The 288,358-nt window shown below is 39.5% G+C and overlaps 4 protein-coding genes, 1 long non-coding RNA gene and 2 pseudogenes across 15 annotated transcripts in view; 5 read left to right on the top strand and 2 right to left on the bottom strand.

Annotated features, from left to right (window-relative positions):
* CNGB3 (cyclic nucleotide gated channel subunit beta 3) overlaps positions 1-88,741 on the top strand; it is a 109,666-nt gene extending 20,925 nt beyond the window's left edge. The window contains exons 4-18 of the mRNA XM_010979349.3: positions 21,547-21,701; positions 23,073-23,201; positions 24,069-24,277; positions 29,643-29,693; positions 32,185-32,271; positions 35,378-35,442; positions 36,191-36,313; positions 45,431-45,572; positions 49,489-49,648; positions 51,525-51,622; positions 65,718-65,801; positions 71,640-71,758; positions 85,598-85,744; positions 85,977-86,151; positions 88,481-88,741. Coding sequence (XP_010977651.3) covers positions 21,547-21,701; positions 23,073-23,201; positions 24,069-24,277; positions 29,643-29,693; positions 32,185-32,271; positions 35,378-35,442; positions 36,191-36,313; positions 45,431-45,572; positions 49,489-49,648; positions 51,525-51,622; positions 65,718-65,801; positions 71,640-71,758; positions 85,598-85,744; positions 85,977-86,151; positions 88,481-88,741 — 2,005 coding nt within the window. The remainder of the gene's footprint in view (positions 1-21,546; positions 21,702-23,072; positions 23,202-24,068; positions 24,278-29,642; positions 29,694-32,184; positions 32,272-35,377; positions 35,443-36,190; positions 36,314-45,430; positions 45,573-49,488; positions 49,649-51,524; positions 51,623-65,717; positions 65,802-71,639; positions 71,759-85,597; positions 85,745-85,976; positions 86,152-88,480) is intronic.
* A 15,321-nt stretch (positions 88,742-104,062) lies between these two features.
* On the bottom strand, positions 104,063-139,708 carry CPNE3 (copine 3). 2 transcript variants are annotated; one of them, XM_010979352.3, is made up of 16 exons: positions 139,585-139,708; positions 132,635-132,774; positions 132,178-132,357; positions 130,529-130,603; positions 129,146-129,217; positions 127,340-127,423; positions 126,348-126,437; positions 122,954-123,052; positions 119,911-119,997; positions 118,973-119,032; positions 118,298-118,431; positions 114,492-114,546; positions 114,358-114,409; positions 111,055-111,188; positions 109,729-109,965; positions 104,063-107,827 (listed from the first exon to the last, which is right to left on the bottom strand). In XM_010979352.3, exons 2-16 carry the CDS (start codon positions 132,764-132,766, stop codon positions 107,717-107,719), a joined length of 1,602 nt encoding a protein of 533 aa, XP_010977654.1. In that variant the 5' UTR covers positions 132,767-132,774; positions 139,585-139,708; the 3' UTR covers positions 104,063-107,716. The 2 variants fall into 2 exon arrangements, with proteins under 2 accessions (XP_010977654.1, XP_010977655.1); XM_010979353.3 differs by lacking the exon at positions 139,585-139,708 and adding an exon at positions 137,979-138,583.
* Positions 139,709-145,768: 6,060 nt separating this feature from the next.
* Positions 145,769-168,127, top strand: RMDN1 (regulator of microtubule dynamics 1). 4 transcript variants are annotated; one of them, XM_010979350.3, is made up of 10 exons: positions 145,770-146,037; positions 148,982-149,099; positions 153,517-153,613; positions 155,273-155,432; positions 159,586-159,675; positions 162,562-162,617; positions 163,940-164,027; positions 165,098-165,128; positions 167,448-167,581; positions 168,003-168,127. In XM_010979350.3, exons 1-10 carry the CDS (start codon positions 145,909-145,911, stop codon positions 168,051-168,053), a joined length of 954 nt encoding a protein of 317 aa, XP_010977652.2. In that variant the 5' UTR covers positions 145,770-145,908; the 3' UTR covers positions 168,054-168,127. The 4 variants fall into 4 exon arrangements, with proteins under 4 accessions (XP_010977653.2, XP_010977652.2, XP_031297262.1 ...); XM_031441402.2 differs by having other exon boundaries at positions 145,782-146,006; XM_031441401.2 differs by lacking the exon at positions 145,770-146,037 and adding an exon at positions 146,115-146,134.
* Positions 150,080-153,506, top strand: LOC105088571 (L-lactate dehydrogenase A-like 6A; annotated as a pseudogene).
* Positions 168,128-173,657: 5,530 nt separating the features above from the next.
* WWP1 (WW domain containing E3 ubiquitin protein ligase 1) lies at positions 173,658-259,741 on the bottom strand. Of its 6 annotated transcripts, none has more exons than XM_031441395.2 (26): positions 259,528-259,741; positions 242,891-242,935; positions 239,394-239,489; positions 231,662-231,755; positions 227,570-227,708; positions 226,831-226,955; positions 223,381-223,518; positions 223,221-223,287; positions 220,311-220,495; positions 213,969-214,305; positions 206,760-206,855; positions 205,093-205,267; positions 202,729-202,783; positions 202,560-202,644; positions 202,307-202,435; positions 199,381-199,456; positions 199,202-199,273; positions 196,406-196,494; positions 192,554-192,713; positions 188,863-188,996; positions 188,631-188,771; positions 187,806-187,926; positions 183,103-183,207; positions 180,620-180,716; positions 180,140-180,212; positions 173,658-174,610 (listed from the first exon to the last, which is right to left on the bottom strand). In XM_031441395.2, exons 4-26 carry the CDS (start codon positions 231,732-231,734, stop codon positions 174,511-174,513), a joined length of 2,772 nt encoding a protein of 923 aa, XP_031297255.1. In that variant the 5' UTR covers positions 231,735-231,755; positions 239,394-239,489; positions 242,891-242,935; positions 259,528-259,741; the 3' UTR covers positions 173,658-174,510. The 6 variants fall into 6 exon arrangements, 5 of the variants coding, with proteins under 5 accessions (XP_031297255.1, XP_064336992.1, XP_064336990.1 ...); XM_064480922.1 differs by lacking the exon at positions 259,528-259,741 and adding an exon at positions 255,450-256,347 and having other exon boundaries at positions 223,221-223,284; XM_064480920.1 differs by lacking the exon at positions 259,528-259,741 and adding an exon at positions 255,450-256,346.
* LOC105088575 (eukaryotic translation initiation factor 4B-like) lies at positions 232,832-234,244 on the top strand (annotated as a pseudogene).
* On the top strand, positions 258,760-286,935 carry LOC105088498 (uncharacterized). 2 transcript variants are annotated; one of them, XR_010378495.1, is made up of 6 exons: positions 258,760-259,149; positions 277,663-277,738; positions 278,044-278,126; positions 278,986-279,090; positions 279,252-279,394; positions 280,708-286,935. It is a non-coding gene; the product is annotated as an uncharacterized LOC105088498 (long non-coding RNA). The 2 variants fall into 2 exon arrangements; XR_010378494.1 differs by lacking the exons at positions 278,044-278,126; positions 278,986-279,090.
* Positions 286,936-288,358: the final 1,423 nt, after the last annotated feature.

Genomic DNA, 288,358 nt, shown 5'->3' with positions numbered 1-288,358 from the left:
CCAAAGGATAACTCATTGGGAGGTAACTTCTACCTCAGAGGGAAACAGTTTGTGTAATAGTTGTCTGCGTCCTGGATCTGAGTGGAAAAAAAGGAAAGAAATTTAAAATTGGGGAGGTGGCAGTGGGGGGAGGAAACTTGGAAGGCTAGGGAAAAGGAAGGGATGGAAAAAACATTCTTAGCCATGAGCCAGTATTCAAATACGTCTGGAGCTAGAATTCTTATGACATCGACATCCTGAAAAAAAATAAGGCTAAGAAAAATATTTGAAACAATTAAGTTTCAGAACCGAGACATCTGCCAAAACCCAACACAATCTGGAAGAAAGCGAACTTTAAAACCAGATTTCAAAGTATCCCTAGAGAGAAAGTTCCAATTAACATGAACTCACAGTCAAAAATTATTAAACCCATGAGGAAATAAATCACTGTGAACAAGGCAACAGAAACAACAAACTGAAAATCAGACTCTTAAAACCTACAGATGATAAAATTATCAAAACAGTGTATAAAATCAGCATGTTATATACATTAAAAGAAATGAAAGAGAAGATTGAAAATTAGGCAAGAAACAAAGAACAAGAAATTGTCAGGATTGACAAGACATTTTTGCAAATTGAGAAGAGTGTCTAGAAATGAAAAATTGAATCTCTAAAATAGAAAGTCAGTGAGCTGGACAGCAAATTAGACAGAATTGAAAAGTTATTAGTAAAGTAGATGACAGATCTGAAGAAATCATCCAAACTTCCACCATTAAGAAAATAGATGGAAAGTGTGAGAAAGAAATCAAAATCAAAAGCATGAAGGAAAGTATAAAAAGGTACAAAATGTATATATAATCAGGACTCCAGAAAATGATAATAAATAAAATGGCTGAGAATCACTATTCAAAGAGAAACAAATAATCTTCAAATTCAGTAAGCCAAATAAATGTAAATAAAATGAATTAATTCTAAATATATTCCAATTTTGAAATCCCATCTATCCCTTCCCACCCTCCTAAATATATTCCAGTGGAACTTAAAAGTAGAAAAGACAAAAGAAACAGATTTTTAAATTAGCCAGAAAGAACATACAGACTGATTAAAATAGAAAAAACTAAGTTTATACTGTATAGCACAGGGAAATATATTCAATATCTTATAGTAGCTCACAGTGAAAAATAATATGAAAGTGAATATACATATACACGTGTATGACCGAAGCATGGTTCTGTACACCAGAAATTGACACAACATTGTAAACTGACTATACCTCAATAAAAAAAACAAGAGGGTAAAATATAGATGTTTTCAGTCAAGCAAAAATGAAGGGAGCTTAGAAAAAATTTAATGTATATTTCAGGAAAATAAAATTATTTGAGGAGGAAAGAGGGTAGCCTGGGATCAGTCAGAAAGAAAAGAATTTATTCTAAATATTTCAAGAAGAAGTAATTAAATGCAGGGAGTTCTGTAGTTTAAAAATTGTTGTAAGAGGTAGGTGAGCAAACTTCAAGGGTGGAGACTGAAACCCAGGAATTAGGAAAGTGCAGAAAGTAGCTGCCAAATCCACAGCTGCCCCTTAACTCCGAAGCTGGACACTGGGAGTAGAATAGAGAGTAAGAAGAAGGTTCTGGAAGATCTGCCGCTTTTGATACTAACAGCTACACATAAAACAGATAAACAACACGTCCTTCTGTACAGCACAGGGAACTATATTCAATATCCTGTAATAGCCTATGATGAAAAGGAATATATATATATATGTATAACTGAATCACTGTCTGTACCCCAGAAATGAACACAACATTGTAAACCAACTATACTTCAATTTTTAAAAAGAAAAAAGAAAAAAAAAAGAAGAAGATCTGCTGCATCTGAGGAAGTATGTTCTGCTCTTCTTCCAGATGAGAAATGAATTGTGTTTCCTTTCAACGTCCAAATCTCCTACAAACGTCTCTCACTGGTGGAATCTAAATCAAAGCCTTCCTGGCAAAGGAGTCTTAAAAGTAAGTCTCCCAGGCCTTCACCACTGCAATAACGTGGGAGAGTATAAAAAGGAACAGAAATGCTACTGATTGGGTTTAAGAAGTAAGTGAAGAGATGGCAAGCATGTGAATCAACAGAAATATACATTGACCCCATGAAACAATTACAATGATGTCTAAACTGAGGGTAAAAAATGAGATGGAACTAAACTATTCCCCTCTACAGCAGAGTGATATTATACAAAAATAATAAGAATTTGCTTATTTTTATAACTTCTTAATTAGACAGGCACATTAAAATATATTTGAAAAACACTAAATTAATTAAAACAGCATTTAACCTCCATAGACTAAGCTTATTTGATTTTAATACTATAAGATGATAGGTGAGAGAGAAACTCACAAGCATTTCTGTCCATTACAAATTAAAGTTGATAATTCCATGCTCCCAGAATGGGTAGTTTAAAAATTCTTCTTTTTGTTTATTAATAGATTAAATATTTTAAAATTCATTAAGGAGACAGTATATGTTATTTTCATTTTTTGTTTTTATATATTTATTTTTGAAGTATAATCAGTTTACAATGTTGTGTCAATTTCTGGTGTACAGCACCATGCTTCAGTCATATAGGAACACACATATATTTGTTTCCATAGTCTTTTTCACCATAAATTACTACAAGTTATTGAATATGGATCTCTGTTCTATACAGTATAAACTGGTTTATCTATTTTATATATAGTAGTTAGTATCTGCATATCTCGAACTCCCAATTTATCTCTTCCCACCCTCTTCCCCACATGGTAAACATAAGTTTGTTTTCCTACATCTGTGAGTCTATTTCTGTTTTGTAAATAAATTCATCTTTTTTTTTTTTTTAATTCCATGTATGAGTGATATAATATGGTATTTTTTCTTTCTCTTTCTGGCTTAATTCACTTAATCTCCAGATTCATCCATGTTGCTGAAAATGGCATTATTTTATTATTTTTTATGGCTGAGTAGTCCATCATATAAATATACCACAGCTTCTTTTTCCAATCATCTGTCGATGGACATTTAGGTTGTTTCCATGTCTTGGCTCTTGTAAATAGTGCTGCTATGAACATTGGGGTGCATGTGTCTTTTTGAATTAAAGTAATATATATTTGAACAACACAAATTAAATCTAAAGGGCATTTAGAGAACCCTCATATCCTGTAACTGAAGAATGCAGTTATTTCAAGCTTACATAGAACATTACAGAAATTCACAGTACACTATGTCCAGGCTGTAAAGAGATTTTACACTGTAAAATCTCCCAGGAGCACCTTAAAAATATAAATATTTGAGTTCTAACCCCAGTGATAACTGGTTTTATTGGTCTAGGGTGGGTTCTAGGCATTAGTGTGTCTGAAAATCTCTTAAAATAATTCTAAGGTCATCCCGAATGAAGAACCATTTCAACAGAAGGGACCATTTCACAAGTTGAGATCTAAAGTAGGTCTCAGTAAATTTTAAAGATTTCACATTGTATTTTCTAACCACTATGCAATAAAGTTAGAAGTTAATTTTTAAAAAATTAAAATTTTGGAAAAAAACTCACATAACTAACATTTAAAACACACATTTAAGTGACCCTTAGGTCAGCAAATAAATCATTAGTAAAAATTATTAAATATTCAGAAAGTAATAACAATGAAAATATTACACACAGAACCTGTAGAATCATAAAATACCATCAGGTATTTGCTTTTGTTTTTCTGTTTTGGATTTCTTTTTTCCTTTTCCTTTTTTTTTTTAGCTAGAAAGTTGATTATAAAGTTTCTTGGAAGAACAAACAAGCAAAAATAATGAGAAAAACCCTAAACAGTAAGAGTAATGGAAGTGGTAATAGTCCTACCAGATATTAAAACCAATTTAAAACCTCTGTAATTAAGAAAGAAAGTGTAGTATTGGCACATGAATAGATAAACCAATAGATAAACTAATAGAACAGAATAGAAAATAAGGAAATAGATCTAACTGCCTATAAAAGGGAAGTGTATGATAAAGTTGGCATCTAAAATCAGTACAAACAAGGTAGATTTAAATACGTAGTATTAGGGTAATTGGGTACCATATAGAAGAAAAAGTAAAACTGGATCTGTCCCTCACGCTGAGGATAAATGTCCAATAAATCAGAGATTTTAAACCTAAAATAGCAAAAGCATACAAGTATTAGGAAAAAAGGTGCAAATTCTTCCATAACCTGGAGAGGTACATTAATCCTAAAATGTAAATGCAGAAGCAAAAAAGAAGAGCTTAATTAAAAAAAAAAAAGACTTTGCATTACAAAAATATATGTATAGGCTTAAAAAAAGAAAGAAAGAAAAAATCAGCAAAATATCCAGACATGAAAATTCTCCTTGCTACTTTCTTTGGGAATTGATCATTTTATCGGGGGATTAAGATAGATAGATAGATAGATAGATAGATAGATAGATAGATATCAGAATCACTTTACTATACACCTGAAACTAACATTGTAAATCAACTACACTTCAGTAAAAAATAAAAAAAAAATTTTTAAAGTTCTGGAAAAAAAGATACTTCAATGTCATTAGTAACCTAACCAAGCTGACAGTTTTGTGATATATTACTACTATAATTCCATTTTCTTAGGCAGAAGACCTAAACAAGCAATTCTCCAAGACATACAAATGATCAAAAGGCACATGAAAAAATGCTCAGTATCACTAATTATCAGAGAAATGCAAATCAAAACTACAATGAGGTATCACCTCACACCAGTCAGAATGGCCGTCATACAAAAATCCACAAATGACAAATGCTGGAGAGGCTGTGGAGAAAGGGGAACCCTCCTACACTGCTGGTGGGAATGCAGTTTGGTGCAGCCACTATGGAAAACAGTGTGGAGATTCCTCAAAAGACTAGGAATAGACTTAACATGTGACCCAGGAATCCCACTCCTGGGCTTATATCCAGAAGGAACCCTACTTCAGGATGACACCTGCTCCCCAATGTTCATAGCAGCACTATTTACAATAGCCAAGACATGGAAACAGCCTAAATGTCCATCAACAGGTGACTGGATAAAGAAGAGGTGGTATATTTATACAGTGGAATACTATTCAGCCATAAAAACTGACAACATAATGCCATTTGCAGCAACATGGATGCTCCTGGAGAATGTCATTCTAAGTGAAGTAAGCCAGAAAGAGAAAGAAAAATACCATATGAGATCGCTCATATGTGGGATCTAAAAAACAAAAACAAACAAACAAACAAACAAAAAAAGCATAAATACAGGACAGAAATAGATTCTTCTTTTCAAAATTCAATACCAGAAGCACCATGTACTTAATTAGTAGCATAGAACAAAATCAACATGTCATGTAATCCCAGGAGTGAAACAATGATCCTGACATGCAATACAGTGCAATCTAAAGTTCAAAAAAAAAAAAGTAATTATGAGATTATATATAAGTGTATAATATAAGCTTATATAATATTCATAGATATTTTATATATATATATATATTATTCACATACATATATTATGTGTATGTATATTTGTTGGCAATTTACCTGCTAAGCCTCCAGCTATGCTTTCTACTTTTAAAAGTCATGAATATTGTGCCGGAAATCAGATGTGACACACCAAGATGGAACAGACTAGTGTCAGACACAGCTAGAGCGGTTTACTGGTAGCTGGTTAGACACGAGTCAGCAGACAAAAGACAAAAACTCTATAAATATGCGTCATTGCCCTGAGAGAGAAAAAAGCCTACAGAAAGAGTTTGGGATCCTAGTTAAATCACTTCACTGTTCATCGTAGAGAGATGACCAGTCAGTCACCTGTTGCCATAGAAAACCAGAGCAGACAGAACGTGTATCTACTTTCTTTTTTGGCACAGAAGGAAGGAAATTAGACAATTTTTGTATGATTTTATGGCAGCTAAATTATGACATCTGGGAAAAAAAAAAAACAGGTCTTCTTATTTACCTAGCAAAGTGAAGGGAACTATAGAATAATTGACGGATTGATGGAAAGTTTTTTAAAATTACGCAAGCAGACAAATTCAGATGACTATGAGGCAGGCAAATAATACTCCTGAATAAAGCGCGTGAGACGTGGAAACACAGAGCAAGCACCAGGAGAGACGGGGAGGCAGAGGTGAACTTGAGCTCACCTCCAGGTTCTCCCGTTCCACAAGGAGCAAGTCCGGCGGAGAGCCACCATCTGGAAAAGGGAGTCCCATGATGCCAGCATCCTTGGATTTTTCAAGAAAACCCCAAGGTGAATACTACCAAAACAAATGGAAATTCTTTTAAACTATAGGCCTAACAAAACACAGCCCTGGGTTATCATACACAGTGGTAGTTTACCACCTCTGCCTTAAAAGAGTAGGCTAGCTCTAAACAAGTTCACTGATAAAAAATATAATTCCATGATAAAGTTAGAGATGCGATCTACAGGAAAAGCATTCATGAATGCTGTTCCCAATGTAAAGCCCACAGAGGACAGAGTCCACACTGTAAGAGTACTGTGTGGATTTTAATGAATAACTTTGTGCACTTCCTTTCAGTACTATTTTTGTTATTTTTAGGATTTGGGTTTATATTGTACTTTAAGATATTTCAGCTATCTTTTGTCTGACATTATTTAACAAGCGGACTTCCACGTCAACAGCATGTTTTTATAGGCAAACTCTTTAATGCAGTTATGATAGCACAATTATGCCTCAGCACCAAGAGCCTAGAAGAGAGGTTTGGTCGATTCTATTTGAAAGTTCACTGGCTGATGGAAGCTGGAAGAGCTGGTTCAGACAGGTAAAATGGAAGCTCCCTATTGTGAGAGAATAGCTAGATGACTCATTGTGTTTTTTAAAATATTTATCTCCTTAGGAAGAGGAAAGTGATGGGTATGCCAAGGACTGGCATTAGCAGGAGACAAGAGCAAGATGGGACAAAAGAGTAGAGATGGGGTGGGGAGGTGGGGACCACCCTACCTGGTGACAGTAGCAGACAGAAGAGCTGAATGAATCGGGAAAGGAAAGAAAGAGATTCTCACCTAGGGAGAGATGGTCTCAGCCATGGGGAACAGCAAAACTGGTACAGTGATTTGCAGCGCATGGATTTTCAAGAAGCAGCAAAAAAGCCATGCAGATGAATTGAGGGAAACAGCCCCATAAGCATCCTAGAAACAAGCTGGCCTGTGGGGCTCAGGATGGGCAATGGAAGCTTATCAGACACCCTCACACACTCTCCTCCCTTTTTGAGGAAGGAAGAGACTTGAATGTTCCAGCAAGTCAGCAAAGGTGTGGGGAGAATTACTCATTTGCTAACTTGAGGCAATTGCCAGAGGGGTTGACAATTCAATCTCAAATGTTGAACACAGTGTCTGGCACTTGCTAAATGCTGTTGAAGATAATTGCTTTGTGAATAAGATATTATGTGCTTTATTCTACTCCAGGTAGATTCCCAGAGGGTGACTCACAAAGTGAAATGTATTTGTATTTTTTAAGTTTCTGATAAATATTTTATGAATAGGTATAGTTTAAGGCTTAAATATTGTTCTCATTTTAAGTATACGAAGTTTTCAATTACGGCTGTTTTTGCGAGACATGAAATGTCTTGATAGTTTTTCCTTAACATGAAATGGAACATCTTAATTTATTGTTGCCCTCTTCTGGCATCCCATAGTATCAGGTCAGTTCGTTATATAATGTAAAACGTGAAACTGAGAGCTTGAATGTCCAATGACCCTATACCAATAAATGTTCGCCCTAATTCTGCAGAGACGAGAAATAGTCTCACAACTAGTGAAGGTGCCAGCCGTCGGCCACCTGCTGAGCCTAATGATTCATTTCAGTCTAACTGTTCACATGCGACCGTCCACCAGAGTCCTCATTTGGGCATCCAACTCACAGAAACAGGCCAGTTTGAGCCCAGCCAAGCCCTGGTCATGGTAAGACACTGACAGACAATAGAGAAACAAGTCTGCTCTGTAGGAAAAAGCAGCAAGGGGACAAGTTGACAAAGCAGCATGGATCAGAAGTTCCACAAGCTTCCACCACCAAGTGTAACATGTGTCTGATCTGTGCCTTTTTTTTTTAATTAATAGACTCTTTTTTTAGAGCAGTTGCAGGTTCACAGCAGAATTGAGCAGAAAATACAGAGTTTGCACATAGCCCTCCCCACCCACACATATATACTCCCCTACCCACAGCATCCCTCATCAGTGTGGTGTATTTGGTACAATCGTTGAACCAACATGGATGCATTATTATCAACCAAAGTCCATAGTTTACATGAGGGTTCACTCTTGATGCTGTACATTCTTTGGGCTTTGACAAATGCATAATGACAAGTAGCCACCACTATAGTATCACACAGAATAACTTCATTGCCCTAAAAATCCCTTGTGCTCCATCTGTTCATTCCTCCCTCCCTCCCTCCTTCTCCCCAAACCCCTGGAAACCACGATCTTTTTATTATTTCTGTAGCTGTACCTTTTCTCATTTGGTTGGAACTGTACAGTTTGTAGCCTTTTCAGACTGGCTTCTTTCACTTAGTAATATGTGTTCTAAGTTTCTTCCGCATCTTCCACGGCTTGATCTTTTTTTTTTTTTACTACACATGTATTTTTTAATTTACATATACATACTATTCGTTGTTTCTAAGAACACTGAGAGCTTTAGCTGTTTAAACTTACATGACTATCAAAGAAATAAAGCCAACCACAAAATAAGAATTAATTTTAAAAAATGCATACGCCCTGCCCTTTTTTTTTAATTGAACTGTAATTGATTTGCAACGTTGTGTTAGTTGCTGGTCTATAGCAAAGTGATTCAGTCATACATACATGGTTAGATATACATTTCATTTTCATTATAGGTTATTATAAGATATTAAGTATAGTTTTCCTATGCTATATAGTAGGACCTTATTGCTTATCTATTTTATATATAGTTGTTTGTATCTGCAAATCCCAAACTCCTAATTTATCCCTCCTCCACACTCCACCCTCCTTCCCCTTTGGTAACTGTAAGTTTGTTTTCTAAGTCTGTTTTCTAAGTCTGTTAGTCTATTTCTGTTTTGTAAATAAGTTCATTTGTCTCATAGATTCCACATATAAGTGATACCATATAACATTTGTCTTTCTTTGTCTGACTTTCTTCACTTAGTATGATAATCTTTAGGTCAAGCCATGTTGCTGCAAATGGCATTATTTCATTCTTTTCTATGTCTGAGTGGTATTCCACTGTACATATATACCCTAACATCTTTATCCAGTCATCTGCTGATGGACATTTAGGTTGTTCCCATGTCTTAGCTATTGTAAATAGTGCTGCTGTGAACATTGGGGTGCATGTGTTTTCTGAATTATATTTTTGTCCAGACAGATGCCCAGGAATGGGATTGCTGGATCATATGGTAATTCTATTTTTAGTTTTTTAAGGAACCTTCATAATGTTTTCCATTATGGGTGCACCAATTTACATTCCCAACAGTGCAAGAGGGTTCCCTTTTCCCCACACCCTCTCCAGCATTTATGATTTATGGACTTTTGAATGTCTTCATTGGACATCTTCATTGGATCTGTACCCTTCATCAGCCTTTGCTCCTGTCACAGTGGATGAGCCGAACACACGGTGTTTCGAGGCTGACTCCACTCATGAGCTCATCCCCCTCACCTACTCAGAATGTCACACTGGCAGTGTTCCCTTTCTCCTGCTACATGTAATTTTTTCTCTCTCTGTTGGATCACTTCTATAAGCGTTAAACATGTTGTAGTATTTCTCATATTTAAACAATGGCAACAAAATGCCTCCCTTAGTTTCACGGGAGCGTCAGCCATCATCCTATTTGCTCCCCTCTACAGCACGTCTCCTCAAACCAATTATCTGTATTCACTTTTTCCACTTCCCCTCCTCCCATGTCCTCTGGATTCTGTTTCAACCAGGATTTTATTCCTTCATTCCACCAGTTTATGTCTACATTTTTGAAAGTTTTTATTGGTTTTATCCACTTTTACCAAAATCAGCAATGCCCAATACACTGCTGAAGCCAATGGTCAAGCCACAGTTCTGCTTTTTCCAACCCCTCAGCAGCAATCCAGGGTTGATTGCTCACTCTCTCCTTGAAACACAACCCTCATTTGGTTTCCCAGATACCTCTCTCTCAGACCACCCCCCTCACTGTTCATTGATGTCTCCTCCTCATCTCCCCAGCCCCTAATCTTGGAAGGTCCCAAGCACAATCTTCGGACCCCTCATCTGCCCTTCCTACATCCCCTTAGTATGTGATTTTACCTGGTCCTATGGCTTTAAGCAACACTGACACCCTGATGACTCCCAAATTTATATCTCCAGTCCAGTTCTCTCCCCAGAACCTCAGTTTCAAATACCAATTGCTTACTTAGTATCTCCACTGGGTGCTTATTAGACATGCCAAAATGTACACATCCAAAACCAACTCTTAATTTCCCTCACCTCTTCCAAATCTATTCCTTCCAGTCTTTCTTATGTCAGTACAAGGCACTTCATTCTATTTTCTCAAGCCAAAAATTCACCCAGTTCTTTCTAGGTTCACATAGCCAATCCAATAGCAAATTCTGTTGGCTATTCCTTTGGGATATACTCAGAATTTACTACATCTCAACATCTTCACTGCCACAACCCTAGTCCATCATCTCTCACATAGCTATTGCAATGTCCTCCTGTCCACTGTTTGCACCCCTATGATCTGTGTTCAACAAAACAGCCTGGGTGACCATGTTGAAAGGCAAATCATCTCTTTCTCCTCCAGACTCTCCAGTGGCTTCCCATTTCATTTTGAGTGAAAGTTGAAGTTCTCACAATGGCCTACAGGGCCTTACATTATCCCCCTCCCCCAACCTCTCCACTGCTCCTCAAACCTTAGCTCCCACCACTCACACCCTCACCCTGACCCACGCACGCTGGAACAGTCTTCCCTCAGATCTCTCATGACCTCCTCCCTCACTTCTGCTCAAAGGTCACCTTACTGGAGGGACGTTCCCAGACCATCGCGTAGACAATCACAGTCCTTTGACTTCTCAGCTCCCTTATTCTGACTTGTTTTTCTTTGTAGCATTTATCATCACCTCATATATTCTGTATTTTTTAAACGTCTATATTGTCCATCTCGCCCCAACAGAAGATAAGATACTTCAGAGAAGAACTTCTATAGTCCCAATGCCAAGAAGAGTCCCTCGCATATAGTAAACCTACAATAAATAAATGCTGAATGAATGAATGACTGAATGAGATTCCCCCCAATTATATAATTGTGGCAGGAAGATAATGTTTTTTCCCATAAATATTTACTTCATTCTTAAAATTCTTAAATTTAAAATATTGTCAAATTAATTTCTCTTAAGTAACTGCACATCTCCTTCCATGAATATATTTAATCAAACTCCATGTCTGATTTTACAATATTTTTAATCACAAAATCCGTCCAAAGTCTTTTTCAACGGCTCAGAGCAAATTCACAATTTAATATGCTTGTAAGCCAGTTGAGGTCAAAAACAAAATTGGACCCTCATGCTTTTAACTGATTCCACAAGTACAAGAAGTAAAAGTTACGCATTTGATTTCCTGTTGACAATTGTTGGTTTTAACTGCAATCATTCGAATGACTCACATGACAACCAGATTTGGAGACAGCACGGTAATCAGGTGGTGATTGCCGTAGGTTGTTCACCTCCAGAATCTAGGACATGATTTAAGACTCAAATGAAAAGAGAATGATGGTTAAAGTCTGGGCTTCAGTAGGCATCTGCCCGTGTAACAAAAGCACTAGGCTATGGGACACAGTGAGCCTTCTATTCAAGGCAAAGCTAATTGGAGAAAAGGGTCTCCTTCCCCCAGGATTAAGATAGAAATGGCGGCCGCACTAAAGAGCTCTCAAGGCTGCTGCACTTTTACCCACTTGGAGCTCAGTGCAGTGTTTTTCTCGCACTAATGAGCAATGCATTTACTCAGATGCTTTTAAAATTAGAATCAGAGGATTTTTTTTAAAGTAATGAATGTTTTGCTTAAATCGTACCAACATGTGTTTTGAAAGGAACTGGAAATGTAACATATGGTTCACGTAGACTTAAATAGACCTCGTTCAGACATTAATCTGTGGGGAAGAGGGCCTGCTTGCCTACTTGCCCCCCTTAAGCACAGCAATTTTTACTCAATTATCAATCTATTCCTCTTAGATCAGATATTTGGTTTTAATAGGAACTGAAAAAGTACTTCACTCCTTACTTTATTAAGACAATTTTGAAAAGATTCACTGAGGAATATAAACCACAGTATGGAAGGAACTGTGGTCTGATTAACAGGCAATTTATACAAACAAGTACAATGAAATTCGCATATTTAGCTCACTCTTAACACAGGGCCTCAATAAAGAAAGTTCTGAAATTAACAATTCTTGCTCATCAATGATGTGGTGAAGACTCAGCCGGGTGTAATAACAAGTTTCTGTCTTGGATGCTTCAAATATGCAGCTGGTTCTACATCATCCTTTTTTCTACTCCATATCTCACTGTGTCTACACCACGGGATCAACTCCATGCATTGGGGCAAATACACATGTAGGAGGCCCAGCAATTGAACACCTCACTGCCCACCGGAGGCCAAAGCCTCCGGCACCATATGTAAGCCATCCGTGGCTCCATCCCCAAAGCTCTGAATCCTTATACACTCATGTCAGGTATGTCCCTGGTACCCAAACAGTCCTCAGTATTTGGATTTGATAATATTTTCTGTTTGTAACCAGGAAAGGTCTTCTGTTTTCAGAGGCTTACATGATCAGACTGGGCCCACCCAGATAACCTCTCATGTTAAAGTCTGCAACCTTTTGCCATTAACATAACATATGCCCAAGTCCAGGGATGGACAACTTTGAAAGGGCCACCTTTTATTTTTATTTACCTCTGAAGTTTATCCATTCTGGAGAATTCAAATAGTTTACTGAACCGTAGTCTAATTTTGGCAGGTAAGTATAGTCAAGAAAACTTAAAGCAATGACAATGAAAACTTTCCAAGACCTGAATTTTAATTGGCCCTGAAAAAAAAGCTGCCTACTCACTGACAGAAATACATATGAGAATTCTGCTCAAAGTGAAATATTGGCAAACAACTTCAGCAGAATTAATTAGAATTCCTAGGCAACTTGCTTCTTCCAAGATGCTTTTTGAGAAGTTTGGGGAGGGGTTTACAGTCTGTGGACAGCTTTAAATGCTTGGGCATGTGTAAATTAATTCCAAATCTAATTTGAACTCTAATCTGTCCTTAAATTTAGCTGCTAAGACCACATTTCTAGTTCCTGGCTTGCTAGTGACCCCAGAATGAAGGAGACCTGTTACCCCCTGTCATTTGCTTGTACAGATGATCCTCTACATTTAAAAAAAATAGAAGTCATTGGTTGTTTGAAACTCCTAATGCACTTTGTTCCATTGTAACAATGTTAAAAGTAGCACTTAGATGCCAAGGCAGACCTACAGAATTCAAATTAGATTATAATTTACTTCAGACCAGTGCCGCTTGGAAAGAACCGCAGAACGAATCTGTGAGAAGCTCTATTCCAAGTTCTACGTCGGAACACGTCGCTGCTGACACCCCTAACACAGAGCTCCCCGTTCAGCTCCCCCCAGTGTGGGTGAAATCAGCTAGAGATCAACCCACGGGAGAGGGGCCTCCAGGTCCCCGAGGTGGTTCCAAAGTCTGGGCAGAAAGGGCCTGCAAGGAGGTGGCAAAGGCCACAAGGCTTTCTGTTTGGGGGGATGAGGCAGGACCTCCCACCCAGGCAGCTTCAAATAAGCCTAGTTTCCAGTGATTTATGTTCTCCTTTTCTTCTCTGCGAACCTATTCCTTTGGCTTTGTCATTGCCGACAGCCATGTTTGCAGCATCCCTGGTTGACAATATAGGAAAACACAGCTTGATGGATTTTCTTCCCCCTCTCTCTCTGGCATACGCACGGTCCTTTAATCACTTGCAGTGAGTTTTGACTGCTAGGAACAATAAGTATTCATTTTCATAGTATTTATTCTTTCTCATAGTGTATTTTTTACACATGTCCACTGTAGGAAATCTGAAAAATAGCACAAACTGAAAGCAAAAGCCACTCTTCATCACAACACGCAGATATAACACCCGAGTTACTCACTCTGGTGAAAAATACAAATGAATAAATGAGTGAATAAGTAAGTTCATAGTGTAAGACCAAAAAAAAAAAGGTTTTCCTTGCTTGTACAAGCTTCCTGGCAGCCTGCAGGAGTCTGCCCAGCACTGGCTCCTCCTGGGCTGGGGGCTGCCGAACCAAAGTATGGATTAAGTTAGGAAAAAGGGCCACAGCAGCAGTCAGTCACAACAAAGCTTGAACTTTGCTCAGAACTGCCTTTGAGCAGCGTCCAGGTCTGCACCCCTGACCGTGCGCGCCCACTGCCCTCTAGTGCCCGTCCGTCCGTTGAGTGCGATGCAGCAACGTGCAAAACCGGAATAATTGCAGAGACGAAAAACAAGATCAAAGGGAAACAATGACTAAGGGGTAGGAGGAAATGATTAGAAAAGAAATTAAACTGAGTGCACTCGGCCAGCTCCTGCTACGGAAGAATAAATGATCAAAAAGCTCTCGTTTTCTCCTCCTCCTCCTCCCCACCCCCATCTCTCTTTACCAACGCAATGCATAAACACTATGTTTCATTCTGACCACGCCTGTAATTGGAAGGAAAGGGATCCCGTAATAAAGCTATGAATTAGGAATTATGTTATTTATAAATATTTGTATGTTTAGGGAGGATTAATTAGCCTTTTTTGAAAAAGAAATCTGTGATTAGAAAAAGAATAATACATTAATGGACGGTGGGGATGACATCATAAATCACAAGAGCATGAAAGATTTCAAAACATCGTGTTAGGTGGTGAGCTATTTTGAAGAAAGGAAGGTGTATTTAGATCCTCACATCAGATCAAGGAGCCAAATAGATTACAGATGCCTGGAATGTGATCCAAAACCAATTTTCAAACATGATAAGAAAATTAAAGTGAACTTTTATCAAATACAGGGAGAACTTTTATCAAACACAGGGAGAACTTTCTAAGCTGGAAGAAATGGCAAAGTAAAATGTGGATGATCCAACTATATCAAAGTAAAAACTTCCCTATTTTAAATGAGCAGGGACACAATAAGCAGAGAAAATGTTTATACTTATGTAATGTATGAAAATCTCGTACAGAGAGATGGGAAAAAGAATCTGACGTCAAAACTGGAAATTAACAAGTTAAAAAAAAAATGATGCACAAGTAAATGTGAAAGCGTTCACCTAGAGAGGACTCAAAACCGACAAGCCATTTTTCAGGCTACCAAATTAGCAGAAATGTTTTCAAAAGAATAGCCAGTGCTGGAGGAGGGAAAGTAAAATAGACATTCTCAAATGTTCACTATATACCTTTAGAAAAACAATTGACATGCAGCAGAAATATCCATACTCACAAATAGTCAGTGCTACTATTTTGGAGAATTTATTCTAAGGAAAGATCCATAAATGTGCAAAAAGCTTTGTGATCAAAGATGATATTACAACATTATGTATAATATTACAAATGTATACGCATCATAAAATGCCCAGTGATAGAACAGCACAGACAAGCCTTGAGAACCGCCCCCCTGGTGAAGCGGTTACACAATCACTTATCCTCTCAGCCCTCAAAGGCAGTAACAGGGTCTGTCCCTGCAGCCGGAGCCCCAGGACAGTTGCCTCGGACCTCAAGCACCTGCATCTGTTCACCTCAGAGTGTCTTAAAAACTGCCATTCTCTAGATGTGCCGTGATACGAAAAACGATTAGAAAGCATTTTATAGTATTAACCGCATTAAATGTGGTTATTATGTAGCCATTAAAATGTTTACAAGGAAATTCTAATTCTAAAAAATTATTAACAACAAAAAAACAGAACACAGAGTCGTACAAGTCATCTAATCTCATATATACGTTTTCAATTCTAGATACAGAATAAACACCAGAATGTTAATAGTGATTTTCTTTGAAGAGCAGACCTGAAACTCATATTGTTTTTCTTCCCCTTCCTGTATCTTCCAAGTCCTCAATAATAATTTGTTTCAATCATTAAAAAATTAATTTTAATGTCTTAAACAGTAAAATGCGTAACAAAAGACTGCAAAAATACCACAAGGGAAGTAACCATTTCCAGGTGATTCTCTATTGAATAATTTTTTTAATGTGTCATGAATGGCATGATAGGGATTGTCCGGTAAGAGAGCCGTTTTAGATAACAGCCCACTACACCATGATCTTCCTGTTCTGCTAATCTTTTAAATTATTTCATGAAGTCCACAGCAGACACATCTTGAGAGAGTGGGAAATTATCTGTATATCCAGATGGACCGTAGAAAGGATTCTGTCTTGAGAAGCATCAGATTAGAGGTCTGCTGAGAGATCCTTCGAACCTTGCCTTATGCACCCTAATCCACAAAAATTATGGATTATTGTAGAGTTAGAGGCCCACATTTCAGGAAATACTTCAACACGAAGAAATGAAATCCCATGAATTTGGTAACATTACTCTTGTTGACATATTTTGCCATCTCAGACTTGAAATTTTGAAGTTCCAGTTTGTACTTTGTTTCCTTCTGCTTGCCAGAGAGATTTTTCTATAGCCAAGGAAAGTCTAAGGGATATATACTATCTGCATAAAATTTGATTTGAAAAATTATGAGCTCATAGCTACTAAAATATAAAAATGATTAATTCTCATCAATTATCAAAGTATTAAAAAAAAAAAAAGCATTCTTTCCAGGCTAAGGAGACAGGGATTTTAGTAGAGTTAGGATTCAATATTTGTAATATTTTTTATATTTTAAATTATTTCAAAAATGATAATTATCCAGAATTGGAAATATCCAAAAATATTCTTTCCCTTTAATCTACCAGTTCATCCACTTTGGACTGTTCTGGTTTTGATTCATACCATCACCAGAAGCTGTTGGAGGTGAGGATAGAAAAAGAGTGAGAATTTAAACAATTTAATCTTGATCACTGTCACTGGGAGACTTTTTGTAAGAAGAAAATAACATTAAAGAGACAAATCCTACACTAAGAACAATTTCCAGAATTTTTACTATAGCTGCCTTTTACATACATCTAGCTGAAAATACTTAATCACAGAAGTTCCCTAGTGATAAATTTCCATATGGTCAACTAAATGGTGCTGAGTATGTAAGCGTCTGGAAATGACAAGCAATATGCCTTAATAATCTCTAAGGTGCTACACAAAAGCCCTAGACAGAGCTGAGTTCATCACTGACAATTTTTTTTAAATACCGCAAGGAGTTTCAGATGTTTATATTAAAGTGTAATAATCCTATTTAAAATATTGCTTCTCATAGGGTGTTGCTCTTATTCTGTGGTAATTAGTTTGGAAATGCTCAGGCTTCCTTTTTTTGAAGTTGAAATAAAAATGTATAGCAAAAAACAAACAAACAAAAAAATTGTAGCAGTGAAGTGTATCTGTATTACTAAAACAAGAAATTGAGCATGTTAAAATTTTGTGGATGCTTTGCTATTTTATTTGGCTTGATTTGGATTGAAAAGAGACAGAGAAGAAAGGAAGGAAGAAAGGGAGGAAGGAGGAAAGGAAGGAAGGAAAGACGAAGGGAAAGAAGGGAGGAAGGGAGGGAGGAAAGAAGGAAGGGAAAAGGGGGGGAATTAGGGAGAAAGATGGGGAGGGGAGGAAGAAGGGAAGAAGATAAGTGGGAAAGAGGCTAAACTGTATTTTTCATTCCAACTGACTCTGCACTTAAAGAACCTGAGAGGGAAGATTAAAGGATTCACCACTTGCTAAGACTGGAAGATTATGAGCATTGTACAAAAAAAATGCTCTGACAACCTTATAAATTTAGTGAAAAGGATCTAACACAGTGAGATTGAAATATGGGAAATTAAACTTCTATCCAAACTAACTGTAGTTTTCAAGCAATAAAAGACTAGACGGCTTCAGCAGTTTTTTTTTTTTTTATTTTTATTGATTATTGTGGATGTCAGGACATTATTTGTCCTGGGCCAGCATCAGAGACAACATTCAACAAGAATCCATAAAGGCTAAAAAATGGTCTATTGGAAATGGTACACATATGCAGTATTTTGATATTCCATAGTCTTAATTCTGTCTTTTGGAACATAAGAGTCAATTAATTTATAATTAAATTGTTATTACCATAATCTAAGATCATAATTTTAAAATTCTGTTCTGATTTCCAATATGACACTAAGGTGCAATCGTTGGAACAGGAAGAGAGTTTCAACTTGAGAGGAACTTAAAACGTACACTCTCGGATGAAGAATAAACTGAGGGAGTATTCCACATTACTGACCTCCAAAATGTAGAACTGTACCCAGGTGATCAGCTGCCCTGTCAATGATTACTAATTTTAAGGAAAGTAATGTTAGCTGAAAAAATAAACCCAACACCCAGGACAGTAAATTATATACCTAAGTAGAGGAGGGGCCAATGAATAAGGACCATGGTGCCAGAATTGTATTCCTAAATGTTTCCTGGGTATTACAAACACGGTCTTATCACACAAGGTCCTACAAACATCATGAACACACACACACACACATACACACAACTCAATTTTTCCATATACGCACCACACACAAACATCTTTCTGAATTTCAATGTATATTAATGTTTTCATGAATCTAGTCTCTTGTAACAGAAATTTTGTGGATCTAAGTCTCTTGGAATAAAAACTTAGAAATTATTCTTGATTCTTTATTTGGATTTATCCAAAAGATCCAGAAAGTTCAAATTCTTTGACGTCTGCCCCTAAAATGCTTCTTTAGTCCCTCTCTTTTCCCCTCACTAACTAACCTAACCTAGTAGCTTCTTTCCTTGCCTCCATGAATTTACACTGCTCCTGTTCAGCGATCCTACTATTGCTACTTTTCCAAAACTTCTATCTTCTCATACCCTTCATTTGCTTAATATTCTCCATTGATTCCCATTATCCTACAAGTTAACGTCTATTCTCCTGAGCGGATCCTACAGGAACCATCATGACCTGAGCCCACTCACCTTTCCATACCAAATCACCATCACTCCTGCCTTCCCCCCACCACCTGGTCCCCTCCACCTACACACTCTCTTCCAGTCACATCAGAGTACTTGCTGAATGTGTCATGTTTCTTTTCACATCTTTGAGCACATTGTTCTTACATTTTCCTGTCAAAAGCCTTCCAGTCCTTTCAGACTTAGGATACTTCCACTGCGAAGCCGCTCCTTGATACCCCAGGCCAAGTTCAACGTGGGTATGCCATCTTGTGCATATTTTTATTACTTATTATTAGCTGCTTATTTACATCCTTGCCTCCCCCATTCAACTATGAATATTAATAGTGCTAGTTTCAGCATAGTGATTCAGTTATAAATACAAAAATAAACACAGCATTGTAAACTGACTATTCTTCAATAAAAATATTTGAATACTGAACTGGAAAAAAAAAATAGGAGGTGGAGACGGTATAGCTCAAGTGGTAGAGCACATGTGAAGCACACACAAGTCCTGGGTTCAATCCCCAGCACCCCTTATAAGAATAAGTAAGTAAACCTGATTACCTCCATATTTATATATAAAGAATTATCCATACTTCAATAAAATATATATATATATATATATATATATATATATATATATATATATATATATACACACGTAAAAAATAGGGCCAGTGTCTGCAAACTCATCTTTATATTTCCAGTATATAAAGTAGAAACTCAGTAACTGTTCGGTGGATGAATAAACCTCTAGGAATACTAAGGTTTTAAGCAGAAATTTGTGAAATGATATAAATGACAGCACTTCTTAATCAAAAAAAATAGGTTTTCCTAGTTTTATGGCCCTAATGCCCCCCTATTTCTGTATTATTCATGATGTGTCAGGCTTTCTTCCGCTGCGGCTCCGTCTTCACCATCCTTGAATGGTCTATAAAGGTCCTGATGGGACACACTTGAAGAATCTTGATGCTGAAGCAGGACTTTGGGCATCTGAAAGAGATATAAATTACACGATGATCGTTAGAAGGGGAGAGAGAAAGACACCAATGGCCTGGGAATTTGTAAACAATTAGATATGATATATTGGTGGTGGAAAATGGAGATTAGTGGTGAAGAGGAACTCATACTAGGGCTCTCTTTAAGTGGAAGCTGCAGGTTACCCAATTTCATTGTGAACCCCATAGGTTCCAGTTTGGAAGTGAGATTACAAGGGCAGATATGGGGGGAGGGCATAGCGCAAGGGGCAGAGCACATGCTTAGCACGCACAAGGTCCTGGGTTCTATCCCTAGTACCTCCTCTAAAAATAAGTAAATGAATAAACCTACTTACCTCCCTCCTCAAAAAAAAATTTTTTTAATTGGATAATAAAAGTTAAAAAAAAAAAAAAAGACAGATATGGATATGAGGGGGTGAGAATGGATAGAATCTATGTGGGCCTGTGTAGACCCAGTGTTGGGCCTCAGAAGGAAAGTAGAAAGTGAGTCAGAGCTTTGAGGAAAACCTGTGGGGAAACTCAGGTCGCTGTGAAGCACACTAGTTGATGTGTTATACCCTGTTTGTATGCTTCCCTGGAAGTTCATTAAAGCACACTAGGTATACTGGTTTTCCATTGCTGCGTAACAAATCATCACCAACTTAGTGACTTAAAACAACACCCATTTATTAGCTCTCAGTTCCATAGATCAGAAGTCTGAGTGGGCTTGGCTGGGTTCTCTGCTTAAAGTCACACACCTGGAATCAAGGTTTCAGCCAGGCTCTCACCTGGAGACACTGAAGAAGAACCTACTTCCAAATTCTTTCAAATTATTGTCGGCTGCAGTTTCTTGTGGTTGTAGGACTGAGGTCCTTGTTTCCTTGTTATCAACCAGCCATGGACCACTGAGCTCCTAGAGGCCCCAGGCAGTTCTTATCAGGGGTCCTCTTTCTCCTTCAGGGCCAAAAATGGAGGATGTCTCTCAAGTAAAATTCCCCTTGTGCTTCAAATCTCTGACTTTCTGCTCTGTCACCAGATAGAGAAACACTCTGCTTTTAAAGGGCTTGTTTGATTACATCAGTCCCATGTGTATAATCTCCTTTTGTCAAAGTCAAGTGAGCCATGTAACACAACCAGTTACGGGAGTAAAATTCACCATGTCCATTGCCCCTGGGATTAGGCAGGACACGGGCACCAAGGAGCCGTCTTAGAATTCTGCCTACCATGGCAGCTACGGCTTTTTCCCTTCTCACTGTACAATTCAACGGCAGAATCACAGTCATCAAGATTCAATATGGCCAAGAATGACCACTTGCTACTCATGGATTCTAATTTTTCAGTGGCAAATCTGGGTTGCACGGGGACTGTCTCCATCAAACTTAATTCTTGGGTTGTTCGAGTCAATTGCAGAAAGGAGCAGTTGATAATCTTGGGTATATAAGGAAGGTAAAAAGACTCAGCCCCCTTCCCAGTATGTATTTCCTCATGGATCTGACTCTGTTGCCATCTTCTTTCCCATTTAGTCCAAAAACCAAACCACTTGGAGCCCCTGTTATTAACGAGTATGCCGATGCCCAGCTACATAACCTGGTGAGAAGGCTGCGCCAAAGAACAGACTTCTACAAGAAAAAGCTGGCAGAAGACGATCTGTCCTCTCCTGAGGCCAGCCCCCAGACTGGTGAGCAGCATCACCTCAAAGTACTGGGAAGAAGGACGTTATGAGTGGACACGTATTTTGCAAATGTCTTAGTTTGGGTTCCCGCAAAAGCAGGTGTCGAGACAGTGATTTTAGATACAAACATTTTATATTGAGGGTGCTCTAGAAAAGTGAGAGCAGGAAACAGAGAGAAGGGAGTTAAGACAATGAAGGTATGTGAATGACAGGGTTACTGCAGTGGGGCTCCGTCCAGCTGAAAATCCGTGTGGATGACATATAAGAATTACCCTGATGGAGGAGGAAGCTGGGGTATCAATCCACCAACTCCTGTCCTTCATTGGCTGACGGCTGCTGCTGGGGCGCGTTGCTAACATTTCAGCACTTAAAGCAGGCCAGCTGGGAGAAAACCCCAGGCAGAGAGATGCAGGAGCCCTCTGCCTGTGACCTCTAGCCCACAGTATGTGAGCAAGCCAACAGCGGTATCTGCTACAGCAAGATTTCTTGTAAATATTAATTAATAATACCGATAATTTACAAAGCACGTATAATAAAAATACAAGAACACTGCCTGAGTTCACAACAGAGCAAAGGACATCCACGAACTAATCACATGAGGAAAGCCAATTATTAATCTCTCTAATAATTACAGAAATATTTATGAAAAATTAATAAGTACAGAAAAGTAGAGCACAAAAGTCAGATATATATGTCACATATAAATATCTATATATATCACAATTACATCCATTTAAAATGTTTATATATGCATAGACAAAGTAGAGGAGCAAGTTGTGTTTAATAACGGATACACAGAAATAAAATTGTTTATTACTTACAGTGGAGTTGAGGGTTTCCTTACAATTCTGCAGAAAGGAAGCTGGATTTTCAAAATAAACGATGTATTGTATAATAGTTTCTTTTTAAAGAGAAGAGTCAAAACTATAGTCCATACAATTTGATAAAGATGTAGTGAAAAGAAAATAGTTTGAGTTTTGCTCACCCAAAACTGGAAGGACATGTATGAAGCTAAAAAAGCAGGAAGCTGAAACCTGTGGGAAATCGTACGTCTGTAATGTTTCTACTCAATGTAAATCCAAAGCACTATTAATGCTTCAAAATATGTGAGCACGAAGCTTGTGTTTAAAATAGCCTATCGGTAACACCTTTGAGACATTTCATTAGTGAGCTTTCAGCCTGTTGATTATTTCCAAATTTCAAGGCTTTTGTTACCTGGATTATTTTCATAAATGACAGTATTTTTAAAGGTCATGAAATGCCGCATCTGCCTGCATTGAGAGGCGGAGATTCTGGAACGATTTGACTCCAAAAAATCCAAGTGTTTCCTCATTAAGCTAACTCTTAAAAATGTTCCCGTTTTTTCCCCCTATAAAGCAAAGCCCACCGTTGTGTCATCAGCACAAGAAAGCAGTGCCATGCTCAAAGAAGAGCATCACCAGAAGGTGCCCCTGACAGAGCACCTAAAGCGGATCAGACTTCCGAGAAGCATAGATTCAAACACAGGTACCGTCACAGGGCGGACTGGCTCGGAGGGATGGGCTGGCTGTTGCCAAGAACCCCTGGAACCCAAAGTCACAGGCGGCTTCCCTTTTCCCCAGCCCACATTCGGAACCATCCACATTTAAACTGAATTATCTGCAATGGATCGTTTGCCCCTTTCCGGGGAAGATGAGAGATAAAATATTCCTGTCTGTTTTTAAAAGCCAGTCCGGGGCCTGTCTTGTCCCTAATGACCTTTGAAAAGAAATCCCAAAGCATTCAGCAATATGGACACTGAAACTCCACCCCTTCCCCCAAAATCATTATGGAGTGTCTTCTTCCATGGCTTCGAATTGTTAATTAATTGGCAGACCCCTTCCGACAGCCTCCCTGGGGCAGAGAGTCACGTGTGCAAGGGCGTGGACTGCCTTCCCTGCTGATTCTCCCCCCTCCCCACTTCAGTCACACCCCTGCAGGCAAGATGTGGTCTTTGGCTCAGTGCCTTGGGTGATCCTACAGCTTAATTACTGGCAAGCAGAAGGCAAACTGCTGCGGTTTCCCGGTCACGGTACCTCCCACTTCTCCCTGGGTTCCCCTCTCCTGATCCAAACAGTATAGTTACCTGGGGGCACAGATTCTGTGGCCGCGTCTCTAGGAGACCGAAAGGACAGGCACCAATGTCAGAAAAGCTGATAAGCTCACTTAACATCCCTTGTAAAGCCCAGTGCCTCAGCTCCGGGGCAGAACTGTGCTGAATGCCTTCAGTAGAACCTCTTACACAAATTGTTATCTCGGGAAGGGGGAGTGCCGCGACTTTACCAAACGAAGCAATGGAATTATTGTAATGAATTTTCCACGCCACGTGGCGGACTCCAGTCGCTGTTTTTCTAGGTCGGTTCTGTCTCCTATGGCTCTTGCCCGTCGCCATCGCCTACAACTGGAACTGCTGGCTGGTACCTCTGCGCGCGGTCTTTCCGTATCAAACGCCAGACAACACACACTACTGGCTTGTCACGGACATCGCATGTGACTTCATCTACCTGTTCGATCTGCTGCTCATCCAGCCCCGGCTCCAGTTTATGAGAGGAGGAGACATCATAGTAAGTAGGACTTGGAAGAAGCAGAAACTGACAAAAGAATGGCAGATTGAAGTACAAAAAAATTATAATAATAATAACAACACTGGCTTATTTAATGTGTGACTAACTGGTAGCATCACTGTGTTTTTAAAGTCTGACTTGCTGTCTGCATGTATGGATCTTCAAACACTGGAAACCACCAGAAACCACCAGTGTAATAATAATAGCAACAATAATAACAAAACAGCCATTGAGCACTCGCTATGTGCTGGGGACCTTACATCTTCCCGAGCCTTAGTTTCCCCATCTTAAAAATGGGAGTAACAATAGTGCCTTCACAGTATTGATGGGAAGACTGAGTGAACTGCTGCACATAAGATGCTGGAACTGTGTCTGGTGCTTATCTTTTTTTCATTCTTCACCTTCCAGACTGATCACACCCCATCCCCTACTCCTCATCATCAAATGCAATGGGTCAGCCTCAGGAATAGCTTTCTTCCCCATAGGAGAAATCATCTTCTCCTGGGTTTATTCTCCCTCTAGAAGGAATTTCATAGCCAATCCAATCAATCAAAGACAGAAACAGAAGAATATGTTTTCACAACCACATACTCGCATCTTATTGCCTCTTAGACCCCCAGTCCCTTCCCTGGCTGACTAGAACAGTGCTTCCTTTTCAACTGATGTCCACTGTAGTATCTTCATCACAGTCCCCATGAGGGCTGCACAGAACAGAGCCACCAATGTCACCATGGAAAGAGCAGAGTGACCAACATATGGCCCTTGGGCTCGTATGTTTTTGGAGAAGACAAGTAGGTTCCTTAATTTCGTCAATATTTCTTTTTGACTCTTCAGGTGACTTTAAATTATCAAAAACCTGAAAGGAGTAGTCTGGGTTTTTCTTTTTTTTAATACTGTTTATTGGGGGTGGGTGTAGCTCAGTGGTAGAGCGCATGCTTGGCATGCACAAGGTCCTGGGTTCAATCCCCAGTACCTCCATTAAAAATTTAAAAAAAGATACTATTTCAAAATTTAAAATTTTAAAAAAACACTATTTGTTTGAGAATGCCGCCTACATTTGAAATCTTTTCTAAGAAGAAATTCTAAAGGCAAGAGCCAAAGCTGTAGCAAAAATATGTTCAAAATATTCCTTGTGTGGACTTCAGAGCATTAGTTAACTCACCAGTACGGTCCCCAGATCTCACTGGCAGCTTGATGAATGATGGTGATGGTTACAAATAAGAAGTAAACAACACCCAAAACAAGGAGTGCTAATTTCAACCTCCATTAGATGCACAAGGAGGGAGAAAATCAATGTTTGACAAATGGAAAACGACAAAGATCAGTAAGGGGAGACTTTCATTTTCAATTTTCTAAGAAGCCTTTGCACGCAAGAGTGTTAAAACCAAGAAAAATAACCAATAAAAACACATGCTCTGCTTAAAATGCATTATCACAAGCTACAAATATAGAGCAGGAACTAATTGCTTTGCTTGTTCAAAAGAAGTTTAATGGTTTCTTTAATTTAGAGTAGGCAGTTTTAGCTTTTGACACTTGACTATATTTTGGTAAGAGAACTATGCAAGTCGAGCACCGAACCCGAAGATCTCACTACATTTAGTTACCTATGCTACGTTTGTTGTGCACCATCAAATCATTCATTCATTCATTCATTCTTCCAGCAAACACTTATTAAATATCTATAGTTGCCAGATATCCCAGAGCTGGAGGATGGAAATATTAGTTCTCTAACGGCTTGAGGGAAAACAGACAAGTAATAGATCACAGATTGAGGTGCTGGAGGTCACAGTAGAAGGAATCAAGAAGGTTTACAAGTTTAACACAGCATTTATGTGCAATATCTTTCTTCTGAAAATGATGCTGCACAGAGAACAGACTTTTGACTCACGGACCAACCAGAAGTCTCTAATCTAAAATTTCCTTTATACACCGCAGACATAGAGCTGGAAATGACAGTGGAGGTTTTTTTAGATATGAGACTTGCATCCACGACACTTGGCTAAACCTGCCAGCCGCAAGGATCCATGGAAATGCTCAGCGCCATCTAGTGACCATGTCAGTCAGGCCCGCCGTTGGGGTCAACCCCCTTTGGTGCTTAGTTACTGTTTATAAACTGACCTGAAGAAAATTAAACACTCACTTCTCTGTGCTCTGTGCACTTTGCTCATATAGCTGTTATTTAATCGTTAAATAACAATTCAGCTAATCATGATGCGGTAGGAACACCCCGACCAGGATCAAGTTCACCTCTGAAATTGACTAACAGCATTACTTGAAGAAAATAAATTTACCCTTTCCTGGAGTACTACCTTTTCCATCCGTAAAATGGGAATAGTGCTGCCCATCTCATAAACTCATTGTGAAGATGAGGGAGACAATGTGAACACCTAGCCCAGAGTCTGGCATCTGGAAGACGCACGATAATTTGTTGACTGAATCAAATGAATGAATGTTACACACTAACTTCCTCTTGTCTCCTACTCTTGTCTGTAGCTCTCTTGTAAGAAATACATAAGTTTCTTGAGAGTAGGGACAGTATTCGATCCATCTCCCTGTTTATCCTAGAAACTCAGAGGGTGTACTCGAGAAATGTTTGAAGGAGTGAATGAATGGCAATCTGGGTTCAAGGATTTTCTTTCTTTGAATAATTGCTTAATCTACGTTGTAGTTGTTTTATACAATATTATTATTTTTGAAACACTTACCTGTTCTATGTGAAATTATAGAGTTTCTATGAGTTGTTTAAAAGAAGAGGTAAATAATAAGTAAATACAATAATACCTTGGTTGAGGGTCTTTTTCTGTTGGAAAAAAGATTTAAGTGCAATTATCATATCCTTCTTAAAGTCATATCCTGCACAATAACGAGGCTTAAAAGAGAGAGAGAGAATTGAATAGGGTTGCATTTTGAAAATAGGTGACTAATTGTTACCAGTAATTACACCGATCCTCAGAAGGCTAATGATGCCAAATTTATTTAGTGCACCAAAGAAGATAGCATTTTCATTTAATCTAGCAAGCTTTAGTTTCACTTACGTTCATTCAGTTATAGGCTCAGAGACAAAACTGAAAGTAAATGGACAAATATACTAAGAACATTCTTCCAGAGTTGGAGGAGGGGGCGATACTTTAACTTAATGTCTTAGCATTTGAAATATCTGCCCGTTCCATAGAAGCTTTGAAGTAGCTGACTCATCTTACTCAACCCGGGTACATGAGTCAGTGTAAATTTGTGTGTATTTATCTATATAGACCTGTGGTTCAGTAAGACATTTTGTTTCAGAGAAAAAAAATCATTAAATAAGCATGTTGATATATGTTCTAAAATATTTCTGTAAAATTTATTATGTGTACGTGGGTAGAAATTATAGCCAAAAAAATGGGGGCGTGGGTAAGGAATTGGGAAGCTGGCTAACCAATCCTCAACATTGTTCAACAGCATTTTTTACACTTCTCAACGTGGACAGCCTGGATAATAATTATTAGAAGTAGCTGCTTCCATGTGTCCAAGTTATAATACTTTGGCCAAATAATTAATAGTACATAGACAAATCCTTCCTGTCTTTAACTGAAATATAAGAATGTACGTCCAATGTTAGAATTAATTCTTTTAGATCTGAACGTTAACAAATGCCTTCCTAGTCATTATATTTATTGAGCACCTACTACGTGTTAGACATTGTGCTCTGATAAACAGAGGTCAAAGATATCGTTCTGACACTTCAAGCAGCTCAGAGTATGAAGGATAGACAGACCAAAGAAAAATGATGGAGTTTTGTGACGTGAGTCAGACACAGGTGAACCCTGGGGAATATGAGATGCACAGAAAACCCTATAAGGAGGGAGCACCTGGTCCAAATTTTGATGGATGAATTGAAGTTATCTGTGCACCTCTGTCCTCATAAAAAAGGGGAATGATAAGTCTCAAGTTCTGGGAACAGCATGAGTAAAGGCATCAAAGTAAGAAACTCTGTGACACACTGCTGAGCAGATGAGTGTGAGATGCTACGGGGGACCAGAAAGACAGAGAAAGTGAAGCCTTATTTACTATGAAAGGGAGCTTAGATTTTTTTTTTCTGTAAATCATATGGAGTCATAGGATTTGACACAAATTGGAATTGTTAATGACCTGATCTAGAGAGCTCTTCCGACTGCCACTGTAGAATTGGTCAAGGAAAACAAGACTAACGGCAAGGAAATCAATGCCAAGAGGAGAGACGAGGCATGGGAACATTTTAAGAAGGAGAATCAGTAGAACTGGGGCGCTGGTTGGATGAGGGCTGAGGGAGTGAGTGGTCTGGGATCACCGACCAGTGTTCATGAGGACGCCCATGGGATACTCATTAGGCGGGAGATCTTGGTTAGGCTTGAGGGGAAACGGAAAACGAAGATGAATTCAGGTTTGTTGTAGGTTAAACTTGAGACGAGCAGCACTGCTAAGCGAGGAAGGCAGTGAGCAGGTATCGCACAGGCCAGCAGCTCCGGAAAGCAATGTTAAGTAGAGATAGAGGTCTGGGAGCATCAACGTCCATGGTGATCTTTGAAACTATGACCATGGATGAAACTTCCCAGGAAGTAAATACAAAGAGAAAAGAGAAGAAGGTTGAATTCTGGCCAAACATTGACTTTTAAATGGCCAGCGCTAGAATCCAAAAAGACACTGAAAAGTTGGAACTTGAAGAAGTAAAGTAAACCAAGAATGAATGGCATTATAAATTCTTTGGAAGGAGAAAGTTTCAAGGACAAAATTGTCCCTCAAAAGTCAAATGCTTCAGAAGTTTTACTCATCTCCTCATTCATCCACTCAAATATTTACTGGGCTTCTAATATATTCTAGTAACTAGTTCTTTACTCCTAAACAAAGTAACCCTGTCCTGAGATAGATTACCATTTAATGGAGTAGAGTGATTTTAAATAAATGGACCAAGAAATATATGTGTGATTTCAAAACGTGGTGAGGGTCACGAAAGAATGTTAGTATTATAAAATACCCCTGGGTGTGATCATTAGGCGGCCATTGGTGGCTTTCACAGTGGTAGCCTTGATGGAATGAAAGAAATGAGCAAGACTCAAATTGCCACGAAAGTGCCATGGGTTGAGGAATAAATACGGTGGGAGGATTTGGAACAAAGCAGGGTTGGCAACTCTCTTCAGAAGCTGGAGTGTGACAAATGATAGAGCAGTAACAAAAAGAAAACAAAGCCAAGGAAGGTTTCTTTGATGTAAGATATGGAAAGATAGAGCACATTTATAGGCTGAAGTTGGAAGGAACTAATAGGCAGAAATAGCTATAAATATTTTTATTGTGAGAAAATGATTAATGAAATTGGCTAAAATTAATATGAAATATAAATATAACATTTCAGGTGGATTCAAATGAATTAAAGAGACACTACAGGAGTTCCACAAAATTTCAGGTAGGTAACTTACAATTCCAAAATTGTTTAAGTGATCCATTACCATTTTGACTTTAAATCCCATCTATAAATTTCTACCAGAAAAAAAAAAAAAAACTGCTCCCCTTCAGGTTTATAGCCTTTGTAACAAAGTTTGTACAGATTAAGCTTTATTAACAAAGTTTTTGCTTCTTGATAATTACACAATATATGTCCTTGTATGTGCGCATGTGTACTTCAACATCTGGGTCTTTATTAGACAGAACAAAATCTTTGTGCCCACATTTAAATTCCAATTTAAATGTCAATAAAGAAGTATGGGTATACTTTGTCTTGTCCATACATAACTAGCCTCCAATTCAAGTAGCATAATGATACAAAAGTCCACAAAGCTGTTTCTACTCCTATTTCTTTAGTGTTCATATGAGCAAAATAAAAAATAGAAAAGAAGCAATTATTTTGATAACATGGCATCTTCCTTTTCTCAGTTAACAATATAATCTTATTTTTTCACCTAGTATATGTTTTTTTCACCCATAATTCTTTACAAAGTACTTTATGATCTTTCATTGTTCCTCCTAACCCTGAGAAATAGGCAGAGATTTGAGGGTTATCCAAGGTTACCCAATCTGTATGAGTGAACTCCGACCTCTCATTTCAAGGACAACACTTTAGGAGCCTCAAGTTTTTGTCAAAAATGCAAATCTGGGTTTAGATGCCAAACTGTCCCTATTGGCGATCTATGGTGATTAAAATTCCTTTCAATGTGTTTCTCTCTCCAACGAATTTTCTTTGTAAAAAAATTGCCATGTATTTAGACATATTCATAAAACATCTACACTACTTTGATGAACTCTACAAAGGGAAGGACTATTCTTTGTAAGTGCCACAAAGCTTACTCCAAACGCTTAATCACTTTCTTAAATCTGAATAACAGCAAATTAACTCATATATCCAGTTTGGTAGGTAAATGTAAACTTTTACATTTATTTAATTGCGATCACTTCTCCTTTGAATTTCCTTAGCACATCCTGCTTGTCTTATGGCAGTGGATTGTGGTTATTTTTGTGCTTGGTTATTTCACCATTAGATTGTTCATTTCTTGTGAACAGAAACAATACCTTACTCTTATTTCCACCCCAACATGCTTTGCAAAGTGCCTTGTGCAGAGTGCAGTGTTGGTCAGCACTTAATTCAATTTTCTGAAATTCAATGGGAAATAAATCACCTCTAGCTACACAAATCCAGGCTCATGTGTTAATATCAGACCCAACTAATGACTGCCTTCATAGAATGGAAAAGTCAAGTGGGCAGTTGAGCGACTGGATGCTGGAATAGCACTGGACAAGTCTACAGTTCTGTGTTCCTGCCTCCCTATTCATTAGACATTATTTTAGCAACTGTTCTGTGCACCTCTTAACTTGGTATGAGGCTCAATGCCTGTAGGGTAAAGTCAGTGAGGTCTGATCATAGTATGCAGTTCTAAAGCCAATACTTCTAGTAAGTAATTTCTCTATAATAGCCAATCTGGTTCATTCAAATTGAAGGTCCCATTTCTTTTCAACAGCACCAGGCTTTGAAATTCTGGTGCACAATCAATTGCCTCAACTTTGCATTTCATATGTGTGGCCTTACAGAAAACTCTTAACTGCTCTTAATTGTCTTAAATAAATTAAATGCTTTTTTAATGCACCCTGTTTTTCAAGGCGACATAAAAAAATTAATCAAAATGAATAATTACCTTACAGAAGAGAATTTTTATTGTTATCATTGCAATCAGGAAAGTATGCAAGTGTGTTGTTGTCATTTCACAATTACCAGGTAACAGAAGGCCAAAATAATTTAAAAACATGACAAATTAAAAATAGATATCTTTCAGTAACTTCTCCCATCGGAGCTGCTGGTACTTTGTAAATAGGAGTGGTTTCTTTCTTCTCCTCTCTCTTAGCCTGCAGTCTCTGAGAGATACATCCACAGCTGGTTATTGTTAGCAATATGACCCAAAGTAGACAGCAGTCGAAAGAACTGGAGAATCTGGATGAACCACCACCATTCAGCCCTGAACTCTGGAGAATTCAATGAAACATAAAAGTATATCACTACAATGAATGTCCAATGGTTTTAAATAAAATCAAGAATGGACTTGATTTTCAGCCTAAAAACCCTACATTTAAAACACTACTAAAATGTATGTTAACATTAGCAACCATGCCATCTCTGAAATATATGTGACAGCTCAACAGAAATCCCAGAAAACACAGTGCCCAAGGAGAGATGAGATGCACGAAGTCGGAAACAAAATTCCTGGGAAATCGGCTACGAAACAGTGTTCTTGTGTTCGTGGTGCTGATACACCTTCCAGCGACACCATGCATACCTAACTGAAGGAGATTTTGTATTAAACAACATTAATTCATGGTGACTGGTCAACTTGACATACATTGGTACATATCAAGTCATGTCCACAAAAGCATATAAACACAACATAATTGTGAATGTGTTCTTCCAACAGTTGGATGTCGCATCAATAATGCCATTTGATGTTTTCTACCTCTTCTTTGGGTTTAATCCAATATTCAGGATAAATAGGATGTTAAAGGTAAGGTAACTATATTTCATTGTCTTCTTCTTATAATAATGGAAATCTTGACGCAATCTAAAATAGCCTAAAAGTATTACATTCTTAATTTTTCCCAAACTGTCATCTATTTTTCTGCCCTCATCAGTGTTATGAATTGTAAAAACTGAATGAAGGAAAAACACCATGGCTTCTATGATGGAAGTTGCTCGTGGTTGTTTTGATTCTGTATCCATAACAGGCATTTTTTATAACTCAAAATAGGAATACTTTTGTATTTCTAAATACAGCTATAAGTACAATTTAATATTTTATGATGGTATTATTTTCCACTTATCATTTTTTATTAGACAGTCACTGAATACCTGGAATTCTGGCTATAAAATGAACTCTAAGTTATCTCACTCACCTGAAGTTCTATAACTGTAGATAAAAGGCAAACACATGTTTGCATAGCAAAATTACTTACATACTTAGATGCAACTCAAATGTCCATCAAGAGGGAACTAGTTAAATAAATCGCAGTACATCTATTCAATAGAATACTTTGTAATGCAAAAAAATAAATACAAAGAAGTTTTCTGTGAACTGATAGGGAAAGACCTCAAAGATAAGCTAAGTTAAAAAAAAAAAAAAAAAAAAGCCAGTTCCTGAACAGTTGATAGGACAATACTAACTTTTGTTTCAGAAAGGAGAAAATACTCTATTTTTCTGTATTACATAAACAGTGGAATACTACCCCAAAAATCTAATGAAAATGGTTAACTGAGGAGCGTATGGGAGGCCAGAGGGGAAGTCAAGGTGGATTGGGGCAGGAATAAGAGAAAGGAACTTTGATGGTCTATATTTCCTATTGCTTTTGGACTACGTGAATGTATTACCTATTCAAAAAGATTCTAAAACATAAATATTTTATAACTCATAGTTTTATCAGGTACATAAAATGAATCTGAGGAGAGTCAGGATGTGAAATTGTGTATAAATCTTTAATAATAGCAGATAGCTTGCATGTCCAAAGACAACCTTCTTAAAAGGAACACCAAAGTTGTATCAGTTTTAAGAGGTGATCTCTGTCACATCTTGGGAAGACAAGATGGCAGAACCTGGACACCCGGGTGGACCCTGAGGACACGACAGCTGCCATTAGCTGACCACACGCTCGGGGCTACATATTTTGTTAACTTTATATTCATTACCTCATTTATTCCTCTAAACAACCCCATCTTAGAGGTGAGGAAAATGAGAACTAGCAGAGTAAAAAATAATCTGTCCAGATGCTGCTGGTGAGTGGCAGTGTCTGGAAACTATCACATATTTTTCTGACTCAAAATTCTTTACTACAATCAGATGGGCAAATAAACTTCCAGCTGAAAGGGCTTTCCTTCCATGCCCATGATTTTTCCAAGTCAGGGAGGACCTTACTTTATATTCTCAGACATTCAAGACAGCCCTGAAGACCCTGGTTTGACCACTGGATGTGAGTCTAGATGGAGGAGAACTTAACGTTCCAAGCAGCTTAGTGGCTGATGGTCCGTCATCAAATTTCTAGTGTCACAATATAGGTGTTAAAAAATAACAACAATTTTTTCAAAATATCTGGTGTCTAATGGATGTTTCAGGAGCCCCCTGCTCAGAGACAGCCAACTTTCAGAGGGGATCAGGTTCCTGTGAGTTTGGGTTTGGCTGGTATTATAATAAAAGCTCGTAAAGTGTCACCCCTTCACACCCCCTTTATCCCTGTGGTATCCAAAAGCCCACGATATTCACTAGTTTTTTTTAAATGGAGGAGATCCTGAAAGCCAACATTAATCTCTTCATAGCCTCGTTGTCCAGCCATTTCACATAGAAGTGTGTCATTTTAATGCACAGTTCTCTAGGAAAAAAGTATCATTTGTCTGTAACCAAATTATATATGAGCAAACAAATGAAGAATATAAATTTCCTCTACAGTGAATATTTTAAGCTAAATTTTAAAACATGCCTTTGTGCAACTGTCTATTGAGAGCCCAATATCAAGTTCCCACAAATTGAAATTATCTAAATCTGAATGTTTAAGGGATTTTTCCCCACTCGGGAATTTGGGGAAAACAAAGCATTTGTGCATATTTCTAGTTAAATAGTCATTGCGATTATAGGTGCTTTTTAATTTCAAATATAAGAAATTGTACAGCCATAGCTACACTGGATGAAATTTGGAACTAAATAAGCTGTAATATCTAATAGCCCCTTCTGTCCGTGAGATCCTATGAGTCCAAGCACAGTATATAATCAAATGCATTAACTCATCTTTGCACACAACCCGCTTAGGAAGCACGCTCTCTTATTGTTCCCATTTTACAGATGAAGAAAGCAAAGTACAAACATATTAAGTGACTTTTCCAAGGTCACACAGTTAGTAAATGTCAGCGATGAGACTGGTATTTGGCTCTGGATTTCATGCTCTTGCTCTTGCCTTTTACGATCTATAGATTAAAAAGAGGAAGAGGTGGGTAGGAGTGAGCGCAGGGAGGATGAGTTGAGATGCAGGTAGATATAGTAGAGACAGAAAAAAAACCTTGAGACAAATAGCTACTTTGTTTGGATTGGATGCATATAAACTCACTGGCTCTTTGAACAATGTCAAAAAAAGATAACCAATGCTAATGTTTACTGGACTTTAAATTTTGTTGAATTAAAACATGTTTAATGCAACTTGCTTAAAAATAATGTTAGTGTTGAGTAACAGGACTTAACACCTATTTATGACGTCAATGTATTATTCTTTTCCTATTTTACTTTCATTTTTGGGGGGAGTGTGATTTTAATTACTGTAAAATAAAATATGCTACTTTATGCTTTAAAAAGAAAAAGGAAAGAAATGTTTTTAAGCTTGATTTTCAACAAGCATTACAAACAAGACTATAACTAGAAGGTAGAAATAAAATAAAGCAAGAAGCTCTGGAAATCTGGCACCTTGCTAAAATGCACTGCCCAGAGGAAAATACCACTAAACAGACCTTAGTTTTTTCTTAAAGGCATGAGTAGAATTATTTTCAGTAACAAACAAAATCTATTTTATATTGCTATATTTAAATAGATGTATTTAAGACTAACACACTTTGGGATTTCTTTTGCTTGTTTTCCATAGTATACTTCATTTTTTGAGTTTAACCATCACCTGGAGTCTATAATGAACAAGGCATACATCTACAGGTAAAGTCTAATTCGGTGTACTTCAGGGGTATGGGAGAGATGCAATAACACAACATTTTAGACAGCAGATGGGGAAGAATATGACTTCCTGCGAAAAAAGAAGGGAATCATCTCAGATTTGGGGCAATAAAAAATATTGGGTTATGTGCTAAAACAGATTTGAACATTTTGAAGCAAGACAAAAGTATGAAAATTTCATTAGATTTTAGAAAAATATAGGACTGAAAAAGAGGACGTATTACCTGCTTCAGTCAGAACCAGGACAGAGAAACATGCTCTTTCTTCATAAGCTGACTTTACATCTCTCTCATGACAATTCATTCTAATCTGAATTTTCATTCGTTTGCTGTTCTGAACTTAACTTGCCCAGAGACCTCCAGTTACAGTTAATCGTAGCCTGAAGTCCCTTGAGCTTTTCAGAGACATCCAGTGAAGTCAGCGTGGTATATTTTATGGGACTCAGCGTGGAAAGGTGACCCTGGAGGCACGTCTTTCAGGGAGTTGACTCATACCATCTGTGAAAAGAAAACGAAAATTTTTTTTTTTCCACTCTGTCAGTCCCAGTCAAGACATTGCAATCAGAATCCATGTGATGGCACCATCATTTTCTGCCGTACTAATGAGAGCTAACAGCTCACAAATTTAAAGCAAGGAGATTCCACAGAGAGTTTCAGGAAAAGAAAACGTTAACATCGGCCGTATTCCAGAAACAACATGAGCCTTACTTTGCATTTATTGTCCTTGACAGAGTCATTCGCACAACTGGATACTTGCTGTTTACTCTGCACATTAATGCCTGTCTGTATTATTGGGCTTCAGACTACGAAGGCATTGGAAGTACTCGATGGGTATATGATGGTGAAGGAAACAAGTGAGTTCTTGTTTTGAAGGAAACTTTTGCTGATTCCTCATAACTTTCCATTTCAATGTCAGTTTTCTTAAACCAGTAGTTTTGAAACAGTAAATCACAATCCATTAATGGGCAGTCAAAACTCCTTAGTAGGTCAGTATGTTGTTAAATGTTCTAGAATAGAGAACAGAACAGAAAATGTCAGAGTCCATCCCACTTGGTAGGGATGGGCGTGTGTATCCTGGGCTGACCTGGAGAACGCATTCCTTACTCCGGATCATGATCAAAAAAGTTTGAAAGCCTCTGCTTTGGACAACGGCATGGTCAGGTAACTTTTAATAACTCCAATGCTGATTGTTAGCAATGAACAATGTTCATTATTTGCAGGGCAGGTGGGGTGGCTAATCAGTTTACTGCTGAAGGGTTTTATGGGTTTCTGAGCCAGCTATAACCACTAACTCAATTAAACACTTAGAGAGTAACAAGGATCATAAATTAAACTTGACACTTAGATATGCAAGTACCTCAAGAATAAAAGAGATCATTTGAAAATGTTAGTCCAGTGGAATCGGGACTCAGTCATGGCCACTGAGCTATTGAATAGCGAAATTTTCTTTTGGTAGATGCAACGGCCTGGCATAAAGTAGCCTCTGCTAACTTTCTGCTCCAATAAAATGACATTGAGCATATGATAAGGCGATGTCCTTACTGGAAAATAGCAGGTCCCAGCAGGACTTTGAAGGGCAACTCACAGCAGCCTTGGGAAGGAAAGCAATTATAGGACAGAGCAAAGGGATTGACGATACCGCACAAAATTACACACCAGCTCGGCTGAGTAGGATGTGAATGAGGGCTTGTAATAACATTTTTTTTGAACTTTTAACCAGAACTGATTTTTAAAATTTAAGTCAGAAGGCCCATGGATTGGGAAAACACACACACACACACACACACACACACACACACAGAGAGAAGAAAGTTTATAATGAAAATCTATAAGTAATTCCCTTTAGAATATGAATTAACCTAAGTATGTACTTAGTTTAAAATAAGTAACTAATTTATGCAGAAAACTGAGTAAGTTGCCAACTATATTAAATGTTGCCTAGAAGTGTGTAATTCAATATCATTAGATGCATGAGTCTGATAACTGCTTTTATCAGATCAGCAAAATAATGTATAGTTGCCATCCAGCAAAAGTGGAGCTGTTTCTCTTTTCACACCTCAGTGCCACTCAGCAGCATTGCTAGAGAATATATCTCGTTCCTGGTGCCTAGAACATTGTTAGGTATGTAACATACACTCAGTACATGTTGGGTATTTAAAGAAGGCAGGAAAGGGGAGAGAGAGTAGAGAAAAAAGGAAGGAACAACCAAATCTGTACTATAACAAGAAGAAAAGAATCTCAGCTTCAACCCATAAGAAACTTAAGCTAAAGTGTGCAAGTATTTTAGACGTTTAATTCCAGCCGCAGCCCCGATATCCAAAGTACTCTCTCTAAAACAGACGAAGATAAATTACTTGTCATTTTTGTTATATTACTTATTGTAATTACTTGTTATAATTTACGTTTCTAGATAAATTGTAATTATGACAGTTTTCAATGATTGCTTAATTCTCTAGAAAGTAGAAAGAATCTCCAAAGTCTGAAAAACAGAAGCGTGTACTGAAGCTGGAGTAAAGTCGGAAGATAACCACTAAGGAATAGAAATAGAAAACTTCTTATTCAGTAGAAGGGGAAAAAAAGGGTCAGATAGTAGAAACAATGTAAAGTGTATTAGTAAGCAGAATAAATTAATATGGACTAAATTCACAACTAAAAGACATTGACAAATAATATTAGTCAAAATTAACTTTAAAACAAAAAATCATTTTAGGGAAGTGATAAGGTCACTATATAATAGTAAAAGTTTCAACTCACCATTAACATTTCCCAATTCTAAATGTGTATGCACCTAATAAAATACTTCTGATGAACCAAAGAAATTCATAAATCAAAAATTAGTGAAAGGAAGAGAAATAGGCAAATACACCATCCGAGTGTGAGACATCGGGACATAACAGTTGATTGATCAATCAAGCAACCAAAGACAACTGGTAAAGATATAAGAGATTTGAGACCCAATTAACAAGCTTGATTTAACAGATACAAATGGGACCTTGTACCCAAGAATTATAAACCATTCATTCTTTTTGTAAATTTTTTATTGCATTATAGTTGCTGTACAGTGTAATTTGCAGGTGTACATTATAGTGAGTCACAATTTTTAAAGGTTATGCTCCATTTATAGTTATTGTAAAATATTGCCTATATTCCCCATCCTGTGCCATATATTCTGTAGCTTATTTTATATCTATAGTTTGTATTTCTTAATTCCCTTCCCCTGTATTGCCGCTCCTCCTTTCCCTCTCCCCACTGGTAACCACTAGTTTGTTCTCTGTATCTGTGAATCTTCTTCTTTTTTGTTACATTCATGTTGCTGCAAATGGCAAGATTTTCATTCTATTTTATGACTGAGTAGTATTCCATTGTGTAGATAGATAGATAGATAGAGCACATCTTTTTTATCCATTCTTCTGTTGATGGACACTTAGGTAGCTTCTTTCCTTGGCAGTTGTAAATATGCTACCATGAACATTGGGGTTTATGTAACTTTTTTTATTGAAAGCAAGTTTAGTTAGACAGAGACACACTCCACAGAGTGTGGGCCCTCTCAGAAGGCAAGAGAGAGAGCCACATGTAACTTTTTAAAAAGTGTTTTGATTTTTTTGGATATATGCCCAAGAGTGGAACTGCTGGGTCATATGGTAGTTCTATTTTTAGCTTTTTGAGAAACCTCCATACCATTTTCCACAGTGGCTGCACCAATTTACATTCCCACCAGCAGTGTACAAGGGTTCCCTTTTCTCCACATCCTCGCCGACATTTCTTATTTGTGTTCTTTTTGACGATAGTCATTCCGACAGGTGTGAGATGACAGCTCACTGTGGCTTTGATTTGCATTCCCCTGATAATCAGCAATGTGGAGCATCTCTTCGTGTGTCTGTAGCCTGTCTGCATTTCCTCTTTGGAAAAAGAAACCACTCATTCTTCTTAATCACTCATGGAAAGATGACAAAAAGTGGTCATTTTTAAGGCCAAAAAGCAAGTTTCAATACATTTCACAGCTCTGGTATCATTTAGCCCACATACTCTGCTCCTTTAGACAGGAGGGTTCTCGCTCAAAACCAAAATTCCAATAATCCTGTTACCAGCTGTTGGGGACACATCTTTACAAAGAAAATGCCTTGAAAAGCAGTGTATATATTATATATATAGCATATACACACACAAACATAATTTGTAAATGACAGTCATTAACATACTTACGTTTTCCTCACAGTGTTTGAACATCACTTGCCCTTTCTATTGCTTCGTATTACCATTTGACCTCGTAAGCTTAAAGTGTTTTTTTGGTTAACCTTTGTGATGGTTTCTGATGACCTATAAATTGAAGGTTGCTCATGAGATCACCGGACTTGTAAACTTTGTTCTAGTTAGAATTATGCAGCAACTGTGGGGCATAAGTGGAGCACTGTGAACATTTAAAATAAGAGTCAAGTTTATTACTATTCCATTAATCCTCATTAGAATAACAATGGCTGTTCATTTCAACAGCAGATAAGAAGTCATTTTCATTTATACTAAGTAGATGGCATCCTTCATTAGACTATGAAATTTTACAAAGTAGGAAAGGGCTTACTTAGCTCAAAAGGAAAACATAAGGAGTTAAAGTTAGGTGGTGCCCAGAAAGGTTCCCAATATCAGTGTCCCTTTATCCACAGACACCCTAATTTATTTATTTTCTGACATAAATCTCCCAACGTGCACAAACCTCTTAGCAAATCCCTAGACTCAATCTCTTACACATAGATAGTCAAAAGAAAGGGTAAAAAACCAAGCAAGGTTGTCATGGGAATCGTGGCTTTAGATGGGGTGAAGAAGGCATCGGAATTTCCATACCGCGGGGCTAGGGAAACAGGACAACTTACTCCCTCCATTTTACAATGAAGAAGATGAGACCAGCACAGATGAAGGCGTTAACTCCGAGTCCCCTAGGTGCCTCAGCTCAGACACTGGCCGAAAAAAAAAAAAAAAAAAAAAGACACTTAGACACCCTTTAAGTGTAACAAAAACACATCAGAACAGCAGAATTCAGCGGGCCAGAAGAGAGATGAAAGGCAGCCGGCGGCATGACAGCAGGGGTCTGGGAGGAGATCACACACACGTGCTCACAGGTACTGTCTTCCTGTGTTCTTATTTCAGTGGGTCTAGGTCTGCGTAACCATTCGCTTACTCTTTCTTATCATTTAACTAACATCACTGAGCTCCTATTGTGTAATACCTGTGTGAAGAGTTTATCTTCTTGTTTTGTTGTTGTTGCTAAGCCCTGCCACTGTGATAGTGCCCTGTGTGTGTTTGTGTGTGTGTGTGTGTGTTGGGGGCATGAGGGGTATGCGCCCAGCCCTTTCTCATCTGGCTGGTTGGACTTTCTAGGGCACTAAGTCTTTGAAGTTCCAGGCAGTGAGACCCCTTATTCTTGCAGTCTCCTTGGTCCCGGTGTGGATGTGTCTCATTTCGCTCGGGTCACCCCTGGACGTGCCTTCCTCAGCCCTGGCTGTACCGTGGTCCCCTTCCACCTTCTTCCTGTCCCTGCACTTCCTGCCTGTAGGGAGCCCATTGGACAGATGCCTTCTGCAGCCCCGGGGACACCCAAGTGGGCCTGGGAGCTCTCACTCATCCTCCACCCACCCAGGCAGGTGCGGTCCTTGCCTCCAGCATCATTGTGCCCCAGCTCTGCCCCCAAAGCTGTTTGTGGGCTTCTCTGTCTGAGGAGTTTATCTTGTAATGAGACAGTTCTCCTCCACATTCAGTGTCTTCCATGATAAATTTACTGAAACCTAGAACTGAGATGGATTGAGGTAGTTAAGAAGGCCCACTCAAGAAGTATTGAGTTGGGGAATATATAAACAGCCCATACAACTTAATAACAAACAAACAAAAAAACCAACCCAATCCAAAAATGAAAGAAGACCTAAACGAACAATTCTCCAATGAAGACGTACAAACGGCCAATAGGCTCATGAAAAAATGCTCAATATCCCTAATGATTAGAGAAATGCAAATCAAAACTACAATGAGGTATCACCTCACACCAGTCAGAATGGCCATCATTCAAAAGTCCACAAACGATAAATGCTGGAGAGGGTGTGGAGAAAAGGGAGCCTCCTGCACTGCTGGTGGGAATGTGATTTGGTGCAGCTGTTGTGGAAAACGGTATGGAGATTCCTCAAAATAGAAACAGACTCGCAGACATAGTAAATAATCTTATGGTTACCAGGGAAAGAAGGTGGGAAGGGATAAATTTGGGAGTTTGAAATTTGCAAATGTTAGCCACTATATATAAAAGTAGACTAAAATCAAATGTCTTCTGTATGGCGCAGGGGAACTATATTCAATATCTTATAATAACCTTTAATGAAAAAGAAGATGAAAACAAATATATGTATGTATATGCATGACTGGGACATTGTGCTGTGCACCAGAAATTGACACATTGTAATTGACTGTACTTCAATTAAAAAAATAAAATAAAATAATTAGCATCAAAAAAAAAACTATTGAGTTGGGGACTTTTAAAAGTTGCATGTGCCACTACACATCCACCATGATAGTGAAAATTAAAAACACTGATAACAGCAAATCTTGGGGTAGGAAGCAACTGGAATTCTCATACATTATTGGAGGGGTAAAAATCTGACAGTTTTTTTTACAACTAAACATAACACCTACCTTAAAAACAAAAATTCCAAGCCTAAATATTTACCCAAGAGAAATGAGAATATATGTCTTAAAAACTTCTATAAGTGTTTTGAGAGAATGTCTATTCATAAGAAACAAAAACTTGAGACAGCCGCGGCGTTCATGCACCGGAGAATGCGTAAACGTGCTGTGCTCCATTCACGCACTGGATACTACTCAGCAATAAAGTGGAATAAATTTCCGACACACACAACAACGGGGCTAAATCTCAACAACAGTGTTGTGAGTGAAAATCATCTTCCACAAATGTGTGGGTACTGTGGAATTTATGGGAAATTCTAAAGCAGGCAAAACTCATCTCAGGTAGAAAAAAAAAATGTATCTTCCTGTCTGCAAATGACTTTGAAATGCATCCAAGAAATAAGATGGGTTGTTGTATGAAAAAGTGTAGGGATATGTGACAGAGCAGGTAAAGTGAAATGTTTGTAACAGAATCTAGGTCATGGATTTATGGGCATTCACTGTGCAATTCTTCCCTTTTTTCTGTTTGTTTGAAATATTTCAGAACAGAATGTTGGGGAGAAACTTTCATGTCGTGTTTGTTTCACAAAGGAAGAATTCCTATCTTCATGCTAATTTTTTTTTTTTTATGGTTTATGTCAAATTCTGCCCTAATGCTTTAACTTGGGGCTGTATATATGCAGCCTATTAGATAGCTCATGTATTAAATCAGCCAGATAGAATCTCCTTGAAAAGATCTGTTTGCCTGGGGTGTAAATATTAGAGGTGGACACACTTGACTAATTAAGCTAATCCTAGAAAATCAGTAAGATGCCATCTAATTAAATTACAAATCTTACCTTTGGTTGTGCACGTCTGGGTGTAAGACATGACTGAGAAAAGACGCCCAAAATACACCTCAAAGCATCAGGGTGGAAAACTAGCTCAAGGCTAACCCTTCAGATCTGGAAAATCAATGCCTACGTTTTACATTTAAGTGTTATTTTTTTAACACCCTTAAATAAGAAAATGAGAGAAAATAATTCGTACACTTGTTCCCGTTAACACTAGAGTGACTCTGCAAGGAATATTAATCCCAGCATTCACACTGGAACTGGCCACACTGATTGAGAATCTGGTCCCTGTCCCACTCTTGGATGATATTGGGGTCAATAAATTTCCTTAATTCCAAGAGACCCACAGGTCCAGGACCCGTGCTCAAACTAAATCAAGTAACAAGAAATTATAAGTTGGAATTGAAAAGTTAAAAGTGCAATCCATGAAATGAAGGTGGATTTCTTCAAGGTGGTTCTCTTTGACATCAAGTTTACTCTAATGTTTCTAAGTCCAAGGAAGCCTGCTAGAAAAAAATCACAGAGTAGAAATATTTTTATTCTCTTGGCACAGTGGTTTCAAACCCTACCAAAGACTTAATTATCTTTCTTTTTTCTTTAATTACCTTTCTGCTCCTACATCCTCCACCAGGTAAAACAAACAAAACTCACACCCTTCAAAAGGTATTGAATTTCAAAACGAGTGATTTCTTTCGAGATTTGTTTCCATTTGAATATTGACTCTAACTGAAGTTTGATTCTTTCTCTGTAAACCTCAACTTCTGACTATTTGAAGATCTGACAATTGGAATCAATTTTCACAAGCAAAAGACCACCCTTGTTCCAAGGCGAACACACAGTTGCGTAAAGGGCAAACGTGCTTGTGGCACACTCAGACAGAAATAAAAGCCTGACTGGGGCCGGATTCTGCAAAAGGTGCTGCTTTTCGGAGCCTAGCTGGTGTCCACTAAATGTAAACGCCTGTCTGTAACAACGTCCGGAGATGTTCTCTATTCACAGGATCTTTGTGTTTAAGGGTTTAGCGGAAACGCCTGATCTTGACCATGTTACCAGAGCTGTATGGAACACACCAAATAGTACACCTAATTGTGCCCAAAAATGACTACATAAACATATGTGTATGTACAATGCGACTGTATGACTAACTTCTATCCCCACCTCACTCTAGACTCCATGGAACCCTTAACCAAACATAGCTAAGTCAATCTTACACATCCAGCCCTTGTCTTTATCATCTCTTTTCTATTGCCTTGGCTCCTGATTTCCTTCCTATCTGGCCTGTAATGATCTGTCTCTCCATTTGCAATTGCTCAAGTTAAGTACAGAATCTTTATCAAATATATTTCTGGACATACCTGGTTTTCTTCAAGACTAAATTTCTAAGTAAATTATGTATTACAGCCAAGAGGACTTTTCCTTTTAAGGAACTCAGTTCTCCTCGGGTTTCTGCTGCGGTTTGTGTAGTCAATATTATAAGATATGGGCAGAAAAGAGAGAGGAGGTGTTATGGCTACCTGCGGTATTTTTTATCAGTAAAAAAATAACTGTTTCTAAACTGTAAAGGGCTCTCCCACTTCCATAAAGACCCTTGATCTCTGTGATGTCCCTCATGCATCACTGGGGTGGTTGCTGTTAAAACACGGCCTCACATTCTTTGCTGCTCCTCTTGTTAAGAGAGAGATTCAGTTATCTCTGCCCTTGAATCTGGGCTGGTCTTAGTGACTTGCTTGGCAAATGTATGTGGCGGGATATTAGGACGTTATGGGGCTTCTGAGTTTTAAGAAGCCTCACAGCTACTGCCTGGGCTACGGCTACTCTGGGGGAAAGCAGCCACCAGGCAAGAAGGCCACCTACGCTAAGACATCCGTGATGGAAGCAAGCCCGAGCTAGTCGTCCTGAGAGGCTGAATGAGAATAACAGAGTGATACCCAGCCACCCCCACCGTTGTTGCCACCATGCCAGCCCAGGCTCCGACTGTGAGAGAAGACACCCTGGGCTTTCTAAACAGACGTGACATGGAGAACAGAGGAGCCCAGTCAACTATGAGTGTCAAAGCCTCAGACCTTTGGCCTCTGTCAAGCCCTCCCAGCTATCTTTAGCCTCGCAAGTCACCCGAGGCTCTGCTCTTCATGGAGCATAGATAAGCCATCTCGGGGGAGCCTTTCACAAATACCCAACTCAGTATTGTGAGCCTAATAAAATAGCTGCTATTTGATACCAGCGAATTTTAGGGTGACTTGTGCTGCAGGGAGAAATAAGCAGAACAGCTAGTAAATATCTTCCTTGGGTTCGTTCAGTCATCTCGCAATGTTTATTAAGACCCGTCCATTAGCACACGTGGTATTTGCTAACGCTGCCTACAGAAAGACAGTCCTGATTAAGAGAAAATGTGCTAAAATCTAGTAGCGATCTGTATCCCCAAGCATAGCGGTATTCCACTGTTACAGTGAAAAGCAACGTGTGTGTCTCCGCTTTCCACAGGTACCTGAGGTGTTATTATTGGGCGGTTCGGAGTTTAATTACCATCGGAGGCCTTCCAGAACCACAAACCACATTTGAAATTGTTTTTCAGCTGTTGAATTTTTTTTCTGGAGTGTTTGTTTTCTCCAGCTTAATTGGTCAGGTAAGTTGAGACGTGAATCCCTAGGTGCGTAACGCCGTCATTTTTGAAAGGCTAACAAGTCTTTATAAATTTTACAGAGGAAAACATTAAAATCTATCTGGTGTTTTTTTTTTTTTTAACTAACTTTCATCTATTTTAATGAACTGAAGGGGGATGCGAATGGGTGAACATTGCCTTTCAATTTTTAAACCATTAAATCTTTCAGAAGACCCATACACAATGAGCATCAGGCTAGACTCTCGGAGAAAGTCAAGTTTCTAAGTTAACGTCTTACTTGGAGTTTCCTGAAAACCTATAGAAGCTCTCTTTTTCACTTAAACTTCAAATATTGTCATAAAATCCCTAGGTTAAAATCAACTTCAGAGGTCATTTAAACCAGAGGCTACCAAATACCACCTAAGTTAATTTAATTAATAAATCATTGACTCATAAATGCTTATTATGGCATCTCCTTGTCCTTATTCCTAAGGACTCACAGTCTAGTAAGAAAGTAAAACAAATGCAGAAATAACTCCATTGCAAGGCAATTGGCATTTGCAAGGGGCAGAGCCCAACACCTTTGTGAATTCCTGGATTCGCAAGAAATAAAAAGCTTGACAGCATAACATCTTTAGAAGTTATACTTCGTTGGAAGGTACTTTCCATACAATATGTTTGAGAGCAAAAAGCCATGTTGAGATTTGTGTACTGGGTAAACAGTTAGACGAAATCAGAAACTGATTATTCCCACTGGATAAATGATTGGTTGTCACTCATTACGCTCGCAGTGGTTATGAATAAAACCCATGCTCTCACAAAATTTAGCAATGAAAAGTATTCTGTATAACATGTGATCACAAATAGTCAAAACTCAAGTCCTATATCCATGAATGTCAAGGGGCTTCTAGCCATGCTAAGTTTCAGAGGAGCGTTCGAAGGCTCTGTTTCAGATCAGAAAAAGGACGGCTTCTGGAGGTTTCATGGAGGAGAATGTATTGGCAACATCTTAAAAAAACAGATAGGATTCAGCAGTTGTAGACAGATAGCTCAGTCAGTGAGAAACAGTGTGTGAGGGATGCCAATGAAAAAGCACAAGACGTGTGTTTGAGGAAATACCTGACCGGCTAGAGGGAAGGACACCTGTAAATAAGGTTAGAGGTAAGGACGAGGCTCTGAATGTCAAACTAAAGATGCCGGACTTTGTCCTAAGAGCAACGGGAACTCGGCCAGGGGAGGATTTTGAACAAAGAAGAGATTTAAGGAAGATTAATCAAGATGCACTATGAATTAGAGAGATTACACTGTTTTAAAATATAGGTTTTATTATTATTTAGGGATGATGAGGTCAGCAGATCAGGAGGCCGTTGACATTGAAAAGATAGCTTGTCACACAGACAGATCCAGGAGGGGTCACACCCTGCCTAGGGGGCTCCACAGGGAAGCACCAGGGAAGGAGCTGGTGACGCAGGGTAAGCGGGTTCAAGATCGGCTAGTTTGGATAATTTCAGCAGGCTTTGGGGTGTGGGGGCTGGATCTAGTTGCCTGGTTCCTGGCCCTGGGGTGAGTGGGGCAGGTGGATAGTAGCCTGGAATACAAAGAAGGCTGTCGGTTGGGATGTGGGCTCTGGATCGCCTATGTTGCCGTGGAAGGATCACTCCCAGCAGCGTTGTTTGCTGTCTTTAAGAGCTAGCCAACTCTAGGAGGGGTAGTCCAGATATCAAAGCATCAAAGTACAGAAAATTTTAAAATATAGTTAATGCAGATCCTCAGGGATATGGCACCTTCAGCCCGAACACGGTAATCGAGTGGAGAGATTGTAAAGCAAACTCTATTGAGAAATATTTAGGCTTTAAGGTGAACACCAAGCAGTTAAAAATTTTAAGTATAAATTACCATAATCTTAATAGCTGGGGAGACTGCATTAACAGTGATTGAAAATAGGAAGCTGGCTTGTAGAGAAATGCAATTAATTTGAATATAAATGGCAAAACTCATATTATTTCGTGACTTCTCATAAAAATCTATGTGAGGTAGCCACAGCCCCTTCAATGTTTTCTCAGTTTTGTGGCTGAGAAAACTCCAGTTTAGAAAACTTAAGAGTCATCCCTAATTCATTCATGTAATCCAGATAGTGGTATGATAAGGCCATATAATATGGATGATAAAAATAGTAAAATCTAACATGCATGTAGCCCTTACTATGTTCAAGGCAGTTTTTACAAAATTGAAAAACTATGCCCAGCTCCGGTTAAATTCTGCTCAGACTAACAATAGAAGCATCCCCGGGGAAATTCAGAATTCAGGCCTTACCCCAGATCGACTGAGTCAGAATTTGCATTCTAATATGATTGTCAGGTGATTCACATGCACGTAAAACTTTGAAAGGGCTGCTTTATACACCACACCAAACTTGCCTTTACATCGAGTATCAGGTTCCTGCGCACACAGAGAACTCCACCCAGGACGTGATCATCGCATTTTAACTGCAATTTTCTGATTTCACATGCAACTCACAGAGACTGACATTTCCTTCCCGTCATCTGGGGCACACGTCCTCTTCACCCACACCACCAAAACCCAGCGTGGCACATAAACCACTCAGATTACTGTCACCACAAATTCTCGGCCCTCAACCCCGATCAATAATGATTTTAATTGTCCTTGCGTCCCAATTTAAAACTCTATTAAATCTCCCAGCCCAACCTCTAACATCTCAATGCTCAAGGCCCTCGGTAACTCAGTGATGTTCACCATCTGTCAAGAAGGGCTTAGAAAAAGGAGAGCTAGGAACTGAGGTTGGCGGAATATTCAGACTAGCCCTCAAGGAGTAAGCTGGACACTGAAAAAGGCATATCCAGTTTGACTCTCTGTGTGACTCCTCAGCACACACTTTTGACAAACAGAACTTACTAACTAAAAATGGAAACTGAGGAAGGCATCACAATCAAAGAGCCATTTAATCTAGACCTCAAAGAATGAGTCGTTTTTCCCTACGCAGAAAAGCCTCGGCTGCTGAAATGAATGAGCAACGTCTTAAGAGCGCGGAAGTGAGGTCCAGGTTTTCCTCCCTGTTATGAACCCGCAGTCAAAGCAAATTTACAGCCACTTGCTTCCCTCTATGTGAGAGGAAGAGTCGAGCTATATATCTTTTTATGTGCTGAGACCTTAAAGATCAGCTTTTAACCTAGAGTGGGTTTTTATGGCTGAGTTATAAACATCCAAGAACTAAAACCTGACAGTTCCTTAAGTATTGTCACGGCAGCAGAGGATGCTTCGGTCATTTCAGCACATTTCAGCTTCTGCTGAATCCTGTGCCTTAAGCATGATGAGATTTGATTTTATCTGTCTGAACAACACAAAGGGAAGTACAGAAGTTGCAATTTCACGATAAATCGAGCCTACAGAGCCAGTCACTGCAAAATCTATGAAGGATGCTTTCAACGCGAGACTCACCAAAATGAAGTAGCCATTCTGCCAGGTAATGGCTCCGCTCTTTTTGCACATTTCTTGCATAAGCACAGGCTGTAACACTTTTAAAATATCAACTAAGGTCTTTGCAGTAATATTCAAGTTTGCAAAGAAAGTTGGCGTGCCTGGATCCTCACAAAAACGTCACACGTTAGGTTAGGACTGGTTCCGTTTTCCTTATTGGGTCAGAAAGAGGATCTGATTTGCCCAATATTTTAGGTAAATGGTTGAAATGAGGCCCCAGTATCAGCGTGTTAAAAATCGAGTAGTCAGCATCAGAACGGGATGTGTCACGTGAGGACTCAATTCAATCGGGCTTATAGTGACTCTCCACTTCACCTTCCGGGTGTGGAGTGACCATATTTGTGGTTCTAATGGACGTTCTGGGGATTGAACCCAGGACCTTGCTCGTGCTAAGCATGCACTCTGCCACTGAGCTATACCCTCCCCCTCATATTTGTGGCTCTAGATGCAAGATGTCATTGGGGCAGCTACAGCCAATCAGAACAACTTCCGTGCCTGCATGGATCATACCGTCGCCTACATGAACACTTACTCCATCCCTAAGATTGTGCAGAATCGGGTCCGGACTTGGTATGAATATACGTGGGACTCGCAAAGAATGCTAGGTAAGCCTGGCAATGACTGACTAAATCCCCGTAAACCGTGTCCTATAATGAAAATCCTGTAAGGCAGAAGCAGAGACTAACTGAATCAGAACAAAAGACTGGGAAACAAGGAAATAATCTTTAATGCATTCATTTAATTCCATGGGATTTTTTTTCTTGACTATCCAGACATAATTTACTTGTTATGTAAATCCTGGAAGAACAAAGGCCAAATTTTATTCAGTGCCTACCAGATGCTAGATATTACACATATTTGCCTCATATAATCTTCACTGCCACCCCACCTCCGAAAAAAAAAAAAAAGAATTGAGAAAATTAGGTGTCATCAGTCCCTTTTAGAAGACAAGGAAATGGAGGCTCCTAACTGAAGAAATTGGCCAAGGGCGCAGAGTGCGCAAATGGCCTAAATGGAACTCAGAAGCACATCTGTTCTCCTCCAAACCCTTGCTCTCTCTGCAGTATCTGTCTCCTCCCAGAGCACAGCACTCAGAAGGCACAGCTCCTTCAGGTCACTTCCAGCCTGCCGCAGGGCACACACTCTCCTCCAAGAGACCCTTAATCATCCACGGTGTCTACTGTCAGTCCTGTAACACTGGAGTTAAAACATGTTTTTTACTAAAGGATCTAAAGTAAGTTAAAGATAAAGCGCTAGTTGACAATAACCAGATTCATCTTTCAGTTTGCACCTCACCATAGAAAAACAGGAATTCATGCTACTGAGAAGCCAAACAGGCTTCTGGCTCCAGGATGCAAATTACAAAGCAATTTCCAAATCACAAAGGTTCTGAAAAGCAGATGAGAACCACTGGCTGTTGATGGTAGGGTCTTCCTCCTTTCTGCCACTCGTGCGAGACTCCAGCCACAGGCTTAGAACCTCTTTTTGAATCTGAATGACCAGAGAACACATCTCTTTCTTGAGCACCCACAGCTCTGCGCGAGGGCATCCTCGGTGTAGGCGAGAACTAGCCCTCAGAAACCACGAGCTGTGTTTTTACAGAAAGGATGTTCATATTTAGAATCAATATTGGAATCAAAATAAGGATATAAGATAGAAATATTTTTTTTCTTTTCTAAATGGATGTAAGAAAACATCAAAAATTATCAACTCTCAGAAACCCAGAGTATACACTGTAGTCTAAGAATGGGCAGTGTTTTCGTGGAACATTTTACCAGCCTGAAGACCCTTCATTTAAGTCACACGTGGAAAAAGTCTTTAATGTATTCACAAGCTTCCCTGAGTATGAGCCAGTGAAAGCAATCATTTGAATGGACTCACTTAGCACATTTCTTCTTCAGAGCCCATCCCCAGCTCAGCCACCCACCAATCATGCACGAAGGAGCAAGCCGCTTACAGGCTCTCTGAGAGGCAGTTCTGCTTTAGCGTTTTCCTTTCTGGAAAGCAGGGATGAGAACACTTACCTTAGGGCTGTCATGAGGATCAAATGAGAGCGCGACAGGGCTCTGCAAGCCACCTGCTATGCTTTGCCAGCCCTCGGACGTCAGGGCTGGGACCTGCAGAATCAGAAGATAAGTTCTAGACCCTTTTCCCATCCCAGTTTGTCTGCCAGCCTTTGTCCTCTCATCGCTACACTTTACGTCTAAAGTTTCAGCAAACACAAACGTTCTGAATTATTCAGAACTATTATGTCACCAAGAGCGAACATTCTTCTTTTCTTTCACGAAAGTAATAGCGCTGTTGTGATGAGTCTGAACGTCCAATAGAAGTAACGAAAAGACAGACTGAGATGCAGCTGTTTATTTATAAAAGAGAGTTGGCATTTTCTTCCTGTCACTTTTCCTAAATGTTTCTTGAACGTTGGCATTTTTTTTCATTAATTATGCTGCTTTGTGGATTGACGTGTTTATCTTTGCGAAGATGAGTCTGATCTCCTTGAGACCCTGCCAACCACGATGCAGTTAGCCCTCACCGTGGACGTGAACTTCAGCATCATCAGCAAAGTCGACTTGTTCAAGGCAAGTGCTTTTCCAGTTCATAGAAGGACACCACATCAATTTCTCTGTAAACATCAAAGCTCTTGCTGTATATAGCATTTATGGGTTTTTTGAGGGGTTTTTTTTTTTTTTTTTTTTGCCTTGATGGTTTAACATAACCTGGAGAATTTATGAGAAATTAGAGTCAAGTAAACTATGGGTCTCTCTTCAGCAGATGACTTATTCTTTAAAAGCCTTCCTCTCCTAATTGGTGTCAAAGAAGAGTTCCTCAGGCTCCTCTTGCACGAATTTAAATATAATTAAATTCTCCAGCTCTATGTCTTTGCTACTGCATATGTCATTCCCCATTTGTGAACCAGCCCTGGCAACCCACGACAAGACAGTCCCCAGATTAGCTCTGGATTGGCCTGGCAATCAGAGAATCATGCCTAATTATGTCTCCTATTACAAATGCTTTGGGTTTAGATTTTTTTAGATGGCCAAATTCAAATTTAGAAGCCTTTTTAAAGAAAAAAACATATAAAGAAGAAATTTTTAACATTTTAAATGTTTTTTACTACCCTTTTTTTTAATTATAATTGATTTACAATGTTATGTTAGTTTCTGTTGTACAGCATAGTGATTCAGTTATACATATGTATATTCTTTTTCATATTCTTTTTCACTATACATTATTATAAGATATTGAATATAGTTCCCTGTTCTATACCATAGGACCTTGGCGTTTATCTATTTTATATATAGTAGCTTATATTTGCTAATCCCACACTCTCAATTTATCTCTCCCCTCACTTTCCCCTTTGGTAACCATAAGCATGTTTTCTATGTCTGTGAGTGTGCTTCTGTTTTGTAAATAAGTTCAATTGTGCCATCTTTTTAGATTCCACATACAAGTGATATCATATGACATTTGCCTTTCTCTGTCTGACTTAACTTCGCTTAGTATGATAATCTCTAGGTCCATGTTTACTGCTGCAAATGGCATTCTTTCACTCTTTCTTATGGCTGAGTAGTATTTCATTATATATATATAAACAACTTCGTTATCCAGTCATCTGTCAATGGACATTTAGGCTGTTTCCATGGCTTGGCTATTGTAAATAGTGCTGCTGTGAATATTGGGGTGCATGTGTCTTTTCAAATTAGAGTTTCCCCCAGATATATGCCCAGGAGTGGAATTGCTGGCTCATATGGTAAGTCCATTTTCAGTTTTTTTAAGGAATCTCCATACTGTTCTCTATAATGGCTGCACTAAATTACATTCTTACCAACAGCGTTACTATCCTCTTTGTAATCCATCGTACTACATGTAAGTTTTTCTCACTTAACACTTCATTCTGCGTGTGGCATCCACTGATTCATCTATTTAATTCATTCATTCAGTGAACATGTATTAAGTTTCTACTATGTCCCAGGCACCATTTTAGCCACTAGGAGTACAACAGTTGAAAACAAATAATTGCACACATGGAGTTTACATTCCAAAAGAGGAGGAAAATGAAAAAAATATATATAACATATGATAATGCTAAGAACAAAATCAAACAGATTAAGGAGGATGAGGGTGGCACTGGGCATAAGAGGTCGTCTCTGATGAAGTGCCGTTGAGCATTTATTCAAACAGAGGGCTACCGGAAGCAAGGGAGTGAGCCAGGCTGACACTGGAGAAGGAAAGCAGGGATGGGCAGAGACAGGATATTACAGGAGGGTGGGCAGCTGGAGCAAAGACAGAGTGATGGAAAGCAAGAGTAGTCAGAGGAAAACAAAAAACGAAGAGAGTGAGTCGGGGGCAAGCTGATGAAGGGCCTTGGAGGTTACTCTGGGTTGTGTTCTGAGATGTAGGAACCACTGAAGGTCTTGAGCAGATGGTGTCTTATTTGAGATCTGTTTGAAAGGGACTATTTTTCCTGCTGTGTGGAGAATAGAAGCAAGTGTGGAAGTCAGGGAGGTTCGAAAAAGGGTAATCAAAAGACAGAAATGAACTTATTTACAAAACAGAGACAGACTTACAGACATAGAAGACAAACTTATGTTGACCAGGGGGAAATGGGGTAGGAAGGGACAAATTAGGAGTTTGAGATTTGCAGATACTCACTACTATATATGAAATAGATAAACAAGTTTATAATGTATAGCACAGGGAACTATATTCAATATCTTGTAGTCACCTGTAATGAAAAGAATATGAAAAGGAACATATGTATGTGTATGTGTGACTGAAACATCGTGCTGCACATACTGACACATTGTAAACTGACTATACTTCAATTCAAAAAAAAAAGAAATTTACAAATCAATAAATAAAGGGAAGGTAACCATCTATCGAAGAGATGGTGGTGACCAGACCCAGAACAGTAGGAGCAGCATTAAGAAGTGGTGAAAACTGGATGTGTTCAAAGGGGGAGCCACGGTTTTTGCTGTGTAATTGTGTGAGGCGAGTGAGACAGAGCGGGAGAAAGGAATTCAGGAAGAAGTCAGGATTTAAGCTGAGGAGCAGGAAGAACCCAGATGCCATTTCCAAAGTAGGAATTTTTAGAGTAAGTGTAGGGTGATGAGGGTAGAAATAGAGTCTGTTAGGGGATGTGTCAGTTTGAGGTGAGAGACTTCAGATGGAATGTCATGTAGGCAGTTTGATAAATAAATCTGCGTTCAGGGGAGAGGTTCAAGCTGGAGCCATATCAGCATATTGATGGATTTTAAGCCAGGAGCTGGATGGGATTCCCCATGATGTAACTCAGCCAGAATGATATGCCTTGAAAACACATCACCGAGACTGTGGTGGGCAGGATGAAGATGCAGAAGCCGGGTGGCAAATCTCAGTGCTGGGTTAACTCAAGACCCCCGTAGGAAACTCGAGTTCTGTCCAGTATCATACCCAGGACTCTTCTCTTGACATATCCTGTTCTAAATGTCCATCAAGATCTTAATGAAAATATAAACCATGTGATTTTCAAATTGGCAGGTGACACAAAGCAAGAAGGAATCATTTAAAACGTGTTAGATTACAAGACTGGAAATTAACTGAATATTTGAGACAATGAGCAAAGCCGAGATTAACTTCCACAAGCATAAAAGTAAAATCTTGAATTTAGTCCTAAAATTAAACACTACAAATATAAAAGAGTAATAGTTTTGTAACTTTTTTTTAATACCTGGGGGTTTTAGTTGACCTCAAACTCCATGTGAGTCAACAGATTTATGTATATTAACCTAAATTTAAAATAATATTAGTTTCCTTGATTAGTTCAACTGCATCTGTATTAACAAATCTTGCAAATAACCAGCTTTAAGAAGGACTTTGACAAATTAGAGTATCTTCCAGGGGGTAAGAGGTAAGGGTTGAGTCTTGGACCAAGAACACAGTAAAAGGATAATTTTAGAAATAAAATTATTCTATAATAATACAAATCAGACTAATGATTGCTTCTGGTGGGGAAATGTGATGAAGATTTTGACTAGGGGGAGGCATGAGGGAACTCTGTAGGGTGATAGAGTTTTTCTTACTAGGGAAGTTCCACAGGCATCTGTCAAAATTGATCTCACTGTCCATTAAAATTTGCATATTTCACTGCATATAAATTATTCTTCCATTTTAAGAAAGAGTAGCTTCAAAAGGAAATGTGTAGATGTTGAGGATGTTTAATTATGGGGAAAAATTAATTCCAGAGAGGCTGAAGTTACATATCCTAATGTCTATTATAGGGACAAGGAATAAGACTGCCTCTATATTGTCCAGCAAAATGACACTCACCTGTAAACCCCGTTTTTGAACTGCAGACACATCTCCTGGAATAAAACATCCTTGGAGAACAAGGCTTTATCCTAACAGTCTTGATGCCCACAGGACACGGCACGGTCTCAGACATAGAATAGCGCTTAGTAAAGTCCTTAGGAAAGAAAGGAGGGAGGGAGGGAGGTGGGAGCGGAGAGGGAAGGGAAGGGAGGGGAAGGGAGGGAGGGGAGGAGACGGAGGAGGCACTGGGGCCAACTCCTGGAGATCAGAGGAAAGCAGTTTCCTCCTTGGAAAGTGGTTCCCAGTCCTAGTGGGAGGGCCACAGTGGACAGCCTGGTGAGGCACCAGCATCATGGACTATGTGCAAACAGTCTTCTGACCTTCTGTCAGGGAGCCTGGGAAAGGGAAACCTACCCTGGTGAACAGGTTCATCTAGATAAATGATTTTCATGCTGCCGCTTGCAATCCATTCAGGAATAGTGAATTCAATTAAATGAGTCACAACCAGCATAGAAACTAGAAGAGAAAAATATCAGTGTGCCTCACACATCAGTAAGGGTAAGTGTTTTGTTACAAAATTTTTGTTACTTATTTTTTAAATACACATATACCTACTTATGCATATACTGGGCACAATGTAAGTGTCTATGTCACTATAAGTTATGGTTAAAAAAGGTATGAAAGCCACAGGCTAAGTTATTTTAACAATATTTTTAAATGTTATGAAACTAGCTTAATTGAGAATAAGTGAGAACAGCTGGCTCTCTTTTAAAGAAAACAAAAGCTTTAAATTATATACTAATGACTTTCATAGAATGATCTCTCATCTGGGTGTTGTCAGTTTTCAGCCTCAGAGTTTTTTCCCTTTGTTTTTACATATATTTTTGAAATCCATTAGCTCAGCAACATCTGATTGAGAAAAAAAAGGTTAAATTGTCCCATCTTGCTAACATTGTACATAAACATAGATTCATTCCTTCCTGACACATCTGTTAAAGAGTAGTTCCTTCTAGAAAGAACCCATTTCCATTTATATCTCTGTTCAGTGAAAAAAATGAGTTATTTTTTACATAAAGCCAAATGAAGTAGAAAATGAACAGGTATGGAATGTTTCTACATTTATTTCTTTTCTAAATCTTACTTAGACAGTCTTAGTAGCTTTTACAAATTTGTTGTTTTCTTAGGGAGGAAATAGGCTGAACAGGGATTTTTATATCCCTACCTCATTGACTCATGTTGCCTCTGAATCAGTCACAGTTCATACCCTCAAGGGGCTGAGGCACAAAGCTCACGTGTGTGTGTGTGTGTGTGTGTGTGCATGCGTGCGTGTGCACGCATGCACCCCAACAACACTCAGGAGACTACAGAAGCCTCATTATCACAAGTGTGGGAAAATATAATGCATTCACAGAACAAGAAGTTCTCTAGACAGTCTTTTCAGCAAATGGTGTTGGGAAAACTGGACAGCAGCATGTAAAGCAATGAAGCTAGGACACTCCCTTATACCATACACAAAAATCAACTCAAAATGGATCAAAGACTTAAACATAAGACAAGATACAGTAAACCTCCTTGAAGAAAATATAGGCAAAACATTATCTGACATACATCTCAAAACTGTTTCCTAGAACAGTCTACTCAAGCAATAGAAACAAAAGCAAGAATAAACAAATGGGAACTAATGAAAATTACAAGCTTCTGCACAGCAAAGGAAACCATAAGTAAAACAAAAAGACAACCTACGGAACGGGAAAAAATTTTTGCAAATGAAACCGTCAAAGGCTTGATCTCCAGAATATATAAGCAGCTCATACGACTCAGTAAGAAAAAAATAAACAACCCAATCCAAAAATGGGCAGAAGACCTAAACAAGCAATTCTCCAATGAAGACATACAAATGATCAACAGGCACATGAAAAAATGCTCAGTATCACTAATTATCAGAGAAATGCAAATCAAAACTACGAGGTATCACCTTACACCAGTCAGAATGGCCATCATTCAAAAATCCACAAATGACAAACACTGGAGAGGCTGTGGAGAAAGGGGAACCCTCCTACACTGCTGGTGGGAATGCAGTTTGGTGCAGCCACTATGGAAAACAGTGTGGAGATTCCTCAAAAGACTAGGAATAGACTTACCATATGACCCAGGAATCCTGCTCCTGGGCATACATCCAGAAGGAACCCTACTTCAGGATGACACCTGCACCCCAATGTTCATAGCAGCACTATTTACAATAGCCAAGACATGGAGACAGCCTAAATGTCCATCAACAGGTGACTGGATAAAGAAGAGGTGGTATATTTATGCAATGGAATACTACTCAGCCATAAAAACTGACAACATAGCACCATTTGCAGCAACATGGATGCTCCTGGAGAATGTCATTCTAAGTGAAGTAAGTCAGAAAGAGAAAGAAAAATACCATATGAAATCACTCATATGTGGAATCTAAAAAAACACAAAAACAAAAACAAACAAAGCATAAATACAAAACAGAAACAGACTCATAGACATAGAATACAAACTTGTGGTTGCCAAGGGGGCGGGTGGTGGGAAGGGATAGACGGGATTTCAAAATTGTAGAATAGATAAACAAGATTATACTCTATAGCACAGGGAAATATACACAAGATCTTATGGTAGCTCACAGAGAAAAAAATGTGACAATGAATATATATATATATATATATATATATATATATATATATATATATGTTCATGTATAACTGAAAAATTGTGCTTTACACTGGAATTTGACACAACATTGTAAAATGATTATAAATCAATAAAAAAGTGAAAAAAAAAAAAGTTCTCTAGAACCAGAGCATGAGGTGACAACCAAAGATGAATTCTAGGTCACCTGAAGCCAGGCTGTGCATCCAATCCTATAGGCCAAGGAGTCTGGAAAGGAGGAAACCCACAGCCCAGATGCCAGGATTACAAAGACAAGAAATGGAATGCATTGAATAGACCAGAATATCCAGGGATAGCAAAGGAGGCTGACTGTCCACTGTTGAAGACTTCCACATCTTGAATTCTCCCTGGAAATGAATCTTCTGTATCTTTAAAAGGCAGGCAGGCAGGAGGAGAGAGAGAAAGAGAGAGATCTCACACCAAGACTGGAGGCTGACAGGCGTGCTTTGTGTCTTTCCCACCCTCAGGATTAGGGTACATCACACATCCTTGAAAATCATTTAACTCACAAATATCTAGTTTAAGATGCCCTAAAGGCTATTTTAGGTTGATATCTTGGGCCTTCAGTCAAAAAATCACACAAGGACTTTTGTCCATTTTGTCCACTTGTGAATGGGTACAGATGCAGGTGCGTTTGTTTGCAACACAGCAGTGGAGAATGATTCTATCCGAAATAACCTTGCTTCGGTTTTTCCAGAGACATAGGTCCGTTGCTTTCATTTTGCATGATATTCAATTTTTAAAACTTAGAAAAGGACAACGTGCTTATATTCCTTTCCTTTGAGCCTTGTAAAATGTGTTTTATATTAGTGGAACAGTGAGTGTCCTAAAGCTTTAGCAAAAGTTATGTAAGTAATGCTGGAGCAGCATAAATTATAATACGGACAATGTCGCATGAAGGTGGCCCGTACTGTCCATGATCTTTCATTCTCAACACTGTCACCATATACCTTGTTATTCCCTTGCATGGCCCCTGTATTAGTCAGGGTACTCCAGAGAAATAGAATCAATAGGATTTGTATATATAGAGAGAGAGAGATTTATTTTAAGGAATTAGCTCCTGCAATCCTGAAGGCTGGCAAGCCTAAAACTTTCAGGACAGACCAGCAGGCTGGAGCCCCTGGGAAGTGTTAGTGTTGCAGCTCCAAAGGGAGCCTGGAGGCAGAATTTCCTCTTCTTCAGGAACTTCAGACTCTTTTTTTTAAGGCCTTCAACTGATTGGATGAGGCCCACCCACATAATAGAGTATACCTCGCTTTACTGAAAGCCTACTGATTAAATGCTAATCTCATCTGAAAATGCCTTCACAGTGACATTGAGGCTTGTATTTGGCCAAATATCTGAGCACCTCTCCCAGTTGACACATGAAGTTAACCATCACAACCCCCAAGCATTGTTAAGCTGCATGGAATATAATTAAGCCAAAGGTAAGCAATCAAGCTCTTGCTAAACCCAAATTTTAAAACTGATACCTGACTCAGTGGGGAGGGTATAGCTCAGTGGTAGAGTGCATGGCTGAGCATGCATGAGGTCCTGGGTTCAATCCACGGTACCTCCATCAAAAAATAAATGAATAAGCCTAATTACCTGCCCCCACCATAAAAAAAAATTGATACCTGACTCTTCTCAAAAATAATAGCTACTATTTATTGAGTTCTGACCATGTGCTATGGTGTATTATCTGCTTTGTTACCCTGTCTCAATTCCCACAGCAAGCCTCTGAGAAAAGTATTACTAACCCCATTTTACAGAAAAAGCAACTACTTACCTGACTGAGGCCAAAGAGCTGGAAGCAGTGAGACAGGGTTTGCACACAGATTTTTTCTGACTCCGCAGTCTACAAATGTAACCACTCAGTGATGCCACCTTTCAGTTCCCCACCAGCCCTGTCTGGATAAGTGATAAGTTCCTAAGAAATTTCCCAAGGGTCAAAAGCAACGTAAGCTCAAGGCCCCCCTTTGGCGATTTTCACAGACTTAGACTTGACGTGTCGGTTGGTTTCACACCCAGAGATCTAAATTCATACACCCTTGGCTACTCTTCTACTAAGACAAGACCTTGAATCTCACGTGGTATCTCCCTCTTAATCAAAACGGGTAGAATTAAAGTCATAGAATTTCACTAAAACTTTGCTTCAATCATTTGTGGTTAATTACTAAGAGTTGCTGCTTCTACGTGGTGTAATCAGAGTTTCTAAGGAGCTTAGAGATGAACAGTCATTTTTTAAAATTTTTTTCACAAAAATGGCTTTCTTTCTTGCTGATTGGATGTTTTTCCAGTCCACGGTCAAGTATTAAGCTAATAAATAGTGGTTCATTTCTATGAGGCCAGGAAACTTCCCCTCCTTTCTGATGACTTATTATTTTGATTTTTTTTAAATATGTTTTATCAAATTAAATGCTAGGAAAATCAGTTTGCCTGTACAGCTTAATGACCAGAAATGGGAGAAAATTTAATACAAGTTCTGTTGCGCCACCTAGTGTCTAGAATTAAAATCGCATCCTTTAGAAACTGAAAAAGAGCCCACGGCTGAACGGGAGGAAAACAAGGGACCCAGAGCCACCAAAGTGAGACACCGGTTGTCAAGGAGAGCACAGTGTGTCCCACTGCTTGCTGCCCTGGTGAAAATGCAGAACCCGTCCCAGACAAGACACCTCACCGGGCCCCGTGAGCCGCTGTGACTATGTGGCGGGTGGCGCCTGGGAGTGCAGTGATGTCAGTGGCGAGCAGGTGCGGAGGGAGTTCTGTTTGTGAGTGACCGAGCCAGGAGTGGGAGGCGAACGGCAGGATTATTTCCACCCGTCACGCACGGCTCCCCCGGGGTGACCACCTTCATCAGGTGTCGCGGTCACATATTTTCTCCCAAGGGCTTGAAATTGGAGCATTTCGGGAGACTTAGTACATTTCATTGTTTTAACTTTATTTTTAACCCTGGTGGTATCAGTAATAAAGCAGTGTTGCTAGACTTTTAAGTATGTTAAACAGTAAGCTTATAGCCCAGATGAACTCCATTCAGCTACATCCCAAGAAGTTACTCTGTCTAAAGCCCTAGTAGGGTACCCGACGTAAACCCTGCTTTCCAGTGCTTCCCAGGAAGATGGGGAAACTCTAAAGAAACATCCTTGAGGTAACATCCTTGGTTGTTGTGTGACTCAAAATATACAAAAGTGCTTAGTAGAAATACCTCGGCCACAGTAAGTTACATTGTTATTATTACCCAGAAATAAAACATTCAATCACAGGGGAGTTTCCACACAGATCAAGTCAGCGTGTGGCCCTGCTTGATCATAGGATGGTGGATTAGATTTCTCCTTAGGGTTCCATCCAACTTGTGATTCCCAGTTTGGCTATGTGATGCTGAAGCTCCTAGAAAAATAGATTATGGTCAGCTCTCAAGGACAGCGTATGGAGATGACTTTACCAGTGTTTGCAGATTTTAAGCTTTGGGTCCAATATCACTTAAAACTCAGTAAGTTATGACATCACAGTTCCTTGCAAATTATTTATGCCATTAGACATTGTTGCTCCCAACAGCTACATTCGGTAGCTATTGACAATGACTGACATGGTCAATAGCATGGGCAGTGGATGCAGGATTCCCTGCCCTGGACATGTCACCCATCCCCTGCTTAGTGGGAACGGAGTTTAAGAAGGGGCACAGCCTGGGCATTTATAATAAACAAGGCTGAGCTGAGAAAAGCCCTGAAGGCTGCTGTTTATATGAGAGTGACTTAAAGTCACAGTGAGTTATTTATTACCAATAATATCTTAAGTTCAGTTTCGAAGAACTTAAGCAGGAATGAGACTAGAAATGAAGACATCCTTCAAGACTGAGAAGGTAGGGATCCAAAGATAAATGTTACCAACTTCACAATTGTGTTCAGAGCTTGCCAGTGTGAAGAGAACTTCCTAGGATCCATCATCTAAAGTATAGGTTATGTTTTAAATAAAAATAGAATTTCTCCCAACTCCATTTCAATCTCCAGAAGCCTTATTCAAATCTGTAACAGAGTTTTGATACAGCACTGAATTTCCCATTGTTGAAAATGGAATAATCTCCAACAACTTCATTCTATATACATCAGCCCATATTTATTTAGTACCTAGCATGCCCCAAGCCCTGGCAAGACCCTGGGTATATGGAGTGGCTCAGAATGTAGATTAAACACACACACGTACACACACACACACACACACACACACACACACTCTGGTGAGTCTCTCTCTGACACCTATTGCATGTGTGACCTTAGGGAAAGACAATAGACTTCCTCAGCCTCCTTTCCCTCATCCAAAATCAAAAAAAGGTTAACAATAAACTATTCAATGCCAAGCACCACAGGGAGGTTGGAAGAATTAAACAGGCACAATTTAATACAAACATTGCGTTAATATAACGTTAACGTTGACACTTACACAAGTACTCTCACTTTATAGAAAAAGGGACATTCATGGAACAATGACCGCGTTCTTTCAGAAATGTCCCTAACTACTTCTAGAAAGGAAATGGAGCTGCATTATGAAGAAAAAAATGCTCGCCCTGGGATGTCATTCTTTTTGATCATACAACAATGGACCAAGGTGTATCTCAAGAAAATAATCATTTTCGGCGCAGGAGGAGATAGTTCTTCTCAAACGCCTCATAAAATTTAACGACTTCCTAATGCAGACTTGATTCCACTAAGCCAGGATGCGGAAGGGAAGGATCTAACCCTAAATCATGGCTGCCCCAAGGCCCCTGGCACCTGGCCATCAGGCACTCATTAGGGGACAGAATCACTTCATTGATGAAGCTTAAATGGTAATTTTTTATTATGCACAGCTGCTATGTTCCATTTACATGAATTAATACATTTTCTACACAAGTGCGCTCGTAAAAATTCATAGTTATAATGGTTCAGATGTTTTTCTCTGAGAAAATCCAAGCTCTAAGCTAACAGCCCTCCATGTGAGTATCTGGGCATTTCTACTGAGGAAAAACACTAATTGCTTGCTAATCTGTCTTAGGGCTTATCCCCTAGTTTGGTCCAACACTTTCCAATAACTGGGTTTCCTTTGTAGTGCTGTCTGCCGGTGAGCTAACCTGAAGGGCGGAAAACAAAAGATAAAATATGCTCCTTCTCAGAAAAGGATTTTGTTCCCAAGAATGATCTTGGGACACATGTCTTACTTTATTTTTGTCAATGTTAACACAGGTTATAGCTGAAGCCTCACCAGTCCTTCTCCACAGTTCCATTGTCCTTTCTCCCACCCCAGAGGTGGTCACTAAGGTGATTTGAAGGGTATCTTTCCAATCCTCATTTTTATAATTTAATTTTTTTATCTGTATAATCATCAATGACATGCAGTATTGTTCTGTGTAGTCTTTTCATAGCTGGAGTCATACTGAATATATTCTATACCTTGCATTTGTTCAGACCAGGTTATTTGCTGAGTTCAATCATATCGAAAGAGAGAGAGAGAGAGAGAGAGAAAGGACTGGCTTCTTTCTTTTAACCGCTCTGTGGTATCGCAGCCAATACTTTTTCAATATTTTTATCCATCTACAAATTGCCATCTTGTTGTTTCCACCTTTGTGCATTTATGGAACTATCATAGGAAAACAAAACTTTAAATCATGAATAATTCCTATGAATACAATTTAAGACAGTTGGGAATTTTCATCAAAGTTCATTCCAGCAGGAATTATTCAAGGAATGGAAACTTAATTTTGGCCTAGAGATTATAATTACAATTGTAAAAATTAATGCCAAAAAAATCAAATTGTGCCAATGAAAATAAATGTAAGTGGGTTTTTTAGATCCTGTTTGTGATCATTTGCAGGGTTATTCTTCTCCATGGATCTGAAGAGTGTTAGCTTCATTGCAGTGATACTCCAGACACGTTTATGCTTAAGAACTCCCAAGTATATATCTAATGAATTGTGTCTACTTTCTTGAGGGTGTGAGGTCCTAAGATCAATCTAAAGGTTTGCTCTTTTTTCTAAGAGAGTTCTGAGTGATCAGAACACAGATTTCTAAAATGAAATTACCCTAAACCAGTGATAGTGTTAAGAGAAATAGGATGCCTGAGCCATATATTTAGAGAATTTCTTACCAAAATAATACTTTCTAGAAATACATTAATATTTGTTACTTGCTTTGGCAAATATTGTAACTGATGAGATAGAAAGGATAAAGCAAAGATAAATAAAAATTACACACTTTGCACAAAATGAACATATAACAAGGAAAGAAAAGGCAAATTTTCTCTACCTAAAAGGACTTGTGTGCGTCTTTGCAAATACAAATCAAATTCATCTTCAAATGACCTAAATGAGCTCCTTCTTGCTGCTGCCTCTCTTTCCGATCCCCACTCCCAGGCAGAAGTAAAGCCCCCGCCTCTTAACAGTTTTATAGGTATTTACCTGGGATGGCTTATGAGTAACTTCTACCGCCAATTACAGCTTTCCTGTTTACTCAAAACATCATCCCAACTAGACTTATTCTCTTGCATCTTTGATTGCACCAAGGGTTCAAAGACTTGCTCACAGCAGCTTCTCAGCACACTTGTTGAACTGTGTTAAGGAGGTACTCCTGTCGGCCTTGGGCTTTTGTTCCTACCCTGGATAACCAAAAGCTATAGTTTCTCAAATAAATTTTTAAAATTCTGACTTCAAGTTCATCTGAATGCTTCTCACCAATGGCTACTTGAAGATACTTCAATCACAAATCATTAACTTTCCTTATCAGTGAAGCAACTGCCATGTCTGAATTTCATATGGATCTAGGTCAAGTGTTTGCTCCGGAAGTCATTATGGAAAACTGGTGATTGCTCAAGGAATGATTATCCAATCCACACACTGTGGGGAGGCCCTTTGCTTTTCTGCCTCCTTCCTCTGCTACTCTCTAGGATTAGTTCTCTGCAAAATAATAATTCTCCTAAGGGGTGGGCAGGGCCAACCACAAAAGGAAAGCTGCTATGTGTTAACAGCTCTGGGAGGAAAAACTAAAAATATTCAGTGAAAGCAGAAGATTCAAAATCATGACATAAAGTGAGATTTTTTTGAACCATCTATAGATTTTTTTAGCCTATCATATAGATAAATTGTAATTATTTAGACAGAACAGAAATACAGACACGTGTTCTAGCAAATCAAACGTGTTTCTTACACTATTAAAGTGGATATAGACAGTCAGTCATTCACTCAACAGATATTGCTTTTCTATCTCTTTGTACAGTTGCCCTGCCTTTAAGAAGACGATAATTCAGTTGGAGAAGAAAACATACAAGCTTGCAAAGTTAAATAGTAATATCTAACAAAAGTATGCAAGATGTTATAAAAAAGAAAAATATTCAGCAAAGACTTTTATGTCAGCATTAATATATAAAAAATCAATGATTATTATTTTCACTATTCACATAATCTTTAATAGCTATCAGTAATTAAGCATTATGTTAAACTTTACATGAGTAAAATTTTACCATTGAGATAAGTGCCATTTAACCATCATACTATAAGTATTTTTTTTCCTACATTTTGGGTTAAGACAAGTCTTATATCCACTGGCAACTAATAATTTTGTGTTAACACAGACAACACCTATGGCTGTTTATTTCCATTGCATTTTGAAATCATTTGAGATATTGGCCTTTGAGCTGCATCTATAAGGATTATTTTTCTCTTTATTATTTTTTATTTAGGGTTGTGACACACAGATGATTTACGACATGCTGCTAAAATTGAAATCCATTGTCTATTTACCTGGTGACTTTGTCTGTAAAAAGGTGAGTGTGTGCTATTTTTCAAATGCATGACTAGTAGATATACCTGAGGAGTTCAGACATAAGAAAATGGTTTAAACAATTTGTTGGTGAATTCCACGGCGTAGAAATAATCATGAGATACAATTCTGTAAGACAATAATGTATTCTCAGGTTTCAAAACGGAACCAGACAGTATGGATTTCATTACTGATAGGATATAAGTGTGGGTGGTCTGAAAAGTTGCCTTATGTAAATGTAAATCATCAGTCATCACACCCCATTAATTCCAAATATTTAAAGTGGAGGAAAGTGAAAGATAGATCCGTCCTTTTAATGTCTTCGGCAAACTATCAGTTATTTCCATTCAGCTCACCCAGCCAGTGGATAATCAATGCCACATTTTTAAAAATTTTACTGTACTTTTTATGACTACAAAAGTAATACATGTTCATTGTTTTTTAAAATGGGAAACACATAAAAGGACTGACAAAAATTCCACCATCCAGAAATAACTACCATTAATGTATTTCAACCTATCTTTTTCTACTGATTGATGGGTAGTTGGAGCTTATTTTATGAAGTTGGCATCATACTGTATTTATGTTTGAAACTTGTTTTGTCATGCCACAATATATCATATGAACATTTTACATATTATTAAGTCATCTTCTAAAACCTCCTTTTTCAACACTGCATAGTATTCCAGTCTATGTATATATCCCAACCCATTTCCAAATGTTTCCTTATAAACAAACTTTAAAGTGAAAAAAATTATAAACAACTCTAAAGTGAACATTTTTGCACATCTCTGATGGCTAACTTAAGGAGGGAGAGAAGGAATACATAAAACCTTGGGTTTTATCTCTTGAGATATTAGATCAATAATGAAGTCAATAATCAAAATAAAAAACAGAGAAAGATGAGCAGTTCAGAGAAATGAGAGATGATCCAAAACCCTGGGGGGTTCACATGCAAGTGAGGGTTAGAAGCACTGATGTCATTCCAAAATAAACTGTTAAGGGTTATGGTAGAAGTAAAGTGGAAGGACATGGAGCAAGGACACTTCTGCACTGGGATACTGGCAAGATTTCCTGGAGAAGATGCTATTCAAGCTAAGTCTTTAAAAATGATTCAGCATGAACCAAGAAGAAGAAGAAACAGGCATTCCAGATAGAGGAACGAATTAGCATGAGCTAAGGCAGAAAGGAAGCAACTGTGTCTTCAGAAGGAATTTACAGAACTACAATAATTCAAAAGTTAGAAAACTTTAGCATCATTTATTCAATGAAACTCAATAAATAATTTTGAAATGCTATGGGCCACGCACTATGCTGGGTATTGGACATAATAAGCAGTGAGCAAAAAAAGGATAGTTCTCCTCCTCCAGGGGCTTACAGTCTAATACCAGGGCATTCATTTCACAGTGTACATCAGTATCACCTGAATTTGGAAGTCTGGGCTCCATCCCTAGCAATTCAATTGGTCTGGGTGGAGCCCACATATCAATATTCTTTAAAAGCTCCCAGATGATTCTAAAATGCAGCCAAAGTTGGGTATCACTGAGCTGATGGAAGAGTCAAACAATAAATAAATGAAATTAAATAAATGCCTAACTCCAAAATGTACTAACTTCTATAAAGGGAAAATGGAATTTTCTAGGGGTGTGTGTGGTGGCAAAGGCACTTAGATTTAGATAGGGGGGTCCAAAGGGGGAAGATTTTTGGGTTGTCAAGCATGATCTTTGTGAAACTCTACAGAGAAATAGTTTTTCTGTCAAAAAAAAAAAATGGAGAGGACAGTATTTTAGATGAAGACTTGGAGCCATGAGGTAGGACAGAGCTGGACATATTCAAGAATTGGAGGCAAATGATCATCTGGGATAATGATGGAAGACAAAGTCTAACAGAGTGAAAGACTTCAAGGCATCCAGGTGGAGATACTTAGTAAGGAGGTGGGTGTCAGTCTAGCCCATGAGAGAGGTTAGAACTGGAGGTAGATCTTTGGGAACTGGTTTATAATGGAAACTGCCTGCATAAAAAGCTGAAAAAGAGGTAAAAGAAGAAGGTCAAGGTTGTAACTCTGAAGAATACCAGTATTTATGCAGGAGGTCACTGAAGAACCACCAGAGAGAGCAATGAGAAGGAACCATCAGAAGTAAAAAAAAGGAAAAATGGAGGAGAGATTGTGATACAATAGAAACCAAGAATATACAATCCCCTACAAATTAGCCCAGATTAAAAGTAGACAGATCGGTGATATGAAATCATTTCCATCAAAATGGGAAATAACAAACCACTGTGCAGTTTAAGGACCCCTTTAGGGCAGTGATGCATTTGGAATGACACAGCCTTAATTCACCAAAATGGCCTTTCAGCTTGCTCCAATAGCAGCTAGGGCTGAAAACCGAGATAACTCACAGAGACTTTAGGATCTGTGCCCCCAAGCAAGGAAAATTTGCTTAACAAAGTGTGAAATGCAGAGTGGATGCAGCCTTCTCATTGCTAATTTCTTCCTCACATCACATTCATCACTCAATAATAAAACCAGAGCAGTGAACCCAAACGAGAGAGAAAAAGAAGAAGCAGCAGCAGGGGAGGAGCAGAAATGAAAAGCCACGAGACTCCAAACCACATTCCCTCGTTTCTGTTTTTGAGAAGGGATTTAATTAATAGTAGACGTGGACAGAGATGAAAAGTTGTTACTTGACCAGATTTTAGACAGCTGAATTCAGCTTTGGGTTTTTGCTTTATCATTTCCACAAATCCTTGTAGGAAAGGGGAAGGGGAAAAAAAAAAAAAAAAAAAAGAACATTTTCCATTGGAAGTTGTCTAAATAATTGAAGAAATGGCAGGGCTAGAGACCGAGTTTGCTGACCTAACCCAATCCTTGAAATGGCTCCTAAACTTAACTGAGTGGGTATCTTGGTAGCTTGGACTGTTTCAAAGAGTAGTGGGGAATTTACCCAGGATTAATTTGCAAGAATTAATGTGAGTTTCGTGATGCCCCCACGAGCCTTGGAAAAAGCCTTCTACACTGGACCCCCATAAATCTGAAGTACTCTAAGGGTTACCCCATTGCACATAAAATGCTTGCATTTCTACACTTTCTCCAAATTAGAACATAAACCAACCCCAAGAGCTTGGTTTGATCTTATTTTGCACATGCTGGCAGGCCCTGCCCTCTAGGGAATGCCTACTTCATCTGAACGCTAATTAAACTTGCAGGAAAGTCTTAAATTAGCCTAGAAATATGCAAGAAATAGTGGAAGTTTTGGTTCGGTGATTATGCCAGATCTCCTTGGAAAATTACTGAAATGATCATTAAAAAATAATTAAAGGTGCCGAACTATATTTAAGCACCCATTATGGACTTCTACGTCCAGTCAGTTGTAATAACTGCCTTTGAAAAATCATTCCAGTTCCTTGAGAATTACTTCATGCAAAGAATTAAGGAATATGACCCTGTGCTAATCATTACTTCCTAGAGCATCTCTTGGAAAACTAATTTGCAGACACTTTCTTTTATTTTTAAAATAATTCACAGCTATTTTATTGGCTTTAGAGCGATCAGTCTTGATATTGGATTCATCATTAGATACAGTCTATTTGTACATAAAAATTATATAGTCCGGTAACATAGGTATTGCTAGTTCTGACTGCTGTCATCTGCAGCCTTGTAAGTTTGCTTAAGACACTTAACTTTTCAAGCCTCCGCTACCAATGCTTAAATAAGAGTAATAATACCTTTCCCATTTGACTTCACTGGGAATTTTGCAAGAATTAAATAAGTTAGTATTTATAAAAATGTTTTACAACCAAAAAGTAACATGTTCTCATGGAACAAACACAGACATTAAAATTAGGAGCAATGTGAAATCAGATATTAAGATTTTTAAAAATACTTTGCAAATGCAAGATGTATTAGCGTTGATTTTATGGAAATAACTATAATCACACCCATCTGCATTGGAATTTCTACTTGGATCTATGTTTGAGAATAAATATACGTTGAATAGTCTACACAATGCAAAATTTAAATATATTTTTTGCATTGCTCACTTAGGAGATGTGCATTCTAGCTTTCCTTTGGCTTCTAATGAGTGTCATGGGGCATTGGTTATTCAGCCAAATATTGACTAGTTAGCCAATCTGTGCCTTTATTTTTCATTCTGTAGAATGGACATAATAATACTTACTCTAACTCCCTGATAAAGGCCGTGGGGAGATAAAATGAGAATTTTAGTGTCACAGATGTTAACCAAGAGGTGGTCTGAAAACTTTAAATTTAACCTAAAAGTTGTCATATGATAATAATTAATGTTTAGGAAAATAACCCTTGGTATTAAAGGACTTCAAAACTTCCCAGAGAATGGTTAAATTATAAATCATTCATAAATGGGTGCTCCTGTCATAATCCCTCTGCTCAGCTCTGGAACCAAGTAGACATTGTGGCAGCCATCACTGAACTGTAATCAACAGTGTTTAATCCTAAATTAATTTTAGTGTATTCTGATCCTTTGAAAGTATGGTTAATGAGAATATTTGATGAACTCAACCCAGTCCTCTCCTGAACCACGTATAAGAGAATTTATTGCTCTTTGAGCTATTTTTTATAGCTCAAAGTGATCAAGACTCAACTCACTAAGACATGTAGGTACTGTTATCCAAGAACAGTTTGCCTAATAATAATAATAATAATAATAATAATATAAACTGGCTTATTTAGAGTTACACACAGTTTTTCTTGACCCAAGTGCCATTTAGATCTCTTGTAATGTTTATTCTTTTTGGATCCTGGAGTGAGAAGATGTGTTCCCAGGGTCTCACAACCACCTGTTAGTTTGGTGATTTGCATGACTCAACATAAAGTTATATTCATCACTTAAGATTTATTATAGCAAAGCATACAGTGCAGGAACAGAAAGAAAAAGGAATGCACAGGCAAAGACTAGAGAAATTAGGTGCAGGCTTCCTAGGTCCACTTCTGAGAGGATCCCATGGATGCATTTTTATCTCCCACTGTGGACCATGGAGACAAGGGCAAAATATCTCCACTTAGGAAAGCTCATCTAAGTCTTGGGGTCCAGAGTCCTTAAATGGGGCTGGTCACATAGCTGCATGCCCAGCCATGGTTCAGATTCCAAACCAGATACCAAGGGCACATCATAAACCTTGGTGTTTACATTAAACAGTGTTGACAGCCTGGCACATCCAGCCACACTGCCTGAGGCATACAGAATAACATCATTAACCAGTGGCTGTGTAAACAATGCAGGAGTTTAGTTCTTAGGGCTTGAACAAGGGTCATTGCCCTGGTTCCCGAGTCCCCAGAGATAAGCAAAAACTGAGTAAAACAACCTGCTGCATTAACACTTCCCTCTCAAAATGGAGCGAGAATAATCGCTTAACGGTCTCCTGTGCCCCAGTTACTAAAATCAGACCTCAGTGCTATAGGCAGAAGAGCAGAGTTGACTTCTGAATGACTGTAACTCATGCTCTTTGGATAAACCAAGCAACTTCCTCAAGGCATAGCAGTGGTCACCTAAGCCAAGGTGACCATGCTTACAATTTGTTATTTCCTCTGCCCATGCGCATTCCTGACACAACGTGCTGATACTCACAGAAATATTTGCACCTGTCCAGTGATGGCCTGCAGTGCTGACATGGCAGAGAGGACCACTTTCCTAATAATTTCCTTTCACATGATGCATCCAGCTGTCCATAACTGCCTCGGGTCTTGAGATAATTACTTTTACTCTGGTGTTCTTTGCTTTCTTCATTTGTACTTATTTCTCTGGAAGAGCTTACATTTCTTACTTTGGGAGATAATTGCCATTTCCTCTTTCCATCTGGCACCTAGGGAGAAATTGGCAAGGAAATGTACATCATCAAGCAAGGAGAAGTCCAAGTTCTCGGAGGCGCCGATGGTGCTCAAGTTCTGGTTACTCTGAAGGCTGGGGCAGTGTTTGGAGAAATCAGGTAACTGAAAGACACCTTGTAAATACTGAAGTCTGTCATTTGTCATAAAAGAAAAATCTTAGGTCATAAAATAAGTAGAGTTGCTGCCCAAATTTATCAATGGTTTGAGTGTACTGACAGCATTGGTAAAATAAGGATTTTCTCATTTCTACTCACCCCTTCCCTTCCCCCAAAGACCTAGCTCCCTCAGCCCTGTAGGCGCAGGATTTAGGTCAGTGCCTGGCAGAAGGTGCTCAATATATGTTGAATGACTATGTGAGTGAGTGAATGATGAAAGAAGAGACTGGGAGAGTTAGTTGTCAAATTGTTGGAAAACTTGAATGCCAACTAAGACAGTGGTTTCGAGTAGGTGAGTGATAATGATTATTGTGGTGGAACCAAATTGCCTGAGTCCACATCCCAGTACTGCCACTTGCTAGCTTTGTTCCTCTGTCACTTGACCCCTCTGTTCCTCAGTTTCCTCATCTTAATAATTAGAATAACAATAGTGCGTATCTTGGAGGGTTGGTAAGTGACTAAATTCATTAAAAGCACTTAGAACAATGTCCAACATCTATTGAGAGCTCAGTAGGTATGAACCATTGTTATTACTATTTCCTGTTGGCCAGTATTGGGATACGTTTATCCTACAAGTAAATTCCCAAGAGCAAGATCACAGTCATCCCTTAGTATCTGCAGGGAAATGCTTCCAGGACCCCCTCTGACACCAAAATTCGCCAGTGCTGAAGGCCCTTATGTGAAATGGCATAATACAGTCGACCTTCGTGTCTGTGGGTTCCTCATCTGAGGGTTCCACATCCCAGGATTCAACAAGCTCAGAATTCAACCAACCCGATTACACAACCCGTATGCAAATGCACAAGTCGTGAGTATAGAGGTCCAACACTACAGACGGCAAATGTAAGCATTTTGTGGGTGAAACATTCCATATGCATTATTGTATTTAAACATATTATGTGTTCATTCAGTAGACATGTATCAAGTGCCTGGAGCATGCTAGATTTCAGGTATTGCTGTAAACTTTGGGATATACTGTGAAGACAGTGAACAAGAGCTTACAGTCTTGTGGGCAAAACCTGACAATAAGTAAGCAATTAACTAGACGAGATAAATCCACATTGTAGTAACTGCTATGGAGGTACAGATGGTTAAGAAAGTGACTGGAGATGCTACCTGACATGCAGTGGCCAGGGACAACCTCTCTGGACAGATGATATTCCAAGTGAGACTTGAGAGAGGAAATGGAGCAGCCAACCGGAAATGGAGGAGGGGCCTCCCAGATGATGGAAGAGCGAGTGCAGAGGCCCAGCGGTAAGCAAGGCTGAAAGACACAGAGGTCAGTATGGCTGGAGCTCGGTGAATACAGGGCACTGACGGGAGACGAGGCCAAAGAGGTGAGCAAGAACCCAATTATACAGGTGTTTTAGGTCGTGGTAAGAAATTTGTATTTTATTCTAAATACCAATGGATGCCAGTGGAGGATTGGGGCAAAAGGATGATACAATTTGAATTATGCTATTAAAAGACCACTCCAACAGCTCCGTGGAGACGAGGCAGTAGAGGAGCAAGAATAAAACAGAGGAGATCAATTATAAGTCACTGGCCGTGACTCAGGTGAAAGATGATGGAGTCTTGAACTAGACCGTTGGCTCTTAAGGTGAAGAGACGAGTGCGCTGTTAACATATCCATTTCACAAGTAGGAAAATTGCAGTTCCAAGGGGTCAATTATCTTGCCCAGGATAACATAGCTAATAAGTGGAAGGGATAACATTCAAACATGCGTTTCATGGCTCAGAGTCCAGTGATCTTTCTACCACTCCACGGAAGAAAGGTGTTCATCCAACCTCTGATGTCAGAGCTGCTAAGAAGTTATCTTCAGGGTTCCAGAGAGACGAATAATTTCAGATGACTTCATATTAGCATAATTAGCATTTCCATAGAGAGTTAAAGACTTATTTTTCGGTTGACAATGTGGCTTCTTTTTTTTTTTTTCCCCCTCCTTGCTTAAAGCTGGATGGGCTCTCCTGTGAGGGTTCTGCTCTGGGGCAGTGGTGGAAACACATCTCAGTATGTCCAGACCTGGGTGTTCTTTGACCATTTTCTATTGCTTCCTTACTGGGAGTCCTTGCAAAAGTGATTTAATATTTGAGTGACTTAATAATCACTGTAATCTTCAAGGTCACAATACACGCAAGTCTAATCTAAAACATTGCAGATTTTAATTAAACTGATCTCTCCCAAGGGCTGAGTGCTCCCTAAAAAACCAAGCTTTATAAATACAAGTATGTTAATTGCTGGTGTTACCATCACAGGAGGAAATAACCTAGGAATAGAATCCAGGTGCCGCGGAGCTGCAACTGAAAGGCATCTTTCCATTCTTGACAGCGGTTTCTCAAATAAATCTCCTGTTACCCATTTGGTTTCTAAGGCCAAATTGAAACCAGTAGACCAGACAAGCTCTAAATTTGCTCAGTAATCTGGTTGATTCAAGCAAAAGGGAGTTTTTTTGCCTCGATTCTCTTCTTGGCTGTGGTTGAGGAGAAATAGGATTTGTCTGCCTCTTCCCAGATACCCCCAGGCTTCACAGCTATCATACGCCCCTGGAGTTTGAGTTATTTATTTCAGCAATTGAGGGATACCTGCCAAACATCTAGATACTGGAAAGATCTAGTAATCATGGTTTCCTACTCAAAAATGCCGTGACCTTTGTTAAAAGGAGCTAAATCCAGCACGATCCTGCAGCTTTTTAAAGAACATTCTTTTTTTACAATTAAGAAAGAAAAGGACTGAGGGCTTTCAAGGACATTATACATCAACCCAAAAGAGCAAAGCCCTGACTAAAATAAAGATTTTACAGCCTGTCACGGAGAAAACCCAGACCACATTTCCGATTAACATCTGAAGAGTGCAAACGCTCCATTTTTAATAGAGAGACCCAGGGGCTGCCGAGGAATGGCCTCATGGTCATTCTGACTCCACTGTTTTCCTTCCAAATACATTTATTGCCAAGTCTTACTCATCGACTGTGTTTAACCACTGCCTCTCCCTGCGGCATCTGTTAAAAATCCCACTTTTCTTGAAATGCATCTGAATTTTTACCCTTGTATGCTATTACGATTTCAAGAGGAATCCCTTCTGGTTTTCTCTCTCTTTGGAATGTCCTCTCCCCCAGAAAATACCCACTCACCCTTCGATACTTCAGTTTAAATGTCACCTCTCTGAAGCCATCTCTAACCATCCCCCCAAAAGCTAGTTGCTCCCTGTGCTATTCTTCCATAATAGTTCATCCATGACTTTGCGACAGTATTTACCACTAATTTATAACTAATCTGTTCAAATGGATCTCAACAGACTAAGCTATTAAAATACAAAAACCAGAACTTTTCACACTTATGTCACCAGCAGCTACATAAAAACTACACGAGTGTCGATTTTCGTCGACCTTCTGCCTTCATTCAAAAATAATTTGCAGGTGCTATGAGTCCTAATTAAGTATGTAATTGTGTTTTGATAAAAACAACAGAAAATTATATTCAGGATCCCTTACAGCGTGACATGAAGTGCTTCAAAGAAGGCCATGCCTGACGTGGTGAACAAGAAGCAGCCGCTTCCCTCAAGGGCCTGACAAGTAAGAGGCAAGGAAACACATGATTCCAATGCCTGGTGATGAAGCATTTGGATTGCATTCAGCAATGGAGGAGACACGGGATGTTACGAAGGGCTGAGGCTTCACAAGGACCAGTCCGTTAGACTTAGCAGTAGCTTGAGGTTATCTGGGAACTGAAGGCAGATGGTCCTCGCTTCTCAAGAGACACGTGGAGACAATAATGTGTGCAGACAATGTGTGGGCAAAAAGGTCAGTCCTGGTGGCCAGCACAGGGGGTTGTGTAAAGGATTATTCGCATGATGTCTGTAGTGGGTTGAATGTTGACCCCCACAAAGATGCCCTTTGCCCTAAGCCTTGGAACCTGGGAATGTGATCTTATTTGGGAAAAATAAAAATGAAAAAGAGTCTTTGCAGATAGAAGTAAGGATTTCGAGATGAGCTCATTCTGGATCTTCTTGGATGGGCCCTAAATCCAACAACAAGTGTCCTTACATGAGACAGAAGAAGAGAAGACACACGAACACAGGGGGAAGGGGGGAGGGCTGTGTGAAGACTGAGGCAGAAATGAAAGTTAAGGGGCCTCAGCCAAGGAACTCCTGGGGCCACCAGAAGCTGGAGGAAGCAAGAAAGGATTCTTTCCTAGAGGCCTTGGAGGGGGCACAGCCCTGCCAATATCTTGATTTTGGACGTCTGGCCTCCAGAATCATGAGAGAACAAATTTCTGTTGTTGGGAGTCACTGGTTTTAGCAATTTGTTGTAACAGCCCTAAGAAATTAACGTAATACCCAGCTCTTCACAGTGTTAACTTTCAAAATTTTACTGGGGGAGAAAAAAAGCACAGAAAAAGCCTGCTTGACATGCCCTTGACGCACACTACATGGCCAGTCCACCTCTAACGACCTATCAGTTTTACCTCCAAAGTGTGACTCTGATCATTTGTGCCTTACCTTCTCCACTGCCCCCACCTTTGTCCAAACCATGTCCCTCGCTCGCTGCACAGCTGCAGCAGCCTACTTCCAGTCTCCCACGCCCAGGACCTCACCCTCTGTAATCCAGCCTCTACCCTGCAGCTGGAGGGATCCTTTGGAATCATACATAAGATCATGTCACTGCCCTCCTTCTTAAAACCAGACAATGCTTTCACACCGTGCTCAGAAGTAAGATTGAAGTCCTCGTCATGACTTCCAAGATCCTGCAGAGTCTAGCCCCTACCTCTCTACTTCAGACTGAACCCCACTCCGCTGGCTGTCTCTAACCCAGACTGCGGTTCCTTGAATGCCATCCAGCCGTGGGGATTTGGGGTTTTTCCTAATTTTGGAATAAAAGTTTTTTTAGGTAACATTTGTTTATGACATTATGTATGTTTCATGTATACATTCCATCTCGACTTCTGTATACACTGTAACGTGCTCACTGCCAAAAGTTTGGTTTCCATTTGTCACCATAGAGTTGATCCCCTTCACACATTTTGCCCTCCCTAACCCCGCTTCCGCTCCAGTAATCACTACTCTTGTCCTCTGTATCTGTTTTTTTGTTTGTTGGTTTGGCTTGGTTTGTTCATTTATTTTGCTTGGTTTTTTATATTTCCACATATGAATGAAAATACATGGTATTTGTCTTTCTCCTTCTGGCTTATTTCACTCAGCACAGTACCTCGATATATATCTGTACCACAGCTGCTTTATCCATTCATTCAGCATCGGGCACTTCAGTGGCTTCGGTGTCTTGGCTATTGGAAATAATGCTGCAGTGAACGGAGGCGTGCATATATCTTTTCAAATTCGTGTTTTTGTGTTCTTTGGATGCAGGTACAGAAGTGAAATAGCTGGATCAAATGGTGGTTCTATTCTTAATTTTTTGAGGCATCTCCACACTGTTTTCCATGAAGCAGCAGGGAGTTTCTGCTGGGTTACACTTCCCACCCCTTCCACCTCATCTCAGCGTCTTTCAGGACTTGCTTTATTCTCCACTGTAAGGGCCTCCCAGGTCTCCTTGCTACCTGCTCTGGTTGGACTACATTCCTTCCTTCTGGAACACTTACCTTTGTAATTATACACTCACTGGTGCATTCATTCTTCAATGTCTTCCTTCCCCGCTAAATCATAAGCACGAGGACTACTGCGCATGACCATGGCAGTTGCACTCTGCCTCAAGATGTCCAGATGAGGCAGGAAAAACAGATGTGGGGCATGAGGAGGGCCATGTCCAAGGTCTCGGTTGAACCCCTAGGATGTGCCCCACCGAAGTGTGGGTCCTTGGCTTCTCGCAGGAAAGAATTCAAGAGCGAGCCACAGTTGAATAAAGGCAGATTTATTTAGAGAGATACATACTGCATAGAGTGTAAGCTGTTTCAGAAGGCAAGAGAAAGGCCATGAGGTGTGGGGGTTGGATGCTCAGATTAGAGTAAAAGTAAGTAGACACTCCACAGACAGAGTGTAGGCCACCTCCAAAGAGGAGGAAGCGAGAGGCGGCCACCAAGCGCTGTGTTGCTAGTTTTTTATGGGCTCGGTAGACTGCAGGTGGGACCCTGGGGAAGGGGCTGGGATTCCCACGAACTGGGCCACCGCCCATTCTTCGGCCTTTTGCGGTTAGCCTTGGCGCTGTCATGGCGCCTGCGGGCATGTTATTTACCTTGCTAATGTTACAATGAGCATATAATGAAGCTTAAGGTCTACTAGAAGTCAAACCTCCGGCCAGCTTAATCCTCAAGGCCAACTGGTTATTGAATCTTCCACCATTTTGGTCTCAATTGCTGTCATTCCTTAAGTGGCTGTGCCCTGCCCCCTTCCCTCCTGCCTCACAGGGAGGGGCCAGGAAGGCTGGGTTGCAGCCTGCACTCTGCTCCTGAGCGTGAGCCCTGCTGCTGCGCTCTCCCGCAGCCACAGGTGCCCTCTGCTTTACAAAAGCGGGCATTTTTCTAGTCAAGCTTTGTGCCCAGAGGACCACATGTGCCCAGGGAAGCTGTATTTTTCCATTCTGCACAAAGACACAGGCCCTAGCAGACATCATGTTTTTATCGTTTGGCACCCAACTTCCAGCCCTTAAGGCAGTGCCTGGCCCACATTAAATGCCTAATGGTTGTTGAATAAATAAGTGAATGTAATTATCTTTTTATCTTTGCAAATGGACTAATGCAGATACATTTTTGTCATGAATATGCATATACAGCCTTGTGCCCTTTTTATCAGTTTTCAGTATTAAGAATAGCTCTGCTATGTTGATCTTTGTAAAATTATTTTGTTTTTTCTTTTATTTCTTTGAGGTTTATTCCCCAAAGTGAAATAACTAGGTCAAAAGGTAGAAACATTTCTAAAACTCTTGGAATATAGGGGCGGATTATTTTTTAGAAAAACTGAAGCAATTTACGGTACAACATGCAGTGTAAGGGCTGTTTTTCCCCAGCGTCAGTGATATAACCTCGTTATTCTCGTTGCTTTTGCATTTTAATAGGTTGTTTTAATTTGCGTTTCTCTAAATAGTGCCTGGGAAATAGGTCCTCAATAAATATTTGCTAAATGAATTAATTTCCTATGAACCTACTATTTTCATAAATGTGATCATTTATTTTCTGCATTTCTTTCTTTGTACAACATCCCTTTTTCATCATATATAACAAGTTATTGAGTAGAATTTAGGCACTGGTATAGCCTTCTATGTTTTAGATAGTCTGGGTTTCATCTAAAGGGTTTAAGTTCTGAGTTTCCACTTGTTATATTGGTCAAGTGGGTCATTCTGCATATCAAATAAATATTTATTCTGTATCATTGTGGAAGAAGTCAAATATTTTGAAAAAAAATGATTTTAAATCTTTGTTCCCTCCAGTGTTTGCCTGTTTCTCCTGAAGACTCAGTTTTCAAAATGAGAGTACCAAGGTAGACCTCTAGTTCTTAGGACTATTCTAACTCCGTATACATAGTCTTCATCGGAATAACTCTGTCATTCCTCTCCCCCTGACCCTGCCTTTCCTAAAAGACAGAAATAGTAGAGACATTGGAAGTATGAGCAGAGGTAAGAAAAATCAATTAATATTGAGGGGGAAAAACTTTCCATTTCCATTTTTTTCCCCTAGCTCAAACCTGCACACATTGCCTGTGTTAAACATATGCATTTGTATTTTCACTACATTCTTTTGTATACAGTCTTATTATAATTTATATTATATAATATATGTATTTATATGCATGTGTGTATATGTGTCTATGAATATGTTATAACACACATATGTATAATCTCCATGTTGCTCTATATTGCTCACATTCACAGCTTTGCACATACAGGTCATCTCAAACTACATATACCTTCTCCCTTTGCCATTCACACACTGATTCCATCCACTTACCCGCCTCTGACACACTAGCACTATGACGGTTAATTTCACATGTCAACTTAACGAGGCTAAGGGATGCCCAGACAGTGGATAAAACATTATTTCTGGGTGTGTCTGGGAGGGTGCCTGGGGGAGATGAGCACTTGGAGCAGTAGACTGAGTAAGGAAGGCCACCCTCCTCACCACAGGCGGGCTCATCTGATCCACTGGGACCAAAGACAACAGAAAGGTGAAGGGAGGGCAGATTCCCTCTGTGTGCTGGAGCTGACACATCCACCTTCCCGGCCCTCAGACAGAGACACTGACATTCCTGGTGCTTGGGCTTTCAAACCAGACCTGGACTTAAACCAGAGGCTCCCCTTTTCCCCGCTTCTCGGGCCTTTGGACTCAGACTGAATGACACTACCAGCTTTCCTGGGTCTCCAGCTGGCAGACAGCAGACTGTGGGATGCTCAGCCTCCGTAACCATGGGAGCTAACTCCCATAATAAATCTCCTTTTGTACATATCTGTGCATGTCCTATTTTTTCTGTTTCTCTGGAGAACCCTGAGTAATAAAAGTCATTATACTTATTGTTATTTGTTACAGTTACATACAGCAAATTAGGGTTTAAAACTTCTTAGCCAGAAATTTGGCCTAATAACACCTTCCTAATTGAATATCAGGAGTCTGTAAACACCTGTATCTCCCTAAAGATAATGTCAACTGAAATAAATGCGCAGCCTAAAAGTTGAGAGTTATGTTTTATTTGGCAGGAGGACTCAAGCCAGGATGACAGCCTCTCAGATCTCCCAGAAGGACTGCTCCCAAGAGGTAGGGGAGGAGCTAGGATATATGGGAGCTTTACAACAAAGACCAGGTAGTTAGAATAATAAAAGATTACTTGTTAACTAAAGAAAGCCAGGCATCTCAAGTTAAAGAATTTAGCACTTTTTTGTGTATGGGAGGAAGCAAACATTTGGGCTCACTGAATTCATTCCTTTGACAAGCACCTGGCTATCTAGGGCCAGTGTCCTGTCCTTTCTTATTCTGAGTCCCCTCAGGGTGCACCACTGTGAGTGGCTGCAGAGGCCGGGCTGCAGGCTTGTCTTTACTAGGGTGGTGGCAGCCACGGATGACTTGATGGCTTCAGCATTCTTTGTTTACTGGTATGGTTTGTGGTATTTTTCGTTCAAAGTAATCAGACACCCATATTAGGTACTGAAAGATGGTCTTTTCCTAAGAGAGAGATTAAGTATCCTGCTCAGAAATACACTTTAAATGGTAGAGTTATCTGGGTCCAAAATCTATATTCTTTCCAAAAAACCATACCATGCTTTCATAGTTCTCCTTTTGTCCCGCTTCACCTGCTGCATACAGGATAGGCACTTAATAAACACACAATTGGAGTGAAAATCAGAAAGGCCCTTAAGGTATTGTCCTTAAGTTATCCACATCAAACAGAGGTGGATCTGGAATCAAAATCCATTCCTTTGCTTCCTGGGCCATTGCTCTGCTCACTAGGTTTTGACCTGAGGACACTTGCCATCAACCTCAGGGGTGTGTCCTGCAGCACGTGCTCTTTGAGAAACTCTGTGTGGGCCTGGGAATACTTAGGGATCTTCTTACTAAGCTATTAAATGAGTGAAACTTTCCACTGGAGGAGTGCTGGAGAAGCATTTTGTGGACAGGAGGAGAAACAACAACAACAAAAAAATAGATGCCAGTTTGGGCAAAATCCATCTGGCAGACAGACTATTTCTTCCGTTCAAAAACTCATCAAGCACTCCAAGTGTGTAACCTGAAGGCAAGTTTAATTAAAGCTTGAGAAATCTCAAAATAACCTGACATTTAAATATGTTATTTCCGTTCTGCTCTCACAGTCTGACACACACAGAGACATTCTCAGGTCCAAATTAAGCTCCCCAATGCCATCTAGCCCTGCCTAGCTACTGGATTACTCCGTGTCCAAGGTGACAGGAATGTGAATGAAACAGGCTCATCTAATCATTGTCCTTCGTGTATTAACATCCATTTCAGAGACAGATAGGTAGGAAGACAGGTAGGAAGTTGGGTAGGTGAGTGACTGAAGAGATGATTGTGATGGATGGATGGATGGATGGACAGATAGATGGATGATAGAGTAAAATTCGTTTCTCTTCCTTAAAAAAAAAAAGGTGAAGGCAGAGCTTGTCTTGGGGAGAACCTCAGGAAAGGACTAAAAAGTAAGTGGTTTCTTTTGCCATGGAGCAAGAGACTTTAAAGTGCCAATGTGCAATCTTGAGCAAAATAAGTAGGCATTCATGTGGTCAACATTTATGGATTCCAAGTATGTGCTTTCTGTCTTGGAGGAGTAAATCCATTCGTAAGTGGCCTGGGGACACTTCACAAGTTTTTCTTACTCCCTTAGGTAGGACGGGAAAGATAAAGATGAGAGAAATGCCTTTCCTCCTGGTGGGGTAAGGCTTTGGTAATCTTTTTCCCTGGATACTAGACCATTTTAATGTAAAACAAATAAACTCTTGAGTGTGTTTTACAATGATCAGTTATTCCCTTCTACTGCCAGAGCAACAAGCAGATCTTTCTTGGCTCTTAGCCATGAGAACCCGCTGGAGTTTCTCAAGGTAAAACCCATACAAGTATATTTCCCCATAATTGTGACCCCCTCCCAGAGTTTTCTCGTTCACTCTTAACCTATAGCAATTTGTCTAAATTACCATATAAGTGTTTCTACCAGTTAAAACTCCAAGGGCTTCTGTTCCAGGTAAGCAGGTCTGGCCATGGCTTTCTGGATTCACCTGTCTCTTCAGATCTGGGTGGGAGTTTACCCTGCAACTTCAGGTCCCTGATAAGTGCTAGGAAATCACTGATTTTCAGTTTGGTGTTGTAAGGACAGGAGTGACAACTTCTAAGCTCTCGACATGTCAGAGCTGAAACCCAATGTTAGTTTTTTTAACGATGAACAGCCAGTCGGAATGTTCCCTTCTCTGCAGCAACAGTTGGAGAAACGTACACGGTCTGATATCCATCTTCAGGCCTAGGACCCAAGCAGCTTCTCACGTCTCATCGCCCCCAAAGGCAGGGCTGTGAAAGTGTGAACGTTCCGATCTCCAGACGCTTGCTCTGTCTTTTCCAACCCTAGGGACTGCTTTATTTAATGTGAGCCTTCTTTCTTCATTTCTGAGTGGCTGACTCCAAGAGATAAAATCTACTGTGTTACCTTATCATGCAGAGCCTGCAATGTCTTTTTGTTTGTTTGTTTTAAACACTTGAAATGTGTTTTTTCTTGTCTTGGTTTCAAAGACCAGCCTTTATTTTCCAGATTATCTGTGAACAATAGAAGTTCTATTCTTTTGTTTCACTCATTTGTGTGTTTATTCATTTGCGTGTTCACTTATTTGATAACTACTTGGGGGTCACTTCCCAAATGCAGTGTGCCCCAGCTGTGTCCCTGAGCGATCTAAAGCCCAGAACTCACTGACATTCCAAGTAGGAAGTTGAATGTGTCTGACTATCCTACAGAGCAATTTATGCTACTGAGAAACAATTTAATCTGGGAGTTAAGTATCGGAAGAGACCGAATTCACCTAATGTAACCAGGGTATTATTAAGGTTTGATGTCAGAGCTTTCAGTCAGAGTTCAGGGGAAGACTGAAGGTACACTCAAGAGAGGTAACTAAGAAGAACTTTAATAAAGGGATTATTGACAGAAGTCAATAGAAGGAAATTAGTCCAGTATATATAAACAGCTCAAACAACTTAATAAGAAAAAAACAAACAACCCAATCCAAAAATGGGCAGAAGACTTTAACAAGCAATTCTCCAATGAAGACATGCAAATGGCCAAAAGGCACATGAAAAAATGCTCAGTATCACTAATTATTAGTGAAATGCAAATCAAAACTACAATAAGGTATCACCTCACACCAGTCAGAATGGCCATTATTCAAAAGTCCACAAACGATAAATACTGGAGAGGCTTTAGGGAAAAGGGAACCTTCTTACACTGCTGGTAGGAATGCAGTTTGGTTCAACCATTATGGAAAACAGTATTGAGATTCCTTAAAAAATAAAAATAGACTTACCATATGATCCAGCAATCCCACTCCTGGGTGTATATCTGGAGGGAACTCTAATTCAAAAGGATACATGCACCCCAATGTTCACAGCAGTACTATTTACAATAGCCAAGACATGGAAACAGTCTAAATGTCTATCAACAGATGACTGGATAAAGAAGATGTGGTATATTTATACAATGGAATACTATTCAGCCATAAAAATGACAACATAACGCCATTTGCAGCAATATGGATGTCCCTGGAGAATGTCATTCTAAGTGAAGTAAGCCAGAAAGAGAAAGAAAATACCATATGAGATCGCTCATATGTGGATTCTAAAAAAAAAAAAAAAAGAACATAAATACAAAACAGAAACAGATTCACAGACATAGAATACAAACTTGTGGTTGCCAAGGGGGCAGGGGGTGGGAAGGGACAGACTGGGATTTCAAAATTTGTAGATACTGACAGGCAAATGCAGAATAGATAATCAAGATTATACTGTATAGCACAGGGAAATATATACAAGATCTTGTGGTGGTTCACAGCAAAAAAAAAAAGTGACAATGAATATATGTATGTTCATGTATAATTGAAAAATTGTTCTCTACACTGGAATTTGACACAACATTGTAAAATGACTATAACTCAATAAAAAAATGCTAAAAACAAAGAAGTTGTAGTATATTCATACAATGGAATACTATTCAGGCATAAAAAAGAAAAATGACATTTGCAGCAACATGGATGGACCTGGAGATCATCATTCTCAGTGAAGTAAGACAGAAAGAAAAAGAAAAGTACCATATGATGTCAGTCATGTGGAATCTGAAAAAATTAAAAGAAGGAAAGAAAAAAAGAGGACACTAATTAACTCATCTACGAAACAGAAAAAGACTTGCAGACATAGTAAACAATCTTATGGTTACCTGGGGAAAAGGGGTGGGAAGGGATAAATTTGGGAGTTTGAGATTTGCAAATATTAACCACTATATATAAAAATAGATCAAAAAACAAATTTCTTTTGTGTAGCACAGGGAACTATGTTCTGTATCTTGTAATAGCCTTTAATGAAAATGAATATATGTATATATATATATGCATGCCTGGGACATTATGCTGTACACCAGAAATTGACACAGTGTAACTGACTGCACTTCAATTAAAAAAAAATCGAAGGAAATTAGAAGGAAAATCTGAGGACCCATCAAGGGATGCTGATACGTCTCAAAGCTAGCCACAAGGGAGCTGTTTCCATAGCTGAGACAAAAGGGGACAAGGGAAGGGCAGGTTACCAGAGCCCAGGAAGTTGTAGGAGTTGTATCTCTGGGAGATGGCATGTGTCAAGAGCTGTGGATTTTGTTGGAACTGCAGGCATTGCTATCCTAAGGCCTGGCCAGGAAAGAATGAGGGAACAAACGCCCCATCCCCACTCTCTTCCTGCTTTCCTACTGGTACTTCCCATTGTTTGAACCCAAACGAAAGTCAGAGAGCAAGCCCACAGAGGTCAGCTTCCTGGGGAGCAGAGAGGATGGGGAAGGATGAAAAGTGAATCCGGAAGGGCAGATGGAGTCCAAAGGGAGCCTGCAGCCTGCAGTCTGGGATGAAGACTCTCACAGGGCTCCGATGGCTACAGGGCCTTGATCTGAGGTGGGAGCTGGAGGCAAAACATGTTGAAAACTCTTGCCACTTCTGTTACCACCACATCTTGACTCTCTCTGCACAATTATCTGAACTCTCACCTCCAGGGAATGATCTCTGAAGCAGCATAAATGGTTATAATATTTGATTTTCTTTATTTTTTAAAGATTTTGGTGAAGGAAGAGTGAAAGTGGTGGCCCAGATTCGCTCTTCTCTCTTTCAGCCTTCTAGCAGCGAGAGGGGGAAACCGCAGGACTGCCAACGTGGTGGCGCACGGCTTTGCCAACCTTCTCACCCTGGACAAGAAGACCCTCCAAGAAATTCTAGTGCATTATCCAGATTCTGAAAAGCTCCTCATGAAGAAAGCCAGGTACAACCTTTATAACCTCATTAAAGAGGAGGTGGTTTTACTTCGTAAAATCTAAATTGAGAACTGTATTATGACGGCAGGGATCAACTTTCTCCGTGAGATACACTTAACAACTGCTTATGCAGTTATACACTGAAAACGTCACAGGTTAGGAGGAATGACAGTATTTCTGGTAGGTTTTGCCAGAACTCTCACAGTGCTGTCTAAAACGGCCTTTCTCTCCTGTCCACAGGGTGCTTCTAAAGAAGAAGGCTCCAGGCAAAGGGGCGACCCCTCCAAACAAAGGGCTTGCCTTTCTCTTCCCACCGAAACAAGAGACACCCAAGATGTTTAAAGCTCTCCTAGGAGGCGCAGGAAAAGCAGGTCTTGCCAGACTGCTCACATTGAAGAGAGAACAAGCCATTCAGGTAATAAGACAGAGTGGAAGGAGGGCTGTCACAGAGACCACAGGACTAAGGACACCCAGACAAGCCCCTGCTTTAATTCCATTTCAGACACTGGGATAATTTGGACTCATCTAATGCAAATAATTATGACTTTACATATAACTCTTATTATTATTTAAACTGTATGCCCCCTCCAAAAAAAAAGAATAAGGAAAAATGAAGAAAAAAAGAAAAATTTTAAATAAAAGAGAGAAAGGAGGTGGGTTATAGCTCAGTAGTACAGTGCACGCTTAGCATGCACAAGATCCTGGGTTCAATCAATTAAAAACAAAAAACAAAAAAACAAACCAAAAAAAAAAAAAAAGAAAATTAATACTGCTTGCCCGTATACCATCACATTTCACCCTCATAGGTTTATTATAGAGAGTTTTAATGTATATATACATAAATACAGTTGACCATGATTGTAGATTCTGTTTGTGAATTCGCCTACTTGCGAAAATGTATTTGCAACCTCCAGATCAACATCTGGGGTGTTTCTGTGGTCATTCGCAGGCATACGTGTGCACTGCTGCGAAAAATTTAAGTTGCCAGAGGCACAAGTTCCCAGCTGAGGTTGAACGAGGGACACTCTGCCTTCTAGTTTCAATTCTCACACTGCAAACAAGTGACCTTTTCATGGTCTATTTAGCGCCATGTTTTTTTGCGTGTTTGTGTCTCTTGTCCCCTCTGCCTCCCCCGTGGTTAAAAAGGGCCCCCAAGCAAAGTGTGGAAGTGCTGTCCAGTGTTCCCAACCACAAAATGCTCTGATGTCCCTTACAGAGACATACACGTGAGATAAGCTTCATTTAGGCATGAGTTGTAGCGCTGTTGGCTGTGAATTCCACGTGACGAATAGATAATATCTATTAAGTGAGGTGTTTCTAGACAGAAACGCACATGGATCAAGGTTATGTATTGATTGGTTGACCAAAATGTTGTAGCCAGTCTCCTAGGAACCTAAACTTGTGTTACCCCGAAGAGCCATAGTTCAGGATTTGCTAATTCAGTGTTTTATAGAATTCAGCAGTTTTACAGAACAAAACTACTGTGAATAGTGAGGATGAGCTGTATATGTATAAATATACATATATATCTTTAAATATATAACACGTTTGCCAACAAGCCAATAAACATATTCACAAATATTCATTCAATTATTATCACAAATGTTTAAAGCCAGAAATAACCTCATGGATGTCATCCAAGCCTTCATGTTACAGGTGGAGAAACTGAGCTCCGGATCAGTTTCTTTGGATAAGGTCACAATCGATGACAGAACAAAAACTATTATTCAGGTGTTCAGACTTCCAGGTCTACACCAAGCTGTCTCCCAATTCCTAGTAATGTTAAGAAACTCAAATGTTATTGTTTTTCTCTCCTTTTTTTTTTTTTTCGTATTTATTTGATTCTGATAAGTCTATGAGGGCAGACACTAAAGAATGGAGCAGGGATTCAGGTTTTCTGAATCTAGTCATCATGTTAGCTCTAAAACTGTAAGAAATAGGTGGCCGTGGACCTTTCAGAAAACTGGTAAATCAAATATTAGCGTAAGTCACACTCAAGAGACTAAAATTTGCCTCCTCCTTTTTCACACACACACACAACGCTGTGGTGAAAATTACCAAATGCCTCGTTTTATCGGCATAGAAATAGTAATTTGGGTAAAAGACTTGACAGTAAAGAAACATATGTCAGTGAGTTAAGTCAAGTCCCCAGCTTCATACTGGCATATCCATGCCTTGTACAAGCCTCTCTCAAACTGATCCCAGGCCTCACCCATAAAGAGCATAGCATGTTTTTGACGATGGAAATTCTACAGATGACCTAAATACAGCAGATTCTAAAACTGTATCCAACATTCATGGGACAGACTCATGGAGAAGATTGTACTAGGAAAGAGAGAAGATTTTTCTCCCTGAGGTTCTTCTATGAGGTTCTCCAAGAGGAAAATCATACTTTCCATAGTATTTTTATGGTATTCGGTTAATATTTATTTTAAGAAGAGATAAATATTTAAAATTTCATCTTCATAAAATAAATAAGCAAATATTTAAAAAGCAAAGAGTCCTAAGCATTAAGTCTAATAATTCAGAGACCGGTATAGGAAGAGAATTCCTAGACAGGCACAGAAATGCAGTGCGGACGAACACCGTAATTCAAATGTGACAGCTCAGCCCCGTCCTCCAGCACATCAGGAAGCAGTCAGGTGCTAGTCAGAGGCAGACACAAGTCCCCTATTGACTTCATTCGGACAGTCTTCGCCTTGGTGGTGATTATGATTTCAATACCAATTTTTTTCAACAACTAGGAAAAAAGTGAAAATGCTGAAGGAGAAGAGGATAAAACGAAAGAACATGAAGAAAAAGGAAGCGAGCCAGCAGAGACACCCCTGGACGCAGCCAAACATGGAGCAAATTCCGTTACAGCGGAGGCAAGGCCCCAGCCAATCAGAAGGGCAGGTCTGCCCAGAGGCACCACCGGCCAATCACTCATCATCAGCATGGCTCCCTCGGCCGAGGCGGGGGAAGAGGTTCTGACCATTGAAGTCAAAGAAAAGGCTAAGCAGTAAATGCCCATCTTTAGATACAACCTAGCTAGTTCCCAAAGAGATTGTAGCCAGGATGGTAGCTCACGTTCATGAGAGGGGAAAACCTTGCCGGGACCCTTGAGAAACCGTAGGCAAACCCCTAGCTAAGTTTCTAGGACTTACCTGAGAGTGTGACCTTATGCAGTGGTAATAAGACTATTAAAAAAGCCATCCGTATTCTCTGTTGTCATTAGCTTTGTGCAATTGGTATTTCTTCTACTTGTATGTAGTAGGTTATTTTTCTTCCATTCTTTCTGGATGTTTCTTCCCTCCATTTTGATTAGCTTGGTCTTAGCACTGAAATGATTTACTCTTTTTTCTCTTAATTGTGTATGTGTGTGTGTTAAAGTCTTGTATTACACTGTGTCTTGGTTAAATGGTCTATGTATATGAATATTACCTCTTACTTGGGGCTAGGAGATTTTAATAAAAGTGTCAAAGATCAGGTGATTTCCATTCAACCTAGGGTGATGAGTTAGTCAAGTATCCGATCAATCAATCCGATCAATCAATCCGATAAAGTAGCTGAGACTGAAGGGAAGAGGCGACAATGAGCCAATGGGTGTGAATCTGACTTGCAAGGAGCCCTCTGAAGAGAGTGCTGGTCAGTAATGCTAACAAACACTTGAGCAAAATCACATTACAGCAACATGTTTGGAAAAATCATACCCTTTGCTAAAGAAACAAACTTTAATATTTTCCATCATGAAAGGCTCATCTGGCTCAACAGACTCAAACACAGATTATCCCCAACTTCACGTAGGGTCACGCAACATTTTCCAGAAACTTTTGCAAGCCTTTGCTTCAAAAGGTGCCAGATTTGAGCTTCTCGTTTGCAGCTTTAGTAAAAAGTGATGAGGTTAGGAAGGCAGGCTGTACACATGTCAGATTGACATATCCCTACAATTTGCAGAACCTACATGTGCAGCTGTTGACAAAAATCTCCCAGTTAATTAAGCACACTTTAGGAAGTTGTCCTCATGAATCACCTAGCATTAGCATAATTACCCAAATCTCATGCTGTGAGGAGGCTAAAAAAGCCAGGCTGTTGTCGGAAGTAATAATACATATAGAATTCCATTCTAATAAATGCCATTAGTGTGTAACATTAAGTTCTGTATAATGAGGCTATTTCCAAGTCCCAGAAGATGGCCACTGTAACAGCACTTCACTGAGAGTGTTTTAACAAATTAGCCCAAAAGCCTACAACATAGCTGTATTCAGCCAACCATGTTTACATCCATCACTATAATAAAATGTATCATTTGATACTCACCATTTCTGAATATAGTGTTTGAGTGTCATAGAAACATGACAAATTTTACAAAAGGCTGTTTGGTGTGTTTCAGGATTTAAGTCAATGAAGAGACGTTACTAAGCAGGGCTTGCTTAATAAATGGGAGTTTCTGTGTGGAAAGAGTGGTTAGAAAAGCCAGAAAGAAAAGGTGGCCATAGGTCCTGAAAAAAATCTGATCATAGGAAAAGAAAATCCTGCATTTGTGAATAATGTTCTCCACTTACATCCTTTAAATAGATTAAAATATACCCCATTTTTATGTTCTTCCCCTGTTGTTTCTTTCCCCTCCCAAAAGGTCCTATTTCAGACAATAGCTTCATTCTTCCAGTCCCTCAGGCTAAAATCTAAGAATAATCAGTAATTCTTCCATTGCATCTAGAGTGTCACTAAGTCCTTTTTCTGTCTTAAGGCTTTCAAGTTGTCGTTTCTTTTTCAATTCCAATGCTAACACCTCAGTTCACATTTTCTGTTCAATTCAAACATTCACTTTTTACCGACTATCTGCTCGAATCCCTTGCTACCTTCTCCACCCTTTTGCCACAGGTAAAATCAGATCTTTCTAAAATACAACTATGTTAGTCCATTCGGGCTGCTATAACAAAAATGCCACAGACTAGGTGGCTTAAAAACAACAGAAAGTTATTTCTCACGGTCCTGGATGCTGGGAAGTCCAGGATCATGGTCCAGCGTGGTCGGGTGACAGTCCTCTTCCTGGTTTCCCTCTGGGTCCTCTTTTATGAAGGCACTAATCCCATTTGCAAGGACAGAACTCTCCCCAAACCACTTCCCAGAGGCCCCACCTCCTAATACTACTATCCTGGGGTTAGGATTTCAACACATACATTTTCTTGGCCAGGGAACTGGGAGGGACACTAACATTCAAACCATGACAATCATTCTTGACTATGTTACTTCTCTGCTCACTGACCTACTAGTCCTTTCTATGGATTAAATCTTATTTATCCAAATTTAATTACCATTATCCCAACCATACCCTCTACTGAAGTTGATCTTCTTTTTTCTGGAACCACCACCGACTTCTCTTCCTCTGGCATTTGTCCATGCTGCCTGTTATAGTGTGGAGTGTTGTCTCTCCTCCATCACTTACCTCTTTCCTTCTAAATCTTTCCCTATTGCCTCTGAAAACATCAACCTATGAAGGTTCTAGTCTCAAGGGATTATCTTTTGCACATTTACAGCGTATCACATAGTACAGCACTCCACTGTTCTCTAACTTGTGCTTAATTATAAATTATAATAAGGCAAGGACTAGCTCTTACACTTTATTTGTATAAAGACAGAAAGCCCAGTTTATTTTTAAGGAGAGAGGATATTAATAGTCAATCCATGGAAGCAAAATAACTAGGAAATCAACATAGAAAAGATGCATGACTTCACTTGTGCTCAAAGAAATACAAATCAGAACAAAAATGGACGACTGCTTTATACCTGTCAAAGTGGAAAATATTTGAAAGTAGACGATAATACCAAGTGCTGACAAGGATGTAAATTGGAACTACTATTCTGGAAATACACCTTAGAACTCAGCCGTATTTCGTCAGATATATACCCCAGAAAATTCTCAAGCAAGTCGATAAAAGAAAATGCAAGAGGTAATGCATTGTTTTCAGTACAAAGGAACTGAAGGCAATGTAATGACTACACTGGGAGAGTGGTTAAAAATATATATATATGACGGAGGGAGGGTAGCTCAGTGGTAGAGTTTGTGCTTAGCATGCATGAGGTCCTGGGTTCAATCTCCAGTTCCTCCACTAAAATAAGTAAATAAATAAACTTAATTACCCTTCCCCCCAAAAATATGACATGCGGGAATGTGGATGTGTTTTTAAGATGAAATTCTATTCAGCCATTAGTAGTAATTAATTAAATCTACACATAGCAACATAGATAGCTCTCTTTTAAAAAATAGTGTGGATTTTTTTAAGAAAAAAGAATGAGATTTTCAGTATGTATATTTTCATAAAGCCTATCTGATCAAGACTATAAGGGACCATTTCCTTAATTCCTCTTTCTGATACTTTGTTGTTAGTTTATAGAAATAAAACAGATTTCTGTATATTAATACTGTATCCTGCAACTTTAGTGAATTCACTGATGACCTCTAGTAGTTACCTGGTGGTGTCTTTAGGATTTTCTATATATAGTGTTATGTTATCTGTAAGCAGTGACAGTTTTACTTCTTCCTTTCCAAACTGGGTTCCTTTTATTTATTTTTCTTGTCTGATTGCTGTGGCTAGGACTTCCAAAATTAGGTTGAATAAGCATGATGCGAGTGGGCATCCTTGTCTTGTTCCTGATCTTAGAGGAAATGCCTTCAGTTTTTCATCGCTGAGTATGATGTTAGCTGTGGGTTTGTCATAGATGGCCTTCATTATGTTGAATTATGTCCCTTCTATGCCTATTTTCTGGAGAGGTTTTTTTTTTTTCATAAGTGGATATTGAAATTTACCAAAAGCTTTTTCTACATCTATTGAGATGATCAGATGGTTTTTAACCTTCAATTTGTTAATGTGGTGTATCACACTGATTGATTTGTGTATATTGAAAAATCCTTGCCTCCCTGGGATAAATCCCACTTGACCATGGTGTGTGATTTTTTAATGTATTGTTGGAGTTGGTTTGCTAGTATTTTTGTTGAGGATTTTTTGCATCTATGTTTATCAGTGATATTGTCCTATAGTTTTCTTTTTAGTGATATCTTTGTCTGGTTTTGGTGTCAGGGCAATGGTGGCCTCACAGAATGAGTTCAGAAGTGTTCCATTCTCTGCAATATTTTGGAATAGGTTCAGAAGGATAGACATTAACTCTTCCCTAAATGTTTGGTAGACTTCACATGTGAAGATGTCTGGTCATGGACTTTGGTTTGTTGGGAGTATTTTAAATTACTGATTCAATTTCAGTACTGGTAATTGGTCTGTTCATAGTTTCTATTTCTTCCTGGTTCAGTCTTGGGAGATTATACCTTTCTAAGAATGTGTCCGTTTCTTCTAGGTTGTCCATTTTATTGACTTGTAAATTCTCACAGTAGTTTCTTATGGTTCTTTGTATTTCTGTGGTGTTGGTTGTAACTGTCCCTTTTTCATTTCTGATTTTATTGATTTGGCCTTCTCCTTTTTTTACTTGATGAATCTGACTAAAGATCTATCAGTTTTATCTTTTCAGTTTCATGGTCTTTCTAATTTTTTGTCTCTATTTTATTTATGTTTGCTCTGATCTTTATGATTTATTTCCTTGTACTAACTTTGGGTTTAGAAAGAGAAATTAGGGAGACAACCCCATTTACCATCTCATCAAAAAGAATAAAATACCTGGGAATCAACCTACCTAAGGAGGCAAAAGACTTGGACTCCAAAAACTATAAGACACTGATGAAAGAAATGGAAGATGACACAAACAGATGGAAAAATATATGATGTTCTTGGATTGAAAGAATCAATATTCTTAAAATGACCAACTACCAAAGACAATCTATAGATTCAGTGTAATCCCCATCAACATACCAATGAACATTTTTCACAGAACAAGAACAAAAAATTTTTAAATTTGTATAGAAACACAGAAGACTCCAAATAGCCAAAACAATCTTGAAAAAGAATAGAGATGGAAGAATCACATTCCCTGACTTCAGAGTATACTACAAAGCTACAGTCATCAAAACACTATGGTACTGGCACAAAAACAGACACACATAGATCAATGGAACAGCATGGAAAGCCCAGAAATAAACTCACACACTTATGGTCAATTAACCTACAACAGAGAAGGCAAGAATATACAGTGGAGAAAAGACAGTCTTTTCAAAAAGTGGTGCTGGGAAAACTGGACAGCTACATGTAAAAAAGAATGAAATCAGAACATTCTAAATAAATAAACAAACTCAAAATGGATTAAAGACCTAAATGTAAGACCAGATACTATAAAACTCCTAGAGGAAAACATGGGCAGAACACTCTTTGACATAAATCACAGCAATGTTTTTTTGGCTCCATCTCCTAGAGTAGTGGAAATAAAAGCAAAAATAAACAAATGGAACCCGATTAAACTTAGAAGTTTTTGCACAGCAAAGGAAACCATCAACAAAAGAAAAAGACAACCTATGGACTGGGAGAAAATATTTGCAAATGATGTGACTGCCAAGGCATTAATTTCCAAAATATACAAACAGCTCATACAGCTTAATATCAAAAAACCAAGCAGCTCAATTAAAAAATGGGCAGAAGAATTAAATAGACATTTTCCCAAGGAGTACATGCAGATGGCCAAAAGGCACATGAAAAAATTCTCAACACACTAATTAATTAGAGAAAAGCAAATCAAAACTATAAGAGGTATCACCTCACACTGGTCAGAGAGGCTGTTATCAAAAATCTACAAATGATAAATGCTAGAGAGGGTGTGGAGGAAAAGGAACCCTCTATACGGTGGTAGGAATGTAAATTGGTGCAGACATTATGGAAAGCAGTATAGAGGCCCCTTTAAAAATTAAAAATAGAGTTACCACATGCTCCAGCAATCCCACTCCTGAGCATATATCTGAAAAAAATCATAATTCAAAAAGATACATGCACCTCAATGTTCATAGCAGCACCATTTATGATAGCCAAAACATGGAAGCTATACACACACACACACATATACACAATGGAATATTACTCAGCCATACAAAAGAATGAAATAATTCCCTTTGCAGCAACATGGATGGACCTAGAGATTATCATACGAAGTGAAGTAAGTCAGACAGAGAAAGACAAATATCACGTGATATTGTTTATATGTGAAATATTAAAAAATGATACAAATGAACTTATCTACAAAAAAGAAATAGACTCACAGACATAGAAAACAAACTTATTTTGGGGAAGCAGTCGGGGGAGGGATATAGTAAGAGTTTGGGACTAACATACACACTACTATATATAAAACATAACCAACAATGACCTATATAGCACAGGGGACTATACTCAGTATCTTGTAATAACCTATAATGGAAAATAATCTGGAAAAGAACATATATATATATATATATATATATATATATACACATAAACTGAATCACTTTCCCTTATACCTGAAACTATCACAGTATTGTAAATCGACTATATTTTGATTTAAATTAAAGAAAAGAAGATGTGGTCTAAATATATACTATGGAATACTACTCAGCCATAAGAAAGAATGAAATTTTGCCATTTGCAACAACATAAATGGACTTGGTGGGTATTATGCTAAGTGAAATAAGTCAGACAGTAAAAGACAAATACTGTATGATATCACTTATATGTGGAATCTAACAAAATACAACAAACCAGTGAATAAAACAAAAAAGAAGCAGACTCACAGATACAGAGAACAAAGTAGTGGTTACCAGAGTGTAGGTATGAGACAGGAAGGAAGTGGGCAGGGCACAAGCACTGAAGGAATGACAGAGAAATTGAGGACAGGACAACGTGGTTAGAACCGAGATGGCAGAAGATTTGATTTCCAGTAGACCTTGAGCCTCATGGCACACCCACGGGGCCATGACAGTTCCAAGGCTGACCATAAAAGGTCCAAGAGTGGGAGGGGCCCTGATCCTGGAAATCCCTGCCCCTTCCCCAAAGTAGCTGGGATAATCCTCCTACACATTAGCATATGAAATTACTTAGCCCATAAAAACTAACAATTCTGCACCTCAAGGTCGCTCTCTCTTGCCTTCTGAGTTGGCCCACACCCTGTCTACCAAGTGTGTACCTGCTTTTTCTTTAAACTAAACCCCCTGCACTTCTCAGTGTCTCTGCTTCTTGCCTTCTGAGATGGCCTGCACTCTGTCTAAATAAACTTGCTTTCACTTTATTACACTTTGTTCTTGAATTCTTTCCTGTGGGAGTCAAGAACCTATTCTCTGGCAACAGGGAGAGGCCACATAAGAGAGTGGAAGGTACATGCTATTGGGTATAAGACAGGCTCAGGGATGTATTGTACAACACAGGGAAGACAGCTAATATTTTGTAATAACTGTAAATTGAAAGTAACCTCTAAAATTGTATAAAAATTTTTTAATTTAAAAATAATAGCAATACATTTTTTTAAGTCTTTCAGGGACAAACCCATAGCCCAGCAAAGCCAAGTTTGTTAACTTGCTTCAACAACGAAGACCGTTCCCCACAAGAAACATGGATGTCCCACCAAACGCAAAAGGACAGGGTTATGGGAAGATACTGGGGAAAGGCAGAGGTTAGGTAGAGTTTAAATGAAGTGATGTTTTGAGAGGCTCAAATGAAAGCAAGATTGCATGTAAAGGAGTTAATATCAGTCCTGGGCCAACAAGCAGACTCAGGGTCCTGTTTCCTTGGAAACTACTCAGTTAAGATAAATAGACTGCAATGTCCAGAAGCCCCCTATCTGAAGTTGTGAACCTGGTTGCTTCTGGTGTCAGAATGACTCAGATCCTCCAGGCAAAAGTGAGGTGGTTCAGTCTGTTGATAAGATCCGACAACTGCAAAGTTTCCAACAATCTATGGTTTTAGAGAGCAAAGTTTCTCAGCACTATATCCTTTTGTCGATGAACAAAAGCAGTGTTTACAGGCTCCCAATTTAAAACATACTCAAAACAGTATATGTCTGTCAAGCCTATATACATGCCTAAAGAGCTAAGTCAAATGCATTAGAGATGGTGGCCATGAGGGGAGAGGAACATGGAAATGGCAATAGGAACAGACGATGTGAGAAAGAATAATACATCAAGAGCATCAGCTAATGAGGATAATGTGCCATGAACTGAGGAACATCCGTAACTCAATTCTATGTGCTGCACTGTGCGCTGTGTCTAGGAAGAAGCCAATGAAGAAATGGGAGCCCCATCAAACCTGGGATCTTTCCTTCAGCCTTCATTACCCTCAGTCACGCAGGCAGCCGCTGTAGACACAGCCGCTACTTCCTCTGCTCTCTGGGGCTTCACCTGCCAGTGAGGCTCTTCTTCTGCATGTGCACAGGTCTCCACTTGACCCCTGCAGGGTTAGTGTTGGTGTCACCAAGCAGGACCCTGTGGGGCCTTCCCAGAACAGACCCCTCGCCCCATGTCCTCTGCTGCAGCTCCTCTCTGAAATACCCAGACAATAGTATCCCATGTATACTGCCTGAGTTTCTCAGATGTTAAAAACCACCACCAAAGGGAAGAAATTAACTACTTGATGATCCTGAGCACGTGACCCCTGGACCTTCCAGTGCCTAAGAATCGGTCACCATCAACCAATCAGGGAGCTGTGCACAGCTGATCACGTACCCTAGGCCACCCCTTCCTCACTTGGCCTTGAAAAATGCATTGCTGAAACCCTTCAGGGAGTTGGGGTTTGGGGAGCATGAGCCACCCATTCTTCTTGCTCGACCCTGCTTTCTCTGCTCTAAACTCCAATGTTTTGTTTGGCCTCACTGTGCATTGGGCACATGAACTTGCCTTCGGTAACAATGTGACTTTGGCGATAGGGCCTTTAAGGAGGTAATTAAGGTTACATGAGATCATAGGGTGAGGTCCTAATGCAGTAAGATTGGCGTCCTTGTCCTTATAAAAAGCGGGAAAGGAGGGAGAGATACCAGGGGTGCTTGTGTCCAGAGAAAAGACCATGTGACCACATACAGTGAGAAGACGGTCTGCAAGCCCAGGAGACAGGCCTCAGGGGAAACCAGACCTTCGGGCATCTTGACCTTGGACTTTCAACCTCCAGAACCATGAGGAAGTGCATTTCTGTTGTTAAATACCTATTCTGTGGTATTCTGTAGGGCAGCCCCAGCAGACTGATACACTTAGTTTTGTGAACTCTGGTGGCAAATGCTGTTGGTTGGAGAACTAGGAAACAAGAATGAGGAGTCCATCGTGAGGACTCAAGAGGCAGTGATGAGACAGTCGGGGAGGTGGGTGTGGATAACAGTAGCTGGGAAGCAGCAGTGCATGAATATCCTGAGTGCCAGCCTTAGATTTATCAGCTCTGATGTTAGGTACGTCACAAACACGGTTCCCAGAAACTTGGCTCTGGGGACAAAGAGTAGTTGAAGTCTGGATTTGTAACCTCCGTAGATGTTGACCACACTCCTCTCAACAAAGCCTAATACATTCATCCTTCTTCATAAAGCTCCACGGTATCATCATCTCCTGGATCCTGATAGGCCCCAGGCCCAGAGCCCACTCATAATAACATTAATTCCATGCTGTGCTTAAAGATGTGAAATACGTGAGAGGGAAGGTAGGAATGTGGTAAACATGGATGGGGGAGACATTATTTTCCTATGAATTCCAAAAATATTTTCTGATTAAAAATTTATTTATTTTTTCCACTGTGGGACAATTTATTTGATCATTGCTTTGTCCCTTACAGGAAGGCAGGGAATCTGCCCTGACCTACTAAAAACATTTTTAAAAGGTGGGGTTCCCCCTCCCCCACAGGATAGCATAACTAACAGTTTGTGTTCAATTAAAAAGTAGCTGAGTGATGATACAAGAGCCAAGAGGCTGCCCCCTCTCTCTCCCTCTTCGGAGATGGCCTGTACTCTGTCTATGGAATGTGTACCTACTTTTGATCTGAGCACCCAACGCACACACCTTGTGGCCTTTCTCTTGCCTTTCAGTGTATCTCTCTGAATAAATCTACCTTTACTCAAAAAAAAAAAAAAAAAAAAGAGCCAAGACATGGAAGCAACCTAAATGTCCCTCGACAGATGACTGGATAAAGAAGTTGTGGTATATGTGCACAATGGAATACTACTCAGCCATAAAAAAGAATGAAATAATGCCATTTGCAGCAACATGGCTGGACCTAGAGATGATCATACTAAGTGAAGTAAGTCAGACTGAGAAAGACAAATACCGTATGATATCTCTTATATGTAGAATTTTTTAAAAATGAGAAAAAGAACTTATTTGCAAAACAGAAATAGATTCATAGACATAGATAAAAACTTATGGTTGCCAAAGGGGAAAGTAGAGGGGAGGGATAAATTAGGAGTTTGGGATTTGCAGATACAGACTACAATACATAAAATAATTAAATAACAAGGTCCTACTATATAGCACAAGGAACTATATTCAATATCTTATAATAATCTCTAATAAAAAAGAATATATGTAAACATATAAGTGAATCACTAGTGCTGTACATTAGAAACTAACGCAACATTGTAAATCAACTGTACTTCATTAAAAAAAAAAAAAAGAGTAGCAGAGTGAGTGGAATCTCCGAATTAAATGTGGGAATCCCCCCGTTCAGTGCTGTAGCCAGCCCCAGCCTCCTTGACTCCACCTGTATTATTGCTGAGATTTCTGCTGAAATAATCTGGCTTTACAACACATAGAGCCCTCCAGGTCTTATTCTTCTGTTCTCTCTTCACTTTCCTCAGCTGAGGATCTATAAATTCCCAGGGAGTGCTCACTCAGGTTTTCTCTTCCTTACCCAGATCCACTCAAGAGGCAGGGTTGATTTTCCAGCATCCTGTACTCGATCTCAAGTAACACTAAGTCTCACTGCTGTTGACAAAGCCTTCCAAATGCTACTGGTGCAGAACATCCACCCAACCTCATCCCTGATTTCCCCAAAGGCATGCTGTCTCCTGCCAGTAATCCGCATTCGTGATGCAGCCCTGGTTTCCTCTTGCGAGATGTGGGTTAGCGCTGACATCCCTCCCTGCAGGACCTCCCTCCTTCACCCATCTCCTTGCCTACACAGTGTGCTCTCCAGGGAATGCAAGCTAAATCTAGCACTAGCTTAAACGAACATCATTAAGGAAGCAAAACAGTTACCTGGGTGCTATTCTCTTAACACACACTAGGGCTTTTGAAAGTGACCAAGAAAAGTTCAAATGTTGTACTGCAGAAAAACAATAAATTAACTTTTAACTGTGTGGGCTCCACCACAGGATGATCCACTCATACAAACAATGAAGAACTAAACTATTTTAAAATAAGATATATTATTTTTAATATTAGGTGAGTGGAGAGGAAACAATTATCATACACACACATACAAACAAAAAGCTGAGGCAAGAGTTAAGTCTTCCACGCTAAGGTTTCAGATAGGCTCAAAATAATAATAGCTAACATTACATGGCATTTCCTGCTCGCCAGACATTGTTCTATGTGGTGTACCTCATCTTAACTCTATGAGGTAGTCATTATTTTTTATCATTTTCACCCTTTTCCAGATAAGGAAAATGAGACATGTAATCATTAAGTTGCCTCAGGTCACCGTGAGTGCAAAGATTTCCCAAGTTAGGATGTTGGAAAGGACTCTCACCATACTGCACAGAGCACCCTTTTACTCCCTAGGGACTTTATGTAAAGGCAGTGGATACAATGCAGAAAGAAAGAGTCAAGGCAAGCATGGGGGTGGGGTCTGTTTTGGGGGGTGGGGTGGTAATTAGGTTTATTAATTTATTTTTATGCTACCACTGAGCTCTACCCTCCCCTCAAGCATCTGTGGAGGGTGGGGAGGGGTTTCTGATTAAAATTCCATGAACAAGCTCCCAGTGTTCTTAGTCATGCAAGGATATGATCACATTCTGTTTCAGGACTGAAATCCCCACATCTGCGTAAGGGATCTAGGCTTCAGGAAAGTTCAAAGCTGAGTTTCCCAGTGAGAATCTTATGCCCCTGAAGCCACATAATGAAGCCAGGCTGACTAACCACTTAAGCCACTAGAAAACCTTCCGTGAAGACTGATTCTGGGGTCACCAGCAGAGTGGAGCGCTTTATCTTGGCCAAGAGTCAATACTCAGATAGCAAGGAGGTCCCCAGAGACAGAGGTTGAGTTTTTCCCTGCTGTTTCTTCTTCCTTCCCCGACCACAGCTAAGCCACGCACTCTCTTCTCTGAACCCCTGACAGCCCATGTCCACTAGTCATTTGACTAATCAACATGTAGTCTGTTGACTAACTGGCTAATTGATGATGCACAGATACATGTCCGTCCCCCCCGCCCCCGGATCTCACCTCCGTAGTCACTCGCCAAAGGTGTAATGCAGAATGGGCTGGTTACAAGGAGTGCGCCCTGTAAAGATCTACAAAGAAGGAAGCAGAAAGTAGGGCACCCTACTCCTTATAAACATCAAATGGTTAAAGAGGCAAAACAATGTCTCTCTATAGAAGTGATCTGTGTGTGTGTGTGGGGGGGGCAGTGTTTATTCAACAAGCACTTCCCTCTGATTCCTTGAAGCCATCTTCAAGTGTTATTTGCTCAAAATTGATTACAAAAATTACCTCTTTTCATCTGTGGCCCTCAAAACTCAGCTCAAACTATGAGCTGTTCTCTAGTCTTAAAAAATGCCCAGCTCTGCTTGCCATTGTTAGACTATATGCATTTGCTTTTGCTCACTAAAATCTAATGACTTCAAACAGTCGTGATGCTGTAGGTTGCCAGTTTGGGCTAGGTTCAGCCAGTGGTTCTTTTGGTTTTAGCTGGGCTAATTCACACTTTGTAGTCAGCTGCTGGATTGCCTGCGGGATGCTGGGCTAGGAAGTCCCGGATGGGAAAGCTTGTCTCTCATCCATGTGGTCTCCAGCCTCCAACGGGCTCCACAGGGTTCCAGGAGAGAGAAAGCAGAAGTCAGCAAAGCTCTTGAGGTCTGTCCTCAGAAACGGCACATAATTACTTCTGCCACATTCTACCAGCCAAGTCACAAGACCAGCCTAAATGCCAGGGGTGGAGAAATAGAATCACCTCTTGATGAGAGGACTGCAAAGTTACATTGCAGAAGAGGTGGTTACAGAGAGGGGAAAGATTATGGCCACTTTTGCAATCCAGCTAGGACTGCCAGATAAAATACAAGACACCCAGTTAATGGAGAATTTTTTAGTATAGCTATGTCCCATGCCATATTTAGGACATGTCTCTGCTAAAAAATTATCCTTTGTTTATCTGGAATTGAAATTTTACATGATGTCCTGTATTTTTATTTACTCTCTGGCAACCGTACACACAGATCATGTCAAAAGTAAAAAAAAAAATTTTGTTTATCTGAAAGAGAAAAAGAACTTTGAACTTGAAATTACTTTTACAGTGGGCCAAATACTGTGTTAGCACGAGCCAAGAGCTCCAAGTATACCCACAGGAAAGGAGTAACTCGGCCCCTCTCCTAGTCTAGGAACCGTCTCAGCTTAACACTGGTATTAAATAACCCTAAAATAATACAGAACAGAGTCTGTTTCATTTCAGTTATGCATTAGATGAAAAAAAAAATGCTTCACAGAACACTAACAAGAGAAGGGTCTACGTTTTCTGTAATCTGGACCTCTTCCAGACTGAATGATAATTCTTTTACCTTCCTAGGAGGCATTTTAAAAATCTTTGGAAGATATTAATCATTATGCTGTCCTGGAATTTACTATATCTAATCAGATCAAGGATACTTGAAATTCATGTTTTAAGTACCCTCCCCATACACTGTGGTAAAATTTGATGTTTTCCTCTAAGAGTTTTTATGACTGGCCGTATTTTTCCTACTATAACTTTTGTGACTGGAATTGACAGAGCAAAGGTCAGATAAATGTGCATCATTAAACAGTACAACCTGACACTTCTAGACGATTCCTCCCTCGGATGAGGAAGGGGAAGCAGTGAGAGGTCACAGCCTCTCTCACGTCCCTTTGCCCCCCGGTCATGTCTGCCCGCTGCACGCCGTGATTCCGCTGTAAGTTTACGAGGACTCTCCGCGCTGGGACTCCTATGTAACACAGCATTCAGGACACAGTGCTTGCCGAGAGCTATTAACCAGGCTCATGGCGTGGCTTCTCGCACCCAGCTTTAAATAAATCAGTCGTTGTTGTTTATTCCAGAATCTCAGAACTGAAAGGGAATTTGGAGATTCCTACTCCATGCCCCCATTATACAAAACACAAAATCCCAAATCCCTGCGTCCAGGATCACACCAAGCATGATAAATGACAAAGGTGATGGTCTTGCTACAAGCAAGGGTCTGGCAACACCGGGGTCTGTGTCGTCACTAGGTGGGAGCCAGGCTGGGACCATTAAGGACCTGATGAGATGATAGGGGGCTAACAGATGATTTGATGTGGAGGCAGGGCTGTGGCAGGAAAAGTCCAGAATTCAGAAACTGACTAGGAATAAGAACTCGGCAAGTGTGTCATCAAACAGCCGAGTCTCTGCCTGAAGGTGGCCACCACCAACTCCCTCATCAGGGCCTCCCCAAGACAAAGCCATTGTGGCCACACCCAAGTCTGACACAGCGTCCCACCTATCTGTCCCAAAATGCAAAGACCTCCAGTTTTTCAAAACTACAACTCTGATCACATCATTCCTTTGCTTAAGCCCATTCAGTGACATCCTATTATTTTTAGCCTAGGTACACACTCCCCTGATGCCCCAGATGGCCCCTTAGAATGCAAGACCCACCAACCCCTCCACCCCATCGCTCCACTCTTGCCTGACCACTTGCCTGCTCATACTTTGTAATCCAGCAGACTTAAATGTCTTTCCATTCCTAAAACGTTCAACTCCATATTGCTGTTGACTTGAAAGCGTTTATGAAGGTGTGAACTTTCTTCACCCAGTGAACTTTCAGGTCTCAGCTTAAATGGACCTCCTCAGGAAAGCACCCCTCGACAGGTAGGTGGTCGGGTCTCCCCCACAATATATTACAGCACACACTAATTTCATGTCTCTACGATTACTCATTTACTATTTCCTTACTCCCCAGCCCATTATTTCTATGAAGGCAGCAACTGGTTGCCTAGGTGACCACTGTATCCCCAAGGCTCTGTCCAATGACTACATTGTAATGGAAGCATCTTTTTTTAATGTCACATGGGTAAACTCTCCTGCTTAACACAACTATTAAGATTTGAGCGCCATGTCTCAGTGCACTATCTAACTAAGCTGAGAACCTGTCCCTTACTGCACCCTGAAGAGTATCTTGAATGCATTCAATATCTTTAACACGAATAAATCCCATAAAATAACCCCCCCACCCTGGTGTTTAATTCAGTAAAATATGGAATACAGGTCACTTCAAGTACTATATTCACTTTATTTCTAACTTTTCAACTGGTAACATTTAGAGAAAGAATAAAAACCAAAATGAGGAATTATTGTATCACATCAAGAGATAATTTTATCCAAAGGGAATTCAAGTGGAAGATACATTTAACATCAATTCATACATTAGTAACATACACTTATTATCAAGTATGACATCCGGACAAGCAAAAACCAGTCTCTCGTGACCTCAACCAAACTTCCAGCTGACCTGATGAGTCACTCCCCTGACTATCCACCACACACAGAAAGAGACAAGGAGAAACTTATTGAGGATGACTTTCCAGAAAATTTACAAAATGAAAAAGGCAAAGCAGGTCAAATAAAGCGTTAAGCAACGAGGGGGCCCTGAATTTACTCTGGAAAGGCTGCTTAAGGCACTACCCAAGTGGACAGTTGTAAATCCCTGCTCTGACTTTAAATTTTTACGATTTAAAAATTTTCAATTCTAAGCACAAGGCGACATGACAGTGCTAACTGGTATACTATTTTCTCAGTTCAGGCAGATGTGAGAAACTTTACATCTATCCAGGGCACCGTCACCCCCACTGTATGTCTGCAGTATATCTGCTCATATGAGGTGTGAAAGTCAACTTGTTATTTTTCTCTAAATACATTTTAAGAACTAATGGCACTTAAGATATCACTCATATGTGGAATCTAAAAAAAAAAAGAAAAAGAAAAAAGAGGACACTAATGAGCTCATCTACAAACAGAAACAGACTCGCATACATGTAAACAATCTTATGGTTACGGGGGAAAGGGGGTGGGAAGGGATAAATTTGGGAGTCTCAGATTTGCAAATTTAACCAGTATGTATAAAAATAGATAAAAAACAAATTTCTTCTGTATGGCACAGGTAACTATATTCAATATCTTGAAATAACTTTTAATGAAAAAGTATGAAAACAAATATATGTGTGTGTATATATATATATATATATATATGCATGACTGGGACAGTGTGCTGTACGCCAGAAATCAACACATTGTAACTGACTGTACTTCAATAAAAAAAAAGAAAAAAAGAAAAAGAACTAACAGCACTTTAATGAAAGCAGACATAATAGGGAAAAGGGCTATTTTAATATAAAACAATATTAAACCAGTATGTGATGAGGTGAAACGTTGAAATTGTAAGAATTTTATAAAAACGGTAATTTAGAAACTGTAAACGCTTCGATTCAAAACTGCAGAAAGGTTATCAGCGACCCTAATTTGCTGGAATCGTGGTCCTTATGAAAAATAGCATCTCCTGATGACCCAGGTCAAGACTGAATAATACAAAAGCAATTTTCAAAAGGGAACAATTTTGGTTAAAATCAGAACAGAAAATTATGAAGACCAAATCATCAATGGGACAGTGGTGCCAGCAGCACTGTTATGTGGCCGATGAGAACAATGAGTGCTCGTGACCAGCGCTTCCCAGGGGTCCTGTGCAGGGGACTCCGGCGCCACCAGGATCTGGTCAAGGAGAGTGGGGAGGAGGCCCGGAGAGCAGGGCTCTGGACCGCGCCCCAGCTTCAAACAGGAGACCTTCTATCTGTTTTACTGCAGACTGAGAAAGAATATAGTAAACCAGTTTGTTAAAGGTTTCATGTGTTTAAAAAGAAAATTCTGAAAACAACAGCAACATACATATGCTGTTTCTAAGCATGGAAAGAGAACTGCAACCAGAAAATCTTAGACAATAAAGGCTCAAACCAGGGGAAGACGCACCAGTTCTTTTTTTCCCCTAACTGATGTCAAAGGGACGTGTCAACTAAGGAGACATGCTACAGGGTAACAGACTGCTCATTATTACCTTCAGGTCAACAACACACATCCAGAGGCCAGCCGGCCGAGCGGGAGGGTGGTAACGGCTCACCTGGACGAGGCAACCACGATGGCAAGCAGGTCCCCACTCTCTTCAGCCTGACCCTGGCAATGAGCTGTTTCCGAGAAGCCAAGAGCTGCTCACGGCTGACAGCTCACGTCTTTCAGAAATTTCAGGGAACAAAAGACATGAGCTGTGGTGCAAGTTTTCAACAAGAGTGACAGGAATGAATGGCACAGGGTGGATCCACTGAAGGACGTGTGATGAACACACAGTTCCGAATGTTAAAGATGAGTGGCCACTATACGGATATGCACAGTACTTGGCGCACAGGTCCTCAGTAAGACGTTACTGAGTCTATTCTGAACATGTAACACTTGCTAAGAATTATGTTCTAAAGGTAAAAATCAGGGAAAAAAGTCTAGTCTAATAAAAAGCATGTAACGACCACTCCATCCTATGCAGCAGTTGGATTTTTTGTTTCTAATTACAACAGGTTTTACACTTACTACAATATATTCTGGGCTTAGGAAATAGCACATTATTAAAATGTCAAATGGTATTTTAATTAATAACCACTATCATGAGTTTAAAAAACCAGACTAAAAGTGTTACCAAAAAAAAAAAAAAAAAAGGAGAGAATATCTTAATGAATTTATATAAGTACACAAATCAATATATGGGATCTTAGCAAGGAAAGTAAAAAAAAATTTTTTTAAATAACTAAGTCTTTCATTAGTTTTAAGGAAATGGAATTATGAATTTCTCCTTCTATGTTTTGTCCTTACAGCTTTCCTAGACAAAGCAGGACTGACCATTTTGACAAACTCCAATTAAAATAAGCTAACAATGCTCAATCTAGGACAATCTGTCATCTCTGCAGAAAAAGAATCCTGAGTGTCTCATACAGGCAGGGAAGAGTTTGCATCTGACCATGTTTATAGTATTCCATAATGAAAATAAAAGATCTAGGAAGGGAAATAAAAAGGGCTTACTTATATGAGGCTCTTTTTACGTGATGATTGTACAATTTTAAGAACTGAATGTATGCCTTCCCTTCTCATAGTATTTTTCATGAAGTCCTGTAGGAATGCATGCTGCGTTGAACTATGCATGTCTGAACTGCAGCAAAATTCAGGTACAAGTGAAGGTAGTTTTATCCCATGGAAAAGCACTAAATATAGGAACAAATTCAGTATCATCTAATTTAATTCAGTTTTTTGGGGGGGAGGGGGGAGGTAATTAGGTTTATTGATCATTATTATTTTTTTAATGGAGGCACTGGGGATTGAACCCAGGACCTCATGCATGCCAAACACACACTCTACCACTAAGCTATATCTTCCCCTCTAACACTATCTAATTCAAGAAGCTCTTGTCATCAGCTGTGAACAGTGGCTTATAAAACATTTATTGCCTGGAGCAAACAGTGTATACCCATCTGTAAATCCCATCATTCTAACCATTTCGATTCTTTCAATTAACATATACTCAAAAACACCATTTTCATCCTATGAAAGCAAACAACCACCACGACAAAATCTGCTTTTCTCACACTGGTTCCTGAGCAAACAGCCTCACCGCAATTACTAGCAATCACTGAATTGACTGGGCAAAGATTAACTTAGCACTTTCCTCCCCAAAAAGCATAAAAAGAATAATCCACAGAACCAGGTTTATATCCTAAATGCTGGGGTTGGGGAAAACCAGGTAAAATGACAGATTCATGATCTGGTGTCAGAGAGGAAGCCGTCGCTCCACACAGCACAGAAGAATCCCGCTCCGGTGACCACAGACCACACAGCTCCTTTCACTGGGCAGCCGGGTTCTTGGGAGGAAGGAGTTTGTATGTGTTGAAGTAACCCACCACCTGCTGGGGGATCTCCGCCAAGACACACTGAGCAAGGGCTTCTTTGGGAGCCTGGGGAGTAATTAAAAGCAAAGGGATTTTATTAGCAACCACGTTTTTACTGCCATTTTGATAAAAGACGAGGAACACATCACCCATGAGGAAAAAGCAGTACTTCCTGATTCCTGGGCTTGTCTCAGGGACAGTCTGTGAAACATGGAATTAAACTAACCAACGTCACTTGGGGATGCTTTATTATGCTCCCTAACATTTGTCAAGTCCTTTTTTGGTGCCAGCATTTTGGCATTCAATGATTTTTTTTTTTAACTTTTAAATATGGGTCTTTCATTCACTTGATATTCATTTTTTAAAAACTTTCTATTTGGAAATAATTACAAATCCATAGGAAGTTGCAAAAATAGTACAGAGTTGGGGGGAGGGTATAGCTCAGTGGTAAAGTGCATGCTTAGCATGCACGAGGCCCTGGGTTCAATCCCCTGTACCGGTAAAAATAAATAAACAAACAAACAAACAAACAAACAAATAAACAAACAAACCTAATTGCAACCCCCAACCTAAAAAAAAAAACACAAACCAGTACAGAGAGATCCCATGTAACCATCACCCAGTTTCCTCTAGATGTAACATCTTACATAACTATAGTACAACATCAAAACCAGGGAATGAACACTGATACAGTTCACAGGACTAACTCAGATTCCGCCAGTTTTTACACACATTCATTTGCGTGTGTGTGTATAGTTCTGTGTAATTTTATCATCTGGTAGATCTGTGTAACCACTGTCACAATCAAGATACAGAACTGCTTCACCACAAAGATCCCTCATATTACCACATTTTTTAATACACACCCACCCTCTACCTCCCCACCCCACCCTCACTTAGAATATTGGAACATAAAATGCCATAACTGTGCCAGAAAAGTTCAGCAGTTTCTTTAATGACTAAAATGCAACAACCAGACAGCCCAGCAGCTGCACTTCTGCATATTTATCTCAGAGAAATAAAAACACAAAAACTCGCAAACAAATGTTTATAGCAGCTTTGTATGTAATAAGTGAAAACTGGGAACAGTTCAAAATGTCCTTCAGTGGGTGAAAGGTTAAGCAAACTGGTACACCCACATCAAGGAGGACCCTCAGCGATAAAAAGGAATGCATTCAACGACCGGGAAGACTCTCCAGAGAATTCAGCTGGGTGGGAAAAAAGCCAATCTCAAGGTTATATACACTGTATGATTCCATTCACCTAACATTCTTTTTTTTTTTTTCTGGGGGGAGGAAGGTAATTAGGTTTATTTGTTTATTTACTTTTTTTAGAGGAGGTACTGGGGATTGAACCCAGGACCTCATGCATGCTAAGCATGCGCGCTACCACTTTGAGCTATACCCTTCCCCCCCTTCACATAGCATTCTTGAAATGACAAAACTACAGCAATGGAGAACATATTAGTGGTTGCCAGGGGTTAAAAAGGAAATGAAGGCGGGAGGGAAGCAGGTGTGGTTATAAGAGGGCTACAGGAGGGCACCTGCTGTAACGGACCTTGACTGTATCAGTGTCAGTGTGCTGGTAACGACTCCGGGCCAGAGTTGTACAAGGTGTTACCGCTGGAGTAAACTGCGTAAAACAGCCTCCCCAGAGATTTTCATCAAATCAACCTCCAGTGTGGTCAATTCATCATATATTTGCATAGAGCTTTTCTGTTATTACACAGGTGAAGATCAAACATATTTCAAAACATTCACAACAACATCGGTTTTAACAACGTACTGTGTAAGGGTCACACAAGTATACAAGCTGAAACAAAACTGCCAAATCTAGTCAAGGGTCTTCAAATGGAAAATTCACATTTTTAACCCCAGTCACCTACTCAGCTGCCTGGTTACGGACGGGCAAAGGTCTGGGTTCAAACGCCTCCGAGTGCACGGAGAACAGCAGGGAGTGGTACTCACGTTCTGGAACTGCCGGAAAGGCACAAACTGGACGATGTCCCTGATGGCTACCTCGCCGGATGGGGAGCGGAGACTTCCGCCATCGCCATCCAGAAACTCCATGGCACTGAAGTCGGCACCTCCAACTCCAACAATGATGATGGACATTGGCAGCTTGGCAGCGTTAACAATGGCTTGTCTGGTCTCATCCAGGTCTGTGATCACGCCATCAGTAATGATTAAGAGCACAAAATATTGCTGCCGGAAGAGAAAATTATGTCCACTGAGCAGGCTGAGCTCCCCAACAATAAAAGCAACGGTTAATGACATCTCCAGCTCAATGAGTCATTTAGTCTCCTTCCTGCTCATCTGCCCGGCCAGTCTCCACCCAGGAAACCATCAACAAGAAATTTTCCAAGATTCTCTGGTGACAAGGAAATTTACTGATACAAAAACTGCAGGGTCATCAAAAGTGCAACAGACCACAAAAGAGGGCTGGCATAAATAAGCAGAAGCAAGACATCTTAACGTCAAAGATTAAACTTCCAGTTAGCTTATGAATAAACCCTTTGATGTAACCGAAGTATTAAATATGTCAAAGTATCGATCGAGGGAGCAAGTGGCAACTCCGTTCTCAAAAGATCAAATATGGAAGAAGCAGAATTGGTTATCAAACTAAAATATACTGGAAAAAAGTGAACTTGGTGGGGGGAGGGGGATCTCTCAATCCTGTCATCTCTGATAAATCTTTTTAGAGAGTGATAAAGTGTTACATAAAGTTCTGACTCCATGTTTTGGGCCATTTGAGTCTAAAATGGAAATAAGGTTTATAACGGTAGCTATCACATGATGTGTGTTTTCTCTGACTCAGGCACTGTGCACGTTATGTGAATCACCTCCTCTCACGCTTTGGACAACTGTATGAAGTAGTCATTCCTGCCTTATTTGAGAATACTGAAGCTGAGCGAGATGTGGTATCCAAGATCCAACAGGTAATGATTATCTAATGCAAGTCTCTTTAGGAAGTAATTTGCAACAGCGACTGAAGGGGTAAGTCTTCTCAAGCCTTAATTTGCAAAATCTACTTCAAAAACATAGACAACAGATATTTTTTTAAATTTCAAAAGATAGAGAAAATACTCATGAATATAAAGGTTGTTTTGCTGTTGTGTTGTTTTTAATGATCACGAATTTAACAACAAGAGATGTTACTCCCAAGCCAAGCACGACCATGTCATTGCTTCATGCCCTGCCTTTGTATCTTGATGGACAAAATAAATAGAAAAATGGCCCTAGGAGCAACTGCCAATCCACACTCTCCCTGTCCCCTCGCGACAGGGCACTTACAGAAGCCGTCTGTTGTTGTGTGGCTGCAGCTGCAAACCTGGCCACGTGATTTATGATTGGAGAAAAATTCGTTGGTCCATAGAGTTTTATCTGAGGAAGGCAGGCCCGATATGCCTCTACAATGCCTTGGATTCCTAGACCAAAAAAAAAGCAGGATTAAAAATTCTCAAGTACAATTTAACTGTTTACTACTCACCATGCTGGCTAATTTAATTTATATACCAACATACAGTGCTTTAAACAGTCAAAAGTGCCCTATTCAGGGGTTCCTCTAAGGTATATATTACAGAACCGCATAGCTATATTCCATCACAAAAACCTATAAACTCTACTCACCCCTGGTAGAAGGCATTTGTTTTCATCTCAGCCAAATTATTCACTAGTCTACAGTAGGACTGTTGTATTGCTTAATTTTTTTTCACGTGTTTATCAATTTATTTTCTTTTTTTAAACATTTTTTATTGATTTATAATCATTTTACAATGTTGTGTCAAACTGCTTAATTTTGATAGGTTTTGGGAATAAGACTCTGATGGAAAAATAACCATGAACGAGATGCTGCCTCATACGGCTGATGAGAAGAGGTAAGGAAAAGTAACTGATAAAATGGGAAAACTTTTACATACACAGAGTTTCTAAAACCATACCAGATGGCTATAAACTTAACGTTCATTCTAGCCAAGGGTTTACTGAATAACTCACAGGGTAAGCATGGTATCTGTGGGAGACTGTTTCAACTCCAAATATTCACTTCCAAGTTATTCACTGCATTTTGCTGCAGAAATACTAATTCGTTTGTTTATTGGGTATGGCCTGGGCTGGGTGTTCTGTAACGGGAGACTGGGCAGGGCCATCTGATTAACTCTGACCAGTTCATACGAATGCACATGCCTAAGAAGATGTCTCGAGAACCACTGCCTGTTTTCACCCATTCTCTTGCTCTTCCCTCTGCCAGGGGAGCAGCATATCCCAGGTGGGGGCTGTGCCTTCAGCCTGAGACCCAGAATGAGAATAGATTGAGCAGAGCAGCTGCCTGCCAACAAGTAAAGGGATTTGTAGAGCGAGCAAGAAATTACCTATTGTCACTGTAAGTCACTGAGATTTAGAGATTGTTGATCACAATAGCACGACCATTGGAAAGCTGAACAGCATTCCCGATTAAGGCACTGCTGATAATCTGCCCCTGATACTCAGTGGTGTCTGGAACGTAGGGAAGATACTGAAATCCTACAAAAATTCCCCTCAGTACTTGCTAAGATTTCAAGGAAATCTTAAAAGACTTTTAATGCAAACCAAAACATTTGCTTAAAGAAATGTCCAACAGAACATAGATCAACAAAGGAGAGAAATATTTACCAGCTGTAAAAGCTTCTTCACGTGACCAACCCTCTATATTAATAATGTAAAAGTGCCAGTAAAAGGGTCCTAAGCACCTTGAATTTAGGAATAAGTGGTCTTACAAAAAACCTGAGAATGCAACTAATTCACACACAGAAGTGATTTTACATGCATGAGGTCAGCAGCTCCAGTAGTAACAAAAGTAATAATACTAACACAGGCCGGCAGGGTCTTACTGAAACGATACACACTGTAGAAAAATTGAGCCCCAAACCACAGCAATAATAGTATTTTCTTCCATTTCTATCATCTAGCTTGCTCTTCAATCGACAGGTATACAAAACTATTAATTAAATATCTTCATAATTTCAATTGCCTTCAGTTTCTCAACTAAAACTGAATTGTGCCGAAATCGTTCCTTTGCACTCAAGAAGAAAGTGAGACGTGTTCTTTCTGGGCAACTAAGTTCAATGATTCATTGGGAAAAGGGGGATTAAATTTCCTCGCCTTAAAATAAGGCTGTATTTTTTTCTGTGTAGTATCTCCCTTGTCTAAAGCCAAACTGATTCCTCTTTCCAGACTTTAAAGCAAAAGCGGAAAAGCTGTGTATGGTGGCAGCCCAACGATGGGCTCCTTTTAAATCAACTTCTGAAACGAATTATCCCATGCTATAAGTCATCCAAATTTACTTGCAATAAGTAAAACCCAATTACGACAATTTCCAAAAATTTGTTCCAATATCATCAGCAGCATGAAGCACGTTTCTTTTTTTTTTTTTCAATTATTAAGTGAACTTTTTATTTTGAGATAATTATAGATTCACATGCAATTGTAAGAAATGATACAAAGAGATTCGTGGTAAAAGTATTTTGTTTCCCCCAAGGGTAACATCTGACAAAACTCTAGTAGAACATGCAACTAGGGTATTGACAATGACGTGGTCAATGTCAATGGACAACCAAGGATCCATCACGTTGCACTTTTAAAGCTATATTCACTTCCCTCCGGCCCCTACCCTTTCCTTAGTAACCTTTGGCATCCACTAATTTGTCATCCTGAAACGTAAAAATATTCCCAGTTTCCTATGGCTAGGGATACAAAAGGTCATGGCCAGCCACTGAAAGTGTATCAGAGAACACCGAATCAGTACGAGAAAAAGAGTTCTGGAAAAAAAAGAAAAAGGAGAAAATCCTCATACGAACGACCCCCGACACAATGCTCATGCTCTTTTACTTTATGAACATTCTGTAGGAAGAGAAAGAAAGAACACCCTCTTCAGTGAAAAATCTACACATTTTATAATTATCAAAAGGACCCTTTGCAGAAAATAAGCTTACTGTCTACAATTTTATTCCTCTGCCCTATCTCTTTTCCTCCTCCAAACTGTTCAGTCTTATATAATTCTGTGGGAGATCTGGCATTTTAGGTTGATGGCTCAGTGGTGTAAAAAGGAAGAAGTACTGGAATATTTCAGAAAGAGCCCAATTCTTTGTTCCTTGAGCCACCCCATCTCCTTACAGAGCCCTGTATAGCACGGAATCTGATGCTGGACACTTTCTTTGTAGATGGTAACTGCTACTCTGAGAAAAGCCTCAGAAAATCCGTACACTGAATGACTCACTGTATTGCAGGTTTATTTTAAAATCAACTTTTATGGGAAAGTAAGATGATTCTTCTTATGGATCTACCCTCAAGATTAAGAATTCTTTTGTTCTATTAACCCTCAGGAGGTAGAAGGATTTAGCTTGCAATCTTTATCATCATTGTGATTTGCACCACCATCATCCTCACCACGCCAACCACCACCGACTTGGTGTAATTCTACTTGAAACAACAGAAAGTGCAACATGTCACAAAAAGGAACCTACAGAGGAAATCTGAATAGGTTTAAACCACAGGGGGAGAAAAGTAACAAAGACTAGTGAGGCTTTCGTTTTAAAATCTTCGTGTCTATTTTTAACTTACCGTTACAGTAGGGATTGGATGGATTAAAGTTCATCGGGAATTCATGTGAAACCTGTGAAAAGACGAAAGGAAGGCTGACGAGGCCACTTTGGCTTTGCTGGGAGGCAAAGCTTTACAATGAGGGTCCCTCTTACCTGCCACTGAGGAGGCACCTGAGCTCCAAATCCAAAAGCTGGAAACATCTTATCACTGGAAAGAAAATTTGAAAACAGCAAATGATTGTTTTTCTCAAAACAGAGTTTTACCTTTATAATAAAACCAATATCAGCTTTTTTTTTCAAATTCAAAACTCTTCAAAAAATATATACAAAAACAAAGATTAGCCATAATAATCACCAGAGAGAACCAATGTTAATATTTGGCAATTCTCATTCTTAGTATTTTTCTGTGCATTGATGGAGAAAAATGTCTCTCTCTCTATATATTTATTACAGTGGAGTTTATATTCATGTTTTATAACATACTCTTTTCTACCTACATACTGTATGTCATTTCACTGAATAAATATGTAAGTGAATCCATAAAGTCCTAAAAAGTACAAGGTATTTCACTCGTTTACAAAAACTCATTTGGCTACAACACCCGACCTCAATGACATGAAATTATTTATAGCCTTTACTTATGCCACCCGATATGAACAGTCATTCCTTTGGCCACAGAAACATCGTGCAAATGCCACATATTACAAAACTCTCACACTTCTGCAGCAAAATGTGTGAGTATTTGACCCCAAAGGTTTACAGATAAAGGATTATGGCCCGAACAAATAACACCACGCGAGTGGCTGCTAAGGACTCCACTGGGTGGAGAGTTTCCTCCAACTGATGGCCACCCAATGTGCTGCCATTATAAAACACTGCAATGAATATAGTCATTTTTCTACAAAGAATATTTTTTATGTTAATTCTTAATTGCATTAAGGATAGAACCTACATCATAAATGTCACAGTGTTTTTCCCAGTTGATTGTCTTTTTTTTGGTTTTTTTTTTTGTTGTTTTTAATTTTTTCTTCCTAAATGGAAGTACTGGGGATTGAACCCAGGACCTCATGCATGCTAAGCATGTGCTCTACCACTTGAGCTATACACTCCCCCTTAAGCTATACCCTCCCCGTCAGCCACTTCTGAATCACACCCTAAAAGGGAGAGCACGTGCCCTCTCAGTCCCTTTGTCCTTGCCCCACTGGCTGCAGAGGATGAGAATCAGAGCAGCTGCCTCGGCCCCAGGATGGACGCTGTGAGTGGTGGAACCGCCCCTCAGACCTGAACTACTCCCCTCCAGACATGCAACACGTAAGAGACATTAACCTCTCTTTTGTCCAAACCACTTTGTTTTGGGGTCTCCATTGCAGCAGTTTTGTCTACACTCTATACAGAATAGTTTCCTAACATATACAGGTATGAGTCAGGGATCCAAATTCAGTTCCTGTCCAGTTTGACAGCTGTTACAATCCTTTCCCCTAAAATGTCATCTCCATCACATACTGAACTCATATACACTCTTGGGTCTATTTCAAGACAGCTTATTGTTTCTACTGGTCAGATACAAGCTCCATTCTCTTAATTAATACATAATATTATACACATGAAACTTATATAATGTTATAAATCAATAAAAAGTTAAATTATATATATATAGCTTTAAAATAACTTTTAATACCTGCTGGAACAAACTCCCCTTCATTTTTTTTCTGAAAAACTTCTTGGCTGTTCTGATTCATTTTGCCTTCCAGAAAATTTTAAGAGTCATTTTGCCAGGGTTCCACTGCAATTCTGATTAAAATTAACTAATTCAGGGGCAAATGTTGTATTTTACACAATTATCACATCTGCTTATCTAGAATCATGGCATGTTTCCATTTAAACAAGCTTCCTTCTTTGTCCCTCAGTAGAATTTTGTCATTTACCATCACTAAAGGCCCTAGACCCCTCATTCATTGTCATTTTTTATTATATTATGAATTGTGGTATTTTACCCACAATAATTTCTTCACTTGGTTATTGCTGGTTGGTGAAAAATTGTTGATTTCTTACTTTACATTGTATCTGACCACCCTGTGGAACTTTCATTACTTTCTAATATTTTTCACTTGATTCTCTCAGGTTTGAATTCATTCCTCACAGGTCTGCTAGAATTTATGTATGAAACTGTCTTGGCTGGTGCCTTTGTGAAGAGTGGCTCCTTGACCAGCCATTTCTTTCCTTCCACGGTTGCTGGGCTACTCTGCTTCCCTGCCTCTGGGGTCAACTTTGGTTATTTACAGCTTTAAAAAAAAAATCCTTTAATCCAGATTTTCCAATGTAATAGCATAAGATGTTACAGAATATTAACACATAATTTTTAATTTTTTTCTGAATTTATGCTTATAATCTCTATCTCATTATTAATAGTCTACACATTTCCTCTTTTTATTGGAGATCAGTGTTGCCAGAGTTTTGCCTAAATTCTGTTGAACTTGCAAAGACTCATCTCCTCATTTAATTTATTAATTTGGTGTGTGTTTTTTTAAACTTTCCAAGTCATTGCACTCTGTGCTTACAAGAAGTACAGCACAGCACAGCTGTGAGCCAGTCAGCCCAGGTTCAGTCCTGTCGCTACCAGTTACCGGCTGAGTGACCCTGGACCACTCACTCTGCTACGTCTCAGTTTTGTCATCTGAAGATGAAGATGGTAACACTACCTATCTCAGTTAAGTGTGAGGATTAGATGAATATCATATAGGAAGTATTTTAAATTTTCTCTGACATATCATAGCTAATATGTGAAAAGAATCTCCTATTACTATTGTATCTGTATTTTTTCTTCCTATTTTTTAATTTTACTTTGTTGAAAACCTACTTCACTAACAAGCAAATCTTGTTTAAAAATAAAAGCACATAAAGCCAGAAATTTTCCTCTATAAAGACAGAACCACATGTATTTCTCTCATTACCCTTTATTTCTAGGTAGTCTGTTGTTACTCTAATCATTAAAGAACATTAAAGAATTTTTTTTTTAATCTCCTTGTGGTAAATTTCCTTTAGTCATCCTTTTGTTAAGGAGGCAGTCTGAGCATATAAGCCTGTAAACTTTGTACTTTTTATCTGAGTCTGGTTACAATTGTGTTATTTGAAATTTTTATTGTATTTCTAGCTATTTTCAATTGAAATACTTTACCACTCTGTTACTAAACATGTCTGTGGTTATATTTTCATTCTGGATTATATAAAAAAGTATCCTATAAAGTAATTTTTAAATTAGATTTAATAAGTTTTGCCTGAAATTGTACTAGGCTGATATTGGAACTGACTCCTTTGCTTTAGATTTGCTTGCATTTGCCTGAAAACTTCATCTCTTTAAATGTCATAACAAATTCATGAAAAGTTCCATCAATATGTAAGGGCTTTTATCATAAAATAACAGGCAAAAACAAGTGAAAACTGTGCCTTAACAGATCCAGAACAAAAAATTACTAATGTGGATTGTTTTTCCTATTGTTTAGTAAACCTTCAAGGGGACCTATTTAAAATCTACCAAAATCTATCCATTGAGAATCTTTCCAAAATATTTTACAGCAATTATGTCAAGCTAGCCTTCAGTACTTCTTGAAAGTCACCATTATGAAAATAAATTTGACAATGACTGCCAAGGAAATAGGTTAAGAAATAGTGTCTATGAGTGTTTACAAAATGTGTCGTCTGGACTTCAGTAACACAGACAACTTATCCCTAACGGGTCAACTCCAGGAAAACCAGATCAGAGTAACGAAAGCATTGTCAACCTCAGTGAGCTGTTAAACAAGCAAGCTATACATAATGTAACTGATCACAGCCAGAGACTAGGGAGAAAGCTGCTTCTCCCCAGCACCCTGATCCCCTCAGCTACATCAGAGACCCAGCAGATGACACAGAAACTGCCCTTTCTGGGTAGCTATGGAAACGGGTACTGGAGTCATACTCACGCGTCGTAGTCTTGAACGACCAATCCCACAGACCAGATGGCAGTCAAATACTCATTAACGCCATTGGGGCTGATGTAATGAAGGGAGTCAGGAGAACGTGGGTCACCGTTGGAGCCAGTGAAGTCCACGCCCACCTGCCAAATGACAATTGAAGCCCTTACTAAAGTGATGTCAAGGACACTGTGCTCGATGTCCAGGAAAACACATGTTGAATGTTGAGATGCAAACATTTATTCCATAGCCTGCTTCTGCCATCTCCTACCAACTGCCTGAACCCACAGGTATTCCCACAGATAAACAATTAAACCCTCAGCATGAAGCAACGTGCTGTTCTCATCTTTCTAGATGTCTTAAATCATGAATGATTATACCCACGACTTAGACGGAAGGCTTGGTTTTTGTGTTTGTCTGACTAACGCTTTTGATTATTTAAATTAGTTCAGGGTAAGCACTGATGTGTACATATCTGCTTTCTTGCAAGAGGAACAGATCTTATCAACAAGGCCAAAAGCCTCTGGGTGACTGTTGACAACCTGTCTGAGGAGTCCACACTCAACAGATTGTGTCAATTTCATCACAAAGTCAGTCTGGCAGTAAAAGAAAGTGTATTGCAAAATGGAGGAGAAAAAAGCAACATGTTACAGCCTACTTTGAAAAACTCAGTGTGCTACTCACAGTAAAATTCAGCTGACATCCTCCCATGATATAATCAAGGAACGTGCATTCCACTGTAATCTAAAAAACAAACAGTAAACTGAAAATTAAAACTCTCCTATTACACAAGAGAAGCAGAGAGCTCTCTGGCATCTATTTTTAACCATTTGAAAGTGAGCGGCACACGATATAAACACGTGATAACTATCCCTGCATGTTGCGTTTAAGGCACCCCCGCCCCTTCCCATCATGAATCTGGAAGATTTTACTTCAAGATAATTATAGCAATGATTAGAATATTAAGAGCCAAAGATGACATACACTCACTGTAAGTTTTAAGAAACTAGTAATGAGTCTAATATGTTGAGAGCTTTAGCAAGTATAATAACAAGATTAAAAACAAAAAAACAAAAAAAAACTCCCACCTGAAATGTTAGCTATCTTCGTTGTGGTGGTGGTTTTATTGGTGTATATACATCTATTAAAATTCATCAAACTGTACATCTGAAATGTGTGTAGTTTACTGTACAGGAGTCATACCACAATAAAGGTGTTTAAAAAAAGCCCCCAAACTCCCGCTTGTTTGTTGTAAGAAATCTCTCGGATTTTTTTTCCCTTCATACATAACATCTTATCTTGAAATTAGGACCAGGATAGACGTACTGGGTCAAGCCATTTCCTCTAATATGCTGCAAAAATACCAATGTGCCTCATAGGTCCTAAGATAACGGAAAACTTCAATATTATTTGTCCTGTGCTAAAAAAGTTGTTAAACCTTGGTTGCAAAGTTACTTGAAAGATTTCTTTATTATTTCCTACTCTCTTCTTTGCCCTAAAGGCGCCCAGATGCTCATGTAATTTTCAACCGTACAAACAACATGTCTGTTTGATATACACCACATTGATAGAAAACTTGTAATGCGACCTCATTACACTGTAAGTAGTTAAGAGCGACTAACCTCACACTGTTTCACACTGATAATCCCTGAATTCTTATAGCTTTTCTTCTTTTGCCTCTTTTTTTCATTTATGCATTCAAATTCAATCTGCAGGAAGAAAAGACAAAATGCTTATTATTACTAGTGAGATAAGAAATGTCAATGTAAATTTAAATGAATGACTCTTTTCTCTTAGAGTCAAATCACCTACTGATGTAGGTCTGTTACAAAATACAGCTTTGAAACAATTACATAGTATGTTAAATATGTGAAATATTTATCAGTAACATTTCCAAAAAGCACTTCTCAAATTGTCTACCTTTAAATAAGTTTTTTTTTCAGATTAAAAAAAATTTTTTTAATTTAATTTTTTTTGGGGGGAGGTAATTAGGGTTATTTATTTTTAATGGGAGTACCGAGGTTTGAACCCAGGACCTCATGCATGCTAAGCACATATTCTACCACTGAGCTATATCCACCCCTCTTAAAATTGTGTACCTTTTAAAATAGTTCCTAAGAATAAATTTTGCTTCTGGAGATCATTTCCTTACAAATGTGCCAAGTAAGAAAATTTTTCTTTGTAATAAAGGAAATAAAATATTACTCCTAGCTGTTACCTACACAAAATACAAAAACACGCTACTTAGAAAATGTTTTAAAACCTCAGAAAACAGAAACATGTGAAGCCCAACACTATGGTAAAATATTCAGCAAATATCATGTCTTTTCACTGGGAGTATGTGTTAGAAATAGATCTAATAAATGACATCTTCTCAGTACGGTTCCCTCCCCCAGACAGACGACCGTCCTTTCCACCTCCAACCCACCTATCCACGTGGGAGGCGTGGCTCAAGTCATCCTCCTCCGTAACACCAACTCCTGTGCTAGTCTTCTCTGATCTCCATCTATCTCCTCGAACTTCTCCAACCACATACAGCTTAGTTACATTCTTGGTTAATATTATTCTCAATTGTTTCATTTCATTAATTTTTTTTTCAGAGCTAGGGTATAATCACTTCTAAGTTATGCCTTGAGATTCTCACTGTCCTGCCTAATAATAAGATGAAAGGTGCTCAGTGAACACTGGATAAGTCACCTCTTCCGGTTAACAGAAAGCAACTTACCTACTTTAGACAGAGTCATTACTAATTTTCTAAGAATCAAACATTAAAAAGTACATTTGATGGTGGGGAGGGTATAGCTCAGTGGCAGAGCACATGCTTAGCATGCACGAGGACCTGGGTTCAATCCTCAGTTCCTCCACACACATACAAACACACAAAAAAAGTGTTTCAAATAAATTTTTGAAAAAACAGCTTTATTAAAAAATAAAAAGTGCATTTGATACAATGATACAAAACAAAATTATATTAAACAAATTCCTTGATGCTTCAGGATCTTGCCAAAGTCTAAGTCATTATCATACATATTAATTATTGACTGTTAGAGACACAGAAATGCCCTAAACAGAATGCTCATTGGTAAAAAGCTGTATTACTTCATCTCATTTATTCAGTTTTACAGAGTGTTTACCAAGTGGCAGGCACTGTCCTAGGCACTGAGAACACAGAGGTAAGACAAAGCCCTGCTTTTGAAGAACAAGAGAGGGTGAAAATTCAGCTGTAAATATCCTACTTAAAGATCTTTGAAATTTTAAATGGCAGAACTAATGGAAAATAGTGAAGACATGAACAAGCCAACTAAAAGAATTAAATGCGAGGCGTAATCTGGATTGTTGTTCCCCTGATTTCAGTTTGTTATTTTCCAGAATCAGTAAATGACATGCTTTTAGGAGACAGTGAACCAGCACCTAACTGTAAATCACTTTATGGGGCAAGTACTTTAAGCCCAGCTAACTTGATCCAGCCCACCCCCGTGAGAGATGAGGCTTTTAAGTGTTGCTGAATTTTGCTGTTGTTTTAATTCAGTCTGTTAAAAGTCAACTGAATCTTTGCACTTAAGTCATTAGGTGATTTGAAAAGACTTTCCTGCTTTACACAAGCATTTCCATTTCCAGTACCTGGGCTTTGTGACCAGGGTGCTGGAACAAGACTAGAGATCTCTACGTGACCTACTTAAAGTTCTAGTCCCACTATGTTTGTTTAAAACTCATTTCTCCCAGCTATTTAAATCAAATAGCTAATAAGTTTTATTTATTCCTTTAGTATTTAAGTTTTGATCTACAACTATCAGTATCTTGTTTTGGGTCACTTCACTTACATGACTTGGTAGAAAAGACCTTCCCACTGACCATAATAATCCTTTACCTCTTAAACCTCATGTTTGGATTTTCAAAAGCAAATGCTATATATATGAGCATTCTTCAGGTCTCTAAGGAGGTAATAAATAATTCATATTATTCTACGTAGGCTATACAGAGAATTAATAACTTATTCAAACTAGAAAAGGTAAATAAGAGAAAGCAACTTGCGAGTTTTGTTTATAAAAGTCTCTGGAATAGTTTTTAGGCACTTTGCCTTAGAGACAGAGAAGTTTCAGAAGCACCCTTAGAAAGATGTGGGGATGCTAACAATAAACTGAATGTAGTTAAGGCAGATAAACGATCTTAAAATTAGTACAATTAGGTCACAGCTTAATATTACATAATTTGAAGTAGCATAACTATGCATTTATCCTTCCCGTGGGTGAAGACAAGTCAGAGGGGAGAGCCACAGGCAGACTGTAAAAGCCAACTTGGGAAATGTCCAAAAGGAGAATAAATGTACAAGATTCAAGCCCAGGTATTTGTCTAGTGTTACAGATTTTAACTATCGTGGCCAACAAAATGCCAAAATCTCTAATATGAAGAATTTTGAATCCAACCATAAACATTGTTTAAAGCCAAAGGAAACCAAACCTTTATATATACAAATGTAAAAACTGGCCCCAAATAAGAATTTTGGATAACCCAATTCCTAAACAAACAAAATCCACGGATATCAGAGCATTACATAATGTAGAGTAAAAGCATGAAAAACTATTCGCTTTGCCAAGAGGGAAAAATGAACTAATAAATACAGGGCCCAACCATAAGGTATATGCAAATAACAAAGATGCAACTTACAGGTGAGTTTCTGGAGGCTCCTTTCAGCTTTGTCATGGTGGTTTGAAATGTTCCAATGAGATCATGTGACCCATCATTGTCATAATCATAACATTCTACCTAGAAGTAAGTATAATAAAAATTTGTAAAGATCAATATAATTTTGTTTAAAAGGATTGGCTGCAATCAAACGGGACTTACCAAGAAGTGCACTTTTAATTAAAATAAGTGAAAATGTTTACTATGCAGTCCTACTTGGAGAAGTAGGAACTGACTTAACTTCCTAGAGGAGAAATACTGAAACGCTTTTCAAACCCTTGCTAGCTATCCCTGGAATGGGGCTCTAGACTAGCTCACAGACAGATGAAAAACACAAATACTGTTCAAATTCCACATTAAGCAGCGTCCAGTTCCTGTACACGCCTTTACCAGTGCCGATAAAATCAAAAGGGAATTAGACCTTCTTTCTCACCCACTTTTTACCTTGTTGGCCACTGTATGTCTACAGGAAGAAAGGAAGCCAGTATCCTGGGCAGCTAAAAACTGTGTAAGTGTAGATGACTTAGGATTATGGAAAACGTGTTTCCTTAGCTGCAACCTGGTGAGGCGAGGCTTCCCTTAGGAGTTATACATGCTGAAGTCAGCTCTGCAGTGTTCTGAGGAAGAATCTATCATACTGGGTCATAATTACGCTTTCCATTTTAAGACAGGGTCAGCTCTAGTTTTAGCTAGGACTCTCATTGAATGCTTGCTCTTTCTTAAAGCAGACAGAAGAAAGTTGAGAGTATTTGATCTCCATGTAGTTTTGTACCAGGTTGACAGATGCAATTAAAGAGCAAATATTCACAAGAATACCTGAACTTTTCACTGAAATGAGAAAAATTAAGGTGGTGAGAACTCTTAGCAAGTAGAGAGTTTTTATTGGTTTCAAACACTTCAGTCACTGACCGATTCTGATCGGTTAACTCTTGCCCTGTATCTCTGACACTCAATTTTTGAAGCCAAAAGAAGATTAATGACCTTAACAAGTTTTTCTAAAGGAACCAAAATTAAGATAAAGTCAAAAACAATCTTAATATTGTAATAATTTCCTTTTTAAGAGTTTTTTTAATTACAGAAAACAGAATGTTATATTTTAGATTTGCATTCAGGAAACTCTAGTTTAAATCTAAGACAAGGTGAAGCCTTAATAAGGTCAAGATTTTATTTAAACAAAACTTGATAGAAGAGTTAAAACTGTTCATGTTTAAACTGCTTGAAACTTCAGGGGATGTAAAAATATTTTTAAAATGTGATTATTAACAATTCACAGTAATTAATAAATAAGAAAAACTCACTGTTGCCCCATTATAGGCAAATGTTAGATGCTAAGGGAAATGTAACATTTATAATGCTGGCATATATCCAAATACAGTTTGAGGTAAATGATGTAATGATCTGTCATTTAATTTCTGTTCTCGAGAATTCAAAAACTAGTACCATTGGCTGCTTTAAACAGTTTTTGTGAAACTGAAATGTAGGCATATATACATATGTGCATATGTATATATGTAAAAGATTACACACATCACACAATAGTACATTCACTAAGGCATTCCCAGGTTAAGCATGCATGATTATTTTTCTTATTCGCATGATCTTATGAAAATAATAATACATGCTAGAGTGATAACACTGACACGTTTCCACTGCAGCAAAGAAATCCTGACTCTTTCCTCTGTAACTCTTTACTACACCTCTAAATAATTTCCAAACACCAAGAGAATCACAGATGTATGACTTTCTGATATTGCGAAGAAATACAGAACTAAAGAAATAAAGACAGTGATGGCGTGGGAAACCAAGTTGTGTATAGTTAAAACAAATGGAGACACTTTTAAGAATGGTAGACATTCATCAGAGAAAGCTCAGAAAATCAGTTTACTTACTATAATAAAATAGCCCTGAAAGCACGCCACTGTGTGCAAAAAACAAAGTTTAAAAACATCGTTTCATTGTTAACATATTATTATAAACAATCAAATAGTTTTGGTTTAGGCATTTTTTCCCTCAGCTTTTCTTGCTTCTCAGATCTAATGAAGTTTCAACTTACTATGTTTAGTGTGAAGACCAAAAGTTCTAGATTCAGTGGAACAATTAAAAGCAACCTGTAAAGCTACTTTTCTACTGTTTATTTTGTACCTAGATTTCACTGCTATTTGATACATCATACAAATCAGCTTTGTATTGCTTTTTTAAATTCTCTGCAAACTGAGGACAAAATTTTACAGATCTAAGAAATGAAGGGGTTTTCAATGATGACAGCGTCTGTATTGTGTTTAAGAGTTTATAAAAGTTTCTCCTGCGTTAACTTAATCCTTACCTTTTTTGGGGGGTAGATATTATTTTTGTCTACTATAGAAGTGAAGAAGTCAGATGCCCTGCCCAAGTTCCCTTAGCTGCTTAAGTTAAGCCTTGGACTGTGGTCCACTTGTAAGTCCGTTGTTTGTCCCATGACATCACCTTTCCTGCTTTTCCCATACTAATTATCAAAAACCAAAACCAAAAACAGTAACAAGAAACCCCAAAATAAACAAAAAACTCACCTCTTTTTGCTGACACCTAAATATAAGAAACGGCCTGTATCTGGAATCTTATGTAAAGACATGACTCTAGTATAAAAGTGTCTTAAAAATAATGTATCTATCCTGATAGATGGCTGTAAGTGAAAACATCAAAAAAAAAAAAATTCTGGGGGGCAGGGTATAGCTCAAGTGGTGGTAGAACATGTGCTTAGCATGCACAAGGTCCTGGGTTCAATCCCCAGTACCTCCATAAAAATAATAAATAAGTAAGTAAATAAACAAATAAACAGCAAATAAATACATAAATGTTAAAAATTCTTTGCTATTTGTTGCTGCTCCTTATTCTCCATTCTGCTTTCTTGACACTCTAAAATTAAAACCATCCAAATGTTTTAATGAATTATACCTTCCTGTGAAAGTCAGTGACCACCACCGTCCTGCTCTGGGCTAAGGGCAGGAGGCACCGTCCTGCTCTGGGCTAAGGGCAGGAGGTAGCATCTCTTTTTATTTGAAAGGGACACACCAGAAGCAAAGAGTGGACTTAAGGTTCCTATTCGCAGAGCAAAGGAATCTTATTAAAAGGAAGGAAGCCTTAAATTAAATACGTTATTTAAAAAAATAAAGAATAAAATAAAAATCACAACGTTTGATTAAGCATTAGGTCAAGAGATCACTCAAAATGTCTGCTCCTTCAGACTGACTACTTACCAGCAACGTTCCTACTTCAGGGTTCCTAGATGTAAATAAAATTCAACCTTACATCATGTACTTTTAAAAAATACTACCTAATGAATTAGTTTATAAAAGCAGTGCGAATGTGTGTATAGAACATACATATAATTTCAAATTACCTTAATCGTTTTGTCCATATCTCCATAGCACAGGGAGTTAAGAGAGATCTTAAAAGGCCTCCAAACAGGATTCAAGTTGTTTTTAATAACCTGTGAAAATGAGGATTCAAAGACCAGTCAGAAAAGCATTCCATTCATCAAACGCTTTGCTCTGGCCTTTCCTAGATTCCTGCCACACTCTCACCATCAGCCCTTCATCTCTTCACTCACCCAACTGTGTCCATGAAAAACTAGCTAGGACAATATTATCCACGTGTTACGCAAAAAATGCAATAGACTGTCTAGTTGTGATACATTCTGAGGAAAGGAAACAACTGGGAAATACGTGCACCCATTACAAAGTGCACTTAGAAATGATACAAGATTACTGATTTTGTTGGAAACCAGAGTTTTCATTACAGGACGTAGAAGATTCAAATATGTAATAAGAAAGGATGAGAAAGAATCTTGCTATGCTGGATTTCAATGGAAAAAATAGCCTAAAATTGTGATTTAAAATTTTTTTAAATGTGTACATAATAAACATATATACACAAACATGCATATTCCTCAGTTGTGAATGTATATGTGTGTGAGAGAGATCATGTGTGCAGGTAAGACTACGTGGTGAATCTAGGAGAAAGATACACTGGTATATAGTTTACTGTTCTTCACAGGGGTTTTTCAGAGGCGGAGAAGGGAGGTAATTAGGTATTTACTTATTTATTCATTTTTAATGGAGGTGCTGGGGATGGAACCCAGGACCTTGTGCATGCTAGGCACACACTCTACCACTGAGCTATACCCTCCTCCCCTACAGGGTTTTAAAAATTAAGCATAGTAGCATCTCCTCATTAAAATTTAAAAAACTGACTATGTTGACCTTGTGTTTCTAGCAATTATATATGTCTGAACTCAGACTGATATTTTCATAAACACATAATTTTTTAAAATTCAGATTACTGCAATCCCAAAGGAAACTTCAACCCTACTTTTCAAATTCAGATACTCACCTCCGTTCGATGAACCATTAGCCAGTTTCCATCAGATGTCTGCTTGTGGAATTCCAAGTATGGATCTGATTTTCCAAATAGATCCTACATTAAAAAAAAAAAAGTAATTATCTTCCTCTAAACCATGTGAAATCAGACTTAATACATGCTACATTTTAGCAGTACCTGAAGTCTAATTCCACAACACGGATACATACAGTACAAAACAGCAGTAAACACAAATCCCATCATGTTCCTCACAAACCACATGGTCACGCCACAGAGCAAGGAAGCTATTCAAAGACCTTTGGGGTTGTGCCAAATGGTCTTAGGAACTGGCATACAGAGGTTCCCTCCCACAGGCCAAAGCTGGGATACTCTGAGCATCAATTAACCAACGGAGTTCATAATAATACTAAAAAATAAAAAACACAAAAAACCCACATTGGTCACATTTAGAGGAATTCTAATTCTGAAAAATGGTAAATATAAGAAAAAAAAAATCAAACATTTTAACTTGCCTTTTCTGGATAAACTGTAGCTCAGAATAAATAAATACCTAATGTGGAGAAGAATACTTCTCTCTACAGAAGGATTCTCACTAATAAACGAAGAAGCAATGGCAGCATGAGAATATCACTTTTTTACAGACCCCTTAACAAAATAATGTATCTAGGTAGTTATCATCGGGGTCATTAATACTCCAAAAACACAGAACTTGACAATGTGAGCCTCCTGTTGGAATGAATGCCACCACCTATGGAACTGTCACACCAACAGTTCAAAATACCATCAGATCATACGTCTAGATTCAATTCCAGCTTACAGAACTCATGAAATGAAGGTGGAGAGAGGAGCATGTGAAGTGATACCACAGGATTTCATCAGTTTATAAAGAGTGCAGAGCCTTCTACAGGACAAAGGAGTCAGTTTCTTTATTGAATAAATTCCATGGATGGACAGATAGGAAGGAGGGAGAGAGAGAGGGAACAAGAGAGGAAGGGAGGAAAGAAATAAAAGGAAGGGGGGAATTTATAGACTGAAAAAAAATTAACAACATATGAACCAATTATAATTTTTAAAGAGTCTTTAGGGATACACCAAAATATTTATGGGTGAAATTATATGATGTCTCAGAGGAGAGAAAGCAGATAGGGGTAGAGATGAGACAAAATTGGTCATGAGTTAAAATTGTTGAAGACAGGTGATGGGGACATGGAATTTTTTAAAATACTATTCTATTTTTGGATATGTTTCAATTTTTCAAAAAATAAAAAAAAGAAACTGGCTACTAGTCTAAGATATTTGCAAACTGAATTGTAAAGTAAATGTAAATGGTAAAGAATATTGATTGGATTATAGAAATATATACAAAAATCACTCAAAGAATTATTAATCCATGCTATACAAAAATTTGTAGTGTATTATGCATTGTACTCACCCTTCAAAAAAGATTGACTTTTGGACGCAAAAGGGAAAATCTGTAATTAATAAAGCATGGAATTTTTGCTTTTTTCTTTAAGGTAATACAACTACACTCTCAAATGTCTCTTCTAGTAACATTAATGCTTGTATTAACTCCTCTTTTAAGCTATACAAACCCTTTGATTACATCTAGAGGAAGGAGATAAAGAGAAATGGATTCTGCTTAAACACACATACACCCTCACACACTCAAAGTAGAATCTGGAAGTAAACACACTCCCTAGTGATGCTTAGATGACAGAGGTCATGTCATAATATCAACTGCATTATTATTTTCTCAAAAAGGAATCACTGTGAGGCAAAACATGATACCCTTGTTGCAATCTGCATCCACCTACCCACCTTATTATCCAGTTTTCTTGCTTCCATTTCAAACAAGACTACTCTGTTATCCTTTATTTCTTCAGCTGAAATCTATGAGTAGACAGGGTAAGTGAAAAAATACATATATATATTTTGAGATTCTGATACATTCAGAAAGTACTGAGTTATTCTGTTATCTAATAGTCTATAAAGTCTATACTAATATAAACAAATTCTAAAATGTTTAATAACAAAATAGTACCATTAAGAGTTATCATGATTTCTTTTATGTATGGAAAATAAATATTTTCCGAAAATATGCCAAATCTACATTATGCAACTTCCTTTTTAAATGTTGTTGCCCAAACTGGCTCTTCCCTATTCCAGTATAAAAATCAAAGCTCCTTAAGACTGTACAACACTAGTGAGAACTCTCCAAATATTGAGAAGTATGAGGAACTCATACCTAGAGAACACTGTAAATTCAAACTATCAGATCAGTATTTCCATCCAAGGTAACTGAAAGACTTGTTTCGCTTAAAAACAAATTCTAAGCCAACCATGGCCCAAAGGCAGTAAAGCTAACGACTGAGAATGTTCTCGGGCCCACACACAGATGTCAACGTCTCACCGGACTGAATATTCTTATGCCTCAGGAATTTAAACTAGAGCAAAAGAGCTGCTCAGAGAACTGTGTTTGATGATCATAGTCATCCTCAAACATGGCTCGCTCAGGGCGCCAGCCTTCCATCCTCAGGCAGAACTACAGTTAGACAGCTATCACTGTAGGCAGTGATTACCTGGACAGAAACTCTAGAAGAAACAATATTTAAAAGCACGGCATTATATAACTGAAACCTGACATAGGCCAATGCATATATATTCATTTGCCCAGGGCCAGTACTCAATAGTGGAAAACCTAGGTGGGAGGATGGCCAACAAAGTGCAAGCACCCCCCCAAAAAAAATTGTTAAGAGTTGAGAGGTTCAGTGGCCAGGTCATAATACAAGATCATTCTGGAATAAAATCCATTATGGAAAGTTTCTGTCGTGCTGAGGGGACCAGGTTTGACTTGTAGAGGTCCAAACTGATCCATTCAGACTATTACGCAGTTTCTTTCTATCTTGCGAAGTGATGCTTCCATGGGGGAAAGAGTTGGGGCAGGCGAGCGTCGCCGAAGTGCTCCTGACTCCATGGGCAAATTAAAAAACCTCAAAGAAGGGATTCTCATACTGCATTTTTCTTTCTTTCCGGCACAACACAGTTCCCGTTAGTGATCACTACAGGGCAAGGGTGGCTGGAGGGCAACATTCAGGATCAAGTGATAGAGCAAGACTGTTGAGTATCTTCTCACAGGTACAGTGTCTGCATGTCCTATTACACTAAACCGTTGGAGGCAAATGACAAGCATCTTATCCTCACCGTGATGCTTCCTTTTCCTGCAGGTCTGCCATTTTTAAGCACCAGTGGTCGAGTTAGCTTCTTACTGGAAACAATCTGTTAAAATTCAAAAGTGAGACAAAGAGCTATTTCACTTCAACAGGTGAACATCTAAATTGAATGGTTTCAAAAAAGAGTTGAGTATAAAGTTCACTTGACAGTCATTAGAAATGGAAACATTAAATTCACTCCTTAAAGATTTACAAATTATAGGGGGGTGGGAATAGCTCAGTGGTAGAGTGCATGCTTAGCATGCACGAGGTCCCGGGCTCAATCTCCAGTACCTCCATTAAAAAATAAAGGAAAAACAAAGTTTAAGAGAAAAAAAAAAAAAAGATTTAGAGATTATAAAATGCATCTACACGTTTAAAACCCACTGGAAAAGATATCCAAGGAGCCAGTCCTGGCAGATACAATCTCCCCATCCCTGGTCGTTTTGTCAACTACTTCAAAGTTTAACTTCTTCCTTGTAATGAAAAAAGAGGATCAGGTTCTCATCACATACACAAATCATGGAGCTGAAACTCCTGTAGGTTAAAGGTGGGCCTGAGAATACTCAATAAATGGGGTTCAATTCGTCAACTGACACATAACTTTAATATATAACCCCCACAAAATATCACTTTGATTAAAATAATGTAGTAGACCTAGGTACTCTCAAGCAGATATATTTCTCAAGTTCTTTATAATTTTAGATACACTGTGATTTTTTTTTCCCCAAAAATACTTTTTTAATTTTCTCTCTGATACTATTTACCAAAGTTTGAGAAAACTGATCAGCTCTATGTTGTCCTTGAGACATTGGAAATACCATGAGCTCCAAGAACTTCAACACTGAAAAATAAACTCATAAAAGACAAATCTGGGGGGAAAAATGTTATCCATAGGGGAAAAAAAAAAAGACTCCTCTCTCCTGAAACCTTCCCCATTCTATTACAAATGGTCCTGATTTCTCCTTAGAAGTCAAACTCTGAGCTAGGAGCACGATGTTGGGCCCACAGACACACCCATGCTCTGACCCAACCTGTCATATACTGGAAAGGCAGATAATTTAGCAACTACAGCAAGATATGGTGAGTGTCGAGGCAGAAGCGAAGGAGGGACCAAGCGAGCACAAGGACGAGATCCAAACTACTCCAGGGCATCAGGGAAGGCTTGCTAGGGGCAGTCAGGTCTACGCCTAGGGCTAGCGGGGGAGCAAGCTAGGTAAAGGAATGCTGTTGGGACTTGGCGGGTCAAGAGGCACCAGTCATGCTAGTTAGAACGTCAGAAAGGTTGCTGTGCCTTTGACAGCAATTATGACTTAAACATAGAAACAACACTGTACTGAAACCTGTAAACAACAGCAGACAAAGCCTAGAGCAATGGTACTATTTACTGAAATGACGAATGAAATACGCTTAACGCGAAAGAATTAATAGACTTTGCCAAAAAACACGTTCCCTACCCTTATAAAAAGTAAGATAAATTCTACACTGTTCAAGGCAACCATACTAACATGGGAACTCAGGCTTTAAAGTGATTCCATGCTTTTCAACTTTAAAAATTAAACCAATGAGCACTTATTAAAGACACCCAATTCTTTGGTTCACATTTAGACAAAACATAGGACAGCTGCCAGTTAAACTCACCTGTCCAAGGGTGCATTCACATTCTCCTAAGAAGTCGTCATCGCTCAGCTCGATGGTTTTGTTGTCGATGTCATAAATTCCAAATTTCAACTTCTGAACCACTTCAAAGTAGTAATCGATAATAAACGTCTTGGAAAATTTGGGATTCAAGCAATTCTTAATCCTTTCTGTGCGGTCAACCTATACCCACCACCCCAAAACAAAAAAGTTTTTTTCAGATCAAAAGTGCACTTAGATTTCAACATCTTTATGTACCACATGTAACTAAATACAGGCATGAAAGCTAAAGGAAGTGTCTATATGTATATGAAAAACTCCACAAATTCAGGACAAACTTGCCCCCAGAACTGCATTAACAGATGAGATGGTTTTATTATTTTTAATATCTTTAATAAACTCTTCACCTTGTCAATAGAGCAATTCAGATTGCTTTTCACCTACAAGTATTTAATATTACCTCATACCACTGTTGACCGCTTGTATTCAAAAACAGCACGCATAGAGGGTCGGACTTTGACCCTACGTCTGCATCCAAAAGATTGTCACAGGAAATATTCAGCTCCACCTTTGTAACACACTGGGCAGCCATCTCTTGAGCTGTAAGAAAACCAAGGAGATGAGAGCCAGTGAACTGGTGCCTTTAAGAAGCCCAGGAATTCCTAATGAAACATCTGAACTCTTAAGACAAGCGGTCAGACCAGGATCACAGAAGGAACCTGCTAGAATAAGATTTTGTTATTGGGTGTCTCCTGGTGATTCAGAGGTCCGTGAGCCCAACCCAGTGATGCGGCTTCAGCCAGGTTCTCTGGCCGGGATAAAACTCATTTACTTACGTGACAATAAAATGGAGCTTTTAAGATGGGAAATAAGACATACTCATCTTCTTCTCACTTTACTATAAATTCTACCGTTCAAGTAGAATTTTACTTTTCACTTAAAGGTAAATGTAGCATTCAGCTACAAAACAAAACAGATTAAACCACAACCTTAATTTTATGGATGTTCATTTGACAAGATATCGAGTGAGCTATTTGCTATCTTCACGGAATTTTGGCTAAGATCCAAACCCGGGGAATGAAAGATCCCAAACACCCCCTTCTCTCCTCACCCCATCCCCCCACATTATACAGCAGTGGTTCTCAATCTTGGCTGCTAAGCTTGAGCTCTACCCCTACACCCCTTTAAGGCAGCACATTAGATTGTAAATGACGTTAGGCTAAGGAAGCATTTTCTCCTCGCTAGAGAGCGCGCGCTCTCGGAAAAACTCACAGTAAAGAAAATTACACTGAGCTTGTCTGGTATTCAGAAGACAGCAACGTCCACATTTTTAATCCCTGCCATGGGATGCTAGAAGCAGGGATAGGGAATTGGTCAAGCACAAAAGCACAAAAACAAAAACAAACAAGCAAAAACAGAGAAAGGGGCATGCTTGCTTTTCAATGTGCAAAAGGGACCAACAGGAAGGGTCACTGGCTCAGGAGTCAGAAACCCTGGACTGCAGCTCTGTGTCAGTCACACCACAAGTGCTGCAGCTTCTCAGTTTCTCTAGGAGTGCAGTCAATCACTTTAACTCCTAAAGCTTCTTCCAGGTAATGTTCTGTGACTAATTTAATTACAGTGAATATGGAACTTTAGTTTAGAAACTGGTACTAAAGGAGTAGGAGAAAAAAAAAAAAGTAAGGTCAGGCAGAAGATTTATAAGAACCAAAAAGAGAAATGAAAGGAAAAGGATAAAGTTTTCCAAAGCCAGCCTCCATCTCCCATTATCAAAAAGCTGTATCTGAAAAAACATACATTTATAATACTTTCCCACTTACGGAGCTACCTTTGCTTCATATTGTCACTCAATTCCCCGTCCCCAGATGACTTGAAAAAATAATTCACATCAGCAAACAAAACACGGGGCCCAGTCTCTTGGATACAAGCAGCATAATAAGGAAGTGAGTTTTACTACCAACCGGGGACTCTCACACTATTAAACTCTCAGCTCACAGCAGGGCAGCAAAGGGAATCAGCTTTTGAGCGCCATTTTTTTTTAATGAATTTCCAGAATTCTTCAATTATCCTGAGTAATATCTAAATAGTGATATGATTGCTGATACCTGAACACACAGAATCGTGGACAGCAGGAGGTAATAGTGAAGTGGTGACATTTGATCACTCTTACCTTATTTTTTCTGTGTGTGTGTAGAGGGGAGAGTAATTACATTTTTATTTATTTATTTAATGGCGGTACTTGAACCCAGGACCTCCTGCATGCTAGGCATGGACTCTACCACTGAGATATACCCTCCCCACGGGTCATTCTTACTTTAAACACAAGAAGTATGTGCATTTCACCCTGTCATTGCTACAAAGTGAGCAATCCACCAGAGCCCCTTCCTTGATTTCTCAAGAAGATTCCGAAGATATTTGGCCCTGCTCTATGAGTCACAGCAGGCTACAGAGATAAGTTTAACTTGTTTCAGGTTCCACTGCCTTACTGTACAGTAAATACAGTAATAGCACTATTAAACTGTATTTCAGTAAACACTGTATCCCTTGGCTACTGTATATACATTTAAGAAATGGCACTGATTGTATTTTCAAGCCTATCAAATGAACAGTTCATCGTAGGTGCACCAAAGTGAGGTGTTAATAAGTCAGCAGCAGTGACAGCTCAGGATTGCCTTACCTGTGGAAACAAGCATCTTGGCAAAGTTAGCCACAACGTGTACACCTCACCTACTAAGTGAATCATCTTTTACCAAAAACTACCTTGATAAAAAACAGAACCGGATCCCCCAGTACAAAGTTCCAGAATGCTCAATTGAAATTTTTTTTGAATTATAAAGACACAGTGAAGCTGCCGACCAGCTGTGCAGCAGGCAGCTGGATATTTTATTAAGGCTGAGACTGAAGGTTTGGGGTCTCACTCCCCTCAGAGCGTTTTTAATAACTTCCCACTTTCTGTAACTTCCCAGATGCTGGACCAGCAATCAGAACATATCGCCTGCCCCAGTTATCCAACTCTGCCCGGCTCTGAAAGCACACTTCCTAAAATGTGGCTTCCTTCCTTGTCTTCGTGGCTGGGCACATCCCCGTGCTATCTAACTGGGCAAGACAGGCGTTTCACGGTTTAACACTATATGCTCCTCTCTAGTTCACGGTCAACGATGATAGGAAAATTCTTTCCACTTAAAGCAGCAACAACTACAACTACTTCGTCCTCAAGGTTTAAAAGTTTGTATGTTGGGAAAGGCCTGTTGAGATGTTTATACATTTCCTGATTTCACATACATTTCAGTTGTTTCTAACATTCTGGCAAACTGCTTTGTATTTCCCAATCATGAAGAGTTTAATAGTTCTATTCATTTACTCAACACTCATTCAATAAACGTTTATAAAACACCTACTGTGTGTCAGACACAATTCTAAGGGGTTGGGAGACAAGGATGAACAAAACAAACACCTGAGACAGACAATAAAAAAAGATAAATAAGTAAAAATAAACGGTATGCTAAGTGGTGGTCAAGTGCTAAGGAGATGCAAGAAATCCTGAAGGTGGGGTGCAACTTTAAATATTTCATAAACTTATCTTGACAACACCATTGAGAAATACTTGTGTTGATTTTCCATTCTTTTAAAAAAATCCTGACCCCTAAGCAGATTGTACATTGTTTTTTTTTTCTCATTAAATGCTTCTAGAGAAGACAAAAGCTTAAACTTGTGGTTTGGATAAGTCAGACTGTGTCTAACAAGCAGTGTGACCTGAAGCCATGCTATAAAGACCCTGCGGGGATGGACATGACTTGGAAAGCTGGTTGGTTGGGTTAGCTTCTGGCATGGACAGTGATGGCTTGCGGCGTGTTCTTTCTCTGGACTGTGAAGGCAGTCTCTAAAGAAACTCTTTGCCCTTACGAGGTAATTTTCATATTTGCTTTCTGTTGAAATAACTGAAAAAGTTAAATCTCACAGCTGTTTACGTCTTATATAGAGAGTGTCATATGTACTCAAGTTGCGTATTTTTATAAAGTCAAATACCAAGAGAAGGGGGGCAGGGGAGACAAGTTGCTCCTTAAAGTTGCGGATCCCTATTTTAACATCATCTTAGGGTCTAGACGCAGGGTAAACTCAATGCTCAGAATACTGAAGTAGCCTGATGACAATGCATATTGCAACCACACTGTTGCTTTGGTAATTTTCACCGGAACCAGACATAATACATCCACTTGGTAAGAGGACATTTCAAAATTATTTGCTAAAACAAATATGTAACTATTTCCTTCTATTTTTCATGGGGAAATTGTGTTAGTATGCTATCTATCTCATTTATATTGATAAATTTGACCACTGTATTGACTTTCAGGTCTTTTTAAAAATTAGGATTGCATACTCAAAAGCTGTTGTATATTAAAAGAATAAACTGTCTCTCCAAAAGAATCCCAATACCCTCCCCCTCAGCTTCCTCAAATATATTTAAACCAGCATAATTGACTTAAACGTAGCTATTAGAATCTTGTCAAAATGCATACATAGTGATGATAACTTTGTAATGTAATGTATAGAAATATCAAACCTGGAACTAACAGAGTCAATTATAACTAACATAGATCAATTATACTTCCATTAAATAAATAAATACAGATGTCTGCATAATGTCTGCTTTTGATTATCATATCAGACACTTAAATAATGTAGTTAAATAAAATCTATGATACTTCACATTTGGAGGCTAATTTAAACCTCCTCCTCAGCCAACATCTCAATAAATCTTAACAAATATTCTACTTAATTGGACTTTAACCTGATGAGTAGTCCTTATAAGTGAGAACATGAAGGGATAATATTGGTGGGAAGGAAGGTCACTGGTAGGGTGAAGGTAATAATGGGTACATTAAAGGAATGGCCAAGTTTGGCCTCCTCAAACTTGTTGAGTGCCACCAGCGAAAGAGGCCTTAATCCTTGCTAAAAGATACACCTAAAAGATCAACCTTTTGATGAGCAGTGGTGGCTGATGACACATTTCTGAAGGTCAAAATGTTATTTAATTGTATTCACATCCAACACTGACTCTCTTGGTTGTGCTGACAGGCACACTTTCTAGCATAAAAAAATCACTGGCTAAAGAAAGCTTTGAAAAAAGAAAAAGAACCCTAACAATGGTAGGAAAAAGAGCACAGAAATAGACAAAAGAGAAAGGGGGCAAGGAAAACTATGTCAAAAGCTATACCAAGAATTGACAGGAGCAGGGGTGCAGCATGAACCGCGTACCTGAGCCAGTGCTACAAAGGAAATATTCCGGGCAATAGTGATAGCACTGCAAAGAGTATATAAGAAGGGGGAGGGGATAGCTCAGAAGAAAAGCGCGTGTTTAGAATGCATGATGTCCTGGGTTCAATCCTCAGTGCTTCCATTTAAAGATAAATAAATAAACAAACAAGCAAACAAACAAACCAACCTAATCCCCCCTTTCCCCCCAAAAAAAAACCAAAAAAATTTTTTTAAAGACTATATAAAAAGCTGCAATACTTAGGTTGCTTTAAATGTATGTGGAAATGGTGATCATTGTATTTAAAGTGTTCACAGCTATAGATAAAATTGGGAGAGGTGTCCAGTCATTAAGCAATTCTCAAAAGGCAAAACAAAGCAATCTTTTGTTGCCCTCCTGCTGGAATCTCCTGTCCTTCTCCTTTCTTCAGGGCCTCCATCCGAGAGAAGAAATCCTGAAAGAGAACCACCCGTGCTTCCCTGTGGGGTTGGGCCAAGCACTGTCACGGGGAGAAAGCCTCGGCAGGGACGGTCCTGTCCCAGACACTCACCTCTTGGAAAGTCTTCAGCCCAGAGTGGGATGTATTTTTCCAATTCATCAGCTAAAAGAAACTGCCTTTTAAAAGATTCTCACAAAGGCAAAAAAGTGGCCCTGGGTACCACAGATTAATCTACCTGGTGTCCTTAAAATTGCCATCAGCCATATCATCTGTGCTCAGTTCTCCTTTCTTTTCTTATCCTTTCCTGCCTCCCCCCACCTATGCCTCTAGGCACACACAAGTTGTGTTTGGCTCTGGCTGGCAGCACTCAGAGCTGGAGTCTGCTGTCCCCAGTTAATGACAACAGAAGGATATATGCAGCTATATATAGCTTACCACCATGTGCCAGACACTCTGCTAAGTGTATCCCAAAAATGATCTTCTTTAACCTTCATAACAACCCTATGACAGAGGAGGTATTTTATCTCCATCTGACAAATGCAGAAACAGGCCCTAAAAGGTTACGTCTCCTGCCCAAGGTCATCCAGCTGACAAATCTCAAAGTATAGATCTGAAATCTAGGTATCCATCTTCACCCAAAGAGTAATAATGTTCTTTACATTAAGCCATTAAGTTTGTGTTCTGAAATCACACAGACCTGAATTTCAACCCTAATGCTACCACTTACCAATTGTGCAATTTGGTAAATTACTCAATCTGAATTTCCAGAGTATGAAGTGGAACAGCAATACTACTAAAGTTGGTGCTCGTGAGCATTAAATGAGCGAACATGTGTAAAAATTGTCTGGCAGTGTCTGTGGGACGCTGTAAGCAATACTCACTTGCACTCAATCCCCACCTTCCTTCTATCTGACTATCAGTTATAAAGGCAGCGACGAAAAGGTAACACCAAGGATGCGCAAAAACAGAGGATCTTTATCAAGCGCAGCGTCCAGGGTAAGTTTGCTCGTCTCCCGGAGGTTCTTGCTCTTCAGAAAGAGCACTTCCTCCACGCCCTTGGCTGTAGTGAGCCCCAAACACTAGACAGAATTCCGGAGCTGGAGCCCGAACAGGAGCTGTGGGATACGCCACCTCACAACCTCCTGCTTTACACCAAAATCAAGAATCACTTTTGTCCACCCCATTTAGCAGCTCCTCCTGGGACCATCGGCTACTCTGAAGGGCGTCCCGTTCCTCTGGGCATTCGCTTAATGCAGAGCGGGGAGCGTGACCCCGTCCCTCCCTCCGCTAGGAGCTGAGGCGATTTCGGGGCGTGACACCATCCCCCCGGGCTGCAGGCCCGGCCCCTCGCCAGGGGAGGCTGGAGGACCCCAGGCACCGTCCGCCCAGGTGCACGAGCCCCAGGCCCAGGAGGGGCCTCGAGGCCCGGAGCTGATTCCTGAACTCCCCAGCTCCCCCCGGAGGCTCTAGCCAACCTGGGCCGCGCCAGGACTTAGACCTGGCGTGCAGCGGCTCCAGAGGCCCCGCGCGCCGGGGCCGATCCCCGGGCCGCGCAGAGCCCGGGATGCACTTCCAGCGCTAGGGCCGGGCGGGCCCCTCCGCGCCGAGCCTGAGGGCCCGGTTCTCCGCGCCCTGGCTCTCCTCCTCCCCCAGGGGATCGGTGGGTTGCAGGGGCCCTGCCACACCACGCCCGAAGCAGAGAAAGGTCCGCACTCACATCTCCGTCTCTAGGGTGGAAATCGCGCCGAAGCGGAGGCCAGGCAGGCAGAGCCCGGAGTCGTCCGCCGCTGGGGATTCGCAGGAACCTGGGGCGGATCCGGCAGGGGGGCGGGACTGTGATTAGAGGGGCGTGGCCGAGGACGGCCCCGCCCACCCGCCGCAGCCTTCTGGGAGCTCTCCACGCTGATCCGTTGTTACCTGTACAGGCTCCTTAGCAGAGCTCACTTGCTTACCGAAAACCCCAAATTGACTTCACGCATTGGAATAAGTTATTTTGGGGGCACCAAAATAAGTTCCTGGGGATAAAATAATTCATATTTCAGAAAATTTATGCTGCTCTCTGAACCGTGAAAGAATCAGCAGCAGCATGAAAGTACTGAAATGCTAACTCCTAACCATTCTTACTTAGAGCGCTTTCAATGTGCACACTACCAGTCTTTTGATAGTCTTAACTGCATTTCATTCTCAAAACTTTGTGACGTATTTAGTGCCATTATCCCCATTTTGTAAACGAGGAAAATTCGATTAATTTGATTTGACAGCTAAGTACTTGGCTACTTGCCCAAAGTCACAGATTCTAAGTAAACAAAGTGCCCCACATGACTGAGACGATGCTGCTTGTGATTCAGCAAACTACTATGAAAAACATTGCTGCATTTGATTGTTTGAAATTTAGAACTTATGCCCAAGAAAAAACAGGAAAAAAAAATCAATAGGCAAACACACTGAGAAAAATATTTGCCACAAACCTGACATTCAGATAAAGGGTTAGTTAATATCTTAAAAATCTGATTTTTAAAAATAGAAAGTTGGCTAAGAATATTTTTTTAATTACAGAAGAAATGGAAAAAATGAAACAAACGAAAAATAGACTTTTCGAAGTAAAACTTTTAATCAAAAAATGCAAACTAAACACTTTAAAACAATTGTATTAGTGCAAGTGAGGATTCATTCATGTACTTACCCAACACCTCCTGAGTGTCTGTTACGCGCCAAGCACTGCTCTATACAGAGACTGGTGATAAACCAGTGACAGAGAGAAGCTTCTATCCCAGAGGGAGAACAAATAATAAGTTACTAAAAATGAACTTAAATGATTTCAGATAATTACTATGCCGTACACAGGAAATTAACACAACATTGTAAACTTTACCTCAATTAAAAAAAAATTCAGATAGCCATAAGTTCAGTGAAAGGAAAATTAAAATGGAGTTGGTATTGCTAAGAGAGTTCTCTAAAATGCAGCCAGGAGCCCATCCAGGAACACATCTCAGCCCAGATGGACTGTTAACACCTGCCCAATGTTCCAGAAACTCAAGATACTGATCAGACTCTTACCCTAAAATCACTTGTGACAGCCTAACGCTTAAGGAAAAATATCTCCTTTTCTGCATCAGAGTCATCCATAATTCTCGACAGACAACTTTAACCACCTTGTGATTTCTACCTTTTAAGCCTCTGACTCTCTCTTCCCAGAAACATTCTTATGGTTTTCCTCAAATCTATATCTTCCAAATTGCAAGTTTTACATCCTCAAATAAAGCTCTTTGTTCACTGTAGCCTTGCTATTGATTATTGTTCAACAATTCAACAAGGAAAGCAATACAGGGTAAAGGGACAGAAAGGGCCTTGGGGAAGACAGGAACCCATTCAGACAAAGAAGGTCTCTCTAAGGTAGTGATACTTTATGTGAGACCTGAAAAATAAGAAAGAGCCAGTCATGCAAAAGATCTGAGGGCAGAGGAATGATAGGAGGGACAAAGGTAAGAACAGACCTAGCAAATCGCAGGGACAGAAATAATGCTTTTGTGGTCAGAGCAGAGTGGGGGAGGAAAGAGAAGTGTTTTGTTTTGTTTTTACTAAAGGTTGGTAAAAACAACCTTATTGTTTTGTTTTTGATTCTGCTTTTACATTAAAGCGAAGGTCCTCAGGCATCACTAATTTAGCTGCAAGTTTCAAATGTTCCAGAATACGCGGCATCAATACCCAACTTTCATGACCTTTTATAACATAAGGAGTAGAGACAATGAAACTGTCTTTTCATTACCCAATAAACAACCTCTCATTTAAATATATAGTACCACAGCTTGTCAATGTACTTAATTCTCCTTAAACATGGTCTAAATTCCATTCCACTGTTGTTCTTATTTATTCACCCATGTATTCAACATGTATTGAGAGCATATTATCTATCAGGTATAATAAGTTTCAAAAAGTAAAGAACAAATAAGTATGGAACCCAACGGCTGGTGGAGATTTTAACAGATGTTAAAATCAAAAAAAGAATAAATAAATAAATGAATAAACAAATAAACCAGGGAGGAGGGTATAGCTCAAGTGGTAGAGTGCATGCTTAGCATGCACGAGGTCCTAGGTTCAATCCCCATGTACCTCCATTAAAAAAAAAGAATAAATAAATAAATGAATAATGGATGTTGAAATGAATGAGATATTCATAAACAACTCTGCTGTTCTTCTACCTCACTGGCTGTTCTTTCTAATCTCTGAAACTGTTTGAGCCTCATATTCCTAGATCTCATACTGGAGTGCCCCCAGGGTTTAGTTCTTCACTTTTCTTTTTTGTATCTTCATCCACACCATTAGCTACCTCATATAGTCTTACAGCTTTGAAATCCATCTATATTCTGAAGGCTACTACACTTGTAAACCTTGAAACTCTAGATTCCAACTCCCTACTCTATACTCAGATGTTGTATTCGTTAACTTCTGCTCCATAACACATCATACCAAATTTAGTGGCTTACAACTAAGTAGTCATTTATTACATAGCTTCAGGAATTTCAGAGTGACTTAGTTGGGTGATTCTGGCTCAATGCCTCTCATGAGAGTTGCAGTCAGGTATTATAAGGATTGCAGTCATCTTACAGGCTGGAGGGTCCACTTCCAAGGGGGCTTACTCACATGCAACAGTGATGCTCTTTTTGGTAGGAGACCTCAGTTCCTCTCCATTTGCACCTTTTAATAGGGCTGCTTGAGCAACCTAATGGCATGGCTGCTGGCTTCCCCTAGGGCACAAAATCCAAGAGTTCAAGGCAGAAGCTCAATGAGTTTTATAATTTAGCTTCAAGAGTTGTACACCACCACCTTGGCAGCATTCTATTGGTCAAACAGACCAGCCTATATCTAACAGTAGGAGTAAATCCAAGAATTAAGAATTATGGGGAGCCATCTTGAAAACTGGCTACCACAGATGTCTAATAAGCAGTTCAAATCTAAATGTACCAATCCACCCTCCTGATCTCCCTCCCCAAATCTGTATCTCCCATGGTCTCCTCTATCTCAAGTAATAGCAAAGCTTCCTTCCAGTTGTTTGGGCCAAAACACTTGCAGACATTTTTCCTCTCTCATATCCCATCCCATCTGGTCTGGTCTGTCAGCTACTCCTGGCAGCTCTACTTCAAAATACATCCAGATTCTGACGACCCATATTTTCCAGCCAAGTTCAAGTCACCACTGTTTCTTTCTAGGTTATTGTAGCATCCTTCATTACTTGCTCCCTTTCTGTCTATTTTCAAGAGTCAGAAGGATTTAATTAAAATGTAAATTAGACTATGTCACACACAATTATACCAAAAAAAATACACAATTAAATAAAAAAAATCAAAGCCCTTACAATTGCCTATAAGGTCCTATATTCCTTGGTCTCCATCTCCTCTCTGATTTTATCTCTTAATAATCTCCTCCGTGCTCATCCATGTAGAGTGGACTTATGTTCATGGAAGATGCCACTTGCCTTCCCAGTTAAGGCCTGTGCACTTTCAGTTCTGTCTACATGCCAGGTCCCCAGATACATATGCTATATATCCCCTGGATGCTAGGCTCCTGGGTCGTTTCCCGGCTCATTTCCTCTTCCTTGGGTCTAATTCTATTCTATTCTAACTCTCCCTCAGTGAGTTCTTCTGTGGCCACCACCCTATTTAAAACTGCAATGCCTGCACAGCTTCCTGCTTTATCTCCCTTTCAGCATCTATCAGCATCTATCACATCATGTATCTTGCTTGCTATATTTCCTCAACTGGAATATACACTCCACTAAGAATTATTCATTTACATCTAGAAGAGCATGAGGCATGTTACAGATATGCAATAAATCTTTGTTTAATAAATGAAGAAACTGTGTCAGGCCCTGTTATAGGCAGAAATCAGATATGCTATTCAGTTTATAGTATAGCAAAGGCAGTCATTACTAATTCTTACCAACTTTACCTCCAAAATATACTTAGGATTGACACATAATCACAAATATAAACATGAAATTACAAAATGCATTTAGAGCCATAAAGGAATTGAAAGTGTATTTGGGAGAATCAAGAAAAGTTTCTCTAAGGAAGTGATATTTGGGCTGAGAGTTGAAAGATAAACAGGAATTAAGCAGGTAAGGAATTGTGGAGTGGAGTAGGGGATGGGGAAGGCTGCCAAGGTGGTGAAATAGGAATGAATCCTATCACGTAGGGACGTCTGAGAGGCTCATTGGAGGAAAGAAAAGGCACTGTGCCTGGAGCCGAGAGACAAATATTATGGACTTAAAGAGACTAAAGAGACATGACGATTAAATGCAATATATAATCAGAATTTGAACCGAGTTGGAGAAAAAACAGTTGATATAAAGGACAGCACTGTGACAATAAGCAAAATTTGTATACTAAATAAGCGTATTCTGTCGATTTCAATTTCCTGAAGTTGATCATTGTATTGGGACTAAATAAGGAACATCTTCGTTTCTAGGCATGAAGACTCATGATATCTGTAATCCACTCTGAAAAGATTCAACAACAGAAAATAATAATAGAAATATAACATATAATATATGTAAAGAAAGATAAAGCAAATGTGACAAAATGTTGATAATGGTTGAATCTAGGTGAAGAACATATGGGATTTCCTGCAACTTTTCTCAGGATCTAAAAATTTTTCAAGATGAAAAATTTAATTAAAATTTCAGTCTGGCTGAAATATCAGAAACTCAATTTCAGGATTATCATGGCATCCAGTGGTATAAATATTTAGCAATATTGAGATAGCTCCAGTAGAAATACCTAAAAATATATACTTTTTTTTTAAAAAGTGGAAAAAAAAAAGCCTGGTGAAAAAGGCCAGGGTTCAGAAAAAGTTGGGAAGAGGGTCTATATATTTTTTTTAAATGTGCTTTAAAAACAAAGAAAATTGAGATACTACTGATGTAATCCTGAAGAAATACGGCTAACTTAATGGGAAGTGGTGGAAGCAGCAATCATATAGAAGACGCACTGGACCTAGAGTTAGGAGACATGGATTCTAGTCTTCTAACAACACCTACTAACTCTGTGCCCTTGGTTAATAAAACTCTTTGAGCTACAATTTAACCTGTTTATTAACTTGCGATATCAATTACTTCACAAGGTAGCTGAGAAGGTCAAATAAAATAAAAGTGTGTTAATTCACTACGTAGTATTAAAAGTATAAGTGCAACCTAAGTTTTCAAAACTATGTCTACCTTCCTTATTGCCCATAAAAAATTTACATATAGTCCGTATAGTAGGTACTCCATTGGCAGCTTGTGTCTTCATCCACATCAACTCTGAAGTAGGAGTTAAAACCTCTTCATTCCCTCCAAAAGGGTTCCAGTTCGGTGACAAGCAGTATCGCCCTTAACACATATTCGGAGAGGAAGCCAGGGGGTTTATACCACACATCCCATTGCACACACTGTCAAGAGGCCTCCTCTCCCTAGTCGTTCCTGACTAGACCAGCGTGGGCTTTGAATTCTTTGTTCATCTCTGGCTTCTCTCTTCTCCTCAAGAAACTGCCTCTCACCCTTTTAATCTCTTCATCCCCTTCTTTAAGTGCAACAGTTTTTAATTCTTCCAAGCATTTTTTTTCCAAAAAGGATCTGCCAGTACCAGGATTCTCCCTACCTTTGAAGGTAGCAGAGAATTATAAATAACAAATCATTATTTTCTTGCATATGTGAATTCTCGGGTCTGTTTCCGAGCTTTCCATTCTGTTCTGGTGATCTCTGCTTGCGCCCACACCAGAACAAACCCCCAGCCCCAGGCAGGAGACGCAGAAGAGAGTCAGCGACCAGCGGCGCGCTTACTGCCCCAGTCTACTCTGCGCAGGCGCGGAAAGGCTTCTAAGTCCCGCCCGAGCGGGCTATTTCCGGCCCCCAGAACTCGCGGACCGGAAGCTGCGGAGCGGAAGAGGCGCCCGCCAGCAAGCGGGTAGACGCGGCTTTCTTTGGAAGGGGTCGGGCGCCTTTTGCTCCGCCCCGCTCCCTAGCAGCCCAAAGCGGGTGAAGGGTCACGCCTGCGAGTTGTAGGTCATGGCTGTAGCCGTGCGGCTCGGGCGCTTTCTCCCTTTGGGACGTAGCTCCGCCCCGGCACCTCGGCTCCCCACCTGTGCTGCCGGCAGCCGCGGGCGGTGCGTTCCTTGGCGACCCCGCGGCTCTGAGGTACCCGCGCCGTCCTGGCGCCCGCTTCCCTCCCCTGCCGGCTGGGCTCCGGCGGCCCCTTGCTCCTTCAGGCTTGGTGGCCCCGCACCACCTTGGGGTATGTGGTGACCTGAGGAAGGAACTAGGCCCGGTGCGCCTGGCGCGCTCCCGGCGACCGCGGCGGCCAGGTCCTCTCTCTTTCGCAAACCTCCTTCCCTTTCTGAAAACGGGTCGGAGGACGCGGAGAGAGACCCCGCCCTTCCCGTCTGCCCCGAGAGCGTGTCTCCCGCCGGTCTTTCCTGTGTAAACTCGGGGGGGGAGGGGAGAAGACCTGGGCCGCTGTGGGGTCATTTTCACTTTCAGTAATGCCAGATTCCACAACAGCCCCTGAGGTTATCAGTCTACTAGACTTTGAAAAGTTTGTGGTGTACCTTTGAATTCCTATGACTCAGAAACATTGGTTTTGCACTTATCTGGGTTTTAAAAAAATTACTTTTGAGTTTCATGTTTTATCTGCATAATGTTAAGGGAGGCTGTCAGGATGTTGGATGGTCATCCCAGCGTTGATGTTTCTATTAGACTGTTTTGTGGGCCTTGGTTTGTTTACCTCTGAAAGGGTATTGAAGGGTGAGGGTGATCATATATATCATCTGAACTGGGTGTTTCACTATTTTAAATTCTAAGATACTTTTTGACTGCTTGCTATGTTCGGAATTATGGGGGACGGCGGGGAGAAGAGGGAGGGATGAAAGACAGTAAGGCTTGATCCCTTTCCTAGGAAGAGTTTATAGCCAGATGGGTTGATGTTAAATGATATAAGCAGAGGGATGGGGAGGAGTACTCAGTACGAAACTAGTTAGCCTCGTTTCCATACTGTACAGGACAGGGAAATACATTCAATATCTCGTAGTAGCTTATGGCGGAAAAGAATATGAGAATTAATACATGTATATTCATGTATGATGGAAGCATTGTGCTGTACACCAGAAATTGATGCAACATTGTAAACTGACTATACCTTAAAAAAAAAAAAGATTAGGAATTGGTAAAGGAAAGATAAGGACAAAAGAATATGCCAGTAAAGAAAGCAGCATGATACAGGCCTTGAGTAAGAAAAAGTGGCATTTTGGGGAAACTAAAAGTGTGACAGAATCCTGGAATGGGAGAGTAGACTGAAATAAAGCAAGGCTGGAAAGTCAGGCATGTGCTAGTTTATTAGTTATCTGTTATTGTATAACAGATTGTCACAAAACATAATGTCTTAAAGCAGAAACCTTTTATTATATCATGGTTTCTGTTGATTAGGTATCCAGGTGAGGTTTGTCTGGTTGCCTCTAGCTGAAGATCTCTCCTAAAGTTGAATCGAGCTGTTTAGTTGCTAAGGTCTCATGAGAACCCTGAGTTTTGGGGTAGAGGGTTAAGTTTTGCCTCCAAGCTCACTCCTGTGCCTGTGAGCAGGCCGTTACTCACCAGGAGGGCTTCTCCTCAGAGCTGCCTCAAGACACAGCAGCTAGATTCCCCCAAGGCAGACCTGCAATCGGAAGGAACACACGAGAGAGTCAGTGTCAAAGATGAAAGACACACAGTCTTTCTATAATCACATCTTGGAAGTAACATCCCTTTGCTTCTGCGTAGTCTGTTTCTTACAAGGGAGGCAGTAAGTTTAGCCAACATTTAAGGCAGGGGGACTACAAAAGGGAATGAATATCAGAAAGCAGGGATCATTAGGGGGCATTTTATTTTATTTTGTTTATTTTTAAATTGAGAGATGTAGACCTTTAACATACTAGTTTCAGGTGTACAATGATTCGATATTTGTATATATTGTGAAATAATCACCACAGTAAGTCTAGTTAACATCCATCTCCATACAGTTACAAATTATTTTTCTAGTGGTGAGAACTTTTAAGATTTACTGTCTCAGCATCTTTCAAATACAATACAGTATTGCAGTCACCGTGGTGTACGTTATATCCCCAAGATATGTTTCTTTACAACTGCAAGTTTGTACTTTTTGACCAGCTTCACTCATTTCACCCAGCTCTTCCCCACACACCTTCCCCCGCTCCTCCCCTGCCTCTGGCAACCACTAAGCTCTTGTCTTTGACTTTGGATTTTTTTTTTAAGATTCCATATATAAGTGAGACTGTACTGTATTTGTCTTTTTCTGTCTCACTTATTTCCCTTAGCATAACACCCTCAAGGTCCGTATTGTCACAAATGGCAAGGTTTCTTTTTTTCCCAATGGCTGACTAATACTCCATTGTGTGTGTATGTGTATTATATATATACATATCTATAGATACAGAAATACGTATATATATTCACATTTTTGTTGTTATTTATTGGTTGATGGATACTTAGATTGTTTCCATGTCTTGGCTATTGTAAATAATGCTGCAGTGAACATAAGGGTGCAGATATCTTTTTGAGTTACTGGTCTTGTTTCCTGTAGATAAATACCCAGAAGTGGAATTGGTGGATCATATTAAAGTTCTATTTTTAATTTTTGGAGGAACCCCCATACTGTTTCCCATAGTGGCTGCACCAATTTACATTTCCATTAACAAGAGTTCCCTTTTCTCACAACCTCTCCAGCACTGGTTATATCTTATCTTTTTGATAACAGCCATTCTAACAGGTGTGAAGTGAGATTTCATTGTGATTTTGATTTCCATTTCCCAGGTGATTAGTGATGTCGAGCACTTTTTCATGTACCTCTAGACCATCTGTATGTTTTCTTTGGAAAAATGTCTTCAGGTCCTCTGCCCATTTTTTTGATTTTTTTTTTTTTGCTATTGAGTTGTATGAGTTCTTAATATATTTGTTTTATTATTTTTCTTTTTTAATGGAGGTACTGGGGATGGCTTTGGAGGTAGGAGAAAACTGATGTAATTTTTACTTGAGATAGCAGCTCCCGCAGATTTTCTAAGTTTGATAACTGTGACCATAATTCTTTCCACAGGTGATGGGAAACCCAGGAGCCTTCAAAAGAAGTCTTTTATTCTCAGCCTTGTCTTATTTGGGTTTTGAAACTTACCAAGTCATTTCCCAAGCTGCTGTGGTTCACGCCGCAGCCAAAGGTAAGCCTAAGCTAAACGCCAGGAACACTTAGAGTTATTTTGTTTGTTATATTTTGTTAATAATTTAGTTATTTTTGAATAGATAATGAAACTAACATGTTATAGGCTAGATTATTTTCTGCTTTTCTCTGCTTATCATCTGGGATATGTATGTATGTATATATGTGTGTGTGTCTGTATATATGTATATATAATGCTTTCTAGCAGGTAGAGCTTCAGTGAGAAATACTCCATTAATACTTTATAGTTGTATAGGCCCCTTGAGCTAAGGATGTTTTTTTTCCCATTTTTAAAGGGTTGAGGGGTTGTGGGAGAAAAAAACGAATATACTAGAGACCCTATCTGGCCCACAAAGCCTAAAATATGTACTTTCTGGATTTTTATAGAAGAAGTTTGCCAATTATTTATAAAGGTACAACAATTCTTTTGTTTCCTTACCGCCAAAGTGTTACACTCTTCTTGATGTAATTAAGAAAGGCCCAGTTACTCTGAGATAGAAATATTTTATTTACAAATAGAATGCAGTTTGGTTCTGAATATCAAATAACTGGTTGAAAAATAGAAAAATTCCATCAAATTTTTTATTTGGCATACCTGTAGATATATAAACGTATGTTAAGACTTGCCATATTTTAAAAATTAAATTTAAACCAGTTGTATATGTGGATAGAGCCAAAATTTCTATCTATTAGAGAAAAAGCTTTTTTTAACATTTTTTTATTGAGTTATAGTCATTTTACAATGTTGTGTCAAAAACTCTTTTAATTTATAGGTTAATATAATAAGCCTTTTTGTTTTTCACAGTCCTCATTTTTTAACCATCAAGAAGGTGACTGGAGAAAGAAGCAGAGATTTGATTTTGAATAGATATTCTTATTAAAGTTCTGGTAGATGAAGATTTTGAGAATATTAGCTAAAAATTACTAGTTATTAATTGATTTCATTTATTTGTGATTATTCTTATATTTAATGAAAGCAGATATTTGAATTATTACATTTCTGTTTTACCTTTTCTTTTTTTAACATAATTTTCATTAAGGACAAAGTAGAGGACTTGGTTTTGTGACTGATCCAATGACATATTTTGGCAAATATTTATAACAGCTCAGCTTTTTAAAACTTCCTACACTTTTCACTATAACTTCCAACTCTCACAGCAGTCTTTTAAAATAGTTAGGACAAGCCCTATTTTCACAGTACAATGTTAATGTTTTTTTAAAACATCCCTTGAGGGATGTGCCCAATGGTTGCACCTTTAAGATTTTTCTGTCTGTTCCATTATATTAATTTTTGAAAGGAAGCTCACAAAGTGAAACTTCTTCAAACTGAAAGTACCAGAGCAGAGATTGGAACTCTTATCTGTTTCTTTTCGAGTCTGTCATAGCTTCAGTGTGCTTTAGCACCATTTCATTACAGAAATGAGTATAAAAATGTAATGTTTCCCTAAGCAACACAATATGGCACTTTGAAAGGCAAAGCCAAAATTATTTATAGCCTAAGTAATCGTAGTCTGTTTTTTAAGTGTCCTAATGACAAGAAATTACTGCATATTTAGTAAATTAAAAAGAAGATTTTAAGGTGCTAGGCCCCTGTGAGGCCTGCATGATCTGGGGCGTGACCTTGCACAGTCACTATAGCAGAGGTAAGGGAGTTGTTTCCTTACTTTGCACCTGAAGGAACTTTGGTGTGGCTTTCCTACATTTTCCTCTTTCACCCCTTGAGAGAGTGGTCATGAGTAACAGGAGTCCTGCAGAGCAGCCAGGGAGTAGGCACTGAAGGGGCAAGTGTCCTTTGCCCAGAGATGGCTGTCTCCCAGCCAGGCTCACACAGCCCATTCGGGGATGGCTAGCCCTTCACTCTTGTTTCCAAAATGGCCACGGTTAAGTATGAACTTCTTAAGAATTCCAGTTTAGAGGAAACCATTCATCACAGTAAGACCTCCATTAGTGGAACAGGGTTGGTTGGCCTGGCAGCATCTTATTAAAAGGCCTGAGTGATGAACTTGCCTTTGAGGATGGTGCTGAAGGCAGACTGGAGGCTGAGACGGTGGCGCTTAGCATGGCAGCGCTTTCACTGAAAATGCCAAATACTGTTTCCTGCAAAGGTTGCCTCGTCACTGCAGACTCCAGCCTGGTGCACGCCCAGGAAAAAGAGAAACACACCTTGCTGTAGTCAAATGAAGTGTGCCCATCTCCAAATTAGTGATTTCTCATACTACCCAGTATAGTCCTGGCTGCAAACTGATACTTGATTCCAATCCGGTGGATATCTTAACTTTGTGTTTCCTAGAACCATGTTACTGGAAGTGGCTGTAATCTGAACTCTACCCGTTTCCATTTCTTTATTGGGCAAAAGAATGGTATCTACTCTGAAAGCTGTCATAGATGGATCCTTAGAGAGCATGGAAACTCAACTTACCTGTGTGGAGTGGAGTGAACATTGCTGTGTCCCTCTGAAGGATCGAAACTCAAGATGTAGAAATGGGTAAAGATCCTGAGCAGTAGGAAGATGTCCATAAAGAAGTGATTACCTATGGCTATGAAATGGTTAAAAGGAAAGGTTATATTAATTGGGCCAGTAGCTTATGTTTGGCTGATTGAATAGAAAGCATTTCTAAGAATCTTAGGAGAGTTTCCACCATAAGTAAGGACCTCTACAGAATAAGAAGTATTTCTTAGTATTCCTTGTATTCTGGGAGGAAATGGTATTGCAGACCTTAAAGATAAAGCTGACCCCTGAAGTAGAGGTCCGTTTGAAAAAGAGCATAGAAAAACTTTGGGAAATTCAGGAAGAGCTCACGCTTTAAAGTTGTTTAAAGCTACCATTCTGAAGTTACTGAAGAGATAATAGTTAGAGGATTACATATCGAACTTTTGAATAAACTACAACTCATGAAAGTTGGAGAAAGGAAATGGGGTAGACTCCTCTGTTTATTTAGCCCTCCAGCTGTTTTGCTTAGCATCCAGATGCTGGATGATACTTACAGTTCCCCAGTGATTGCATCTGACCTTGTTTTCATTGTCATACCAACTCTGACTTTTTTTTCTTGCCTCCTGCTTCCACTTTTAAGGACCCTTGTGATTGTATTGGACACACCTAGCTAATCCAAGTTAATTTACTATTTTAGGGTTAGCTGATTAGCAGCCTTAATTCTGTCTACAAAATTACCCCCCCCCTTGCCCTAGTAATCTATACATTTTCACAGGTCCAGGGATTAAAATGTGGCCATTATTCTGCCTGCCACAAATACCAGCTAAGAATACTGAGGCTACTACTTATTCTTTTTAAGATTCTTTGGGTTTTCATAACCCAAATTTGGAGAATCCACCATTGATAAAAATACAGAGTAGAGTGGAAGCAAACTTAAGAAAATTAACCAGCCAAGGGAATGATATTAAACTATAGTACCTAACCAGATTGAAGTAGGATGATAGAGGAAAAAATCTTTACTTAATTTTCGGGTTTCTTTGCTGTTGTCATTTAATTTTTCTTAAATTATTATAATTACAATGATGATCTTAACTTTAAAAATAGTTTGCTTTACACAGTTGTGTCATAAATTTATGAGGTTTTGTTTTTGCTTTTTTTTTCGGTCTAGATTTTAATTTTTCATAAACTTAAAAACACTTTTAACCTCAAATAAAGTACATTAACTGAATACATTGGAATGTTGGCTTATATATAGAACTAAGTAATACAGCACCTTTATAGAAGACAAAATTAAATGTGTATGTTCCTTGGTAATAATTAGAATATCTGAAATTCAGACCTGGGTTTTTAGTAACTAGTCAACTTCTTTAGAGCGTTACCCTCTCTGTAAGGCTTACAGGTTTTGTTGTAATGTCTAAACTCATTAATGAGTTGGTTGGAGTATAGTGCCAATGAGGTAAGTTTCAGATCCTCTGTGTAATTAGCTTCGTCTAAGTTTTTGATGACAGATTTGATTCTTTTTCCACAACGATGTCTGTATAAGTTAGGCCATAAGAAGGATCTAGTAAAAGAGTGTGGTACCGTCTATGCAAATATAATAATTTTCAGTGCTCTAAATGGCTGTTATGTCATCATTTTCTACAGTGGGTGGTACTTAATAGCAGCAACAACAACAAAGACTGTGTGGCATAAATTCCTCATAGGAAATTTTTTAATTTTTTAAAATGTATCATGTTTAGTCAGTACCAGAATAAGTTTTCTAATTTGTTATTTTCCATGTTTTCAGTAAATCATTTACTGTGTGTGATAACTTTATACTTATTTCTGCTGTGCTTCCATCCAGAGTCTTCAGAATTTCTGATCTTTATTTATAGGTGATTTCTATATCTACTTTCTTTTGCTTATATATGAAAATGTTTATGTTTCTTAGAATTATTGCCATCTAGCTTGGGAAGACCTACTTTATTGTGTCTTTTTTCTTTTATAGTCTTCAGAATTGAAGAAATCCTCGAACAAGCAGACTACCTGTATGAAAGTGGAGAAACAGAAAAACTTTATCAGTTGCTATCCCAATACAAAGAGAGGTGGGCTGTGTGTGATAGGCTTGGGTTTGTGGTTTCCTCAAATTTTTGGTTATTTAACACTTGAATATTCTTAGTGCTTAATTTTTATAGTTTTTTTTAAATTTTTACTTCAAAATAACATTTCTTAAGAGTTTAATTTATAGTGTGATTTTTTTCCTTATGTTAAATGACTCAGAAGTGCTACATGTATCTCATTGATTTAGAAAAGGTGGTTCAATTTACTCATTCGAATAGACTGTTGAAATATTTTTTTCCATTTTGTTACTTTGTTTTGGATACAAGGTAATCACTGAATAGATATTTATCTCATTTATGTATATTATTTATTTCTCATTTCTTTTATATTAATTTCTTACTGGTTTAAGATTTAAATGAGATAGGATGATTTTACACCACCATTGACTACTATCTGTGTGTCACTGTACAAGCAGTCTCATAGATGATCCAGAAATACCTCCTTTTTCTGTTTTCACTATCAGCTTATCTTTTTAGTCCAGAGTCCATTAATACGTGCATTTATTTTTTGGGGGGGAGGGTAGAGTGGAGGGAGATTCAGCCCCATAAAATAAGTCAAATCAGGCTAAATTGCATTTCCAGATCACTACTCTACCTCATCCCCTAAACTAAAAATATTGTCCTTTTTTTTTCAATTTCCTTTTTTAGACTCCCCAAACCAGTTTTTTCCCCCCAAGGACCCATCAAATTTACTTCCTAAAATGTCTATAGGATGCAACTTTCCTTCTCCGTTCTCCCCTCAGTAACTTGCGGTGGTTGTTTTGGCATTTTATAGTCATTTCGGTAATTACTTGAAAAGTAAGCTATAAGATAGTTACTCCTAGTCATTGCATTATAAATATACTATTGTTACTTTTAGTTTCACAGTTTTATGTGAATACCATTTTTTGTTAAGAAATATATAGGGTAGTGGGCTTAAAGACAAACATTTAATAAAAAGGAATGTAAGGTTAGTTTTAAAAAATATTTCTAACTCTAAATCTTGGTTTCCATTTTATTTATTAGCCATTTCATATTTTATATAATCATATTTCAATGTCAGTTCTTCAAGGAGTCCAAAGCCCTTGCTTTAAATATTCCATGCATCATGGCATAGATGACATTCAAAGGTAGGATTTACTTTGAGGTTACATTACATTTAATCATTCATTCGTTAACAATCATTTACCATATACCTGTTTTGTGCTAGGTATTGTATTTGGAACTAGGGATATGGCAGTTCTGTTTTATAGAGCATGACCCTGTCTATAAATTTATGTATTTTATAGTACTGTCTAAACCAGTTAGTTGTCTGAAGCATAGTAGCCGCTGAAATCAAGCCTCAAGTTATATGTTGAATTTTGTAGGGCAAGTGTTTAGAGAGTCAAATATGAGATATTTTCTAAGGAACTTAGTATTTTAGATATTATGGGTTAAGTTAATACTTAAGAATAATGGATATTTTGTAGGGACTTTTAGCAGGTAAAGTTTTTGTGTGATAGAAAATAATAAATTTAACATAAAGAATAATGGCTTTTGATACCATGTTGCTTGCCTTACCCTCACTGACATGAAAGATCATATGTATTCATTAGTGATGTGACTTTCAACAGTTTTTAAATGTGAGCTAAAATGGTTGTTATTTTATATTTTATTTCAAATTAGTGAAGATGCAGAGTTACTGTGGCGTTTGGCACGGGCATCACGTGATATAGCTCAACTTAGCGGAACCTCAGCAGAGGAGAAAAAGCTCCTGGTCTATGAAGCCCTAGAGTATGCAAAAAGAGCACTAGAAAAAAATGAGTCAAGTTTTGCAGCTCATAAGGTGAGGTGCTCAAAGTAATGAAACTTTTACATGTACTGAGAGGACCTCAGGTTTATACTTATCTGTTATCCCTAATTGACATAGGAAAGAAAATTGTTCCATTTTCAAAAAGTAGGGAAGAGATTAATTTTTAGAACTTTTTCCAAAAGGAAGTAGTTTTTTTCTTTGCATTCTTGAACTTGTAACTTCATTAGTGTGTTTGATAAATTATTTTTGTGAAGGCTTTTTTTTTTTTTTGCTTTTATTTCTGTTGCCTGGGTAGACTACAACATTTCTGAGATTTATGTCAGATAATGTTTTGCCTATGTTTTTTCTAAGAGGTTTATAGTATCTTGTCTTATGTTTAAGACTTTAAGCCATTTTGACTTTATTTTTGTGTATGGTGTGAGGGAGTGTTCTTCAGTGATTTACATGGAGCTGTCGGTTTTTCCCAACACCATTTGCTGAAGAGACTGTCTTTACTCTATTGTGTGTTCTTGTCTCCTTTGTCAAAGACTAATTGACCAAAACTTGTGGGTCTATTTCTGGGCTCTCTTTGCTGTTCCATTGACCCATATGTGTGGTTTTGTACCAATACCATGCAGTTTTGATTACTTAGCTCTGTAGTATTGTCTGAGTTCTGGGAGGGTTATTACTCCAGCTTTGTTATTTTTCTCCAGTAATGCTTTGGCAATTCTGGGTCTTTTGTGATTCCATATAAATTTTAGGATTATTTACTCTAGTTCTGTGAAAAATGTCCTGGGTGTTGATAAGGATGGCATTAAATCTGTACATTGCTTTGGGTTGTATGGCCATTTGAACAATATTAATTCTTCCAATCCAAGAACATTGGATATCTTTCCATTTCTTTAAGTCATCTTTAATTTCCTTTGTCAGTGTTTTGTACTTCTCCACATATTAGTCTTTCACTTCCTTGGTCAGGTTTATTCTTAAGTATTTTATTTTTTTGGATGCAATTTTAAAAGGGATTGTTTGACTAATGATATTTTGGGGATTTAAATTTCTTATCTTTCTATTTGTTTTTTGTTTCATCCATCTGTTTTCATTTTCTTCTTTTTCTACCTTTGCATTTTATTTATTTTATTGCCTTAATGGCTATAACTCTGTATTATATTACTGTAGCGGTTGCTTTAAGGTCTATAGTATATACATCTTTAACTTATAGCCCACTCAAGTGATACAACACTTCATGTAGTAATAACTGCTCTTAGTGCTATTAGTGTGCTGTCTCTTCTGCATATGTTAAAAATCCCAGAATACTTTGTTATTTTGTCTTAAACAGTTTATTATCTTTTAAAAAGACATAAATAAGGGAAGGAAGAGTCTTTATGTTTGCCCATATAGTTACCATCACAGTGTCCATCATTCCTTTCTGTAGAACATTCCTTCAACATGTGTACCTTTAACATTTCTTATAGTCTGTTGATGATGAATTCTTTTAACATCTCTATCACTGTAAAAATTCTCTTTTTCACTTTTGTTTTTGAAAAATATTTTTTTCTGAGTAAAGAATGCTTTAAAGATATTGCTTAGCTATCTTCTAGCTTGCCTTATTTCTAGTAAGAAATTTGCTTTAATTCTTGTATGTGAGGTATTTTTCTTTTTCTTGGCCGGAGGATGTCTGGCTGTTTCTTTCTTTATCAGTGGTTGTAAAATATTTGACGTGATGTGCCATGGTATGGTTTTTTTCCATGTTTCTTGTGTTTCATAGCGTTTGTTGGATTTGTGGGTTTGTAGTTTGCATCAAATTTGGAAAATATTCAGCCATTCTTTTTATAAAGTTTTTTGGTCCTTACCCTTGACTCTTCCTCTTCTTCTAGGACTCCAGTTACACATGTGCTTGCCCACTTAAAAATTGTCCAGAAGTTTTGTGATGAGCTGTGTGTTTTGGTTTTTACTCTTCTCCCTCTCGGTCTTTTATTTTGGTTATTTTCATTTCTGTGTCTTCAAGTTCAGTAAGCTTTTCTTCCAGTTTGCTCTGTCTTTAGTATCTTGCATTTCTCTACTTAATATGTTTGCCTTTCATCTTGCTTCTTGAATATATGAAATATAGTTATAATCGTGGTTTTATTGTCTTTGTGGATTCTATCATTTATGCCATTTATAGATTTTTTTAATCGAGTGATTTTTTTCTCCTCAGTAAGAGTCTTATTGTATGATTTGTGATTTTTGATTAATTGATGCCAGACATTATATATTTTACTTTGTTGGGTACTGGGTATATTTGTAATACTAAAAATATTCTTTGATAGTAATTTCACAATATTTGTAAGTCATATCATTATGCTTCATACATCTTAAACTTAGCTGTATGTCAATTGTAGTTCAATAAAACTGGAAAAATATTCTTGAACTTTGTTCTGGGACACAGTTGAGTTACTCAAACAGTTTGATCTTTTGGATTTTGCTTTAAGGTTTTTAGGCAGGACGAGAGTAGCATTTAATATTGAGGGTTTTTTGTCTTTTCCTACAACTGATATTTGTAGCTCTTTGTGAGCTCTGTATTTCTAAACCTTTTGAGGGGTTCTTTTTCTAGCCTTGCGTAGCCTCTTCCCATGCAGGGGTTAACCTTTACTCAGCTGAACGCTCACGGGTGACCCTCTGTAGTTCTCTGGTCAGCTGTCTCTTCTTCAGTGCTCTTCTCTGTGAACTCCAGCCATGTGGACTTCCGCAGACTCCCAGTTCCATCTCTTCAAAGAAGAGAGACTGCTTAGCCTATTTTGCCTTCCTGGGCTTCAACCTGGGTATGTCTCCAGGGCAGTCATAGGGCAGTCATCTCGTTTGTTTCTGGTCTCTCAAGTTATTACTATTGCCCTGTATGATGTCTTGAGAGTCTTTATTTCTTTTACTTTGCTTATTTTAGTGTTTCAGGCAAGAAGGTAAGTATAGTATCTATTATCCCTTCTTGGCTAGAAGATCTATTATAAAACTTTCCTTTAAAAATAACTCACTACAGAAAACAGACACTTTGGAAATTGAAACTGAAGTACAAATATGGAAATAAAAATCACCCGTGATCACAGCTCCTATCATCTTGCTAGTATGAATATCATAAATTAACAGTCCTATGCAGTAATTAAATGCCAACCTCAGCAGAATGTGGAGGATTCATCCGTAAGCTTGTGTTTGCTTTGTATATAGATGATAGTTAAATGCATAAGAGAAGGTGATTTTATCTAGAGCCTTGATACATGGGAAAAGATCAGAGCACCAAACTTGAAACGCTGTATGACCCCTCTAGTCGTCTGAATTTGGGGAACTGGGTAACTGTCTGTGGAGATTAAGTGAGCATGGTCTATAGAGAGGGTATGCGTTTTAAATTATACTTTTTAATTTTCAATAAAAATATCAAGATAAAAGATTTTGGTGGAAAATAGATTTAAACAGAAGTTTAAGTGTTTGTTAAAATTTTTCTAGTTATAATTATTAAAATTTCACAGATGTAAACTCAAAGAAAAAGAAAAGGGGAGGTGTTTATAAGAAAACTATTGTATTTCACAGAACCTAAAGGCACGATGCATTTAGGCTTCAGGAAAAACTGGCTCAATTGCTCTGAGGCTTCAGTGTCTTTTCTCTTTGCTGTTATCTGCAAATCTTTTTTAACTGAAACTTTTTTTCTCATCCTAAGTCTTGTGACTTCCCACAGCACCTGGGTATATGAAGCTTGGATATTTTGGATTCAGTTCTTAGAGAAAAAAAAAACTTAGATTATCTGAGTTTGGGTCTGTTGTCCAGCCATGGATGTGGGGACAAGGTCACAACTGACAGATATGGTATTATTACTGTAACAGTGCAGATGTGGGAGCAGCACACCCAGAAAAGAGGAGGCGGAAATAAATGATAGTTACTAAATTGACCGTTTTTTCTAAATTTATATTCATACCGTAAATATGAATCATTCTCTCTCCATTGTGTTGGTAACTTTCTTAGAGATTCACTGTTCTCTGCCTTGTAATACAGTTCTCTAAAAACATGTCCTCTCCTTGAGTTCCGTGAGGAATATATATTCCAGTATATTTAATACGGTTTTTGTGCTCAGCTTTTTGTTAAATGAGAATGACTACTGAGGAATAGTTATTCAGTTTTGCCTTGTATTGAATGGACTATTATTGTGTGTTACTATTCTTACATCTTTTTCCTATTCTGTTTTTAGTGGTATGCCATCTGTATTAGTGATGTTGGAGATTATGAAGGCATCAAGGCTAAAATTGCCAATTCCTACATTATCAAGGAGCATTTTGAGGTACTGATGAATGTTAAAAGTCATTAGTTTTCTGAGTAGATTTCTGTTTCATTTATCTATTACTGTATAGGCCTAAACATAGTGGCCTAAAACAGTGACAGTTGATTTCTCACGATTCTGTGGATTAATTGTGCACAGTGGTACTTCTGTTCTGCTTGTTGTAGCTGAGGTCTTTAGATGGCTGCATTTACCTGGGCCCTCAGCTGGGACAGGGATAAGATGCCCTCTCACCTGCGACAGTTTCTCTCTACTTTTCTTTCCATCCTTTAGTAGTCCAGCCAAAGCTTCGTTATAGCATGGTAGCTGGCTTCCAGGAGTGAACGTTCCAAGGAAAAAGTTCCAGTGTGCAAACTTACATCAAGCATGTTTGCATCACACTTAGTAAGAACCTGTCAACGTAATAAACAAGTCATGTGGCCAAGACCAGAGTATGTGGGAGGGGACCATACAGGGTCCCGAGTGCTAGGGTGTGTGGTCTCATCTAACAGGCTGACACAACTGACATACCACTCATACCACTCCCACAGTGATACATGATTATGGTCTCTGAGTGTGTGTTACGTGTGTGTGTATTTTAATATTTCCCCCTAAAGTTAATTTACTTATTTATAGTAAGCTCTTCCTTAGGTGCCTGAAATTCTGCGGGAGTTTATATACTTCATGATGTGCTGCAAATACACTATTCCATTGTCCAGTAAAACAAACAAACAACAAAAAAACTGCAGCTAAAAATCCAGAATGTTTTATTTCTTTTGATATTATAGACCATCTCAAAAAAAAAAAAACAACAAAGGAAGAGAAAGTGATGAAACACTTTATGGTTATAGTCTCAGTTCCTGGGTTTATGTAATGACAAGTGGAAAGAACATTGGATTAGGGCATATTCAGGCATCAGTAGTATATAAATAGTATATACACACATATGTATATGTATATTCTTACATATATATTTCAATTAAATAATGTACATTTTTCACATTTTAAGACCTTTGAAATCAGATTGCATTATATATAATCAGCAGTATCTTATAATTGGCAGTGCTTTTTTTCTTTTCTTAATGGAACATAAAGTAATGATGTATCATAACTTTTATGGTGTCTTCAATTTACTGAAATACAGTAATTTACTCAGTGGCATTAGAAAAATCACTTAAATTACTTTGCCTTGGAATATAGAAATATATGACAAATAACTTCCAATGTGAATAATGAAAAATTGCATAAAATATGTTAATGTATATTTTAAAAGAAACAGTGAAGGCTGTACAGTATTTAAAAATAAGTGTTTTGTGTGAGTTTCCAAGTGTGTGAAGTATATATAAAAAAATGACAATTTAGTATTTACATACTAAAAAGATCATTTATACTACTTTTATTTTCAATTCCATGATTACATTTAAAGTCATAAGAAGTTACTATTTTTGTACTTATTTTGAAGACACGTAAACTAATGGCAAAAAAAAATTAGAAAAGCTTTGCTTGAGAGTAGCCCCTCTCAGTCTATCCCATAAGAAAATTAAACTCTAACATCCCAAGACATCCATTGTGTATGGTGAATTAACTTCTCTCCCTTGAATCTGCATGGACTAGCTCTTTACCATTTTTGGCAGAGTGGACAATATAGTTATTCACGTAATTTTTGTAGGGCTTAATTTTCTAGTGGAACTCTCATTGGGAAAGGTTGCTTAGAATATAAATTGTATATACTTTAAAATATAGTTTGTCATATAAATCATATCACTGTATTTATAGAAAAGTAAAAATTAGGTCCGGGCTGATTCTTACCCATGTTACTGAGATAAGATTTCTGCCAAGTCATACTTGGTTTTCCCTACTCTAGCTGTTTCCTCTCCTACTACTGATGTTAACTAGTGTTAGTAATTACAGTGTTAGTAATACAGTTAGTAATACAGTAATACAGTGTTAGTAATACAGTGTCTGGTCCTTATGAAAAGTAAAAATAATAATGATTCTGGTGATAGAAAATACTGTGTTAAGCACCTCCTGTTACGTGCTCATTTAATTTTCACCTCAACCCTATGAGGTAGGTGTGCTACTTTCATGATTCTGTGAAAGAACAAACTAAGGCATGGAAAGAGTGTAGAACTTGCCAGGGTCAAAAGGTTAGAGGTCATTGAGCTGTGATTTGAACCTAGGTGGTCTGGCTTCCCAGCCCACTCTGGTGACCAATACGTGTATTTCAAAATGTGTGTCTCATACATTATTAGCTGCAAGTGAAAATGTGGATTTACAGAAAAGCATAAACTAGGAAGTCTTAATTTTTAAAAAAGGGTCTTTTCAATAGGATTAACATCAACCTGTGAGCTTTCCTTAGCAGTTTGCAAAATAAGGGATAAAAGGAGGAGTAATTTCTTTAAAGTATTCTGTAGTTTATGCTTTACATTAACTTACATAGGACTTTCACACAGTGAGTAGAAATAGGGAGACTTTATCAACTTATATTGTACATAATTATTCAATTATTCTGTGAGTAAATAGTTACTTTTCCTTTGTTAAGTATAGATGGGGCAGTTAAATCAAATCTGCCTACGGGGAGAGACTTTGTAAAATTATTATGTATTTTGTTCTTTTAAGAATACCTTTTATTCAGTATTCATATGGGAATTGCCAAAAAGAACTTCTTTACTTATTTTTCCTTTAATCTAGAAGAACTATTGAGAGCTATAGGTTATTTTCAAAATTAGATTCATTTATAGCTATCATGTTTGAAACAAATTAAAAGAATCAGGAGGAAGAAAGTTGATTATAGAAAAACTGAAATTCAGGGTTGCAAATTTTTTTTAAAATCATGGCTTCATCATACATAGAAAAAGACTTATTGGTGTTTAAAAAACAAATATGATTCATTTTCTCATTTCTTGTTAGAAAGCAATTGAACTGAACCCTAAAGATGCTACCTCAGTTCACCTTATGGGTATTTGGTAAGAAAATTTCTTTAAATGTTTCAGTGGTATTATATGATCTTATTTTGTAGTATGTAAAAAAGCAAAATTAAAATATTTTAAAATATTATTTGGCAGTCAAGAGTGTCTAAACCGTACATTAACTAGGAGTTGTACTAGTTATTTAGTTTAGTATTTAGGAAATACTAAATTTGATTGTGATCATGTTAAACACTGTTATTTACATCATTTAGAAACATGTACTAAGACTAAAAAATAAGAAAGCATTGAGACTTTTTGTTAGACCTTTAAATTCCCTTTGTTGGGAAAGACTATTCTTATTTACCAGACTAAAATGAAATTGGATTAATCTAACTGTAGTAATACAGGATGCCCTAAGAGGATCTTTGAATCTTCAGTGTGTATCAGATACTGTCTGGTTGACCTGAGGAATAATCTGACTTTCAGTATCTTTCCATTTTTATGCAACTTTTGTTCAATGTACATCATAATTTTGCTAGTATGAACATATACCAATGTGTTAAGTGCTTTCTGGTTTAAGAGTCTCTCTTGAGACAGGTTTACCCTGTTTTATTTGGGTGTAGTCTGCGGATCTAAGTGTTTATTGTCTTCTAAGAAGGGTAACAGTGCAAAGTACTGTATCAAACTCTTTTAAAAGAGAAGTAAATATCCTTCAGGATAAAGGACATATTAAACTAACAAAACACTTACTGAGGATTAATGATAATTGAGGGACAGTCAGCAAGTTAGATGCTGGTGAGTGAGACAGTTTCTTCCTCAGGGAGTTCAGACACAAATTAAGATCCAACACTTTTTTTCCTACTTATTTCAGAAAGTTGTCAGGAACTCTGGATGTTAAACATTTGCCTCACTCTTTCAATATGTAGACTTAAATTGTTAGTTGCCATTATTATTTATGCATATCATGTTTAGTTTTGTTCTTTTTTTTTTTTCTCACTTCTCTGAGTTAGTTTGTCTTATGGGAAAAAGAGGGATAATGATTTGCTCTCATTTAGTTATTGTAAGGAGTAGAGGAGAGGAGCACTTAGCACAAAGTGAGCGTTCAGAGGTCATTGATAGTGTGTCACCATTGCTGTTACAAATATTTCTTACTATTTATACTTAGTCACAAAATACATCCTAATTGATGGATCAATATAAGTCAGTCTCTAGGTAATTCAGTATGAATATTAACCTGCTGGATATTATGTAAAGTACAAATTCTTTAAACATAGAACAGGAGAAGATTCCTTTTATAAATGTTAAGATGTTTAGTTCTCTTTAAGAGAAAAAAAGAAGGTGCAATTCAGCTGAGTAAGTGCCGTTTTATTTCCCTGTAGGTGTTACACTTTTGCTGAAATGCCTTGGTATCAAAGAAGAATTGCTAAAATGCTGTTTGCAGCTCCTCCTAGTTCCACCTACGAGGAGGTAGTGTGATGTCCTTTGTTAAGTTAGTACTGATTCCTTAACTGCTCTGCCACGCTGCGGTGTCCACACATCTGGAGCTCTGATCAGTGAGGGACTTGAGCACGTTTCTAATGACCCAGTGCAACTGTCTTTATCACAAAGTCTTAATACGTATTGTCCATGACTGGTGAGTGTTTTTTTTCCCTTTAGGTGAGTGGCTGATAATTCTGGTATATTGTCAGCTAATATAGCTGATGGCTAAAGTCTACCTTCATTTTCTGTTTGAAATCTACACCAAAGTCATAAACTAGAACAAGAAATACAGCAACTATTTCTCAGTATGTTTTAGGTACACATTCTGTACAGTAATAGTCATTCACCTGGAAAATAAAGCATGTGTTTGTATTGATAAAGGAAGAGTAATTATAACATCTTTTTTAAAGCAGGTTTGAAAGGCTTATAGTGTCTCATATGTCCAAGGCCTTTTGATTTTCCTGTTAATAAAATCTGAAAAGGATTTTGGGTTTACCCATCACAAAATTTTTAGAGTAAGGAAATAGGCAATTGAAAAAGCTTTCTCAATATTTGTATAATAACAAGCTTTAAGTGGGACAGAAAGAATTAGCAGGGAGTTTCATTGGTACACCTGTGTATATTCACTGGCGCAACCTATGTATTACTGAGTGGACTCAGCTTTGACTTAATCTAATTTTAACAGTGGTCACCGTGATGCTTCAGGAAGAGGGAGATCAAAATACCTGAGGTGCACATGATAATGTTCTTTCCTCTCTGCATATGATGCTGGTTTGGTACAAGTTCTAAAGAGCAGTCACGTTATTATTAGAAGTGGTCCACGTATTGTAATCTGTACTTTGATGATTTAATAGTGTTATGTTCAGTTTTGCTATATTAACTAACTTACTGTTGATGAATTGATCATTTTTTTAAGGGGGACCATTATTTTAAGATGTTTTCATGTACTTCCTATCTTACATTTAACATAGTAATAGATCTTTTGAGAAAATGCTTTTTTAGTATTGATTCTGTTTTAATCCTTTTCCTTATGTTTGGGCTCTTTGTGTTTTTAACAGGCTCTAGGCTACTTTCACAGAGCAGAGCAAGGTAATGTTTTTAATTTCACATACTAATTGTTGAAATTGATGAATGCTTCATATGTATAATAGAAATTTTTTAAACAAAAATAAATTATTTGTTCTGATATATTTAATAAACTTTTTAGCTAGACATTATCCAATAATTTTTAAAGTCCTTATTTAAAGATCACCTGAGTAAGAGAAACAGCCCACTTCTGAATTCAGAGCTACAGTTCTGGAATGGTCCTTCTTTTAGTGGAATTCAGCCTTCCTTTTTGAGAAGGCTGTGTAATCTTGATTAGTTAACCTGTCAAGATTTAACTGTTTATTCAAGATTACACAGCCAATTAGAGACATATATTTATTTTCATTTAAAATTTTTATTTTTTAAAATTGAAGTATAATTGACATATTAGTTTCACGTGTACAACATAATGATTTGATATTTGTGTACACTGCGAAAAGCTGCAACAGTAAGTGTAGTTAACACCTGTCACCTTACATAATAAGAAAAAAATATTTTTTCAAGATTGACTCTTCGCAAATTTCAGATGGCAATTAGATGAGACCTGGTTTTAAAAAAAACTCTCAGGCCAGTTTTTGTTCTGTTGCAGATTAACTGCCTTTTGTGAAGAAGAGTTTCATGTCACTCTTAGTTGAAGAAATAGCCAGTCTAGAAACTAACATCAGCCTATCCTGTTTATCCTCCCTAATATTTACAGCACAAATTAGAGCAGTAAGGGACAGAAGCCCTGTGTTGCCAGGAACACCGAAAAAAAAAAGAAAAGCAAATATATTTCTGTAAAACTTAATCAGAAGAAAACTAAAGACAGTTTATTACATTTGAGAGCCTGCTCATATGAACTTGTTCAAAAGCTTTCATTGATAGCAAAGCATTTTTTAAAACATTACTTCTAAAGAATTGTCTGAATTTTAACTCTGTAATATATTTATCCTCATTTACTGTTACCATCTTCCATTGATATCCTCTCATAATGGTAGTTTTACATATCATAGATATGACCTGGGAATGCGGTTTCCTCAGAGAGACTTAGAAGTGTAACTGTAAAGTTAAAATAGGGCCTTAGAGACCTAGGGGTTCGGGATGTTGAGAAAAACATGGCCATACTCTTGTGGAGCTAAAATAATCCTCAGGAATTCCAGTCACCCTCCAGGCTTTACCTTGAAGGCAGCCTTTCCTTATGGCCCATGACTGGTTGGGAGGCTTCTCCGATGCTTGAGTACCTCTTACTTCCACCATCGTGGCCCTTATCATTCCACAGTATGAAGTTTATGTGTCTAAAACCAAATTCAGGTAAAGTGGGGACTGCCTTCTTGCTCCCAGTTGCATCCTCATTGTTTAATATAATGCTTGGCAAATTTGCTGAATAAGTAGATGAATGAATAAATGAATGAATTTACTTAACTGCAGGGAAACCTTAAGCACATCACCATGACATCTCACAGTGTGTTCAAATTAAAGTAAATTTTGGGTTAAGGAGCAAATGGAGTTAATCATAAATTATATCCAGGAAAAAGTATGCTTTGAATATAGAAGGGTCCCAGGTAGATAGGAGCAAGCTGTAAAGAGTTAATGAAGTTAGTGAAACAGTCACATGATTTCATTCATAGGCTTTTGTTCACATTTTTCCCTCAGCCAGGAATGTTCTCCCTTTTTCTGTTAAAATCTTCTTCAGCCTCCAAGTCAGCCCAGGTGTCCGTTGTTTTTTCTTTGGTTTCTCACAGCACTTTAACTGTGTCCACCAGTGAGAGCCTTCCTTTTACTCTCATGTGACGCTTGGTTGTGCTCATGCTTGCCTCTCCTTTTCATTGTAAATTCCCAAAGAGCAGTGACTCTGTTTTATCGATGTTTAAGGATAGCCCACATTCAGTAAACACTGATCCCAAGTGTGTGTATCATCATGATTTCATTCACTCATCCAGCAAATGTGCATTGAGTACAGTTCCAGGCACTGTTCTAGGCACTTAGGATACAGAGAATAAAAGTGATAATACAAAGAAAACCCCTGTCCTTATGGGGCATACATTCTCTCAGGACCATGTTTTCTTCCAAAATGGAGTATCTATTTTATACACTTGTTGTGGGAAATGAGAAATGTGTATACTGTAGTGCCTAGCACATAGTAGACACTCAATAAATAGTAATTATATTATAAAATTTTTGAGATATGAATAGAATGATAGAACAAAAGGGAATTCCAGTTAGCCTAATCATTTATTGACCACACAAAATATTACTGGAATTTAGGCCAAAAAACTAAGCCCTTAAAAATAAGAGCAATACTCTTTCACGTGAGATAAATTTGTTTTTCTTTCTTATGTACAGTGGATCCAAACTTCTACAGCAAAAACTTGCTTCTGTTAGGAAAGACATATTTGAAGCTACGTAACAAAAAGCTTGCTGCTTTCTGGCTAACAAAAGCCAAGGACTACCCAGCACACACAGAGGAGGATAAACAGGTAAAATGTCACCAATAGAGTAAGGAAACCTAATGTTTCCACTGAGGCACCATGAAGTACAGGTGAATTAGGAACTTCTTTAAAAGCGTACTTGTCTAAGTGCATATTGTTAAAATAACAGTGTTAATTTCAAGTGTGTATAGCAAATAGCTGCTATCAACAGATGTGTGAATTATGTGTTGCAGTGTAGAATTAGTCCTGTTTGATATATACAGCAGATCAAGTAAGATTTCTAGAACATAAAAAGCAAGGGGTGTGTACTAATGTGGAAGGGCTCTGTGAGTCTCACCAGGTCAAGATAAAAGGAATTTTATAGTGTGCTCTCCTGGCTTTTTGGAAACTCTTAGATTTTATGAACTTAAATTTCACAAGTTGATTTCTGCTGTACTGTTGATTTGCAACATTTATTCTTGTATTTTAGGTACAGACAGAAGCTGCTCAGTTGCTTACAGGTTTCAGTGACAAGAATTAAGAATTTTCCAGTGAAATATCTAACAAACACTGCCTTTTCATCAAATTATAACAATAATAAATACATTAACTGTTCCATGGATGTTTTCTCAGTTCTTTTAATGTTGTGACCATTTAACAAATTAAATATACAAAATTCTAGATTTCTTTGCAAATAACAAGGCAATATAAGTAACTGTCACAAGAGTGGTAGAGATGGTTGTGCATCCGAGACACCAGCCATACAGAGTGGTACGAGATTTCTAAGGGGGACTGGATCACATCAGGATGGGAGGAGATCAAGAAAAGAAAGCTCTGTGGAAGAAGTGGCATAGGGGGAGTGCATTTTCAGGTTGGAGTGATTCAAGGTTGAGATCTTGCAGAGAAGGTGCAATGAATGGTAAGAGGTTAGGATTGTGAGGGTTCTTGGTGTAAAGCAGTTAAAGGACGTGTCTTGGAGCCAGCCTGCATAAGGAAAGGACTCAAGTCAGGAGGACTGAAAATGGAGTGGTTTGCTTTTTAAAATGTGAAGTCTCACAAGTGGATTGATTTTGTCACTAGGCAGAGCCCAAATTCTATTCCCTAATGGGATGAAAGGAACACAGAAATCAAGGGTGAAATGGAAATTAAAATATTTAAAATAGAATGATGCTACTTACTGGGGGTGCCACCACTCCAAACTCTTAAGTTTTGTAAAAAGGAGCACCGTGCATGCCACGTAGATAACCTGAGTGCGTGTGTGCATGGGTTTTCCTCACAGGAGACACACTGTAATGTTGTGGGGATGTGCTGTTTGTTTTATCATGTGTATTTTCAAACAAAAGGGAAAACTGAACGCATTTGACTCTATATACCCATCTCTGATTCAACAATTGCCGATCTTTGCTATATTTTACTTCTGTTCCTGTATATATATGTATTTCTAAACCGTTGAAGACAATATATTTCATCCCTAAATATTTCAGCATTCATTGTCTCAGAATAAGGGCATCCTTCTAAACAAACACAAATCCACATTACAACCAGAACGTTTACAACTAGAAAGTTAACAGTAATTCTGTAACATCATATAATACCCAGCCATATTCAAGTATCCTCACATGTCCCAAAAGGTCTTACACTTTTTAAAACCAGGATTCAAAGATCATACATTGCATTTCATTTTCTGCCTTAGTTTTTTAAAATCTAAAACAGTTCCTTCATCTTTTTTTTTTCTCACAGCACTGACTTTCTCAAGAGGCCAGTCCAGTTGTCTTAGATGGCCCATCACTCCAGAATGGCCTCACAGACCACAGTTAGAGACACACTGTGCCATCTTATTTTCAGGGACTCCAGTTAATTGTATGTGTATTAGATCTTTGCCTCTTATAATTATCACTTTCTTTCTGATTTTTCTATTTACCTCTGTTTCATTATCTTGACTCTCTTCATTTCCGTCTTTCATGTCCCTTACTTTATTTTAATTATATATTTTCTTCCTTAGATACCATTTGTCTGCACTTCTGAGATGTTTTTGTCTTCAACATTTTCCCCTGGTTTCAGTTAGCAGGCATTCTATATCTTCATGTTGTTTGTCCAAATCTGAGTCCTTTAATTTGGATTTTTCTTTCATTTCTGCAATTATTTACTTACGTTTAATTAGTTATTAGTTTTTGTGTTAAAGAATTTGTTTTTTTCTATTTTCAGCATTTTCACCTGAAATTTCCTCATTTTCAAGTTTGTCTTTGTGACTTTGACTGTTATTTTTTGGAGGTGTGTTTTTTTTTTGTTTGTTTTTGTTTTTTTGTCTGTGTTGAGTTGCCAGCCATTATGCTAGGTTATCAAATGGGAGGTAAGGGGCTTGGGTTAGTTCAGAAATTCCCTCTGCTAAGTGGTTTCTGTAAAATGAAGAATCTTTCAGTAATAAAGCCTTTTAAGGAGCTTTTTAAAAAATTTCACTTCGAAATAATTATAGATTCATAGGAAGTTGCCAAAAAATAGTGCAGAGAGGTCCTGTGTGTCCTTCCCCGAGTCTGCCTCAGTGGTTAACATTTACCTGTAGTGCAGTATCAAACCCCGGAAACTGCACAGTCCGCAGGCTTACTGATTTTACCATATTTAAATGCTCTCGTGTGTGTCCTGTGCAGTTTTGTCACACGTGTTTTCTGTAACTGCCACGACAGTCAAGATGCATAACTGTCCCCTCACAGAAATCCCTAGTGCTGCTCTTTATAATCACACCCACCCACCTCCGCTGCCACCATCCCTAATCCTGACAGCCACTTATCTGTTCTCTGTAACTTGTCACTTCAAGAATGTTACATAAATGGAATCGTACAGGATGTGACCTTTCGAGATTGGCTTTTTTCATTCAGCATAACGCCTTTGAGACCGATCTAAATCCAGTCAACAGTTCCTTCTATTTTATTGTTGATCGTGTTTCATTCAATGGGCCTACCAGTTTATTCAACCGTCCGCTTGGGGCATTTAGGCCCTTTCCCATCTGTGGCTGTCGTGAACGTTAGGTAGGGGTTGTATAACATCAATTTCTATCTCTCTGGGATAAACGTCCACAAGCGTGGCTGCTGGGTGTTTTACAGAGCTTCCTAATTCTTTTCCTGTTTACAAAGGGACACTCCCTTCTCCCAGATGTGGTGCCTTCCCAGGCTCCCGAGCCCGTGCGCTTTCTCAGCCTCTTCTGACGGCCCAGGAGTCCGATTCTTGGCATTTCCCCACTCGGGTGAGACCTGCTACTTCTGGGGAGGGACCCTAGGACCCCATTATGCTCTCCGTGCGCAGCACCCATTTGCCTGCGCCCAGGGATGCCTGCTAGTCGGAGATGCCTCTCCCCACATACGTGTAAACCGAAGCTTTTAGTATTCTGCCTTCTAAACATGTTACCAACACGGGCTGTGAGTTATTATAACGGCCTCTTGTGGATATGTTCCTTCTTTTATGAAAGAGAGAAAAAAAATCTGATTTGGAAAGCGGCCGTTATCTTACAAGACCCTGAAAGCTCTCAATTAACTGCTCGTTACCAAAAATTTTACCGAGTGTTCAATTATAGACTGTGGACTAGCTGTGGACTTTGTAAAAATGACGTCTCTCACTCACTTTTTAAAATAAGCATAATTACAAGGAAAAAGAAAAAAAAAGCCACCCAACCTCATAGAATTTTGAGGGCTAAAGGTCATGTAAAGGATTTACCATGAGTATCAGTACATAATTACAAAGTGCTATCAGCGTCTGGTTGCGTTCTCTTTGGTTGAGACTGGGGAGGAATCTGGAATTTAGGAGCGCCACTTTTGGACTTATATGTCTTTGCTGTTGGTTTGGGGCTTTTGGATTTTTTTGCATTCATGTGGCACTCATGATGCAACCTATTTTGGACTCTTGCCTGGGCATTACTGGGGAGAAATAATAGGAGGGGTTAATTACTTTGGCAAGGGCCAAGGAGTTTATTTAATGAATGTCCTGCTCTGACCCACGGTACTGCCCTCTTAGAACGGGGACCTGCGTGTCTGTCTTCTAACTGAGGAGTATACACTCGTACAAAGGAGCCTCATAAAGGGAAAGCCGCCCCTGATGCGGTCTGGGCTTTTCCCTTGAGAGACAGACCAAATCCCGAGTTGACCTCAAGTTTGGCTTTTAAGTTCAATGGATTACGAAAAGGGAGTGTCATAAGAGAACCTTTATTCTCACATCCACCTAGTTCAACAAGAGATTTCTGTTCGACTTCTGCAGTGTACACAAGAGGATCTTCTTAGGTCAACCAAATATTCATACTCAAAAAGCCCATGACAGGCTTCATTTGGCACCAGTTTGCTCAGAAGGCTACAGAAATGAAAGCTGGCCCAGCAGGTCTGTCAGGCCTCCGCACAATCAAAAGGTGCCCTTACAGCAGCAAGTCCGCACAGCAGCACGTCCACTGCAGCTCCCGGAACCATCGTCTCCCCAGGTGCCAGCTCAGGGGCCTCCTGAGGGATGTGTGGTTACTCGTCTCCACACTCCCGGCTATGGTTCCCTGTCGAGTGTCTGGAATTCGCCCAGTCCAGACGCAGCACGTCAGTCAGGGGTCATTTTTAGCGGAAGCAACACTGCCTGACAACACTGCGGGCACCCCCCACCCCGACCCTGGTCTAGTCTAGTCCTGGAGGAGCCGGGCCGTGACCAAAGGCCGGCGGGCAGAGCTTTCAGCTCTAACTGCCTCGGCAGTACTGAACACAAAAACGAAACCACCACTTGTTGCTTTTTGTGCTGGCAGACAGACACCTAATCTGATGAGACGAGTCGTGCCTGTGACGCCCTGACCAGGCTCGCTCTGGCGACAGTGGCGGGGAATGCCGCTGAAACGAAGGGACAGACCGAGCCCGAGCACGCCGCTCCTGCCGACCGCCTCACCAAGTCTCTGCCGAAGCATAGCGAGCCCGCCCCCCTCGCTCCTCGGCGCCCGCCCACGCGGGGCGGAGAAGGGGGAGCGGGGGCAGGGCGGGGAGGGGGGCGGGGCGGGGTGGGGGTGGAGGGGAGAACGAGCCTCCGGCCTCACTGCCGCCGGCTGGGTAAATCAGGACGGTACATCCTGCTGCTAGGCCGGGGTTTCTACAACTGGCATGGAAGACAGAAGGCCCAGATGAGTTCTCCAAACTAGCCTTCTCCAGAAAGCTGGTCCGGCCCCTCTGCAGGCAGCTCTGTGTACCCACCAATGCTGTACAATAATTTCTCACCTGAAGTGAGGAGAGGGGGACCGGCACCCTGCCTTCAGTCAAATCTACCAAACGGTGTTCTCACACACCTCCACTGAATGACAGTGTCCCTGTCAGAGAGAAGTCACCTGCAGTGGTGCGGGCTGCGTGGTGTAATTTAAGTAGCCCTTTTGAAGTCTGGTCACCCTTTATTGCATAGTCTGTCATATACATGAGGGTTCTATTTTGTTTTCAATCTTTAGGCTTCAGAATAACTACAATAGCAGCAGTTAGGATTTGGGAAAGGAGTCTATTCAACCAAGTGGATCACTGACTTTATTTCATCTTGACTATGAAATTTGAATAGAAATGGAGAATATAATCTAAATATGTAGAAAAATAAAATTTTGGCAAAACAAAAACTACTATTTAGGGAAATTAAATTGTATACTAGTATCTTCTGAATGTCCTTGGTGAAATGTGTTACAGATAACATTCTAAGGTGTCAGTTCTATGGTTATAAAAAATTTTAAGTTAATGAAATTTACAGTGATACTGAAATGATACAAGTGGAAATTTAAATTTGTGTATTAATAAGGAAGCCCAGTTTGCTAAAGTAGCACTGATATTATTCACATCAGATTTTAACTTGTTATATACATCTTTGTAGTTTAGCAAATGCCCTTGATAATGAAAAAGTGTTATTTACTTAGGACAAAAATAATAATCTGTAAAAAAAGGGGGAAGGAGGGACCAAAATATTTTTTATATACCTATTCAGATACATAGAATTTTCATAAATTTAAGAGGAATGAAGATATTTAAACACTAATAATAGAAAATCATTAGCCTTATTTGAGTGTTCAAATGCTTACATAAGTCTTCATCTGGTTTTATAAAACCAAAACTTTTAACACAAACAGAAGCAGAAAGGTTCACATTACCTTTTTATATGTTCCTAGGTATCAAACTGCATCAATTTATTATGAATTAAATTTAAAGAACATCACAGATTTTTAAAACAAAAGTACAGAAATGTCTGATTCTTTTTAATTCCACGAACACCTAGCATCCCAAAGTAACATGTAAACAAACCTCTAAGCTGCTCAATGAATTCTCTCCAATTTCTAGAATAAACTACGTGGTACTGGATCTAGTATATGACTTCCATGTAAGTTACAATTTCATTCATGACTTTTTAACTATATTAGTGATGTAGCAAAGAGGGAAATTTTTCAACTATTATATTTATTTAAAACAAACTGACAGGTTCAAGCACCTGTCTTCAGAATAGCCAGCAGCATTTTTTAAAACATATTCAAAGATTTGGCCTAAGCCCTTAATACCTTCCTGAACAGCCATGCAACTAAACACCCTCAGGAGATGTTACGTGAGGGAGAAAAACATGGAGCAACTTGAACCTCTTCCCCTGGATAACAGAAACAAGGTAGAGCAAATCCAGATTATTTTTTTGAATGAACGGCTGTCATGTTTAATACACTTGGCGCTCTATAAAACTAGAGCCACTATCGTATATGCTTATATAGATATATACTTATTATTTTTAATAAAGTCTCTTGCTTGCTTCAAAATTTAAGGATGATCTTTTTCCTGGTCAGTCACTTCAAGGGAACAATAAATAAAGTAGAAAAGGATGAACTGTTTTGCATATTTCTGTGGAAGAACGGAAAACATTTATACTTTGAGAGGTTCAGAAAATTCACTGTACAGAATGAACAGCTTATATACACTATCTGTGCAATTTTTCTTGGCTGGGGCATTTAAATGCAAGAGCTCCTCCAAGACAAGAAGCCACATTCATTCTTGTCCAAATCCCTCTGTCTCTTCTATTGCAAAAAGAAGTTTTTCCTTTAGTTGTTCATAACTCTTATATGGTGGTAGATCCAAGCGATTAAAACTGAACAGAAACAAAAACAAAATCAGATGTGTTTTCAATAAAACAAACTCTGAAAAGATTTCTAATAACAGTATTTTTTAAAGCACATTTGAAAAACTAAACGCATAGAGGAAGAACATAAAAATTTTGTTAGAAGAATTCTAACACAATTTACTACAGATAATTTACTACTATGCTATTAGTTAATGAATATAATATTAAATGTACACATTTTCTTATAGCAGTCTATTCACATTTAAGACCTATTCATAAAAATATTTTACCATTTCCCAGAGAAAACTGGAATGACAAATAGTAATTGTGGCACTACGGATAAAAGCTGCAATTTTAAAATAATTGCTAATTTTTCTCTTTACCTATTATTGTTACATTGTGTCATGAGTCTCCCTAACTTCTCTTGGGTGGAAGAGTCCATTTCTTTCACTCACTCACTCACCCAATTCATTCATTCATCAGTTATTTACTGAGGATCTTATTTATCACATATTTTCCCAGGAGCTGGTGATACAATGATGAAAAAACTGAAGACCCTGTTGTTCATCGAACTGACATTCCAGGGTGGAGACAGTCAATAACCGAATGCGTACTTCTGTCTTTTCAAATCATCTCATCAAGTATAACCATTTCTAAAAATAATACGTTTTCAGTTTTGCCAGACTCAAAGAATTCCCTGATGGGATTAACCAACAAAATATAGGAAATACTGAAAATGCTTAAATATCAGTGTTTTACAATTTACAAAGGTGTGGAATAACATTTCATTTTTTAAGATACAGCCCTGCGTGGATGAATTCAGACAGGGGAGTCCAGGGTTTTGCCCCCAGCCCCACCTCTGTTAGTGTGTGTGCTCAAACAGCTCTCAGGAAGCCAAAGCCTGTCTGGACTTTCCACTTGCTCGTGCGGAAGGTTTCTACAGATGGTCCAGTCCCCTCCACCACTCCCACCGCTCCCGTCTGCCCTCCCCTCGACTCGGATCTAAGAGCCGGGAAGTCAAGAGCCTTTTGAAACAAGGCAGCCAGTTAAAACGGTGCTTTTCTCAGACCATTTTCTTCTTTGTGTGAAAAGTTGTTAAATATATTAACAGTTACGGTTAAGCAAGCAGGCTACATCTTCCCATCCCTACCCCCACCTCCCCTTCCTGCCTTGAACCTATGCCTCCAGGCACAGTCTGACAGTGAGCGGAGGTCAGGAGAAAACTGTCCACAGAGCCCTATACTGAGACAGCCATTCACCTGCCCCCGTCGGATCCTGCCATTCTACCCACTGATCTCCCCATCTTCCCCCTCCTGGTCGTTTCTACTGCTACCATAGTCTCCTGTATGTACCTTCCCATCAGCTCTTATCTGGACCATCAGAATTTCCTGCCGACTGATCTTGCATCCAATTAAAAAAAAAAAAAAAGGAAAAATTTCACAGCCTGTCTCGTCTTTTATCGCTGCCAGAGGTACCTTTAAAAAAAGACATGCCAGTTTGAAAAAACCTCTGCGGCTCCCAGGCCCTATGGGGGCGGGGGGAGTGAGGAGGAAGCCTGTGCTTGTCTGGCACGGCCCCCATCAGCTTACTTAATACTCTCCAAGCAAACCACACACATGGCTGTTCTGTGACCGTGCTCTCACGGCTCTCCTGCGTTCTGGAACGCCCTTTCCTGGTATATGAAAATACTATTAAGAATCAATCCAAACGCTACAACTTCCTCCAAGACCTCTCCCTGAACAAGTTATAGACTTAATGATTCCCCTTCTCTGTAAACTCTTTAATTTCTATTTTAGCACGTGCTAAATTATGACTGACGGGCCTACTTGAAAACATGTACAACAAGGTTCTAAGACTTTAGCCATTACGTTTTGTGCTGGTTTACAGAGGGACAAAGACATACTAAAATCTGTTCGTCTTCGAGTACTTACTATGTGAATATCACAGTACTGTCTTAATTTTTTTTAGCTTTTTAGTTCCAGCTCTGAGTAGAATTTGCTACTTCTACTTTTTTATATATAAAAAGGGAAGACACCAACACACTCATGGGCTCTAAGGGAACAGAGCCTTACTGGCCTGCCATAGCACTGTGTAGAGCCGGACACCCCCCTGCCCTGCGGATGACAGCAGAATGGCCCGACCTTAGAATGGTCAACGCTGCTTTCCCCACAGATTACAGCCCTGCTCACCACAGTCACTACTGGAAAACTCAAGTCTTTCTGGGTCATCTATTTTCATCTAGATTCTCATCCCAGTACTGATCAACTCTATTTCCTCTGATCTGACTTAAGTCCCACCTGGGGGAGGGGACAGCTCAGTGGTAGAGCGCGTGCTTAGCATGCACGAGGTCCTGGGTTCAATCCCCAGGACCTCCTTTAAAAATAAATCCCCACCTGACTCCGCCATCTCAGAACTTTCCAATCCATTGGTTTGAACTCCTGCTTTATGATTTGTAGGCTTCTCTAACCTTACCAATTCCTCTTAACTGAAACCCAGCTAGTCTGAAACATACCATTTCCTCTGCAGCCAGTCAAAACTCCCTCCTCTTAGGGAGACACAGTCGAGCTATGCAAACTTCCTTCTTCCACCGTCAAGCTGACCGTGCCCCTGCAGCCACTGAAAGCTCTGGCACCCACTTCTCAGTCCTCCTCCCACCCACGTGCGTGACCTGCAATGCCAGGGCCTCGGGCTCTTGCCCTTCTTCAGTGACCTGTTTTGTCTACTTCACTGTTGTACCTTGAACCTTGTCATCACCCGTAAAGGAAATTACTAATTTAAATACTCTATTCTCTGACCATCTGTTCTTCCCAACTTACTTCAATTACAATGCCAACCTGTTAACCCATTACTTTCTCACCATCCTATCTCATCCTCACACTCCCCTCATCTTCACTTTTTACTTAATCCAAAGCCATCATAACTACTTTAGAGTTGTGGCCCACCGTTATAATCACTACCTTGCACATGCTTTTTAAATCCCTGTTTCCCTTGTTGAACTTAAACTCAAACTCTGAATGAATTCCACCTTCTTTCTCGTTCCTTGTTCCTTAACAGTTGAAAATCCCTGTGGGGGGTCCTACAACTAGATAGATTAGTGTCACTTCAGAGGAGCTACCAGACCCAATGGGCAAGCCAATGCTGCCCAGCATTCTTAGCCGTATTTCTCTAGTAAATAGTCGTCTGCTTCCTGACAACTCTCCCTTTCTTTCTCCTCAAAAGTTTTTCCTTTCTTCACTGTTAGCCAGTGACCTCACCTTATACTTTGCAAAAAAAGAAACCAACAGTTGATAACTCTATCTTCCCTTCACAAAATCTAAACCCTATCTGTAGTTTGCCCCCAGCTTTTCCTCCTCTTCTGTGAAAACAAAAGAAATGTCCTTGTTTTTATCAAAGGCCAGTTCCTTAACTCATCCTCAGAATCCCAAGTGTTTTCATCTTTCTCAAAGAATGACTTCCTTTGGTTATGAACTCTCTGCCCCCTGCCTCAGCCATCCCGCCTCTGCTGGATTCACTAGCTGAAGCTGCTGTTCTCCAATGTTTTTGGTCACAGGATCCTTTTTCACACCTATAAACATTGAGAAGTGCAAAAAGCCTTTGTTCATGTGAATTATATCCATTGATATTTACCATAAGTTAAAACAAACTGAAAAATAAGTTTATTTTAAAATAAAATAATCTTACTTTTATTAAAAAAAAAAAGACTTCAAAAAAGTAGTGCTGAACAGCTTTGTTTTCTATTTTTGCAAATCATTTTAATGTCTGGCTGAAGAGCAGGCATCTGAATTCTGATACCTATGTGTGTGTTTTTTCTGCTACACTATGTTGTTTTGGGTTAAGTATATGAAAACTGTCCCCATACAGACATGCAGTTAGCAAACAGAGATGGACTTGAGTCATTTTTTTCAGATAATTGTGGGTATTATTATTCTATGATGATGTACTAAATTTTACAAGGTTACACATAATATGGATTTTGAAGTCATGTCAAAGAACCTTTGTACTCATGTAAAATCCACTGGTTTATTCTGCACTCTGAAAGGATGTTTTACCCACACGTGAGTTGGTAACCTGATGCACTGGTCATCTGGAAATACCAGCTCACTAAGTTCCAGAGGATTTCCAGATGCTGAAGAAAGTCACATTTGCTAGTAACACCACCAGTCTCCTCTGCGAAGCCTTGGGAACCTGTCAAGCTCATCATGGTATAGCCAAGTTTTCCACAGTTCTGCTTTTTGCATGAAACCTCAACTTTTCTCATTGCCAACAAATGCTGTTTTCCCTTGAAGTGAAAACTCACTTCATTATTTTTCAAGAAAATGTCTGCCTAATACCTAAGTCCGAATAAACAAGTTTGTCTGTCATTCTTTCAAAAAGAGAGTTCCATAAAAAAAGCAAGCTGTTCAGCTTTCAACTCAAACAATTGCCTCAGGGCGTCCCCTCAAGACAACCAGCAGAGGGCTGTACACACACTTCCATTTTGTCATCCAGAATATTAAAAAGCTACATACTTAAAGCATCAAGATTTAATAAAGTTAATAATTTTTACTACTTCATAGAGAACAACCTTCAATAAGCCTCGTTTTTGTTTGTGTTTTAAACTTCAGATGTGCAGTGTTGAAGAGCAGAGACACAGAGAGACCGCACTTTGCTGCCACTGCCTTGGCTTGCGCTGCGTCCACAGTTCTACCCGCCACTGCTCTGGCACCTTCAGTGCAAATGTCAAAACAATAAGAAGGCAAAAAAAATGGCTTGGTATGAAAATAGTTCTGACCTCCTGAAAGAACCGTGCACCTCACTGTAAGCCATCACCATCCTCTGCCTGGACACTGTAGCAGTTCTGTAACTCACCTCCCTGCGTTCACTCTCCCCTCTGTTGCCGGAATGACTTTTCCTGGATCTTATTTGCTATTCAAAACTCTTCAAAGTCTTCTAATTGCCCTTAGAATCAAATTCCTTATAATAGCCAATAAGGCTCTACATAATACAGCTTCTGCCTACATTTCCAAATTCTTTTAATCCCCCCTCTCCATTCACACCACGTCCTTTATTTTCTTGAAAAATGATTTCTTACTTCAAGGTCTTTGGACATGACCCTGTACACGGAACACACTTCCCCCTTTCTTCCACCGCACGCTGCTTATCAACATCACTCTTTCCAAAAAACCTCTCTGAGCACCTAATCTATTATTACAGCGCTGTCCTGAATTCCTCTGAAGGATTCCTAGAATTCGCAAATAGTTATTTGTTTACCTGTTTGTCATTTGTGCTCCCTCCCCAACGGAGAGCAAACTTTGTCAATAGTAGGGAGCACTTCAATCTTATTTTTGTTGAATCAATGGACACATTTCTCAAGTATCTGTATTAACCAACTAGAAATCATTCTAAAGTGTTCAGTTATAGAATACTATATTAATCAGCCTGTTCTCAAAATTGAAATTCTGACTACTTTTAATGAATAAATAATTATAGTTCATCTTATGTAAAACAAAGAAAAAAAGAAAAAAAAAAAAAAAAAAGACTGGCTTTCACCCTGCTATTTAAAATTCTTGAACTTACCATGTGTGGCTTCTTGGTAACCAGGTGTCTTTGCCAACTTTTTCAACGCAAAATTTTTGAGGCCCATTACTTCCTAAACCAGGAAAATAAGACAAAATTTATCTGATCCTTTAAACTTTGGTTTTGATAAATAGTCAAGTAAGAGAACATGCCACGCGGTCACACAAAGGACACAATGAACTACAATGTGGGCTGCTGCTCATGGCTGCCGGAGCCCCAGCAGTGGGAACTGCAAAGCAGAAGGCGGCTGTCCCTGCACAATCCTCCCCCTCACAGAGCCAAGGCCAGGCAGCCCACGCGAGCGGACTTCATTTTCGTCTTACAAACGTATTTGATATTAACCATTAGTCTGCCTGTCTTCTGGCAGACACCCTCCACAGAGCACAGAAGCACAGTTCTTAGGTTCAAGCCGCTGTGTGTCTAAAGGCCATGATTACCACAAACTTATGTGGGGAGGAGCTGCAGTGAGACCGCGGTTACCCATGAGCTCGGCGAATCCCCCAAGCGGCAGACGGCAGGTGCCCGTGACGAACTGCAGGAGCCGCATTCTTACTTCGTTGTCCGTCTCCTTCACAAACTGCGGAACAAAATCACATCTACTTCAGTATCAAATACGCACTAGGTTATCTTCAATGATGAAAACAATAGAGACTTAAATTATTCTTAAATTTCTTCCAGAAAAATCAAGAATTTAACTTGAAGAATAAGAAATTTAACACTGAAATTAGGTGTAAAACATGTGATAAGAAGAGGCTGCTGTGTTTATCATTTCTTAGGGCCGGGCGCCACGCTAAGTACTTCCATTATTCCTCAGGATTACACGTAGGCTGGCCGCTGTCATCAGTAAGTGCATCTGAGAGAGGAAACAGGGGCCTGGGAAGGCTGGCACTTGTCCGAGGTCGGGCTGTCAGGAGGGAAGCCGGGCAGACGCGGCCCGGCCGCACAACGAGAGCTGCCGTCGTGGACGGCTCCCGCCACGCGCTGCACCAGGCGCTTCTTGAGCATCCAGCCCTCACAGTAACAGCGAGACGGGGGCTGTCGTCAGCATCCCCACCATCCATGGAAGGAAGCGGAGGCCCGGAGGTGAAACAGCGTGCCCCTCTCAAACGGCTAACAGGTGGCAGAGCTAACACCGACACTCGGGCCTGGGTGAGCTCTAACCACTGCCATCCTGACCGCCGTGAGCTGCCAAAGAGGAACGGGCAGCTCCCAACTGCCACTCAGTAGCCTGTGGTATTTCCTTCCCTTAAACACCATTTCCCAATTCTGTTCTTCAGACTTGAAAACCTAAAGTACACATTCTTCTAAAAATATCTAGTTCACTGACTATCTCTTTTCTAAGAGGGACATAAATCAATAATACGAAATACGGATCTGAACTGGTCTGAGTATCTCAGAAGGCGAGGAACTTAGGGAAGCCTGAGAGTAGAAATGTATCTTAAAAACAGGGACTAAACTTGAGCTAAGGACAAGACAAAACGTGGTGCTGATCACGACCAAAAGTGTGTCCACCCAGAACTGTGCTGACACACCTATTTCGTCAAGACAAAGAAACAGAGCATATTACCAGGTCTGGCATAACCTCACCACTTTCCCTCAAACAAACCCAGTTCAGAAACACACCTATTCATTTGGATTTTCACGACCCAAAGCTTCTGCTCCTCAGGGATACAGACATGAACGTCTAAATGGAAAGTCGGGGACCACGAGGAGGAAGGATGCTGGTCAAGAGCCTACAAGGGAGGAGTACGGACACCCGCACACACTCTGTGAGGCGGTTCTGATGTTTCAGGCTTGAAAGTGGGCTCATTCCTGCCTTTTAGTTTGTTTATTATTTTATAATAGGGCAGTCCGCACGTGCACGGTGCCTCCGCTGTCAGCTCCCCTGCCAGCTGCCAGCGCGCCGTCCCCTCCCCAGGCTGCATTCGTGCCCTAGCTGACTCTGTGCACAATATGTATTTTCCTTTTAACCAAATACCATCATATTACACACACCTTCCTTTTCCTCTTAATATTGTACTACAACATTCTTCTCTAATATTTTTGTTAATTTGTGTTAAAAAAAAAAGAATGATGACAAGGTACAGAATTATAGAATGGATATATGACAGTTTACTCAGTCACCCCACCCTATGACATTTAGGTGTTTCTAGTGTCCATTAGCGCACCAATAATGCAGCGATAAACACTCCGGGATGGGCCGTTCCGCATATATGAAGTGTACCTAAAAGATACATTTCTAGAAGTGTCCACACTTCTTTAAAGTATGGAGCAATAAACATGACACATCCTTATGAGAAGGTGCAACTTTTGGAAAACCTTTCCATAATAATACAAAAACCCAGGCTGTTCACCTGAAACAGTTAAGTGTGAGTAAACCAGAAGTTCAGTTAGTAAGTTGCTCAAATGAGTTGCAATGGGTAAATTTATGTGGAGAATATCCCTGGCCCAGAGATTTTAAATTCTCAAACACATGAACACCAAGAAAAGAAAGAAAGGAGAGAGAGAGAAAGGAAGGTGAGAAGAGAAGACGGAAAAGAAAAAAAAAGAAGAAAATAAAGTCACTCTTGGACATTATCCTCTAAATTTTTCTAATTTCTTAGCATATTATCACATTTAGAGGAATTAAGTATCTGCACTCATTTTCTCATTAAAAACATACTCCCTCCTCATTTACTTCTAGAATTAAGTAGAATTTGTGGACTACTTTCATAATACGAGAAAAAATGCTGTACTTACAACTATTACCATTAAACTGTGGCTTAGAGAAGATGGTCATTTACCCTTTCATGTAGGAAACAAGCAAGCAGGCGTTCACACTCCTACTTCTGACTTAAAATTCAAAGGCTAAAAACCACATCCCAAAGCAGTCTCAATTTAAAACACAGACTGGTTTTAAATGACAGTTGCATTAGAAAACATTTTCTTTGGGTACTTTCCTTTAAAAAGATAAAAGCAAATACCTGCCAGAACCAAATGATCTGCTTGCTGTTTCTCGTGTAATGCCGGTACACGGTGTTCCTCTGCCAGTCCGCCAGGTCCACCTCCTGCATGCCGCACAGCATGACCTGGGGAAGGAGCGCACGGTGGGCCGCGGCGCAGACGCAGGGAGGGCAGCGGCTCACGCCTGAATCTGCTCGCGTCCAGCTGGGCACACGCACGGTCCTGGGAACGGCCGTGCACAACTAACCGTGATCACAAAAAGCCAGTCTGACAACACGCGTGACAGTTCAGCACGCAGGATTCTTCAGAACTTATCTTACCCACGTTTACTGAACGTAAACTGAAAACACTGAAAGTAACTATTCTCCAAGAAAAACAATAGCTGGGCCAAAACGGATGCACTCTTTCTTAATACCTCTTTTTACTACAAATATATCCCAAATTAGTATCCAAATTATTAAGTTTCAAACAAATTTCTGGTTCTTCTTTTTTCAATCTATGCTATCTTATCTACTTAAAATTAAAAATATACTAACTTCCTGTTGTTAGTCACTTATCTAGGCTTCGAGAATTAAAATATTCTACATGTGAAATTTTCAAATAACCTTTGTTTCTTATATATGGGATGAAAACTATTTTGGGCATAATAAATGGTATAACAACTTATTTCTCACAAATCAACTATGATCTGTAATCTACATACGATAAGATGTATTTTAAGTACAGAGTTAGGTGAGTTCTGACAGATGCATACACCTGTGGAACCACCTCCATAATCGAGATGTAGGGTGTTTCCATGTGTCCCCTGTCGCAGTTATAACCATCATCCTCACCTTGTGCTCTAGGTGATCAATGATTTCGCCACAGATAAGATTTCTGAGAATATCCTGTGTACTGCACACCCACCCGCCCCCTTTTCTGTTTTCTGTTTCCACTCAGCACAGTGTTTACGAGCTTCATCCACGTTGTTATGGGTACCGGTACTTTCATATTGCTAAGTGGTATTTTGTCATAAATACACAACAATTTATTTATCCATTCACTTGTTGATGGACAGTTAGATTACTTCAGATTTTTAACTTGGATGAATAAAGTTGTGATGAACATTTATCGAAAAGTCTTTGTGTAAATACATATTTCATTTCACGCGGGCCAACACCTACTTGTGCAGCTGCTAGGGCATAAGGCTGATGTATTATGTTTAACATTGTAAGAAACTTCCAGCACTATCCCAGAGTGGTAATTTATTTAGTTTGAATGTGCATCTCCCCAGCGACTAATGAGCACCTTTCTTGTTTACGCACCATCAGTGTAGCTTCTTTTGTGAAGTGAGTCTTTGCCTATTTAAAAAAAAAATGAGTCTTTTTACTGAGTTATGAGTTTTTAATATATTCTGGATAGAAGACCTTTGTCTCAAGAGTTTCTCCCAGTGTGTAGGGTGCCTTTTCATTTACTTAACAGCATCTTTTGAAGAGAAGTTTTTAGTTTTGATGAAGTCCAATTTATCCTGTGTGGGTGTGGATGTGGGTGTGGGTCTGTGTGGTCTACTGCTTTTTTACATTTTCCCTAAGACACGTCTGCCTACCCTAGGATTTTTCTACTTAGCTTTCATACTTATGTCTATAATTTATTTTAAATTAATCTTTGTTTATGGGCTCAAGCAGGGGTCAAGGTTAATTTTCTTCCATAAGAATATCCAGTAGATCCAGCACCATTTGTTTAAGACTTTCACTTTCTCCAACAAAATCTTTTCATGCAAATCAATTGACAATATACACGTGGGCCTATTTCTGGACTCTCTGGCGTCCCACTAATCTATTTGTCTGTCCTTTCACAAATACCACACTATCTTAAATCCTATGGCTTAATAGTAATTCTTGAAATCAACTTCCTACAAGTTTGCCCCTTTACAAGATTGTTTTGGCGAATCCAGAGCCTCTGCATTGCCTTGAGTTTTAGAAGTAGCCTGTCAATTCCTATAAAAACTTTTGGTGGGACATTGACTGGGATTGTGTTGAATACACAGATCAGTTTGGGGAAAATGGACATATTTACAATTCTGATTCTTCCAGTACATAATATGGTACATCGCTCCATCTAGTAAAGTCTTCTTTAATTGCTGTGAGCAATGTTAAGTTTTTAGTTTAGAGGTCTTGCACATCTTTTGCTAAATGTTCCTTTTTTTTTTTTTTTTTTGACGCTTTAGTCCAATTTCAAAATGTCTGTTGCTAGTAACACAAGATATACAATAGATATTTTTAAATTACTGCCCTTGTAGCCTATGGTCTTATTAAATTCACTCTATTATTTCTAGTAGTTTCTTGATAGGTTCCTTAGGATTTTCTAAGTTGACAATCCTAACTTTTCAGTCTTTATGCTTTTTACTCCTAACTGTTGCCTTGTGGCACCGGCTTGGGAATCCAGGGCAATGCAGAGCACAAGTGGTGAGGGTGGGCGTCTCTGCCTTGTTAGCCAATCCCGATGAGAAATGCTCAAGGTATCACCTTTTAGAATGATGTTATTAGGGTTTATTTTTTTTCTTGATGCCCTTTATCAAACTGAGAAAGTTACCTTCTGTTCCTAGTATGATAAGCGTTCTTTTATAAAGAATGACTGTTCTATCTTCTTAAAGTTAAAACAGATTTTAACCTGTAAAAAGGGACATGATTATGAATAACCATTATTTCGGAGAATGGTGTGAGTCGCCCTTATTGTGGTATTATTCATAGTTAAGAGAGACAATGCAGGGAGTAAGAGAACAAGAGGACTAAAAATCATGACAAAGTGAAAAAAAAATCTGTTTCCTCACAGCTCTGTATTATGACCTAACAGCAAATCAGTAATAAATAAGGGCTTTAGTCTCCTTACATGTGTAAAGAAGTTATATGGCCAAACTATTTCACAGGGCTCCATACGAGGGGAGCAAGCCTGGCAAGGGCTCACATTAAAGTGTGCCCCTGTCACTGTCCTTCTCGGTCTCCTGTTTCAGTTTCGTAGCTGCTCTCACGTCAGGCTCCCGCCATGACAGCCCTCTGTCACCGAGTGGGCCTCCAAATGGGAGGTCTTAATTGGGGCTATGAAATATTTTAGGTGAATGCATTTTGAGGACACAAAATGGTTTAATTTTCTTCAGATTCTTAATGAAGTTGGTGATTAAAAATGATCAATGATTAAAAAAGCTCTAAAAATATCTTCTATTCAATGCGTTTCTGCTCATTTGTGTAAGCAAGCTGTAAAGAAAAGATGTTAAGTTTTACAGGGAGTCTCCATGTCACGAAGTCTCAGTCTGGATTTTCACATACTTTCCATGTCAGAGTTTCTAGAAGGCTAATTTCTACATAGGAATATTACTCTATAAAATTTAAAATGCTAACTTTTCATATGCACATTAGATTACATGAATGAATCAAGTTTCTTAATAAAGGACCCAAGGCTGCTGAAGTTAAAATACTGCCCCCTAGAGGAGGCGGAGAGGAAATGCAGGCACCCTCTTAACACCCTGCCTAGTTCCAATCTGTATGGGGCAAGAAGACTGGGAATTCACAGTAACTAATCATTAGGGGAATACAAATCAAAACCACAGTGAGCTACCATCTCACACACATTAGAACAGCTATCTAAAAAACAACCAAACCAAAAAAAAAAAAAAAAAAAAAAAAGCAGAAAATAACAAACATAGGCAAAGATGTAGAGAAACTGAAGTCTTTACATTTTTGGTGAGAATGTAAAATGGTGCAGCTGCTCTGGAAAACAGTGTGGCAGTTTCTTGAAAAGTTAAACAGAGAATTACTGCATGATCCAGCAACACCACGTCTGGGTGTACACCCAAAGCAACTGAAAGCAGGGTCTCAAAGAGGTATCTGCACACCCATGTTTACAGCAGCATTATTCACAACAGCCCAAAGATGGAAGCAACCCAAAGATCCATCGACTGATGAATGGATAAACAGAATGTGGTACAGACATACAATGGAATATTACTCAGCCTTAAAAAGGAAAAAATTCCTACACTTGCTACAATATGGATGAACCATGAGGACATTATGCTAAGTGAAGTAAGCCAGTAATACCAAGACAGGTATTGTATGATTTCATTTATAAGAGGTAACAAGAGTAGTCAAACTCAGAAGCAGCAAGTTGAACAGTAGCTGCCGGGGGCTGGGGAGGAAAGGGAAATGTGGAACTGTTTAATGCGCACAGGGTCCAGTTTTGCAAAATGAAAAAGTTCTGGAGATTGATTGCACAATAATGTGAATATAATTAATGTTATTGAACTGTACACTTAAAAATGTTCAAGATGGTAAATTGTATGTGTATTTTATCACCAAAAGAAAAAAAGAAGTCCTGATAAGCTTCTAACAATTCTAAATATGGTTAAGCATAGTAAAGACACCTAAAACCTCATGATTTAAAAATCTAATCTTTGGGACAACTCACTTACTAAACCAGGATTTCATAAAGTTTCCCAAATTACTCACAAGGTCGTGCTCACTCTAGGAATCCTGGCAGTTGGCACTGATTAACGACTTCGTGCTCACAACGTCATTACGTTTCAGAGAATGTAAGACCCTTACCCAGTGCTGGGGTTTTAATACCCCCTGAAGATTTGGATGAACGAGAGGACTGAAGATCGTGCCATGCATAGACATTCTTCTATACAAGCTTAAAAACAGTCCCTCCTCCCGTTAATGTTCCCTGTAACAGCAGAATAAAAGATCCTAACCTCCAATTCTTTTTCATCGAAGTACTGCAGCCACTGAAGGGGAACAACTTCATTAAAACCGTCGAGGAAAGCTTTGGTCTGTTCTTGCACTCCTCGAGAAAAACGCCACTCCGTCATTAAACTGAAAATGGAGACGGTATTTAAAAATAGGAAATTTGTATGTGAGGTAAAAAGGCTTAAAAACAACCAGCAGTTCTTAACCATCATTAAAAGAGAAGGCAAAGCAAATCAGTATGGTGTCTGGATCACAGAAACCAAGAGAAGAGCTTCCGAGCGGAGGCTGCGCTGAGCGCGCCTGGACGCGCAAGTGAGAGGGGGCGGCGGCGGCGCAGGGACCCGCACCTGCCGGCCGGTCATGGCGCGCCTCCGGCCAGCAGAGCGTCTCTGTCCCCTACCCTAGACACGAAGCATCTCCTCAGCCTTGCAAAGCCCCCTTTTTCAGCACCGATGTTCCCTGATTTCTGATCGGGACGGAGGTGGGACGCACACAGCAAGCGGCAGCGGGAAAGCGAAGGTCATTGCACAGTCTCCCTCAAGAACCCGGGCGCTGTCGGGAACTTCAATAAATGTCTATCAGGGCCAAGGGGAGTTTTGTGTTTGTTTCTGACTACAGTTGAATTTTTCAGCAGTGAAAATGAGCATGTTTATAAACTGAGAGGAAGACCAAGTAGAGAGAAAACAATTGAAAAGGAGTAAGTCAAGGAAGGAACGAATGTGGAGCATCTTCCCAGAGGAGCGGACGAGGGACAGAGGGACAGGGAGGTGGAGAGCTCTGACACGCTCCAGTGGTTCCAGAAACGCGGGGCGAGCAGCCGAGCACCTTACCCAATGTACTCATCCTTGTTCTCCTCCGTCACCAGGATATTGGAACCTCCCAGCTTCAAGTCATGTGAAGTGACTTTTCCCAAAATCTCCATGTCAACAGAGAAGTACATTTCCAAGCCACATTCTTCAATGTTGTTGTCTCTGGGTGACATAAACATACACCCACTAGTTAACAAAAGACATAAATTGGTTTCAAGAAAAAACACTTAATTGAAAGATAAAATCTTCAAACCTTATCCAGATAAGGGAGTTATAAAACTCAGTGTCAATAGATTCCAAATCCTTAATAGTCAGTTTTTTACTTAGCATGCGCTTGTAGAAGGGCAAAGAGAAGCCAGTGTCAATAAACTTCCCGTGGAAAAGCGCCTGCCAAGAAACACACACAATTTACTTGAAAACTTACAAAATAACCATTTTTTTATCCAGAGAACAATGATAACAGAGAAATCATGAGGCTTTATAGGCCAAAAAAAAAGCACTTAATAACTAATTGGCATAAATCATAAAAACTAAAATATTACGTAAAATGCAAGTATGAAAAACAAATTAGAGTTAAGACAGCTTCTCTTTAACCGAGGTCAAACACTTGACACTCACCTATCAGTGAGTGTAAGAGAGGATGACAGAGGAGCTTTACCAAACCCCCACTCTTTATTGGGATTATGTTTTATGAATTAAGTTAACCTCACCTGATGCAGAAATGAAAGAGTCTCGGGGCTCCCTGTGCAAGCGTCTGCAAAGACCCCTCCCCACTCCCTTCTTCCACAGTTGCCCAAGAGAGACTGAGGGCCAACCCCATCGTGCCTTTGCTCCTGTTCCCAGGAAGCCCCAGACCCCTCGGCACCTTGACTCTCCCCACCAAACTGCCTGTCCACCTCGAAATCTGATCCTGTGTCTCACACCTTCCCAAACTCTCAAACCATCTACGATGCTGTGCCCTCTGAAGTTCGTGATCCATCCTTAGCAAAATCCCCTGCATCCTCAGCTCTTTCCCTGAAGACCCTTTAGCATCATGCTCTAACAGAAATCTGGAATTTTTCTGAGGACTCTACTTCCCTTCAAATCTTCTCAGAGGAGGGGCCTTTTCTCTCCTACTCCCTCTTGTAGCCAGGCCTGGAAGTGGGGCGGGTGTTGCCTCCCATGACCAATTCCTCCACCCCAAACCCGTCCCGGCCTTCAAGCCCATGCCAGCCCACTACACCAGCGGCTCACCACCACAGCCATCCTTAGATCCCCGGGCTTCTTAGACACGACTATCACCAATCTGACGATTTCAACGTCCACGCTGATGATTCTTTAACCACCCTGGCTTTTCAGCCCTTTCCATGGCCCTAGCCTTTACTCTCGCTTCGCTGAACACTCTCCGCACTGCACCTTAGATACTGTTCGCAGCACTGACTGCGATTTCGTCACAAAATCCCTTTCAGACAGCACCTAATTTTGCAGCTCGCTGCCTTTAGCAGTAACACCAGCAATTTTTGACCCCACTGGGATCTAAAAAAAAAAAAAAATCCACGGAACCCATTACTTTATCACTGTCTCTCGCCCCTCATGGAGTTATTTCTCCCCTTACTCGGCTTGACTTCCATCGTCAATCATTAAAATCACTCCCTCGTACACCTTCCAGTCCTGCCTCCCTGGTACAAAGGCATATACTAAGATAATAGGGCTTTGCGTTGCTGGTAAAATCCAAAGCTGAGCTAAATACAACCGTCACCCCCCTCCACGCCTGTGCCTGGGCAGTGGAACACGCAGTGACGCATATGCACCCACGACGACCGGTCCCTGAGCAGCGGCCTCAGGCGGGAGCCCTGTGCCGCCCGGTTATCACACTTCCCACGGCTCTCATGCCCCCACTCTCTGGATGACTCTTCGCTCCTCAAATACCTCCTCACTCTGAGCTAAAGATCTTGCTTCCTGTTTCACTGACGAAGCAGAGTCATCATAAGAGAAACTTCGTGTGTTTCCACACATCTGCTCACTCACTACTGGCACCTGAATCTGCCCTGTGATGATGGAGAAGCTACCTGTTACCTCTGTCTGCACCACACAGAGCTCTTCCTCACTCTCCTACCCGGGGTCACTGCTCCCACATTCCTTACCTCTTTGACCTCATCAAATTCCTTCCTCTCTTGTTTGATCATCGTCGTTAGCATATAAATGTTTTATTCCCCTCCCCTGTTTGGGAGTAACCGACTCTGAGTTAATCCCAATTTCTCTGATTCTTACAGCAAACTTCTTTAAAAGATCTGTTTATATTCATCCATCTGTATTCATGTCTCCCTCCATTCTCTCTTGATTTCACTCCCATCAATCTTTCCTCTCCCCTGCTCCTGAATATCGTTCACCTGGCCAAACTGAACGGTTACTTTTCAGACCTCATCTTGCTCAACCTACCAGTATTTGATATGGTTGATCAATTCTTTCTTCTTGAAATGCACTTCCTTCTTCCTTGTCTTCTGGAAACCACTCTCATTTGATTCTCCTACCCCCTCCTCCTCCCTGGCTCTTCGGCTGGTTCCTTCTTACCTCCCTCCTTATAAGTGTGCTTCAACTTCTTCTCTGCCCACAGTCACCCTCAGACAATCGCACAGCCTAACCCAGATACCCCTCGGGGCAGACTTGTATATCCGGCTGGTCTACTTCTCCACTTGGATGTCTGCAAGCACCTTAAACGTAACAAAATTTAACAAGCCAAATCCCAATTCTTGACTCCCTCCACCCCCTAAATATGCTCTCACTACAACCCGGCCACCCGAGGAAAAGGCAACTGCGAGCAGGCACACAGCCCATCATTTTGGGGCCGTACTTGACTCTCTCTCTCTCACCCTGCATCTAAACCATCAGAAACCCTCTCAGCTCTACCTGCAGAACGCGTCCAGACTCCACAGCACTTCTCGCGAACCCCACTGCCGCGCCACCCAAGCCCAGGCCACCGCCACCTCTCACCCGGGTCGCCGCACAAGGTCTTCCTGCTGCTTCTGCTGCCTTCCTCTGCCCCCAGTTACTCTCTCTTCTGCACAGCAGCGGGGCGAGCCTGCTCAAAGCTAAGCCCCGTCGTGCTACTGAGATCATGTCACTCCTGTTCAACCCTTCAGTGAGCCCTGAAGGCCCCACGCAGTACCTCTCAACCTCACCTCCACCACCTCCTCTCCGATACACTGCTCCAGCCATGACATTTCATTCAGAAACGTCCTTCCATCCAAGAGTCTTTTGCTTGCTGTTCCCTGTGCCTAGAATGCTGTTCTCCCAAACAGCTGCATAACTCAACCCCTTGTTTTCTTGTTTCTGTACGCGTGTTACCCGTCGGAGGCCTCCTCTAATCACAGTGTATGAAAGGGCAGCACTCCCCTTCCCTCGGCACACACTGATTTCTTATTTGTCTCCCTCTCGTGGAATCCAGATCCCTGAGAACAGGGACTGCCTTTTTTTCATGGTTTCATCCATCTCATACTACGATGCCACAATAGGTGCTCAGTGAATTGCTGAGTGAATGAACAGATAATAAAGTGCAAATAAATAAAAGCAACCGCTTCTCAAGAAGACAAGAGTCTCACAAGGGCTTCTGCAGAACTCTGAAAAGTCCAAAAACATCAATCAAGTTCAATTATTACACAACTCAGACCTTCCTTTTATAGAAAAGGAGTCATGCTGTAATGAGGCTTAAATGAAAGGACTTTGAAAGACCAAGTGGCTACATCAATAACCCTCAGGTTCACAGTCTCGGTTTCATACAGGTACTCAAAAAATAAACTGTGTTTTGATAACTTCTCTAGACACACTTCCTTGGTAACAAAATTTGTGAACATCCACAACCAAGGATAATGTGTAGCTTTTTTTAAAGCCCTCTCTAGAACACTTTTGAAATAAGCAAAATTTAAATAAATAAATGAATAAATAAGCAACAGAAAGTCAGGACTCACCATAGCAATAAAGCGACCAATAAAACAGAAGTAGGAAAGGTGGTCTGGATTAATGGTTGATGCAGGATTTATCTGTAGACAATAATTGTTCTTGCCAGCATACTCAAATAAGCAATACATGGGGTTCAAAACTTCGTGTGAAAGTAAGAAAAACCATTCTCTATAAGAAAATAAGTCAACATTATTTTCAACAGTCATATATATATGTGTGAATTTAAAAATAGATCTTAAATTCACCCTTACATACCTCTGCTCAACAGCCTTTAACAACTCCGCCGTTCAGCCTCAGCCCCACACGACTACTACATCACCACACTGTAAGCTCCTCGAAACAAAAGCCACGTCTTTATATATTCTTTGTACCCTTAACTCTTATAGGCATTCTAGGACCTGTACGCAATGGGTTTTAGTAAGTGTTTGCTGCTGATACCGAAATGCATGTAGCACTGCTGCTATGGAATGGCTTTAATTTTATTGCCAATGCATTAAAAATGGAACTAATATTTTATAAGATGAAATCTTTAAATGTGATAGGCACTGTTTAACTTATTACCAGCTAGTCTGCCTCATTTCAAATTAAGTTCAATATAAAAAACCCAACTAGATAAAAGATTGGTAATTTATATTACAAAATAAACTCAATTCGCAAAAGATTCTCTTCAACAGCAATTTCTTCTAAAGCAAGGTTCTAAGCTCAAATGCCTACAGTGACCAGTAAATGAATACAGGGGGCTTCCTTCCCTACGTGGGTTCCCATTCTCTACTCAGCCGCAAGCCCCCTTTCCTCACCGTATCCCTGACCAAAGTTACCATCAGCTTTAAGGCAGAATTACTTCTGGGCATATAATCACAGTCCTCAGACAACTGGGCAGTAGTGGCACAAAGCGGAAGGAAGTGTATGTTTCCCTACAGGGAAAGCAGTTACTCTGGTTCAGCGACTGGCCGGGGGTGGGGAGGGCGGGGGTGGGGTGGGCAGGGGGGTGTTTTTAAAGAGAAACCAGAAATCTTGATTCTTAAGTATAATCTAGTGATCTTCTTTAATGTTGTCAAATAATGTAAAAAAAAAAAAATTTAAAACCACAATGTGGGCCAAAACTACGCAGGCTAGATCCGGCCTGGCTGCCCGTTTACAAATGCCTTCCTAAAACTTTTCAAATCCAATCCTGGAAACTGCCTGAAGGGTAAAGAGAGTCCCTACACAACATCAACTGAGAAATGATAAAAACCAATTTATAAAACGAAGTTCAGCCCCAAAACAGCAGCTGAACCAAGATGACTTCCCACTGTGATGAGGCTGAAGCAAGACGCCCCCAGAGAAGAGGACTGAACAGATCTACTGAGAACATGTTTAGACACAAAAAAACTAGAAATCAAATTCCCAGCTGCTGAAGATTACTTCTAGCAAACAACAGCCCAGGGAAAACCAAATACATTCAAACGGAGAATGACTACAACACATTTAACCTATACCCTGATACCAGGAAAAAATAAGGAAAAATTCTAACTAGCAAGAGGCAGAAGAGTTCACTTTCAATATATCCTTCTCTATATTCTCAAATGAAGAGATACAAGAGGTTGAAAAAATATTAGACAACAATGAGCTAGCAGAGCCTAGAGAAGAAAATGAAGAAAACAGTAAAACCACTAATGAAAAAATCACGTAAGAAGCAGCAAAACGCAGAGCAGTACTGCAAACAGTGACATGAGGATAGGTTTGAGAAAAACCAAGACAAAATAAAAAAGCACAAAGATACAGATGATCAGAGAAAAGATGACAGACATGTAAGACTGACAAAGGAGATTCCACATACCCATGACTGATGTTCCTGAAGAAAAATGGAACAAACGGAACAGAAAAAATATTCAAAGACATAATAGAAGAAAATTCCCCTTAAATTAAGGAAGATCTTAATATGTTCCCAAACAAAGATATAAAACAATCAACAATGAAATTAGTGAACTTCAAGGAAAAGGACCGTTTAGGTACCCAGAAGAAAAAAGTTTCCTTCAAGGGGCTCACCTCCTACTGACAGTGCTCATGTTCAGCCCCAGAGGCGAGTGGAGCAATGTCTACAGAGCACTGGAGAAACTAGTGCTGAGTGAGGAATTTATATCCAGTGCTGCTGTTTCAATACAAAAGCAACAGAAAACACATTCTCAAACACATGAAACTACAGGAATATATCACCCTTATGAACTCCTGAATAAACCAAAACCAATACGTGAATCAAAGTAAAGAGTTTGGGAATAAGAAAACCATGGTCTGGAGTAACTGACTATATGCATTAACACCATCAAAATATAAAACCCCAAACTGTTGAGGTGAGTAAGGGTTCAGACAAGAATGTGAATGTTATCAAGTCAGGTGCTGTAAAGTAATACCATGTTTCATTTCTAAGATGTATGTTTCTTTTTCATGTCTGAACTTTTCTGAAATTGGACAAGTCACAATAGATGTGGTATGAACACTCATTGTGATAAGTAGAGTTTCTTTTCTGAAAAAGCTTAATAAAGTTTTGGAAGAGAAAATATGTTATCATAATCAACTCTGCTAATTCCACATGTTTACTTCTACCAGTTGTGTCTAGTCCCACATCTCTCTTTAAAAGACAGTTGTATTAAAATTGTGATTTTATAATTCTGACCACCTATGAAATGTGAGTTTAAAAAGAGAGTTGTTTCTATGAAAAGCAAGTTTAATTCTTTGGCAATATTTAATGAAAATATTTTACTAAAAACTAAACTGCTGTCAAATTAGGTTTAGGCAAAGTAATTGAGGGAAAAAATTAAAAAGGATTTCCCATTCATAGTGCTTTACAAGTGTCTGTTAACATTATATCTAGTGAATGTGGAAAACTGTATTCTCAAAAGGACTGAGATTGGATTAAAAACACAAACATAAAATCCACATACACTGCTATAATAGCAAAAAATTAGAAACAACCTTATGCATGGTCCTCCATTAATTACGCTCTCTTTCTACAATGGAACATTGTGCAACCATTAGTGTGAGCTCAATATGTGATATGGAAAGATATCCATGATACACAAAATAACAAAATCAAGCTGCTATCAACTGTTTAAAAAACAAAACAAAACAGCAATATGTACTATAGAGCACACATGTATACAAATTTATATACAGCTGACCCTTAAACAACATGTTTTGAACTCTGCAGGATTTTTTTCAACAAAGATAGTACTTGTATTTTTGTTTAATAAATCTTTAAATTAACTAAGTGTGGGGAAAAGTTCGTGTTCAATTAGGGATCACAGTGTGTGGGACTGAAAGAACTAGGGTTTGAGCTCTGATTCCAGCCAGGCTGCTTCAGCTTCCTACCCTTGCCTGAGTCACTCATCAAGTCCTTTGCTTTGTTTTTAATTGAATTATAGTTGATGTACACTCTTGTGTTTAAGGTGTACAGCAAAGTGATTCACTTACATGTATTTTTCAGGTTCTGTGTCATTAGAGGTTATTACAAGATACTGAATATAATTCCCTGGGCTGTACAGTAAATCCTTGCTGCTCCTCTCTTTTATGTGCAGTAGCTTGTATCTGTTAACCCCACACTCCTCTGTCTCCGAGGCAGAGACAGCAGGATGCATGTTTTTGACTACATAGGGGTCGGTGTCCCTAATCCCCATTTTTTCAAGGGTCAACCATAAATGCAGAGAAAACGCATAGGATATCCAACATAATAATGGTTACCTCTAGAATTGTGTCAACATTTCAATTTTTGTTTTTTAAGATAATTCTGGATTGCTGTTGAAAAAATATATCTTTTCAAGAATATACCCACTGCATACAATGGAGATATACTTATTTCAAAGCAGATGTGTTTTTCGCATTACCTTGCTAGACCACCGTAATCAAGCCCTTCTTCTCCTCGGAATATGACATATAACCGCCTCCTCAAGTCATAGGGTTTTAACGCCATAATCTAATTAAAACAAAAACATGGATATTTAAACACTCATATATAACACAAAATCCTTCCAAAGCAATTCTATTTAAATTTCATCTGTATTTTCAAAATTATACATTTCCTTATCTTAGACGACAGTGCTTTTAACTCATGATACTTATCAAGTGATTTGTTCCACAAACTAGCACAGCTGTGTCTTACTCTACTAAGCTTTCTCTGATCCACTTTCATATAATATCTTTCCTTTCTTCTAGTATTAAATGGTAGTTCTGCTTTGAGGAGCAAGAGAGGAAGAGTTTGACACAGTTTCTAAGGTTGGAAAATACCCTCTGCGCTGTCACTCTCCAACTTGTACCAAAATCTTGCAAAAGGTGACCTGCAGATTTCTCTGACTAGCAACACTTAATGAGAAGCGGAAGTTACTGCTGTGGATCCTGCTTTTATACCACGCTTGCCATTCGAAAAAGGAAGGGAACTCAGCTATTATAAAGAGTTATTCATAAGATGATGAATTTATGTGTAAGAAAGCATATCTTCAAACAGTATCTACACCAAATTTTTACAGTTCTTAAAGGCTTGCATTAAGGTTACTTAGTAAATAGGCTTTACTTTTGGATAAAAATGAATTACTTCCACCAAACAAACGTCAGAACCAAAGCCGAGCCCGGGCTGGGTCGGGGCACAGGTCGGCAGCAGGCCTTCACTTCACAGGCAGCCACGGGCTCAGTCGTGCACGGCGCGAGTCTCCCCGGGCCAGAGGACAGAGCACAGTCAAATCTACCTTGAATTTAGATGGACGCTTTCTAAAGTGAAGTTCAAACAGAGCTTTGGACTAGCTAAGAATTTATTAAACCAAAAAAAGTTCTGATAATAGCCACATTGAGTATCTTGCCCAAACTCCAAAAGCTAGTAAAATGCAGCTGGGCGGTGAACATCTCTGACTTCGGAGAGTTGTTACTCCATTTTGGCTCATATACAGAAAAGTCCCCGTGTATCTGTGTACACGGAGAATCTAGCGCATCGCTGTAATACACTGGGAGGGGACTAAGAAGAAAAATTCTCAACCTCATCAGAAAAAAAAACTGACAATATTTTGGTTTTTTTATCTTTTAAGTATTCTGCAGGTGATTTTGGAGAGGCAGACCTATTACATTCACCTATTCACGCACCAGAAGTTTACTAATGCCTGCCATGTGCAAGGCACCGTCCTAGGTCCTGCGTGCAACGGCAGCAAACTAAAGAGCTGTGCTCCCCTGGGGCCTAATTCCAGGAAGGGAGATAAAGGAAGCCCGTGAGGCGGCGGTGTTACAGCGCAGCGGCGGTAACAGCACCACGAGGGAGGTGAGCGGGGTCTGCATGGGGCGCTGGCAGGTCCCCCGGGATCACGGCACTTACACAGAAACCGAGGAGGTGGGAATTAACACTGGGGTCATTAAAGGAGTATTTAAATGGAATACAGTACCTATACCAACCTAATTTTAATTTAGTAGCATTATCAAGACGTTTTTCTCTCAGTTAATAAAGTCTTAGAAAAGTAATTGTCAAAATGCATCAACTTGTTCCAGAAGCTCTTTAAGCTTCATTTTACTAATCTAATTTATGGCAGAATAATTTTGTCTCTCAGCCTAAGTACCTCTGCCTGTAAAAGGGAGATAATGATAGGAGCTGTCTCAAAGGGATGCTGTGAGGGTGAATTAAGCGAAATGGTGAATACACGCTGCTAGTGCCAAGCATAAGGCAGTCACTCAACACATGATGGGGTTTCTTACGACCATTATTATAATGGACAATCAGTAAGCGGTAGTTATTCTTTTTTTTCCTTTTTTTTGCCAAGTTTCTCTTGTTATCTCTTTTTTGTGGTAGTCTTCCTGTTCCGAATAATTTACAATTCTAAGTGCTAACTCCCTTTAGAGACGCAGAATGCAAGGGGACAAGCTGTACAGTGCTCCCTAGCATCCGGGGTGGGCTGTCCCAGGACACCACCACAGACACCAGAATCCGAGGATGCTCAAGCATGTAACCTATGCACATCTTCCCGTGCACTTTAAATCATCTCTAAATTACTTACAATACCTAAGACAGTGTACGTACTACTCAGGTATAGGCATGCCTCAGAGATACTGCAGGTTTGGCCCCAGACCACCGAAATAAAGAGAGTTACCACAACAGAACAAGTCACAGGAATCTCCTGGGTTCCCGGTGCTTACAGAAGCTACACTGTACTGTAGTCTATTGGGGTGCAACAGCATTCGGTCTCAGAAGACAACACACATACCTAATTTAAAAATTCTTTATTGTTAAAAAGTCACTCACCATCATCTGAGCCATCAGCAAGTCATCATCTTTTCGCAACAGTAACATCAAAGATCAATGATCACCATAACAAATATAATAATAATGGAAAAGTTTGAAATATTTCAAGAATTACGAAAATGTGACACACAGACGCCAAGTGAGCAAATGCTGCTGAAAAAAATGTGCTGACCGACGTGCTCAACACAAGGCTGCCGCAGACCTTCAATTTGCAAAAAACATTGTATGTGCAAAGCGAAATAAAGTGCAGAGCAATACAACACGGTATGCCTGTCATTTGCCAGCGTAAAGCAGATTCACATTTTCCTCTTCTATTTTCTACCTAGTTGGCTGAAGCCATGGATTCAAGAGCTGCAGATACAGAGGGCGGGCTGACGGCACTATTTCATTCTGATGAATTCTTTCTTACCTGTTGGAAGGAATCTTCAAACAACGTCTGCCGGGACACATTGATCTTTACATGGCTGGGTAGTGCATTCGACTGAAAACAAAAACAGTATCATAATATCATGTGAGTTCCAGTGTGTGTACTGTGTGAAGGTAAAACTAAATGGTTATGAGCAGAAGCTTTATTTACCACCGCAGTACCTGGCACAGATAACGGAAGTGAGCGAGCTTCCACCTAAAGCTGCGTTCGTAAGCAATCTGTGGACCACCTTTAGTTCTAAAGAAAAATAAAAGCAAACCATGTGTTAACTCACAATAAAGCTGCATATTTAATACTCAGTATGAAACTGGAGTGTACCAGAGTCCTACAAATGACCTTGGAAACTTACTTGCTGAGAGAGAAGTAAAGATGCATTTAGTGGGCCAACAGAGACTCAAGCAATGAGGACACACAACACACACACACCAGGAGAGTGTGTGTATGATGGATCTTTTGCAAACAAGTCAGTTAAAATATTAAAATCTACTACTGACTATTTCACAGAAAACCTCGTGATAACCCTTAAATTGAAGGAGGACAGAGGCTCTAGACAGAAGAGACATGAACCTTAAACCTGATCCAAAACAGAAACAAACACGGCTGCAGAGAGTCAGCAAAGCAGAATCGAATTCCCAGGAACAAGTGACACCCAGGTGGCCCGGCTCAGCTGGTGGGTGAGGGAAGAGGCAGAGGGAGCAGCGGGCAGGGAGAGGGTCTATTCACAGTGAGAGGGGCTGGGCCTTTCGCCTACTGAGTGACAGCCTAAGAGAAGAGTGCAAAGAACTTTCACATCAAAGGGAACATTCTGGAGTGGATGAAAAATGCTCTCTTCTGTTGTCAGGGTCAAGTGAATTCATTCCACAAATATTTCCAAAAATGCATAGTATGTACCCGGCACTGTTCTAAGCAGTGAGAGCATTACTGTTAATGAAACAGGTAAAAATACCTGTTTTTGTGGAGCCCGTGTGCTAGTGAAGGAGACAGACAAGAAACAGAATGAGTAAGTCAACCACATAGTGGCAGAGGGGGATAAATGTCTCACCACTCCCGCTCCTCAAGAAGGGAAAACAGGCAGTGTGAAAAGGACATGGAGTGAAGTGGGGGGAATTTTTCACCTGTGAAAGGGTGAACAGAGTGGGGTTCAGAGACTAAGCAGTATTTGAGCAAAGACATGGAGGGCAGAAGCCACACAGGTGAGACTGGGTGAAGAGGAAGTCAAAGGCCAGTGTGGAGGCCTCAAGTGTCAGGAAGGGGCCGGTGAGGCTGAAGCAGCGTGAATGAGCAGGGAAAACGGAGATGAGGTTGGAGAGACAGCTGGGGTCCGATGCTGGAAGGACCCGGAAGCCACTGTGATTACTTTGCTTTTCACTCTGATTAAAATGGAAACCACTGAAGGGTTTTATGCAAAGGAATAACTTTTTACTTAAAAAAAAAAAAAAAAGGAAAACAGTCTCCCTGCTATACAGAGAATAATATTACATGAGGCGTGGGTAGAAAGCAGAGGGACGCTTAGAGGAACCACTCCAGGTGAGACAACGGTGGCTTAGAGCCAAGTGGTGGCAGTGGACATGGTGGCCACAGCTGGATTCTGGATCCATTCTGAAGGCGAGGTAGCTAGTTCTTGATGGACTGACTGTGTGTGAGGTGAGTGGGAAAGAGAAGTCAAGGATGAGTCCAAGACTTCTGGCCCGGCACACCTGAGGGTGACACCATCATCAAACGAGACAGGAAACAGCCCAGGCCGGACAGGTGTGACGGGGGTCCTCCAGAAGGGGTTACGAGTTAGAGCTATCAAGTAAGCCGCTGAACGCGTGAAGCAAATTTAAAGAGAAAAGCGCAAGCCAGAGACGCCTTGTGAGTCACTAGTGTGACCTGGACAAGGGTCACCATGGAAGGAGCACAGACAGAAAAGGAGAGACTTAAGGGCTCTGGGCACTTCAACCTCAAGAGGCTGAAGAGAAAAGAAGGACCCAACAAAACAGAGGAAGAAATGAGACCAGAAAGGCAGAAGGATGCCAAGCAAGCTGAGTCAGGAGAGAGAAATTTCCATCAAATGCTCCTGACTGCGTCAGATGAGACAGAACTGCAAAGCCACCCCCAGACGAACAACGCAGAGGTCCCCGGTGCCCTCAGTAAGGCCAGGGCCGGGGAGCCTCCCTGTTGTCCGTCTGAGAGAGGAATCAGAAACAGCCATTCAGAGACAGCTCTTCCAGGTCGTATTCCTCTAAGGGCAGCAACAGAAGTGAACTGTCACTGATGGATTTGTAAGGTGAAGAGCTGTGGTTTTTGCTTGTCTGTTTTTGACCTAGGAGAAATAACAGCTAGTGAGAATAGTTCAGTAGAGAAAGAAAAGCTGATGATGGGGGCTAGAAAGCCGGCTGCGGGGGCAGCAACGGAGAAGAGCGGGGCGGCTCCGGTGCACCAGCGGAGGGACGGCGCTCGAGAGCGACAGTGCGCGCTCGTCTTCAGGACGAAGAGCGAAGCCCGATGCTGACAGGTGGGCAGATGTGATGGGAGAATCTGTGGAAGACTTTTATGGCTGCTTCTCCTTCCCTGGTGATGCAAGGACGTCACACCTAAGTAGACTGCGGATGAAGGAGAGCGTTCAAATGCTTCATGATGTCATGTTTACCTGGAGCTTCGGTTTTGCTGACCACTGCACTCCCTGATGCAGCAGCAGGAGATGTGCCGGTTACGGGCAGACCCTGGACAGACCGCCTTGGTCGGAAGCCACTTCCACTACCTGCCGTACGACTGCGTAAGTGAGTTACGCTCCCTAAGCCTCACTTGGAAAATGACAGTATCTACCTCAAGTCGCTGCTGGAAGATAAAATGAGCTAATGTACATAAAGCGCTCAGAAGAACCCTGGGCACAGAGCACTCACTGGCTAAGCATTTACTACTGTTATTAAGGAATTCTGTGCCACAAACCCATTCCGTAGTAAGGCAGAGCAAAGACGGGTAAACTAGAGCATTACTTGTGTAGATTTTCTTGATGTGCAATGTGAAGTTTGCTGCTAACCTTGAGACTAAACGGGAAGCAAACCTTTATGTCCTCATCACCCAGCATTTAAGAACCTCACTTACACAGACGACTTCCCATTGCGAGGATCTTTGAAAGTTGTTGTTCTTGTGTTATGATCAACAAAGTACCTCACGCCTTCCCGGGTGTACCTGATTTCCCAGCCTTCCGGCAGGGGTTCTTCATTCTGTAAGCTGAAAGGTAACGTTACAGTCACATGGTGAGCATCTTCTAGGTGCAGGGAAACACCCGAAGCCAGGCTGACCTGGCTCTGTCCGCAGACACCTGCGGGACACGGAGGCCGCAGCACATACGTACCCTTGAGTCCTGGGGTCCTCCCACTGGGTTGTTTTCGTGTTATGATTCACAAAGTAAACTCTGTCTGTTGAATCCACTCTTTTTTCTAAAAAACAGAGTGAGAGAGCATTTAACAACTATATGCTATATATACCTTTCAGATATTTTTACCAACAACCAATTCGCTTACCCCAGCCTGGTGGCAAAGGCCCGTACGGGTCATTTTCTGCAGCTAACATTGAAGCCTGATTGGAGAAGAGGGTGGGGAGAGGAAATTTAAAAACAGTATTTTAATATATGAAATTTAAAAACAGTATTTTAATATAAAAGAATAAACTAAGCACTTGGCAGAATCACATTTTATAATAATTCTCTAAAAAATACAATAAAGGAATGTGAATGTAGTAATTTAAAGACACAAAGTCCTAAAAATATAATAGATTAAGAGAAGTCAATCAAGTGATAAAATTTAATTAGTTTCTCTAAAATGATTTAGAAATGATATACTGACATTAACATTTTAATCTTTTAGCCCACTCCGTAACAGTCTACAGGAGTCAAAGGCATGAGACAGAGAGTATATAGCAAATTGTGGTGTTTAGATGAGGTAATATTATTTTAAAAGAGAATAGCTAAGGGGAGGCTGTAGCTCAGTGGTAGAGCATGTGCTTAGCATGCAAAAGGTCCTGGGTTCAATCCCCAGTACCTCCTCTAAAAAATAAAAAATTAGTAAACCTAATCACCTCGCCCCGCCCTGCCCTGCCCAAAAGAAATAGTTACCACAGTTCTCCTTAAAGCAAATGCCTATTAATAAAATTAAACTTTAGTATTATCTACAGACAAATAAACTTTAATGTTTGTATTAGTATCTTTTATATATTCATACTTAAAAATTTATTAATGCTTATGTATTACAACCCAGAAATATAGTCAAAAGAAAATACAAACATTTTACCATCAATTTTAAAAGACAAATATAAAAATCATTACCTGTAAAATCACTTCTTAATGATACAAGTATACACATCTTGATAAATATTTTATAAACAGATACCGTTAATTGTACTCAATATCCATTTTCTACTCCTTCTGTGATAACCACATCACTGTTTTGTCTGTGGTGTCAATGTGTCCATCTGAGAATATTCCATTCCCAGCCTTCCCTGTGGCTGCGTTAGCAGAATGACCACTCTGGCCAATGAGGGACAGGCAGAAGTCCCTGATGAGGGCATCCTTCCCAAGTAAAGGGCAGGGGCTTACTAGAAAAAAAGCCATCCCCTCTCCCAATCTCCCCTTCCCTTTCTTTTTGCCTGGATGTAGAATGAGACCGGGGGCAGCAGATCCAGAAGATCAAGATTCAAAGCATGAAGCCAGATGAGGATGGGGGAGCAAAAGGGCAGAGAGAACCTGGGCACTTGGTGGCACTACCAAGCCAAGGCAGAACTGGCCCAGACTCTGACCCTAGACCTGCTGTTGTATTTGGATAACCAAACCTCAGTCTGTTTAAGGAAACGTCCTTAAACATTCTGCTGTGTGCAGAACACACTTCTGATGTGCACTATCACCTAATTCTGCCATTTCCCAAAGGTTTTCATGTGTACAGTGAAGCTCAACCACACAGAGTACATAATCTGTTCACTATGCACAGCTAAATGGCGGACCCTTACACAGATTTCTGTACAAGTTATGAAAAAACCAGCAACAGCAGCAGGAGACGCGGGATGGCTGGGCTGGCCCGCCCGCTCTCTGCTGGCTGCACAGAACCGGGAGCGGGGCAATCCAGAAATGAGAACTTACTACTTAACCCTCAAGGAAAGTGGAGTCGGATGTGCCAGCCTGAGGCAGGATTCTGAAGAAAGAGGTGAGCCTCCTTTTTGTATCTTTCCTAACTCCCTTCTAGATTTTGGGATTTCGAGTTGCCTCAGAACACTATAGAGATGCCCAGTACTTAAAATTCGTACTTCCTACTTACTGTGATCAAATCTATTTCACAAAGGGATTTTCCCCCCAACTAATGTGGGCGTTTGCTTATGGCAAAAAATAGACAACCAATTGGTCAAATTTTCAGACAGCATTGAGTTTTTCGGACAAAACTATCTGCAATCCCAAGAATGCATACTTGGTGGGCGAAAGCAGATGAAAGCGTTGTTTCTGAGAACCTGGGATGGGAATCAGAGTAGCTGGACTATGGAAAGACTGGCCTTAATAAGCAGGAAGCAACTTGTTTTATTTAAAGCAAACAAAATGATTATAATTAAAAGCAGAGGATTGGGAATTGGCAAAGACAAATTGCTTTATTAAGAAATTGCACTGGTGGAACTACCACTTAATAAAGACAAAAGCCTGAGTGTATAGTGATGCTGGTAAACTAGAATTAAAGAAAAACAAAAAAACTTAAAGTGCTTATGTATATCAGAAATGCTAATTATTAAACAGCCACTGAAAAATAAAACTTGTAATGCAATCTCTAACATTTGAGAAAAGTCACCAAGTTAGAAAAGGGCAAGTGCCTGGAGGACGCGGTTGCGCTAACGTCTTGTAACTCCCTCATTACCGAGTAGAGGTACCGCTGGTTGAACTGCTGCATGGCCCCCTGCAGCTGGCTCCGCTGAGACTGCCACTGCTCGAAGTTCCGGACAGACTCCATGGTGGGCCGCTGCCAGGTGGTCGTTCTCGTGTTATGATCCACATAGTAAACTCTTCCCCGATCATCAACTCTTCTTTCCCAACTACCGAATAAAATCAGCAGTGAGAAAAATGAAAATAAACAATCATCTCTTAATACACAAAACTACAATATAGTTCGGTAACTCTTCACTCAAATCACTTAAAAACCAAGTCTAAGACATGATAAGTTGAAAGGATATACTGACATCCTTCAGAAGAATTATGAACGTGTCACTTGCTATTTATTTTAGCTGAATTACCTTCTCATTCTTCCCGTACGTGATTTCTAAGGACTGTCTAAAAAAGACGCCATAGACTGAACAGTGCCCGTGTCAGTTTGACGTTCCTTTCTCCCTCTTTTTCAGATAAACACTACGTGCTTACTGTTTACTTAGCAATCTGCCTCTATCATCCCTGCCCAAGTACAGGATTCTAAGTCAACTAACTCATAGCTTTTAAACCCACCTTCCCGCTGAAGTGCCAAAGGGACCACACTGTGTCACCTCCCCGTTTCTGGGCACAGTGTAGAAATCAACTCACCATTTCAGCCTCAACCCCATTAAGGTCTTTCAGGAGCCCCATGTGAGAGCCAAACAGCTACTTGCTGGCCCCACATGTGTCATACGTTTCATTCTATCACGGCTTTGTTTTAATATTCCCTCAGAATAGAAGGCTCTTCTCCACCAACCAGAATTCTCCCCATCCTCCAGGGGGCAGCTCACTTTAAGCCAATCTGTGTCATTAATTCTTATGATTTCAGAACCCTTTCAGCAACAAATCTCACAAAATAATGTAATTGTTGCCTTGAGTTTTCTGGACTTTGAGTATGTTTACACTGGCGGACTCTGAGTTGCGCGTGCAGGGACAGATACCGCGAGTGGCCAAGACAGTGAGGAGAACGTTCCGGGCAGAGGCAGAGAGGGAGGAGACTGTAAGCATAACTCAGCCAGCTCTCGGCGCAGCGTGCGGGGAGTTATGAATGAGCACGGAGGAGAAGGAAGACCGGTTTGTGAATGGCCTCGAATCACAGCCTAAGAGCATAAACTTTTTTCAGTTTTCAAAATTTTTATATTTTTTTTCATGAAAAATCCTCTAGGATTTTAGCCATAATGTAATGTAATTTTACTTGTAGCAATTTACTAGATAGTAATTTTGAATCACACTGACATCTCTCACGTAAAGCCCGGTTTGATCACGATCTACGGGGAAGCGCACATATAAGCTGTCCTCCATCAGACTTGCGTCCCTTTCATACATGTAACTTGTCCTGAGTACGTCACTAAAAAGGAACAAGGACCGAAACTGGGTCAAAATTCTGCAACTACTCTCAGTAAACTCACACCAGTGTTTGACAAACTCTTAAGGAAGCCCTTCAGACTAATTGTGAAAGAGACACAATATAACCAATCTGGTCTACTGGACATTCACTCTCCACAAAAGCAGACCGAGGAAACTCATGCACCCCGCAGGATGGAAGAATCATTCTGTGTTGCACTGGATAAACGTTTACATGCATGACAAAGCACAGCTGAAGATGGTGAGACGCTACGTTACCCTGGAGGTAAAGGCTGCGGCCTCTCCCACGTGGTGGTTCGAGTGTTATGATCCACATAATAGGTTCTACCATGAGGATCTTTTCTCTGTTCCCACCTAAAACGCAAAAATAAAAGTCAAAGATGACAAACCAAGACAACCTGAAAAAGTACTCCTTATAATCCAGAAAATGACAGATACGTTTTACTTTAAAAGATCGCATTTATATATATCTGTATATGTATATACATACACACACACACACACAAAATGAAGTTGTTTCTTTTCTCAATTATTAGTGCTTTTCACTTTTTTCATTTTTCCTTTTTTAATACCAGTACCAGAAACTCGGTAAGTACAGTTAGCAGGGAGCACTGAATAATACCTGAATTTCTTAAGTCACTAATTTACAGAATTCCAAATAATCACAAAACTGAAATTTAATCAAGGGTAAAGGAACTTTCAGCCTAATATCACTCCCAAAGCACAAAATGTCAATGAAGTAATATCCATTTTTGCCTGCTATTAAAAAAAATACACATCTGAAAGATTTCAGCAGAAATGGCCTTAAAGCAGGAGGTGACACAGCTCTAAGACAACTCTTTCTTCTAGATGCAGAGTGCCTTCTTGTGCACATCTACCCCTCTCTCATTTTGGTAAGTCTCTGAGTCTATGGGCATCTCAGTTTTATCTTTCTCTGTTTTATCTCGAAGACTCTCAATCTCTCATTTTCCCCACTCTCATTTTCTCCTCTGTGATCCCTGTTTCTTCCTCTCTAATCTTTCCTTAAAATGGCATAGAAATTTTAAATATAAAAAATAAAAACCTGGTTTTTCTGAGTTTAACATTCTTGGTTCCAACTGAAAGCAGAAAAAGTGAAAAATATTTTCCTTTCTCTTAGACACAAGGATCCAATTTAATTTGACTTCTTTTTGATTAGAGGCCTTTAATTATTTTCCTACACAATGACCATACATATTGAAGTTTTTCCCTAAACAAGGTGTACACATACATACATACTTAAAATGGCATGCAAAAAATAATCATCTGTTTAAGCCGCATCTAACATTAGTCACGAGATGCTTAAATAGTAACCATGAACAATGAAGGTGCCCAAGTTCACAGGCGACTTAGGATCACATAAACTATTAACCTTATCTATCACAAATCAGCGGTATAAAATCCTACACTGAAACACCCATGCTATCCTGTGCTACAAAAATCTAGATATATAAGTATTTCACTAAAACCTGAAATTTCAGACTTACTTCCTTTGTTTTTATGTAACAAAAAAGTTCATGGAAAGGTAGGATTTAAGGAATTTCGTTTTAAAGACATTTCAGGGAATACTTAGAACACTTACCAATGGGCTACTGATTTGTATGAAAGCTTAATGGCCAGAAACAAATACCTGCAAAGTGTATCAAGTTTCAAGAACTTTCTGATAATGGTACCTTCGCTATTTTTAGGTATTAATTCCTACAGTCAGTCGTTGAATTTGTATTGCTGTTCTCTATCAAAACTTCCTGGCTTCCATCCTTTCTTAACAAGTACTCTTTTACTGCTTTTAATTTAGGTTTGAATTTTTATCAAAATTACATATACGTCTTTTTTTCTTTTTAACAAGCTTGCTTTACTACTTGTTTAATTTCAAACATAATGTATTGATTTCTCACTATGGAAGATAAAGCTGTCTCTTTACTGCAAATGTACACTCTGTAACTTGGACCCTCCTTCCAACAGCTCCAAATACACTCATACGCCATGTCCTTCCTTCCCTTACAATTTTTAGGGCTGGGTAAACCCTCCCAACAGCTGAGCCATGGAACATGACATGATTTGTCTCTTTAATTGTCTCCTTTCCCCCCACTTTCTTATTTTCTATGTACTTCTTATTAATTGAACTCCAAATATTTTTTCCAGTTGCGTAAGTCTCCCAAAACATTCAAGCTCACTGGGTCTTTGATCAGCTGCACCTGCCTTCTGAGGAGCTGCCAGTTTAGAGCCGCTGAGCGTGGGGGCTGCTCACATCTGCCACAAGCTTCCCTTTCGTCAAAAATAAACATAATCAAGAGCGCCATCCATAAAGCGAACTACGAAGCCCTTTTTTAGTTTCATCCTAAGTTAACTGCAAACATTTCTAATTTAACAGTCAATAAATATTCAGCAAGCACTCAGCTTCCAAGTATAATGCAAGCCACATGGTTCTTCATTTTTCCACAAGGGATCACTTCCAGAGTTCAGTGTTTTTGTTCCAAAGGGAATTTATCTTCCTCAACTAAATTGGTTGTTACACAGAACCTCATATTCAGAACTACTTTTGGATACCATCTTTGTAATTTTCTATGTTCTATTCCCTAGATCAAGGGTAGGCAAACTTTTTCTGGGAAGTGCTAGATAGTAAATATTTTAGGCCTTGTGGGCCAAAAGGCAACATCAATACCGCGTAGGCACTTCCCTAGTAAAAGCAAATCACACCGCCCCCCCCGCCCCCCACCCCCTGCAGTAGGGCGCCCCAGGCTGCAGCCCTGCTGTGTACCCGGCGGCCCTCTGCTGACAATGCTCCTGGCCACCAAGGGAGGAGCCTGGCAAGTTTCTCCATCTGCCCAGCGACTCTGGGGTCCCAGTGTGCTTCCTCTTCTCCCAGGCAGCCGGTGCACCAGGAAGCAACTCACTGAGCTGTCACTCCCAGAGTGATAGTCTACTTGGTAGGGAACAACAGTCGCCAAGAATGAGTTCCTAAGGCCTGAGTGGTGACCAGAGCGGGATTTGGGCAGCAATGGGGGGGGCAGTATAGGGACAAAGGGGTACACCCAGGCTTCGTCTGGGGGACTCACAGTGACAGCCCACAAGAGCTGTCCCCGTGGACCCTGTAACAGTGAGGGGCTGGAATTGGCCAGAGACTGGATTATCCCAGCATAGAAATTCACGAACACCCCCCAAACAGGTGCAGGTACCAGGCCGACAGGCGAGACTTCTTAGCGGAGTTCTTTAATGTCACAGAGACACACGCCGACGTGTAACTGCCGCCCCTCACCTTCAACCACGCTCCTCCCCGCTCCAGTGTCTAGACACAGTCTCCCTGTCTCACTAAGACACTGTGTATAAATCCCCAAAACCCACTGTGGAAGGATTTTGGTAAAGACATTACAATAAAAACAACAGAATTAAGTTACTAACTGGGTCTCTACTGGTTTCAAATTTGGATAATGGGCAGATAGATGTAAGACTTGCTTTCTCGTAAACCACGATCAGCAGCTGCTTGGCCGTTCCGTGCGCTTGCTCCTCTCCTGGCTCCTGCCATCAGCAGCTGACCGCCTTCTACGTCACTCCCATTTTTTAAAACGAAAGACTACTCCCCAGTTCGGTATTTCTTCTTGCTCGCCTCTACCAAACATTCCTCTTTCCCTGTATGTTCCCAGGGAAAAAGCTCTACACCATCGTTCCCCCTCTTTCAAAGAGCTTTCTATCACACTTCCAACCCCACCCCCCCACCCCCTCCCCGGCCCATTCACTCCATCACAGAGCCATCTGAATACAGCGCTATTTCCCAGAAACCACTCTGTCAAAGGTCAACAATGAATAATCTCTCTGTCATTAAATTCAATGAGTGCCTTTCAATTCTCCTCTGACTTGAATTTTCAGGAGCTTTTGACCTTGTCAACCATTTCCTCAGAAGCATTTACCAGCCAGGGGCTTTGCTCAATTGCTCACTGACTCAAAATCATTTAATCAAGCACTAATTTACTTATAAATATTTATTGAGTACCTGCTGTATGGAAGACAGCGTTTTAGGCATGAGGAATACAGAAATGGACTCAGTAAACCCCTTTTCAGTCTAGTGGAGAGAAACTGACAGTAACACACAAACATACATGTCACCTGGTGATTTAAATGTTATAAAGAAAAATAAAACAAGTAACATCATGCTGATTTAAAAAAAAAACAAAACCCTGAAGAGCTCATACCAATCTCATTTATGCTAAGTTCTATAACAGGGAAAACTAATTCATAATCTACTGCGGTGAAAAACTGGGAGAGCGATGACTTATTCCCTAAAAGTAGGGACAGGGACTGAAACGGGGCTTGAGAGAACTTTCTGGGGTGATGATAGTATTCTAATCATGATAAGGGTTTGGGTGATTTGCATTTGTCAAAACTCATCAAAATGGTACATTTAAGACATGTGCATTTTCTTCTATGTACATTTTACCTAAAAATCTTTAAACAAATATTGAACTCTAGTTAATGACAGACAAGCTGAAGTTTCGAGAGCCAAAATGTACTGATATCTGTGACTTACTGAATTATGTTTAAAAATTAGACGAATGGAGAAATGAAGAGACAGGAGATAAAGCAAGCAGAGTAAAATGTCAGTTACAGACACTGTGGTAGACAGATACATGGGTGTTCACTGCAAAATTCTTTTACTTTTCCTGCATGCTTGTAAATTTTCACAACAGTAGGTTGGGAAAAAATAAGTCCAGGTAAGAAGGATGGGGACAGACGGGCCTGATTTGGACAGAGCGATCGGGAAAGGCCTCTGGAACCAGGTAACATTTGAGCAGAGACATGCAGATATGTGACAAACGACATTCCACACAGAAGTCAGAGCAAGTGCAACGGCCTTTGGGTAAGATCACGCTTGGTGTAACGCTCAGACACCATCCTCGGGCTAGAATTCTCTTCCTTCACAACACCGGCAAAGTTACACTGAGTAACACTAAGTTACCAAAGAGAGGAAGCACAGGAACGAAAGAGATTTCTGAGGAAAGAGGGAAGATGTAGATCTGAAAACTGCTGACTCACATGGTTACAGAAGCCACGTGCTGCACGGGCCAGAGAGCGGAGCGCGGCTCCACTCCCCCTTCCACTCCTCACGCCAGTGACCATCCCCCAGCCCAACGTCACCTGAGGAGACTAGCGCCCACCTTACTGCAGGCTCCTTAACTTCTCACCTGGATTAGCAGCTTCTAAACTTTTTGGGCAAGAGCTCACAAAGTAAGAAATATATTTGACATAATCATCTCTGTGTGCACCAGACTATTTACCTACAGATTTTATACAGACAAACACACACCAGAAAAAGACTTCCCAGAAATAACTAGCACACTTACCTAACACATTTAGGTATTTTCTGCTCTATTCTATATTGACATACTTCATTATGTGTTGAAATGCTCGTCACAATCTATCAACAGGTTGCAACCTGCGATCTGAAAGTCACTCATCTGGATTCCTACAAAATTCTCCTAACGCAAAAGACAGCATGCGGTGGCTACAGGCGTGGAGAAGCGTTTACCTGGTCCCACGGAATTAAGTTTAGGGACTTACCATTTCAAACGGGCATGCTGCTTCCCTCCTTCATAAAACACATACCTGGCTGCCGTCCTAGCTTGTCTCCTTAGCTCCTATAGCCCGTCTACACCACTGCTGGAGTGATCTGTACTTCAGTGCAAATGTGACGATGCCACTCCCCTGCTTAAAACTCCCAAACCCTTAGCAGGTATACAAAATTCTTCGTAGGACTCTTTTCCTTGCTTTCTTAAATGCTCAATGCAAGCTGCAACAAAATCCTATTTCCTGAGTTCAGTTTACTCGCTTTCTAAGGACGCCAGAGATCTGAACACGCAGTTAGCTCAGCTGAGAATGAGGCCTTTCACACCTGTGCCTCCATGACTGCCTTGCTCATCCCTCCTCCTCCTTCAGAAATCCGCTTAAGGGTCATTTCTTCCAGAAGGTATTCTTTGATCTCAAGAGCGCAGGTTTCTCCCCACTACCTCCCTCTATGTATGTTCCCTCCCACCGCAGCGCCCTAAACTTCCCTCTGGCGCAGCCTTCACTGTACTGCAGTCACTCTTTACTTATCTTTACCCCCCACCACATCACGAATGTCCTTGGCAGTCAGAACAGCTTCTTATATACCTGAGTCACACTTGCAGACACATGAGACTAGGATAAATGATTAAGTTGCCAAAGACAGAAGACACAGGGACAATGAGAAATTTTTCAGAGGGAAGGAAAGATACTGTAGGGCCCCAAATACTTGCAGGAAGCAAGTTGAGATTTCCAGTAAGTAGAGAAAAGGAAGCTCAGACAAAGGTCTGGCCTGGACAAATAGATTTCACAGCTAAAGTGATAGGGGGGTGGGTAGTGCAAGACTCAACAGGGGAGGCACAGACTCAGGAGAAGACCGAAGGCTGAAATCACACCTGGGCAACAGGCAAACCCAGGCGAGCCAGTGAAGAGCACTGAGAAACAACAGTTCAGACGTGAGGGGCGCACGGACACAGTGACTGTGATGAGACAAGGAGGGTGACGAGGTCGAGACCTTCAGAGCCGCACCTCCAGCAGCTATGAGAGTAGACACTCTAACTGCTGTAAGCTGTGTACGACGGCGTGTGTACACCCCACTTCTATTACAGCATTTTCACGTTGTATTGTATATACGCTTAAAAATGAGCGACTAAATAAGCTTCCTGAAGGGAGAGACAATGAATCAATCATGTGAGTATCACCAGAGCCAAGTAAAGAGTCAAAAAAAAAAAAGACCTATTAATAAATGTGGGACAGATGACCAAATGGAATACCCTTTAAAGACAAGCACAGAAAGCTGAATAATTACAGTGGGAGATTTAAATGAGATCCAGAATTACTGAGCAGCAGTGAAAACCTGAGTTTGTAACAGCGCTAATCAGCAGGGTTAGGGGACTCTCCCCAGCACTCAGTACTCACTGCGAAAAAAGACAGCTACCCGTTCTCTTGCCCGGGGAGCCTGTTAACAATAAAGGAAGCTAGGGAACCGAGGTTATTATGCACAGGGTCAGGGTCACTCTTAACTAAAAGTCAACCAAGACTCAAACCAGGAGGGTCTTGCAAATAATGTAAGGCACATACGGCACATACTAACTAGAAGAGCAATTGTTCATAGTTTTAAAAAATACTTGGCTTGTTAGTGGGGGGAGGGTATAGCTCAAGTGGTAGAGTGCATGCCTAGCATGCACAAGGTCCTTGGTTCAATCCCCAGTATCTCCTCTAGAAATAAATAAGTGAACCTAATTACCTCCCCCATAAAATACTTCGTTTTTAGCAAATAAACAAATTCTATTTATCAGATTTCAACTTACTGAACAATGGAAACATATACATATTCAACAGTCACATAATATCAAAAAGTTGCCACTTAAATTAAATGTAAGTTACCTATCTTTAAAAAAAGATTCAACCTACCCCGAGGGCAGAGTCTCTGTGCTGGCATTTGCAGACTGCGGCCGCATGGGTTCCACGCTCCCCTCTGGCTGTCTTAATTTGGCTGCTTCAGAAGCTGAGCTACTTCCAGAATTGGAGGTGGAAGGGTCTAACGCGCTTCTAGCCTCAGATCCGAATGCTGCACCGTTAGGATGAATACATTCACTGTTTTCTGAGGAAGCCAGGATTTCCTGAACTGGAGGATCTTCGACAGCAGTGCTAATGCAATTTGAAGACAAGGCGGTTTCTTCAGCCACTCCTGCGGTACCCGCGGTGGACGCATCACCAGTTGGTGCAGATGAGGATGATTCTCCATTGACTGAAAAGGGAAAATTCATGAGATGATCTATTAATATCAAGGAATGACAAGGCAATCAACTAACTCATCAATTACACTTACTCAGACCCTAATTTACAAGGACCAATGTATCAGGTACGATGGAAATAAAGTAAAACAGGTATTTTTTTGTGCTCACATTTTAGATGTGAATGTATAAATAATAAAAATTTAAGAATATATATATATTCCTTAACCCTAACTTAAGGAAAGAGAAATCAACTTTAAAATACCAAATGTTTTTCTTCAAAATTATTCTGAAAATCTGCATGGGTTACATAAAAACTTTAAAATGACTCGTTTCAATCTCCCTTTCCATATGCAAATGTAGCTAATATCAAAAGAACTCTTGCCAATAGTGGGAAATATAATGTTGCATTAATTCTTAAGGTAGTCCTAGAGGAGAATGAAAAAAAAAAAAAAATCCAGGAACTCATTCTATACTTCCTAGAGAAACAGCCAGCACTGGGATCCAGTGACACAATTTTCTGAATTTCATTTTAAACGTGATTGATCCATTTCAACTACATGTCACTATAAAAGTGAATCAAATTAAAACTGGAACGAGAATAGATTATTAAACAAAACTTATTAGAAAATTACACATTAAAGTTCTAAGTGAAATAGAGGAGAGAGATATAATTAAGAGCAATGGAATCTTCAGGTAGTTTTTTTTTTTTAGAAGAAAATGCTTTATTTTCTTAAAATTTTACAGTGTATTTATCAAAAATAAGAAAATATTGAATTTGAGTCCTCCTGCTTAGAACTATATGAAAATGTTTTCTTTGTGATGTCTCAAGGCCAAAATAAAATGCAAGTGTTTGAAGATCTAGGTAAGACACTGCAGTGCAGAAATGATGATGGCCAAGGACCCGGCCATCTCCTAAGGGCTGTTATAGCATTTTCTGAAAAGTCTCTCTAGAGTTGTTGAATCTATAACCAGTCTAACTTGGAAGAAACTCATTTCTTATGTGTCTAATGTACAAAAAGGAAAACGATTTAAAACGTTCTGTGAATTTTTTTTTTTTGCTTTAGAATTGTTTGTTAAAGTAAAAATCAAAAAGAAATAAATCACAAATTAATTCTTCTGAATATACGTTCTCAGAGAAAGGAACTGGAATGCTAACCTACAAAACATCCATTCAAGAATTAAGTACTGTAATGCTTACAGATACTCTAGATGGCAATTACTTTTAAATTACAGAGACTGAAGGTGATCACATTGTCTTGGATATTTTAACACAGAAGCATGAAACTCAAATATAGCTTTACTTATTGTGCATTTTCCCTCCCTGTTTATGAATTTTTCATCATATTCTTTTGACATTTGGTCTAATCCCTATTAGGCTTTTATATTACAGTATTTTTTTTTTTTACATTCGTAGACATTTGTGTCTGTTTTGATTAATACTTTAATTTTTTTCCTCTTTCAGTTTTATTAGGTAGAATTATTACAGTCTGATCGCACATACACAGTATATTGCATGTAAATAAATATATACAGCACACTGCACATTTTATTTTACATATATTTACTGATTATTGTTTCTAAGAACAGGTTAGAGCGTTAGCTTTTTAAACTTAGTTATCAAACGAATAAAGCCAACTACAAAATAAGAATCAACAGAATGCAGTAATCCAATCATAAAGGACAGTCAGATGTGCTCACACATGTTCAAGAAATCAAAGCGATAATTAGTTCATTTGTGTCCTTATTATGATTATTATTTTTTAGATTCCTCATATAAATGATGTGATATAACATTTTTCTTTCTCTTTCTGGCTTACTTCACTTAGAATGACAATCTTCAGGTCCATCCATGTTGCTGCAAATGGCATCATTTTATTCATTTTTATGGCTGAGTAGTGTTCCATTGTATGTATGTGTATGTGCCACATCTTCTTTATCCAGTCATCTGTTGATGGACGTTTGCTGTTTCCATGTCTTGGCTACTGTAAATAGTGCTGCTGTGAACATTGGGGTGCAGGTGTCTTTTTGAATTTTATTTTTCTCCAGATACATGCCCAGGAGTGAGGTTGCTGGATCACATGGTAAGTCTGTTTTCAGTTTTTTAAGGAACCTCCATTCTGTCCTCCACTGTGGCTGCACCAATCTATACTCCTAGCAACAGTGTAGGAGGGCTCCCTTCTCTCCACACCCTCTCCAGCACCTGTCATTTGTAGACTTTTCAGTGATGGCCATTCTGGCTGGTGTGAGGTGATATCTCATTGTAGTTTTGATCTGCATTTCTCTGACAATTAGCAATGCTGAGCATTTTTTCATGTGTCTATTGGCCATTTGTATGTCTTCATTGGAGAATTGCTTGTTTAGGTCTCCTGCCCATTTTCGGATTGGGTTTTTTGTTTCTTTGATATTAAGGTGTATGGGTTGTTTATATATTTTGGAAATTAGTCCCCTGTCAGTCACATCATTTGCAAATATTTTCTCCCGTTCTGTAGGTTGTCTTTTCATTTTGTTGATGGTTTTCTTTGCTGTGCAAAAGCTTTTTAGGTTAATTAGGTCCCATTTGTTCATTTTTGCTTTTATTCCCATTACTCTAGAAGAAGGATCCAAACAAGTACTGCTGTGATTTATGTCAAAGACTGTTTTGCCTACGTTCCCCTCCAGGGATGTTACAGTGATCAGCCTTACATTTAGGTCCTTAATCCACTGAGTTCACTTCTGTGTACGGTGTGAGGCAGTTTTAACTTCACTGATCTACATGCAGCTGCCCAGTTTTCCCAACACCAGTTGCTAAACAGACTATCTTTTCTCCATTGTGTATCCTCGCCTGCTTTGTTGAGGGTTAATGGACTGTAGCTGTGCAGGGTATTTGTAGAGTGGAGAAAGAATTCTGTGTGCTACTGTGATGGTGGGTACATGGCAATACGCATTTCTCAAACCCCACAGAACCCATACAATACAATAATGACCCTTGAGGTCAACTATGGACTTCAGTTAACAATGATACATTTATACTGGCTCATTAATTTCAACAAATATACCACAGCAATTCAAGACGTTGACAATAGGGGGAATTCTAAGCAGGCTATGGGGAGCATGTATCTGACTGGAGGGATTACTATTCATACACAGTGGTTCTTACCGGGGGGCAAATTTGTCCTCCATCCCCCCAAAGACATTTAGCAATGTCTGGAGGAGTGTTTGTTTATCACAACTAGAGGAAAGGGATGATATTACTGGCAGCTAGTAAGTCCAGGCCAGGATGCTGCTATTATCCTAAAACACACAGAAAGCCACCCATAACAGGGAATTATTTGGCCCAAAATGTCAACAGTGCCGAAGCTGAGAAACTCAGGGTGATGTGTACATGCCCAGACACAAGGCAGTGTCCAGTCTACAGGAGCTGCAAAATAAACACCTGTTAACAATGACAAAAAAGACAAGATAGACAGGGAAGGAAGGGAAGGAGAAAGGGATCACACGTTCCTTGCTCATGAAAGAATATGGAGAATTACACTAAGCAAGTAACTGAAATCTTACGTGACGGGAATGACAGCAGAAGCTTATGCAGAGCATCTCCTTCTCTACAGATAGAAGACCACATCTGCTGACTTGGCTTCTTAATGAATCTATCTCAAGCCTTACTTTCAGCCATTACGACTTTTGGGTTACAAGACAGACCTCCCTCATTTCACATTTAGTCCTTGAGAAGTAAGTTTCCCATGGACTTTATGATACGCACATCTCATAGTGCTGTGCATTTGTACTCTCACAATTCACCCAAATAAAGTAGAAAAAGGTGGAAATATGGAAGACTCTGAGTATCATTTTTACCCCTTTTTAAAAAGTATGACATACACACTAAGGTTCTTTAAAAGTCAATTCACTCTTGAAAGTGGCTGCAGCTCTGAAGGAATTAGAGAGCCAGGGAGCCTCTGGTAATGGCGTAGTTCTGTATCCTGACTGCAGTGCTAGTAGCTACGTGAAGCCACACATGAAAATAGCACAGAAACACACACACACACACACACACACACACACACACACACACACAACACAGGCATAACTGATGACGTGTGGATTGTGTCGATGCCAATTTCCGGATTTTGACATTGTGCTATAGTTATACAAGACGTTAACATTGGCACAGACTGAGAAGGGAGCATGGGACCTACCTGCACATTTCTTGGCAACTTTCTGTAAATCTGTTATTTCAAAATAAAAAGCTAAAAGCAAAAGTCTAATGAACTTGTGAAATGTTAATTCTGCCTGAAACTTACCATACTGAGCTCTGATCCACTTTACTAACAGAACAATAATTATACATTAGAAATAGTCATTTCACACTAGAAGTTAAGGGTGAGGGGCGGAAAGTAGAAAAGAAAATAATATTTTTCTTAAAAAGCACTGTCCTAGGTGGTAGGTGTTTTAAATTTATTATCTCATTTAAGCTTCAAAAAAAACCTGTAAGGCATTATTGAGTATTAGTCTCTTTTTATAAACGGAGAACCTAAAATTTCAGGATGTTAAATTTATCCAAGGTCATGTGGTTAAAACACTAAGTGGAAGCGCTGGGATTAAGCCTCGTCCTGTTAGAAGCCAAATCTAATCTTTTCAGTCATGACTGCCTCCCATCTTAGCTTAGAACAAGTACCAATATTTACTTACTAAACTTGTTAAACGGATCCTCCTAAGCCTCAAAAGAACAGGACGGGGAAATGCACCCTACGCTCTGCCGCCCCCAACCCGCCCCGCCCCCGCCCTGCCAAAAGCCCTTACGTTTGACAACGTCTCTGGTGAAAAGAAGTCATTTGTTTTAAACTCCTTAGCACAGGTCCACAGTCCCTTATCTGGAAACTTTTGGGGCCAAGCGTATTCCAGAATTCCTAACTTTCCAGAATTTACAAAGGTAACATGGCACGCATACTATTACACTCACACTGAGCAGGACTGGGCGCTACACACTGAAATTAAACACAGTATTATTTCTGCAGCAAAATGCAGGGATTCTCGTAGTAAGTATGATAAATACCCTCAGGTCAGTCCTAGTCATTTTGCCATCAAATGAGTTTATCAAAATGAGTTTTGGTTTTAAAGATTTTAGGATTCTGGGATCACAAGGAAGGGATTAAAAACGTAAGGTGTTATACACAGAATATGCACACTCCCACCCCCATCACCATCCCAACAATGAAAACTGATTTTTAAAGTTCTTCTTTAGAAAAAGGAGTATCAGTTTTGTGCCAACACCTTAAAGGGGATAACCCCACCCCTTGAAAAGATACCTGAATTCATCCTCCTACTGAGCAATGACAAATCATACAGTGACACTGGTGAAGTGGTTGCTACCAACACAGTAGGTTCTGGAAGCCTTTGTAAACCAGCCAATGGAATGGTGGCAGTTGGATTGTTTTATCAGATGTGACCAATGATAATTAGAGAACATGCAAACACAAACACGAAGCTGACTGGGAGAATATCACTTAAAGCTTATTGTGGTATAAAAGATGGACAACTTTGAGACACTCTAAAAATCATACGCATCCAAACGAACAGGACAGCAGAGAGCTGAGCGTCAGCGAGCTGGCTGTCAGTCACAGCCCCTCCTCTCCTAGCTGGGCTCTCTCTGTGCCTCAGTTCCTCCCAGAGACAAAGAGAAAAGTACTAGCACCCATCTCAAAGAGCTACTGTGAGAGTTAAATCAGTAAATGGATATAGTGTTTAGAATATGCATAGCACAAATGTTAGCTCTTATTATTATTCCAATTGTCTTAGGTTTCATTGCACTTACTGTGAATGTCATGGGAATTACGTTCGATGGAGCCTTCATTTCTAGTCCCTCATGTGTGTATTTTTAAATAATCTAGAAAAATTCAAATATTATGAAAAACTGCACTGTAATCTTTGCATTTCTATCATAGAATGGAAGATTTTAAAAGACTGTACAGTAAGTGTAGATACAGTTACATAACATTTAATTTAGTCTTCATTTAAACAATGAGTCACAAAGGGCCATGCTTACCAGTGTCATTGGCAGGCTCAGATGTGAGTGGTTTTGGAGCTGGTGTGTTTTTGGGTCTGGCAGCAACCTGAGATGGAGATGAAGGTGCGCTGTCTCCATTAACTACGTATGAACAGCATGAGTTTTGTACCACAGTGCCTGTAGGTACATGATTATCTACTCCATTAGTCCCCTCAGCGGCCAACCTTTAAAAAAAAAAAAAGATGCCTTACTTCAATGAATTAAGTACAATTAAATAGCTTCTCATCAGAAGTTTCATATACCGAGTTTGTAACGTTCAAGCAAAGTGACAGGTACAGAGTAATGAACAAAAGATACTTTCATTACACTTTTTACATTTTATTTTTTACATCTTACATTTTACTACATTTTTATTACATTAAAGTTTAAATTACTTTCAGTTCTAAGTGTATCCACATTGTCATATATATGTACACTGAGGTATATAAAAATACTAAGTCAAAATGAAGCAATGACCAAATTGTACATTTAAAATATTTGTCTAAGAATATTAATATTTATTTTTAAATGCTCTGAAAGTATTTTCAAAAAGATCATAAAACTTATAAAAATCAATTCCTAAGTATTGGAATTTTACTGAATACTGGAAAATAAGACAAAAAAAAAAGTCTTCGACTATTGAGTGCAAGTTATGAACCAGCACTAAAATAATGAGCACTTGTTGATCAGAAAAACCTAAAAATCACATCCCTGAGTTAGAAGAACTTACAGTGTTTATATTACTGCAAATAAACAAATAAATACATCTGCAACTACAAAATCAAACATTTTAAATCTTGGCAGTGGAAAAGGAGCTAGGTGATACTCATGTAAGTGACCAGGCAACCTTTTCCAAACACACAGGCTGCCTTGTACCTGTTCTCTACAGAGTAGCCTTCATTAAAAAATATATATATAAATCAGACCACATCTCAGTCCTGCCCCACCCCTCCATCTCTCTATCTAGTTCTTTCTCTCCAAGCTCCTCTTGGCTCACCTTGCAGCAGATATACTAATATATCAATTTTATTGTATATGAAAAACATGGTAAGTCTTCAACTTTATTACAAATTATTACATACAGGGAGTAAAATTATAATGACTCACAAGATTATCCAAAAAAAGGGTTAAATATTATATTCTAGAGGTAGAATTTGCAGAGCATAAGCTAACTAGAAATACACTCAAGGTCTTGTCACTTGCTAATTCCTCTGCCTGGGCTCCTCCCTCAGAACTCTGCATGGATGGTGTATTTTTGACTTTTTAAGTTTAGCTTGAATGGCACTTCCTCAGAGATGATTCTGACATTTCTCTTTAAAACAGGCCACTCCTGTCACCCTGTCCTGTGTTCCAATGTCTCCACAGTTCTGATCCCTGTCTCTGACTAGTTAGTTTAGTTCTTCACTTGTTTACCATTTCCCTCTATCCCACCAGAATGAAAATTTCACAGGAACAGGACCGATATTCTTGGACTAGTGTCCAGCATCAAAAAGGCACTCACTAAGCACCTGACGGATAAACGAATGAATGAATGCCACACTCCCTTCCCCTGTCACCTATATATTTGGATGAGATATGTCTAGGAACTCAGACAGATAAAGCCTTAAAAAGGCTCCCAAGTGATTCTGATTTGTACACCCCTCCCCAAGCCACCCAGCAAGAGTCAGTGATCACGGAGTCCAAATAAAAGAACCAGACTGAAGTCTTCACGGTGCTGCAGAATTAATTTTTGATTCAAAATGTATTACTATGCAATAAATACTAGGTTTTAGGTTTTAGCCTGGTAGTGATTTAAGCTCTTTTATCCATCTAAAATTGTATTTCAAAAATTATAAAAACAGATATACACACACGCTAATACATTTTAATCTACCTAATTGTACCCTTTCAGTTCTTAATTTTCTCAATGTAAATTATAATATGGACACTAAATAAATACATATATTTAACCCAAACATATATTCAGAAGACATACTTATCTGTTCAAGTGCTCTATGAAAATCAGTTAATGGCAGTTTAGGAATAATGACATTAGTAACTTTTGATTAATAAAAGTCGCACTGTCGTATACCAACATGCTCTTTCAAATGCAACAAGTCAATTTCACAGGAACATATTTTCAGGTGTTCATTCCGTTATGTTTGGTCTATTACGTGCGTTCATTCTAATTTAATTACTTCAAACAGAAGTCTACTAATTGTCATCAAATGTGAATGCATGGGCGGCGCTGAGATGGCAGACTGCCCTCTAAGGGGGGGAGGGGCATAATCCGTGAAACATCTACCTCGCGGTGATGACAGGAAGCTGCCAACTCAGACAGCAATAAGATAACCATTTCCCGACATTGTCTGCCTCCATTTACTGATAAAGTATGCCCAAGCACAGATTCTAAAAAGCCATTTCCAATAAAGAAAAGAATGAAGTACTGACACTCGCTACAAAAGGGAGGAACCTTATTCTAAGGAAAAGAAGCCAGTAACAGAAGGTCACACATTATATGATACCATTTACAAGAAACGGTTAGAACAGGTAAATCTATTGAGACAGAAAGCAGAGTACTGTCTGCCAGGAGCTGGAGGGAAAGAGGGATGGAAAGCAGTTGTTCATGGTACAGTTTCTTTCTGAGGATGACGAGAATGTTTTGAAATTAGATAGTGGTGATGGTTACACAACTCTGTGTTATACTAAAAACCACTGAAATATATACTTTTTTCTTATGATATGTATATTATATCTCAATAAAGCCATTATTTAAAAAAAAAAAACTATTTTGGTAAGACTTCAACCAAACGGCATGCTTAGGTGTAAGCTTTTAAATTCTATGGCAAACAACTGAGGTTAAAATTTAAAACTTCATACATGGAAAATGTTACATTACTTTGCCACAAATACTAAAATAAAATATTCTACCTGGTGGCTGTCCTTGCTGAAGGCTCTCCATTTTCATGTAAGGCATCACCATTTTGCTGTATTTCTACTGAATGACAAAAAAGAAAGAAACTAGGTTTTTATGTACTTCTTGCTGGGTTTTTTTCCCTTCAAATTCTAAAAACACATGAAGTCAGCTTACTGGCTGGAGATGAGCTGCAGTTTGTTATGTTTTCTTGCTCAATCACCAGTCCATCGAGCACAACGGTTAATTCACCAGTTTGCACTACACCATTCTTGGTTTCCAAGGAAAGTTTTAATTGTTCTTTCACTCTTTCCACTAGGAAAAAAAAATAATCCTAATTTAAAAGCTTTGTCACATACAGAAATATGTTTTAGAAATCAAAACTACATATCAAGAATTACTGTATTTCAGTGCTTGCTGGCTACTCATGGAAGGAATCATTTGTTTGAAATCAGAAGATCCTTTCATATCACCCCAGGATCACATCCTTTACACCCAGCTGAGTAACTCCTCCCCCCACCACACACTCCCAGTGTCATCTTTAACTGCTCCTTTGCACAGTATAAACCTCAGAGAACATACAAATGCATCAAGACAGTACAGCAACCATGTAAACTTCCTTTCCTCTCTGGCCCGAGGTACCACATAGGACTTGTGGTTAAGCCAAAATTTCTGCATGAGAGTCAGGGGGTTTGGTTTCTAATTCCAGCTCAGGAACTTTGGCTGTACTTTGAGTAAGTGGTCAAACTCCTTAAAGCCTCAGTTTCCTCATTTACTCCATAAAATAAAGATAATAAAAAGCTTCAAACTAAAGGAACTGTCATAAGGTCCAAATGCAGAACCACACAGGAAGTTCTCAGCATCACATCTGATACACAGTTAGTGCTCAATAAGTGGTAATATATATACATATATAAGGCCAACTATTTCTTCCTATTATTAGAACATTTAGTTCTTACTTAACTAAAAGTCATTTTGTTTCAACACCTTCTATTCCACAGAAATAATCAAAAGTTATCAGTAATTCCTTTATTATCCAAAACGAGGACAGTTATTTCAATGTGATCTTCACTTCTGAAATCAGAGAACATACTTCTTAGAGTATGTCCTTGACTTTGGTCTTGTCTATATTTAACAAAGTTGAGGTGTTTTTTTTTTTTTCCTATTTACCAAATGTCCAGCATAAACATATTGACTAATTATCCAAGTATAGAGAGACAAGACCAAAAAAATCTGGAACCACTAATCACTAGACAGGAACTCTTGGCAAAAACTGTGAGAAACCCTGTAGGAGGTCTGCCCCAACCATTTGCACCACCATAAACCTCACTTCCACTCCACAGCACAAAATCAACATTAATAAAAACAGAGACACTAGAGACAATACTAAAGTACAAAAAAAGAAAACCCTGAATGAAAAAAAGCTGAATTTAAAAAACTGGGAAAAAAAATAAAAAGCATGAGGGTCAGCAAACTACACAGGCCAAGTCTAGCCTACCACCTGTTTTTGTAAATAGGGTTTTATCTGAAACACAGCTCTGCTCATTCATTGACGTATTTTCCATGGAGGCTTTCCCACTACAATGGGAGGGCTGGATAGGTGCAGAATTAGAAACAGACCCTGCCTGGACTAAAGCCGAAGGAGTACCCTTAGACTGACATCAGAGAGCGAGAACTCACCACCAAGATTACAGATTATAGGAAGCCACCCACAAGCAGAGGTTGGCAAACATTTTCCACCAAGGGCCAGGTGGTAGATACTCAGGCTCTGCAGGGCGTGCAGTTCTGTTGCACCTACTCAGCCCTTCCACTGTCGTGGGAAAGCCTCCGTAGAAAATACGTAAACGGATGAGCAAAGCTGTGTTTCTTCCACCCTTACCCCAAATACAGCAGGAGAAAGGATACATAAAAACACGAATTTATGAGAAGACAATGTCAAGGCTTTGAGCACAGGAAGAAACTGGCTCATAAATTTGAAGAAGGATAATGTCCAAGTGCTAAGCCAAGAGGCTGAATCAAAGGCAACCAAGAATCTAATCAATTATGAGTGTATTTTTAGATTATGCAAGGTTGTCTAGAACCAGGATAATTTTCTATTACTTCTGTTCCAAATTAAGCAGCTAAGAATAACAAAACCTGTATTCAAGTCAAAACTCTGCAATTACTTCTGATCTTGAGCAAGTCACTTAGATTAGGTTATGTGATCAATAAAATGAGTCACTGGGATTACTGCCCATAGCTTTCCTCTGCCTTTAAAGCACTATGATTCTAACACAGCTTTAATTTTTGAAATTAATCTACTTTCCTTTTGTTACAGGCTGAACTGGGTCTTCCCCCCACTACATTCATAGGTTTAAGTCCTAATTTCTGGGGCCTCAGAAGCTGACTTTATTTGGAAATAGGATCTTTAAAGAAGTAATTAAGTTAAAACGAGGTCATTAGGGTAGCCCTAATACAATAGGATGGGTGTGAAATAAGAAGATGGACACAAAGATTGACAGTGGTGGTGGTTTGAGTGAATTATTAGAAACTACCTAAATGTCAAATAATGAGATTAGTTAATTCATAAACTAGAACTCTGGATTTTAATATTCTTTGGACCACACAATATTTTGAGAATTTGATAGAAGTATGAACTCTCTCCCCAGAAATAGAAATACATGTAATACGGTCAAATTTTTGCATACAGTGTTAGAAATTTACAAATAACTGACGCTTAAACTACTTAAAGAATCCCCAAGTGAGAAAAATTTAATATGGGAACATTATATTCATATTATGTTCCTAAATGAAAAAAAGAGGAGAATAAACCAGTGGATACAAAGAAGAAAAAGAAATTTGTGTCTATGAACAAGAAAAAGACGGAGCAGGGTGGGAAGGGACATACTGGGAGTTCGAGATTTGTAGATGCTGACAGGTATATATAAAGTAGATAAACAAGTTTATACTGTATATATAGCACAGGGAAATATATACAAGATCTTGTAGTAGCTTACAGTGAAAAAGAATATAAAAATGAACATACGTATATTCATGTATGACTGAAAACTTGTGCTGTACACCAGAAATTGACACATTGTAAACTGACTATAACTCAATTAAAAAAATTTTTAAAAAAAGATGCCAAATTATCAGAAGTGGTTACCCCTCAACAGTAAAAATTACAAGTAATTTCTATATTCCTCTGTGATTTTCTGTATTCTCCATGTTTTCTAATAATAAACTAGTTACATAATGAAAAGAGAAAATTTAAGAGCTGTAATTTATTTTTTACAAATAAAACTGTTAACTAAGTAACAGAATAGGCTCAGATAATGATCATTTTTCCTCAGTTTTAAAGTATATAATAAGTAAGTAATAAACCACTGATACCACTGATAAGACAGTACATTCATGGACTGAGATTGTCTGTACATCTGTTGTATAGAGAAATGCCAGGTAAGTATTTCCTATTTCATATAACACCATAAACTTAAAAGCAAGTACAGGCAATACATGAAGTTTTCCTGTATAAACACAAAACTGGGTTTTTTGGTTTGGTTTGGTTTTGCTTTTGGACTTCAGGATATTTTCAAAGTGTCTAAAATAAACTTTTAAAGAAACAAAGATTAGAACAAAAAAACTTACATTTTCTATTGTGTACTAAGAGGGCTTGTTTCAAATCTATCGTTGCTCTCCCTAATAAAGCATCTGCTTTTAAAGTGTGATGACTCCAAACTCGGAACTCCAATGTGGTCTGTGGGGTCACATTTCTGCGGGGGTAAAATTGTAACAAAAATACAGGCGTAAACACTAACTTCAATAATTTTTAAAAAGTCATGAATTCAGCTTACTGAAGGAAAAAATACTGTATGAAATAGTCAACTATATAATAAAAACAGTATTTACTTTCAAGTACATTAGGATTTTAATAAGCAGATAAAATTTTCTGTAATTAATAAAGCCAAACACCAGCAACACATCAAAAGTCTTACTAAGACTTCACAGTAACATTATTTCTATTTGAACAAATGGATAAAATTTAAGCCAGCTGCTGGTATTAGCTGTGATACTTTAGATACAAATTTACAACGAATGATTTTCTGTCCTATTTATTTGTACAAGATAATAAGGGAAAACATGGCTATATGGAAAATACTAGTTTGTACAGCAAAAGCAAGGATTACCATGGCTCATCTCTAAAGAAAATAAAATGAACCAAAAAATTTTTCACACTTGAAATTGTCTACTCACACTAGAAAGTAGCATTCCTCACTTTGAAGTCATCCAACGAAAAAACCCCCACAAAACACCACCACCACCGGAAAAACATTCCAGGAAGCAAATTCTCTTTGGAAAATCTGAACCCCTTACACCAGATACTTACACAGTTAGCTGCTCATCCCACTTTGGATTAGAAGAACTACTGGATTTTGCTGTTTTCTTACTTTCTCCATCTACAACTACTTCTGTATATATTGCTGTTCCAAACCAGTTCTTTTTCCTTTTTAGTTTGGCACTAGAAACTAACGGAGACATGATAGTCACTAGTGAACACATTTAGCTAAAAAGCAGTTTTTTGCAGTAATAAATCAATAAACATGGAATTGTGCTTCTTGTGCAATGCAAACTCCTCACTGGCAGAATGAAGAAACAATACAAAAAGTCTACTGTTCATGTCTGAGAACCATCTGAACTTTTTAAGTTTTACTGAAACATAATTCAAAATATACCCATTTTAACTATACAGTACCTTTAATATGTTCACCCACAGAAGTGTGCAACCATCAGCACAAGCAATTTTAAAACATGTCCATCACCCCCAAAAGAAACCCCATACTGTTGAGCAGTCACCCTCCTTTCCCATCTCACCTCCTTCCCGCCAGCCCCAGGCAAGCACTAATCTACTCTCTGGTGAGGGAAGCTGATGCTGGGGGAGGCTACGCGTGTGTTGGGGTGGGCGTGTATGGAAATCTCTGAGCTTCCTCTCAGTTTTGCTGTGAATCTAAAACTGCTCTAAAAAAATTCAGTCTTTTTTAAAAAGCACTGAGTCGGACATATCTGGATGCACATTTTAACTCTGCCACTTACTAGATATGTGACCTTAAGTCAGTCAACTAACCCGTCTGACCCTCAATTTTCTCATCTGAAAAACAGGGGAGCAATAAATAGTACCTGATACTTAGAATTGGTGAGTGAAGGCAAACAAAGTACTATTATCCCAACGAATGCCTAGCACCCAACACTGGTGACTATTAACCTACTACTATCACTAGTAACTGCGCAGCATTAACGCTTCTGAGCTAACTGTAGATATATTTAAAAGACACCCATTGTATACTTTTAAACTGGCAAAATCTTCAATAATACCAGATGCTGGCAGGGTATGGAAAGTGATTTTTAAAAGACAATTTTTAATTTCATGAGGAATTCATAATATGCTGGCAAAAATGTGCACATAAAAACTAGAATGCTACAATTTTTAATAATCAAAAGATAACCTTATTAATTTAAATAAGAATTCTAATTTATACGTAGGATAGATTTTATTTTCCTATCCCATGAGTTTCCTTTGGGGGTTATACCAGAGTGTCCTCTACTAAAAGATTATATAAATATGGAAAAACCTATGAGAAAAATAGAGTCCTCAGTGCATGTGTGTGAGAATTTAATTCAACAATTCCACTCACAATCATGCCCCCCAACCTAGTGATAAACATAAGCAATACATATGCATGAAGAGAACTATAACCCTTCACTGATGAACATACAAGACGTGCAGGGAATGACACGACTATTCCTGGACCTGGACCTTTTAACACTGAAAGATTTCAATTATCTCCAGTTTAATATGTTATGTTTAAACGTTTTAAGTGAAAACACTAATACTGGTTCTGAGGGAGGTTTCTTTCCAGGGAGGACAGAGGAAAAGGGAGGGAGACTCTAACATTCAGATGAAATGAAAAGAAAATTAGAGAATAGTAAAAGAATATTTTAAAATGCAAAGTAATAAGAGCTTTCTTGCAATGTATCATTAAAAAGCACTATAAAATAAAAGTAATTAAAACTGACTGCACTGTGAGAGCAGAGGTGAAAAGAACAGAAAAAATATAAGGGTGGCATTTCAACAGGAAAAGACAGGTTATTCCATAAATGTTGAAGCACGTGAAAAGAATAAAGTTAAATCCATATTCACAACACTTACAAAAATGATACATAGGATTAAATTTTTTAATTTAAAAGTAACTATTAAGGTACTATAAGACATAATAGCTAAAAATGTGAATATAACAGCCCATTAGTTTTTCAGTCTCAAATCTTGTCTTTTTATCCATCTTGCACTTCGTTTCTGTCACTTTCCTGCAGAAAGCTGGACACCTAAACTGCTTTGGATGTTGAGATGCCACGCTTCCGTGTGCTATTACACTTACGCATGTGCCGCACTGAAGCGTACGTTAGCCTGTGTTACGTGGGTACTTTTCTCTTTGATTTTTTCTGTTATAGTTTTCCTGCTTTCCATGGTCAATGTTCTTATTCTTATTTGTTACTGCCAATCAGATATGGGTTAAGAAGAGAAATAGAATGAAGATATATAAGCTAACAGAGCATCTAATTTACAGAGCATGGCCTGCCAGACTGCAGGAGCAGAGGCGACCTTAAACCTGGTACTATCTGATTATTTCAAAAATAAAGAAAAATCAATACATGTTGCTGTTATCTAATAAAAGGAGCGACAACTTGGAGTCCTGAGACCCTGGTTGGTTTTCCTATTACTAATGGAAGGCACTTAATCTGATTTTCAGTTTCTTCACCAGTAAAACAGGAGTACATATTTATTCCACAAGGTATTGTTAGATCAGTAAGATTGCAGATTTTAAGGTGCTTTGTAATTTAAAAAACTAGATCAACAAAATGAAGAAAGGCAAAGACAAGGAGGAGAGAAGAGAGAAAAGCAAGGTGCTAAAATCCGGTGCCATTTAGCACAGGTCCAAGTTCAGCCTCCCAAGGGCATCACTGCATTTCAAAGAACAGTAACTGACACCCAAAGTGATAAACACTGCGGTTGCCCTATCCCGGCAACTTACACTGCTTTGCTCCACATCTATTTTCCAACTGGTTCTCCAGACTTCTGGTGATTCCACTAGTTACCTGACAGCTTTCCAATGAGCTTCCTTCTGGCTCAAAACAGCCAGATCAGGATTTTGTTACTTCAGCTAAGAATTCATACCTAGGTAAAGGCCACGAAGAAAGTTACATCCCAGATATGCTGGTCACGGGTCCTGCACACGTTTTAACACCGAAAACCAAAGATGTGGGTGGCTCTTAAGCTTACGCAGAGCAGAAGTGGGAGTATCAGAAATTACACTTATAAGTGGTTCTCAAGTGGAGTGCACATCAGAATCATCCAGGGAACTGCGTCAAAATACACATCCCCCTGGTTCACAGGAAACGGAAGACAAGCCTCCCTTAGACACGGCTCAACCTCACTCATAAGGAGAGAAATGGTATTTAAAACGACACTAAGATAGCACTTCTTATCTGACTGTCAACATGCCTGACAACGTTCTGATGAGGCTGTGGGACAACAGGCACTCACAGAGGGCCGGCAGGAACATGGAAATGGTACAGGACCTGCGGAGGGAACCTGGTTGCACAGCTGGCCTTTGAACAACAGGCCTCTGAACTGTGTGCGCCGACTTACACGCAGATTTTTAAAAATAAATACGTGCTACACGATCAGTGGCTGGCTGGATCCACGGACGTGGAATCATGGACACCAAGGGCCGACTGTAAAGTTACACACAGATTTGACCTCATGGGAGTCGGTGTCCCCGACCCCTACTGGGGTTCAGAGGTCAACTGTAATTGGCAGTATTACACGTGTTTACTCTCTGAGCCAGCAATTTCATTCTAGGATTCCACCCTAATGACACATGGGAAAAATAAGACATGACACTCGCATGCTCCCGAATGCAGCACCTCCTGCAATAACAGAAGAGTGGAGCCTCAGCTCCTACCAGCGATGAGCTGGTGAAACAACGCTGGCGTGTCTAGCCATCCTGCGACACAGACGTTCCTGGAGAACAAGGGCCTTGTGCCTTCGTATATGTGATTGCACTTAGCAAATACTTGCCAGTGATTGAATGAATGGCTCAGATGGATGTAAGAAGGCCTTTACCAGCCCCCTCCTCCCTAATAATCATTAAGGACCAACTCAATGATGCTTATTCCAATACCTAAGCTCTCCCACCACCGGAGAGGATACAGCGTCTCTGCGTTCAGCACAGGTTCAATAAATATTTACTAAATAACTAAAATACTTTTAGAGAGTTTCTAGCTTTGAGGTCTCATGCAACAAATACACCACTCTGTGAATCTAAAATAAAAGACACCTATGAAATAAGCCTGCTGAATTAGGTATTAAAAAGAAAGTTTCATCAGGGAACCACCATTTTAAATTATTATGAAAATAACTTACCAGTTACCTGTAACTGTAACCTTCCACTGTGGTTACCATTACTAGTATCAGACCTTGGTGAAGCAGTGGCCATGTCCCAAAATTCAGCTTAAACCTATAAAAAAGTTGATTTATTCATATGTTAAATTAGAGATTACAATTTTCAATATGATTAACACTATTTGCTTGAATTAACTAAGAAATCAGACCTAATTAAATATTTTCAACCCATCACATGTTGATATGGTCACACCGTCCCCCATTTAAAATAAAGATTTAGTACTACTATAAGATTTACAGGAGAATATGGGCAATTAACCATATCTGGGTCAACTTGAGCAACAAAATAAATGATGATAGTAAGAATCCAGGGTCATTTGTTGATTTCTATGTAAAATAAGTACAAAGGTTTTATATATTTTTGTTATTAAATATTATATATATTACACATAATTTATTTATTATCTGAACCACCTAAGTAAGCTGTCTCTTTACTCTGCAATACTTTTAATATGCATTTCCTAAAAATAGAAGTATTTTCTTAAATAATAATAATACGAAGACAGAATTCTGGGAATTAACTAGTGCATTACAAGTATCTAATATACAATTCGTAGTCTGTAATTTCATCAACTGTCCCAACAATGCCCTTCACCATAATTTTAAAACATACTACCTCACGCAGGTTTATAAAATACATTGTCACGTCTCCAGTAAAACCTGCATGCTTCTTTTTAGACCTTTTTTTACCCTCAAGTTCTGCTTCACTCCTCTACCCAATTTTTAATTTTTAAATACAATACAAAGCAGACCTACTTCAGCTTTCTTCTGCATGGCAGATATCTTAAGGCTAAACTTCTACCCACTCTTAGCCTACTAAGATAAAGTAGAACATTCTGGGCAAGATTGACAAATACTAATAAACATTCATGTTTATCCTATTTCCCTTCTTTGTAGTCTTTTCTATGTTCTATTTAGATCTTTCCACCAAATCCACAGACCTAACCATCTAAAAATCATTATACTCTCTTCACTTATTTGTAGTTGCATATAGTATGTGTCTGTATGTGTGTACGTGTGTGTGTGTGTGTGTGTGAAAAGATAAACAGTTGTTTACTGTTTAAGTGATTCTAGTTAACATATTCACAGGTTCTGAAACCCCATTCTGCAGATGAGAAAACAGGCTCAAGGATGACTTCCACCTGCATGTACATCGGCCATCATGTTCATATGGGAAAACCAATGGAAGCCACAGAGGATCAGCACACATTGAAGAAACTCGATGGAAATGGAAGGCTTTCAGTTTCTAGCAACCTGGTATACCAGAAAGGCCTTTCTGCTTCAACGCGAACAGATCCTAGATAAATCAGAACCGATGCACTTCTCAAACACGGCTGTGTTCTCAAGAATTACAAGAAATTATTAAGCCTGTTCCCACCACACGCAGCAATGGCCTAAAAAAGATTTTTTTTTTTTAGTTGAAATAACAAAAAGAAATAATGACTAGTAAGCAAAAAAGGTTTTTTTATTTTAATTTTTTTTTCTGGACATGCATGCTGATAGCAGCCCTGGGATTAAGTAATAAAGAACTGGGCCTGCTATCAAGTAAGGAAAAGGACATACTAGACAAATATAAACAAAAAGAAAGCTGGGATTAATTAAATAGCAGAGAAAGAGCATTATTAAGGAGAACAAAGAAAATGAGACAAGATCCAATCTAGTAAGTGGACATAAAACTCCAAATTTGCATGCTTTAAGGAAACAGTCTAACTTTGGATCCTTCCCCTAATCCAACACAGTGACCTCAGCCAAGAAGAAAGGGAAGACTGTCTCCCTAACAGACTTCCAGGCTGAGGATGCTAACACTGGTGGAGGAAGCACCCATGTTCCCAAACCAGTCAGCTGCACTGATAACACAGGTGATCTGGAAGATGCGTCAACCACTCGGCACAGTTATGATGGTAACAGGCATATGGCTCCTGCAACTGACCACTGCATCCTGCCCACAGTCTGCCTGAGAACCCAACGGCAACCAGAGCCATTTCCCCAAATGCCACCTGACACCGCTTTTCTGGGGAATCAAAATTGTGGTGACAGAAGGCATCACTGAGGAATTCTTTAGAGGATTAAATATCAGTGCGGTGCATTTACCATGTGAACCAGCAATCCAGAGAGGTTAAAATGCTTTGATTACGCTGAGTTTGAGAACCCGGAGTCCCTGCTCAGTGCCCTGAGCCTCAGTAAAGCATCTCTCGGTAACAGAATTCTGGGGGACACTGCTCAGGATAAAGACAAGCATGGCTGTGCTTTTGGCTGAGAGAGAAATCAGGCTTCTCACAGAACAGATGCAGACTGGAGGAACTGCCCTGCCACAGACAGCTGTGACGACCGCCCACCTACAAGGGTGAGGAGAGCTTTGAGGGCAAACATCACGACTACTGTGGAAGCCAGGATCGCTGCGATGACTAAGGCAGCAGAGACAACGACAGAGGATGTGACGTCAGGATAAACAGTGGCAGAAACGCACGCAGCAGTGGGTACTGAAAGGACGAGGACTACAGAGGAAGCCAGACCACTCGGAAGACAGAAGGATGGGACGGCTGATTATGGAGTTCCAAAGTTGATTCCTCTCGGGATGATCACAGGGGTGGACAGAGGACCCTCCCAGGGACCCAGCTCAAACTGAAGCTTCAGAGCGCTCCTAACGCCTCCCAGCCCAGCCCAGCAGCTCATCCATCTGAAGCGGCAAAGCCTGTGGACCCAGCCGCGAGAGAGCAAGCAGGAGACCGGCTACGACGGAACAGGAGGAGTCGCAGCAGCCACTAGACAACCCAGAACCGAATGACGACCCTGGAAGACACAGCCACACTGGCAAAGTGAAGGGTCTCAACAACAGTAACGGTCAAGGACAGGAAGAGAGTCATCTCAGACTGGGATCCTGCTACACCTGTCAGAAGTCAGACGGGATGCATGAAGGAGAGACAGTGTTAAGTCAAGGGAAACTGAATACTCAGTAAGGATGAAGACTGTCACTCTCCAACTTCTAAACCACCCAAATCTGATTAGCTGCTAGAAGAAATGCTGGCCTCTCCGTCAAAAGAGAATGCCTGGGCAGAGTGAAGTGCTAATCCTGCGGCCTGATCTTAGAGCTCAAACTCAGAGCAGCAGGCCCTACAAGTGATGGGGAAACCCCTCCGGCTCAGGCAGGATCAACCAGGAAACATAAAAATAAGTATCCCAAGGGAATGAAAATGAGTGTCCCAAAGGTGAGAGTGGGAACCCCAGCATGGGTCATCAGATGAAGGGAACAAAGATTAACAGAAGAAAGTCTGAAAGGCAACATGGCAAAAAGGGTCAAGAACCCCAACCCCCAACCTGCACCTGAGCCAAATACAGAATCCAGCCTGTAAATTCAGAACTGTAATATGCTGCTCTCCCACTTGAAAATTAAAATGAGGGAGATTACAAAATAGACCTAAATATTCTGTGCTTTTTCCTAGTCTCTCTCTACTCTAGATCATTTCTAAGCAAAACAAACCTCTATCCAGACAAGACAAAATAAAACTCACCATCTCCTGGGGAAGTAAAGCCTCCAAGGGCTGTTAGAACTACAGGAAAAACTGACAAACCGTTCACTGTCACAGGCAACTTCAACACACTCTAGTTTTTCATAGGTCATGTGGACCAGAAGAATAAAAATAAAAACAAAAACAAAATGATGAACAGGCATGATTTAATGAACACAACAGAACATTATACCCAATTATTAGAAAATATTCTTATCAAGCATATGTGGGACATATAGAAAAACAATACACACACTGGGAAATAATGAAATTACACTGAATTTCAAAGAATATATATCATATTGTTCCCAAGTTCTGACCATAATGCAATTAAGTTAAAAAAAAATGAAAGATAAATTTTTTAAAATACAAACAGAAAATAATAACATTTCTAAATATTTCATGAGTCAGAAGAAAACATACTAGAATTTTATCTAAAAATACCGAGAACTGAATGATAAAAATACTACATATAAAAATTTGTGGAATACGGTAAAAGTTATAGAGGCAACTCTATAGCCTTAAAGATTTATCCTAGGAAAAGAAGGCTGAAAATTGATGAGTTAATAGGCCAACCTGTTAAGTTAGAAACATAATAAATAACAGTAAACCCAAAGAAAGTAGGAGATAATAAAGAACAGAAACTCATGAAGTAGAAAAAAAGGTAACAGGACTAACGAAGTCAGAGCTCTTAGAAAACACTCAAATAAACACCTGGCAAGACTGATGAAGGGTAAGTAAAATAAAACAACAGAAAAAGCCTCATAACAGAACAACATATCTAGGGACATACGTCACATACGTCGCAATGCAGATACGAGCTGGGAAAGGAGAGACAATGAAACGGCCCTGATACTATCGATATGGAAAGAATTAAATTGGATCCCTACCTCACATCATATACAAAATCAATTCAAAATAGACTAGTTTCATACTAATGTGAAAAGGCAAACTTTAAAACTTCTAGAAGAAATTACAGCAGAAAACTATTGTTTTATGTCCTCCTCCCAAAATGCAAAGGTTCCTTAAACAAGCATACTAACCAAAGAAGAAAAGAGTGAATATTCTGACGATGTGGAAACTGAGAACTTCTGTTTACCATAAAACATCACAAAGAAGACTTAAAAGACTTAAGAAAAAGAAGACAAGCCACAAACTGGGAGATACTCACACAATGTGAAACTGATTAAAGATTAGTATTTAAACTATATGAGAACTTCTACCAAAAATGAGAAAAAGACAACACAGTAGGCAAATGAGCAAAAAAAACCTGAGCAGAAATTTCACAGACAAGGAAACCTGTTAGGCCAATAAGCATTTAAAAAGATGCAGAATCTCATTATTCATCAAAGAAATACAAGTTAGGACCACATGAGATGTTATTTTCAACTCACTAGAATGGTAAGGACTAGGACTTTGACAGTACCAAATTATGGCAAAAAAAAAGTGGAGCGGTCATAGGTTTTAGCACTGCTAGTACATGTGTAAAAGAGGTAAATAGGTAGGTGTTAAAATTGGTAATATTGCTGGAAAACAATTTGGTATTATCATGTAAAGTCGAACATCTGCATGCCTTTCAATGAGCAGTTCTAGATAAAGACTATAAAAATTTTTGTACTTTTGTGCCAAGTATAAGCACTCTTCGTAATAGCAACAACAACAAAAATCCCCAAATATTCCAAGGTAGAAAAATGGTGAAAGGAATCAGGCTGACACACAGTGGAGCATCACAGAGCAGTGAGCATGAATGAGCCACAGCTGCAGGCGAGCACTTGGACGGCTCTTGGGGATGTAACAGTAACTGAAACAAGACCAAAGGAGCTGCGAGTGTTAACATCTCCCTCTCACTGAGTCCCACCGCCAAGATTTAACATTCTACACTGAGGTCATCAAGAAGTGCTTCCAACCCCTCACGACAAAGAAGAAAGAAATGAATTACTTCAGCAGTTAACTTGACCTCATCTTTGGCTATGCATTTCTTTTGAAAATGCCATGATTCTATGATAGAAAAAGACACCTGGAAACCTCGGGGCACTGTGGATCCTGAGTCTCAAAAGCTCATATGATCACCAACTGAACGAAGCCCACAGAAGAACGGCTGGGGTCCAAGGACAATCCAATGACAAGCCTGTGGAGCTGGCTGGCACTCTCTGGAGTCATAAAACCCTGACCCCTGGGCTTTCTGTGTGCCTGGAGCCTACTGACACCGTAACCCCCACTGCCTGCTACAGGACCCTTTGTGCACCTGCATTTCTGCAAGATATAAAACACCTTCTCCTGATGTGTGTTTATCCTAACACAACTCACTGCCCCAGGGGATGGCCTGGCTCACTATATCCTAACACCCGAGGCAGGCAGGCCTCACATCCTGCCCTTGCCAAGGTCATAAAACCTACTGTTCAGAGAAGTCCCTGACAGATCTGACAACTAGTCAGGTCCCTGTGCACAAACTGATCACGCAGCCCCCTCCTCCTTGTGTGCACAGCCCCCTCCCTTCAATAAAAGACCCTGCATGTCCCCCCACCCCACCCCTCCAACGCTCATGGAGGCATCTGTGCGGCCCACTTGCCTGCAGCAGTGTAACCAGCAAACTTTCCTGAACTCTTCTTGGCCTCTGGTAATTCTTCACCAACCCGTGTTACCGGCCCACCGTGCGTGTATAACCCACAACAGTCTTCCAAGGAGTGCACTATAAATCTAAGAGAACTCTTCTGCCAAAACGGAAAAAGGAGTGTGTGGAAATAGATCTTCCACATTTCTGCACTCTAGATAAGCTTTATTTTATATGTGGTACCGTAATATCCACAGTCCAAAAATAAGTCTCCAGGATTATTTTCTTGTTACAAATTTGAATGTGCATTCTGAGAATGTTTTATGATGCTTGAATGTTTTCTTCGAAATGCACAGATTTATAAATTAAGACTTTTCTCTATAATAAAATACCACTTGTGCAAGCTTTAAAAAGACTCTGGGGGGAACAGCTCAAGTGGTAAAGTGCATGTTAAGCATGCATGAGGTCCTGGGTTCAATCCCCAGTACCTTCATTAAATTTTTTTTTTTGAATAAAGAAAAAGACTCTAAAATATAACTATTAAGCTCAAACAAAGAAATATATTTGTGGTAATACTGCTTTTAAAAAGAGGAGATAAAAAACCAAATTCAGATCAGCAGTGGCTTCAGAGGGCTGGGGAAAGGCAGGAATGTGGGACTACGGCGGGGCTCACAGACCGCTCCTTAACTGTGTTGGAACTGGTTTGGTGGTTGGTCCCCAAATGTTTGTTTTTACTATGAACTTCCATATGTTATATGTAATCTGGCATGTTCAAATTACAGAAGTTTTAAAAATGTAAAGAAAGAAATGGAAGGCAAGGAGGTAGACATAGGACAGGGCAGATCACTGATTCACCAAACACACTGCTGGCTGGGGGTGCGTCTGGAGCCTGAGAAGAAGAGGTAAAGACACAGCTTTCGTACAGATGCTGCGTAGTCAGCCTTCCAAGAAAAAGATGTTTCTTCTCTGTACAGTAAGTAAGGAACCCAAGGATAAGTGAAGGTGTTGATTCATTTGGAGGGAGATTAAAAGAAAATTGAGGGACTTCAGTAGTGAATTAGACAGAAAGGTAATTGCTGAGGATAAAGGCATAGGATAAGTTACTTGAAAGGAATTGTAAAGTTTAAATAAAAACTTTAAGGTTAAACTTTACATTTCAAACACTGTGCAGACTGGGAAACTGCCAACCAGGCAAGAGACTGTCTGCTCCAACTGCTTAAAACTCTTTCTGAATCCAGATTCCCACCTCCACGCTATTTTCTCCCTTTGTTCTGTATAAATCAATCCTCAGACTCAAGAGCGCATGCCTACAGCAGCCAGGAAATGCAAACTTAAACTGCAAACGACAGAGACGGTTCCAAATGGTTCTATTTTGCCTGAAGATGGAAGATACACAGCAAATAAAATTATCTATTTCAACACACAATCAGTTCTCACACTTCATTTAATAACATAAAGTTGCGTGGCACTTAAAAACACACATAATGTACTATTACATACATTCTTTAATGTAAGCGTCACAATAAACACTGTGTGAGTGGGGAGGTACTGCTTCCAGCTTATAGATGAAGATATTGTACAGTTTAACTATTAAATATATATAGTCTTGGTTTAAAAAAAGTTGTTAATCACTTACTCTGCACCAGGAACTGTTCTAGACACTGTGGATATAAAGCTGAGTAAGACACGATTCCTTCTTTCAAGGAGCTCATAGTCTAGTGAGGAGACAAACCTGTAAGCAAATAAACAGCTTTCAGCAAGACAGTTACTAAAATAGAATCAAAATGCCAAGTGGCACATCTGGGGCACACGAGAGAAAATGGATAATCTACCCTACAGGAACTTGGAAAAGGTTCACAGAGAAGGTGAACTTCTGAATGAACCGTCTGCAAGTGCCACTCTTCAAGAGAGAATTACGGGATGTCTGGAGGGTTCACAGGACGACTGGTCTGGCTGGAAACAGGCTGCAACCTGGTGAAAGGGACGAGGCCGACAGGCAGACGGGGTAATCTGCACTGTGCAGGGTCCCCCGGGGTAGCTCGTGTGGTATTCAGGACACACCTCGCGCAGTGGTTCAAAGCTTATCCTGAAGGTAACTGACAGACACCGGCAGATTTCAACAACGAGAACTGCATTTTAGAACAGTAACTTTGGCAGCAGTGGGGCTAGATTTAAAATAGTGCATTTATCTGAACCAGAGCCCTGCTGGTGTGAAGGAAAAAGCTCAGCGTGTGTGTAAGATCTCTGACCCAACGATTACCAGATAGTGGAGGGTCAGAAAGAAGTACTCTGAACAACCCGAATCCCCCACTTCACTGTCTGGGTGGATGCTGGCACCGCAACCGGGACAGGGAACAGAAGGAGGAGCAAACTGTGGGAGACGAGGCTTTCAAGAGCCAGCTCTGCTGTCAAGACTGCTTGGATTCCATTTCCACTTCTGCCACCTAACAGCTGTGTGACAGAGTGCGGCAAAAGAAAAAACAAAGTCTTGAGTTTTAGCAAACTTTCAAGTGAACCAGTTATTCATCCAAATGAATTTAGGTCATAACCTATGCCCAGAGGATATGGCCATTTTAACTTAAGCTGATTATGTGCAACCCAACCCTTTAAAGAAAATGCCACAGAGCTGTATAAAGGTTCGTTATTATTCAACTGCAAAGAACAGGGAGTCCTGAATGCAGATAAGCATCTATATTCCCAGTCCTCCAAGGTTACAGAACTATCAACTCCTCACTCAGAAGAGTATCTTAATTGCCTACGTACCTCAGGATGTCATTCTTAAGTCAGAAGCTACAGATCTGATCCATTTTGCACACTATGCATGGAATTAAGAAAAGCCAGAGAAATATCGTCACGTATCTATCTGCCTGGATCAATTAATAAACACGCTTACTGTCTAGAATGTAAAGCAGGTATGGCAAGGGCACAAAAAATGGCAGAAGACAAAGCCCCAGTTTCCATACCAGCAGTCTAGCTTTGAAGACAGTATGAATACACAGTAACACCTCAGTAACAAGACAGAATGGCACACAGCAGCTGCTGGAGAAGTTCAGTCCAATGACTGTGGAACTTGAAAGGTTAGAAAACCTGCATTTAGGCAAAACTGCTGTATCAACAGCACAAAATTTAAAGCTCAGTGAATATGGCAAAAATAAAGATAGATGAACAGAACCCCCCTCCCCCGAAGATACCCAAGATTCAGCAACCCTCAAGCAGAGAGTAAGCATTTATAAAAGCATGAACTACAAAACAGAGGATTTAATGTAAAACAATACAGGAATATTACTTCTATACAGAGATTACTTATGAAAATACGTCGTCAGTCATTTCAATGAATTTATAAAGCAGGACAGTAAACAAGAGTGCGACCAACTCATCCTGGTGTGCCCAGGACCATCCAGCTTTTGATCTGCCTCTTGGGAAAAGTCTCAGTCCTGGGCACACCGGGATCCTCCTTTCCTAGGAGTAACCGTGAGAAACAACAGAATGGCTCTAATTGCACAGAAGGCTTTTTTGATGTGTCTCAAGGGTATGTTTTCAGTGGAATCCTGTTGGAATGAAGCATAATCCTGATAGATTTTACAACTTCTGTATGACCTAAATATTCAGAGAGGAAAAATCGGTTTTATAGGGACCACTTATCACCAGGCCTCAATTTCGCACCCCTGGGACCACACGTTGGCAGACGGGAAGAGGAAGCAGCAGAAGCTTTCTCCACACCCAGTGCCTCTCAACAACCCAGAACCATTTACTTTCCCCAAACGCGCCGAATAATCACCACTGTGGTCTCCTTAGGACCTGAAGACACTTGCAACCTCCCGAGCGGCTTCCTAACCATCCTGCTGTTCTTCCCCACCTCACGCCATCACCTGCACTCCAGCCCCCAAATCTGTGCCAACAACCCCCGGCCCTGAATCTTGCTGATTTCCGTCCCACAGACTAGCGGGGACGACCCCACCCAGGCCTTGGAGCGCCCGCTACTCGGCTCCCCATCTCTGATCAGTTACCTCTACCACTACTCCGCCTTCAGATTCTGCCCACGTAACTCAGGACCCTCGGCCCCCGGCTCTCCCATTCCAGCAGCACCTGGTGGCAACCCCATCACCACTCCGCCTGCACAGCACTTCCCGCTCTGAACTGAACCGTCACATTCCCTCCCGCAAGGAAACGGGCTCAGAACGACTCTTCCCAATGTGAACAATGCAACATGAACATTATCTTTAATTCCTACTCCGCCTCCCAGGGGGCCTCCCTTCCCAGGATCTCTCAACCACTGTGCCTTTCCAACTCTGCCTTCAAGAAAACTTGGTGCAAAGGTCTCAATACATACTTCTAATTGTTTGGGACAGAAGCTAGCTGATTTCTTAAAAAGTTGTCTTGTCCACACTGATCTCGCTACGTAAATTTCATTGATTAATCCTCGCAAGTGCAAATATCACCCTCCTGATGCTTCCAAGTGCCACAGGGTGAGAAGGAACAACACCTGTCAACGGTGCCATCCCAGTGACGTGGCGCGCACCAGCAGACTCCCCCAGGCACAGGGCTATAAAGATGGGCACCACGGGGACCTTCTACCCTCCAACTACGGTGCGGGTGTTTATTTGACTCTGAAAATGCCTACCTAATCACAGGACCTGAAAAACACATCTTTCTCTCCTCTCTTTCTGTACTTTCAATCAATTTCAAAGTCCCTTTTGGTGCACAGTATATGGCACTTTATGGGAAGAGCAAGGAAGTGTTTTTTATGAGGGAAATGTATTTATCTTCAAAATGCTGAATTTCCTAAGTTAATATTAATACCAACTCTTATCACTTATCTCCACCCAATTTCAGATTTTCAGCCAGAGGAGGTAAATATATTAATTTTCCCCAAGACTTCTGGCTCTGTTTTCACTCATCTTCCAATTTTTACCTCCACTTCTCCAGCGACACAAATCTAGGTCTCTTTTCCTGACTTTTATTTTTCAGATAAATCGCACACCTCCCCTTTCGTTAAGTTCATTCTCTTGCTATTTTTCACCTAACTCACCTTCTTGTGTACAATGAGTCTACATTCACCCATTATTTTTTTTATTTTTAAGTGCTACTTCTCTCAAACAATTACACGGAAAACCCACTTTACAATTAACTTACCTCAAAATTTCTCTCATTTATCTGTGTATCTGCTGCTACTTCAACCTAATAATCAAAAAAAATTTTAATATAAATTTTTAATATAAAATATAATATATAAATATATAATATATAATATATAAATTTTTAATATAAAAAATTTTTTAAAGAATCTTACATTGAAATTCACCATACACATTGCAATTGTAATTTTCTAAGCACTAAGTCTTGATCCAAATCTAGATTCTCTTTTTACTGCCAATTTTAACTGTTTCCAAAGTATATGAATGCCTTGTTTTCAAAATTAGTCTATATAATCAATCTGCTCTAAACCATCAGTTACACAATTAATACAAATTTCTTTCCCTTTCTCAAATCAACAAACAGGCCCCTCACTGTGACAGCTGCAGAGCCTTACTGAACACAGCCTCACGCCTCCTCAAATTATCACAGCACACGCCCTCAGACCTACTGCCCAGGAACTTCCTGCAATTTATTTCCTTGTTGTTCTTCATTAAAAATTCACCATTCACAGAAATGCAAGCCCAGTAGCTAGTCAAACTATTTAATTCAATTCTCTTCCTCAATCTAGTTAATTCTAATCAAGTTACTTCTAGATTCTGGGTACTTTAAATTCCATCGACCGCCCTGCCTTCGAAATAGCCTTTCATCACAGCAAGGCTCCGTCACAGCACAAAACACGATCAGAGCAACTTTACCTCCTCTGCTTTTTCTATCAAAGCACTTGCTTCTGATTAATAAAAAGAAATAGTTACAATTACCTACCCAACGCAAAACTAACCATGCGCCCTTTCAAGCAAAATGTGTTTCACATAAACTTCAATCCAGCAAAATTTACAGGGTCTACTTGTCTATACAGAATGCAAATTCCTCCCCAAAAAAGTAATAAATAATTAATAACAGACTTTGGACAGAGGACTAGAGGCTAACCTAGCAGTGACCATGACACACCAAAGAAAAGGCCAGTCCGGAAGATCAAGTATCAAAGATATTTCTATTCTGAGCTGACCCAAGTGCCAGTTTTTCCTCTTTTCCAAGTCAAAGGTTACCAATTAAAAAAAAAAAAATTACATTTACTGCAAACTTAATATAAAATTCTAAACACCTAGTAACATTAGAAGTTACAAGAAACTCAAGTCTGACCCTGTCAACTAAACCTTCACTTACAGAAGACTTTCAGACTGACTGATTGGGGGGGAGGTCGAGGGAGGACAAATGATTGAAAATAAGAACACACTGTTCACCAGAGTCTACTCTGAATTTGGATTTGAATGTCTGCTCCCACGTTTACTTAGAGGCAGTGGAACAGTGGTTAAGAGTAAATTCTGCAGCCAGACTGCTCAGGTCCGGATCCTGGCCCCACCTGACTAAGTTGGACCAGTGGCGAGCTCCTGTAGCCCACAGTGCCTCAGTTTTCTATATTTATAATATGAGAAAGATAATAGTACCTACTTCATAGGGTTATTAAGAGAATTAAATGAGTTAATATTGACAAATCGCTTAGAAAACTGCCTCGCACATAACAAATGCTTAACAGCTTAACAAGTAAGTTGACACGACCTCTGACAAGTAACTGAAACTCTCTAAGCAGCAGATGTCTCAGGAGAGGTCAATGCTGTGTAAGCACTTTGTGAATTACAAAGTGCTGTCTAAATGCTAAACATTAAGAATATAACATGACAAGAACAATGATATTAAATGAGAGACAATGTTTTGAAAACTATAGCACTTCTAGAAAAATACACACAGTTCTGCTGTATTTACTGCAATTTTATCAGTTAATTTTTCTGAATACTGAGATTACTCTTAAAACTTAATGTTTTGGCCTTTTGGGACACTCATCCCCATCTACTTATTTTAAATCATTTCTGATGCAGATTCTTATAAAAATATACCACACATGCTCACGTCTCTGAAAATGAAGCCGATGCCCCTTCCTTCCAAAGGGACGAGTACCCACGTGACTTTCACCTCCTAGGATAGTCCTCCCTATCCTCCCTTATGCCCTCCTCTTTCTTGGCCATCAAACAGACCTGGGGCTCAGAGACTATTAAAACAAGGCAAAACAAGAGCAATAAAAAAAAGAGAGGGAGAAAAGACAAATGCTTTGACTACCTGACTTCTTCAAATAGTCAACCTTCTTTCTCACCTCCAACTCACTCCTCCACTCAGGCAGTCTGGTTGCCACCTCCCCACTCTGGCATCTCCCCTCCTCTTCCACGACCAAACAGGGGCCACCTCGTGCCCATTTCCTCCGGGACCTCCATGCGCCCTCAGACAAGGGTTCACTCAGTAAGCACAGACTGGGTCTCCATGCTCTCCCTATGAAATCCTGACTCAAGCCTCTAATTTTTCCAGTAGAAGAGAATCAACTTACCATGGGGCAAAACAGAGCTGGTCAAATAAACAAACTAGATATTAGGTACTTCTTTTAACAATTTTCCTGAATTAAGTCACTCAGCACATGCATAGACTAGGCACACTTCCAGGCAGGGTGTCAAACATTAGGAATACAAAAGCCATCTAAGATACGCTCTTTGCCCTTGGTGGGTTTATAACACGGCAGTGGGAAAGGATGGTTGGCAGCCCCAAGCTCCCTGGTAGGGCCGTGCAGAGAACGCTACAACAGAACAACAGAGAAGCACCTAGACCAGACCGTGGGACAGGTGGAGAGGCGTCAGGAAAGGCCCCGGAGACGGCGACAGGTGAGCTGCGGAAGGATGCCCACGCAGGCGCTGTACACACGAGAGGACACAGGTGCCGTCAAGACAACAGCGCGCCGAGGAGCGAGACCACCAATGCGGGCAGCGCATCCACGAGAAGTTCTGCTCCGGGGAGGGTGTGGAGAGGGGGAGCGCCAGAGGTGAAACCTGATGAAACCATGACGAGCTAAGAAAGCCACAGAGAGCCAACGAACTTTCAGCGGGGCAGGAACATAGCGACAAACTTGGGGAAAACTGCTCTAACGGCGTTGTGAGGGTAGCCTGAGGGTAGGCTCGGCCTGAAACAGAGGAAGACGCAGAGATGTTAAGGACGGGAGTCTGTAACTGGTGGGCTAACCAGACGCAGGAATAAAGAAAGGGGGGCTAGGATGCCTTCTCACCACCTCCACACAGCCCTCTTCTCCTGGCTGCACCCAAACAGCGAGCACACGTGCTCCCTGCCCCGTCCCTCTCCCCCACTCCCCAACTCTCTTCCACACCATATCCATCCTCTGGATCCAGCAGTCAGGATGAGCTTTCCACAACAGGATGCATCGCAACAACTGTGAACACTCCAACGTGCTCTCATTTTAACGACAATAAATCCAGACTCATACGTGGCCCCGAGTGATCTGCTGCCCCCACAGCTCTCACTGGCACGCTTGCCATCCCTAACTGGATTACCTTGTGCTGCCCAGGGACCTCTGTGTTCACTGCTCCACCCGAGAGTCCCCTGGCTGCCTTCTCGGTCTTAAGGCTCAACTCAAACACAATCCGTTCAGAAAGAACCTCCAGCCAGCCCAGGCACTGCAGAAGCCTCACCCCTCCAGCTCTGCCACCCCACCCTGTTTTACCTTTCCTAGTAATTCTCAATTATTTATGCTCATATATTTTGTCTTCTCACTCCTATCCTATCCCCACCCCCGCCTCCAAGGACAGAGACTCCACCTCATTCATCACTCTACTCCCAAAATGCAAGCTGAAGCCTGGTGGAGGGAAGGACCCCTCAAAATACTACTGACTGACCAAGACAGAGCGCAGAAAAGAGAGAGATGCTGGAGGCAAAGGGAGGCGTAACATCCCATAAGCACAGCCCAAGAGCAAACTGAAGCCACCTGCTGTGGCAGGCGCTCTGTGAATGCACATGCAATCACCCAGGAAAGGCCTGCTGCATACAGTCAGCAGAACAGACAGCACCTAGGAACACAGCACTGAAGGGCTGACCAGGAGAGGAGGACCATGCTCAGGGCTGAAGAAAACAAGAAAACCTCAAGAAAGAATTTCAAGAAGAGTGGCCACGCCCACCAAGTACCCTAGTAAGATCAGCAGGAAGAGGAAACTGTTTACTGGACTGCATGGATGCTCCCAGGCCCTGAGCAGGAGCAATCTGGACAGAGTGGCAGGACCAGAAGCCAGCAGCTGAGAAGCAATGAACAGCCAGAAACGTCTGCTCAGATATTTGACTGTGAAAGAAAAGAGATACGGGCTTAAAGGGAGGTGTGCATAGGTTTGATTTTGAGGATAGGAGAGACCTGCACATGTTTTCAGGCAGGAAGAAGCTGAAGTCACTGAAGAGAATGATGACTAAGACCAGACCTCTGAGGAGGCAGGCCAGGCTGAGATGTCACGCAGAGGCAGACACACAGCGCTCACGCTGAGACCAGAGAGAGAGAAGGATGCGTGAGAAGGCAGAGAACTCTGAAATGATCTGGGAAGAAAGTTAAGGAGGTTTTACCAACCGATTCCCTCAGTGAAGAAGGCCCTGGGAATACAATGGTCAGCAAACAGACAAAATCCCGTCTTAACAGGCATGTGGCCAGGGAAGGAATCCGAGGCAGGCGGAGCAGACTTGGGGCCCATTAGCAGCAGCACCAAACCCCGCAGACGTGTCCCACGTGTGACTTTCCAGGGCACTTTTATGTTCATGCTTAGAAGCAAAGACACGTTAGAGCAGTTCAGAGCACAGGCTGCAGAAGAGAAAAAGCCACACACACTCCAGCTACCATCAAACCACCTCTGGTTATTCATCTGCATTATGTACACACCGTCGTTCACTAAAATCCAGCTAGAGAAAATAAAATACCTGGTACTCTCCAGAAAAGCTCTTCACCCAGAGCTGACTAACGACACGTGTTTCTGACCCACCACCAGTTATCTTCAACCTGGCTGCCACATCTCACTCGCCTGGGGATACTACGTGATTCTCACAGACACGTTTGGGTACCAATGACCTCCTACATGTGATTCCCACCACTCATCTTCCAAATTTCCTACCAGCCCCCAAGATTCAGCTCAAGCAAACATGGTGTTCCAACCATGACACTGTAAATTTCTATATTAGTACCCATCTTTACAATTCCAGCCCCTCGCCCATTGCTCAGCCCCTGCTATACACTCAAAGAAGTGTGCTAAATGAAGATTTACAATTAATAGAACATTAAACCTGTAGAATTGGTTAGAGTGGTTAGGTTAAAAAAAATGTACCTATAGAGCACAGAACTGAAACTTTAAATTAAAATGTTATAAAGGAAACCCCGTGCAAGTAGGGCACTAAACCACCCACACCCTCTCCCGCCTTTGCCCTGGTAATTCTGATCTCCAAGTCCACGTTCACCTCACCAGTGGGATTTCACATCCACGCTCACAATAAAAGCTCAGTACAAAAATGTCTAATATAAAAGTAAAGGACAAATGTTACATAAAATGTTCATTTCATTTATTAAACACTCAAACGTCCAAAAGTGTATAAACAAAGTATGTAAACAAAAGCTTATTAAACTTGGACACGCTGTCCCTAACTAAATATTCAAAGTAACTCAGAGTCATATGCTAATCCCCAAATCATATCTCAGTTGGACTCTAAAAGTCTGGGGGAAAAGACGGCTGCTTAGAACACAGCACAAACTTTCCCAACAGAAATGTTATCACTGCTGGTGAGATACCGAGACCAAACCACAAAAACCTACCAGACCCATGAGAGCTGAAACACTCGCACTGTCCAAAGAAACTTAACTGTTTCAGAGCTTCCACAGATATGTATTTGTATGCATATGAAAAAAAAAAAAAAAGCAAACTTCCAAAATCAATTGCTGAGAAGAAGTACCAAAAGCACTCTGCATGGTGCCTGGCACACGGTAAAGAGTGACAGCTTTTTTTCCCCCTAGTCTCCCTGACTGCAAATTTTTGTGTTCCTCAAAATAGCTTTACTTTTCTCACTGCATTCTACACTCTAAGTTCCAGCGTGGAGGACAAATCCTGGCTACTGGCCTTGGATCCACCATGTCTCTCTCAAAGCCTGGCACACAGGAGTGTTTAACATTAATTAGACGATGATATTTGGATACTGTCAACGTTTTGAATCTTAAAAACAACTAAGTAAACACAGGCTTAAAACCAGAGTCTTACTTAGTTTCTAGGTGCTCTTTTAAATGAACTACTGCACTTTTCAAATAGATCTTTTTTTACTTTAAAATTACATCAAAATGAAAAGAAAAAAGTGTGAAAATTCATGTAGAAAATACCCCTCCAAGAGTTACCAGCTTAGAAAACACTGCTCTGGACAACAGTCTCATTAAGCGGCTGAATGCGCCAGGGCATCTAAACTGCCCTGGGCCTTGGCAACCTTACTAAGAAATGGGGGAGCGGAGGGTAGAGCTCAGTGGTAGAGCATGTGCTTAGCATGCACAAGGTCCTGGGTTCAAACCCCAGTACCTCCATTAATAATTTTTTTAAGTAAGTAAATAAATACCTAATTAACTACCTCCCCAATTTTTTTTTTAAAAAAATGGAGGACAGAACATATTAAGATTGTCTAGCTTAGAACCACTTGACTGTAACCACTGCACATTCATGAAAACATGAAAGCAGCAACCATCCAGGATCTTTGCACCAGCCGAACTTGCAGCTGTCTTCATTTCTGTACCATTATTTTCTTTCCTCCAATAGACTGTTTTTTAACAAAGTTGCGACCCTAGTGTACAAATCACTTTATTTTCCACTCCCTACCCACCCCCCCATTTATAGTAAGAACTGCGGGTTACAAATCTGAGCCCTTGGCCAACATCAGAGAACAATTTAATTTATGCTTGTAGTTGTGAAAACAACTTTGGCAACAATTTTCTGGAAGGCCACAAGATGGTGATGTTGCACTATAAAATGCACCTTTAAAAAAGAATCAAATACTCGATACCAACCTTCCGAAAAATGAAAATAATAGTTTTCCTCCACTGCATGTAAGGGATACCAAAAATGTTTGCACTCTGTTTACTAGAAAACATTAATGAGGAAGAAAATATCTTCATCAAATCCAGCAGCAACTATTGTAGTTTTTAAGCTAGACAGTTATGGTCCTTAAAAATAAACTAAAAACCCAGGCCTCTGGCACTATTACTGTGTCCTTGATCACAGTCATCTCTCCTTCCCTCCTTGCTCCATCCCCTTCAAAAAAAAAGAAACACGTTTTTACTTTCATAATTACTCTTAATTTAGGTACATAATTTCTATTTCTCTGTTTTAAAAGAATTGATACTAAAATTTATGTCCATCAAACAAAGGCAAACTACACCAAAATGAAATGAAATTGTTTCTTTTAATTTGCTATAATTTCTCAGTTTCTTATAATACTATTATGTTGACAATGGCAAATTACCAAAACTTTTCAAACAGAAAATGTTTCCATTTGGTAATTTTTCCCATGCCTTAGTATCAGTAGAACAGGTTTCCCATTCCTGTGCTGCCTAATGTCAATTAAGAAAAAAAAAATTCAAATAACAGCATCTTAAAACCTGGGTTCCAAACTTATAGAATCAACTTAAGTTACACTCCTCAGGCAGAAGAACGAGATGGCCGAGCATAGCTATCTGGGACCTGTGGCACTTATGAGGTTGTGTAAGTGACACAGAAACACGGCCAATCTTAAACCGGGAACCTGCATCCAATCTCAGATGCCCAAAACAGTTAAGAATCACAGTGAACATGAGGCTCCTATTATTGTCAGTCATGCCACAAAAAGAACTCTCTCTAATGTTATCAATTACCCTTCAAAGTCATTATTATTCCTACTAACAGGTGAGGAAAATGAAGTTTCAGGAATTGAAGTCAATTGCCCAGGGACACAGAACTAGTGAAAATCAGGATTGTGAACCCAGATCTCATAGGTTCAAAGTCAATGCTCTTTTCACTACATTTGTGCTACAGAAACATGCTGTAAAATAAGAAATGCTGAGCTAACCCCAAGCCTTAAAACAAGAAGTCTGCTCTATCAGCCTGCTGCTCCTTTTCTCTTATGTATTCATTTTTATTAAAGTATAGTCAGTTTACAATGGTGTGTACATTCTCTTACTTTATCACTTGAGCAACTTCGTAGTTGGGTGGTTTTCTGGGGCTTTTAAGCGACTCATTAAAAATGCTTTTCCTGAAGGTTGAGAAAGAACAAGTAATCTAAAACAGAGAATGCGCAAGAGCACATAAGCCCATTAACAGTGAAAGTGGTAAGCTGCTGGGACTGAGTTTAATAAATCATTTCCATGTATTCTGGGAAAAACATCCAGGCAACTTAACATTCTTACTTTGCAAAGATCAAATTTCATGTAATTATATCATGTAACATCTCATATTTCAAAATCCCACAAACATTTCCATATAAATAATCTGTCATTTGTTTCAACATGGGGTATTTTAACAATATAATACCAGACATTTTTTCCTTCAAACACCCAAATTTTCAAGGTTTGGTACCCTTCAAATACACAGTACTTACTACACCTCATGAAGCAGCAGAAAGCAGAGTCATCAAAGCTCAAGAGCTGAGGCCGAGGCTGACAGGTGATTAACAGACTCATTCAGGGACACAAAGCTTCTTAGTGTCACAGGCCAAAGCCAGGCCTGCTGACAGGGCCAGTACTCCCCTGCACTGCGCTGGTCACTAGGACATCGTGACCCAGACTTATGTTCCCCCCAAAACATGTCCTGATTGTTTGTTTCTAAATACATTAAGGATTCTAATCTGACAGCACCAAGCAGCATGGAGATGCGCTAACTCCAATTCCAGGGCCGATTCCTAGCGTGAGAAGAGCATGCTGGGCCATGTAAGAGAACCCCTTTCAGACTCACACGGACCCAGGCCCAAACTTCAGGTCTACTACTTGGGCACACTGGGCCCCTCCGAGTCTCGTTTTCTTATCTGTAAACTGAAGACACAAAGGCGGTTTTGTGAAGGGGAAAAGAAGTGTTAGCAGTAACTCTAAGAGCCCAGAATTGGCTTTAGACTGGAACACAGAAGATGATGGCCAACCACTGATCATCCCCTAACCCTCCCCCATCACCCCGCCCCCAGTCACACTCGCTGCCACTCTGAGGCACAGAAAGTCCGTCATCGCCCCACCACGCTTCCACAGTGATAACAGGGCAGGAGGCTAGGAGAGGTACCTTCCTCACATGGCCGCGCTGCGAAACCACACAAAGCCAGCTCCCCCACATCAGCAGTTAAGGCTCAGATGGAAATGACATTTAAACACTTGAGAGGAACATCGTACTGCCAAAATCTCTGTTGTAAATACAAGTAACAAGATATTTTAAAGCTACTCAAGTAACAGAACACGATTATTAATTGACTACTCACAAATATTGTTCCTAAGAATTTTAAAGCAGGCTGGTAAAAGTATGAACTTCCGGCTACCCCCATTCTTGGAGGAAAATACCAGAAGCCAAAACAGAGGAACTTTCCAAAATGGGATAATCAATTAGACAGCTAAAACTCTACTCTTGAATAACGTGATTCTTCTCATGTTTAAAATACAGGCACACAATCCACAAATCCAAAACCCTGAAAGCTATAAAGACTGAAACGCTCCTTCCCAGCAACACTGAACGGACCTAAACTCGCTGGGCAGCAGACTCTACCAGATACGTGGCGATTCATTGTCCTTATTTATCCATAATTAAACATTTGCCAAGGAGAGCGCAGGGTGCTGCCCCAAGACGTCACGGGGGTTTAATGCAACGTGGAATATATGGTGCGTTACCTTTCTAAAATTGAAAAATTAATTCTGAAACACATCTGATGCCAAAAACAAGGTATTGTAAACCCACCCTAGTGAACATTCACTGACCTCAGTGTCAGGTTTAAGCCACACAATCCACCTGTGAATAGGTACTCTTATCACCACTTTACATATGAATATCCAGTTTACACATGATAAAGCCAGGGCTTACCCTAAGGTTACCTTGACCAAGATCACTTAGCCGGGAAATAAGAGCCAGAACTCAAATCTAGGTTTGTGTCTCTTGAAGGCCTAATCTCTTAAACAGCCAGCAGTTAAAAGGAAATTTAAATCACAAAGAAAATTTTAAAACAAGTGATGGTTACCAAGACTTCTAATCACAGAACAATGAAATTCCAGAGTACGAGGTATGTTTTCTACTCCGGGTGTTCGCACCTAAACACCACATTTCACAGCTCGCAGGACAAAAAGAGATGAGTTCGTTGTTGCTTTGCTCCCCCCAAAGAACTGGCCACAGTCAGTAAAAACAAACAAGAACAACGGGCTTCTCAAACACATGCCAACTAATCCTTTCCACTCAAATTTAAAAAGAACCATGGGTTTGGCTTTTTTTTTTTTTTAACCACAAAATGTACTAACAAGATAAAAATAAGGTTGATACAAACATAGGTTAAGTTTTTCCAGGAACAGCCCCAATTTGAAGATCTGCTATTCCAATGACAGATGCAGTCACAGGACTGAGGAGGGTTCAAGTGACAAAGACACAGGCCTTCACAGCAAAATTTGGAGAAAATAAGCTTCAAGTTTTTGACTGACTGATCAGTTTAAAATTTAAACCTTCTCTCGTGACTTTCTACCCAAGTCAATGTCCTTAACACTAAGCGATGGCTCTTCCCCACAGAGGCAGATCGTGGGCCCCATCCAAACTACCTTCTCCCCAGAAGACCAAATTCCAAATTAGACACACTTCAATCAAAATCTCAATTTCTGAGTAACTTAAGTGGAAAGCAGTAAGATTATCGGATAAATAAAAACATTATCCAACCTGTTTTAGTAGGCATTTTTAAAAAAGAAATACCTTCGTTCAAAAAAATGTCTTTTGCAGAAGTACGGGGAAATTTTTTGAACAAGGAGTCATGACATCTGCCTCCTGCAGCGTTACTTCTCTCGCCTACATCTTACTGAAATCACCAGGGATCACGTTTCTATAGCTTGTCTGGATCCAGTCCTTGGCAATTATCTTAAGCCTCTTTAAACATCTGATAGGTTCAGATGTTAAGCTCTCTCTGTGTTTACATCATACATGTGTATTTACTGAACACTGTAGCTTAAGAAATGGTCTCAGAGAATACTAGAGCCCCAAGTTACCGATGCAGTTTACACCAGCAGTTCTCAAACCAATGTGTACAAAATCATCTAAGGTACTTATTGAAAATGAAGATTCCTGAACTCCACGGCCAAGGACCGCACTCAAGAACCTACACGTTCAACCAAGATCCCAGATGACTGGGGCAGTGACGGCACCTCAACAAATACTGATGTGCATGGCACTTCATCCAGGGACGGTGTTAACAACTGCTTGTTTCCAGACTGTACAGCCAAACCATCACCAGCTGATACACTGCCAGTCATGCTGAGTCAGTATCTTCCTCAGATTCATTCTTAACCTTTTAGCAACTTATTTTTTAAGTTAAGAGGTGAGATCTGATATGCAGCTCTGCACATGCCAAACTAAAATACACTGCCCTTGAGAAACGAGAGGCTCACAGAAACGTGGACTACCTGTTGGAATTTTCGTCTTGTTAATAACAACGCGTCAGGAGCAATGAAACTGACTGAAGGGCTGCTAACGTCTCAGGGGTCACACTTTCTGCTTTGCAAACGTTATTTCAATAAATCCTTTCAAAAATCCAGTAAGGAAGATATTCTTTACCTTTTACAGAAGAAGAAACTGAGGCAACATTGCAATTAAGCAGCTCTGCCAGACTTTAAAGCTACGACTCTTAACCCACATGCCAGAATGCCTTTAATTTTTAAAACTTAAGAGCAAAGCGATCTAGTTTATTTACTCCTAAGGTAGAGCAGGCCCTAATTTACACGGAACAAGTTCATTTAACTAATTCTCCTCCCCATACTAACTAAACACAAAGGGTAACACATGTTGGCAAGGTGGGGCTCTCTACGTGTCTACTTCAAGTCAGGACGCAAGTCAGGTTGCTTCTGCCATCCCACTGCATCATAATTATGGGTATCCTAAACAGCTATCAAACAAACTTGCTTTCCTCAGTTAAACAAAAAGTTATCACGCCTACAATTCTGTTAATGCTAGTACATTTTTAAACTACCCGTGTAATTTAGGGCAGGGAGGGGAGCCATAAAGGAACACTTGAAGGTAATCCTATCTACACCTTCCACTTGCCCTGGCATTTCCTATTTATATAAGCCATATTTCCCAGCACACTCGCTCACCAAGTCCTCCTGCAACAGCCAACGTGCTACCACGTTCAGAAATTCGCAAAGACATATTTGCACTAGGAGGGAGGGGCCCATTTTTGAGTCTGTTCAAAATTCAAAAGTGTTCCAAATCCATACCTAAATTCTTTAAACAAAATACTGATTCTTGTTCCACTTAGAAGCTATCATGTGATAACAGGGAAACACACACTTTCTTCATTCCAGTTAGCCATAACATTACTTAGCGTGTAACCTGAACTGAAAAAAAAAAAAGGATACTACTGAGACTGAGATAAAGTGATAAAGTGATAAAGTGATGAGAGATAAAGTTAAGTGATGAAGTGAGAAAACCCCAGCGTGTGGATCAATGAATCTACCTGTTCCTGCAAAGGATGACATTACCTTATTCCTTACATCTCTCTAAGGAGAGGAGACGTCCACAAGAAAAGAATATTCTCTCTGCTATAATGACTCCTCCTCAAGGAAGGCTGGCTTATCTCCAACTTTTTCCAGACACTGCAAACAGAAATACTGTGTGAGGCACAAGGCTGCTCAAGGCCGAGGAGCTCCGCTATCCCAGGTCTCACATCTGATCACATCTAATCACGAGGGTCTACTCTTTGCTGAGGGTGCTGACCAGGACGTCTGTCTGACCCAGTCGGGAGACTGGGTAAATCACCAGCTCAGAGCAGCCTGAGCTCTGCGTCCTGCACTTTCTTGCCCTCAAGCAGAGCGGGTCAATCCTGCCCCACTCCAGTGCCACGCCGGGGTGAAGCCCAGAGGACCAACACTTGCTCTTTTTTTCTACCCAGGGAGTGCCAGCCATTCCCACCTGTGTAATAAGCCAAACATGCTATCATCTGCACTCCAGACTCAGCTCTTCCTCCGACAGGCCCAGATTCAAAGCACTCAAAGTACCAGGCAGCTTAAGTCTCAGCGTTCAGTTTTCCAGAAGCCCTCTGTGGTATAATACAGCTGTCTGCTCTGGTCCCTTTCCCCTGACTCGGGACTGGCTGGATCTGTGAGTGGTTCTAACCAGCAGAATGTGGCAGAAATGAGGCTAGGCTGGTTCCAAGTCAAGGCCTTAAGAAGGCCTGGTTGCTTCCGCTTTTGCACTCTTGTGAGCCAGAAGCCACCACGTAAGGCCACCAGTCCCCCTGGAAAGGCCATATGGAAAGAAGTGACCCTGAGACAAGACTGGTGCCGAACTGAACTGCAGGCTGGATGACAGCGGTCAGAGTGACCACCAGCAGAACCAGCAGAACTGCTCAAGTGAGCCCAGCCCAGCCCAGCAAAACTGTGAGCAGAAAAAAAATAAACTGGTTGCTTTAAGTCACTTAGTTCCAGGTTTGTTTGTTACACAATAATAAATAACCAAAACAGTGCTCACCTGGTTCCTTGTCTTTTTGCCTAATTTATTCAAAACCAGAAAAAAGGAGGGGTGTAATTAATTATAAACCCAAATAGTCAAAAAATTCCAGAACATAAAGTGTATATTCTTCTCAACATGAGTGACTCTACTGCTGTGTGCTCTCCATGCACCCAATTCATCCTTCAGCTGCACCAGCTCTCCTGCAGGTGGAAAACCAGAAGAGTACAGACAGCCCAAGGAAAATCTACAACCCAAGAATCACAAAATGTTAAGAACTGGAAAGATCCTCCCAGGATCATCTGGTCCTTACTGACGAGGTGACTTCAAGGCAGTGACTACAGCCCACTGACAGTCAATTGGCTGCACACATCGTCAGATAAGAACGAAAACCATCACTGTCCTTCATCTCTGGATTCCACTTCACCCGCTTGCTAACTGAAATACTGGGGACATATCTGCTCTATAATATAATAGCAAATAAAATAAGTCTGTCAAAATTCTCTGTAAACTATAAACCACAACACAAGTCTGAGCAGAAAATGTCTCCAGGTATATACACCATCTGTCTCTACAGAAGAGGTTCTTACTGGTGAGAGGAAGACTCTGAAGGTTCTGTTGTTTTAAAAGGCCCCCAGTAATTATGGGTGCTGCTCCCAACCCACTGGCCCATGGGCTTCATGGATGAGCCTTAGGTGGTCCACAGACTCCCCTAAAATTATATCCACAAAGCACAGGTGCATATGGAAATTTTCCAGGCCAGCAGACTTCTTTCGTTTCCCCAAGGATTACTAATCCCCCCAAGAGGAAGAACATCTGCTGTAAAGTAACACACATCTGCTGAAGGTTCCATGGATGCTGCTCAAAATGGTACCGCTTTTCTCCCAACCAAACTGGATCGGAATCTTAGTTAATCTTCACCGTCTTCATTTTCTCTCTCAACAACAAATTCCACACTACTTCCTTCTCCTTTCCATTCCTATCATTACCGCCACAGTTCGGACCCTCACACCTATGACCATGGCCCTCAAGAAGTCTTTCTATCTCCGGGTCCTACTTCAATTCACACTACACACTGCTGCCAGATTAATCCTCTGAAAACAAAGCTTCAATTGTTTCATTCCCAGCTCAAAAGTTTCATTTCCAACTCAAAAATCATCTGCAAAATCCCCATCACCTACTGAATCCAAGGTCACTAGCCTGGCACTAAAAGTAATCCATCAACTGGTCCGAATTTTCACCTCAAGGTCTACGACCCTTTATACTGGTCCAAATACTTTATATTCCATCCAAACATAACTACTTGCTTCTCCCCACATGTATGAACTCTGTGCGCTCTTTGTCCCTTCTCTATGCCCGGATTACCTTTCCAGCCTATCAAAAGATAGTTCAATAATCATCTTCTAAAACAAAGATTTCAGAAACCAGAAACTCTATAACCCCCAACCCCACGTTGGCAAATGAGATGTGAGCTCTAACCTCTCTGAATCTGAATTCCGTATGAATCGTGACTATGTACTAAAAGACAAACCAGACATCTGTGTACAGCCCTACCTGCTTAGTCTGGGAAGGCAGAAATTGTTATCATCCTCATCTTTATATTCCCCCAAACACATCGCAGAGTCATGCAGTAGATGCTTACTAGTTGTGTACGGGAGTAAAAGAAATTTCAGCCTTCATAGGGTGAGCAGATTACTATCTCTTGAAGGCATTGATTTTACATGCAACATCCTCTATCGAGCCAGGCTTCCAAAAAACATAACCCTTGCTTACAGCTTTTCAAAGCCCTTACGTTGTAGGTCATTTAAACAATTTTGTATTTTAAGGGGAGAAAGATTTGAAGACGTCAATAAGCTGCTTCAGAAAGAACTGTTTCCCCACACACATTACACTTCTCAATTTGAAGCGCTCCTCAAACTTGGCCAGTAAATTTTCAACTTAAAAAATACTATTTACGAAGGTGGTAATTCCCAGTCACAGCTAATTATCTACTTTATTGGCCAAAAACAAGTCACATAAATAAAAGAATGCCTTTCTTTTTTAAAAAGTCCATTTTGCTTGTATAATACATAGAGACTTAGTGAGACAAGTAAAGTGCGTTCATATATACGCATGAACTCTTGTAGAAGCATGCATACAACTGAACACTAGGTAGCTCATGTAAAAACGCCACAGACAGGAAAGGTAACTTGGGGCGTTCTTCTTTTGCTATTACTATCAGCGTTTTAAAGCAGAAACTCACATCCTCTTGCGCAGTAGCTACACAAAAAGACAAAAATCTATCAAACAGAAAAGAAAGCCACATCAAGCCCCTGGGAGATATTTTATCCCGGAAGAGTAAAAATGTCAAAACAACAGATACTCTTATGGTAATGAAGGTTTCACATAATCACGGGAGCAAAGGAAGCTCAACTCCAGATCGATGGAGTAAAGAAGACAGATCACAAAACTGATCGTTTAATTGTAAAAGCAATGGGCAGATTCAGAATTAAAACAACAACAACAACAAAACGTTTAAGGGATGAAAGGAGAGGGTCCAAGTCACAGATGAGATAAGGGCTAGTAAAAACTGCAAGGTCACTGGGACCTATCGGGTCGCGGAGGTGGAGGTGGGGGTTGTGTTGGGGGGAGCGGCAGAGTCGGCGAAGCACCGAGAGTGAGAAAACGACGTTCCACGCCCGGGAGTCCTTGGTTTGGGACAGCGGAGCTGCCGTGAAAGTCAGGACGCCGGCGGTAAGTCCAAATATTGAGGGGTTTGGGGAGAGGTGTTAGGGAAACAGGAGAAGGCAGGCGGGAGCCTGAGCACCGCGGCTGCCGAGTCACGGAAACACTTCTCCCCGCTCCAGGATGGGCGGCTCAGGCCTGTGCCGGGGACACCTTGGGGCAGGACCCGTGACCCCACCCCGGGAAAACTCCCGGGCCCCGGGCCGGAGCCGGCGGCCAGGGCGGCGCGGACCGGCCCCGACGGCCCTCGGAGGGTCCCGCCCCGGGGCGGACCGCGCTGGGGCTCCGGGCGCCGCCGCCGCCGCCCCCGCCGCCCCCGCCGCCCCCCGGCCCGCGCACCCCTGGCCCGCGCCCCGCGCCCCCCGCCCCGCGCCGCGGCGTCCTCACCCGGCGCGAAGCCGTCGGCTCCCGGCGGCCACGGCCGCGGCGCCTCCTCCAGCGGCCGGCGCCCTCAGCCCTCCGCGCCCAAGATCGCCATCTCGCAGCGGGAGCGGTGGCGGCGGCGGCGGCAGCCACCCAGGCGTCGGCCCCGGCAGCCCAGGCCGCCTGCTGCGACTCGGAACCCGCACGCCGCGCTCGCCGACACCCGACCCTCCCCCCACCCCCACCCCGGCCACGCGCCACCCCCGGCCGACCCCACGCCTCCCTCCTCGGGAGCGCGCCGCGTGCTCGCGCCGCCGGCGCCGCGCCCCGAGCGCACGCCTTCCCGCCGGCCCGGCCACGCGCGCAGCGCCGCGGCGGCCCAGAGCCTCCAACTCCGGACCCGGAATCCGGCTTCCCGCGAGCATGCGCAGCCAGGGCGCCCCACGACGCCTTTGGAAAACTCCGCTCCTCCGGGTCTTCCGAGCGGTCGAGGGGAGGGCGGGGCTAGCCAATGGGAGAGAGGGGCGGGGCCTGAACCTGTGGAGGGGAGGGGCCACCGCCGGGATGTGGGGAGAAGCTTCTCTAAGCCGAGGTGGGTGCTGCAGACTTGACTTTCCGGTTCGCTGCCGAACCCTTGCCTGACTTAAGGTAAGGTGCTCGGGGCACTGAGGTTCTTGAGCGCTTACAGCAAAAGGAGACTATTAATAAATACTCCTTGACCTGGCTGAGTGTTTGACTTAGAACCCATTGCAAGAGTAAATAATTGTATTTAAGCAGATGGTCATACCAGAACACTTCCAGTCCCCTTTTACTAGTAATCAAACCATTCACTACCCCCGTCCCCGCAAGAGTACACTGATAAAGTACTGAGCAAGTACATGTGTCAGTGCAATGAATCCAGACAGCAGTCCCTTAAAGAAGGGTCTTTACCCCCCTTTATACGAGTCAGCCAGTCTAGAGAAATGCTCTTGGTTCTGTGCGTTGCTTTTAGAACAAAGACCAGCCTGCAGATAGAAATCAGTGATGACCACATTACTCATCAGATGACCTGGTCTTCTACTTCAGAGAGATAATAAAGGTCACCCAGTATGGATTTCTACAATTTTTGCCCAACCGCCCCACCCAAACCCCAAAAATTTCCTCTGTCCACACCCAGGCTTACTGGTTTTCCTCCATTTCAGAGACTGGGTGTCCCTGCTCCCCTCCGAGAGAAACTCTCCACTGTCTCCTCCCTCGCGTGAGATCCTCCTTGTCATATCTTTAACCTCATCCTTTCTTTTGGGTACAACTCTTCAACATAACCATGTTTTAAGACTTTTCTGTCTTAAATTTTTCCTCGACTTTAGACCTCTTTCTAGTCCTTTCTTCCATCTTAACAAAGCTTTTGAAAGACGTGTAGCGAGAACATCAGCACTCCATCAATATTTGTAGGTTTCAATAAATATCTCTTGACTGAATAAAAGCACATTTTCTTCCTCTCCATAACATTGGTTCCTACCCTCTGACTTCATACCTGGGTTTGATGCATTTTGTATCCAAAATGATTATTCCAAAACATACATCTGAGCGTACTACTCCACTGCTTACAATCTTTCTTTGGCTCATCAGAGCATTCAAGACAAGATCAGCATGATCATCAAGGCGTCTTTCATGCTCCCATGCTGTCTCTCCTGTTATGACAAAATCTTCCGAGTTCCCTGATTGTCCTCGCTCATCTTTACTTCAAAGTGTATGGTTTCCTCTAATCTTTCCCTTTTTGCATGTCCAGCTCCTTTAAAAATAAATTCAAGAATATTTGTAAGCACACTCGACTGTCCTTTATGATTGGATTACCGCATTCTGTTGATTCTTATTTTGTAGTTGGCTTTATTCCTTTGATAACTATGTAAGTTTAAAAAGCTAAAGCTCTAATCTGTTCTTAGAAACAATGATCAGTACATATAAGTCAACTACAAAAAATGTACAGTATACTGTATATATGTATTTATGTGCAACATATTGTGTATGTGCAGTTGAACTATAATAATTCTACCTAATAAAACTGAAGAAGGAAAAAAGTAAAAAATAAAAAATTCAAGAACATGTTCATGACTACACTCTCAGGCATAACCTACACATACCCCAGAGGGGTCTGCACCGCACCTGTGGGATGCATATAGGCCCCCTTCCACTTCTTGTGCTGCCTTCAGCTCTCCCCAGTCTTCAGTCCCCACCCCCCCCCATTAACTTCCATCCAGAAGGACTTACTCCTCCCCGAGGCCTGTAAGTTGACAGCCAACCTTGGACCCACCTTTCATTAGTAAATATTTCTTTGGTTTCAAATGAACACTACTATAAATGTCTTTTCATAAATGATTGCCCATAATTATTGCTTACTTACTGCCTTAATTTATATCCTTAAAAGTAATCAAAGGTGTGAACAATTTTAGCTCTTTTGAAACATATTGGTAAGTTACCTTCCAGGAAGAACATGGGCTTAGGTGTCACATCGCCTGAAATCAAAACGCAGCTCAGCAACCCAGGGCCACATTCTGATTTTCATGGACCCTTTTACCTTTGTGGGCCTCTTCCTCCATAAAATAATATTTAGAATTATACTTATAACTTCTTGGATAGAAAGACAACGTACTGATATTATACATGAAAACATTTTCTTTGACCATTTTTTTTTTCCTTCTTGATTTTAAAAGACATTTAGACATTTTATGGGCCTCTAAAAAGTATGGTGAGCCTGAGGCACTGTGCCTGTCATGACAATTGGGTAAGTCAACCCTGCTGCCATCTACGAGCTATGAGGTTTGACCAAAATCCTTATTTGGACTGTGCCTCAACCAGAAAATTGGTATAAATGCTACCATATGATGCTGTAAAAAGAAAATAAGTTGTTACAAATAAAATACCTGGAACTATGTGGCACATATTCAATAAATTACTGACATTATAATTGTTACTTTCAACTTTCCCACAGCACTGTATGAGTATGATTGTCCTCATGGAGCCAAAGTTATCATGGTATGTTCTCTCTCATCACAGGGCAAATATGGTATCTTATTGTTGGTCCATTGTCCATTTTCTTGCTAGGGTATTCACAGAAAGTCACTGTATGTAACAGAGATATCCATCCTAGATGTAACTATCCATTTTTTTCCATTTTTGTTTTCATTTATTATTTTTTGCTTTTCAAGTCCTTTCTGTTCCTGAGATCATATGATTTATCTGCCTTTACTTCTTTCTACATGTTTGATCATTTCACTTCAGCCATTATATAATTTGATCCTTTCAGATTTATTTTGGTGTGATGATTCACCTTTTGTTTCTCTAAATAGCTCACAGTCTCCCTCAGCTCATTTGTTAAAGAATCTTTCTCCAACTAGGGTGTTTTAAAAATATGCCCACAAATTCGTCAGTACTCCTCCCTTCAAAAAGTGGAGTGTAATCCCCTTTCAAGTGAATGTGGGTTGTACTTAGTGACTTATTTCTAATGGATACAATGTAGCATAAGTGACAGGGTGTGCCTTCTAAGAGTAAGTCTTAAAAGGTGTTGTGGCTTGTCCCTACTCTCTCTCAGATCACTTGCTCTGGGCAAGGCAAATACTATGTCCTGAAGGCATATCAGGGAGCCCTATCAGATGCCCACATGGCAAAGAACCGAATATCCTGCCAACAACCAGCAAGGATATGAGGCTTTCTGCCAATCCCCATGAATGTGGAGCCATCTTGGAAGTGGATCCGCCAGCCCCTGTTAGGCATTAGGTGATGGAGACATCTTCACTGAAACCTCATTAGAGACCTTGAGCCAGAACCCTCCAACTAAGTCACTCTCAAATACCTGACCCATAGCAATTGTGAGATAATAAATGTTTATTGTCTTAAGCCACTAAACTTGAGGGATAATTTGTTATGCAGCAAGACATAGTAAGTACACTAGCCCACTGGTTCTCAGCTGAGGACTATCTTGTATCCCAGAGGACATTTGTATATGTTGTGAGATATTTTTGATGGTCACAACTGGGGAGCTGGGGGGAGGTTTCCATGGGCATCTTGTGGGTAGAGGCCAGAGAGTGCTGAACATCCTTCAGTGCACAGGACAGTACCCCCCCCCCAACACACACACACACAGCAGTAGCAGCCACAGCAGCAAAGAATTATCAGATCCGAATGGCAACTGTGCTGAAGATGAGAAACTCTGCACTAACCTGTCTGTTTTCCCTCCACCTTGAAACCTCTCTTTCACATGTACTGGGTTTATATCCTTTGCTCACCTGGGTGCTTCTTTACCTTGTTTGACCCTTGGTCCTAGACATCTAGCAATCTGCCTTCTGTCGCTAGAGAATACTTTTACTTTTCCAAGGATTTGCTGTAAATCGAATCAACCAGCATGCACTTTTGTGTGTCTGGCTCCTTCAGCTCAGCATATTTTCAAGACTCATCTCTGTTGTTTCATGTAGCCATAGTTGCTTCTTTTCTTATTGCTGGCTATTATTCTATTGTATGGATTTGCCAAATTTTTTTTTGTATTTGTCCTATTGGTGGCCATTTAATTTTTTTCTTTTTTTTTTTCAACTGAAGTATAGTAAATTTACAATATTATGTCAATTTCTGGCATACAGCGTAATGTTTCAGTCATACATATATGTACATATATTCATTGTCATACTCTTTTTCATTATAGATTACTATAAGATACTGAATATAGTTCCCTGTGTTATAGAGTAGAAACTTGTTGTTTATCAAGTAGCCATTTAATTTGTTTCCAGTTTGGGGCTGTAATAACTAACGATTTTATGAACATTTGGTTAAAGGCTTTTATGTTGACATATGTTTTCATTTTGGGGGGATAATAATGCCTAGGGGTGGAGTGGCTGGGTCACATGGTAAGCACATATTTCACTTTATAAGAAATTGCCAAACTGCTCTCCAAAGTGGTTGGACGATTTTCCATCCCCACCAACAATGTATAGGAGTCCCAGTTATTCTGTTTCCTCTTCAGCACTTGGTAACAGCAGGCCTTTCTGATTTTAGGCATTCTAGTGGATGCGTAGCAGTGAGCCACTGTGTTTTAATTTCTGTTTCTCTGATAACTAATGATGTAGAGCATCTTATGTGCTTAGGAATCATTCGTATATTTTCTTTCGGGAAGTGTCTGTTCAAATATTTTGTCCATTTCAAATTGTTTTTGTCTATTCTGTGTATATTCTATACATCAACCCTTCCTCAGATACATGTACTGTGACTCTCTTCTCCCAGATTTTGGCTTGCAGTGGTAGTCAGCCTCCAAAGATGGACCCTATCGATCCTGGCCCCCTGCTGTCTATACTTGTGTACCACCCCACCCCCCACCTTAGAGCTGACTCGTGTCAGATATTCCAAGAGGGAACTATGGAAGTGATGGCATGTGACTTCTGAGACTAGGTCTTGAAAGACGTTGCAACTTGCATCATGCATTCTTGGCTTGCCTGCTCTAGGGAGTCTTTGGAAAAATCCATATAGAGAGGACCTGAAGCTCGTTGAAAAACAGCCAGCAGCAACTTGCCAACTAGATGTGGCATCTTAGCAATGAATCCTCCAGCCTCTGTCAAGCCTTCAGGTGACTGCAATCTCACGTGACACTTCAAGCCACAGCAGGCCAACCAAGCAATTCACATGGTCCTAATCCACAAAAACGCTGAGAGATAATCATTGTTATCGTTGTTTTGGGTCACTCGGTTTTGGGGACATTTTTTACACGGCAACAGTTAAGCTTGCATTTCATTTTCTTAACAATGTCTTGTGAAGAACAGAAGTTTTTATTTTGACAAAGTTCAGTTCATCAACTGTTTTGTGACTCACTTTTTATGACATTTTTAAGAAAGTTTACCTGCTCCTAGAGGGTAAAGATTTTTTTATGTGTTTTCTTCTTGGATTTCATAGTTTTAACTTTCATATTTGGGTCTATAATACATTTCAAATTAATTTTTGCATAAGGTATGAGGAAAAGGTCAATGTTCATTTTTTCTAAATGGAAGTACTGTTGTTTCAACACTGTTGAAAAGACAATCCTTTCTCCACTGAACTAACTTTGGCAACTTTAGTGAAAACTCAACGTCTGTTTTTTCACTCTTTAATCCATTCCCTTTAGCTATAAACCTACCTTTATCACACTGTACTGATTACTTTAGAAACTTTAAAAAGTGTTGAAACCAAGAAATGTAAATCTTCCAAATTTCTTCTTTTTCAAAATGATTTTGACTCAGGTTCTTTTCATTTTCATATGAATTTTAGAATCAGCTATTTAGTTTTTATTAAAAAAAAATACCTCCAGGAGTTTGGGGTTGTGAATATGTAGATCCGTTTAAGAAGAACTGACACATTAACAATATTTAGTCTTCTAATCCATGAATATGGTATAGGTCTCAATTTATGTAGGTCAATTTCTCTCAGCAACGTTTTGTATTTTTAATAGTATTGATATTGCATATACTTATCCTTAAGTATTTCATGCTTTTAATGCTATTGTCAATGGATTTTAAATTTTCTTTTCTAATGGTTCATTGATAGTATATTTAAATACAATTGATTTTTTTAATATTGCCCTAGTATGCTTGCTAATGAATTTACTAGTTCTAGTAGTGTTTTGTAGATTTCTTGGGAGTTTTCATGTACACAGTCATGCTTCTGCAAATAAAAGAGAGTTTTAACAAAAACTACTAGAGCTGATAAACAAATTCAGCAAGGTAGCAGGATACAGGATTAACGTACAGAAATCTGTTGCATTTCTTTATACCAACAATGAAACATCAGAAAAGGAAAGTAAAATAAATAAATGAATAAAAACCCTTTTAAAATCACATAAAAAATACTTAGGAATAAACCTGACCAAGGAGGTGAAGGACTTATACATGGAGAACTACAAAACATTGAAGGGACAGACTGGGATTTCAAAATGCAGAGTAGATAAACAAGATTATACTGTATAGCACAGGGAAATATATACAAGATCTTATGGTAGCTCACAGAGAAAAAAAATGTGACAATGAATATATATATGTTCATGTATAACTGAAAAATTGTGCTCTATGCTGGAATTTGACACAACATTATAAAATGATTATAAATTAATTTAAAAATGTTAAAAAAATTGATAAGGAAATTAAAGATTTAAAGAAATGGAAAGATATCCCATGCTATTGGATTGGAAGGATTAATATTGTTAAATTGACTATACTATCCAAAGCAATCTACAGATTTAATGTGATCCCTATTAAGTTACCCAGGACCTATTTCACAGAACTAGAACAAATAATCCTAAAATTTGTATAGAATCACAAAAGACCCAGAATTGCCAAAGCGATACTGAAGAAGAAGAATGAAGCTGGAGGAATAACCCTCCCAGACTTCAGACAATACTGTAAAGCTACAGTAATTAAAACAGTGTGACATTGTGAGGAAAAAAAAAAACAACAGACATATGGATCAATGGAACAGAATAGAGAGCCCAGAAATAAACCACACAACTTCAGTCAAATAATCTTTGACAAAGAAGGCAAGAATATACAATGGAGAAAAGACAGTCTCTTTGACAAGTGATGTTGGGAAAATTGGACAACCGTGTGTAAATTAATGAAGTTAGAACACTCCCTCACACTGCACACAAAAATTAACTCAAAATGGCTTAAACACTTAAGCGTAAGACAAGACACCATAAACCTCCTAGAAGAGAAAATAGGCAAAACATTTTGTGGTATATATTGTAGCAATGTTCTCCTAGGCAGTCTACCAAGGCAATAGAAATAAAAGCAAAAACAAACAAGTGGGACCCAATTAAATTTATAAGCTTTTGCACAACAAAGGAAGCTGTAAACTAAACAAAAAGGCAAGCTACAGAATGGCAGAAAATATTTGCATATGATGCAACTGACAAGTGCTTAATTTCAAGACTATACAAACAGCTCCTACAATTCAATAACAAAAAAACAAAACAAAACAAAACAAAGAATTCAAAAATGGGCAGAAGACCTAAACACACATTCTCCAATGAAGACATACAGATGACCAATAGGCACATGGGAAAAAATGCTCAGTGTTGCTAATCATCAGTGAAATGAAAATCAAAACTACCATGAGGTATCACCTCACACCAGTCAGAATGGCCATGATTAAAAAGTACACAAATGATAAATGCTGGAGAGGGTGCAGAGAAAAGGGACCCCTCCTACACTGTTGGTGGGAATGTAAATTGGTGCAGCCATTATGGAAAACAGTATAGAGATTCCTTAGAAAGCTAAAAATAGATTTACCATATGATCTAGCAATCCCACTCCTTGGACATATATCCTTAGAAAAATATAATTCAAAAAGACATGCACCCCAGTGCTCACAGCAGCACTATTTACAATAGCCAAGACACAGAAACAACCCAAATGTCCATTGGCATTTGATTGGATAAAGAAGATGTGGTATGTATGTATACACATATGGTGTATACACACACACACAAACACACACACACACACAATGGAATACTACTCAGCCATAAAAATGAATAAAATAATGCCATTTGCAGTAACACAGATAGACCTGGAGATCATCATTCTAAGTGAAATAAGCCAGAAAGAGAAAGAAAAATGCCATATGATTTCACTTATATGTGGAATCTAGAAAAATGACACAAATGAACTTTATTTACAAAACAGAAACACATACAGATATAGAAAACAAACTTATGGTTACCAGGAAGGAAAGGAGGTGGGAAGGGATAAATTGGGAGTTCAGGATTTGCAGATACTAACCAATATACATCAGATAGATAAACAAGGTCCTACTATATAGCACAAGGAACTGTATTCAATACCTTGTAACAGCCTATAATAAAAAAGAATCTGAAAAGAAATATATATATATATGAATCACTATGTTGTATACCAGAAATTAACACAACATTTAAAATTGACTGTACTTCAATAAAAAAGTTTTATTTTTTCATTTTCATTCTGTATGCTTATATATACTTCTCTCATTTTATTCCACTGACTAGAGCACATAGTATAATGCTGAACAGATGCTGTGAGAAAGGACATCCTTGTCTTGTTGCTGATGATTTTAAGGGAAATCATTCAATGTTTTACCATTAAATATAATGTTATCGCTAGATTTTTTTGCATATATCCTTTACCACGTTGAGGACGTTCCCATATTTTCTTAGTTGCTCAAAGTTTTTATCATGAATGAGTGTTAAGTTTTAAGTTTTATCAAATGCTTTCAAGGGGCATCTATTGAGATGATCTTATGTTTGTTTGTTTGTTTCCTTTTTAGATTGTTGACATGATGGGTTAAATTGATTGATTTTCAAATATTAAACCAACCTTATATTCTTGAGATAAACTATATTTGCTCTTGGCTTATTATCCTTTTCACATATAGCTGAGTTCTCCTTGCTAAGTTTTAAATATGCTAAGGAATCCGAGTTCATTGGGAATATTGGTCTGTTGCTTTATTGCAATGTCTTTTTCTAGGTTTGTTATCAGGGTAAGGCTGGCCCAATAAAATGAGTTGGAGGCTTTTTATCTATTTTCTGAAAGAAGTTGTATAAGATTTTTGTTATTTATTTCTTAAATCTTTGAAAGCTTTCATCAGTGAAGCTATGTAGGCCAGGAGTTCTCTTTCGGAGAAAGTTTTAATTATGAATTAATTTTGTTTGCGGATAAAAGACATTTTAATTTTCTATTTCTTCATGTGCCAGTTTTGGAAATTTGTGTCTGTCAGGTTTTTTTTTTTTTTTTCTGTTTTATTTAAGTTGTCAGATTTATTGGCCTAAAGTTATTTATAATATTCCCTTATTGTTTAACATTTGTTTAATATTTGATATCTCATTGCTTATTCCTAATATTAGTATTTTATGTTTTCTCTTTTTTATTTTATTAGGTTAGTTAAAAGTATTTTAGTTTGATTGATCTCTTCACAAAAGAAGCTTTGGTTTCATAAATTTCACTATCTGTTCATCTTCTGTTTCATTTATTTTAGCTTTTATCTGAATTATTGCCACATTTATACTAATTTGGGGCTTTTCTGCTCTTTTTCTAGCTCATTAAGGTGAAAGTTTCCAGTGTTCACTCAGGACCTAATTTCTTTTCTAACATAAGCATTTGGAGAATAGATTTCCTTCTGAGCACGGCTTGAGCTGCCTCCCTCAAATTTTGGATATATATTTTCATTTAGTTCTAAATATGTTCAGATATTCCTTGTGCGTTCTTTAACCCACGAGTTATTAGGAAATATGTTGTACGTTTTCCAAATATTTGGGGATCTCCCAGATTTCTTTTTGTTATTGTTTTTCTGATTTAATTCCATTGTGGTTAGAGTATATGCTCTATCGTTTCTGTGTTTTTAAATTGTTGATGTGAGTTTTTAAATTATTGATGCGTGTTTTATTCCCCAGCGTTCTTGGTGTATTTTTCACTTGCACATGAATAGTGTGTTTTCTTGTTGGAGAGAGTGAAGATTATTCTATACATGGCTGTTAGGTCGAGTTGAATGATTGTGTTGTTGAAGCCTTCTGTAGTTTTACTGAGTTTTGTCTGCTTGTTCTTTCAATTACTGGGAGGAATAAAGGAATCTCTAACTATAAATCTAGACACACCTTTTTATTCTTTCAGTTCTGTCAGCTGCCAATTCATGTATTTTGTAGATCTATTATTAGCTGTTCACACATTAGGATTGTTATATATTCTTTATCATTACAAAATTTCCCTCAATCTCTGTTAGGGTTACTTGTTCTGGATTCTCCTTTTTCTGATTTTAATATATCAACTCCAGATTTCTTATGATGAGTGTTTGTGTATCTTTTTCCATCTCTTTTCCTTTAATGATTCAATGTCTTCATATTTAAAGTAGTTTCCTTGTAGACAACAGTAGTCAAGCCTTGATATTTTAGAGAATCTGGGCATTCTCTGCCTTTTAATTAGAGTGTCTAAACCATTAAAATTTAACATGATTGTTGACACAAGTAGTTTTGCTTTTACATCTTAAAGTTTCTTTTCTATTTGTACCATCTCCTGTTGCTTTTTCCTCTTTTCCTCCTTATGTTGGACTAGACAAGTATTTTTTAATGTTCCATTCAATCTCCACTATTGACTTATTAGCTATAAGTCTTAGTGCTTTTCAGTGATTGTCTTAGGGTCTATAGTATGCATCTTTAATTTACGCAATCTAACTGTAAATAATAATATACTACTGTGTGTTTAACGTAAGCAATTTATGATAGTGTACTTCCGATTTCTCCCTTCCTCTTCTTGGTGCTATTGTTGAAGTAGTAATTTTAAGTTCTGCACGTATCTATATTATTAGCATTTTTGTGTTAAATAATCAATCTTTTTAAAACATAAAAAAATGAAAAAAAGTTTTATATTTACTTACATATATACCATTTCCAGTGATATTCATTGCTTTGTGTGGATCTGGATTACAAATTGATTTCAATTTCCTTTATTCTGAAGGACTTCCTTTAATATTTCTTATAGTGAAGTTCTACTAAGTTTTGTCTACTTGTTGGCAATAAGTATCTCAGATTTCATTTGCCCAAAAAGGTTTATTTCACTTTTAATATTTTAAAGGATTTTTTTTTTCCTGGATAAAGAATTCTAGTTTGATTGCTTTTTTTCCTTCAGTTCTTTAAAAATGCCGTGCCTTGTTTTCCGGCTTGGGCAATTTCTCATGAAAAGTCTGAAATAATTTTTATTTTTGTTTTTCTGTACTAATTCACCTTATGTTGTTGTTTCTTTTAAAATAATTTTCTTTATCAATAGTTTTGAGCAACTTGATTATTATGTGTCTTTGCATGATTTGCTATGTATTTACTTGCATAAGGTTTGATAAACTTCTTGAGGTTTGGTTTTTTTTTTTCTGTCTGCACTTCGGTTTGGATAGTTTTGGTTGTTATATCTTCAATTTCATTGATTTTTTTTTCTTTGGTAGTATCTAATCTACTATTAAGTTCATCCAGTTAAATTCCTGTTTCAAGTATTGCATTTTTCAACCCTAGAAAGTACATTCGATATTTTTTTTAAAAATCTTCTCTTCTCCTCATTATATTCATATTTTCCTTTAAATATTTGACCATGTTTATAATAGCACTTTTATCATTCTTATCTGCTAATTCTATCATTTATACCATTTCCCAGTCTGCTTCTATTAACAGATTATTCTGATGTGAAAAACATGTTCATGCTTGTCTAGTAAATTTTCATTGCATGCTGGACATTGTTAAGTATGAACTTGCTGAGTTCTAGGTTTTCTTTCTTTATCTTTTTTTAAGAATGCTAAACTGTGAAGCTTTGTTCTGTTAGCTAAGTTACTTGATAATTGGCTAGATTCTTTTTTAAAAATTGAAATACATATTTAATTTAGAGTGCAGCAGGAACAGCATGATGATAAACTGACACAAATTTGTACCAAAAAAACACACAATCTTTAAATCTTGTTTCACAAGTAATGTAAGTATAGCCTTATTATTATTTGGTACTGAAGTCAAAAATGATATTTAGATTCTTCAGCTTTATTAATAGGTTTTATCACAGTGATTTATCCTTACATTCTTGTATTAGTCTTTTCTTGTTTGTAGTGGTTCTTATATTAAACAGTCCACTGAAAGCACTTGACAACAACTAGGCTACCCCCTTCTGAGAGACCTCAGAGGACTTACAATACTTATACCCCCAACTGAGGGGTTCTTTTTTTGCCCAATATACCAGCACTTGACAATAACTGAGCAGAGCAATGATGGTTTATTTTTAAATTAGACTGCAGCTTAGGACGTGGTCTGGAATAAAGGTTTGCCAACAGTCTCCCGGAAGATGGTGATAATACCAGACACTCAGAGAGAGAAACAGATGACAGAATGGCAGGGAAACAAAGAGGCTTCACAGGGAGAAGCAGTAATCAGAAGCCATGGAGTAAAAGTTTATTGTCGTGGTGTGTTCCGGAATCCAGGTGTCCACAGATTTGTTGTATTAATGACCCCACCTAATGGCCTCCATGACTCCACAGTGTTTGTTCAGTGACTTTAAAGTTTCTTCCCACCCTGACTCTGAGCTTGGCATGTGACTTGTTTTGGGTAATAGGATGTTAGCCAACATGGCACAAGCAGAGACTTGAAAAGTGAAAATAAAGGCTCTTTTATTTCCCTCTTGCATGACTAGGCTTGCTCACTGTTCCCCTCTGCCATGTTGTGGGAATGTGCCTGGGCCAGCCCGCGGGAAGGGTGTGAGAGACACATGGAAGAGAGCTGAGTTGTTCCACACATCCCAGCTAGGGCCATCCTAGGTTAGCCAACTGCCAGCCAGCCCCCAGATATGTGAGGAAATCCAGCTGAGATCAGAAGAATGTTCCAGCTAAACACATTTAAAATCATCAACGTATAGTAAACAAAAGCATGCTTATTATTTTAAGGCCCTGAGTTTGAGATGGTTTGTTATTAGGCATTACTGCAGCAACAGACAATACAGAGATGCCAAAATAGCAATTAATCAGTGAAAGGAACTCCCTGTGTATCTGAGGTGCCAAGTCAGAGATAACATTCACAGATGGTAGATATTTTCATATGTTCATGTCTCCGTTTTCTTCTGTCTCTGAAAAAACTCATTTTACTACCCCAGGAAGAGTAATGGATCAGAGAATGTTCCCCACTGGCACTTTTGTAGCATTTTAGGCACTAGATTTGTCAACAAAGAAGTCTGACTTTGTTTGTTATGCAGTCTTTTGGTATTTGAAGTGTTAAGAAGGTAAATGGATTTTAAGTGATGAGGATGGTAGAGATAACGATATTCTCAAATTCTCTGCCTCAAATTCTCATTTAAGTGGCTGGTGAGAAGGAAAGAGAACATAGTCAAGTTTGTGAATGCTTTCCATTAATGACCTTTCCTGATGTCTCATAGAATGTAGATACCTTATAAATAAATCTAGAAATTGAGGCTGTCAGGTGAACTCTTGGCTCTTAAATTAGGCAGACAGAGGTTTCTAAATAGAAAATACAGAGGCTTCTGTTCAAGGTAACAAACTTTTACCGATCACTTGTTATGTACTGGGCATTAAGGACAAAATCAGTGAAAATTAGGCTCTGTTCTAGAGAAACTTAGGGTTCAGAAAAGAGATAGACCAATAAATCTTGATTTCCAAATGGTAAGCTCAATGATGGGGCATTTACACGAAGCATGTGATGACTGAGGGGGTGTCAGATGTCAGATGGGGAGTTGTGTGTGTGTTCAAGAAATTTAAAAGATAAGTAGATTTCGACAAGTAAAAGATAGGCTTATGTGGAAAAGAATCCCAGCAAGGAGCAATGATGTGAACAATGACCTGGGGTGTGGGAACAGCATGGATTATACCGGAAACCACAGAACACCACGTGGAACCAGGAATTGCCCTTGTCAAAATGTAACCAGAGATCTGTTAATTATTTGCTTATATTATCAAATATGCAATTATCTTTGGTAATAGAGTTTTTGTTTTATGTTACATGTTTGGAAAATAATCTTTGAGCCTTTTAGAACCTTCTGGATTTCTGTAAATTCCATGTGGACAGAGACCAAGTTTATCTTATCCTCTCCTGCATCTCAGCACCCAGCACAATGTCTGGCTCCTCATATGGATTCTATACCTGTCACTGAATTCTTGAACCTGTCAGCCTCTGGCAAAATCCAACAGATATTTATCTTTTAAATTATTCTTTTAAATTTACTCGTAAAGACTTATTTTCTTGAATAACTTATCTTTCTCAAATTTTCTTCAATTACAATAGCTTAATCTTCAGTTTTATAATTCTCTCTACTTTTTTTCTTTCAGTTATTGAGATGTGATTGACATACAGCACTGCATAAGAGTGAAGTACAGAAGAGTCCCTTTTTTTAAATTTTAAAATATGTGCAACTTCTGGTGTTTTCTCCCTAGACATCCATCTATCTGATCAGTCAACATGTGCTTACTGAATACTTGATTAAATGCCAGCATTGCAATACACACTAGGGGGTGAGCAGTAATATTTCAAACCTGCTCTGGGCCCCAGTGGAGCTTGTAGTCTGGTGAGGTAAACTGGCCAATACTGAACAAATAATTTACAAGCACACTGAGTTTATGAAACAAGAGTGAGTAGTTCTATGTGAGTGGACAACAGCTTCTTTAAGCCTCTATTCAACATGAATTATCGCATGATGATGATATAACATGTTCTCTTTAGTATGTTTTTACTGTGTCCTCTGCTTCCTGTTTTATTGTACCACATTTATAATTTTTAAAATTTTATTTTATTGAGTTATGGTCAGTTTACAGTGTTGTGTCAATTTGCAGTGCAGAGCACAATTTTTCAGTTATACATAAACATACATATATTCATTGTCACATTCGTTTTCACCATGAGCTACCACAAGATCTTGTATATGTTTCCCTGTGCTATACAGTATAATCTTGTTTATCTATTCTATATATGCCTGTCAGTATCTACAAATGTGTAGCACATGGAGAGCACACTAAAAACATGACTTCATTAAGTGAATGAAATAATAAACAAATATTTCCTCATAGAATTTGCCTTTTATTGTTTAATTATTATTTTGATACCGTTGCTCAAATGCACACGTACTCTTTGTGGGAAGAGGCACATATTTTTCTCTTGATGATACATCTGTTAATTGAGTGAAATATTCATGGGAATAGTAGAGGTCATTTGTACTGTGTAAAACTAATTTGTACTGAGCAGCACTCCATTAGAGCCCTGATCCATATGGGCTTAATTTCTGTGTACAATGAGATTATTGGCCACATCTATTTGGTTATGTGGTTTTAGTCAACACCTGTTTATCAAAAGTTCATGTAAGTTATGTGGCAGAGGTGGGGAGTCCAAAGAACAGGTTCCCTTATGGAAATCGCAATCTGGGGCAACAAGACAACATAGCATATGAGAAGTTAATACCGAGTTAGCACAGAAGAACATATGAATTACGTATCTTCTAGACAGAGTATTGTGCTAGGGAATGTGAGGAATAAAAGAGAAGAGTAAGAAGGATGCCGTGCCTGCAAGTTGCTTTTGATTTAGCTGAAAAGGAAAGACAAATACACCTAAAATGAAAGCAACACCAAACAATAAATGACACATTTTAGTGCTGGAGAGGATATGGGTCTGAGGCCTCCAGTGGATGGAAATCTCTCAAAGGATTGGCATGTTTCTCACTCAACCAAACATCAGAATAGTTACTCCAAAGTAGGGTGTGTGTGCTTCAAGGGAACACAAGGCAATCCAGCAGAAGGAATAATAGTAGTGGTTTGGGAAGAAAATATTGAAACATCTACTATTTAAAAATAATTTAAATAAGAAGCTAGTCCTTACTGACATATAATAAAAAGGACTGACAACGGGCCGTCACAGGCTATAGCCCGTGGATGTTGGACATTAGGATTCGGTATGGTGTCCGTGGACGTGGAAGTGGGAATTACAGCCCCCCAGAACAAAGGGTCCCCCTTTCCATTCCTTCACTGTGGGGCATCGCAAGTTACCTGGGCTGCCTTAAGTTTTAACCAAACTGACTTGCATGAAATGGGCAAGTCCCTTAAAACATTCCCACAAAAAGAGGGAGGGTACATCTCAGTGATGGAGCGTGTGCTTACTATGCACAATGTCCGGGTTCAATCCCCAGTACCTCCATTAAATAAATAAATGAATAAATAAATAAACTTAATTACCTCCCCCCTCAAAAAAATCCCCACAAAGAAATGGCAAATAAAATTTAAAATGCAAGGAAAATTGGACACAAAAGAAAATCTTAGCTATGACACTTGTCTTCATGAATAAGCTTTCTGGCAGCCATATTATTAAACAAGATGGAGTCAGATCTAACAAAAGTCACCTCCTCCCAGATTCAAAGTCATGATGAAATGAAATGGTGGAGAGGGTGTGGAGAAAAGGGAACCCTTCTACACTGTTGGTGGGGATACAGTTTGGTGCAGCTATTATGGAAAGCAGCATGGAGATTCCTGAAAAGATTAAAAACAGACTTACCATATGACCCAACAATCCCACTCCTGGGCATATATCCGGAGGGAATCTTAATTCAAGAAGACACCTGCACCCCAATGTTCATAGCAGCACTATTTACAAGAGCCAAGACATGGAAGCAACCTAAATGTCCTCTGAGAGATGAATGCATAAAGAAGATGTGGTATATTTATACAATGGAATACTATTCAGCCATAAAAAATGACAAAATAATACCATTTTCAGCAACATGGATGTCCCTGGAGAATGTCATTCTCAGTGAAGTAAGCCAGAAAGAGGAAGAAGAATGATATCCCTCATATGTGGAATCTAAAAAAAAAAAAAAAAAAAGACAAATGAACTTATATATAAAACAGAAACAGACTCACAGACATACAAACTTGTGGTTGCCAGGGGGAGCGGGGTGGGAAGGGATAAACTGGGAGTTCGAGATTTGCAGTTACTGACTGGTATATATAAAATAGATAAACAAGTTTATACTGTGTAGCACAGGGAACTATATTGGATATCTTGCAGTAGCTCATGGTGAAAAAGAATATGAAAATGAATATATGTATATCCATGTATGACATTGTGCTGTATACCAGAAATTGATGCAACATTGTAAACTGATTATACCTCAATAAAAAAAATTTTTTTAAATCATGATGAAATGATTTGAAATGTGGATTTTTTGGTTATTATTGTTAATGAAGATCCTTATCTAATCCTTATCTGCATTGTGCCTCAAGGTTTGCTCATGATTAGGGAGACATCAAAAAACTTAAGTATCCAAAACATAAGGACAGCCTTTTGTGGTTTTTTCAGAAGTTTTCAAAGTCAAGAGTTGCTCAATCTGACATTTAATGACATGCCACTAAACTTAATAACAAATGCTTAGAAGTTTACTGATTAATAAAAGAGCCTTTGGAAAGCTGTTTCCCTTCCAGGGTAGAACTAAAATAATCCATGAAGCAATAAGACACAAATGAATATGTAGTCCTTCTTCAGTAGTGTTGGAAGAAGATACATAGAAAACATTTCTGAAGACTTAGAGAAACAGGTATTAGAACAAATTATGCATGTAGCAATAGAATTTATACAGTGTTAGAACTGAGTAGATCTATCAACATTTCTACCATGTCCCAAATTTTATTTGCTAGATTGCATTTCAAAAAGAAAATTCCTGATTGATCACAAGTTGATGCCTCAAAAGGAGGAGTATGCTGAAGAAGATAGGTAAGTTCTCAGCAGTAAGAGAATCCTTGCTGGTTTTCTTTTAAAAACGTTTTAGGAGACATGTGTGTTATACTGCTTTGCCTGGAGTGAAAACATTTTTGAAAGATTCTAGTGTAATGTTTTCCTATGTGAAATTTCTTGACTGCATCACTGATAGGCAAGTTTTTCATCAAAGAAATTGAAGCCAGGAGTGCATCGACACTGATGTTTTTAATTTCATAAGAACATAATTTTTTAAAATGCCATCAAATATTTATGACTTTGTAATGAGGGAGGACTAACAGTGATAATATTTGCTACCACAGAGAAGTTCATATTATTTCACTGAAAAGTGCTTGAAGGAGCTGCTGAAATTAAAGACAAATTAAGCATTTCATTTACAAAAAAGGTAAGTGCTGAAAATGTGTTGCCCTTTTAACTGATGACAAAAAGCTATCAACAGAGTGCTACTTAGCATATTTTAAAAACAAGCACACTTATCCTTTGTGTAACATTAAGTCAAGGGAACATTTTTATAGTGAATGAGAAAGTAAACAATTCGGGGAAAATTAATATTATGAAGACTATTTGGAAAACAGATGATTGGAAATATTTCCATTAATATCTGATATTATGGCTGAAAAATGACAGAAGTGTGTCATCTATAAGAATGCTTTTAGTTGCAAACTTTAAAACTCTTCAGATAGAATTTTCTACCCTATTTAACATCTTCCAAATGAAGAGTTTGAATCCTTTTAACTTTTTTTTTTTTTAACCCAATGGCTACATCAAGGTGAACTGAATTACCTGCCTGAATTTCAACAAAAAATTTGGCATAATTGGTGTCTGGGGATGAAAAATGAGTATTGTATTTTAATAACTAAGGACAATGATATACTTAGCCCATTTGTATCAATACATTTTTTAAGTTTCTTATTCATGATAGCTGTTAAACTTGGGTGTTGAATCAACTGAACTGAGAACCCAAGCCCTCAAAACAGTATGTCACTAAATGTCATGCCAAGATTAAAATAAGCTGATCTCACAAACTAGGAACAAAAAGAAATTTATATTATTAATAAATACAATAAAATATTGCATTGGTTTTAAAATACGTATTTCATTGCTCTCTAACATTTCCTTTTCCTTTTTATTTTTTTGCTTATGGTTATGAGTGTACATAAAAATATCAGTACAATGATACAAGTATGCTATTTATTTTTTAAAAGTATGTAAATTTATACACAAATTTACTCTCCCTCATTTAGTAGAGGTATGAGTTCAGACATTTTCTACCAATCAAGATATGTGATCCAAAACAGTTTGGAAATCATTGAACTGGTAAAAAGGACAGAGATGGCTTTCTAGAGAAGGTTAGTCTGATAGAGTAACATGATATAATTGGGAAGGAAAAAAAGCAATATAAACAATTTTTAATACTATAAAACAGAAAAAACTGGGAATAATTTAGTGTAGAGATCAACAATTTCACACATTTCAAAACTCTCTTTATATTTTATATTACTCATTTCAGTTAACGTTTGTTGGATATCTATTGTACTCTGCTTGGTCCTGGCAATGAAAAGATGAATGACGTGGCCTCCAGTCCAGAGCCGTCCTCTGTCTAATGGGGAAAACAGAGTGTGACCATATGAAGCAGTGGAATCATGTGACTAGGTAGGTAATTTCCATAACATATTGTAAGCAGAATACAAGGGGTTCTATGAATCATGTAAGACAGTACCTAGTGATGTCTGATGGGATAGGGTTAGAGAAGGCTTCCTGGTGGAGGTGGAGCCTGAACTAAGCTTTCTTGAGACCATATTAGGGAACAGTATAATTAATTCATAAAAAGGAATTTGAATAAATTGGAAAGTATTCATCTTGTTTAATGAAGCAGAAAAATCTGTAAGACAATCTGTCTTCAACATACAAACAGCCACTAGGCACATGAAAAAATGCTCAATGTCACTAATTATCAGAGAAATCCAAATCAAAACTACAATGAGATATTAACTCATACCAGTCAGAATGGCCATCACTCAAAAGTCCACAAACTATAAATGCTGGAGATGATGTGAGGAAAAGGGAACCCTCCTACACTGTTGGTGGGAATGTAGTTTGGTGCAACCATTATGGAAAATAGTATGGAGATTCCTCAAAAAGCTAAAAATAGACTTACTATTTGACCCAGCAGTCCCACTCCTGGGTGTATCTGGAGGGAACTCCAATGTGAAAAGATACATGTGACCCAATGTTCATAGCAGTATTATTTACAATAGCCAAGGCATAGAAACAACCTAAATGTGCATCTACAGATGACTGGATAAAGAAGTTGAGGTACATACACACACACACACACACACACACACACACACACACACACACACACAGGAATACTACTCAGCCATGAAAAAGAGTAAAACAATGCCATTAGCAGCAACATGAATGGAACTGGTGGTCGTCATTTTAAGTAGAAGTAAGCCAGAAAGAGAAGGAAAAGTACCACATGATTTCACTCATATGTGGATTATAAAAAAAAAGACAAGAAAAGAAAAAGAAACTAATGAGCTTGTTCAGAAACAGACTCACAGACATAATAAACAAACTTACGGTTACCAGGGGGAAAGGAGGTGAGAAGGGATAAATTGGGAGTTCCAGATGTACAAATACTAACTACTATTTATAAAATAGTTTAAAATTTTTTTCTTCTGTATAGCACAGGGAGCTATTCAATATCTTGTAGTAATCTATAATGAAAAAGAATATAAAAACAATTATACGTATGTATGACTAAAACATTATACAGTACACCAGAAATTGACACATTGTAACTGACTATACTTCAATTAAAAAAAAAAGATTTGTCTTCATAAAACATTTTAGAAGTTTCAATTGCTGTAGGTATAAATTTCACTTATCTGGAACATTCCTCATTGTACACTTATGCCAGATCAATAACATACTTTCCTTTACTCTCTCTCATTCAGGCAATACTCCTTGACCACCAACTCTGTTTCAGGCACCGAGATGGATGCCAGGAGTATACAGTCAAACCAGATGCTGTTTCTGCCCTCAGGGGACTTAAAGTCACATTGAAGACACAGTGTCGTAAAGCAGCGCATCCAAGTGTGAGAACTGCTGTGACCAAGGTTGAAACAAGGTGCATGTTGCAGTGTTGATCAAAGAAGAGACTGATTATCTTTGCCTGAAAGAGGAAAGTGGACCATCTTAGAAAAGGCTTCCTAGAAGAAATGGTGATAGATCTAGTTCTTAAAGAATCAGTAAGGCTTTGCCAAGAAGATGGTAGAAGGAAAAACATTCTAGAGAGAAGTATTTTCTAGCCGCTCATAAACTATTTTTTCTTCACGTTCTTATTTGCCACTGCTTCACAAGTTCTTGCTTAGCTAGACAAATTCTATTAGATCAAGATTTACAAAATGTCTCTCTTCACCATATCTACAGTCTGATTTGGCTTTAGAAAGGGCACAGATTTAGAACTACATTGTACACCAACACTGGGCAATTCAAACGTTCATACAAGTTGGAGGCACCAGATTCTTTATTTCTGTGTCCTAGAAAGTGTGGCCTCATAGGTAGTTGTGAGTGGTGACTTGAGTTTATCGCTTCGCTGGTCCTGTATGCTTATCATTGCCTTTCACCCTGCCCTTCATCTAAGTAGATCTTTCCCCTGACCATACCCATGGCGACCAAGCTTACAGACAGAATATTAAGATCCTCAGCCCTAGGGGCTTGTCACAACTGACTAGACATAATCCAGATCACAACAACCCATAGCTCAGTTGAGCCCATCAGACTCTTTTTCTGAGATTCTGATGATAAGTTGCTATGCTTTGAGCACTTGGTAGTAAAGGTCTTGGGATAAGAGATCTAAACTTAGCTCTGCTAGTTGGCAGAGATAAACTACCCATCAGTACCAAAATGCCAGTGGTCTAAGACGGATACCTATGGCCAGGTAGAGGCAGCAAAGGTGGCATGGGAATTCCTACCCAGGACTCACTCGGCCAGGGGCCAGATTGCTCTACCAAAAAGTAGGAGATGCCTTGAATAGTTATGTGCATTCCCACTACAAAGTCATTCACCTGGGGGGCTGAGAAAGATTTTCCAGTGGACCAGGTGGAGAGGGAGTTTATTTGAAGTCGTCGTGGGAATTTCACACAGTCCAACTGCGGCTAGCACCACTAGGCTTCCTAACTGCTGGGAGGAAACCTTCAGACAAGCTACTCTGTCTCCTTTTTCCTTCCGGTAGCACCATTTCTCTTTGCTGCATTTTTATTTTCTTTTTTTCTGATTTTTTGGGGTAATTAGGTTTGCTTTAAATTTTTTTGTTTTTCAATAATGGAAGTATTGGGGATTGAACCCAGGACCTTGTGCATGCTAGGCAAGTACTCTACCGCTGAGCTATAACTGCTTCTCTCTCTCTTTATCTTTATTCTCCTTAATGCAGCCAGTCTCCTTTCATGAGGCTCTTAGTTTCTGTTTCTGAGTAACTTCAGTTGTTTTTTTTATTGTATTATTTAATTATTTCATTGTGGTGGGGGGAGGTAATCAGGTTTATTTATTTTTAGAGGAGGTGCTGGGGATTGAACCCAGGGCCTCATGCATGCTAAGCATGCGCTCTGCCACAGAGCTATACCCTCCCCACCGAGTAAGATCAGTTTAACATGAGCCCCTCCCTTGCTCCAGAGCCATTTTGGCATGGATCTGATATTCCAGCTCCAGTAGCCACTGCTGCTTACTGAGTCAAACTCTTCTGTCGCTTAGTTTGAACACCTGTGTCCAAGGGTATACCCCTCAGATAGTTGACATGTTCGGTACCGATGGGTAGAGTTTTTCTCTGCCAGCTAGCAGTCTGAGAGTTTTCATATCTTACTCAGGACCCTTTACTACCAAGTGGTCAAAGCATAACATCTTAACCTCAGCTGGCAGGATAGTCTAGATAGTGTAAGATTTAAAAGGCGTGGCTGGAGTGTTTGCAAGAATAGGCAAGTTGGCGAAAGTCCTGCTGCTGGCACAGGGAAAACAAAGGCCAGGTTCTGCCAAGGTGTCGTCATTGTGGGGCATGTCGGCAGCATGTTCCATCCAAGCTGCAACTAGTGTTGTATCCTCTCGAGAGGATTAGGCAAGCTTGTTCTGGTGGAGAGAAAGCAAGCAGGGCAGTCCAGGTGCGGTGGTCGAGAAAGGGCGCGAGGCGCGAGGTTAAATAGAATCTGATACCGACGACATTCAAGAAAAAAGAAAGAGGCCGTCAGCCAGGGCATGCTTGGAGTGGGTGGATATTTCAGTCGACAGCATTTGCTGAAAGAGGCCTGTGGTTTCAGAGCTGCTCAGAGCCACTGAACAGCATTCCTGCCTCTGGACTGTAGAGCCTTCTGTAGCCAAAGGGAGTCTAGGACCAGTCCGGGGGCTTCAGGGCCATTGCCCAAGAGGGATGAGTGTGCCGTCTTCTGCACAGACTTGGATTTTGATAAGTCCATGATCTCCACGGGGGCTCTGATGGGTCACACCCCAGTGGTGCCATGCCAGCCTGGCACCTCGGAGAATATTTCATTCTACTGAATATCAAGGTCACGCTCTATCACATAACCTTCGTTTCGTTTCTTTATAGTACTTACCGCCATCTGGAAATCTTATTTGATTACTTGCTTACCTTCTATCTCCCCGCAGTAAGATGTAAATTCCTTTAGAACAGAAACATTAATCTTTTCTTTTTCCATTGTTGTGTTCTTAACACCTAGAACAATGTTTGGCTGTTAGTAGGTTCTCAGCCAATATTTATTGAATAAATAAATAAGTCCATGAACTTGATGACATGGTCAAGGGCCAAGGGCCTGGACAACATTCCAAGTCCTGGTGAGTCCCCTGACAGACCTTGACTGAAATGAAATGTCTGCATTTTTAAATATACTTAGAAAACCTGACTGGGTGTTAACAACTGAACTGAGCTCCCGCGGCCCATCCACACCCAAATTCTGTTGTCAACTGATTTAGCAAATTTTCTAAGAGGAAAAAAAATGTGACCATGCTCTTCTGGTAAGAAGAATATGTATCTACTTGTTGCCATTAAACAAGCCTTGAGCCACAGATGTTTTCTCCTTTTCAGCCTGCTTCTGAGATGACTCTCCAGCCTCCTCCCCTAGTCAGCCCCCAACTTTGCCTCTTTCTTCCCCATAAACAAACGTCTCAGTTCTCACACGTAATCAAACCTCTCAGGGGAGTGTCAATGAGGTATTTTCAGGAAACAACTGAAATTTCTCCATGTTCTTTGCTTTCTGAACAGCAGCCACGTGGCTCAGTAAGTGTACAGCACGTGTTTACTTTAACAAAGAGCCTCCCGCTGAGTCAGCCTCCCTTCCTCCCGACTTCCTTTTCCATTCTTAAAAGATTGTTTGAATGAGTCCAAACTTGGCCCGGCTCTTCTCGACATGTAGTGGGGCAACAGTTATTAGCGCAAACACTGTCACTCTGGAAATATGCATTTCTTTAGAGAGTGTAATCAAAATGAAAACAGCATTCTATTAACAAAAGCAAGCCTGGAGTTTCTAAGAGGATATGGTGACTTTACACACAATCTCTTTCTTTCAAAGCCACAAGTTAGAGTGAATTTTATTAAGGGGTGGAATGAAATAATCAGTGCTAAAATTCCAGTAATGAAATTTTCATTAGCGGCTAAGTCGATCAACAGATATTTACTGAACACCTTTTACATAAAATGATTGGAGTTGGGTAATCAAGGAACATACACGTGTTCCAGACTGGGAAGCTCTATTTGGGAAGATGGGCTGTTACCTCACAGGCGTCCCAAACTTAACACGATCAGAACTGAACTGCTCACGTCCCTACTAGGGCCTTTCTTAGTGTTCCTTATTTTAGTAAGTGGTTCACAATCTAGTGGAAGAAATAGATAAAAGTCAACATGAAACAGTACTGGTGCATTAATGGGGTTAGTTAGGTCCGAGGTATTGTGTATGTTTGAGGAGGGGCATTTAATGCAGCTAAGCGCAATGGGACATTGAAATCAATATTCTTCATTACCAGAGAAGAATTTCTTGCTATCATTTAAAAAGAGATTCAAGCATATATGCTGGGTAACTCTTTTCAAATGCATTTTTTCCTTCTCTTCAGATGCTGTCTGTCTTATGGGCTGATAGAGTTATACCCTCAATGACGTGGGTCATTCTTTTTGATGTTTCTGCCTGGGGACTGAGTGCCTTTCTGACTCATGTATTTTCCTTACAAAACAGAATTGAACTGCTATCCAAAAGGGCCAGCTGCTTTGAATTTTTCACAAAGATTAAAAAGTTCCCTCTTCTTCAGCTCTGGCGATGTCAGTAATGACTATTGTGGTGACCGTTTTGAGGCTCATATCAGTTTAATTGCTTTGATAAACTAACTTCACTTTGCAGTCCCCTTCAAACTGAATAATTAATGATAGGACTGTTAAAACTGAGGACCCAGTTTTAGAATTTAATGGGCTTTATAATTTGTCCTCTGTTTGAAAAGACTTTAGCTCTGTAATATTGGAAGAATATATTCAGAATTTCAATATGGAGAATTATTTACAAGCCAACTAATTGTAAAACATATAATGATAATGTAGTCCAGGTCTAATTTTCCAGTGTATTGGTGTGTATCATATATAAATCCTATTCGATATGAGGTCTCTGTAGTTCAGGGCAAAATATTTTCCCATCAGACAGATGAGAAGCTTCCTAAAGCAGTTAGGCAAAAATGATTACTAGTCTCTTGACAAAATTAGTTTTTATTTTTATGGATCTATTCATGCATACAGATGAAATTTAAAAAAAAATCCTTAATGAATTGCTAACGAAATACTATCGTGCAGTACTCAGTACTCAGTAGTACTCAGTAGTACTGGGCTTGCGACAAGCAAGATCTCCTGCCCCCGAAGTGTCAACCCATCCCCTCCCATTTTCAGTATTTTATCTTTATTCTTATGAAACTGAAAAGCTTTTTGGTCTTCAAAGCCTCGATACATAGGAAGATTTTGACAGGCAAAAAATAGGATTAAATGGGTTCCTAATTATAGAAATATAAATGTGCAAAAATTTAGAGGCATGAAGTGGCATGTTTGGGAAAAATGATTTTATCAGATAATACCTTAAAAGTAATTCAATGACTGGTATTTATTATATGCTTATTATATACCAGGCGTCCTGGGAATTACTGCATGTAGATGACCACGTTTAATCTTCACAGAAATCCACTTCTAAAGAGGGCTACCTTTCAAAGTGAAGAAAATTAATCCTAGAAATGTGGAGGTCAACAAAAGAGTCAACAAACCCTTTGGACTTTGCCTTCAAAATATTTCCAGAATTGGACCCCTTTTACCACATTCATCCCTGTTGTCTAAACCATCGTCATTTCTGACTGGACCATCACAGTAACCTTCAAACTGGTCTCCCTGTTTCTATTTTTTGCTCTCCTACAATGCTTCACATTGCATTCAGAAAAATAATTTTAAAATTGATGTAAAACCAGGTCACTTCCCTGCTCAAAACTCTCCAAAGATTTTCCACCCAAAATAAAATCTAAACTCTTTACCATAGCCTACAAGGCACTACGTGGTTCCAGGCTTTAGAGATGCCCACGTATTACAAAAACACACAAAAATAGATTTATTTGAGGACACGGGTAACTTTGTCACGCAGGAGCCATTTCTCGGTGCATTTCTGGCACAGAACAGCCCCATTCCAAACAACCACTTTTATGACTAACACTGTTCAGGCTGCAGGGAAATTGTTTGCCCATGTCTTTAAAATGCTGTAAATATTTGTGGATTGTGCTGTTACCAACGTCTGAGGGTGACATGACTTCCAAAGGCAGTGGAAGACCTTAGAGAAAAGGCAAATTAATTAACTTCTCAAATCCTTTCAGATAGCATGAATACCGAAAATTCTTGTATAATGAAGTACTATTTGCCAGTAGCACCTTGCATCTTTTTCTGTTCTGATTCATGGTTCAGAAAAATTGTTGCGGAGCAATCATTGCAGGTGGTACAATGTTAAACAACTTATATTTACTCTCAAATTTGTATGTAAGTAGATCTAACATAACATGTGAAGATTTATACCAGTTCTTTACATTGGCAATTAGGCATAAAATGTAAAGTTGCAAATAATTTTCTTTCTTTGATAAAAAGTTGGTAGGATTTAATTAAAATTTTGAAAAATACATTTCAAATGTTGACTTTATTTAGACAATATTAATTAAACTTTTTTGCGGTCCATTAATCACAAGTTGAATTTTGCCCTTTAATTTTAATAGATAATTCTAAACATTATAGAAAAAATAAAGCACTTTTGAAAACATGAACAAAAGTTTTAATTTTTATATTGGTTATATTTGGGGATAAAATAGATATTCAAATTATGAACACACTGAATACAATTTCATATAAATGTGTATACATATATATATATATACATGTATTATTCTTTCGATCCTTCAGAAGGACAAGCTAAAAACATCATGGAAATTTAAAAATACAAAATAGAGCCCTCCAAATAACAAAAAAAAAGCCTGGAAAGAAAAATGAAATAGAAAATCTCCAAAAAAACAGACCGCTTAAAATTTTAAAGACTGGAAACAATGAGAGTCAAGCACAACTCACATAAAATTCATGAGAACACATTATCATACTCTTTATTTAATGAGGAATTAATTAGTGATCAAAACAGTAAAAACAAGCAGGAAAAGTATTCTCTTCAAATTCACAGCGTAATGCATGTTGTGATTTCTGTGCAATTTCGAATTCTTTGCCAAATGAAGATTTAAGAACCAATTAAAACAGAAACAACACAGGTGAGCCTCCTTTGTACTCTTGTTGTGAGTTCATAAATGTTCATAAAAATGGCTTCATGAATGTTAGTTAGATATTTCTTATTTTTCTTCATAGAACTTTCCATGGAATGGCATATTAGATGTCTGTTTGTTCTAGGTCTCCTGATAGATTTTAAGTTCAATAAGAGCAAAACTTTGCTTTCTTCATATTGCTGTCTCTTTACATGAGTAAGACAATGCCTGACCCAAATTTCTGTGGGTTCCAGAAATTTTTGTGAGTATGGAGTCTAAGACATTAACCATCTTGACTACCAAATATACTACATTCCACAGAGAGGTCTGTGCAAGCCTCTGGGAAACAGCTGGGGGAAAGGAAAACAAAGTTCAAATCACAATATTAGCTGATCTTACAGCAAACATTTAAGCTTACCCTTCTAATGTTACCAATGAGACTGGCTAAAGTCTTACCATTAACCTAGCACTACGTGCAAAGCATTGTCTTGGGTGGTGTGGAGTCAGGGAGAAATAAGACATGATCCACTTTATTGTAAATTGTATCAGTGTCAAAATACTTGCCGCCCCGCCTTACTGGGTCTATCCTGACAGGAAGAACCATAGGATGACTTTTAATGGTTCTGTTCAGAATTGATGTGAGTCACTGCTATGTACATTTCATTGGCCAAAGCAGATCACCTGAGCAAGTGTGAGGTCAGTGGGTTGGGAAACACACTCCTCCTGTTAAGATAGACACCCATCCTCCACCACAAATTGGTCTGTTGCAAATCTAAAAAAACAAATACACAAACAAATTGGTCT

Source organism: Camelus dromedarius, chromosome 30 (genome assembly GCF_036321535.1).
Source record: "Camelus dromedarius isolate mCamDro1 chromosome 30, mCamDro1.pat, whole genome shotgun sequence".
Taxonomy (NCBI): domain Eukaryota; kingdom Metazoa; phylum Chordata; class Mammalia; order Artiodactyla; family Camelidae; genus Camelus; species Camelus dromedarius.
The sequence above is the reverse complement of the archived record's forward strand: the minus strand, read 5'-3'. Positions and strand labels throughout refer to the sequence as shown.

What these genes read in the sequence shown, in the direction of transcription:
- CPNE3 (XM_010979352.3), bottom strand. Translation starts at nt 132,766, where the DNA reads ATGGCTGCCCAGTGTGTTACAAAGGTGGAGCTGAATATTTCCTGTGAC. An exon ending in GAGCCTCCAGAAACTCACCT is followed by an intron (nt 119,998 to 122,953) that starts GTAAGTTGCATC and finishes TTCTTCCTGCAG; the next exon opens with ATTGAATTTGAATGCATAAA. An exon ending in ATCCAATCCCTACTGTAACG is followed by an intron (nt 111,189 to 114,357) that starts GTAAGTTAAAAA and finishes TTTTTGGTCTAG; the next exon opens with GAATCCAAGGCATTGTAGAG.
- RMDN1 (XM_010979350.3), top strand. Translation starts at nt 145,909, where the DNA reads ATGGCTGTAGCCGTGCGGCTCGGGCGCTTTCTCCCTTTGGGACGTAGC. An exon ending in GGTTCACGCCGCAGCCAAAG is followed by an intron (nt 149,100 to 153,516) that starts GTAAGCCTAAGC and finishes TTTCTTTTATAG; the next exon opens with TCTTCAGAATTGAAGAAATC. An exon ending in CTATCCCAATACAAAGAGAG is followed by an intron (nt 153,614 to 155,272) that starts GTGGGCTGTGTG and finishes ATTTCAAATTAG; the next exon opens with TGAAGATGCAGAGTTACTGT.
- WWP1 (XM_031441395.2), bottom strand. Translation starts at nt 231,734, where the DNA reads ATGGCCACTGCTTCACCAAGGTCTGATACTAGTAATGGTAACCACAGT. An exon ending in TGGGATGAGCAGCTAACTGT is followed by an intron (nt 226,956 to 227,569) that starts GTAAGTATCTGG and finishes TTACCCCCGCAG; the next exon opens with AAATGTGACCCCACAGACCA. An exon ending in TGAGCCTGCCAATGACACTG is followed by an intron (nt 214,306 to 220,310) that starts GTAAGCATGGCC and finishes TTCCCTTTTCAG; the next exon opens with TCAATGGAGAATCATCCTCA.